The sequence below is a fragment of the Spodoptera frugiperda genome, chromosome 5, assembly GCF_023101765.2.
Source record: "Spodoptera frugiperda isolate SF20-4 chromosome 5, AGI-APGP_CSIRO_Sfru_2.0, whole genome shotgun sequence".
NCBI classification, from domain to species: Eukaryota; Metazoa; Arthropoda; class Insecta; order Lepidoptera; family Noctuidae; genus Spodoptera; species Spodoptera frugiperda.
This window is the reverse complement of record NC_064216.1, coordinates 12,099,776-12,331,213: the sequence shown is the minus strand read 5'-3', so window position 1 is coordinate 12,331,213 and position 231,438 is coordinate 12,099,776. Positions and strand designations below refer to the sequence as shown.

At 36.1% G+C, this 231,438-nt stretch overlaps 13 protein-coding genes across 24 annotated transcripts; 9 read left to right on the top strand and 4 right to left on the bottom strand.

Annotated features, from left to right (window-relative positions):
- The first annotated feature begins 12,166 nt into the window (after positions 1-12,166).
- Positions 12,167-23,671, top strand: LOC118272076 (serine protease inhibitor dipetalogastin-like). Its single transcript, XM_050693816.1, has 7 exons — positions 12,167-12,441; positions 13,767-14,305; positions 15,449-15,617; positions 17,451-17,838; positions 20,387-20,650; positions 22,827-23,024; positions 23,527-23,671. The coding sequence occupies exons 1-7, from the start codon at positions 12,426-12,428 to the stop codon at positions 23,645-23,647; spliced, it is 1,695 nt and encodes a 564-aa protein (XP_050549773.1). The 5' UTR covers positions 12,167-12,425; the 3' UTR covers positions 23,648-23,671.
- On the top strand, positions 14,405-15,689 carry LOC118272105 (serine protease inhibitor dipetalogastin-like). The gene is made up of 2 exons (XM_050693847.1): positions 14,405-14,874; positions 15,408-15,689. The coding sequence occupies exons 1-2, from the start codon at positions 14,850-14,852 to the stop codon at positions 15,659-15,661; spliced, it is 279 nt and encodes a 92-aa protein (XP_050549804.1). The 5' UTR covers positions 14,405-14,849; the 3' UTR covers positions 15,662-15,689.
- Positions 23,672-24,195: 524 nt separating the features above from the next.
- LOC118272093 (SWI/SNF-related matrix-associated actin-dependent regulator of chromatin subfamily A-like protein 1) lies at positions 24,196-32,608 on the bottom strand. The gene is made up of 14 exons (XM_050693830.1): positions 32,058-32,608; positions 31,681-31,796; positions 31,367-31,467; positions 30,840-30,974; positions 30,233-30,338; positions 29,904-29,987; positions 28,752-28,932; positions 28,366-28,516; positions 27,606-27,770; positions 26,856-27,009; positions 25,910-26,041; positions 25,114-25,239; positions 24,878-24,937; positions 24,196-24,455 (listed from the first exon to the last, which is right to left on the bottom strand). Exons 1-14 carry the CDS (start codon positions 32,416-32,418, stop codon positions 24,237-24,239), a joined length of 2,091 nt encoding a protein of 696 aa, XP_050549787.1. The 5' UTR covers positions 32,419-32,608; the 3' UTR covers positions 24,196-24,236.
- A 229-nt stretch (positions 32,609-32,837) lies between these two features.
- On the top strand, positions 32,838-34,202 carry LOC118271755 (congested-like trachea protein). Its single transcript, XM_035587943.2, has one exon. It carries the CDS (start codon positions 32,973-32,975, stop codon positions 33,867-33,869), a length of 897 nt encoding a protein of 298 aa, XP_035443836.1. The 5' UTR covers positions 32,838-32,972; the 3' UTR covers positions 33,870-34,202.
- Positions 34,203-34,497: 295 nt separating this feature from the next.
- On the bottom strand, positions 34,498-35,592 carry LOC118271754 (G patch domain and ankyrin repeat-containing protein 1 homolog). The gene has a single exon (XM_035587942.2). It carries the CDS (start codon positions 35,415-35,417, stop codon positions 34,500-34,502), a length of 918 nt encoding a protein of 305 aa, XP_035443835.2. The 5' UTR covers positions 35,418-35,592; the 3' UTR covers positions 34,498-34,499.
- A 1,703-nt stretch (positions 35,593-37,295) lies between these two features.
- Positions 37,296-44,256, top strand: LOC118271756 (sarcoplasmic calcium-binding protein, alpha chain). 2 transcript variants are annotated; one of them, XM_035587946.2, is made up of 4 exons: positions 37,296-37,532; positions 40,016-40,182; positions 40,982-41,215; positions 43,202-44,256. In XM_035587946.2, the coding sequence occupies exons 1-4, from the start codon at positions 37,481-37,483 to the stop codon at positions 43,322-43,324; spliced, it is 576 nt and encodes a 191-aa protein (XP_035443839.1). In that variant the 5' UTR covers positions 37,296-37,480; the 3' UTR covers positions 43,325-44,256. The 2 variants fall into 2 exon arrangements, with proteins under 2 accessions (XP_035443839.1, XP_035443838.1); XM_035587945.2 differs by having other exon boundaries at positions 37,303-37,532; positions 40,016-40,194.
- Positions 44,257-44,318: 62 nt separating this feature from the next.
- On the bottom strand, positions 44,319-93,372 carry LOC118272229 (NPC intracellular cholesterol transporter 1). Of its 8 annotated transcripts, none has more exons than XM_050693827.1 (25): positions 93,100-93,354; positions 81,970-82,089; positions 70,381-70,600; positions 69,949-70,028; positions 68,724-68,933; positions 67,696-67,888; positions 66,139-66,213; positions 64,143-64,340; positions 63,717-63,858; positions 63,312-63,448; positions 62,719-62,905; positions 62,262-62,433; positions 61,338-61,599; positions 60,835-61,036; positions 60,310-60,510; positions 59,741-59,912; positions 59,180-59,402; positions 58,786-58,917; positions 57,957-58,444; positions 57,648-57,743; positions 53,340-53,534; positions 52,903-52,990; positions 51,301-51,383; positions 48,673-48,720; positions 44,319-47,581 (listed from the first exon to the last, which is right to left on the bottom strand). In XM_050693827.1, the coding sequence occupies exons 1-24, from the start codon at positions 93,178-93,180 to the stop codon at positions 48,715-48,717; spliced, it is 3,963 nt and encodes a 1,320-aa protein (XP_050549784.1). In that variant the 5' UTR covers positions 93,181-93,354; the 3' UTR covers positions 44,319-47,581; positions 48,673-48,714. The 8 variants fall into 8 exon arrangements, with proteins under 8 accessions (XP_050549784.1, XP_050549783.1, XP_050549780.1 ...); XM_050693824.1 differs by lacking the exon at positions 48,673-48,720 and adding an exon at positions 48,358-48,384 and having other exon boundaries at positions 47,453-47,581; XM_050693826.1 differs by lacking the exon at positions 48,673-48,720.
- Positions 93,373-93,627: 255 nt separating this feature from the next.
- On the top strand, positions 93,628-95,192 carry LOC118271751 (myb/SANT-like DNA-binding domain-containing protein 3). The gene is made up of 2 exons (XM_035587932.2): positions 93,628-94,079; positions 94,203-95,192. Exons 1-2 carry the CDS (start codon positions 93,870-93,872, stop codon positions 94,689-94,691), a joined length of 699 nt encoding a protein of 232 aa, XP_035443825.2. The 5' UTR covers positions 93,628-93,869; the 3' UTR covers positions 94,692-95,192.
- Positions 95,193-95,638: 446 nt separating this feature from the next.
- On the top strand, positions 95,639-97,237 carry LOC118271846 (thioredoxin domain-containing protein 15). Its single transcript, XM_035588088.2, has 2 exons — positions 95,639-95,829; positions 96,342-97,237. Exons 1-2 carry the CDS (start codon positions 95,778-95,780, stop codon positions 97,178-97,180), a joined length of 891 nt encoding a protein of 296 aa, XP_035443981.2. The 5' UTR covers positions 95,639-95,777; the 3' UTR covers positions 97,181-97,237.
- Positions 97,238-97,694: 457 nt separating this feature from the next.
- LOC118271845 (glyoxylate reductase/hydroxypyruvate reductase) lies at positions 97,695-100,378 on the top strand. Its single transcript, XM_035588087.2, has 3 exons — positions 97,695-98,298; positions 98,778-99,039; positions 99,667-100,378. Exons 1-3 carry the CDS (start codon positions 98,156-98,158, stop codon positions 100,297-100,299), a joined length of 1,038 nt encoding a protein of 345 aa, XP_035443980.1. The 5' UTR covers positions 97,695-98,155; the 3' UTR covers positions 100,300-100,378.
- A 770-nt stretch (positions 100,379-101,148) lies between these two features.
- Positions 101,149-169,020, top strand: LOC118271856 (SH2 domain-containing protein 4A). 2 transcript variants are annotated; one of them, XM_050693836.1, is made up of 11 exons: positions 101,149-101,302; positions 138,502-138,548; positions 159,219-159,333; positions 163,316-163,432; positions 164,165-164,338; positions 164,613-164,834; positions 165,590-165,767; positions 165,887-165,994; positions 166,135-166,242; positions 166,438-166,632; positions 166,919-169,020. In XM_050693836.1, the coding sequence occupies exons 3-11, from the start codon at positions 159,229-159,231 to the stop codon at positions 167,032-167,034; spliced, it is 1,323 nt and encodes a 440-aa protein (XP_050549793.1). In that variant the 5' UTR covers positions 101,149-101,302; positions 138,502-138,548; positions 159,219-159,228; the 3' UTR covers positions 167,035-169,020. The 2 variants fall into 2 exon arrangements, with proteins under 2 accessions (XP_050549793.1, XP_035443993.1); XM_035588100.2 differs by lacking the exon at positions 101,149-101,302 and adding an exon at positions 124,969-125,159.
- A 511-nt stretch (positions 169,021-169,531) lies between these two features.
- On the bottom strand, positions 169,532-204,360 carry LOC118272234 (cyclin-dependent kinase-like 1). Of its 3 annotated transcripts, none has more exons than XM_050693832.1 (16): positions 204,179-204,360; positions 180,632-180,760; positions 179,339-179,479; positions 178,868-179,062; positions 178,257-178,426; positions 177,977-178,098; positions 177,453-177,645; positions 176,982-177,054; positions 176,435-176,509; positions 175,712-175,778; positions 175,358-175,446; positions 174,530-174,625; positions 173,845-173,894; positions 171,266-171,417; positions 170,624-170,709; positions 169,532-170,237 (listed from the first exon to the last, which is right to left on the bottom strand). In XM_050693832.1, exons 2-16 carry the CDS (start codon positions 180,716-180,718, stop codon positions 170,181-170,183), a joined length of 1,653 nt encoding a protein of 550 aa, XP_050549789.1. In that variant the 5' UTR covers positions 180,719-180,760; positions 204,179-204,360; the 3' UTR covers positions 169,532-170,180. The 3 variants fall into 3 exon arrangements, with proteins under 3 accessions (XP_050549789.1, XP_050549788.1, XP_050549790.1); XM_050693831.1 differs by lacking the exon at positions 173,845-173,894 and adding an exon at positions 171,679-171,728; XM_050693833.1 differs by lacking the exons at positions 173,845-173,894; positions 204,179-204,360 and adding exons at positions 171,679-171,728; positions 189,746-189,869.
- Positions 204,361-212,473: 8,113 nt separating this feature from the next.
- On the top strand, positions 212,474-228,145 carry LOC118271899 (zinc finger CCHC domain-containing protein 24). The gene is made up of 4 exons (XM_035588159.2): positions 212,474-212,769; positions 219,430-219,624; positions 223,189-223,353; positions 223,743-228,145. The coding sequence occupies exons 1-4, from the start codon at positions 212,659-212,661 to the stop codon at positions 223,854-223,856; spliced, it is 585 nt and encodes a 194-aa protein (XP_035444052.1). The 5' UTR covers positions 212,474-212,658; the 3' UTR covers positions 223,857-228,145.
- The last annotated feature ends 3,293 nt before the right edge of the window (positions 228,146-231,438 follow it).

Genomic DNA, 231,438 nt, shown 5'->3' with positions numbered 1-231,438 from the left:
CTTTGGAGTCGTAAATAATGTATACCTAGTACCCATTTACATTGAAACTTTGTAAGTAAATATTTGGAATGTTAGCCTGACAGGAACCATCATGCGTAGTCCAAATATTCCAAGTTTTCCTTAAAATTCAAACATTCTTATTTCTGACGTAACGTAGCTAATGCACCGGAGCGGTGTGATGCGGGCTCCTGATTATTTGGCATACCACTGGGTACTAGTACTACGCTCACCTAGCATTGCGACAGTACTATCATTCGTGACGTCTACCACAAGATGTCATATTTACGTATTTTGTTACGTTGCAAAATAATAATCTACTCTATTAGGCAAGTTCATTCCATGTACTTACGTCATACCATTTTCAGAATAGGTACCTACATGACTTTTGCTTACAAGTTACTTTTTAAATAACAGAATAGGAAGAAGAGGACGATCTTCCTATTGAGGACGAGCTAGTAGGCCCTTGAGAAATCCCACGCACATACTATTCTTGAAGAGGAGATTTTTCTTAATATTTGAAAAGCTGCTTAATTGTCATGATAGTAACCATTATTCAAAAGTCAAGTTCATAAATAAAATTGGCAATAGAATAAGTTTGAAGGTGGCCTTATTTTGAAGGAGGAAAAATCATCCTATGACTTCTCCCGCCTTGGGCGAGGCGAGGGGAGTGTCAGACTTTTACTGACTAAAAACCGCTGTGGTGATCTGGTGGTTCTAAACTAATATTTGAAGGAAACCTAAACTAATCTTTATACAACAGATCACGCCAGATTATATCGACATAAGAATGTAGGTAATAATGGACACTTCAGAATATAATGAACTTTGTGTAATCTAGGCTATTGATTTGCAGATATCGGTAATCTGCCAGTAACTGATTAATCAATAGGAGTACCTGCTGATCAATTTTTCATATTTATTATGACATTTTCTTTAATCTAAGGAGAACTAATAGAAGCAGGTCATACTTCTTCGTCTGCTAAATTGGAGTCTTCTTCTAATCATACTGTTTTTGTTTGTTACTCATACATTGAGAAGATTATAACGAAAAGTCAAATACATTATTTTAGTAATTAAGTATCAGTGAAGTTTTTCAGCGACCAGAACCAGACCTCTGCGCTTCAAAGAGCCATCAGACCACCACAGATGGGCCTCAGCAAAGCTGATGCCTGATCCGGAGCTGTGGACTACCTAGGGGGTTACCAGGGTTCCAACTCAAAAAGCAGGAGTAGGAATGAAAAAGCAGGGGTGTGGCTTTTAGTCAGAGTCTGACACTCCCTCTCGCCTCGCCGAAGAGAAAACATGGCATGATATCAGTGCAGTTTCTAATTTCAGGGACACTTTCTGACATGCGATGACAGATATACAATATCTACCTAATAATATGTTCGCCATCATGGTTACAAGTTTGGTATCACTCCCAATTTGTCCTGACAATGTTATAGTTATGACTGGCAATGTAATGGAACGATATCAAAATTGTAAAACAAGTCTTATGCTGATAATTTTGACATCATTATTTGTATGAAAAGAGACTCGTGGAACAGGTTACTGTAACCTGTATTAAAAAGGGCCATAACATGGCTCTTGACATCCTCCAAAGCAGGCAGGCAATGCAACTGAGGACATGTTAAATGATGGCCACGTCGCCCGAGTTTACCTGCAGTTGGAGGAGCACTAATTCTGTCCTAAGAGAATTTGCTAGTGTCAAACTATTAGGCATTTAATTTGTTTGCAGCTACAGTAATTGGATAAAGTGAATATTACGCTACAGTTTCAGAAAATCATCTCTGGATTCGTTCATACGTTCCCCCTATTATTTTTAGCTAGGATCTTACGATTAGGAAAGATTTTTACTGAAGAGTAAAAACATGTCCTTTAATTGTCCAAATGTTTGGATGTTTGTCCGACCATCACACTGAAACAATTAAACAAATTTTGATGAAATTCTGTATACAGATATGGTATGAGCTGACTTGAGTGATTAGGATACTTTTTATCCCACGGAAACGCGAGCGAAACTGCTGGCAGAAGCTAGTGCTTAATAAATGATAATAATATAAAAGCAACAGGAAAGTAAGGGGAATCTCCCTCCAATTTGGTGCGCTGATAACATATCCTGCAACGCTTTTATTAAAATTCAGATCACATAGTGCGACAAAAAGTACCTCGGGTACTTCACTACATCTATTTTTATCTTCCTGCAACCTCTGTAGTAGTGTAGTTGTAATTAATATCATTAACTTGTCATCTCCGAGCGCAATTCAATTAAGAATATCACACAAAGAAACAATATGGTTGTGATTTACTAAAGCGTAATTTAATGTAAGTTCCTCGTTGATTGTTGTTTTAACCTTTGGGAAAACCCTTTGTGTTACACAAAGAATCACCACGTCCAGGAATCGAACCTGCGATATATTGCGTAGGTACCTTTTCGTGCACCATGCATTGTATGCATGTACTTACCTCCCTAGATGAATTAGTTGAATAGTTTAATGTATATTGTTGTTTATTTACTTATACTACAGATATAATAAGGTACTAAGTAGTTAAACATCGACCACAGAACCTATCCAAACCCCAATAATTAACCCGTGCGTCGCGCGCCTCAAAGAGCCATCAGACTACTACAGATGGGGCCCAGTAGAGCTGATGCCTGATCCGAAGCTGCGTACTACTTACTTAGCGGGTTTACCAGGCCTCCGGCTCGAAAAGCAGGAGTAGGAGTGAGATGGTTTTTAGTCAGTAAAAGTCTGACACTCCCTCTCGCCTGGCCCAAGGCGGGAGAAATCATTGGATGATTATCCCCCTTACAAAAAAAAAACTCAATATTTTATTCTCGATTTAAAAATATGCTTACATCTTTACGCTATTGTAACGAATATAATGTAGTTACCCTGATACATAGTAATTAAATAATGTTGTTTATTATCTGCCATTCAATCGCTAACCCAGTCATTATAGAAGAGACGCGTAGATGGTAACATGATTAAAATAATTGTTCTGACATGGTACCCCATCACGAAGCAATATGAGATCATTCAAGTACAAGATCTGTTGATATGTATAAGTAGGTAGAAGGTACTTAGCATGCTTTTCCACTAGAGATGTGCTATGCTACGTTGCTGTGGATGCGTTTGGCTTCCACCAATCATATTCATTGGTACAAATAGCTTAGCACTGGTGGAAACGGACTCATCTAACCTATGTTTTTATATGAAAAAATGCGTGTTATGGGAGCGTACTATGGTGTCGTGCTATGGATAGTTTCACTACTTCTTTGTATACTGGAGCTGCGCATCTTCCCCGCACAACTACATAGCTTCGTAGATATCATTGGAAACGGTCACATAGTTTCACAGCTTAGCTATTACATCTTCGTAGCATAGCTACATAGCACAAATAAAGAAATCAGAAAAGTATTCAGGACATTCCATTTTAAAAATATGAACAACAGTAGACTTACAGGTAGGTACTAGCAAGGACACTACGTACAAACGTATTCGTCCCTAATCACCACAGAGGAATCTAAAAAAGTGGGTAACCTGGTCAGCCTTATGGCCTAGGGGAAACACAAACGTTCTCTGATGATGAAGAAATGACCAATGAGAAAATCCTATGACGTAGCTTCGTGAAGGTGAGGCCTATAATAAGTACAGGTAATCAATGGGAAGTATATAAAAGTGGTGCTGAGTTGGCGTAAGAACGATAAACAATTAATGACATCACTCCGCGTTCATGAATTACTGGGTCATGGAGCGTAAATAAAACAGTAATTGCACAAATAAATAAAATAGAGTAAACATTCAGTCGGTAGCGACAGCCAAGTTTGTTAAATAGTGACCGATATTTATATATATTTTTTTATTGAATTTGGAGTCTTATCGTTTTCGATCTTTACGACAGAAAAGGACATTAAGACAAGCAAGCAATGTGTAACGGGCATCGGGTTCGATTCCCCTACGAAGCAACTTTTTCTGTGATGCACAAATTGTTATTTCGGTTCTGTGTGTCATGTGAATGTAAACTTGTATGTTTGTATACGAACCCATGAGACGGGAGAATCATGCTAGTGTGGGGCAACGTTTTATTTAAATAAAAACCTTCAGAAAAGTAATGAGGAAAAAACCACGAGTTTGTCCTCCTTACAGGATAAACTTTGTGCAAAAATCTCAATTAGTATAATAAGGATATTTAGAATAAGGTTTTGGCAATATTAAGTCCCGGTGTCTTTGTTGGCCTAATTAGTGTCAAATATTTGCAATAGAAAAATAAATTTCAAGGATTATTGTTCAAAACTAATAAAATGATTATTGTATAGTACGCCAAGAAATTCATACCAATCACTTGATTTTGAGAAATGTTTGTGTTGGTGATTCGAATTAAAATTATATATGTAACAAACTTGGCTGTGTAACGCGTATGTTTTCACAGTATTGAACATAAAGCCTATAAGTAGTTCAGACCACACCGCAACACAAATAAACTTCTTGGAAGAATCGTACAAATAAATATTGCGGGATTTTCAATAAACATTAAGTTTGTACAAATATTTGTGGAAACATATCAACAGAACACTTGAGTTTGTAAACTTGTAGCAGGTTTCCATCTATAGGTACCTACTTACACAGAACGCACATAAGTATATATTGTGAGTAATTATTTACCTTATCAATGGACACAAAGTACTTACTTCACCGTATTATGCCTATCTTTTATATGAGTACTTCTGAAATGATGAAATTCACGTCTGCGTCAGTCTGGCATCGATTACACATATTATTATTAACTTGTAGTCTATTTATTTATCTAAAGTGGGAAAAACGGTTTGTATTAAAGAGACTGCTACCGGCCATGTTGGTCCAATGGTAGCAAGTGCGTCAGCTGAAGGTCAGGCGCAACTCCTGGGTCAGGCTGTGAGTGCTGTGACACACATTCATTTTGTCAAATTTTTTCGCTTAGTTTAATCAATGTTGTACTTATGTTGACCATTGTTATTATGAATAAAGATTTTACTAAATATTTATTTTTATTATATTTTTTTCATTCAAAATTACGTTATAAAAACTACTTACATTACTTAATATAGGATACAACCATGCAACAACCGAAAGACTGCACCTCGGTCTATTAAAAGCAACCGACATTATAATATTAAGTTTCGCTACCCATTTTATACTTGTATGTTAAGTACATATTAAGGTACAGTTTAAATACCTACATATTAAGGTACATAAGTATAACATATAACTGCCTATGGACTCTCGGGAAAACCCAAAATAAATATGCTGATGTTGTTAATGCTGTTACACCAGAGAGCTTGCATAACGTTTATTTGACCAGTAGCAGTCATGTCTTCAAGAAGTGCATCACACACAGTACGGCGTTGATATCAATGGAAACTTTCACGAAAATTGGTTTGAACGAGATATCATTATTAGTTTTTAAGAAATAAAAATAATACATTTTCAAAAACGGTAAATATAATTTTGTCGTTCATACAAACACTATGTAAAACCAAGTTATTTTATAACTTTAATATTATGTCATCTAGTTGCAACGGAACCCCTCATGAGTCCGACTCGCACTTGGCCGGTTTTTTTTTGATAGGACTAGCCTCCTCAACCTCTGTCTATTAAAAGCTGCGTGCGACCGACATTATATGAAGTCACTCTTCCCACTTATACTTATGTTAAGTACATATTAAGATACAGGTTTAACTAAATTAAGGTACATAAATAAATTACTAAATTTGGAAATCTCGGGATTCCCCAAAATAAATATGCTGAGTTGTTAATGCTGTTACACCAGAGAGCTTGCATAACATTTATTTGACCAGTAGCAGTCGTGTCTTCAAGAAGTGCATCACACACAGTACGGCGTTGGGAAAACCTGGCGACTTTCACACAATGATGTGAAGTCAATGTGTGAAAGTGGGTTTCCAAAGTATCATTATTGGGGATTTTCGATTTCGAAATTCACAGTCGCAATACCTCGAATCTGGAGTTGAGGATAAAAAGTCACTACCTAGTTCCTATTAGAATTTCAGTAGAAGTAGAAAGTGACACAAACTGATCCCTCTAGGTAAAACATAGGTAGCTAAAAATATCAAAAAGTTGACGATATGTGTGATATTTGAACTGATATAGCTTTTTTTGGAGGGCGTAAATCATCTTGACTTCACCCGCTTGGGCGAGCGAGAGGATTGTCAGACTCTTACTGTCTAAAAACCACCCCGTTTCTACTCCTGCTTTTCGAGCCGGAGTCCCGGTTTTTAACGACGTCGACGTATTCTTATCCATTTTACCATCGCTTGACGATCGATTGATTGGTGTGGCAACACCTTAATATAATATGTGTTCATTCTTGTGACTATTACAATAACGACCAACGCATTTTACCATCTGAGGTCAATAACCGATACAGCCTAACATTTTTGGTGTTTGATTTGTTAATTTTTTTATTACAAAACGCGTCATAAAGTAACAAATTTATTTGTTTAAAAAGTCTAATATTGACAGTGATGCCTGGTGTGACCCGGATTTCTGTACAGACAACGATTTAAAACTCTACAACTGAACAAATAAAGTTGAAAATGTATAAAAGAAAGATGGCCTAGACTAGAATGAGTTGTCGGTGTCTTTACATAAGGAAATGTAAGTTAATTCGTACTTATTTGCATATAATATAATGTCTAAATATCATAACGCCTGTAGGTAACGCTTTAAAAGAGTATGGAAGTGGTATTTTTTTTTAGTGCGGAAAACCATCCATTTAGATACTAATGAGTTCTTCCGACTTGGGCGAGGCGAGAGACAGTGTCAGACTCTAACTGACTAAAAACACCCCGTTCCTACTCATGCTTTTCGAGCCGGAGCCCCGGTAACACGCTAAGCAGTCTTCAGCACAAAAGTGGAACTTAACTTAAAATCTTAACTAAGCAGGAAAGAAAAATATCACTGCCTCGAGTGATCGCAATCGCATTCACTACTCTGATCAACTCGTGTGCCAATATCGGATTTAATTCCCTGGCTGATTAAACCAAGAGATCTTTAGGTATCATTACATTACATAAGAGCTATCTAATTATATAATTAATGTATGTTATCAGAACCACTATGTACGCATTCCATATCAACAGTTATTGATAACTCTGTCAGGGGTCACGATACGAAAGTGCCTATTTCTACATTATTTTATTATAGTGATAAATATTTCAGGACTTGTTTGTGTAAAAAGTAGGTATTTCATGTGAACAGCATATAACAGAAAGAAAATATTATAGTGAACATGTGAAATGAAATAAAACACCATTTTTGTGTGCTTAATTTACACCAAAATATACTTAAATAATGTTAGGTTAGGTTTGTGCGGTGAATCCGTGAGGGCAGCCCGGATCACGGCAACAGCCAGTGGAGGAAGGTGGTTTTAGCCGGTAAGAGTCCGGCACACCCCCCCGTCGTCCATGAGGATTTCCATCGCGATACAAAAAAAAAAAAAAAAAGGTTTCGGTTAGGTTTGGGTTAGGTTAGGTTAGGTTAGGTTAGGTTTGGGTTAGGTTAGGTTTGGGTTAGGTTAGGTTTGGGTTAGGTTAGGTTCAGGTTTAGGTTAGGTTAGGTTTAGGTTAGGTTTAGGTTAGGTTTGGGTTAGGTTTGGGTTAGGTTTGGGTTAGGTTTGTGTCAGGTCATCCTGGATAGCGGGTGGCGGGCCCGCACTTGGGTTCTGCTTAGGAGCTGTCCAAGCGCCTTTGGGTTGAGTTAGGTTTAGGTTAGGTTAGGTTAGGTTTAGATTGGGTTAGGTTAGGTTAATCTCAAGTTTAGGTTAGGTTAGGTTTATGTTAGGTTTCGGTTAGATTTGGGTTAACTAACCTAACCTAACCTAACCCAAACCTAACCCAAACCTAACCCAACCCAAACCTAACCCAAACCTAACCCAAACCTAAGCTAACCTAACCCAAACCTAACCCAAACCTAACCCAAACCTAACCCAAACCGTAACACCCGGCCTAACCCAAACCTAACCCAAACCTAACCCAAACCTAACCCAAACCTAACCCAAACCTAACCCAAACCTAACCCAAACCTAACCCAAACCTAACCCAAACCTAACCCAAACCTAACCCAAACCTAACCCAAACCTAACCCAAACCTAACCCAAACCTAACCCAAACCTAACCCAAACCTAACCCAAACCTAACCCAAACCTAACCCAAACCTAACCCAAACCTAACCCAAACCTAACCCAAACCTAACCCAAACCTAACCCAAACCTAACCCAAACCTAACCCAAACCTAACCCAAACCTAACCCAAACCTAACCCAAACCTAACCCAAACCTAACCCAAACCTAACCCAAACCTAACCCAAACCTAACCCAAACCTAACCCAAACCTAACCCAAACCTAACCCAAACCTAACCCAAACCTAACCCAAACCTAACCCAAACCTAACCCAAACCTAACCCAAACCTAACCCAAACCTAACCCAAACCTAACCCAAACCTAACCCAAACCTAACCCAAACCTAACCCAAACCTAACCCAAACCTAACCCAAACCTAACCCAAACCTAACCCAAACCTAACCCAAACCTAACCTAAACCTGTTTATACAATTATGCAAACGACAACCGCATTGAGCAAATGTGGTAATTAATTTAACTTTGGTCAGCAGTTGGCCCGCTACCTTTTCAGTCCAATTTCAGTTTGCTGTGCGACACGACATACTTCATATACTATACCTATGCATTTATCACAGATTACAGTCAACATAAAAGGTTTTCGTGAGGATGTTCGTTCCCTCACGCGCCCCGTCTCCTCCTTAGCTAGCATGACGGCTGCTCAGAAGGACACCATGGTCTGAACCAATGCCAGACGCGAGAGGTCGCCGTCGCCGACCACATCCCTGAGGACACGGCGGTGTTCAGTCCATGCAGCGCACACTCCCACTGTATGCTCCACCGTGTCCTCCGGACGGTGCTTAGGTAAGACTTAGATAAGTATGTCATTAGGTAATGACTTTTAGAGGCGGCAAACATTTTAAAACCATGCCTAAGCAGTTGCTAAGTTACGAATCAATCAATGAATTGTGAACAAAAAACACAAATGAAAAACAAGTTGCATTTTGCAACATTTGCTAATGATATTAGTGTTTTTAATACCTACCTATAATACTACCTACGCAAATAATATACAGAAACAGGATTTACCTACTGACATTTACATAGCAAGCATCATTATATTTGAATGGTGCATGTGCATAAGCAGGTACAATCGGCGTACATTTACCTACCTATAAGTAAATTAACATCACAACTTTTTAGGTATGCTGATGCATACCTCCATCCTTCGAGGATCATCATGATGTGATCATCAACAGCCTATAAATGACCACTGCTGATCAAAGGCCTCTGTTCACATGGTGAAGGTTTGAGCGGGTTTGGGTTGGCGACATCGACCGTTGTTTTCCTTCACCGTCTCTCAGTAGTCAGTAGTGTGATGGTGTCTAAATAATCTTAGAAAGTACATATAACTCGGAAATGCCGCATTGGTACCTGCCGTTGGTAGGTTTCGAACCCGCGCCCTCATGTTTTAGATGCGAGCGTCTTAACCGGGCTATCACGGCATTGCATAAATTGAAGGGATGTGTAACATAAATTAATTATGTACCTACTTTAGCTTCTAAGTATATTTTACTAGTTACTTCACGAAATTATTTATCCTTGCAGGAATATTTGTCGTACCTACCTACAACTCCTACAATTTCAGACTGCAAATTATAAATAAATAAAAAGGAACTAAAAAGCAATACCCCAGGAAACAGAAGCCCCGTGAACATTAAGGTCACTCGACAAATAAGCTACTTAACATATCAACACTTATACCAATTTTTGTAAAGGTAACTTACCTGTACCCGAGTGTACCCTTAGTATAAGTTTGCTTTACGTTGAATGAAAACGAAACAAGACCGCGTTCGGCACTCTGATTGGCCGGCGCGAATGGACCAACCAATCAGAACGCCGAACGCGCTCTCCTTTCGTTTTCGTTCAACGTAAAGCAAACTCATACTAAGGGTACTGTATAAAAGAAAGTAGTTCGATTGTACCTCTCAAAGGATAATGGCCGGGTTTCGTAACTCGGCTGTCATAAGCTGTGCTACGTGCCAAAAGATGCGATGATGTCAACTCACAACGACCAAATACAGAGGCCAGTTTATAAACCTGATTCTCTGTTCTTTTCTAGAGCAGTCCCAATAATGGATAAAACGTATTATGATGATGCTGAACTATGTTTTAGAAAGTAGACAAAACATATAATATAAGTACGTAGATAACACTACACTCCGGAGCTGCGGACTACCTAGCGGGTTTACCGGAGCTCCGGCTCAAAAAGCAGGAGTAGGAGCGGGATGGTTGGTTTTTAGTCAGTAAGAGTATGACACTCCCTCTCGCCTCGCCCAAGGTGGGAGAAGTTATTTAATGATTATCCCACCTCAAGACAAAAAAAATAAAATTATAGGTTTAGAATATCTTTATTTCTCAAAAGAATCACATACATAATTCGCTTACTGAGAAACAATGTTTTACATAAAAGCAATTTAGAGCGCACAGTAGTAGATATGGATGTAAATAACCAAAAGTGCAAATATAGGGTAAATACGATTATACAAATATTTTTACACAAAAATATATACATGCAAAAATGACGAAAGATAATAACAGATGGAAACATTTAAAGGCTCTTAGAGTCGTGTAAAAAGATAATAGTAAAGTGCGTACGCATGTTGGTACCTAAGTAAAAACCCATTACCCAATAAACCCTCGCTCGTTGACTCAGCTTCAATTTAAGACACAACGGAACCATTCAATTGTTGTATGACTAAAATATTTCCCATACAATTTGTCAATTATCTAATTATAATTTTGGTATTTTTGTGTAAGTATTTGCAAAAATATCACTGAAATAAATTTTACGTATGTTCATACTTTACTTAACTCAGTGATCATCATCAGCATACAAGAGGGCACTGAGTCTCCTAAATAGAAGATGATGCTCTGAAGGTGTGCATTATTAAGTGTGCCATGTTTCGGCACGAATGGGCCGGCTCGACCGGAGTGATACCACGGCCTCACAGAAAACCGACGTGAAACAACGCTTGCGTTGTGTTTCGTTGTGAGAGTGAGGTTACCTGAGGCCCAATTACCCCCATTCCCAATCTTTCTTATCCCCGATTCCCCAACAACCCTTAAATTCCTAACCCCCAAAAGGCTGGCACAGCACTTAGGTATTTCGGGCGCTCTTGGTGTTTCGGGCGTCAGGTGATTCGTCTCCTCGTTTACCGGCTTATACCTACCATAAAAAAATATTCCTACCTCTTTCTCAGCACTTTTCACTAGTTACCATATTCCATAATACCATGATAAATGGTAATGAGAAACACCTTGTTTATTATTGTGTAACTGAGAATTTCCTCATCGGAAAACCTTAGACATTTACTTGACCTAATCAATAAATTATTATCTACATTCATTGTTACTACTTCATAAGTAACATCTTGTGTAATTAAACTTCGTTTAATAAAACAGAATATAGAGACACAGGCACAAACGCCTGATCATCAATAAGTATAGAGGGCAGAGATAGATAAAATTGTTATGCAAAGGCAAAAAGACATAAAATTATTTGTATGTTTGTAAACAGTTTACCTCTACCACTAACGGCCAGTTTCAAATACCTAACTGTCTGTATTTGTAGACAGAATTCCGACACTTTTTATCACGATAATGTGTGTGAGACTAATAAAATATTGAACCAATGAGCTAATGCACAATTTGCAGAATTCAACTTCTTTGAGGAAAACTTAAATGCAAAAGTTGTTCAGCTTAAATTTAAATATAGGCACGGAACGTAAATAATCAACAACAATATACACTTATTCCGCGAAAATATCAATTTATTTGTAAGCATATGTTAAATAGGGAATTTTTGAACGCACCACAACAACGAATACTGAAAATAATTACAAAGCAAATAACTGTGAACTCAAATTAAACGTAAACGGCATTACGTCAAACTTATTTCCTAAAAATAGTTCGACAAATAGATTCGCTTCCTCAAAATGTTCGCACGCTGTGTTTCGTCCGCGCCGCGGCGTCTATGTCAACATAATTAGCATGAACTGTCTGTATCGCGCTCTGACGTACTTCGGCTCGGGGGATTTACAATATGGCAAGACGCTTGTTTCTTCGCGTCTCGGGAAATACTATATTCATATAAAAACGGTCGTGCCCACCACAGAGCATCATTACACTTCAAGCTTACTCCAAGCAACGTTATCCCCGAATATTTTCTTCAAGTGTCGGTAACACTCGCTTGAAATACTATTTACATTTTATATTGTGGAATATTCATAACAGTTTTTCAAGCAAAATGGATTACAAATTCGGTAAGCATTGTTTTCTTTTTATTTGCTTGATTTAATTTGACATTAATTTAAATTTGGAATATTGGCGCCAAAACTTTATGGCAAGCTTAGCAAATTATTTTTTTTAAATGTTCTAAAATGTATTAATGTTTTGTTATACAAAACTGTAAATTTTGTTATACATACATATCTAGTACGTTTGTAAAATGCTTTCTTTTTTGAATGAAGGCTTCCTTTTTTCTAAGGAACAATGAATTATCCGTGCTTACCGCACAAACCTACATAAGTAACCATACTGCGTTCCCATTCAAGTTCACTTTCCCTTCGGCAGCCGTCTGTTCTCGTATACAAAACATATTTATTATTGTACCACAATAATATTGATGCCGGCAACAGCTTTAGACTTATTTTATACAATTGACACGATTGTTAAGGGTTTAATACACCCTCCCAGTGCACTTTGAATGGTACGAGGGCGGTTAAGCGATTGATTAAATTTAAAAAAACACCAACGTTTTGTTTCTAGAAAAAAGTACCTTCTTAACAAAAAGTGACTGTACTAATAGGGACACTTTTGTCTATTTAGTGGTGGAATAAACCAGCCAATATGTAACATAATTTTACATAATGTAAATAAAGTGTTAACTTGTTATATTTCCCATGGACCTGCTAAAATTCACACTAGCGTTTACATATTTGGAACAAATACAATATCTATATATGTAATCACATAGCGTGACATTATTCGCAAACGTCGATGTTTGCAGTAGGATAATTTGTTAATGTCTAAAGCCTAGACTAGAGGTTTAAGGAAGGTCATTCCTAAATAGTTTTTTCTGAGAATCTAGTAATATTTCTAATATTTATATAGATATATTTTATTTGAATAATGATTTCTTAGGTGACATCAAATGTTAACTTTTCATTAAATTTTCTGATTCCGGTTTATAAGTCCCACTTAGATATGCATTAATAAGATTATTATAATTATATATTTACTTCACTATGGAACATAATAATATAATATTTGTTTTTGTTGTATTATTTAGTTATCACACGTTGAAAGGCCAAGGTGAAATATTTTAAGTTGTGTAACCATGTGTTTGATAACTCGTTTTATTATTTAACGATGTCAAAATCTGTTGTGTGAACTGTAAACAGATTTTATGAATTGTTGATTTATTGTAGCATTGTTGTTGCCAACCAAACTGGTGATAAACATTTGGAATGTATTTTGGCAGTTAACTGCAAAGCTAGTGCAGCCTAGATTAGCCCATCATTAGGTACCTATATTAAAATAAACATAGAGTAGTCAATTTAATTATCAAACTTTATCCTTGTTACAGGAGTAGCACTGTTCGTCAGCGCCATTATCTGCACAGCCCAGGCCCTGCCCCCCTGCACGTGCACGAGGAACTACCTCCCCATCTGCGGGTCCAACGGGGAGACCTACAGCAACCAGTGCCTGCTAGACTGCGCCAGGTACAACACCCACCAGGACATCACCGTCGTCAAGCAAGGACCCTGCGAGAGCGAGCAACAGACCGTCGTTGTCGGTGAATCATGCGTGTGCCCACTCCTCTACCTCCCAGTGTGCGGTTCTGACGGCTCCACTTACCCCAACGAGTGCAACCTTAACTGCAAGAAACAGGACTTCCCTGGCCTTGCCCTGCGCCACGCTGGTGCCTGTGTCGAGGCCAATGATGAGGCTCCCGTCTGTGTCTGCACCCGGGAGAAGAAGCCCGTCTGTGGCAGCAACGGCAACACCTACGCCAACACCTGCCTCCTGAACTGCGCCAGCGCCAAGGACGCCACCCTCCGCATGGCACACCCCGGCCCCTGCCAGGACAGAGTCAAGATCCAGGAGCCCGGCGTCCAACTCTACTAAGTTCTAAGTCATCCAAATGTTAGACGCTAAGTTTAGAAAAGTACTGCCATTAATATGATGGCAAGTACTATTCAATAATTTCACTTGCCATCATAAAAATACTTAAAATACGCTTTTAAATTATAAAAAAAACTCTAAAGATCTGATACTTTTTGATATCTCGTTTTAAAATTATTTTATTGTCATGTTTAATGAATGTGTTTGTTGCTATTTATTAAATCGACTTTTTACATATAAAGAAATATTTATTTTTTATTATGTAAGTGTACTCCCTAAACGATAAATTTATAATACAGTAGTAGTAAGGTTAATAAGTAGTCTGGGTTAGTCGAATATCGCATATATAAATGGGCTAACTGGTAACGAAGAATTAAACCAAGCCACTTGCAAACTGGAAACTAATACTTATTGAATATTTTAATTACATTATTAAAGTTACATTGAACGTACAGTCTTTGATAAAAGCATTTATAATTATTACAAGCCGATAAGCATTGACGGATAGATTTTAATATTTTACAGTTTTAGTGATCATGAGGCAATGGAAAAGATGAAGTGGACTTTTGGTACGTAGTATAATTAAATAAAACTAATTTATATTACAATTCTCAAGTTAATTGATTAGCACTTTCCCAGAAGAGTGAAGAGTAAGTGAACACTGACATGTGATTCATATTACAACGTGTGATGGGCCCAGTATAGAACCTTGAGGAACCCTTGATTCGATCTTGTAGATTATTTTAAAACATTGGAGACGTATTTTTATTTTCTCATGGAAACAAATACTTTCGATGAAGTGATTTGGAAGCACTTTCGAAGATATATCAATTTGAAACATTTTGTGCGTAGAACAGACGTATTTGCTTCCACTACTAAACTTTGATTAGTTTTATCTAAGTAGTGTTATCTTAAAAGACAAAATAAAAAAATACGTATCTAATATTTTTTCCTTACCTACCTAACTGACGAACAAAATAAGATTTTTAATTTTCATACCCCATCATCATCCCTATTTTAAAAGTATTTCACATTTTATTAAGTAAAATTTTCAAACTTAGTACTCTTAAGTTGAATAACACAAACCTACTTACTCAAACAGGAATACTATTACTGCTGGGTGTTCACATGTACTTCATAAAGGCGGACAATGCAGGGCTGTACCCACCAAGTGAAGAACTGAATGATGAACAAGGAGGGGGTGACGATGATGTCTGTGACTGTCCGAGAACTAAAAGGCTGGTGTGTGGCACTGACGGTGTGACGTACTTCAACCTTTGCAGTCTCATCTGTGCAAGCGATAAGGATCCTAGTATAGCGATGAAGTACCTTGGAAGGTGTTCCATAATGGGATAGGTTTCTGGACATCTTAGAAGTTATAATGAATGGTAGTCGATGACTGCGATGATATTTAAATTTATATTCTGAAAAATAAAACGTTGAAAACTCTGAGTTTGTTTATTCCATCTTTACTGAATTTGACAGTATTTTTTATTACAATTATTTCTTCTTGCTCAATTATTTTTACCCTGAACGATATCAAAATTAGTGAAAGAAATCTTACGTTGCGTCATTTGACGAACGCTTGAATTCTTCACAAACGATAGGTGGATTTAACGTTGTTGCCATGTGGACAGTATTCATAATTTTCATAGTTTCTGACTGTGGTTTGTCACTTGTAGCATTGGTCACTTGTAGTCCTATTGTTTGTGAAGGATGTATGCATTCGTCAATTGATGCAACGTGGACGTGGAAATATCACGTCCTACAGTCGTGTTTTTTTTAAGGTGGGAAAATCATGCTATCATTTGTCCCAACTCGGGTGAGGCGAGAGAGTGTATCGGACTCTCACTGACTAAAAACAACCTCACTCCTAATCCTGCTCTTTAAGCCTTCCGGAACTCAGCACCGAACATCAGCCATTTTCCTAATTAAATTGACATTTCCTTAGTGTTGTCACAAAGATTACAAATAATCGTTTGTTAATCCAAATTAATAATTAATTCATTCATATATTCCTTCCTTGGATTTGTTAAAACCAATAATTGTTGGCTAAAGATGGTTGTTTCTTCAATCAAAGATAAGTGTACAATGGGAATTTAATCTTATTAAGTTGTTTATACTTAATAGGATATTACGTTAATTTTACGCTGAGTTTTAACATATTTTTCGAGTAAATTTAACAGAAATATGACATTAGACAATATTTATTTGGAAACTTGGTAAAAAAAACCAAATTTAATGTTTAAGACTGTCGCCATTTTTCAATCAATCTTCTATAACTCGGCAACAATAGCACATCGATGTAATGAACCAAAATTAAGAAGTAAACCCTAAATGCATCCTGCATTACCTACTAAAATAGAGGAGTGCATATGTGTCACTCTTTCAAGCCATTACTACTGAAAATTTTATAAAATTCAGTAATAAATAATCAACATACTAACTTACCAACGAATATAAATTAATCGCTAAACGTGTAAGAATTAATTGCGTGAAAGTAACCATTTTAATTCTTATCGATATCGCACGGCATCGCAACGGTACTCACTTCGCGGCTTAAAACAGTTATGATCCTATAGAAAAATTACCTATAATGTATTTAACAGTGGGTGAGTAAATATTTTTCTAGATAGAGATACATTCATGAACCACATACACATGTATGCTGAACTGAGGATGTGATGTGAATGACTTCTCCCGCTTTGAGCGAGGTGAAAGGGAGTGTCAGATTATTATTGATTAAAAAAACCACCCCGTTCCTACTCCAGGCTTTCGAGCCGCCGCTTTGAGCGAGGCCAGAGGGTGTGTCAGAATCTTACTAATTAAAACCACCCCGTTCCTATTTCTGCTTTTCGAGCCCGGTTAACCCGCTAGGTAGTCTGCAGCTCCGGGTAGTCCGCAGCTCCGTGACTTTGCATTACCTACCTACATATCTACCTATTTAATTTGAACAGACTATAATGACTGCCTACAAAAATTAAAGACATTATTTTGGAAAATGTTAAACAATAGGATAGCTATAAAAGCTCCTAATACAGGCTTTTCAGGAGGCTCCAATCATAACATGTTTCTACGATGTATTTTTAAAACCAATTTTGTTTTTTCATTTTTCAAAAGTTTAAAACAACATTACTTGTCACAGGCATAATAATCACCGCATCAGTACTGCTGGCGGTACTACCAGGGATCAACTCAAGTACTTGCACAAGTTACGCAGCCCTATCAGAGCCCTGCGGCTGCACGATATCGAAAGACAACCTCGACCCGCTGTGCGGTTCCGACGGCGGAACCTACCTGAACGAATGCTTCTTAGAGTGCGAAAAGACGTTGAGTAATGTCGATATTAGAATTGACCATAAAGGTATGTGCCAGGGTGACGCTCGGTGCTCCTGCCACCCAAGATATGAGCCTGTGTGTGCTTCCAATGGAGTCACATACTCCAACGACTGTGTCTTGCAATGCAACATCCGAAAGGACCCTTCTATCCGTTTGAATCATAAAGGAGAATGCCAGAGTGATGCACCTTCACGGTATTTATAAAACTGCCTTCTATCAACACTAATAACATCATCTCATCTAACTATGTACTATGTGTATTGTAACTATGTCGTACACCAAGTAATATATTGGCACATTTACCTACGGTTTTCATAGTTTACCTGACTTGTTTAGTTTTTAGTTTACTGACCAATAAACCGTTGTTTTTACAATAATGTTATAATGACACTTACGACCTCTCTCAATGAATATGGAAATAAATAGATTAATATGCACTTTTAAACACGTAAACCATATCAAGTCAATTTCGCATTTTTTGCAGATGTGTGAGTATATTAGTAGGTGAGCGATGTGTTCTTTATCTCGATCGAACCTATTATCATCATCAAAGTATGTGCTAATGACTAGGTAACTTAGCTTCACTTTTGTTTGATATTAATTTAAGCATGTGGTGTTCACCTATAAGTGATTGTTACACTGTAATATTATCATTAAGCATGTGTTTTATAATTGAAATAAACAATTGTTGGTGAACCTATTATAATAAATAAAAAAATAAAAAAAAATAAAAATACAAGTTCAGGTACGTTTTAATAAATATTAGGGATGATGACGGGGTATGAAAATTAAAAATCTATTTAGTGCGTCAGTTAGATAATTAAAAAACATACACAAAAGTGACGTCACGTATCTAATGTTTCAAATCTACATATCGTCGAAAGTACTTGTTTCTATAAAAAAATAAAAATACGTATCCAACGTTCTAAAATGAACTACTAGACTGACATTAAAATTATAATTAGTAAATATACTAATAGCGACATATAGGAAACAATTTATTTTTCTGCCGCTGTCTACAAGCGTCTACGCTAGTGTAGTACAAGGTGCGTGAAGTCAATCAACTTTGGCAGGTAAGTATTTGGCCCTATAACATCTTTTCGCATCCCTAGCAACAATTAGAGAGACATCATTCTTTTTGCCACAAACATGCCTTTCTGACAGTTTTACCTACTTTGATATCGTAAGCAAATCATCTGTGCTCTGAATACGTTAAATGTTGGATTTAGACACACGGCAGTGTGTCCGCCAAGTTCGAGCAAATTAACCGACATCACCGGCCGTGGGTTATATGCACGTTTCGGGCCAGATCGACCCATTAAAAAACAAAATCTATTTTATCTACGCATATGAAATTTGAGTATCTATCGAGATCTACTTATTTATCTAAAATACAAAATTTCATTAATGTACCTATTGTAGATCTTGAGATATTGACGTCAGAAAATCGCTATTTTTACTATACACTCACTTGTTTGACTCACTCATCAAAAACCTAAAAACTATCCAATAGTCGTATTACTTGAAATTTGGCACTAGGTAGGTCTTTAGGTCAAGGTAAAGGACATCTGAAAATGGCCAATGTGAGTCGGTTTTAAAAATAATGAAGGTGTAAATTCATACCCCTAAGGACACTTAGGAAACAAAAAAATATCTTATCTTCCAATGCCGTACCGACCTAAAATTCGTTACGAAGGTTTGCTTTAGTCAAAGTAAAGTAAAATAAGAAAAAAAGAAAATGGCTTTAAAAAATAAATGAAATCCCATCAAAACATAAATTGAAAGACAAGTTCGTAATATTGGAATGCTTCGCCTATAAAAGAAGTGAGATCTAAATAAGTACCAAGTTCTACACAGACCTCAGTTAAAAATGATATACTTGCAAGTTTTAATAGAAAATTATATACTTGACTCATTGACGTTTATAGGTTTATAACAAAGTGTGTGAAAACTTGCCAACCAAATCATACCTTGGTCTGTGTAGGAACTTGGTACTTATTTAGATCTCACTTCTTTTAAGGCGAAGCATCCAATATTATGAACTTGGCAATTTCACATTATGTTTTGGGTGGGATTTATCACAGAATTACAAGCGTGCGCACGCGCACGAAACTGTTACACACATGATCCAACATAGTAGTGTCGTGTGTGACAAGTTTACGTGATCAGATCACAAATGTAAAAAAACAAACAGCTTGCGTTGTATCTCGTTGTGTGAGTGAGGTTACCGGAGGCCCAATTGCCCCCCGTCCCAATCCCCGATTCTCCATTCCTAACCCCTGAAAGGCCGACAACGCACTTGTAACGCCTCTGGTGTTTCAAGTGTCCATGGGCGATTGCTTACCATCAGGTGATCCGTCAGCTTGTTTACCGGCTTATACCTACCGTAAAAATTATGCCCCTCTCTTTCAGCACTTTTCACTAGTTACCATATTCTATAATACCATAGTAAATGGTAATGGGAAACACCTTGTTTATTATTGTGTAACTGAGAATTTCCTCATCGGAAAACCTTTAGATCTTCAATTAATCAATAAATTACTATCTTTTTATGGTAAATGTAAATGAGCAGACGCATCACCTGATAGTAAGCATGCCGCCGCCCATGGACACTTGGAAACACCAAAGGCTTGCGTGATCCGTATGCTAGTTTACCGGCTTATTCCATAAAAAAACCGAAGACGAACTGCTTGAAAGAGTTATATCAACAGACTTAATATGACCTAATTAAAACGTACACAGGACATTATCAAAACCAACATTAAAGACATGTACTTGCAACCCGGCGAGCGGTCCAATGTGCGCTACGAATGACGTCACTTATCCCAATTACTGCGTGATGAGCTGCTATTCTGATGCCCTGAACGACAGTTCCATAGATTTTGCGTACTGGGGAGTGTGCAACCCCGAAGATACCTTGAAGTTTAAGGAGTCAACGACCAAAAACTGCAAAGAAACGCCATCAAAACAATATGACAGCCCTGCTGGCAATGACTATTATCATGGGTAGTTTATCTTATAATTTGATGATCAATCGACTCCGTCAAATGCTACAAGCATTCGTTTATTGCAACTACAGACAGATACAAGTTATCTTTTTGTACACTAGTGCTCAACAAACTGGATAGATAAAGAAGTATTGGGAGTACAGTTCGGCGCTCTAATTGGCCGGTTCGAATAAACTAACCAACCAGAGCGCTCTCATTTCGATTACTATAACCGTAAAGCAAACTCATACTAAGGATACACAGTACCGAGAGCTTAGTAAGTACGTGTTTATTTCACGTTTAACGAGATCGAAATATTACCGCGTTAGGCGCTGTTATTGACCTGCTTCAATGTACCAACCAATCAGAGGTCTACGCGTCAGCATACTAGGCCCTTCCTACTTAAAGTGTGACTAACATAGCACCTAACCGTCATGGTATTAAAGCTTTGTATCATTCTATTTAGATATTCAGTAACTTAACTTTTATCTAACATGGGTAGTATGGGGACCCCGTATCCTACCTATTCTTTTGCATCAGCTACGTAATCATGTATGAAGAACTAAATATTAATAATCCATCATTATACTTTACTTCTAAATTCTGACCGACTCACTTTCACGACTACCCTTTGGTATATAGTCTGATTTCAACCCCGGAGATGGAGACCTATATGCCATCCTAGGACCTTTCTGTGCAGCGTAGTGCACGACGGCCCGTGATAACTGTGCCGCTGTCTTCCTTGAGATCATTGAGTGGGTGCCTAGATTCCCTTCTCTATGCGCCCATGACCCCAAAGGTTTACTTGCCAATATCGTAGACAAGGGATCGAGATGTTAGACACCGGTGATTACATCATTACACCATGTTAGACATGTGAGGCGGTTGCCGCCTGACGCCTTCTACGAGCGAAACTTGACCGAAGAGCGAAACTTCTTTTGGGACATTACAGTCTCACAATAGCAGGTCACATTTAGTACTGCCTCTGTCAGCATAGCTGTAACATGTTACTAACAAAGTATCTTCCCTTCTTTCCTTTGCTATATTTCCTCAAACAGGTTAATCAAAAACCTGGCTACTATTTCCTTACTATTAACCATTTACCTGCCAACTAAATCTGTGCAGGTTGACAAATCAACAAGATGAACAAAATTTACAAAGTTCACAAAAGAAAGTTTGCGATTGCCCTCTCAACTCGATATCCTATCACTTCCGATGCGAGAACACCAATCGGGACAGTTGTACGTGCGCGACACAAGAGCCCCCGTCACAGCAACTCAAGAACATTTGTAATGACAAGTACGTTGTGTATTTAACCTATACAGTGCCGGCGTAAGGACTTGAGAGAAGCAATATCAAGTTTTAGTTTTTTGCTGAAAAAATATGCATATGCACAGAGCGTAGAGCACAGTTCTGAGGGTTTGCACCAGGAGAGGCAAGAGACTCCAACTTCAGACCTTGGCGCCCCCCCCCCTAACGCCGACACTGTACCTATATTTCGAATATCATATAACACAATTTTATGTTCTTAACACATTAAACGCCGTGGTGGTCACCGGTGACCGACGTCTGCGGAGGATTTGCCTTCAACAGTTTTCTATTGGCAGTCAAAGACTTAAGCAATTAAGCTCAAGTTTATCAGAATATATGATTTACTTACTCGTAATTGACGGTACTTGACTAGTTTCAAGCTAAGAACGGCTCATAACTATGAGCAAATCTACGTGAGTGTGCCGACTGCCGTGTATTCTCGATAATTAAAGATACAAAAAGTAACTTGTTTCTGAGACTTCTGATGATGCATGATAGCGTTTGACCGAGTTGATTGATTAGTTTTGGATATAAGTTTAGTATTAAAAATACATTAAGTCACCTACCTATAAGTTTCGAATATATAATACTTACTCAATATACAATAGTCAGGATCAATAGATGTCCGATTCGGATTAAGAAAATAATAATAAGGAAAACAAAAATCGTCGAAAAGGCACTACCTACCTAAAAAAATCGAAGCGGTTCGTCGTACCGTTTGAACGGTTTCATAACTTGAAAACAGGCAGTTATACCAATTTCCGAGATAATTTTTATATCTTACAATTTCTTTTTTATAGCACAAGTCATGTTAACTTAGTGTAAACAAATATTCATCTGCACTGTGCCGCCTATATTACTACTTATACATTTTACACCCACAGGGACGATGGCGACGAAGCTTCAAAACTCAAAGAGCCACAGGGCACTAAGAGTCGTTGCACATGCGCGGCGGTGCACAAGCCAGTCTGTGCAAGCAACCAGAAGACATACCCCAACGTATGCGTGTTACATTGCTATGCCAAAAAGGACTCTAAGATCAAATTCTTAAAGATGGGCGATTGTTCCAGCGAGCCTGCTCGGTATGTTAACAATTTCAACTTTAATTAGTAGACGATAAAGTCCATTTGGTAACTAAACTAGTTAAGAGGCACATCTAGCTGAACCAAGAATTATCATGTAGGTACCTATTTAGTACTTACCCACATTAAGTTCTTTAATATCTAGCTTCGTCTTCTTACGGCCTAAATCAATACCCTTAGCACAGAATAATTGCCCTTAGTACGAGTTTGCTTTACGTTAAACGAAAACGAGCGCGTTCGGCGCGGCGGTCTGATTGGCCGGTGTGAATGAACCAACCAATCAGAGTGCCGAACGCGCTTTCGTTTCGATTTCGTTAAACGTAAAACAAACTTGTACTGCGGGTGTTACGGGTGCAGATCTCAATCGAAATCTGAACAAAAATTTACTTCAATCTAAAGATATTGGATACCTTTTGTCAAAAACTTAGATCAATCCAGAGATTTTGTTTTAACCAGTTATTAATAATTGTGTACATAAAACGTTTTTCTTTACTCTTTACAGATTGGTGTCAAGGTATTGGGGAGTTGATGATAAACCGTCACTCCGCGTGCATCGCTCCCGCAGGGCAGACCGTCGGAACAACAAGCAGAGGTGGCGGCGTCACGATAAATCCAACAATTAAGACAATAAATTACCTATATTGCCACTTGTGATTTATTTTTTCAATAAATAATTATAACTCCTATGTAATTCTATAAATTAAGTCATAATTATATTCATAACGCTGTTCTTTAGGTATAACGTTTCGTCTTTCTTCCATCACTTTTTTGCTTGTATTTCTGGAGTTGTTGCCCGCGACTTCGTCCGATTGAATAAAAGTATGTTAATAATTATATATCAGCTACCGGCCAATAAAAGTGCCGTTGAAATCGGTCCAGCCATTTCAGAGATTAGCCAGAACAAACAAACAGATAGATAGACAAAAATTATAAACAATATTATTTTGGTGTATGTATCGTATGTATATTCATACGCACGAAGTAAAAGGCGATTATCTAACAGACACTCCAATTTTATTTATTAGTGTGTAGGTATGTAGATAAAGAAGAGGCATCTAAAACAATAAATTGTGAATCAAAAACATTTTTCTCCACACAACATTTAGATAAATCTATCGAGAATCCGATCCCAAACACACTGTACATAGGTGATTAAATAAAACAAACTAAATATCACAAAAAATCTTTATAAACAAATAAATATGACTGTAGCTATAAATCTAGGTTGGCCAACAATTCGTCATCCTCATCATCATCCAGGAAGGATCTGTCTACATCATCATTGGATTGCTTCCCTGCATCCATCTGATCTGATGACGTATTTTCTTTTTCTTTCACTGAGTCCTTCCTTATATTTGTACCAGGAATATAGTCGTTTTTATTCTTCGTCACAGCAGGAGTGAGGTACCGTGAAATGTTGTTCTTTGATTCCTGGAAGAGATTTAAAGAAATCAAATTAAATATTGGTGATTAAAAATGATTTTGTAGTGACGACACTTGATAAGTGACAAAAGTCGCACATAGACTATCGATGAACAAACCAATGGATGACGTCGTAACTGCTACATCGTACATATGAACTTTACGTGCGAATAAACATGGATAGAATAACTCCACGGATAACAGTTTGGCAGAAAGCCCAAGGCAAGATCACATTGCCTAGTCGGAGGATCCTCCTTTTCTTAGGGAATTTTATCCAGATTTGAAACCATCAAATATCGAAATCGGTCAGATAACTGTTCGATTCCGATTATTGATTAAACTTTGATTTAACTTAACGTTTGTTGATTAATTATCGATTATTTTGGTTATGACAATTATTTTGGTTTACATTTATAAGTATAGGTACTTACTTGATGTTTTAGCGTACTATCTTCGAATGTATCTCTACTTAATCCTACGTTGTTGAGAACCTGTAAACAAATCAACTTTGTTAGGAAAATGAAATCTTATACTGATCACATCTTGTCACATCCAAACACCATTACTATTACTATTATTGATAACTAGCTACTTCCTCGCGGTCTGACCCGCTCTGCTTGGCTCCTATTGACCTATTAATAAAATATATAGCCTTCAGAATGCGTACGTTGAGTTTGTTCTGCAGCATGGGCCACATGTAGTCGTCGGCGGTGCGCGCGGCCAGCAAGTACCGCACGCGGACGGACCCCGACTGACCGATACGGTGCGCACGCGCCTCCGCTTGGGTTAGGATCTGGAACGGCCATTATTATATTCAAAAGGTTAAATACACTTTCTGCCGTACTCAGAGACATTAATGATTCCTTAAATTATTCTTTAGTAACGATTTTGTTCCGAAAACAATTGATAAGAACAGGGTTAAGTAACTATTAAATGAATCTGAGTACGGCGCTTAGAAAAGTGTTCATGTTGATAAAATGTGTAATATTATAGGGATACTCAAAATAGGTACATACACACAAATGTCACGCTTTTACAGAACATCCTAAAAACGTAACTTATTTTTAATCCCGACTAGATCAAGAGATTTAATGAGAAATTACATGACAGTATTTAGAATTTTAAGATAATTTTCATATAGATAGATAATTAACACCCTCGGAACTACTAAAAATAGTAATGTTTGGTTAATATTTTTCTAGGAGTCACGTTTTGTAATACCATAATATGATTGTACAACAAAAAGACTGCACGGTTGGTGCGGTGGCTGGCAACTGGCTGCCGCGCAACGGGTAGCGGGTTCAATTCCCGCACGGAGCAACTCTTTGTGTGATCCACAAATTGTTGTTTCGGGTCTGGGTGTCATGTGCATTTGAACTTGTATGTTTGTAAACGCACCCACGACACAGGACAAAATCCTAATGGGGGGCAACGTTTAAAAAAAAAAAACTAAGTAGTCATACCCCGGGGTTCCAGTGCAGCTCTGCGAAGAGTACGAGGCTGGCGGCAGTGAGCGTGATGCCGGAGTTGGCCGCCGTGGTGGACAGCACGGCGCAGCGACACGACCCGCTGTGCTGGAACTTGTCCACCAGCTCCTGGGGACACCACAATATACTATTTGTATTTTATCTTTGGAATTGTGATGGAGATGTAGACAGGTGCCAACATTTCTAGAACGATACAAATCTATGTGGATCACGAATAAACAATTTGAATCTAGTAACTGTTCACCAGCACCAAATTAAATATTAATATTGAATTGCCCCCTAATGATTTAATTTTCTACTTTTTTATTGAATCTTCTTCACACAAATACAAGTTAATGGTGCTCTTGATGCCTTTAGGCATTCTCTGACATAAACTATAGGGTAGTGTAGAAAAATGTACCTACTGGTTGGTGCGAAGCCATAACACAATCACAAAAGAATTTCAGAATTCATAAATGATATGAGTACTACATACATATATACCTGAATATATTAATACAACATTCGTCGTACTTTTGTCTTAACCCTAACCTAACCCCTGAGCTATTGGAGTGCAGACCTAAGCAATGTGTTTTCTATAGTATCTCATAAAGCAGCAACCGAGAACTTAAGGCGGTTGAGCCGAATGTAAAGGCAGTTTTGATGACAATATCAATAAGCTGCAATTTGGAGAGGTATATGTCTAGCGCTGAACGAACACGGACTGATGATGACGATGATTTGTTATTGGAACAACAGGCGGTAATACTCACGGCCCTTTTTTTTTTGAGGGGGAAAATCATCCAATGACTTCTCCCGCCCTGAGCGAGGCGAGAGGGAGTGTCAGACTCTTACTGACTAAAAACCACCCCGTTCCTTCTCCTGCTTTTCGAGCCGGAGCCCCGGTAAACCCGCTAGGTAGTCCGCAGCTCCGGATACTCACGGCCCTGGCGTTGGCGGGCGTGGCTCCAGTGATGCAGATGTAGGGCGCGGCGGCCTCGTCCAGGGTCTCGCAGACGGCGTCTATGACCGCGCGGTGGTGCGCGAACACTAGGAACTTGCCGGGCTCCGACGATACCAGCTCGCGGATGTATTTACTGTGGAGAATATATATAACATGTTTTTAAGATATCGCACACCTAGTAATATATGGGCACATTTACGGTTTTTATAGTTTTCCTGACTTGTTTAGTTTTTAGTTTACTGATCAATGAACCGTTGTTTTACGTGCGTGAGGGGAAAACTCCCCCACTCTCGATGAATATGGAAATAAATAGATTAAATGTGCACTTTTAAACACGTAAACCATATTATAAAGTTAATTTCATTTTTTGCAGATGTGCCAATATAGTACTAGGTGAGCGATATAATGGGCGTTATAGATACAATCCAATAACAACATATAAAGCCTAGCAATTTGCACCTTCGACGGGCGAACTCGGGAAAGAAAGTAACGATGTCTTTTCACTGTTTACACTGTATACCTAACAAGGTGCTGTCTTATGAATGAGTCTTTAAGTGAAAATGGACCATCGCACCGCAGTGCAATTAAACAGTACTCTACATAGTCGGATCTACGACGCCCATTACCGTATATTGTACGTTCTCTACGATTCTACGATCGCAAAATTTTAAAAAGGACGTCCATTTTAAAATAAATGTCAGTACAATAATTAAATGACTGTATACTCACCATACAGCGGGTATCTTGACCTTAGCGGACTCGCTGAAGTAAGTAATGAGTGCGGCGTGTTTGTCGGACGACCTGCTCGTCTTGTAGGCCTCTGCCACCTCTGATAACTCCTTCTCCGTCTCCTGGCTGTGATCCAGCAGTGATTGGTCCAGGAGAACTGTCTCTCTGTAAATGAGTACATGTTTTAATTAACTAAATATCATAACTAACTATTGCAGCTTACTGCAGACTGCAGTACAGTAGGCTGTGTGGGCGCCGCTACTGCGCAAGCTGCGTCTACACATGATGAAGAGTATCTCTGTAACTCGAAACTAGTATAGCTTTTCTCTTAACCGTGATTTTAAGTTAATTTAGTATGTCTCACTATAGGTAATTAAAAGTCAATAATTTCAATAAGAATAACATATGGATACAAGAGCAAGTGTTGAACTAAAGTTCTGGTTGCAATTTCAAATATCATCGCTCTCGAGCCTCTTATCTCCAGACACACGAAGCATACTAAAAGAGTTCCGTTTTTTGCCATTTGGCTACGGAACCCTATAAATATAAATAAAAATACTCCACTGCGACATGACAAGAATATAAACAAACATACTTTGGTACTTAGAATATGAATAAACATTCCAGAACTTATATTTAGAAGACTTATATTTAGCTATCTACGGGTGAGCTAACAAGATGTTCTTAAAATAAAAATCGCCATAATCAGGCTCACGCAATGCAAATTTAAATGAATATTTTATTTAAATCGCCAATGTACCTGGTCTTCCCTTCCAGTTTAGTTAGGACCTGTTCCTTAGTCCGTCTGATGAGGAACCGCTTCTGCAGTAAGATCTGCAGCTCCGTCAGGTTCGACTGGCCCGTCATGTCCCAGCCAAAGTTGGTCTGCTTACCGTCGCAGTATCTTTTACCTGTAAATAATCATTGTTTAATGCATAAATTACTTTGACAAATTAATAGAGTAACGAATGGAGTTTCTTGCTCGTTCTTCTACATACAAAGCTACACTTTGGAACGAGCGTCACTGATGGATAGACAGACAGACTATTCTTTATTTATTTATTTTATTTATTTATTTCTCCGTTTGAGAAGAGGCTTGCTTAGCAGTCTTCTTATAGGCTGTTGATGTACGTGTGTATACCTTACCATACTCAGTATAGGAGGTGAAGAACCCGGGCTCTATGAGCGCGAGCTGCGTGTATAGCTCGGCGGGGCGGCTGAGCGCGGGCGTGCCACTGAGTAGCACGGCGCGCGCGCACTGCCGCGTGATGCCGGCCAGCGCCATCGTGCACTGCGCCTTGTGAGACTTCAGGTAGTGAGATTCATCCTGTAATGTTATGAAGTCTCTTTAAATCCATACTTATATATTCTAAAGCTAAAGAATTGTGTTTGTTTGCGCTAAACTCCGAAACTACTGATCTGATTTGAATAAGTATTTCTGTGTTGGATAGTCCATTTATCGAGGAAGGCTATAGAGTATAAAACATCACGCTACAACAAACAGGAGCTGAGCAGAACCGGTTAAGCCGCACGCTTATAAGGTTACATACAAGGCTTAGATAAAACGGAGTTAAGTTTAGGAGTGGGAGGTCGTTACGTCACGGTACTCTATAAAATGTAGTAAATCGTGACGTCACACGATATTTCAAATCAATATATCGTCAAAAGAATTTTATTTTGTAACAAAAGAAATACGTGTTTAACGTTTTAAAACAATCTAGCAGACGGACATTTAAAAAAAATGATACTACGCTATATTACATGTTTACATGTAAACAAAAATGCCTGTCACAACATGTTCTAACAAGAATGCAATAAATAATAAAATGTCATGTAAGTAGTACTGATATGATAAAACAATCAAGTGCCCTCGATCAACACAGGCTTGCAGAAAGGATTTTCATATTCCAAGGCTGTCTCCTATCGTGTGAAATGCATTGATAATATTATCATACGATAATACATACTTATTAAACTTATAATAAAATTAAATGTTTCTACATACATATATTGTAATAGACGGATTAAAAAGTTTTCCTTAGTACATAAGCTACAGGTAGCTCTATAAAATTCCCGCCAAAATCGGTCCAGCCATTTCACAGATTAGCCAGAACGAACAGACAATCAGACATACAGACAAAAATTGAAAATAATGATATATTTGTGTAAGTATGTATGTCGTAAAAAGTGCAACGTCATCATGCCTTTTATCCCCGAAGGGATAGGCAGGTAGAAAAGTTACAAACATACACTCCAATTTTATCAATGGATTTATAGATATGTTTCAGTAATACTTACTATGATAACAATTCCGAACTTCTTGCTCTTCAGTAGATCTGTATACATGCTGGTGATCTTATAACTCACTATCACCACTTCTGTCTGAAAAAACATAATAATGGTGTCTGTTATAATGTTACTTATTGGCTTATATAAAACGTCAAATCAATATAATATAATTTATTAATGGAAAAAAACACTGTCTAGTTTTAATTGAATTGAGCTAATTAGTTTGTACACTTAAAAAAATTCGCTTTTAATAGCATCATTTAGTAACGTACATTTTTTTAAAAGATAGGTGACATAATTTATGTTACTTAAATGTCATGGTCTAGTAGTGCACTGACCTGTTTATCTGCAACTAGCTGGGTGTCCTTCCCGCTGGTGAGTGTGGCCACATTCATCATGGGAACCGACGGCAGCAACTCCTGGATCTTGGACTGCCATGTAAACCTGGAAATATGACAATTCAAGTACTATTTCTTATTTTACTAGTTTTTAAGATGAAGCCAACAATAGCAAAATAAAAAAAATCCTAAGGGGAACCATGCTTCGTCACGAATGGGCCGGCTCGACCGGAGTGATACCACGACCTCACAGAAAACCGATGTAAAACCACGCTTACATTGTGTTTCGTTGTATGTGTAGAGTTACTGAAGACCCAAATACCCCCCTTTCCAATCCCCGATTCCCCAACAACTCTTAAACTCATAACCCCAAAAGGCCACACGCACTTGTTGCGCCTCTGGTGTCCATGGGCAGCGGCGACTGCTTACTATCAAGTGATCCGTCTACTCGTTTAACGGCTTATACCACAAAAAAGACCCTACAAAAACAAGATACCTTGAGAGATACTGTTTATAGAATTTAAATTCAACATACTTCTGTTGGATAGCCCGCAACAGGTGCACATTGTGGATATCCACTTAATAGTGTCAGTTCTTAGAACCTTACCTCATGGAAGACGTGGTCACAATGAGAAGTGGCCAGTTGTGTCTGTAGTAGCTGGCGATGGCAAGTGCTTGAAAGGTTTTACCCAGCCCCATGTCATCAGCTATCATGCAGCGACCGCGACGGGATATACCAAACCTATCAGAAAAATTATCTGAATATAAATTAATTCACATTAAAAGTACTTCAGAACCCTTAAAGCTAGATATTCCAAAATATAGATTATATTCTTACCAAGATGAAAAGAACACAATACTTATTTGTTTGTTTGAACACACTCATCTCCAGAACTACTGGATTGTCCGTTTTAAATAATTCTTTTTGTTTAAATAGTGCATTTATAGAGGAAGGCTCATGCTACAATCAATAGGTGCTGAGCAGTGCCAGCTCCTATTGATTATAACTATTGTAAATTTGAATTTGAGGCCAGGTCTTCTTACAGCATAATAAAAAGGTTTTGACCGCATTTCAAAAGGAGCCGAGCAGATCGGGTGCAAGTAGCTAGTATCAAATATAGTTAAACAACTAACCTAACTCCTTCTTCCTGGAATGGCATGAGTTTGTGTCTTAGTGTGACCTCAATGGGGGTCAAATCCACACAACTGGGATCCATGGCTTCTTCTCTCAGCACCTGAGTGTTTATGAAATATAATTATTATTTTTATATTCAGTTAATAAAATACATAAAGATAAAAATTTTAAAGTAGGTCTTTAAGTGCAACAAAGAATATAATCTACAGATAATATTTTAGGAAATTGGTATTAAGACTTAAATTACTTTTATTATTTATTGAAAGTAACAACAGTCTTAGTAAAACTGAAGAATCAATATGAGTGTATTTACCCTCAGTACATATGGTGGGATTGGGCCCAACACTACATGAGGAGCCAGTGGGGCCACCTTTGACATCAGCTGTTGATAATCATTGATTGAAAAATTCCACAACTTTGATTTTGAATCTGAAATATTTAAAATTATTTAATATTTGATTAGACAAGACTGATGAATTTTATTCCAATAAGAATAAAGTGCAAGAAGAGGCCTTTGGTCAGCACTGGTCACTATAGGCTGTTGATGTAATGTGATGATGATGATGTGAAGAATAAATTGATGATCTTGTTTTTTTTTGTAATTTAAAACTTGATATAATTTTTTTAGCATTACCTTTGACTGAATTATTCATACTAGAATATTTTAACAGAATTATAAATAAAACTCACCATAACTTTTAGATGGTAAACTCTTGAATATATCAATGAGAGGTGCACAAAACTCTGACGGGTTCACTTCGAACCTGTCTTCTGAGATCAGGTACACAGTTCCACTGACCACTTTGCCCACAGGAACATTTTTCTCTTGAATACCACCAGAAACATTAGGCTTAGCGTAAGGATGATTTCTATTTGAATAACTAGTAAATGATTTATATCCACTATTTGAGGATGAGGGTAGCGGACTCCCGCCTTGAACACTTTGAGCAGGGTTTGTTTTTATAGGAGTATTTCGGTTAGCAAGCAAGTTTTGTCGTTTCTGAAGCGCAGCCAGGCGTTTTCTTTCGATTTCTTCCTTAGAACACGACATTTTTGAAGTTTTAATCAGTGTTTTAATTTAACATAACTTCGTATTTTATGAATGCTTAAAAAGTAAGGCAAATCTAGCCAACATGTCTAACCAATATTTCGTATTACTACCACACAACACAAAACAAAACTTTTCACTGTTGTGTTGATAAACTGAATGACAACTGCCATCAATGTCAAGATTTTAAATGTTGTCAAACTCAGACAGATATCAAATTACAACTTTTTATCCAACTCAGCTGTTGCCACGCTGTTTTACTAAACTTAAAAAATATACAACTGTAACCGTAATAATAAATAAAATGGTTGTAATTCATATATTATCTTGACTGCACTTTGGTTAAAAACTTAAAACAGAAAAAGCAATATTTCCAACTACCTCCATGTTTCAAAATCAGTGCTCATTGGGAGAGAGTGAACTGGAACGCAATTTTGGACTTTGACATGAGACAACACAGACAATTTGTTGATTAAAATTAATTTAGTGTTTCGACTAAGAACCAGTTTCCTAAGGCTATATATCCTTTCACCTCCGAACGAACAAACGAAACGAAAATGTCTGAAAATAGTAGCCCAATTAAATACTTTTTAAGTGGTGGATTTGGTGGTGTTTGCACCGTTTTAGCTGGCCATCCCATGGACACTGTGAAAGTGAGACTACAGACTATGCCATTGCCTCAATCTGGGGAGATTGCCATGTATTCTGGCACATATGACTGCTTTAAAAAGACCATACAAAAAGAAGGATTCCGAGGACTGTATAAGGGTATGTCAGCGCCTCTAACTGGGGTCGCCCCAATTTTTGCTATTAGTTTCTTTGGTTTCGGACTCGGTAAGAAACTAATAAAACAAGACGAAGACCAAGTTTTATCAAAACCGGAACTGTTTGCTGCTGGTGCTTTCTCTGGTATTTTCACTACTTCCATAATGGCACCAGGGGAGCGCATCAAGTGTCTACTTCAGATTCAACAAGGTGGCAATATGCCACAAAAATACACAGGCATGGTTGACTGTGCCAGGCAGCTTTACGCAGAGGGTGGTATGAGGAGCATATACAAGGGCAGTGTGGCCACTATACTGAGAGATGTGCCTGCCAGTGGTATGTACTTCATGACTTATGAATGGGTCAAAGAAGTTCTGGTCCCTCAGGATGCCAGTGCTAAACTAAAGATGATGGCAACAATAGTTGCTGGTGGTTGTGCTGGAATAGCTAACTGGCTGGTAGGCATGCCGGCCGATGTATTGAAGAGCAGATTGCAAACAGCTCCTGAAGGAACATATCCTAATGGCATGAGGGATGTATTCAAACAGCTGATGGAGAGGGAAGGTCCTACTGCCCTATACAAGGGAGTGACACCTGTCATGCTCAGAGCTTTCCCTGCCAATGCAGCATGTTTTGTAGGATTTGAACTTGCTGTGAACTTCCTCAACTGGGTGGCCCCTAACCTTTGATATCTATCAAATGTGTTTATAGAGCAAAATAATATTGTATCATAGTTAGTTATAAGTGAAAGTAGATGAAGTTTTAAGTCATAAACATGTACTATACAGAAAATAAAAACAGATATATTTTTATTATAATCACTGAAAAGTTCTAAAGCAAAAGAATTTAATTCATGACATATTTTTTATGATTTTGAAATACAGTTGCGCACAAAACCAATATGATGCTTCTTCTAGAAATGTATTATATTTTAAGTATTATCATTACTGGTTGTTAAATATCTTTGAAGATTATGTGCAATGCCTTTCAAAGCAAGTAATAAATATATTTTTTCAAGCAAACATGTTTTAAATTACTATCCTTTACTATTTAAGGTCAGGATGGTTTTTGTTGATAACTATTTCACTTTTTATCATTACAATGTGCTTAAGATATTGTAAAACTGGTAACTAACAGCATGAGATAAATAAATTACCCATGGTGACAATACATGTGAGATTATGAATTATCTTATCAATCTTTACAGTCTTAATATTTTAAATGTCAACCTCACAACTTATTTATTTGTACATACATATTTTGTAATAACACATATACTATTGTTATCATTACCATAAAAGAAAATAAAACAACATATTTCAGTAAAATTCCCGTCTAAACTTTATTTCGAATGATTTGTCACTCCGATGGTCTCTTGCCAACTTTATTCTATTTTTATGTTTAACATTGTCTTGTGGTTTGTCAACGGGTTTCTGTTTGGCATGCCCAAGGCCTTTCCTGTCCTTCTTTTGAACTGTTTTAATAGGATAACGTTTGCCAGATCCATCTTTGCCCAGACCGGACTGTTTATCCCAACCTCCTTTTAGCATCAACTGATATCCTCTGTTTGTCTCTGGTAATGCATAACAAGCTGGTATTTTCTTCCCTCTGCTAGCTGCTATATTGTGTACTGTTGATGACAAATGTTCCTCTCTATCAGGAAATGTTTTATTACAAGCCTCACAGAAGTATTCTTCTTTCAATTTGACTGTTACTGATGCTTGTTTTGATTTTGGTTTCTGTGGAGTTTCTTTCTGTATGTATCTTAATAGAATATCAGCTAAAATATAATTTTTGTTCTTAATAACTAGACTTCGGGCGGAATTACCAGCTTTGTCTCTCACAGACATGTCTATACCTCTTTTCAGTAATAGCTCTACAACATCAACGGAGTTTGCTTGGCACGCTATCATCAGTAAACTCCAGCCAAACTCATCAACAATATTTAACTTATCAGGGTATCTGTCTAGTTCACATTTAACTCTGTCTACATCATTATTTTGTACTGTAATAAATAAGTCTTTGTTTGATAGTGGTGTTTCTTCTTCTGTTATAACCTTTTTCTTTTTTTCTATTCCGTGTGTCTTGAGCCTTTTTGGTGTTTTTGCATGTTTAACCTCTTCAAGGTATAGTTTTCTCGCTTCTTCTCCACTTAGTATTGTAATATCCTGTTTAGTATTTACGTCTTGTTCAGGTGAACTTGCTTTCACGAAATTACTATAGATTTTGTCACCCATTCTTAATGTTTTAGTTATTTGTCCTTTGAAACGTAGTAAGTATGGTGAAAGCACAATCACTAGTTTACTGGTTACTCAGTCTTCGCTTTGAAATAGACGAAACTTTAAAAAATTACACAATTACAAGTTCTCTGTTGACGAAATCACATTGTTGACTAATTCATTGACAAATGACAATGACACTAATGACATTAACAAATGGTAATGACATTGACATTGTTATTAGCGATAAAGCAGGACAGCTCTATGAGTTTTCTGCATATATGAAAAAGATAGAGAACACACTGAAATGCTTAAGTTCATCATTTAATTACCTGTAACTTTACAAAGTGTTGCCAACGTGGATATATTTCTTCACTATTTATTATTTTTTATTTTATTAAAAAAAAATAAGACTGTTCTGGCGCAAAATCTTGGCGGTGTTCAATATTCATCCCATCGACGTCCTACGCAAACAGTATAATAAGTATAGGGGAGCGATGGCTCAGGCCCTACGTTGATGTTGTTTTGGCTGATAAAATTATTATAAAGGCAATCATCACATTTATTTATGAAAAAATAAAATAAAACAATATTAAGGATTTGATTGATTTTTGCTTGATATTACGATTTTTTCTGTGTCATGGGTACATTGCTACATTTACGGACAAGTTACAGATACAAATTCTACTTTGCACATCACACTTAGCATAACGGACAGCACAAAGAACGGTTTTCCGTACGGAGATCAAACCCGCACGTTGCGCAACGACCACTCGCGAAATTTGCAAAACGCACAAATGCACACTAAAGCAATATTTAGTGTAGATACATAACCTCACGCCTGTCTCCCGTGGGCAGTGCCGGCGTAGGGGCCACTGACACCCTGGGCGAAAATATTGTGGCGCCCACTTGAGGGAAGCAATATCAAGTGTTAGTAGTAGATTTTCATTTTATTGGCGCCCCCTAGACTTTGTCGCCCTGGGCCATCGGCCCATGTCGCCCCCTAACGCCGGCACTGCCCGTGGGGTAGACAGTGACAATGGAACGCCAATTGCTACGAATCTTGTGTAGATAGTTCTTTCGCTTCAACAGTTATAATATTCAATGCCTCAGGTGGTACCTAAAGAATAATTAAATAATATAAAAATCAATTGCTGTTCGTTAGTCTCGCTAAAACTCGAGAACCGCTGGACTGATTTGGCAAATTATGACCGTAAATTGTTTGTGGATGTCCAGGGCGGGTATAAAAGATGAGAAAAACAGGTTTGAGGCGGTACGAAGTTTGCCGGGTCAGCTAGTAATTAAATAATAATCGCAACAGAGGTCTTACAGACTAAAGCTGACTCTGAATACCTACAGTCACTACAGATGTAGATAACTAATATACCTAATAGCGATAAGATCACGCTGTTTTGGTACTTTTCGGAAAACTTGATTTTTCCAATCCCAGTAATATTTAGTAGGAGGCAATTTGAGATTTGCTAAGATATAGAATTCCTCAGTAGTACTGAGCATTATGAAATAACTGATAATATTTTGTTCTACTCAAGAATTCAACTCGAGACCGCTTGCTCGGCGGTCAAGCTTGTGACTTCTCAACCATATACTCGCCATGACATAGATAGCACAATATAATAGGCAGGTATTGTAATCAATTACAAAAGCTTTAAAATTCCAATGATGCTTTTAAATGAAGATATTCCTTTGAGAACGTGATACTCACGACTTCATTAGTCATTGGTGCAGTTATAATTACCCGTTGATCGGTAGTGGATATAAAAGTCAGTTTAAATTAGATGCGCTGTAATGCAACCCACGACCTTGCATGATGAGGCCACTGGGCCCGTGGTGTCCCTGCCAAGCGTATAGCGGGTTGTCCACGGCGTTGCGTAGATATTTAGGGTGTCGGTGGTGACGCGGTCGTCTTGTAATATTGTTTTATTTCGTTAGTTTATTCGGAGCGGAGAGGCGCGGGCGGCGGCCGTCAGTTGAGTCGCGACCGCCGCCGCGCCTATAACCCGGCTAATACAAACCCGGACAACGACACAACATCTAAACACATTAACAGTTCATCACTCAAAATGGCCTATTCGTGGGACAACAGAGTTGCTTTTGTTGTGCGATTCCTCTACGGTGAGTGTTTGTGGTGACTATCAGCGTGCGTTCCTTCTAGAATTTCCGAGCGTTAGGAAACTTTACATACCAAGGTACCTATTACAGACTTGTTAGGTATTCAGTACGAATACTGTGTTATAGAATCTGGGTGAAACTGTAAGCTTGTTACCGGCTTCAATTGAATTGAGTATCTACTGTGACATCGGCTATCTGTGAAGTGATAGTCGAAAATCAAGCAAGCGTAGGTAGATACCTAGATACCTACCTACTATCATCTAATTAAATTTAATTCTAATAAATCATTCCTGGATCTATTAAATCAATTATATTCGTAATTTTAGCGGTATTTGAGCGTCGAAAGCAATAAATCCATCACAGAAATATTATTTTACCAAAGTGAAAAACATCATAATCGCTCATAGATTTTATAGCGCTTTCAACGTGCGTCTACGTCTAGATACATAAACTTTGTTTGAAACAATACCTGTCGTTTGTTTTGTATCGTTGGACTTGACCCAGCTTTATGTCTTTATTTTTAAAAATCATTTATCTTCTTTCAGAACAATGATATTTTATGATAGGTACAAGTTTACACGAATGTGAATAACAGTTTTTGGACACTGATTCATTCATAACAGTGTACAATAAGACAGCAATTTGCAGATCCATTTATTCTTTTAATGATGCTTGCATTTCAGCATTCTGCTTGGTTGGGATAACCATTAAACATTGAATAAATGATGCTTCCGTAGCAACTTATTTTATGAATGCAAATAGTGTAATATCTTGTATGAATCCAGGTATAGATGTGTGAATCATTATTCCAATCAGCCCGTACTAGAGATGCCTATTTGTTTGTTCATCACAAGAGAATATTTTGGTTTAGTATATTCTGGAATAGTGACGTGAACCTTCATTATTTTAAAATTTATTGAATTATTTTACTAATACTGTTTTCCGTTTGTTTATTTTGTACTACTAACCGCTATCGCAGACTAGAAACTAATCACAACCGGACATCGAACATCTTCAGTAGGTAATACCTATGTTTGTATCTATACGTGTAGTTCAGTAGGTAACATAGCTATTCATGAAGTATGGACTGTATGTTATTAGTAATTAGCTGACGGAAATACAGAAATTGGGGGAATCTTTAATTAGTTAGGTATCTCTACTGCTACAAAATTGCAAACGGAGATACATTACCAAGCTATATAAATATGTAGAAAGGTACCTAACTTCTTTTTGTAATCTTCTTCCCACCATGTAGCTATGGTATATCTGTTGCTGCTGCTATATATTTCTTTGGTCTTCTACATTTAATTTTCAAATCGGTTAAATGAAATCGTTAAACACCCAAACATGACAGTGACCTGCATAGAATTCATGAAACCGAGTCGGTCATCAATCTTTTAACAACGAAATGTTTTCACGGCGACTCGTGTCAAGCCTGCCAAGATTTCTCAATTACTACTTTACTACTACACCCCAGAAAACTATAAACTAATCTCTCAGGACAGTTATAGTACTCAATGAGCAATCATTTGCGCCCACCTTTAAAATACCAATGGCCGATCAGTTAGCACTTGTTGAGAAATCTCTTTATAGGACAGAATCTGGTCTGGGGAGATCTTAATTAATTCTATGAACATATACTCAATTGGCTACTGTTACATCTATTGTTATTCGTTTCCAATTTTTGCTACCACATGATCCTTTAGGAAAAGTTACATTGCCAATGATCTGTCATGTCTTTTTATTTGGCCTTTGATAACCGGCGGTAGGGATTAATTTTCAATAGTAGATATTCCTATTTCAAATGTGAAGGTGATGGCCCTCAAGACTCGTGTTTACTATCAGTTACCAGACACTGTTTTGTCTGTAGCCCTTATTATTAATTTAGCAGCTGACTGAAACATCTTGTTTACCTACGTGATGCTACAGTACCCAGATGTCTTCATTAGCTATTTTAACAACAAGTCTATTCTTATGATTGGCTAAATCTGTTATTGTATTGATGTACCTACTTACATTACATTGTCCGTCAAACACCCGCGCACTCAATCTTCGAAATCAATTATAATACGATGGCTATTTGAAAAATCGCTAATGATTGCGAAATGAAGGATCCCTGGGTTTTGGCATGCGTAAAGCAATTAAATTAATAGTCGCCTATTGTTTACATGCAGGGGCGGCCAACTGGGCAGCCGCGGCTCGTTAGCTCACTAGTTGCGACACTTATTGGGGATCGACATCGTTTTGTTACAATGTTCATGAACCTCGCACTTGTCCTCATCACGGAGTCACGTTGAGACGACCGCTGAATAATTACTCAAGTGCATTAAACTACTTCTACTACACATACCTAAGTCATTCAAATCTTTCTGATGCCAATGTAAGTTAGGTCTTGCTTTTAAAAATCATTTGAGCAACAACACTGAAAACACAAATTGTAGATACATATCAATCAAAATAATTTAAAATTATTTATCTGTCTCCAGATATCGACAACAATGGTTACCTGGATGCGCACGACTTCCACTGCCTGGCGCTGCGCACCTGCGTGCTGGAGGGCAAGGGCGACTGCAGCGCCGCGCGCCTCCAGAAGTACCAGCACATCATGCTGAGCCTCTGGGAGGAGATCGCGCAGCTGGCAGACTTCGACAAGGTGCCAGACTATGTCGGTTATCAACACATTACACACTACGCGATGTCAGCAACGCTTCGTGAACGAATGCAATAACGCTGCACTCTTTGTAGACTTAAATTGTAGAACACTTCTGCATTCTATTAGTCTGCCTGTTTGTAGTTCTGTGGACGTCTGCTTGCAAGTAGTCGATTTAAAATAATCTAGTAGTCTTAGTATTGGTAACTTTTAGATTTGAAAAAGGACAGAGCAGGTCAAGTTATTGGATGTTATTTTAGTTTTTACGCTGTCCTCAGTTAACTATCTGAAGAAAAATATATTTTTAATTTCTGGTTCCGTGGAGTTCCAGTTGACATCGCCCAAACAACACTACATTAGTCACCACATAACACACTTCGGCCTACATTGTTCATAGTGTTTAGTTATGATTCAGTTGTGTTTGATATCCATTGTAGGTCTTACGACCTTTTGTACATCTCTTGGGTAAGTTGAGACCTAGGCTAATGGTTAATAGGCATACGACGTGGATGCACCTACCAATCTTCATTGGCAGGTGTATAAAGGTTCAAGTTCCCGTAGTAAATTGTAAAGTAGGGACTTACCAAATTATTATAGATTTAATCTTAATTCAAATAAAACAATTAAAACATTAATAATTTAACTGTATTTAGAACAAGTAGTAAATTAACACGAACAAATACTACTATCAATATTAATTCGATCTAATTTTCTATTTACACACACGCACAGCAAAGCACACGCTTCCCGCTTTTTTTAATTTGACAGCTACAAGCATGTTCTCAATTACAAGTTTTTACAGGACGGTATGATAACAGTGGATGAATTCAAACAGGCAGTAAAGAACAGCTGCGTGGGCCGTAGATATGAGGACTTTCCTCAGGCCATGAAAGCCTTTATAGAGACCAACTTCAAGATGATAGACATAAATATGGACGGAGTTATTGGTATAGAAGAGTACAGATACGACTGTGTACAACGGATGGTATTGGAGGACATCAAAGTGATAGACGACGCCTTCAATTCCCTACTCAATGTAAGTAAATAATTATAAGGATACGGTATATGAATTTAAGTGTTGTTGGGGAATCGGGCATTGGGATGGGGGTAATTGGGCCTCCGTTAACCTCACTCACACAATGCAAGTGTTGTTCCACGTCGGATTTCTGTGAGATCGTGGTATCACTCCGGTCGAGCCGGCCCATTCGTGCTGAAGTATGGCAGATGACTTTGTATCGATGCTGAAAGTTCTTATAGTTAGTTTACTAACAGATACAGAATCTAGAGTTAAGATCAAGGTGCAGGAAGTCTACGTTTAAGTACTTTTTTCTACTAAATTTAGTACATTTCGGAGTCTTCCCTTCTACATTCCGCAGTAATTCCCTCTTGCCAATATCTAAACAGAAATTGTAAATAATCCCTTGACGTTTACTAGTAACCTACGTACGTAAGACGTATGCCAATCACAGTCAGAATATACATTAGTATAGATAGGTACACGCAGTTCTAGAAATACTGATTACCAAGCCATGTGCCGCTGGCAACAGATTCTGGTGGAAATTGATGACATTGACACGCATGACATGAATTTTGTATTCACAGTATGAGCATAGAGGCAAGATGGTAAATAATTAGTTTTTAAGTGAGCACAAATCTTCATTATAAGCCTAATGCAGCTATCCATTACAGAGTTAGGCACGACGCCAATGGACGTGGAATGGATCTTAAGACTTCGGTGGATTTAGCAGATCGATTTACCTAAATGCCTAGATTTAGCTAAATTAATTTATCTGTGTACCCATCTATTCTCTATCCTGTCAATATTTGCAACGACGATTAAATACGTGTTTTGCCATATGTAACTATGCTATTTTGCCCGATTTTCTGCAGTCTTGCTGGTCAATTACGTCGTCGACGGGTTTATAAGAACCATTCAACTACATAAAATATTGGTTTCTATAAATATGATAGAAACTAAGTACTTGCTGCCTACTCAACTCTATATTTAACAGAATCCTTTGAAGTTCCCAAAGTTATAAATTGCGTGCTCTAACATTTAAAGTGTCCATTTTAATGGATCGGATCAAAAAAATGTTATGAATGAACCAATTCGTAAACGAGTGATACATAAAAGTTGTCAATACATTTATAATAAAAACAATATAATATGTGTCTCTTACTCCACGCGTCTACGACTGCACGATAAAAACATCGTAAATATATTTTTTTGCAAAACATAGAACTGGTGTATGATGTTGTATCTTTAGAAAATTAAATATAGCGGATAGGATACCGAAATAACAGCATAGGTAATATGCGATAACCAGAAATAAAATTATGCAACAAGACGTATAAAACAATAAAGAGAGCTTTCTTCTTGGCCGTGTGCCAACCATTGCGTACGGCAGTGATGTGTGGCTACATTGTGTGTCTTCTAGTTAACACTTCTTCCACGCTTCAAGACCAATTACTGCGGGGATCACAAGTAAATTGGCAGGCGGATGTCTGTTCATGCCGCCGCGCCTACAGGTGTCCAATGAAAGGAGATTTAGTGGCGTGTGACGTAACGCATCTAAGAAAATTGGAGAAAATTCTACGTTACGTGTCGGGTTGATGACTCGGTCGATTTCCCGCATTCCTACCCAGACGGGTTACGATTTAAACTGTGACACTCACGTCTAGAATAGTCTGTAGGTAGGCTTACATATAGTAAAATGTCAACATGTGTAGTTTTTTAGAAAAGCAAAATTTCCCTATACTTGTTTTACTCTTTGAAGTATCATAGTAAAATCGTCGTTGAATATTTTTTTGTATAGAATTACCCCGTTGGACTAATTTCGACGCCTAACTAAGACTTCCACTGCTGGACATAGGCCAGTTTTGGTATACGTACATAATATTTAACTGCGTGAAAATGGCCACACCGTCACAGTCCCAAGTTCCTTTAATGGTAGAAAGTAGATGTAAATAGACACCAGATGAATTTCATAACTTATCAATTAAGTACATGTTTACCTTACAGGATGACGACAGAAGAAAAGGCGGTCTCACACTATCAAGATACCAAGAACTCTTCGCTCAGTTCCTCGGTGATGATGGTGACGACTGCCAAGCGAAACACTTATTTGGACCTTTAGAACTATAATCAAGGCCTTACTTAGTATAGTTAGGCTCACAGTAATGACTGACATACCTATCAAGTAACAACTAAACGTTAGCGGAATTAATGAAATCATTTCACAAGAAAATAACAATATTATTAGACCAACTGTATGACGTAGATATTTACTTACGTATTGTATAAATTGTAATTTGCCTTTTGAAGTTATAGCTGTATTGCAGTCAAAATAACATATTATTTCATGTTTATGAATCGTGAACACATTACAGTCGAATACTTGTTTACGAAATTACATTTATATTTTCAACGCGCCAAAAATACACAAACACTGCGTCGATACAGATTATAAATAAACCATAATAATGCTAGTCTTTGAATCTGTGATGCGTTCTCAATTACGTAAAGATCACCAAATATTATTTTATTTGGGTGATCTTAGAAAGTTTATTAACTTCTGTTAATATGTATATTAATTTGTATTGTATTAGTATTTATTATGCTAGATACTTGTTTAAATATTTTTGTAATCCTGCCCTACTTATATTACACAACAAAATTTAAAATATTCTTATTAATTTGTTCTATAATTTTAATGTTGTTCTACTTCGTTATATGTTTATCTTTTTAAGGTGTTTATTGGGAGATAATGTAATATTTTTGGAATGTTAATTTCCCGTTTGTTGTTTTTTATCTTATATTTATTACGTATGGTATCATTATAATTATATTAAGTATATCGAACGAAGAAACCAGCGGGTTTCCATGCGAACTTAATTTGTTACTACTTATTAATAAGCTACGGCAGTTAGTTTAATGAATTATATGGAGAATGTGCGGGAAATGTTGTGCTCAAACATACAAAATGAATCTAGTCATCACGGTGTTGAAATGTAATCTTGTTGAATTGTAAATACTTACGTTTTGTTAATAATATATCATATTGTTACGTTCTACAAGTGTTTACTTATTTTTAACACCTCCAACAACCAGTAAAACATAATAAAATGAAAAACTGAAATTATTTGATTTTCTTATCTTTTATTATAAATTCTATTACACAGATTTTACATAAATCGCATGTCTCGTGAGGTAAAACATAGACTTTAGATAGGTACAAATTACACTAGTAAAAACTTTAAATAGACATCAAATATTGTAATTAACATTATATACAACACTTTTATACCTACACAAGTAAGTACAAATATACATTAAGTCAAAACCAAAATAAAATGAGAAAAACATATGAGAAGTCAAATTGAAAAATTGAGAAGTTTCAATTAAAAAAAATCTAGCAAGACTAGAAATGACTGTTTTTAGCATCATTTAGAAATTGGAATATGAAAATAAAACAGACTGAATATGAAGACTAAAAGAAAAAAGGTTTGTTGACAAAGATATTTACAAAAATGTTCAAAAAATAGATTCCACAGAGGTTTACATAGAACAACAGTACTTATTACTATGGATAGTAAGTTTTGTACACAAGTATAGAATCTAAACTATCGAGTTATGCTGTTACACCGTAAGCTAAAACAAGGAAGATTCATTCGAGTGATATACTTTGTATCTCTAGCTGATATCTTCGTGATAATATTTAAAGAGATAATTTTAAATTACACCTTCGATCCGACTTTATAACATCAATATCATACCCATAAAACATTTTTTATCTATGCCTGTCATTTAAGTGCACACGTCACTTCACTTTTGACATTTACTAATTTTCATATTTGGCAATACCATCGATCATGCCATGTTTTGAACGAGCAACGTTTACCTATAATATAAACAGTGTTTGTCTTATAAAATAGGACATTTGACTGTATATTATACATACAAACATCACGTCGGTATTGTCAAGTTCAATAGATAGCATGGCAGTTTCAATTTGCGTTACAAAAAGCATATTATTCAATTTAGTACAAAGATCAATTTTATTCTCAATGTTAGCCTATGCTTTAGCGTCAAATTGACTCTCAAAGGCACAGGCGAAAGAAAGCTTTGCTATACTTACACTAGCAGTCAAGATGAGATTACAAAACGTACAATATATCTTGACCTCCCATGTGTGTCTCTATCAGCCGTACTCAGAGTCATTTAATGGTTACTTAAACCCGTCCTTAGCAGTTGTTTTCGGAAAAAATCGTTACTAAGGAAGAGTTAGTTTTAAGTAATCATTACATGTCTCTGAGTGCGGTTGTATCCCTTTCAAACATCCTAGCTGGTGCTTGGTCCGTTATTCCGTCCTGCTCACACGAGTGCCTAGATATTTTGGACATTATGTACGCAAGATGATTACAAGATTGTTTTATATTACATTAACAAATTGACTTTCCCTTACACTTTAACATTACCATATTCCTTTATCAACCACCTCTCTATCTACATCTATGTTGACAAACAATTAAATTAACATTTCCTAAACATTGAAAGCTTAATATCATTTTTTATATAATTTTAACTAACCTTTGGATAGGTACTCGAGTTCTATAATCACTAAAGATATTTTGAAGTAATATTATACATTTTAACAATGATCTATTACACAGATAGAAGAATGGTAATAAAACCTTTTTTTAGTAAAAGCTACTAATTTACACAAAGTTATAGTGTAGTAACACTGACATTTTCAAAAATAGAATTTAACAAATACAATAAATAGTCTGTTAAAACGTGCAATATTACTCCAAAACGTCTATAACATTAAAGGATTACCTATATTTCCTATATGCTAAATCTTAAAACTAAATTAATTCTGAGTGTCACAAACTCTATCGACAGACCTACTGATGCTAAAAAAACACTAGTACAAACATTTTGGTTCATGTCTACAGCAAAAATCGAGCTCTAATTTGGTTCAACACTTTTATATTGTAGACATTTTGAGATATAGTATTAAAATTAATCTTTTAAGTCTTATTGCCGTACTTAGAGACATTTAATGATTACTTAAACCATTCTTTAGTAATGATTTTGTTCCGAAAATAATTGCTAAGGACTGGGTTAAGTAACCATTAAATGACTTTGAGTACGGCGCTTAATAGGCCTTTGATTTATCTAAAAAAATGTAAGACAAGTGCAACTAATTACATTATTTTAAAGTGTATCACTCAGAATAGTCCCTAGTAATAAAAATTCTATATCTTAACCTAATATGAGAAATAAAATAATATCAAAATGTCAACTTTGGGTTGTCATTTTACTCTATGTATAGGGTTTTGATCCTTATATACAGATATAAATATGTTAGCTAATACTTTAAACATCACTGCCCTATATTGGAACGTTTCATATAACAAACTTCTAATCAAATATTAAATAGTACTTCATTCCAGTAGGTCGATCCACTCTAATCTGTCAAATTCTGTCTTTAGTGGATTTTCAATTTTATTACCTTGTAAATTAAGTTGATAATCTACTGAAGTAAATTGGCAATTCGGAGGAGAGATGACCTGCTGGCGATTGGACCATTAAATATATTTTTGTAATTCGATTCGATGTTCCAGTTTTCAGGAATGAATAATGATATATGAATAAAATAAAAATATTATTTATTATTTTGCAACAATATTCAACATATTTTGTTTATGAAAAACTCATAATAGAAATATTAAATAAAATATTTTTGATATTTTATAGAGATTATATATTTTTTCATATTTTAAATTGTATTTTCTCTATTTCATATTGATATAGTGTGTAATATTTAGAATATAATTTATAAAAATTACAAAGCTCCCGAATTATTTCATAGATACCCTTATAATTTTATATAAACCACATATTTCGATAATATTAATATACTTATACCTAACGTACATATCACAAGCGAAGCTATCTTGCTGGGTACATAATCTTTCAAATCCGCAAGATTCATCCACAGTGTAACATTTCCAACCTTATGGTTAACAACATAAGATTGAAAATAATTACACGCGGTTTCCTTCAAAACACAGTCATATTTCATTCCTAACTAACACTACGAATTTCGCTACAAAGTTCACTGTTTGAGTCCATTTCCTTCACAGTACGCCAAGATGTACACAATAGGGCTTGGAGCCTCTACTATCTAGGTACGTAGGAATGAAGAGACAGTAGCTAAGTGGTGCAGGACTCACCGTACTGTGTACATGTGGGCGTGGGCTCACATCTCGTCGGTGAGGCCGTTGACGGTGCCACTGCTGGAGGCGCGCGGCTCACTCGGCGTCTCGTCTAGACTGCCGTAGGTGTGACTGCGCCGCGACTGCACTCGCCAACGTCCCCGACGCCGGGTTATGCCTGACGGAACACCAAACTTGTCATGACATCCAACCGGACCACACAGTCCCCTAACTACAGTACACATGCCAAACTTCTGTGAACATCTAGAAACATGTAACATTTGCCAATTTGTCATGCGGTACATTAAGTTTCATTAGACGTGGTAAACAAGCGTGGACGGATGGGTGAAGTGATCTTCGAGATTAGATATATTTATGTACAGTTGCGGAACGATGGCTATCGTGTATAATGTCACTAGTTATGTAGGCTTGCTTCACATAATTATAATACTTTAATAAATAGTAAGAATTACACTTTTCTCAGTTCGAATATGTAATGAGGTGATTTTTTTACATATGAATGCGACCAAAAGATAAAGAGTAATTTTGGTTGTTACTACGTCAATTGAAAATAATATATCCTTGTATATTTTAATCTGATCATTATATAAAGTTATAATAGAATCGCAATGATAAGGAAATAATAAACTCGATACTGTTGGCATTATGGCATATCAAGTATCTAAGAAGATAAGATTTATAAGAGTATTCTTATGTTTCACAATTAGTTTGTAACATACACGTGTGTTCCAAATACCGTGAACAATTTCATCAATTCACTGTGCACAATTGCCGTAATTTTAACTCTTAAAAAATATTCTATTTCTTTCAAAGTAATGTAAAATAGAACATTTTTAAGTCTACGTGGCCAACTATATAATTGTGCACTTCAGTCAGTTTCCGACTCGTACAAACTAAGTGATAGTGCTTGTTGTAATAAAAAGTAGTTCTTACATTGTTTGGGGTCGGGCTGAGAAGCTCCTTTGGCATAAGGAAAAAGTTTAACATTAAATTTAGTTGTACATTGGACCTTTATTTCCTAGTTCAACCTATATACTATGTACCTACGTATTGCTTCTATATGCGTCATGTGATGAACATAAGTTACTGATGATTCTACTTACGAGGCCATGCTGCAAGTGCAAGCACTAGTTACAGTGTAACAGCTATTTAGTACAAGTTGCTAAATGTTAACTTCTAACCAATCTGCACTTAAGATGAGCAATATATTCATGAATGATCGTTTACATGCATAAATTGAATGCATACCTGGCGACACTGAGCTGTGCACTCATACCATGCATAGGTGCTTTATAACTAAAAAATAAAACAAAAACAAAGAATTAAAAAAGCATAATTTATTTTATTATCACAAAATCTGCCTGACAATGTGGTGCTTTTCAATACAAAACTATTTCCCTCTATATTAAGTAAGTACTAACATTAAGTAGGAGATTCCCATAGTTTGTGATAATTTCTTTAACAATTTCATTCAGCATTTGGCATTCTCTAAGGAATATATTATAACATTTATCTTTAGTAGGAACTCAGAGGGGTTCTTAAAGTAATCGAAATCTCTCAAGGATCACAAATTAATAATACAGATTGTACATAACAACGTCATTCGACTAAAATATATAATTTGTTCTCAATTTCCGTGTCGTTTTACAGATGTACCTGTAAAGACAGACAGCTCCTTGCATTTAAAGCTATATATTACTGAAGGAGCAACTCGACCAACACCAAGCGTCAGCTTATACCATTAGTACTTCATCATTTCCCTTTGTTAGTCAGAATTTACGAGAAGGATATAAAATACAATACAATGTGTTTACAACAAGCCTACGTTGTAATGCGGAGAAATTGAACGTAATCATTAACGAAACCGATACATCATATTAATGATTAGTAGTTATATATAACCTCTTTCTATGAAAAAAGTTTTAAATATATTATCTATTCAATTTATAAAACAAAAAAATAAAAAATATCTTCAAAAAAGTTTTAGTAAAAACACTGGGTGTTATAATCCATACACATTAATACTGACGACTACACAATATAAGAGTACACTGATATCAAAATGCCAAAATTGTGTATGTGTTGGCAAGTCGTAATATAAAACTCTAGTCTATAAGTAAAATCACACTCTGTATCTCAATATCAGTGGTACTATGTGTATATATAAACATTGCACACAACATATACGCCCTCAGACTTTCACAGGGAACGTCAATTTCTCACACAAACAAACTAATCTAAGATACAGGCTGTCCCTAACTAAGTCTACGTTAAGCGTGCAAATAAATATCAATTAAATGGACTCTCACATTAATGGAATATACTTTGCGCCGATCTTGATTTAGCTGCGATTGGCGCTAGTTATAATATAATTATTTGATTCAGGCGTAACTAGGATGCGAGTTGATAATTTTACTAATTTTGATTGTCCTATTTTTGTATACAAAAATTGACACTAGGACCTAATGATTTCACAATATTCTAAATCTCTCTTGCCTTCTACGTTACGCCTGTATAACTAATTAAATAAATAAATATTATTTTCTATTTAGTCATTAGAGATTTGCTACAACACTGCCTTGTTGAATTAAGTACTGTTGAGTAAGTACTGGATGTATTGCATCTGTCGCGTTACACTTGCGACGATGGAATAACTAATCATATTTATCTATTTATTGATAAACTGTTATAACTTCGGTTCTATGTCGCCAACTAAAACGTATCTAGCTTGAAGCTCTTATTATAAGTACTCTAGCATGTGCAAAAAAACAAAGGCAGTGACAGAAAATCATAAATATACAAAAATAAATAAAAAAATGTTAAAAAATAATAATTTTAAATTCGAACTCAATAGGAATGATCGCTACCGTTACAAAATTAGGAATATAACGATCGATACATGCAAATTACAATAAAAAATATGATATTCGTGATATTTTAACATAAAAGGGTGTCCCATCAACCATTTTGGTTAGAAACCAACCCCTTGCCACGGTACGTGTGATTCCAACACTTGATTGCTAACTACTAGCGTCTAAGGTTAATCAATTTGGATTGTTTGTAACAGCCAATACAACATGTAAAACTAAATGTTACAAATCACAATTACCGCCGTATACAATAAATGCTTTCAACAATATTAATGGGAAGAGAACCATACTCCCGCGCCGACATTTGTGTGACTGTAGACAGACTAAAAAGGATCACTCTAACCAAAAACGTATGAAGTAAATCTTTGGCGAATAATAAAATTTAATTTTGGTACTTACCTTATATAATTTGATATCTAAACAAGTCGGTCTACGTCATAGAAATGTCAGGTAGTGGTGAGGGTATCAGCAACACTGTAATACTATAGGACCTGATCCTGTGCTACAATGCTCCATGAGTCTACCAGACGCATCCTGGTCGCACCACCTCCCACTTTACAATACACCGATGCGTTAGTACGGGAACTTGTAACGAGAATGAACTAAACAAATTGCAATATTTCACTTTTTATTTATCTATTATCTATGTGAACGCATGGCGAACGATGGTGGGGTAAGGGATCTATATGCATCTTGACTTATACTTGAAATACCCGGTTTTATAATATTGTCATTAATGGTTTATTATAAAATAAAATCGGGTGCTTCATAGTATGAGTCATTCAAACCTCTAATGTTGTGATTTCTATATTTCTATATAACTGGGGGTTACTAAAAACTATAATTAAATAATTAAACAATGGTCCACCGTGATCGCTATGGCTCTATATGAAAAAGTTTCGTCTGTTCGTTAGTACGTACGTGTTCATTCTCGCTATAGACAAGTTCACGCGGGAAGCGATTCAAAGTTATAGTGGGTGTATGGGTGTCCCCTCGCGTCTCTTACTCGAGTGAGCGACGTCTCCGCGACCGCGACGTCCTTGCTGCGCAGGAGTTGGTTGGCGAGCTTCTGTTTGTTGACGGGGGAACCTGTAACGAGGAGTCGAGTCACCTGCCTGACGGAATTTCTTATCATGCGTGTTATCACACTCTATGTATAATAACTATGTATGTACATGTATAGCGCTATATCAGTATATGTTAATGTGACATGATGTGAGGTTACGATGATTAAAGTCAATATACAATATTAAGCGTTTATGAATATTTATTTTGTTTATACGTATGTGCTGTTCGTTATATATCCGCGTCGTCCTGGATACAAAAGGACGACTACGAAGTATAAATGGTAGGATATCATACTATGATGAAAAGCGATGAGTAAATATGTCGAAATAAATAAATATCTCTGACCACGTGTTTTGCAAACAGGCGGGTTGCTTTTAAGCGTATTTTTTTGTTTTGCCTTTGGCTTTGTGTATTTCAGTTTTCATGCATTCATCATAAAGGAAACTGTCTTGTCTTTTGTCTTCATTTATAAAAACTATATTAAACTTAATTGTGGATTGTTTCTGATTTATTCACAATTTTAATCTACCACATTCCCATTTCTTATGCAATATTAAAATATGAGTGGAGGAACCATTATATCATCAATTTCAATATCCAATATCACAAAAACTTTAAACATTAATAGGGGGCTTAATAGGAGTGTAATAAGTGTTGTAAGGACAACATAACTGGTGAAAACAGATCTTTGCAAAACACGCGGTAAGTAAAGTCTACTCATCTCGACATTACACCCAAACGCTTACAACGCTACTCAACTTCAAGTCCCACATCAAACTAGACGAGAAACCTCTTCCTTTTTTTAAGTCGGTTAATAAATAACGAAGTATCGACTTGAAATTGATTAGCATATATGGTAAGACGGATACATCACCTGTAACCTGTACATCATATATTTGATCCAAGAACAATGCACACTGTCATAAAAGCTTAAGCACTACATATTTACCTTCATATGTCATTAGTAAGGCACTACCAACCGTCATGTGTTAGTATAGGCGAAAAAAAAACAACAAAAAAAAACATAATCACGTATTTTTTTTCCAACTAAAACATCTATCAAAAAGGTCCAATATACAAGCGAAGGTTCAAATAAAATGGTGCATAGACAATAATGTAATAATAAAATAAAAAACGAAAGACATTGCATGCAAGACCGTAACGTAAAACTTATAAATAATAAAAAATACAAATAAAATGTCAAATCGTGTGCGGGTGCGAGTAACATGGAGTTAACGAGGCCTGACACGTAAAATTAACTCTTGGGGAACAAGAAATAGGGTGCAGTTTTACCTGTGTTTTTTAACTAGAAACGTGAAAGTTTGGGTTGTAAGTAAAGATTTCGTGTTTAAGGACTTGATTGAAAGGATCACTGATAGATGAACTCAAAAAGACTTATAGTCCTTTAATTTTCTCTTTAGTTTTTCGTTCCATGCGAAAGGAATCTCATGCAAAATGCTACTTTCTTGGTTAAAATATGTCTTAAATAGAGTTGTATGGGTACGTGTAAGGCCTAGTTAGTGGAGGGAGTGTGACTTACCGATATAGCTGAGCATGACGGGCAGGAAGATGAGTCCGTGCGCCGCGCCCAGCAACACGATGCCCAGGTACATGCGGAAGTAGAACACCTGCAAATGTTGTGGTATTAGAATTTGTATTGTAATATAGAGTTGGGAAGTTACCCGACTAGTTTTAAGCTACGCCGGCGCCTAAAAAAAAGCGTCAAGTGAAAGTATGATATTTTTAGATTGAAATCTTCATTATTTTTTTTTTACCAGGGAGCAAGTTTAGTGTTATAACCAAGCTAAAATTTAGTGTGAGTAGAATTTAAAAACATTATTGTTTATAAATGGTAGCGGTGCATGATCGTTCATCATCAGATGATTTATTTGTTAGTTTACCTTTAATTCTATAAAAAAACCTTGAAATTTGAAAATAAGCAAATTAGTTATTTGTCTATATTGTCAAGTGGTATACCTGGAAGATCTGGCTCTTGGCGGTGCCGAGCACGATGATGCCGCCGAACTTGGTGAGCGTGATGCCGGAGAGCACGGAGGAGCCCATGCGGGTGAGCGCGGCCGCGGCGCGCGCCTGCCGCCCGCCGCCGCCCGCCACAGAGAACGCGTGCACCACGTGCGAACAGAACTCCACCGCGATGCCCACCGCCATCACCTGCGAGAGATACGGGTTATTATATATTCGGGTTAACTACAGGTCTTTGTTGACAAAAACTTGTCTTGTGGATATTAAAATTTAACGAGATCAGATTGAATATATCACCATTATAAGAACATGAAGCGACTCTATAGCCCGTAAAGATTGCTATCAAATTCTTAGTCAATCTCAAAAATGAACTACAAACGTTAAGGACGCGTTCTCAAATCTGACGTAAATAAGCTATTTTTCGGTGCATATTACGACCAAAAGAAACTTAACTGAACATAACTAACATTTACAATAGATAGATCACTTCTTTATCTCCAAAAATATAGATTTGTAATGTGAAAAAAGTTATATTTTATTATTGCAAACACGATTTTTCTTTACCTCTTCACACAAAATTGACAAAAAAGGGTTGAGTTTAGGGACATTTTACTGCTACTACACGCATAATTCTGAATCTCAAAAAATATCCCGGGGAAGCAGACATAATCAAAAATTATACTATTGGAAAAAATTACGAAAATATTACAAATTGTCTCGGAAATAAATAAAAGTTCCCGTTTAATTTTTTCTCCTATTTTGCTGTCAGACATCAACTTTAAAGCGTAGCAATAAGGGTTATTTTATTTGTTTACTATCTAGACACACGGCAGTGTGTCCGCCAAGTTCGAGCAAAAAACCGACACACCGGCCGTGGGTTATATTACACGAACCATTTCGGGCCAAGTTCGACCCACCTATAACTCAAAATCTATTTTATCTACGCAGATGAAATTTCTAGTATCTGTCGAGATCTACTTACTTATCTAAAATACAAAATTTCATTAATGTACCTATTGTAGGTCTTGAGATGTTGACGTCAGAAAATCGCTATTTTTACTATACACTCACTGACTGACTCACTCACTCACTCACTCACTCACTCATCAAAAACCTAGACCACTTCCAATGGTCGTATTGACTTGAAATTTGGCATGGAGGTAGGTCTTTAGGTCAAGGTAAAGGAAAAAATCTGAAAATGGCCCAGTGTGAGTCGGTTTTAAAAATATTGAAGGTGTAAATTCATACCCCTAAGGAACTAAAACAAAAAAATTATCTATATCTTCCAATGGTCGTACCGACCTAAAATTCGTTACGAAGGTTTGTATTTAGTCAAAGTAAAGTAAAATAAGAAAAAAAGAAAATAAACCTTACAAAAATAAATGAAATCCCACCCAAAACATAAATGTGAAAGGCTGCCAAGTTCGATAATATTGGAATGCTTCGCCTATAAAAGAAGTGAGATCTAAATAAGTACCAAGTTCCATACACAGACCTCAGTTAAAAATGATATAACTTGGCAAGTTTTAATAGAAAATTATATACTTGACTCATTGCGTTTAGTAGGTTTATAAAAAAGTGTGTGAAAACTTGCCAACTTGTTATATCATTTTTAACTGAGGTCTGTGTATGGAACTTGGTACTTATTTAGATCTCACTTCTTTTATAGGCGAAGCATTCCAATATTATCGAACTTGGCAGCCTTTCACATTTATGTTTTGGGTGGGATTTAGATTTATTGGATAGAAAATGTCAAATGAAATTTCAGTCTGCGCTCGAGCGCTGTCGTGAGTGGATGCTACGTCGCCTGTTACAAAAAATGGCCTTGAAAAAGATCGCTGTACGAGTACAAAATATTTGATATTTATACTTCACAAACCAATCTTGATATTTTAAACATTCTGTACGAGCTGTCTTACCTTGTCAAGTTACAAGGTAAGATATTTTTTATTTTACTGAATTATATATTCAGTTGTTTGTGTGATGTTTCGTTATATTATTTTGAACATGAGGTTAAATCAAAATCCAAGATGGCGCCCACAAGATTTGCCAACTTTCCGTCATGGGTGTCATTTTCATGGTTTTCGGGGTCGCTTATAGCGAATATGAAGTCAAAATTAAAATCCAAGATGGCGCCGACAAGATTTACCAACTTTCCATCATGGGTGTCATTTTCATGGTTTTCGGGGTCGCTTATAGCGAATATGAAGTCAAAATTAAAATCCAAGATGGCGCCGACATAAATATATTAATTTTTCGACATGAGTGTCATTGTTGTGATTTTTGAGGTCGCTAATATCGAATACGGAGTGAAAATTAAATTTCTAGATAGCGCCAAAAAAGTAAAATATTAATACTAACAATAATTTTAATATCCTTTCGACAGCATCCTTTCACGGTACGCAGTGAGGTTGGTTCCTCCCTCCGTAGCACCGTAGTACGCGCGCATGACGTTCTCATTTATTGTTTGAGACCATTTCATGCGCCGCGCACAACCACCGGTAGCGGGGACCCGTCCCGAGGTCTGTTGACCCCTGGCTCCCAAGCCCGTCGGTGGCCGGCCTCTCCTCGGCCGACGTGCAGATGGTGGCGACGTCGGTGGGGAGAAATATTCGTCGCTCGAGCTCGACGCAACTACTGTCACCGGAAGTTCTTCGTGGTTGGGTTCCGGTGACGGCGAGGCGGAGCTGAGCGACGAGTCCGGGGATGGTGGGTGTGCGTAACATCGTCTTGCTCGTGTCAACATTTTTCACTTTTCACTAGTATAATATAATATAATTATCAAAACGATTTTTGGCTTCTCCTGTCAGTGTCATGGTGTACATTTTTATTTCTTCTTAAATTTTAGATAATAGATTTTATTGTAGAAGGTTTCTTATTGTAAAAGATTTCTTGATGATTTTGTTGATGATTTAATGTGAATATTGCTGTACAAATCGGCTTTAATAAAATATTATAAAAACAGTGTAAAATTTGTATGTTGACGTTTTTTAGTGTTGCAAGGTTTTTAGAAGGCTGGGGTTGGGCGGATGGATCAAGGGCCTGATGCAGAAGGCAGTACTCCTCGAAACGGCACGTATTGTGAGGAGGTTTCTGTCTTTGGAGCCCTAACCACCGGTAGCTTGGACCATGCTCCCGCTACTGGTTGGCTCCTATTTTTATATTTTTAAATGTTATTTTGTTTTTTATTTTTATAAGTAATGTTTAAAAATATAATTTTAGAGTGTTTTAAATAAATATAAGGTAAATTTTAATATTAATACTAACAGTGGGCGGAAAATTTGGCGAAAAAGTGCTCATCACGCTGAATATCTTTTCTTAAGAAAGTATATTCATATCTCTTCAGGTTCGGCTGGGCTGTTAGGAGTCCATGTCAGGGATTCTACATCCTCGATTTTCGTATGTCGCCAACAAGTGCTCATCACGCTGAACATCTTTTCTTAAGAAAGTACCTATATTCAAATCTCTTTAGGTTTGGCTGGGCTGTTAGGAGTCCATGTCAGGGATTCTAGATTCTTGATTTTCGCATGTCGCTAAAAAGTGCTCATCATGCTGAACAACTTTTCTTAAGATAGTATATTCATATCTCTTCAGGTTCATCTGGGCTGTTAAGTGTCCACGTCAGGGATTCTAGATCCTCGATTAATTTCTACGAGGTATTAATTTGCCACCGGTCCTTGATAAGGCTACAAAGTTTGAACGAAATCGGTCCGTTTAAAATGGGTAAAAATCGAGTTGGAAGAGGTTGGTTACATAGAAACATACAAACAAACAAACACACATACATACATTCTTTACATATGAAACTAAATAAAAGCATGTAAAAAAATATTTTGCGTTGGCACCATTTGATTTTTGATTTCGAACGCTTACTTTCCGAAAACTATGAAAATGACACCAATCGAATAATCCGAGCCCAAATTCGGCACACTTGGCTCTTGTCGTCCGTAAGTTACATCCAGTAGAATTGAATTGAACATCAGATAACACAAAACATTTGAGTCTACGCACGCACTAAACAAAATAAAAATATTAAAAAAGAAAGTAAGAAAATATTCAAACTTTCAAAGTATCAAGTTCATTTTGTCATAATTTCCGCAGCTATCCGTGCGTATGTGTGTATTGTCGAGAGTCGTGTCAATGTAGTGATGCGATTTGATACCTATCAATTATGAGAACGCGTCCTTAAGGTAAAATAAGTTATAAACATGTCGTTACTATTTCTTCCTTACTTTCTCCTAAAAGTATTTTAAAGCTATTTAACACATCTTTTCATTTAGTAATATATAATCTAAGACTCACCAAGTTAACAAGTGAGACTGCATTCAAACTGATGCCCCACCAGTACATCAAACCTCCGAGATTCACCACGATCATTGTGATCGTTATTACTACCACCTGCAAACAAAAACAATAATTAATACCAACATAACACTAATATAAAAATGAATTGATGTTCGTTAGTCTTGCTGAAACACGAAAACAATAGGACTAGTTTGGTTCGTTTTGGTCTTAACTTATTTGATTTAGGAAAGGTTTAAAAGGTGAGAAAAAATATGTTGGAGGCGACAGGAAGTTTGCTGGGTCAACTAGTATTATAAAATAACTCACCAAAGCCGAGAACAGATCGAAGCCCATCAGCAAGAATGTTACAATGAAGATAGACAACACAGATATGCCCATAGACTTCAGTGTGTCGGGCCACATCGTCAGATACTGTTCATAGAACACATAGAACACGGAGTAGGGGAACACATTCACAGTTGTGTTCTTTCCTAGTTCTTTCAAATTCCTGTTCAAAGTCTCTGTAAGGTTGGCAGCGACGCCTCTAGCTCCTTTGAGCGCTGAGTAGTAATCGTGACTTGTTTTAAGCACTGTGTGGTAGCCCTGGTAATAAGTGGCGCCGACTTTAGCTTGGGACTTGTTCACCATGTGGTAGTTGACTGCCTGGCCGTATGCCGCATGACCTCCCTTTACGCAGCCGTCTGGGTCGGGAATGTCTTGCAAGAAGAATGGTACGTAATGGTTGAAGTCGGCCGCGTCGGGGCGTTGCTCGTTTCCTTGTAGTTGGATTTGACATTCCTTGCAGGGTGTTCCACCTGTGGATGGAATATTTTGTTTATAAATGTTACTTATTAATTTGTTAGTCTTACAATGCAGAATAATAGAGACTGGGAACTCATTACCGACTCGCCCAGAGAGTCCACGTAAATTTAATTCCAGAACCGTAGAGTCGCACCCTCTATGCAATTCTTTAGATTAGGGTATCTTTAGTCTTCAATATTATTTTAAGCAGAAAATACACCATGCATTTCGGAAAGAAAGAGCAAAAACATTAAACTCGCTGGGCGAGTCGACGGCACTGGAATAAAATTTACATGGACTCTCCGGGCGAGTCGGTGGCACTGAATGTGTTAAATGAATGTGTTTGAATACTCACGGCTGCTAGGACAGAAGCTCGAGTTGGTAGGGAAGTACTTGCAGCAACTCTTCAATGACGCCCAGTCGAAGAAGTCGTCCAGCCAGGAGTTCGGTGGCTGTGCTATGTAGGTTTCATTTGGAGTGCGATACGCTGTAACAATAAAACGTAAATTATAACATAGAGTAATGAGCTTTCAGTCAGTTTATTAATATGAATTAAAGTTAAGTTTTTGATCACGAAAATTGTACTTAGACGCAATCATCATATCAGTCATAGTATGTCTACTGCTGAACATAAGCCTGCCCCAATGATTTCCAAATAGATCGGTTGGAAGACGCAATGTCTTAGATAAATTAAATGCAATAGCTTTGAGACATTTTTGTATTTAAAAGTACATTTAAATGCGACTTACCAGAATACAGTTGCATAGAGACACTGTCTGGCCTGCAGAACCTAGTTCCGCACACCATATTCTGTGTCTCCAAGTCCGAGTAGTCCAGTCCTTCAGTGATCACGAAGTATACCGGCGGCCCAATGTTCAAGTAGCGGTTCAGGTATTGGAAGTATTTCAATTGGAAGCTGTCTTGAGGCATCGAGAGTTCTTGGTCTAAGCCGATTTCAATGTGAGGTGCCACCTGGAGAAAGCAATACACATCGTTTTAGTATGAAAACATTTGTTTTCTTAGAAGCTCATTCTTATTATTACTAGATTCATTTGTCATTAGAATAGAGAAAGAATACTTTTTTTCTTTTGGATTTTAACTGCGGAATTATTGTTGGTAATTAACTAAAAACATATAATATAGCTATTGGTAACTACCAATTAGATACTAAGAGCCATTTGTTATTTAAAGACACCTTACAGTCTGTAACTTGTAATATTAATGCAAAATTGTAACAACAACAATACAGATGAGTTCTCGATAGGTTTTTCGATATTTGTACATCAGTACAAGAGTTGTAGTATACTCACAGCGACGGAGGAGCAGAGCCAGGCGAAGAAGAGTATCATGACGGAGGCGCGCACCTCGCGGCGCATGAGGAAGGGCACGTAGAGCTGGCGGAACACGTTGTACAGCGCGCCCTCGCCCGCCTCGCCGCCGCCCTCCGCCTTCGTGCCCTGCACGCAGCATAGCACGTCGAACCTGCGCCACGTACACGGGTTAGATGAGGTTCATGTTATACGGATTAAAACTATTACTATATACAAAAAGGCATAATAAATAAAAGGAAATGTGCCCGGTATATGGCAATGGGACTTACAATATAAATTGTGGAATGTGGGTGTACATGGGCATTATGTACCATAATGTGCATTTACTGCTTGAAAAAGTTTTAGTTTTAATTTCATATCGAAATCTATTTATTTATCTTCATTTAATTCGTTCATTTTTGTTCAGAAAAGTTCGCAAGCAATCTGCGAAGTATTTTCGTTCGTTCGTTGAATTAAGTAGGCCCCCTGATTTTTAAAAAGGGGTCTTATCATATATCTAACACTAGATAGGTTAAAATATCTTGATATGGAATAACCACTTTAAATACCTGTTAGCATTCTGCCGATGTGTGTCAATAGCCAGTAGAGCCACGAAGCAAGTGACTTGTAGCAGGAAGTCGACCAGTAGCGCGGCGCCCGCGTACAGCGCGAAGGCTCGCACGGCCGGCATGTCGGACAGCGCGCCCAGGAAGAAACATACTGACTCCGACATCGACGTCAGGAACATCGAGGGACCTACTTGACCCAGCCTGGAAGTAATATGTTTATATTTTAGAATATACTCACCCTATACTACACAAAAACAACTAAAAATTAAAGGATGATTATCTAAAAATTAAAGGATGATTATCTAAGAATTATTTTATACAAAAGTATGTTGAAAGGAGCAATAATCTTGTATTATTTTACTTGCAATCCTAATAATGGCTTTTTACTATACATAATAATATATGGTCTAGTATAATTGTCAATTTGATTTTAGTACTGCAGACGCCAAAATCAACAATTAAAACCTCTATAAGGCTGTCCAATGGACACAAAAGTAAATAAGCGAACAATCATTAAACACTTACGTCCTTCCAATATGTTCAGCAACAGTTTCGTTGGGCCGCCTGCCCTCCCTCTGGTTGGTTTGTACCAGGATGAAGATATTGTCGACTCCCACCGCCAGTACCAGGAACGGAATGACTTCGATGATGATCAGCGTCGCCGGTACTCCGGCGAAACCGAACATACCCACTGAGCATACTACTGACGCTAGGACAATCGTCACACCTGTAAAAAAGATATTGGTACTTATTAAAAAGTTTTATATAGGTAAATAAATAGACATTAGGAAAAAATGGCAAAGTAAACAAATCGGTCATCGTAAATTATAAGTTTCTTTTTTAATCATTATAAAACACGTCTCCGTTTTTTTTTTGTTTTCTAACTGCAGACGGTCATACTAATTTGCATTACTTTTTTGCTACAAAGATCAAAACGACGATAACCAGCTTTGATACAAAAAAAAAGGATATATCAAAATAAGGGGAAAAAAGTTAAAAAATGTATTGAATATGAAGAGTTTACTAACCTCCAAGACCCAAGGTGACTTTGCTATCAATAAGGAGTCTTGAGAAGCCGGTGAACCTTCCGAGTGAGATCGCAATGTACGCGAACATAATGAAGTATGACACGAGGATAGTGGACACGTCTGATTGTGACTCTCTCTCCAATTCATCTTCAATGGAACGCTCCGAAGTGTACGCAATGTCCATGTACGCAGGCATTTGGTTCGCAGTGTAGTTCTTCATGAACGCAATGAATTCTTTCTCCCATTCCAACGCCGGTTTCAACTGGAAATTGAGATAAAATTATAACTTTGTTTTACTGTAGAAGTAGTGTTGAGATTCGTAAAAAAATATCTAAGTAAAACAATAGTATCTAATAAAAAAGAAGAAGAGAGAAGAAAATAATGCGAAACAAGGAAAGAGCTCAAACATTCCAGAAAAAATAATGTCCTATAACGATTTTTTCAGCATGTATCTCGATTCTATGATACTGTTAATAAGTTTAAATCGAGATATATGCCTGTAGAGTATTCGGTAAGGGTCGTGAGAGGGATACACCGTGTATTCGATACCGATCGATAAAATCGTTGACAATGAGCTCCTCCTGTAACAGTGTAAGTTGTTAGTTAGATAGATTTACTAATATAATAGGTATATAAGTACGTGTATCAAGTTAAAATGTAAGTAAGTATGAATATATGTTAGATACAAATTACATGTATGATACGGCTTACAAGAAATGTCAAGAATGTCTAATTTCGGGGCACTCGGGGCCCTTAATATGGTAATCACGTACGCAATAGGTTTATATTGTTAATTTTTATGGCGACTTTTAACATTTAAGTTCGCAGATATGATATAACATAAAAACCCAGCAGTTAAAGTATGTGTAGCATTTGTTATGTTATTAAAACTAATATTATACATATTAAGATTTGAGCGTGTACCTGTTCCTTATCGTGTTTGTTGTTGACGAGTAGCGTGATGATGAGTGCGGTGGCCTCGTGGAAGCGGCTCCTCTTGCTGAGCGCCTCGCCCGGCGCCAGGAACCCGCCCAGCGACACCGCGGGCAGCACCGGACCGCGGTACGAACCCAGGCACTCCGGCAGGAACGGATTGCTGGTGAAACATGCACCAAATTATTAATTCCAACATTCTCAAACAAATCTTAATAGATAAGTATTTTAAGCCACAAAATATGTATTAGCCAATCCATTAATGAAGTTAGCTACTCATTCTGAAGCATAGATTCGTCAGTACTCTTTAAATTAATGACATGTTGGTATGGTCTCTTTGCTTTACTGTACCTAGTATAAGTATAGTTTTGTTTACAGCTATTGCAGTTTTCTTTTAATTTAATGATGAAATATGACTAAATGGGATATCAACAATGGTAATCCTTACCTAGAGCACTTCAAAATAGTATTAAGATATTCTCCATCCTCTTCCTCGGCTTCAAAGTTGCTGATATCGTTCTGCCACCATCCCCACACGGACTGCACCACACAGTCGTACGGTTTGATGGGGCCACTGAACGATGACGTCAGCGGCGCGAAGCAAATGTCCTGGATACCTGTCTCGTTGCCCAGAGCTGGGAAACATACGAAAATTTATTATAATACATTATTATTAGCAAGAATAAGAATATGTTAAGAAGGGATGAAAATCAAGTGAGAGCTGAAATAACATGTGCGTAGTAAGGAAGAGAACGACGGAAGGAAAGATGGATTGAATGTGAGAAATTATATGTAAGACATTTTTATAATAACTATCGTGGGACGTACAAAACTGACCAACTATCTATTTTGACTCGAAAGTATTAATGCTCTTGTTCATTAACTTACGTGGATAAACTGAGTTTTAGTTGATATGTAAGATGCCTTTTAATAGGGGAAAAAGAAAAAGGAAACACAATACGACACTCTGTCTAAACCAAATAACGAGGACTAAAAAAATATATAAAAATGTAGAGTAACACAATGTTAAGCTTATCTTACCCATGATTTTGTTCTGTAACTCCAGCACGTCTTTCAGGAAGGTGGCGTTGAAGACAGGCCCGAAGCTGATGTCCCCGTTTGGTGTGTTGTGCTCGATCTTAGGCAGGCCTTTGGAGGTGATGATCAACATCTCGTTTCTGAGGAAGATACATTTCATTTAGCTTTTGATACTTTTCTATGTCAAACATAAAACGTCCACTACTGAATGTAAGTAGAAAGTTACCATGGCACACACATTTATTCATTTATTTGCACGCATAATTTTGAACAACAATAATAGACTATAGATTCGTCGACAATACATTAAATTTACATAAAGCAAAATAAAATCTTATACAATAAATAAAATATAACATACCATAGCAGTATGTATTTAATTCTGACAGTATTATAAATAAAGCTTACCTGTAGAACGGTTCAAAGTGTGAGTCGAAATATTCGCGCTCTATACGGGAACGCGAGTTGGGTGCTGCCCAGAGCTCCACCGGGTTGGTCGTCACACGCATGTAGCTGATGCCGTGCCCAAGACCCACCACTATACATAGACCTGAAGGACAAGACATGCGTTAAATGGAAGAAAAACTATTAATAAAGACCGACATTACTATGCGCTTAATGTTACATTTTGCAATTTGGCAGATGCTATTTTTGTTAAAAATATTCTTGTATGTAAAATAAATAAAATAAAAATAGATTTTAACTCATTTGTTATTTGATACTCTATAATTGTCTGTAAGTAGAGCGTTTTATAGATTTTCTGCTCTATTGTTACAGTTATAAACTAAAAATCCATGTAATCTTGTTACATTTCATACATCGAAGGGTACTCACCCACAAAGAGTACAAGCCAAGGTCGAGACGCCATGTGGTATCCCCACCACTGGAAGAAGTCCTCCATCTTAGTCTCAGTCTCCGCTCCAAGCTTCTCAAAGAACGACGCCTCTCCTTCCACACCATCAGGTTGGTCAGTAGACCAACCAAGAGTCCTAGGGTTCGTTGCCATCTCCTGATTGTTCTCTGAAGCCACACCTATTTTTACAAAAATAATCCATTAATAAGCATGTTCTTTAGCATAGCAATAAGATATAGCCCGTGACTAACGTCCGTTTAATCATTAATTGTATTTATAACATCATTATAGCAGCAATAAAGTAATCCATTTCGCTTTAAAACTTTATCGACCGCTAGTGAATAGGGCTTTATCTTAATGCAGTAAAACATTGAACAATAAAAAAAGTCCATGCATGAAAAACTGAAATTATCAAATAATTAAAATCTCATTTCTTTTCTGAATGGCAAAACGTCTTTTATTATACGGAAAAGTACACATTTTTTACATGGTGGCTTTCCACCATTTAGTATACGTTATAAAACCCATATAGTACAAAACAAAATAACAAGACAAAAATAATATTTTCAAATTATTGCTTTTAAGTAACCCCTGTTAGTAAAAACCCCATGCATAGACTTTTGTCAAACATTGAAACACTTCACAATCTATTGGAACAAACACACGGTTACCATAACCTACGAATACAAATGATTACAAAGACAAAACGAATCGTGTATAAAAAGGACATTACATAAATACAAATACATAGACGAATAACATAAAAATGTGTGTGTGTAATAAGAAACAAGAAACAAATACAGCATGCAGACTCCCTGATACTAATAAGAATAGGTATAAATATTAATAAAATCTTAAAGTAAAAAAAAGTTTATAAATGACCAGAAAGTAGCTTTGAAATAGTCCTAGTGAAATAAAGAATTTACAATTTTAGATTTCATCGTATCTTTCAGAGGAACAATTCAATTTTCACATAATATCTTTGGCAATAAAAATAGGAAAAAGTCAAAGATAGATTAGTTTACTCCCCTGTAAATATAGTGGAGGAAAAGCGACGCTACTAAGCAATGTATCGAATGTCTCAAGTACATGCAAATGAAATGAGTATCGTTTAATTTTCAACCAGTATGTGTTCGGCAGAACAATTACCGTGCAAGATGGACATTGAAGAAACATGCACAACTTGAGAACACCGATATACATTGTGATCACATTTTTTTTGCAGAGCTAAGTCAAAATAATTAAATTTGATTTGTAAATAGTTATAGCAGTGTAATACTTAAGTTACATGACATAAGGTCGAAAATATAATCAAGGAAAATCTTTAATGGTGAGGCTACATGTTACCAGTGCTATGAGCCAAATGCCATTAATCGCTTGTCTTCAAATAGAGCAGAAAACAAAATTATATGGGATTGGCGTGACTTACCTGTGTTATCCCCATACATTTAGTTTTCTACTCTTTAGATAGACAAGCGTTTAAGTGGCATTTAGCTGAAGATACAGGATAGATACAACTCTCATTACAAAGCATATGTGAGACATGCGTATACAAAGGGCTACTAAACTCCGAAGCGTGGTGCTGTGTACACTAATCCAAGGCTTAAACAATGAATACGCTACTGTGTGTAACAAAACTATATGACATTATTGAAGTATTTAAAACAAAACAATGACATAATAAAATCGTAATAGCATCAGTTATGTTACGTAGTCATTGTTTTTATACCATTCCTTGATGACAAACGATTCACGTAAACGTAATGTTTTATATCAAAGATTTTGTTAACAAATAAGAATATGCATGCGCAAACACTTGCGCAAAATGCGCAAACTTCAGGCAGCAAGCTCTTTATATTGCTTAGATATAACATGTGTTACAGTGCAAGCGTTTGTCATCAATGGTGCAAGCGAGTGCATAGAACAGGTATATGTGGATGTAGGTGTTTGGTGGTACGTGCTAGGTGCGGTACGTACTGGAGCGGTGCGAGTGCAGCGGACTGGTCTCGGGGCCGCCGCGTCGCCGCGCCTCGCCGCTGCGCGCCCACCCGTCTGTCCCAACACCACCCATCGTTACGTCACCACGACCCAACAGACCCGCGCTACCTTACTGACTAACTACTACCAGCACCCTACATATCCATTAAATGGAAACTTTCCTGATCCAGGGCTTATTTCATGTCGTAGGAAAACATTTGCAACTCATTTATTTATTCCTATATTTTGCGTGCACCTGATAAAAACGACCATTGCATTACACATCGATAAGGAAAACTAGGATTGTGTTGTAATTACAATTACATTGAATGCAAACAGCAATATACCTTCATTTATTTTTCTGCAAAATGTTATTTGTAAGAACCAGATAAGTTGGGTATCAATAAAATCAACAGTTTATAGTCGTATCGTCAGTAAGGTAGTCGAGGGCGGTAAATATTCTAGTTGTATCATTCAAAGGTACACAGTTTATACTATAAACGTTTCCACGACCAGTTTTTATTAGTCATGACATCATAAATTTAAGGTTATTGTGTCAAAATATTATTCTTGAAGCAGCCATGGTCAATGTCAGTTTGTTTTTATAAAATACAACGATTCTACGAAATTTTATCTGTGTCAGAGTAAATTGAAACAATAGGGATGTTGACAATTAGTAGAATAGAATACATACACCAATTGTCATTTGAAATTAGGCATTCTCCTATTAAGTTAGAAGATATGAAACATAAACTGATGATGTAAAATTTGTAAGTGTAATTGTATAACAGAACTGTTTTATTTACATTCAATTAGACTATTGAATAGAAGTGTTATTATAACATCACACTTCTTGAATGATATCGACCATGAATCTCTTGAATGATAATAAATTGCTCTAGTCTTAGATTAAAAGGTAAATCTATTTATGTTCATTTTTTACCCAGAACATTTTAACAGCTCACACACACATAAATTCTACGGACATGTCACGTTTTATAATAAGTAGGTTAATTAGTTTGGACTATTAGAAGTATTATTAGTACTACCACAAAGATATAGAACATTCCAGAATAATATCTACAGATAATCACTAAAATAGGTATGTAAGAGTGATATATAATAAAAGAATATACATAAATATATCATAAACAAATAAATAACAGTCGTAAGTATTTGTGAAGTAAAATATTATTGACAATAAATCTTATGTATTGAATGGAGAGGAGGTAAAAGTAGGTGAATACTTGTACTGTGTTGAAACAATGGAAAATTAAATGGTGTGTTTGTATATACCTAACCTACATCTCAATTATAATTAAAATAGTTTCATAAAGTCACTTTAGTACGACGCTAAAAAATACAGATGACATTTAAACGTTTGGAGTTTGAGGTTATACTTTAATTTTTATCTTTTTAAATTAACTTAGCAAAGTTTTTATACTTTTTATGTCATAAACCTTTTTAACTTGCTTTTTTTGCTCCAAACACTTTAAACATCAAAAAAGGTTCTAGAATCAATTTGGTTAGAAGTTAAAATTATTATGTTTTACTCACCGACAGCATTGTCTTGGGGAGTGCAGCAGAATACTCCTGAGAGGAAGAGGGTTGTGAAGATGATGAAGACGATCGCCATGATGACGGCATACCCGTCAGCTCCGAGGATGGTGAAGGGAACCATTGGAGGTGGCGGCGGCGGTGGTGCGGGACATGAGGCGCTGCAGTCCAGGCATGAACAGCCGGGTTGACCCTGTGTATAAATATGGTTATTTAGAGGTGTATAACAAATATGTAAGTGTTAAGTAAAGGCTTATTCTAAATGTAGCGCCAATTATTCATTAATTTAATTATTATGAGTATACAAACGGTTTTAATTAATGTTTGATTCTCATGTAATAAGCAAATCAGTTTCGATCCGAGTTTAATGTGTTTATTTATAATTTCTACACCTTGCTTTGAAGCTTATGCTAAAGTCTCGTGACTTACGAAATAAAATAAAACATTTTCTCACAAAACCTCAACTTCTCACCTACATTTTCCTCTTTTCATTCAAAAATACACAAATTTAATTCATAGATTTTGCCATTGATAAAAATTAGTCATTCACATGAAACGGTTTCGATATTATCAGTGTTTTTAAAGTTATGAATCGCGTTACTAAGCCGATAGGGGAATCAAAGGCCTGTATGCTTTATATCTCTCATCGCACGCGTCAGAAAGTAATCTTAGCTCTGTATAGATAAAGATTATTATTTATTAGTAATACAGTCGTATGAGGGAAAATTCTTACTATCTGCAAACAAACTGAATGATTGCGCAACTTGAATGTTTCATTCTCAGTATTTAGGTATCATTCAATGATTTGTAGGTCTTTTTCATCAATCAGATGATAGGGATTGTGAATGTACTTGAATTTGTGAATGAAAATCTACCTATTTTTTTGTTGAATGAAATCTACTACTGTAGATAGTATTTTGTTTTGCAAAAGAGTTCATTAACCTATCTTAATCAAACACATGCGGGAATAAAATTAACAATAATTTTCCATATTATTATTAAAATAACTAGTAAAACAAGCTACTTACGGGTGCTCCTTCATTACAGGGTCTTGTTACTGGATCGTAGGGCATCAGGCCATGTTCAGGCACTGGATCATTCACATAGTTGATTTGGAAGGGCGCGAAATTCGCCACATCTCCCATAAACTTGAACCACCGCTCCGGCGTACAGTATTCTGCACCGTATTCCCCGCACATAAGGTCCAAAGCCAGTTGGTTGGTTGACGGCGCTTGCACCTGTTTGTAAACACAGAGTTTATGAACAATTTAAGTCTGAAGAACAATAGTGAACTTATCAGATTGAGAAAATATTTACTGAAGTTTTAATAGTCACGTTTTTCTTTTAAATCGTATTTCGTGTTTTTAATGTATTTATGTAAAACAGAATTGGTATTGAGTTTAGATAAACAAACTGGAGTATAAAAAATACTACTTCACGGATCTCCTAATTTCCATGTATGTGGGATGTTGAAAATAGAATTACTCGCAATTTCCTTCGTAAAATACAGAAAGCTACAAACTAACTATTTATGTAATACATATATTGTACTTTAGAAATAGGTACTCTAATTGCCTTTTATAGCGATTCTATAACTGTTAACATAAAGCGAGATATACTTATTTAATACAATAAATACCTAACTTTAAAATGTGGATCACGATAAAAAAATGAATTTATTAATAGAATGGAAATCCCGCGGTTCTGACGAACAATCGACAGCATATCACATTCAATTATTTATAACGATAACATCATACATTTATGCAGAAAGGCGACACATTTCGACTGTTTGTGTCGCACGTGAGACGGTATTTCGTCATTCGTATGCAGGCTTGAGTCATATACACATACTATATGTATGTTATGAACTAACAATCATAAATCTAAATGTATGCAGGTGTCCACACGAAAACAACTGCCATCATCGTTACATGCTAAACTTGAAGATAACATACTTAAAAAATAGTGCCAACTTTTTAAATTAGTGAATTATATCAATCAATGAATCATATAATTATCATTTATTCACGAGTGAATGGTGTGTTCATTAATGTATCAATGATTATAAATGATATTGTAGAGCCTATGATTAAATTAACGTTAAATGATAAGGGATATAGTACCTAGAAACTATTTTCTTTTAGCTATAAATACTTGCATAAAATTGCAACATAATTATTAACAGGTTATGAAATGCTATTAAAAGTAGTAGGTAATAAAGTATTGATATCAAATTAAATGAAATTTTACCTGTAGGCAGGACTCAAACGTGGTGTTCATATATTTAGCACTAAGGTCGTAGGTAATTGTGGTGATCCTCTGGTGTGTTGCTGAAAACAAATATATTTACTCTTTAGTACCAAATCAATTAATTACATTTGTGTGTCTGATGCAAAGGGTAGAACAAGATAACTTTATGCCAACGGCCTTATAGAAAACCGAAAACAACGCTTTCCTTGTGTGATTGAGGTTACCGGAGACCCGATTACACCCTTCCCAATCCCCGATTCCCAATGACCCTTAAATTCCTAAACTCCAAAAGGATGGCAATGCACTTCCTCTGGTATTTCAAGTGTCCATGAGCGGTGGCGATTGCATCAGGTGATCCGTCTGTTCGTTTACCGGTCTATTCCATAAAAAGAGATATTTTGTGATATTTAGAAGACATTTTTATCGTCTTACCATTGAACGGAACAACTTCGGAGGGATACAAGAAGTCGCTCTGATTCGGTGAACAAGTCATCCCACAGATGTGTTGTACAAAGTTCTCGAAACAAGACGGACATCTTTGCAGGAGATTCTCAGCTGGCATGATCTTTGAGGCTAGGTTGTCCATCTGCTCGTCACTGCAGCAGGAGACACCGCCGGCTGCGATGGACGGGCAGTATTTCTGCATGATCGTCTGCAAGCAAAGAAAAAAATAACATAAGAATATTTTACTTATTACGGAAATGTTGCTTATTGGCTCGGGTTTATCCTAAACGATCTTACATAGAGAGGGGAAGTAACATCTTCTAATTACACGAATGCCCCAAAAAGAAGTATATTGTAAACTTGTATCTTAGTAACCTCAACTGCAGTCACTAAATCCACAGCCACACATGGGAGGACTTTGTTCAGCAGTGGACATCTTCCAGCTTACGTCGAAGATGATGATCACGTATTAGTATTTGATTGTAAGTATAGTATATCTACATAACTAATAAGCTAATAATTAAAGTATTTTTTTAGTATTTTGTTTCGATTATCCGCACACTACTCATTTACTATTACTACTATAAACAACTGTCAACAGAATAAAGGATAACATAGCAAAATATTCAGCTTAATCATGGTCAACCCTTTGACAGGAAATTCCGTTGGATAGAAGCAGTGCCCACTTGTGTTAGTGTACTGAATAACATGTAATTTTAGTAAAACGTAGAAAAATATTTGAAAATGTCAAGTAACATAAATAACACAGTACATTCGTGAGTGTTATCGTATCGCTCACAAAGGAAGGCGGGTGTCGAACTCTAAACCCGTGCCACTAACTGGTTGGGCGGAGTCTTTAAAGGTCACTCGACTCACCGACTCACCCCTAGGTCTCACTGTTTAACCAAAAAAATACACAATGAAAACTAGTGTAAAGTTTTCATTTCATTAAGAGTATTGTTAGGTAAGCTGACTTTAATCCTACATCGCATTAGGACGAACACATCAGGATAAACAGGGACCCTTTAAAATGTCCTCCACATTTCAACCCTGTATAATGTCACTGCAGTTCAGTGAGCCATTTGGAAGGTCAATGTGTTTTAAATCAAATATCCGGATTGACTCCATTTCGGATGAATGTTCTTCAATAATTCCATCGTCAAGGCATAATTGACAGGCACGTGCCACTCAGTTCCGACATACACCATTAATAATAGAATATGCTTGGGGAGGTAATGAACCAATGAGCATAAAACAAAAGGGACCCGCGTCATGCATACGTACGTTGAATCGATTCTCTGGCTGTTATCAACCCATACGTGATCAAAGAACATTCATTGTTTGCTGCTACTTCAATCTAAACATATAACTCCACTAATTAACCGTGACTTTAAGGTTATCGCAAGTCTGGTCTGGAAGCTTTCAACATCTCATGAATCATTTGATTGTCAAGAATAAAGTTTCAAAGAAATTCGCAGACTGAGCCATGATAACATGGCCTACATTTATTTTAATTACGGTAATCTAGATAGTTTTTATCGTGTGATATTAAATTGTGATTTGATTTTAATTACGTTTGAGTGTAAAACTTCTATCAATATTTTGTAGGAAAAGTTAAATTGACACACGACATGAATTCAGTTTAGTAGGCACGATCGATATTATTTCCGCTCGGACCTCAATTACCATTTAGAACGGTCTTTACCTCCGGCAGGTAATAGAAAAACAACAAACCTAGTGTGATCAACGTGAAAGACAAATATTACGTAACTGAAGTTGTGAGCATGCGCCACTTCCATTCAAACTGGTATGTTGTCGTATGACTATTGTTGACCAAAACAATTGTACATAGGATAGATAGCATTACATCGAACTTCTATTCCTAAAAGGATTTAGGTGAGGGGTGTACATTTCGATTAATGAAATTATCATTATAATGATCAGCGTAATTTTAAACTAGCTGGACCAAATGTGCACGGACTTCTGATGTAGTGGTTTCAACATTTGATTCGTGTGTAGTTGTGTACATTGCATAAAATACATAATATGCCACACCGTCACGAGGCAGCCGTGACGTAACTGTTTGGGACTATTCGCAAGCTAGCTCTGTTAATTAAAACTCGGTTTCCACGGCTTTATACTCGTTGCCAACAAGTAATCCCCTTCGTTTCATCCATATTTTCACTGCGATGTGAAATTCAATGCAAAAAGGATCCAATTTGTGATTTTGTGAAAAGAGCGAAATAACTCGTAACTATATTATTTTGTTGCGGTTTTAATTATGCACACGTTGTATGTCATCAGCTTTTAATAGCAGCTCAGTGGTAATTTGTATACAAATACTCTACAACATTGATTTTCCCTGTTTACATTTTTACCTAATAAAGGCAAGTTAACACAGATATTGAGTAATTACTACAATTTTGAAACCTTTCCTTTGTAATGATTTTTGGACAACGGGAATGAAAAAAAACTTAGAAAAAAGTATAAAAAGAGAAGAGATTCTTTCACACGTTTTAACTTGGCAAGATCAATATAATTTCCACTCGAGGTAACAAAGCCGTTCGTACAATTATTTCCAATTGACTGCAACTTTTTATTGTATTTTTATAGCGAAGAACTTTCTCATTGTTTTTACTGACAAAATATGGCTGAGGTCGTCGACCCGAATTTAATATGTTATGATCGGTACACATGCGTCCCAAATGGAACATACAAACGGAAAACATAATGTGATATTCGGTGGAACTTCGAAAAGCTTCTATTGTTCGCAGGACTCAATGACATTTTACCCCACGATAGTGTGGCCCTATCATTACTCTGATATTACTAAATAAGTAATAATATACGCTTCTACCGTACGTAATGTATTTTCGTCAGTAACGTTATTAGAACATTCTAGAGCTCTCTATTGATTTCTTTCAAATTATATAGACAAAGTCAGAGTCGAATATATTCAAGGAAATATTAATGAGCATTTGCTGATAAGTGCTTATCAAACGTTGATAGATTATAAATTAAGTAGACAGTCCCGACGATAGAGCATTATATTTAATTTTATGAACTTTATATGAACATGAATAACAAGGATTTCGTTTTAGTAATGATTTTATCAGAAGACTTTGAATGTGATCATGCACAGGTGTTTTCTTCGTCAGATTTGAATTTTACGAATCAAAAATGCATTATTATAATATAAAAATAATCAATATTTAGTCTGGTCGAAACGTACAAAGTCCCTAATAGTTTACGAATAATATTTACAGTAGTATCGAACGGCCAATAGCCTATAGGTCGACTACCCTCGCCCACAGCTACCACATTAACCTATTTTTCATATTTGGTGCTTCCAACTCTGTGTATCTTTTGTGTAATTATGTAAACGAAATTATACAATTTGCATCCTTATCAGGCATATTCTGCAAATGACAAAATTATTGATAAAAATGTAATTTATCGAATTAGTGACGCGAGCCTAAGTTGCTGCGGAAATTCGGAATTCGTTGATGAACTAAATATAACCTGCGTTAATTTAGTGTAATTAATTCAAACAACCTGTTTAGCCAATAGAATAAGCTAGAACAGTGTCATCAGTGTTTTAAAACATCATAATCTCATTAGCTCACTATGATTTGGAGCGGACTAGCGCGGTCATTGAGTAATCCGTGTCGGACGGACGCGAGGCGAACCACGCCTGATAACAAAATGTAAATAAAACTTCTACCTATCGTGTAGATACTTGGAGTTTTATTGTGGTATGTAAGTTATTTGGTCCCGATCAAATAAAACTGTTAAGCACGAGGTCTATCGATTTTTGAGTGAATAAAGAGTCAAGATTTGTCATCTACAGCCATGAGATGCATAGTGCAAATGACAAATTTTTCATACAAATGTCAAATTATGTTGGAACAATAACACGTTTAATTTTATTCCCACGACGAAGAACAAATACTTTTATAGATACATAGCTACTACTACTGTGGTAGATGAAGATCCAAGGACGTAAGGACGTAACTACCTATGATACAACCCGTTACGTAACGATGTAATCCGTCAGGGGTAACTAACTTGTTAGACATCCATTAAGCTGCTGAACCAACAACCCTTGGTCCAAGTCAATATTGCCACATCCCTCTCATTACAGCTCCTTACATAACTAAGCTGGTAATGTCAACATTTGACGACAGTTGGTTTCGTCACGACTACTCCGACTACGGCCCCTGGCTCGGGCTGAACAGCATACGTGATTATTATTATTTCGCGATCCACGTGTAACATTAATGTTAGTTAAAGCACAAGTAATTTGTTACAAACATAATATTTTTGTAATGTTTTTTACCTTAAGACCTAATTGCTAATAACAGGATATTTTCCTACTTGTTTTAATTAACTATGTGCCTACAGCCTAAGTTATACAACATCGCTTTAACAACCTCCTCATAAACAAAAAGATTCTAACATTCCAACCTTGTGGCATTCCTAATTGCTCGTATTTACATACAAATTCGTCTAACAAGTTTTTATTACGCGTGCTCTCGGCAAGTTTTCCGGAAAATACTTCGTTATAACTGATTTTCTTGGATTTAACTAGGAAAACGTTCATGAACTCATTGCAGAGCCTTGGTACAGTGGTACAGCCTTCACCTAGAAGTTTCTTGGTAAATCCTGTATTAAAAACATTTCCCATGATCTTGAGCTACATAACCACTTAAAATTCAAGTGTTTTCCCGATAAACGGAACAATAAATTAATAATATCACGCGGTGCCGCGTTCGTGTCCTTATCAAAACCGTTTATCGCGAAGGTTGCTGAATCAAAAGCTGGCCAGGGAAGTAACTTTTGATACTATCGAATATAATCTTTAGACGATAAGTAAATCATTAACGATTTCATGCACGTGTGTGACTTGTAAATAATTAGCTATCTAGCCCGCGAACAAAATATGGTGTGAATAGAAATTCTTGATAAACACCTGCGACAGTAATCTTATCGGCATTACAACAGCTGTGTTATGAATGGCTATAAAATAATGTTTATTATAATTATTTTAATGACATATTCGTGTTAAACTTTTCTTTATTACCTACGCGGCTAATACCTGTCTATAATATCGGATTACTGCATGATTCGTGTGAATCACACAAATATCAAATGCTTTATCAATATTAAATTACATTAAAAGGGGAAAAATAACGTAAAACTATATATTTTGTTGTTATGGTACAAATGCAACACGTAATCAGACGGGTTCGGGTCTGGCAAACAGTCAGATCTTGATAAAAAATCTAAAAATGCCAATTAAAAACACTGTGAGTAATAATAATAGTCGTATTATGTTCACAACATCCAAGATGGGTTTTAAAATAAAAATATATAAAAATAGACTCGCAAATATTACTGTCACAGTCTACGTTTGCAGCTATATACCCATTATAGATTGACTCTACAAGTTACTATCAAACAATATACATCACTATTCTCATCCACAAGTAGTGTTTTCTAACAAGCATTATTAGTCAGGCAATAGAAACGAAAGACGGGCGCCCTGTGGTTAGCTAACTTCATGCGGTATGCGCAGAATGCCAGCGCATGCGATTAGCCAATTATGTATTTAGCTTAAGGCTGACTATATTTTTAATAACAACAAATGTTACTCAGGATAAGGAATGGAGCATGCCATTTCAAAACATTTTGCTTTTCCTTCCTCTTTATATTAAAACATACTCTTGCTTATACTGTAGTTGTTAAGGTAATGTCTATTGTTTTGACAAATATACCACCACAAGTAATGCCCAAAGCCCTAATTAAGTTAACATAATTTGTGAAATTTTAAACATTTTAAACTTGTAACGAAGGTGAAAATACAAGGCCGTATCGACCAAGGCCCGGCGCTATTTCAACCTAACCTAGACATCACACGCAGTTCGTACCTACTTGTGGCTAGAAATACTAGTTTTCAGATTCAGTCTAGGTACGTAATAAGCAGTCGTAATGTAAATCATAATCCGTCTTAGTGTTATGAACGATAAGCAATCTATCTGGGAAGCTTAAAGACGTATCAGTCGTGTCCTGAATAGAAAATATATTATCAATATGTCTGTTAGTTACAGTTCCTTTGTTACCTTTTACATAATCAGGACAAGACCGGTAATGTGTCTACCCAGCGCCCGCCTACGCGTCACCTACCCCAGGATCTCGCTACAGAATATCGACCGGCTCCTATTTAGGCTGGTCTCTGAATTCATAGAATTTCTTTCTTCAATGACTAATATACTTTCTGAGATAGAAAAGGAAGCCATATTACCGTTATCACGTACAAGCATCGGGTAATTGTTTATTGTTGCTGGTTACGTCATGAATTGGTTATTCATTGCTCACTCAGTCCCTTAGGAGCTGCGTTCCTCGGTAGTGATTGCTGTATAGGCTCTCCATTACCGTTCATGCATAATAAATATTGTTTATTTCCATTTTGTTATATAGACTGTATTTATTTGCACAGTATTTCAAGTCGTCTACCTAATAAACTTTCACTGTCGTGTACAAAAGTGTCGCAAAGTGTCGCAGACGAGTTTACCTTTCTTGTTCCAAGCGAACGATACTCGGAGTCGCGTGTTATTCGCCAGCATGTATTAAAACATATCTAATCTATAGATGTCAAGTACACCGTTTCGAGTGTGCTTTAATTTTCTTTGTTTTTGGCTAAGGTAGATGACCCAGCAAGGTTAAAAAGCTGACGATTAAAATTTATAAAAATGCTAATTGGTATTAAACATTCATAACATTAATAAAATCAAAACAGAAATTTAATATATTTCCTGATGTTATTTCGTCATCTATTATTGGCAGTCATTAAATACACCTACTAAACAGATTTTTTGCTTGTTCCGGAATAGACATGATGATGATGTTGAAAAGGAAACGCCATTTATAAAACAATCAATTCAAAAACACAGATTTACTTATAATAATGTTTGTATAAACGGGAAATGACAGAAAATATTATTATGATGAAGATTATGTGGATATTGGACGCACACGCCATTAAACTTAATCACAAGTAATTTAACGATATCGCGTAACTGATCGCATAATGTACTAAAAAACCTTTGAGCTTGCTTTGTACTGTATCGAAATCCAAAACCATAAAACGTCATGTAGTAGCAATAAAGATACGTAACATATTATTATTATCGTTACGTGGGCAATGGTTGCATTATTGCTAACACTAAATAAAATACTATAAACACAATCTCTGACCACATTTTTAGCAAGACCTTTTGAAAAACTTGAAGTAGCAAGTAAAAAAAAATGAAACCATAAAAAAACCTGCAAAGAAGAATTCCTTGAGAACACAGGAAAAGCTATTCAACATGTTTCTAAACTGCCTTGCGGAATTAGCCGTCAACTATTTACGAACCGAGATGGAATGTGTTAAATACGGATGTAAAAGATAGACCAACCGACTGTAGGTAATGATAGACGCTACCTGATTGTTTCGATAAACAACTACAGCCAAAAACGCAACTTGGACATTCACCAGTAACATGTATAAGTAGAGCAATCCAACACAATCTGTGCGCAGACAAATCCAAAGATAATAAAAAAATGTACGCAACAAAACTAGGCTTCAAGGCACACTGATCCAGTTACTTTAGCCGTAAAACATTGCAACCCTCTGCGGAATACAAATTGTTGGTGAACGATCGATATTACCAAACGAGATAAGGTTGTCTGAAGGTCGAATATAAAGTTTCAGCTCCCTAAAAGATTTTATAGTGTATTCAGACTGTAAGCTGACAATAGAAAACAAAAATAAGATGAGAAGTCAGTGTGAAATTCTCCTTTAAAATATTGACAGTATTTCTATACCATATTGTGTGTGAACTATGAAATAGTGCGGTGCACACATTGGTTTAGCGTTTACAAACTTAGTTCACTAGGCAGCCGGCAACCCGTGTGATGTTTAGTACTGAAGCTAAATTCAACGCCACGGTTAGACCTTGTTCACAAATATTTGGTAAACTCTGTAAATAAACTCTAATTGCGTATTTATTATCGTTCTCTTTGACGATTCGTACAGCTTCTACGTAGTGGCAAGCGTTTCAATTATCTGTTTGATTCTCCAATCAAGTACGGCACTGATCATTTGCCGCCAATTGTTTCTCATTAGGGTCGTGTTACCAAGCGACTTGCATGAGAATTTCACATATTGCCGACCGAGATTAAAGTGCACCATGTTAATACCAGCGCAGTGATATTATGATATTTCGACTGCCGTGAAAGTGCTAAACTTTCTCTCAAGGTTAACTTTTATTTTTTTTACTACGCAAGTAGTAAAAGCAGTTCTTGATTACATCACCAAAACAGCAAAAAAATTTAACGTTAATATTTAAATTGCCCATGTTTGATAGTATAGGAAGTAAATTACGAATGCGGTTTAAACATATTTAGATATTCGGAAGTTCTTCGCGATTGTTGATACTTGAATTATGACCAACATTAAGAGGCTGACGTCATGTCGCACGAGTGAATGAAAAATATCATTATCACACCTCTGATAATATACTGCCATCATGGTTTTCTTGTTCATACAATCTTTTTTCTTTATAGTTTACGTCATTTCACTCGATTTCAGTAGTTTGGCAAGCAGCCCAGACTTCGGAGTACGAATTCAAAACAAAACTATACGTATAGCATCTGTCAATTTTCTTCCACATTCGTTTCTATTGAATTAGTGTGAGAGTGTGCCAATCATAACACAGCGTTTGTCTGTGTGACCGATAGACTATCTCTAACAAAAATACCAGTACGCTTGTACCTATGTTTTGATGCAACAGTGAAGTCAGTCGCCAAATTGGCATCATTTAGAAATTAACATATTCACACACAGCGATAGCTGGTTCCACAACAGGTTTTTGAGCGTTTTTGTTTCCACTTCCGTGTTTTTGACTCTTGTTATTTGATGTGGTTAAATTAAACATTATTTATTCATTTGTGTGTCATTTTAGGACAGATATTGTGTCGTTATATTTTTTAACTATATGCTCAGCGTATAGATATTTATCTAGAATATTCTATATATATCGTGGGTGTAAATAAAGCACTTACAGACAGATCGACCTCTGTAACCTGCAATGCGTAGGAAACGCTCTCCTATTTTTAACTCCACATAACTCATGAAAGATCTTCAAAGAGGCATTCATAACATTCGCTTCAACTAGTGTGAGCAGTGAGCGGTGAGCGCTTGTGACTATGACGTTTTCCACATTGATCAATCTCTGCATACAAGCGGTGTTGAACTGTCATAGTTTAACAACCTCTACCACGTCAACGCCAGAATGGCTTTGCAAAAATAATGTAGCCAATAAATCACATGTCCTCAAATGCGGCCTTCAATTAAAATTGCCACTTTACTTCATGTTAGCATACTATTACGAGAAATCTGTTTCCTGTGACCTGCCTCTTTATTAATTGCCATCCTATATTTGTGATTCGTATCTTCGTAAAATATTTGATAATTAAATCTAGAGGCATAATTAATGACAAGTTGCTTTGTTATGATAAATTCCCAAGATAAAAAATATCACGTTCATTATCTATGTAATATGTATTTTGGAAGTCGTTGTCCTTCAAGAAAGATACGCAACATGAGTCGGCACTGTTGACATCTTCTTTTTAAAGTACAAAGCATTCGATGTTCAGGGGGTGACGTCATTGGGCCATACTACCTGTACCTGCATTATTATGAGCTATATCGACATCCTAAAAGCATATAATATTATCTTATCACTAGAAAGGTTCACGTGGCTAAAGATTCTACTTATCATTAACAATTTCACGGAACTTGAGTTGCTATAAGGTATAGCTATGTGGTAGGACTGCATTCCAAGAACTTAAAGTTTTGTAGCCTTTTTAATGTCTGCCTGTCTAGACTTGGATGTCGATGGCAAAGCAATTTTCTTTGGCTAATTATTTTCGACCTTTTACAAAGAAAATGTAATACGAAATATATTGCAATGTTTCTTTTATTTACTAGGTATTTAAGTTTCTTGTTTCTGTGTTAAAAATGCACTAGCATAATTTAAATATCTTCACAAATATATGCCAAAAATAGATAATGATTATTGTTATTATGGAAATTGTATTTATGTAATATAGCATTACGTAACTTAAGCTCGATTGATACTTATTAACATACTGAATAGAACATTCTACATCATTTATATTTGATTTGTAAGCATTTAGTTAGAAAATCTTAGGTAAATGTTAGGGCAATGAAAACGCAATAATAACTTTCGTCAAAGAATGTCAACATACGCTAGAACCTTCAGCGTGAAAAGTGTTTACAGAACACATTATGTCTCGTAGACAAACAGACAACCTATAATGTTGGTATATAGGTTACACAAATATTTGTTCCAGAAGGAATCGCACAACCGTCGGCACGCAGTCTATATTATGTATAGTCTACTATGACATCGATTATTCTAACGTAATTCATAATCCCCTTGGGAAGAACTCCATCAAAGTGGCTCTAAAACCAATTTATTAGCCACTTAATTCTGGCTGGCCTTTCAATATAAAACAAAACAAAGGAAACATCGTAACTACGTCAGCACGGATCGCGGCTTGTCGCTCTGAAATTAATAGATTGCAACAAAGTAACGCCAATTGTTTCTATACGACAAGATAGATACACTAACCAATAACCAAGGTGAACTTTAACTTTGATAAATGTATAGCAACCAATGTTTAATATCTGGATTTAATAACAATTCCTACAACCCGACGCCATTAAAAAGACGTCAATATTTATACGTAAGTAGCTGTTCTCTGCTCACGCCATATTGTTCTGATTCACCCTGTTAGCTACATCTAATTGGTATTTACAAGTCGCAAGGATAACACTATCAAACAGAGGCAATGGTCACAGTCGATGAGTCAATGTAAACTCTTTATGTCACATTTTGTGTAATTATACATATTTAGTTTCATCCTTATTGTGACTGTTTGTGTAAACATGAGTATAATAAGGAGAGAAAGGAAATTATTACAGTACACTGATACACTTTAACCTACCAACTGCATTAAATTAAAACTGTCTTCCTATTAGAGGCAATCGATGCAGCTTTCATTTAACTGACCGCGTAGCTATTGTTGGACGCGGGTCAAGTTCCGCGTGAAAACTAGGACTTGTGTGACGTCATTATTGCATGCACCTGCTAAATATAGCACCGAGAGCACAAAGTAACTTCACCCGGTGACCCAGATAAGTGTCGCTCACAGTGCCCTTGGGGGGTTGTAACAGGTTTTTAATATAACCCGTAAATTGAACTGCAATATCCTCATCCTGTTATGTGCAAAATAGACAGCATTGGACCTAAAGCGTCTAGACGTGTAATTAATTTGGGTATTAATTAATTATGCCGATCAGGGCTTACGTAAATGTTACTGGAAGCAATGTTTTCCTTCCGTAACCGCAAACAACAAATCATCATCGCGAATTAATTGTTCTGCTGACAATGACGTGGGCAGTTTATCTGGTGATGCTACCAATTAAGTTATTATAGTACTTACCATTGCTGTACTGGGGATGGGTTTTGCTGTTCCATTGTAAGCGCAGTTTGTCGGTTTGTAGGGGTCACTTGAACAAACGCCATACCAAATACAGTGGGCTTCTGCAGAGGCTGTGGGTACCTGAAGCAAAAAACATTATCTACTCAGTACTGGCTAACAAAATCATAAATTACAACATTTTCGTGAAATTTTGAACGTTGCTATTTCGTTTATATCTTAAAAATTACGCAAGAACTTTTTATAAAACCGTACCGATTAACGTTTTATAGCCTTAATACGCACGGCTTATGACGTGACGTGATACAAACTTGTTGTTTTTAAACATGACACAAACATACAAATATGACGGAAACTTTGCATTTGCGGTCTGGATGCCATCAGAATTAGGTTTCAAGTTATCGTCTAGTATTTGCCTGAATCACTTATATTGAACTCAGGTGACACGCCAATGACGCACGTACCATGTCCCAGAAGAACGCGCTTGTAATAAGATTATAATAGAATTATGTACCAAACAAGTATTGGACGAAGTTTGGTATACACCTACAAATTGTTGAATAATATACCATTTCCAAAACAAGAAACAGGCCCAGGTTATGAATCATTGCGAAACAATGCTCTTATGATCCGACCGTGTGTGGATGTGTACACTATGTAGCGATAGTTTTACGCGTGCCAACAAAAATCGCGTGCTAAGCAAATTGAATGAACGGAAACGTATTGAACTAATCAATTATTTACTGCAAGGTTGGAAAACATGCTAACTTTGCCTAATACTCTCTTATTGGACACGTGGACTGTACAACAGCATTATTTTCTACTAGCTGTGCCCGCGACTTCGTCCGCGTGGAATAGTTATTTTAGGCATTATATTTATTTTTGCAAACAACTTTCTCAGCTTCATAAATTATAACTGTTACCCACGGTTAATTTGTGCATTGAAAATTCGTGATAGCACTGGACTATTATTATAAGGAATAATCCACACTCATTTCTATACTATATGTGTTTCCACTGTTTTCCGGAAACCTGCGCCTATAGGTTGGGTAACCGCCACCCCGGTTTGTGTTTCAGAAATAAAATTCCTAGGGTACTTTTTAGATGGGCTCGATACATACGCGTTATAGCAGTGGTAGAGGTGGCAGAGGCGTCACGGCGTCCTCACCTACCGCCTGACGCATGTATTTACCGGACACGGAAGTTTCGGTTGGTACCTGTTTCGAATTCGGCGGGAGGAAACGCCCGGGTGTCGGCATTGCGTGGACCACCCGGAGGACACGGTGGAGCATACAGTAGCGGTGTGCCCTGCATGGGCTGAGCACCGCCGTGTCCTTAGGGATGTGATCGGCGACTGTGACCTCTCGCGTCCGGCTCTAGTTCAGCCAAGGTGCGGAGCGAGGGGGAAAGGGACGCTGTCTCCCCCTTCTACGAAACAGTCATGCTAGCTAAGGATGAGGCGGAGCGCGTGAGGGAACGATCCTCATCACGCCCCAGTCGCCGCAGAAGACACTCCGGGCGTCGAGGATCGCTTGACGATCCCCGGCCACCGTAAGCGCGGGTCTGCGGACGGCGAGCAAGAGTAGCTCGTCGCCCGATTAAAACCAGACCCGTGCGTCGCGTTCTGTGCGTGCCTCAAAGAGCCAGGCCACTACAGCTGGGACCCAGTAGGGCTGATGCCCGATCCGGTGCTGCAGACAACGTAAAAGATTACCGGGGCCCCGGCTCAAATCAGAACGGGGTGATTTTTACAATCCTTCTCGCTTCACCCAAGGCTGGAGTAGCCAACGGATGATTTTCACCCCTCAAAAAAAAAAAAAAAGTATTTTCTAGAAAAAATGTTTTCTTTCATATATGGTGACGCAAGGTTATGAAATCCTTAAGGACCATATTTTTATACCCTATCATATTTTTATGACAATAAATTGAAGAATTGGATTTTTTTTGTTTGTCAAATGTTTCAGCCGATATTATTGCACTATACCAACTATACGTAGAATCTGGCTGTACTTTGTTAGACAGCCACAATAAAATGTGGGCGTGTGGTAAACCGCTTTTTTGCCATTCTACGCTGTAAACAAATGCTTTCGATGGTCAATGATCAAAAAATGTTTTCTAACTAACTTCGTTAGTAAGACTATAATTTTTTTGAGTAGGTATAGTTACACCAGGCTCCGCGTCGTTCGCAAACAATGCTCTCCTCCTGGCAGCGTCGTGTTTCGCACATCACGCGGCGCGGGTGAATTTTATATCGGAGTTATTTTAAAATTGTAATATCTTCTAAGATGTTTATTGAAGTTTAATGATGTCAAAGACAATTTTGTTCACAATTAAATACTCTTAATGAACAACACATTTATTTCGATAAAGATTAATATTTTTTCGTTAATACAACTCTTAACAAATAATGCATTAATTTCGACCCAGTTTGTTTACCATAAAAACGATTCTAGTAAGTTAATCCTAAAAGATAGACATATACTGTCGCGGACTTTTTTAGATCATTTTAAGAGGAATAATTCTTTCATACATATAATTTTCGTATCTTGAACCATTTTCGCAGCGCACGCAACGGAAGCCCTCAAGAATTAATAATTTCCCCCGTTTTGTCCACATTTTCCTTTATTTCTTCGCTCCTAATAGTTATAGCGTGATGTTTTATAGCCTATAGCCTTCCTCAATAAATGGACTATCCAACACAAAAAGAATTATTCAAATCGGACCAGTAGTTCCGGAGATTAGCGCGTTCAAACAAACAAACAAACAAACAAACAATCAAACAAACTCTTCAGCTTTATAATATTAGTATAGATTGTCTCTGCTTACTTCACACGTAGTGAATCATCCGATTCTTGTTACAATAATAATTTATTTGATATGTTATTTAATGTTATTAAGGGACAAAGTTCACTAACATTATAAATAAGAGATAAGCTTTTACTGATATAAAATGAATTACAATCATACAAAACATTGCATTCGTGGCATTAAGGTTCCACAATGTTTTTAGAATATAAGCTATGTAGATTCTAATAGAAGATTAGAGGTAAATTGCCTGTGGTTTACAATAATACAGCAAAACAAAATGTGTCTAAATAACTGCAACGTGACAAGCAAAAACAGGTGTTGTCGATTTACGTAGAATTGGCATTCAAGTCTAACGTGATAAAGCTATTCTGTGGTCAACACCGTATGGTACATGGTCATCAATGTCAGAAAATAAAATGAGGGGTTTTACGACCATTGGATGTGTTCATCACTTTTCTGTATAGAATAACAATTGAAATGGTCAACTAAAGGTAAGTTCGCCATAACATAGTAATGTTGCCAGCCTTCGCAAAGGAATTTAGCTTTGAAGCACTTCGCTATAAATAAACTTGTAAATAATCTTCTGGAACCGCGTCATGCATTCGCGATAAACTAACCAAAGTATTGTTTATGATCTAACACTCACTTTGAATTGAGAATCCTAGAGTTTATTATTCACTATCGCAAAAATGACTAACCTGGGAGTAATGGTTACACTTTGTCAGTTTTCTGATCAAAACCTTATTCGTAACAAATTGAGTTCATATAGCATCAACTGTATCATAAATGCTGTTGCAAATTGACTCGAGTTTGGTGAATCTAAATCGAAAAGTTTAATAAATCGATAATATGCGAACATGACGTCCATTCCTCGGACATGCAAACGTCGATATATTGAGCACCGATACATTTGTAATTCAATCGAATAGAACGGATGTCGGTGACGCTAGAATATCATTCAAAAGGATAGTCATGTGGGACACGGGAATAGTAAAGAGCTGGCCCGTTAGAAATTACAATGATATTGACAAAGTTACTAAGAAACAAGAATAGAAAACAAAACAAAATAATATGTTTGTTTGGTAATACCAAAACAGTTGATATAACTCTAAGTATGAGTCAGAAAAACCACGAATTTCTTTTTCAAATTATTATAGCTAAACTGGTTGCAGTTTGGGAAGAATACATAATGGCTGGTAGTAGAGATTAGGAAAACTTCTATACTTAACTATACTACGTAAGGTAGGTAAGCCGGATAGTATGAAGCATTTAAACAAAGTACTTAGTAAGTAAAGTGCAGACGCAGGTAAGCCAGCTTTCTTTTTTAATGCATTGACGTGATTAAAACGTCTTGTTTGTGTTTATTATTGAGCCAGAAAAAACATACAACCCGAAATAAAACCTCCTCCTTTTTAAAGTCGGTAAAAAATGGGAGTACCTTTAGGACAAACCCGACAAACAGTGGCGATAATTAAATCAATGACGTCAGTCTCTTACATCAATTTATGATTCAGATTGTATGAATTCAATAAATAAAACAGCCCGTCATTATTTAAACATACAGATTTAAGATTTTTAGGTCGCAACCATGCATATAACATTGACTTAGAATTCAAAATCCCGATATTAATATTAAACACATAGATGACTTTACAATTGAAAAACAAATTTTGACCTGATATCATGTTTTTTCCTCTACCAACTGAATATAACGGTATAATAAAAACATACTGAATTATTCACATGCGTTTTGACGTAGGATACGAAGTTTTCTCAATTCAACGACAACAATATATTAAATTCGACAACTTAAAAATATATATAAAATTACATAAGATCAGTAATGGCTTGCCATTTTCAGATCGTGTTCCTAATTCGACACGATCTAAATGTAAAACCGTTTGGCTTTTACAAAATAATTTTCACTAGAAATCTTCTTCGCTGCTAAAAGGAATTTGTTTATTCTGAAATTCGAAAAGTAAATAGACGCTCATTGAACGGCAGGGATCTTTCCTTTCAATTAGTCTTCAACAAAAGCAAGTAGGTAATCGGTTCTTTATTTAGATAAAAATTCAAAGAAATTGGTTCCTTGACCTTAGGTACTAAGTACCCCGAATACAGTGCGTTCCCAAATTCAGTTCTTTAACCTTCGAAATTATTGAAAGATTCATACTTTTTTACAGGGAAAGGTTCAAAGGCCTCAGCTCTATCATTTTAGTATAATGTAAACGCCCACACTCATAATGCTATGAATGTAAAATGTACTTAGACAATCACATTATGTTTACACAAAGGAGCTACAGAATAATGCCTCGCACTACTTAATCTTACATTGAAACGTCTTACTGCATACCATATTATGTATAATGAAATCACGCTATATTCAGTAACTACAATCCCCCAACAACTGCTATTGTTGTTACAATAACACCAAAACAATACATAGATATTAGGTATACGTAATGAACTTGCTATTTAGCAGTTCGCTGGATGCTAAACGATAAAACATTACGATTTTAATGTGGCTAATATGTGCGCTAAGAACATTCAAGGTGAAACAAGGAAACTGAGCAAAGATCAGTTTACACCGTACAGCAAAAACAAGTTGGCAAATTACAGGTCATTTTGTAGGACTGGTTCTGTTTGTTAGTTTTGAAAAAAAGTTGTTATCAGAATCAAACTGTTAACCAGTTTAAAATTGTTAACATTTTTACTTTACTACGGCCACACTCGAATCGATGTTAAGTATAGCTTTCCACCTGTAGCGAAGCCTGTACAGTGACAGGGCACATCTCTCAGAGGTTTATCGATCCTAAACCTCCGCCTCGCCTGTGGCTTGAGTCGTTGACTCATTAAAGTCTCGCGTTTATAATGGCTTCTGGGTTGTTCTGGACGATCGATATCTATTACTTAATTAACAGCATAATAGACGACATTGATTTTATAACTTCAGCACTCACAAATGTCGTTTTCTTACATTAAGGTTTAGGGTTCTTATATTGAAACAAGAATGCAATTAATGCAATGTTAATAGGTATAACTGATTCGTTCTACACTTGAGCTCAACAACCTTTGAACTGTCATTAAACGGGAACATCTCAATAAATAACTATGTAAATCAAAGTATGAAGTGATGTGATCGTGCGCTGATCCGAGTGTGAGTCAGCATCCGCGACAATCTGCAGGATTGTCTGACTCAGATACGAACGAACTATCGGCACGGTTTACTTCCTACCGATGCTGCCTGATATCTGCAGTAGCAAGTCTCATCTGTTCGTTAATATTTCGTATCGTATTTGTAATTTCGATATAGGAAAGTGATAATTATGTAACCTTGATCCTGCGGTGTATTTTCGGATTGGTCAGCATTTTACCGTCCCTAATCAATACAAGTGCGGGAACGATAGACAGAGCTATAATTATTTCTGTCCCCGCTTCGCTCGCCGGTGTATCAAGCCAAATGTAACTTAAAGTACACTTTTAAAAGGGCTGTTTTGACTGCATGCTTATGTGGTGTTTAGGATTGACTGGTAAACTTGAATCAGGACTTTCCTGTTTTGCAAATGAGTCATAATCGAATCGCGTGACGTGGTTAAAGCCTTAAAGGGATTGAACTGTGTATACATAATTTATATTGGTTTCGAAAAGATTTCCCCTTACAAAATACATACATATTTCCTCCTACGGTCATTTATTAATATTCAGTTTAGTAGACATAAGGAAGATTCGTAAGTCGAAGTATTCTTGGTTACCGGAAGGGTAACCAAGAATGCTGCTTATATTTTTAGGAAGATGGATGAACATTTTAGTTATAGTCCTTTTAGCAACTTATACAATTCTATGTGTACAATTTCAGGTAATAAACACAGAGATATAAATAACCAAACGTAAGTGACCAAAAAAAGTCAATGAAGTTTTTTTGCAGTGAGGCCATCGTCAGAGACCTTCAGCCAGATGACATCGATATTCAGATTTTAGGTTCCACTGTGCGTTATGACGGTCACAATAAATTCGCAATTTTAACATCTACACTACACACTGAATCTCATATCCATTAAGTTTCCTACCTACACGTTTGGGAATGGTATAACTTGAAGCGAAACAAGACAAAAAAAATTATTCGGTGTTGAGCTTGTCATCCACGGATTATCAGTTTGTTTTCCGTTGTCATCTTTTATTGTGTAAAATAGTGGCTATAAAAACACTGACTATAGTTTTTTTTCTTCACATAAACGGCAAGAAACTACGAGACGTGTAAAAAAACATCGATTTCACATTCGTTTTGACCTCCAAAACCCGTCAAGGTTTGTCCAGAGTGTATCCGAGTGTCCCGAATTATGCATGATTTATTCCGCCTGAATTAAAACAAACTTGGACATCCGTTGGCGTCAGAGTCAATGCACACAATTCAAGACGCGAAAACATTTGCTCCTTGGAGTTACGATCGTGACCTTCCTTGCAAAGGATGTTTATCTACCCAACCACCATGGGTACTAAATACACCATTGAATTAATTACGAGTGCGAAGTTGTAATGATACGCTAATCAATATCAGTTTTTATGTGAATGGAAAATTTCAATGAATACCACAAGGTGTTCTTTTCAGTTAGTTCATCTCATCACATTTGGTACAGCTATTAAACTTTCCCCAATTTTTTTATAAAAACTGCGTAAATATTCGTACCTAATACAATTTATTACATAGAATAAAACTAGGCAATTTGACTACGAAGTTTTAAGTAACTTTTAGGGTATTCAAGCCTTATAAAAGCGGTTTTCTTTCACCATATTTTTGTTTTTCTTACTTGAAAGGATTCAGCAATTAAGAGCATTATTTTCTCGCGGACACCGCCTTGAATAAGTGGTAATAAGGAAAACGTAACTAGTTATTATGTACCACACGCACGCGTGACGAAGTACGTCTATGAACCTTGGCGCGTTTGCAGTCGCAACCATATCCATTCCTGCAACAGGCATACATGGAAACAGCACCTCGTTTGTAGGGACACTTTCTAGAAGGGCGAACTTATTCATTAAATTCCAATTTAAATACTTTTCTGACCCGACCAGGCGATCTTTATCGTTTAGCAAAACCTTATTAGGTATTATTGTGAAATATATATCTGGTCCAATAACTTTAATAGGCTTGAATTATGACGTCATTAAAGATTCCATTGGCTCTTAATAGTTGTCTTTAAACCTTGTTAAAACTGGTTTTCATACGGTTTTATAAAATGTAGGGCTGCTAAATCATGATACTCTATGATGGATTGTGAAGTTCAATTGAATGTCGTCCATACCATATCTTTACAGCGTGAACATGGACGTGAATGCAGATGATAGCAATAGCCTCATAAACCTGTCAACATGTACTTTGACGTGTAGCTACGACTAGCCTCGGTGTAAAAATTACCATGTGCTTGTCCTTAACATTCATGGCAGGAGTTTTGAACGTAAATTGGATTTTGACAAGGATTATTTTAGTTCGTTGTCATATCGTGTCCGACGCCCTTCCGTACGTTTAGCTAAGGTCAAGGTTGAGCGTGTCATGTTATTCTAATCTGTTTGAAGTATTCCTTGTGGTCGTCAGACGTTGCCGGCGGACTGCAAAACAACCGGTACAAAGCGTGTAGACTGACAAAAACAAAGAATGTTGCTAGTGAATATAATTATAGACTCTCAAGTCTGTAGTGTGCACATGGATCTTAATCCTAACACATTTAATCTATTTTAAATGTCAGCTTTTGTATATTTTGTTTTCACTTAACATAAAAGTTAAATAGACTTGCGTATTGAAACACGTTCTATTAGTTTTGACAATTTGACTTCCGAGACTCGCAAGATTTAAAGTAGTAACTATATGGAAATTGCATCCGCGTCTATTAGATCATAGACTATCGAGATAAGTCGAATGGTCATACAATAAATTACTATTAACAGTACCTATTCACTAACACTTTGCTTCTATTAACTAGTAGAATGAAGACCGACAGATAGATGCGGGTCCGGAAATAGATTCTGAATAACACTTAAGTTGGCCTAATGAGAAATACCAAGTGATAACATTGATGAATAACGCCCCATTCAATATCAACAAAAATAGTGCGCTAGCTCAAACATACGCAGTTAATAGTTATCAACAGAGCAATGTTTATTATTTGATTAAATACCTATGTACATTATTACGTAGATAACACAATGTGATCTTGAATACGTGTAATGACCGCGCTTAGAAAAACTCGAAACTATGTTCTTTTAACTAACAAAATATCAAAATTTTATCATTAGTAGACAATAAAATTCTTCCGATATCTTTATTTAGAATGCAGACGCCTTTACTAAGCTTAATTCTGTATCAATTGAAGAGCACACGCAGTTATTGGTATAAATTAATCTTAATTGGACCATTTGAGTTCCTGATTGACATAATATCAGCCTGTGTCATGTCAATTTATGATCAACTCGACATGTTTGATGTCCCCTTTTCTATTCGTTCTGGAATGATTATCATCACGCTACAGTAATTATAAATTATAATCTCGACATTGCAGCATGGTACAGTACTTTAATAAGTTACAAGAACTAGAAAATTAATAAGTGCTATGAAGATGCGCCGCCGCAAAGTAGTTAGCTGTGTGAAGAAGAGGCCCAGGTCGAGTATGTGATGCACGCATCCATAGGATATATCTTTCCATATAAACACATAATTAGCCTAACTGAGTAAGTTTTTCACAAGTGTTAAGCTATGTGTACAAATTAATATGAATGGTGGAAGCCAAACACAACATAGCATAGAACATCTCTGGTGAAAAAGCATCCTTATAGATGGATGTTCTCAAGAGCACAAGATTACGAGCTTGTTAAAAACTTGCTGTTCGATAGTAATGTCAAAACATATCTCGGTAAAACCTATGAATGATGTTATTGACAACAGCCGAAAAGTTATGATAACAAACATTATCAGTGTTTCACATAAGTTAACACAAGTGGGGTTCCCCAATACCTTTTTACTCTAATCTTAACACGGCTGACAGATACATAACAAAAAACAATAATAAATATATTCATCAGCAAAACCTCTTTTAAATACATCTGCAGGTACAAACTACATGCTGTTTAATGTTATGTGACTATGTTTTAATGTATATATACGGGTATCAGAGATTGCAGTGAAAGAAAATTATAATAAAATTAAGGAATGTGTAATACTAAATAAATGATTACCCATTTCTAACTTAAATGGTTAAATCAAAGAGCTTTTGTATGGTTATGGATTTTATATACCTCATAACTTGTAGGTAAACCAGAGAGGCAATATAAGGCTTTATCTCACTAGTTCAAAATGTACATTTTCCTGTAATAGCAGCCATTATATGACTTCCCATTGGTTGATTATGATCACCTGATGCTCGACTAATGTTAAACAATAGGAAATACAAACTTATCAGCCAGCCATTTATGCAGTTTCTTATCGGAACCTGTTATCATACTTTTTTGTTTATTATGGATATTATTTATCAACCTCCATGCTAATGAGCTTGCTGGATACATTATTAAAGGTTTTATATTACTATAAATTTAAATTTTTAAAATGAATATTCTGTTGCCTTTGTTATTGTGGTTTCTTTTTCAAATTAAAGCACTTTAATGCATCCATAGTGTAGTGTGTCTATAATTTTAATACAATATTTCCCAAATATGGGCTTTTTTGGGCACCGCAAAAGTACTTAATGTACTTACATAATAATAGGTTGTTTTAAATAGTATTAAAAACATATAATTATTTAAATTTTCTAAAAATAACCAATTAGTTTTGAGCAATTCCTAAACATTTTGCAATAATTTTAATACCAATTTCATAAGTCTGATGTTTAGGATCATAACAACTTTTTTGTGGCACAAGGACAATCCTCAGTCATTAAAAAATATACAACTTAAATGAAGTTCAATTGGTATGTGAAATATTTGAATAGCAGTTTAGATAAATGGAGTGATCATGGTATCCTGATGAACAGTCAGGCTATATACTTAATTTATAGTTTGATAATGAGTATAATTTTCATTGAGTTGATGTAAGATTGTACTACAGAAGCATTAATCAAGAGAAAATTATTGTTCAGAGACCACACAATACAGTCAGCGGAGTGAAATTTTGCATACGTACGCTGCAATAAATATATAAATGTTCGTAGACTGCAATCTAACAGTGCGAACTCTCCTGAGAAGTAACATTGCAACGCCATACACAGAAAAACACTAGTATTACAATGCTTATTAGATTTATTAGCGCGGAACAATGAAAATGTAATATCTCTAGACACTTACGTATTGCGCTAGCTGTAATAGAAGCAGACAATCCAAGAAGACGAGTAGAAATCGACGTAAAATCCCTCCAGCGCCAGCCATTTTTGCCCACTTAATTTCACAATTTGATTTAGTAGACACAACTGTTCGTCATATCATAATTTTACAAACAAAAGATACGCCTAGGTATAATGATTTCACGAATTGTTTTACGGCGTAAATTACTACCGCGATACTCGGCGTTTATTTAATGAATGACTGACAGACCTCGTTCAATCGACAAAAAATATAAAACAAAATGGCCGATACCGATATCATGACGTTTAAAAATTGTTACCACACCTATTAAAATTTGTACCAAATTGGAAAAAAATACTTTCATTAGAGCATTGAAAATGGTTTTACATAAATCTGAATTTAATGACAACTAGTATTAGATAGTTAATAAATTAAATAGAAAATATTTTAAAGACACCGGTAAGATTCCAGTTTTATCGTTTCTAAACAAATAATGTCGAACTCAATAGGTCATCGTTGACATTGACACTGACAGAATTGACAGATGAAGACGGAATCTGTTTTATTTGCATTGTTTTGTGTACAATATTGATAATAATTATTATTGCAAATTAATTTTAATCAGCATCACTATACTGTACTACACTACAATCAGTTTATACACGTGCAATGACCGATCCTACTTTAATTGATACATCTTTCAAGTTTAATTAAACAAAATGGTTAAAGAATATACAACTACTCGTGCATGTAGATGAAAAGTATTTCAAATAATGGAAAGAAGTAAAAGACAAAGGGGAGTCTATGTAACTGCTAAACAGAAGAAGAAGCTAATAGAATTAATGACAAAACACCCTGAGTTGATATCTTGCAGAGTTACACAGGATTTCAACTACAGTGACTCCCAACAACTGTGGCATAGTATCGCTAATGAATGCAACTCCATACCCGGCGCAAGAAAGTCTTGGAGGCAGTGGAGAAAAGTATAGTTTCTTATATAACATATCTAGTTTAAAAGATTATTATATTGTAAAATAGATTCTACTTAAGTACTAAATATTAATTTGATTTTTAATGAATCATAATAAAACAAATTTACATTACAGACTTGGCAAGATTTACGATCAAAAACAAAGAAACGGCAAGCTGACACAAATGGTGAACTGCCAAACTCAGTAGTCATGCTAACACCAGCAGAGCAGGAAGTTTTGGGTCTAAAGAATGTATCTTCAACAACCAATCAGACTCCGGAATTCATACCTCTCGAGGAACACAACAACCAGGATAGCTTTGACAATGTCAATGAATCTACTGCTTCATACAGCGATGCAGACTCAGCACCTGAAGAAAAAGTATTCTCTGAACCTCCTGAAGTAAAAACGAAACATAAAAATAACACAAAACAAAATACTAAACACACAAACAACTGTGCTTTCAATTGTGATTTGTTAGCGGTACAGGAACAACGAAAGATACAGATTAAAGAGGACTATTTAAACTTTAAGAAGGACTATTTAAGACAGAAATTAGCTCTGATGAAAGAACAGACAGAGGCTTTGAAAAGTATTGCTAAAGAACTTTGTATGAATAAATGAATGAGCATGGGAAGGGTGGGAAGATAGATTATCTATGAACTAAACAGCTGGCAGTATGGAACACAGCTTTCCTATTGGAAGATTCTATTCTATTCTGCAATACCCACACAAAAATGAATAGAGTGATGAAAACATGGATCAGTAAATAAATGTGGAGAATAACTGGAGATAAATATAGGAATGTGATAAATTTTAATTTTATACTTTTAACTAGTCAAGCAATAATCATCATTTTTTTGTACATGAATCTCAAGTACAATATTTTTTTAAACTATAGGTACTTACTTTATTTTAAAATTGATTGATTTATTTTTATGGGAAATAATATTTTAATAATTTTAGATGACAATGCAGTTTGTAAATGAGATTTTTTTATACTCCTGCGATTGCTTGAGCAAAATAGGACAAGTAATAAAACATTATTGCTCAGTACTTTAATTTAGGCTGTATTTATATTGTCTTGCCATAACATGTATTAAACATTATCTATGAAATGATAAATAAGAGTTTATTTTTTAGTATATTCCTTTATTAAAGAAGCTTAAAGTAGTATCCCCTGACTTCAGAGCTTTTATATCTTCCCTATTGAGCCCACTCCGGTAAAAGGACAATGAGCTCATGTTGTATATTGAACTATTGCTATCTAAGCACTATTTTATCAAGTAGGTAGATTTATTTGAACGGAAGTAGTTTATATACTAAGAATTTAGTAGACACTGTTTTTTACTCATGCTGCTTACCTCGGAATAAGACCTAATAACATCAGATAAAAAATTGTAAAGATTTTTTTTTGCAGGCAACTGAAAACGTTTCCGCATTACAGATTACAAAATTGGTCCCAAATGGAATTATAAGCATTAAAATATACCTATCTCTTTTTATCTTGTGTACTTTTATATGTTGCTATTTCGCGCAACAGATTTAGATGACAGTTATTGGAACAAAAACGTCAAACCGATTGATTTATTTACAATGTCATGTCATGAAAGGAAACAAAAAATATTATAATTTTAAATCGTATTTAAATAAGTATTTCACTGATTTTCCGAATTATTCTATTAGTCATAGTGGTCAACTACATCCAACATGTATCTACGAATAAGCAGAAATTTTTATTTTGTGTTGTTCTTTGCGTTTGGTGAGTATTCTGAATTATTCTAATTGGAGTTCAAAAGATGTTTTTGCATTATCACAGGCTGAAATCATAATTCACATTAATATTTTGCTAGAAACCGCTTCATCATAAGCCCTCTCCTACCTTTCGTTGTATCGGAAAATGATGTAAATAAATTGAACTATTAGAACTTAGAGGTCTAGAAAAATCTGTAAAAAATAGATAGATATCGGTTTTCCCCAAGGTTTTGAATCCATTAATAAGTTCGTAAATATGTTATAATCGCTCAGTATATGGATTTGAAACTGAATACAGATTTCAGCCAGTTCTATGTCTGACAATAAATAATTATAATTAAGAGCTCAATGAACTTGAAAGTGTATAATCAATCAACTATTGTCTGCAAGCATCATATGTTTTTAATTAATTTATTAGTCTTTAAAATGTTAATTACATTATTTTTCTGTCAATATTTACATATTTTCAACAAAAACAGTTTTGATAATCTTATTTACCATCTTTAAATTTGTTTCCAGCGCTTGTAACAGTGACAACACAATTTGATATCCAGGAAGAAACAGAAACAGAGGTAAAAGATGATATTGATGTGAATGATGTTCCTAATGTCGATGACTCAGAGTCATTGCTCTCCAATGTCGTGTCAGATGTCAACAAAACACTCACTAATTTATACAACACTGTCACCCTGGCCAATGTTACTGCAGAAAGCACTAACAACACTGTTAACGAAACTCGGAAACTCATAAAGTGCAAGGAAATAGTCTATGACACCAGTGAGGAAGTGGAACCAACAGTGGAAATTGTCAATGCTTCACAATTAATTAAACTGTTACATGTGAATCCAGAAATAACAAGTCGGGACATGGAAGCTGATTGTCTGCTTGTCTTCTTCTATGCCAGAGCTTGCCCCTTCAGTGCTAAAGCAGCACCACACTTCAATGCACTTGCAAGAGCATTCCCTGATGTAAAAATGGTAGCACTAGATGCTTTGAAATATGGCGGCACAAATACTGTTTATGGAATAGTAGGGGTGCCTACACTTAAAGTGTTTCACAATGGCAGGCCCTATGGGAAATTCAATGGCACAGAATATAATATACAGTCTTTCAGTAAATTTCTTAATGCTGTCACAGGAAAGCATGCACAGAGTCTGGTAGTTATGTCTAAAGACTTTCAAGGTCCAGTATCCAGTGTGGTAGAAATCGAAACTGATTATTTTCTAGTCCTATCATGGTTGTTTATTATTGTTTGTTCTATTTATTACTTCATGCAGTCCAAGTGCTGGACTATGATTGTGGAAATGGTTCAAAATAACTGGAGAGAATCAGAGGCTCAACACGAACATAATGATTAATTTGTTATATTATTTAATTTATAGGTGAGAAATGATTAAATGCTGATGTTTATACAACTTATTGATTTTCATTGATTTATGAAGTCAGTGTTATCATCTAGTCCTTAGTATAAGACCATCTTTTAAAGTTGCATATTTTATTCACTTATCTTCATTCAAACTGACTACAAAGTGAGCGCGGATGCGTAACAAGCGGCATGTGATTCGATTTCCGGCTCGGACAAAAAATATTCGTGTTATTTAGTTAAAAAAAAAAAATTAGTTGCACAGTAGGGTTTTAGAAATCAATGAAAGTTTTATTTTATTGTTTTCACGCTATAAACTTTTAATTTCAGATAGTTGTATACTCTGTGGGCAATCACATTTCTAAACGGAATCTTCCTGTCAATTTTTGAATTTTAATAACACAAATACAAGAAGTATGAAAATGAATTAATAAGATAAGGTTTTCCTATATTTCTTCTTATATTGATGATAAAATACTTAAAAAGGTATATCTTTTTAATATGTAAACAGTTACTGATTACTGTATTGAGATTTGTCGACAATATTCATATTCAAATTCTAGTCTACAGACAGCACTTGATATGTCAATCAAACGTCATCACGTGTTCGTTCGTAAACTCAATGATAACCGATAATATTATCATTATTTAGAATTTACATTATTATGAAGACTCGTTTAGCTTTTACGTAATAACAGTATTAGTAAGTTAAAGTAGATAATATGAGCGTATCATCGTTTATAAGTTCAACTAGGGGCAAGGTCATATTAGCAACGGTGGCTGCTCTTCACATGACAATATACTTTGCCAAACCTTCGCTTTTCAAGGGCGAAAGCGTGACAAAAAGTGAAGCAGCTCCGCCTCGATACTTGCCAGAGAAGTGAATAAACGGCCTTGGATCGCTAGCGAGGCGCAAACACGAACAAGGAAGCCGGTAACAACTGGAAAATAACCTCCTAACAGAGTATTGATGATTTATAAAAGAGTAGTTTCGTCAGCACCGTCTTTAGTCCGCGGTGTCGTTGCTGCAAGGAAGATGAGCTCCGAAAGGTTCCAAGTGTTTGTGACGCGCAATGATATGCCCCAGGGCGGCATAGACCTGCTGAAGAAAGAGTAAGTAGATTCATTATTGTAATGTACATATTTATTTGTAACATACAGTTGTGTACAGTTACGTATGCTCATACATGTGTGAGACATATGGTTGTTCTAGAAATTGTGATTCTATACCAAAATATTTAATTCAGTTCTTATTGGGTCTGATTATGTATAATTTGTAATGTTTTCACTTGTCTATCTGGTTACTGTTGATCTTGATTTTTTTTATGATTAGTTATGTTGTATAACTAGTAGTTATTATAATTGTATATAGGTTCTTGTTATTCTAGAATCCTCTTTCAAATCTAGTTGATAACAAAAATAGGATTAAATAATTTAGAAAAAATTAGACTCTTAAAGGATCTTTGAATCAATATTAGTCTAGTAATTTGTAGGTCTCAAAATGTTATCAATAATACTGTTGGCATATCCTGTTTTGTATAATTACAATTTTAATTAATAAATAACTAATTTGTTCATATCTCAAATTACAGATGTGACGTAAAAATGTCAACGCACCCATCAACGATGCCAAGAGAAGAACTGCTAAAGGCCATTGCTGGTGTAAACGGTATCTTCTGTTCTCTAACTGATAGAATAGATAAAGAGGTGCTGGACGCAGCTGGGCCAGGTCTGAAGGTTATAGGAACAATCTCCGTGGGCCATGACCACATAGATTTGGCGGAGTGCAAGAAGAGAGGTGTCCAGATCGGATACACTCCGGATGTACTTACTGATGCTACTGCTGAATTGACTGTGAGTATTTAAAGATCATGCCTATTATATAATGGATTTAGGTAGAGGAGTGTATACTAGGGCATCCAGTTTTCATATATGTCATGGTACCTAACTAATCTAATTGCAACCATATTGTTGTCCAATAAGAAGTCTATCTATATGTCTGCATTTGATTCCCTCACAGCACAACTCTTTGTGTGGTCAACAAATTGTTGTTCCGGGTCTGGGTGTGATGTGTATGTGCACATGTATGTTTGTAAATGCACCTACAACAACAGGAGAAAGTCCAGTATTGTATTCATGAAGAATATGTATTGTAGAATATTGTATTCATTCAGCAATGTCATAACTATGTGGTTAGTGAGAGTGGCAGATAAAAGTTTAAGAGAAAATAGTAATACATCAAATAAAGACTGTGGTTTATACTACCTTATAAACACAAACCATAAGTAGTTACTTGTAGAAGTACAAAATTGTTATCTATAACTATGTTTACCTAAATAAATAAGTAATATTCATTGGTATTTGAAACTTTCAGTCTAATTGTTCCAATTATCTTCTGAATTAATCACATCCATTATCCACAAAGCTGCCATATCATCAGTAGCTATCTAGCTATTATAAATTGTCTCATATAATTTTCAGATGGCGCTCCTTCTATCGACATCACGTCGTCTCCCCGAGGCGCAGCATGAAGCGCGCACTGGTGGTTGGAAGTCGTGGGCTCCGACCTGGATGACCGGACCTGGACTAGCAGGCTCTACCGTCGGCATCGTGGGCTTCGGCCGCATCGGACAAGCGGTCGCACGACGTGTCAAAGCATTTAACACCAAGAAGATCCTCTATTTCAACCGCTCTGAACGCCCTGAAGCCCAAGAAACAGGCGCCATTAAAGTCACCTTTGATGAACTTCTAACCCAAAGCGACTTCATCATCTGCTGCGCTGCGCTAGTACCTGAAACTAAGGCAATGTTCAATAAAGCAGCTTTTGAGAAAATGAAGAACACTGCTATATTCATTAATACAAGTCGAGGTGGGACTGTTGATCAGGATGCCTTGATTGAAGCGCTGCAAAATAACACCATCAGAGCAGCCGGACTTGATGTCACTACTCCTGAACCATTGCCTTTAGATAATCCGCTTCTAAAGCTTCCTAACTGCGTCGTACTACCTCATATTGGCAGTGCAGCCATCGAGACTAGAAACACGATGAGTGAACTCACTGCCAACAATATTTTAGCTGCTCTCAAAGGTAAACCAATGCCTGCAGAGTTGTAAGGAAAATAGAAAATGTTTTTTAGATATTATGTATGTTTATAGAATATTAAGTATAAATAAATAATCTATTTTATTGTTATTTTGATGTGTTTAGATTTATAACTAAAAATATATAATTTAGATTTATAACATAGATGGCGCTGGAGTCAAACTTTACTTTTTCTTCAGAATTTTGAATTATTGGTAAATCTTTGAGTTTGAATTTGAAGCTATGATCAGTGGAGTATAGTACTATCTGTTGTCCATACCAAGAGAGTCAACCACATTTAAGCTTAGGGATCTGAAATCGAGACCTCTTTCAGACATCCATACGTTAGGTATCATTTATATTAGTTTCTTATACTTTCTTTTCTTGTCACGCCACAAACAAATATTTTCATATTTTTATATCTAGATTAGACTCAGTTTACTGCCTTGTTGGTCGAGTGGTCGCGAGTGCGACTGCCGAGCAAAGGGTCTCTGGTTCGATTCTCGGGTCGGGCAGAGAATTATTTGCCTTTTTCGATTTTTCGAAAATTTCTCAGTAGTAACAATGAGTCTGGACTTGTACCCAGTATATGGCAAAAGGCTCACCACTACTACGTGGGACTTATAGCACAAATGGTGAAAAGTGGTTGTACATTGTATAGCGGCATTAGGTACATAATTTATATTTGTTTCTTATACTTTTTTCACGCCCCAAACAAAATTTAGTGTATATCTAGAATAGACTCATTTTGCCAACACTTAACAAGTATTTAAAAACCTGCTAGTGGGGGATAGGACATGTAGATTGTAGTAGGAATTGCTCTCACACTGAAAACAAAACAGGGCGGGCGCAGTGAAATTTTGGTAGCAATATACAGTCTTTCTAAGTCAGTAGGCTTAGGTAAGCAGTCGGTGCGCCGCCGTGCCCGCGAGCGGTCGTAGGAGCCGAACGCGTGCTTTCGATTATTTTATTTATTTTATCGAAATATATCCGTATCAATACGTGTTGTGTATGCGTTTGGATGCAGTGGATACGGTGAGTTGCGGATGAAATTTTGTCTTATTTTTTCAGTTATACGGTTGATTTTTCTGTAATACTTTTTGGAGTAGGAGTTGAAGATTAAGTTTTTAATGCTGTTGCGATTACTAACGCAAGTTAGTAATTTGAAGATGCTGTTGACTCTTTATCAGTAGCTGTTTTTATTGCATCTAGAATTTTGTGTTTGATTGTGGTTTGGTTGATTATTTTGGTTGAAGGTTCTGCGTCAACAATTTGCAAATCCAATCAGATCTTGTAATATGTAAGTCTTAATTACTGGTAATAAGGTGTAAGGTCCTATCTTATTTTCTTTACTGTAACTTTTGGTAATTTGGGGTTCTTATACCTATGTTAAATAAATAGACTGCACGGTTGGCGCGGTGGCTGGGCAACCGGCTGCTGCCTAACGTGTAGCGGGTTCGATTCCTGCACGGAGCAACTCTTTGTGTGATCCACAAATTGTTGTTTCGGATCTGGGTGTCATGTGTATGTGAACTTGTATGTTTGTAAACGCACCCACGACACAGGAAAAAATCCTAGTGTGTCCCATTTAAAAAAAAGAATAATATAAATAAAAAAGTTACCAGCATGTCTACAAAGATAACTTACTTAACTAATCGGGTACAGGTTCTCTGGTTCTCCTGTGTCCGGGTGCTTATTTCCGACGGTCCCGGTGATTATGTAAAAATTCACAAACCTTGTCCTAATTAATGACAAACACGATAAAAATAGTTAAGTACTCAATTTGGTCGAGTAATTCGGGAGATTTATGCTTGCTTATAATTTTATCAAACGAAAATTTATTTTTTACTTATTTTTGTTTTGTATTAAGTATCAGTATCAGTACCAGTCCACTTGAGTATTTGTATTCGAGTTTTATGATATTTTGTTAACGTCTCCTTAACCTTATCCAAGTAGGTATTAGTATAGAAGGTCGGATCGGTCAAGGTTTCGGTTAATCCTAATAATCCATCATGTGATTTATCCACTTACACTAAATCATGCCCGGAGCTGCGGACTACCTAGCGGGTTTACCGGGGGTCCGGCTCGAAAAGCAGGAGTCGAAACGGGGAACGGGGTGGTTTTTAGTCAGTAAGAGTCTGACACTCCCTCTCGCCTCGCACAGGGCGGGAGAAGTCATTGGATGATTTTCCCCGCTTAAAAAAAAAACTAAATCATGCACATACATATATAACCTCACGCTTATCTCCCACGGGGGGAGATACATGTACATATTATGTATATACTATAATACTGTACATAGGAATACTGTACATAGGAATACTGTACACACGTACTTTCTTAATTAACCAAGAATATATCTACCTATCTACGTAGTTACTGCAACTAAATAGTTTACGTTGGTCTTGCGGCCACATGCAACTACTGAGCAAGGAGTTTCGGATTTGATTCCTGGGTCGGGTAAAATGACATTGGTGATTGGCAGTAGGAAGTAGGAGTCTGGAATTGTGTCTGATGTATGGCAATATTGGTAATGGCTGTAGACTCATCTCCTGCCAAGTTATTTAGGTACAACAGGGATTTATGACTTGCGTGAGTACCAAACTCAACATGTACCCTCGCGTAACTCTTCGGGAAATTACAATAAATTTTGAAGGTTAGTTGCACTTGTGGCATCTTGATCAATGATGCAGTCTATTGTCCAATACCAAGGCCACGTGTATTATTGCTATGATTTGGTGATAGCAAAAAAATCTTTGAATAGCTTCTTGCTTTCCCAATTTGTGATAAGGCAAAAATGTTATACAAATAATTGATGTGTAGACCATAAGACATATACTGTTTAGACCATTAGAAGCTATTTATTTTTGATACTTTTTTCATAAGTTATGATTTTAACAACGACACTAGTCGATGTTGTCTCTGAGAGACAAATTCCTTTAATAAATAAATAAAAAAAAACAAATCTGTCTATCACAAACAAAAACTTAACACAAAGATCATAACTCCGTTGAAACAAGCAAGACCCTAATTAGTGTAAATAGTATTTAACCACCTAATTATCGACTTTCGTGTGTTCTAAAACGTGATTCACTTTCCGAGACTGCAAGCAGTCGTCGCGGGAATGCAAACGGAATTCATTAAAAGTGTGATCAGACTTTCATCTTGTTAGAGAGGAATCTAAACGTAATAATAATAAAGTAAAGTAACGTACAAAAATCATACTGCGCTACAGCTCGGAAGCACTGAATAGTTTGATAAAAAAAGACTGCTGCGATGACTTTCTACGGAGCAATTAGAAGATTCGCACACGAAAGTGCAGTGGAAGTATTTAGCTACGACAGTATGCGCCGGCGTCGGGAAATGCACGATTTATGCCCGCGTCAACGCGTACTCTCTTAAATTTTTGATGTCTTGCCGTTAAAATTGTTTCTAAGATGTTGTGCAAGTTTTAATTAATCTGATGCTGTGATAATATGAATTATTCAAGAATATCTTTGTTATAGTTAGGTGTTAGGTATCTATATAGGTCATTAGGCATAGTCTGACCCAAGTCTGACCTAAATACAAAACAGGAACAGCTTAAAATAAAAAAATACATACAACCTCTTTTTAAACACACCACAACAAATACTGGTTGTCACTGTACAAAAAAATATGATGCCATAAAATTTACTTAAAAACAAATACGTGTTTTCTCTTTATTTAATTTTATGGCTTTAGCTGCAGTTTTTTTCATCGGAAATGGCCATTACCACATGTATTTTTTTTTTCAGTTGGTTCAATTTAATAAAATATCAAAAGCACCTAATTGTTTTGAAACTGTATATATTTATAAAAATATTAAGAAACATTTCCTTACGATTATTATTAAAAACTGGCTTATAGTAACCAAAAACAACAACGCCATAAAAACAAAAAGAAAAAAATGCTTATCTTTTTTATTTTATATGGTTTTCACTGCAGTTTTCCAATGTAAAACGGCCATTACGTTTAATAATAAAAAAGTTTCTATAACTAAGAAGGTTAAATCCCACAGATTTTATATGAAAATAATGGAATTGTTTGTGTCATGTAAAGATCGTGAGAATTATTTTCTATGAATGAAAATGGCAATATTATTAGTAACTTGTCCTCTTGTTATGGGTTCAAGCCAATGTTGTTTGATTGCAGATGGAAGTGGTATCAATATTGACGGATTGGCGTACAAACGTATTAGTAAACATTACCTACTAGGTAGTAAGTAGACTAACAATATATCAAATGATATTTTGTTAGTCTACTACTGATATTACCGATGTTTAAAAAAATAGGCTCACCTCCTATTACATGGGAATTATATCACAAAGGGTGTAGGTACATTGTACAGTGGCATTACGTGGCGTAATGTGATTCCTGTCTACCCCTTCGGGGACAAAAGGCGTGACGTTATTGTCTTTCAAAAATAATTCAGCCATTTGCCTTTGGTATAAAGTAATGCCTAGCTTGCATATGATAATTTCTACATTTGCATTTGCCCATTTGACTGAAATATCTGCTTATAAATTCTGATTTCACAGTCATTTATTAATTTTGATGCGTGGTTTGTTAATCATAATTTTATGCTTTGCTGTTTATTCATATTTTGATTCAATTGTTTGTGAAAAACCAATTATTTGGCTAGCTATTGTATCTAATCGTGGTTGTTTATTATCTTAAACTGAAAATTACGTGGACTACAGTCACAATCAATGCTTATTTGACTCATTTCTCAATACTATGGGAGTTAATATTAATCAAGTCTTATTTACTGGGCTATTCTAATTGTCAATAATTCGAAACATTAGAAGTGAGCTCGATGGCATTCTCGCTCATTATTGGTCGAGATTTTTTCATAACCAATTTTTATTAAAACTTGCCCCACACTAGTATTTTCACCTGTGTCATGGATGCGTTTACAAACATACATGTTCGTATACACATGACACCCAGACCCGAAACAACAATTTGTGGATTACATAAAGAGTTGTTCCGTGCGGGAATCGAATCCGCTACTACACCTTACGTGGCAGCCGGTTGCCCAGCCACCGCGCCAACCGTGCAGTCAACCAATGACATGCTCATTTCTAATGTTTCGAATTGACAATCACAGAATAAGCAAGCAGAATTAGCATTGAATCTATATTATTGTCGGTTGTCAGGATATTCGTAGGAGTGAGTGACATATCTAGGTAGGTACATAATATTTACATATAGTATGTATCTACATACTATTATATAGTCTATATAATATAATCATGCTGTTGACAATACAGTAACTATGGCTTATTTATCATATCACACGGTGAACGACGATGAATACATATTTAATTGAATTAATGAATTAATTATGTTCAATGTAGTCCATATTGTTTAATTATAATCTGTGGTTAAAATGAAGTTAGAGCGTTGTGAGATTTATGGTGCATGGTACATAGGAATATTTAAATAAAAAGACAGGATTTGAATGCCCCAGTAGGGATGATGACTAGGGTATGAAAATTAAAAATTCATTTAGTCCGTCAGTTAAATTGGAACTGAAAACATATTAGACAAGTATTTTTTCATATTTTCCAAGAAATAACAGTACTTAGATAAAACAAACGCAAAAACGTCAATTCTACGTATAAAACGTACCTAGAAATGACGTCATGCGATATTTCAAATCAATATATCCTCGAAAGTATTTGTTTCCGAAAGAAAGTAAAAAACACGTGTCTAATGTTTTAAAATAATCTACAAGACGGATATTAAAATAAAAATTAGTCATCTACCCTATTGAGGATTTGCTTATCACTTTAGGAAGCAAGTGAACCATTTTTAGGACGGACATTGGGCTTATCAGTACCTACCTATTCACACTCATTACTACACCTATGATGAGCCATGCCATAACCATAACGTAACTTCCTAATTACTTGCCTATACCTATTTATGGAGATGTGAGTCAGTTTTAGTTTCCTTAAAAATCGGTTTTTGACAAGGACATCTCTATATTATATAAAAATCAATTGCTGTTCGTTAGTCTCGCCAAAACTCGAGAACGGCTGAACCGAATTACTGCCGCACTCAGAGTCATTTAATGATTACTTAAAATATTCCTTAATAACGATTTTGTAATGAAAACAATTGCTAAGGGCTGGGTTAAGTAACCATTAAATGACTCTGAGTACGGCGGTTAGCAAATTTTGGTCTTGAATTATTTGTGAAAGTCTAGGGAAGGTTTAAAAGGTGAGAAAAAGATGTTTGAGGCGGTACGAAGTTTGCCGGGCCAGCTAGTCATTTAATATAAGTATTATAGACATCTAGGTACAATGTATACCTATAGAGCTGCTACGGCTGAGAAACACAAAGAATCTTGAGACCCTGTCAAACAGGTCCCGCGAATATGGGCGTGCCTTTTATATTGGCCTGCAAATCAACGTACACCAACACTTATATTCCTGTCATAGGATTTTAGACTCTATATCAAAAACAATGAAGTTGAAAGTCTAATGAATAATTTTGACAGAAAGGAGTAGGTTGATGTGCTGGTCACGGGAATAGTGACTTGGCGAAGTAGTCCATTGTGCAAGCTCTAGCTGCGAGAACAAGTTGACCGAACTCTTGTTTTCGTTTGAGAATTCAATTTGTGATTGAATTTATGAAGGTGGTGTTAGGTTTGTAGGGAAAAGGGAAGGATATTACCTATTTGTTGGACTATGTACTATGCTCTTTGCGTTGTCTCATTCAGGAGTTATGAGTCATCGACGAGTACCTAAAAATTACCTAAACGCAGCACAATAATTTTGTTTTTAGCAAACCTAGGTACAACTTACAGGAAAACCTTTGGTTCTCTATCATTAAATTATTATTTCGATACATGACAAAAATAACTCATTAATCATTTTAAAGACGATCACAAATTGGTTGCATTCAACATCTCCATTCTACAAAATGCACAATGAGCGGGAAAACACGGCTTGAAAAAAGAACGTTATTAAAATGTCATTGTAAGTTTTTTATTTGACATGTCTAGAGGAGACATCGTCGCTGTCAAAACATCGATATCTCGAGTCATCGATTGTAAACGATTCTCGAACCGATTTGCATACTCACTCGTTATGAATTTGAAACTAGTTTTACGTCAACTTCTAGATTCAACGAAAGTGGTCTTTATTTATGTAGATTACGTAATATGACGTGGAGTTAATTTTTTTATAATAAATTATAATTTTGAGTAGGCAATTATGTATGTGAAGTAATTGGATTATTTTTACTTACTTAGTATATATAAACTTGTTAATTATGTGTAGTGAATGGGATTATCTAGATTTTAGTTTTCTTTTTGCATTAATACCTACTTGTGTTAGTAGGATGGGTGTTGTAGATAATACATCTTCGTGTACTTGGACTGAGATAAGCCTTCGAGATTGTTGATAAAAAGAAAAGTGAGTACCTTTCCTCGTTAACGTTTACTTAGTATGCGCTGTAACAGTGTAGGTAACTATGTTGCATATGTATAGCAGCTGATGAAAGAAAATATGCCTTAAGATTCAGTATAATAGGGAGGGTCAATTATACGTAGGTACTTGAAATAGGACTATTGGGATTTGTAGTTGTACCTATTCTGTGTGTTATGTAACTTAGTCGATATTAATATTTCTATAGATAAGTACCACAAAAGTTTTGACAGAAAAGCAGTAAATATTTTGATGAAAAATCGAACTCCCCAAGAATCGTCCAATAATGAAACCAAAACCTACAAATATCGAAAAAAATAAACCCATTCTGTGTGTTATGTAACTTAGTCGATATTAATATTTCTATAGATAAGTACCACAAAAGTTTTGACAGAAAAGCAGTAAATATTTTGACGACAAACCGAACTCGCCAAACAAATGTCCAATCATGAGACCTAAACCTACAAATATCGAAAAGGGAAATTGGAAAATTGGTCACACAACGCATCGAGCACTGGGCATCACTTTCGAATAGTGATGTGGCGTAGTTCCCACGTACCGATTACCTGTTCCGTATGAGCGGCCGAGTGCGGGATAACGGTGCACACAACGGACTGCCTGCCAGTGCCAGCCTAGATGTACACGATGCGGAATTATTCGCAGCACTATTGTATCGGGATCACACCTGTTGCACTCTCACCATTGATAAACTACTTCTGTTTAAATTGACGGGGGCGTGTCAAGTTTAAACACCGAAATATTGTATTAAGTTGGAGTTTCTTGTTGGTTTAACTTTTTATCCTGGAAGTATCAATTTGTGCATTTTGTTCTTCAACATCTAAATGACCAGACACCAGGGTAGTCAGGATACAGACATATTTAAAAAATAACGTATTAGTGACTGCTATTTAGTAAAATAGCTGGTCTATCAATAAAAATAATTAATTGGTTTAATTAGATCAAAACAGTCACTAATAGGTTCGTAATTTTTTTAAATATGTCAGCATCCTGGCTATCCTTTATCACTGATCGAAATTGGCAATGATAATTTCGATTTAGAGACCTTAATGGTATCTAGCTTAAAATCATAACATCCAACCTACATTAGGTACCAACATATATCATATCATGTACGTATGTAACATTATATGTATTATGTTTGTGCACCAAATTGCCGGCGACCCATCGACCCGTAGTTCCACCTGCAGAAGGTTGCACCAAGGTCACCAAGTCACGGCGGTCGGATGAGCATTTTGCAAAACCTATTTTTGACAATTTCGATGTTGCAAACATAACTATTATAGATGTGTGTCGTATAATAGGCTACTTTCCTACTAGTCAAATTCAATACTTTTTTCGAAACGTCAAAAACGATACTACTTTGTATGAAATAGTGCGTTATGACGTCATAAGTTTTTGATGTCAAATAGCAGACTTATTTCTAGCTAGAAAAAATCGAAAATTAAATAGTTCATCAAATTTATGTATGAGAGTGTGATCCCCTTTTTATTTTATCTGAAATGTAAATTAGTCTTCTAAGGGATGCGTATTCAATTAATAGTGGAGTCCTTGAGGAACCACGTTGACGGAAAATTATTGATTGAACGTTTCAATCTTTTTACTACTTACGTCAAATTAAGGTTATGGTATGACTAATGTCTAAGGGCAATATAGGTACGTAGGTTAATTAAAAAATACCAATTCCACCGACATGACCACCAGACACCTACAAACTATCCTAAAATGTGAAATTGCAAAATGCACTTAGGATTACCTCGCTAATAAAGTAATATTGGTAATACAGATGTTGAAATTATTGTAGCTCGAACCTTGGCCGGCCTAATGTAGCCATTATTGCAATCATTGACTTTGTATATACTTATGCACTATTTCATTTCTTGCAATATGATTTAATTTTTGTAATTGTTTTATTGTCGATTTTCGTATAGCTTCTACATAACTTCTTCACACCTGTATCCCATCGGGGTAGGTAGAGACAATGGACCGCCAATTGCTACGACTCTTACATACCTCTTTCGCTTCATCAATAGTTATCAGTATTTTTCTGTAGCTTCTGATTAATAATTTACTGAGTTACATCACTTTGCCCTTTCTTAGAGGACGTATCAAAATGTTTGAGTCATGATGACCTGTCTCCTAGGTCATTGCCATGACTTTACAGTGAGAAGAGTTTCCACGTATTGATAAGAGAGTAGATAAGTTGATCCTTCATCTTTATAATCTCAAGATTGTCGCTCACTGAGAACTTTCTTTACAATAAGTATGTAGGTACTGATCAATTTTATAATCTTTGTTGTCGTTGATCAGTTGATCTTGTTTTGAGCATATCGCATATACCTAAGAACGTCTTTTAGGGCACAGAGAGTACCTAAACTTTCTTAAGAAAAGGGTGATCCTCCGGCCAGGCGAGGTGATCGTGTCTGGCGGGCTGTCTGGCCGACTATTGTTGTTATTCGTTGGGATTTTTCTATCCCTGTTTATTCGCTTGTAAACTTCACCTGTGTGATGTAGGATTATTCGTCGATGTTGATCTACTATGTGCAGCTTCTATCATGTAGTCATGTGTAGTCATAATACTTACGTATCTTATTGAATCTCCAAATGCCTTCCAGATCCGACCTGATATGTCCTCTTATCCATTGTATTCATAAACAAAACTTCGAGAAAGGTGTTGAAAGTTCACATTTTCTAATAACTTTATAACAAAGTTGTTTTGACGAGCGTTCAATTAACAATTCGACGCAACAATGTGCGCTGTTTACTTACCAACACGTGTTTGTTAAACTTTCTCATAGTTTGCTAGACATAATGTAGGTACACACCTTAGCACTTAAAATTACTTTTCCATTTGAGCTTTGGCAAATAAATATCGCTACGTTGACCATTTTTTGCATTTACACTGTTATAGGTATTTTGTTTGCTACTTTAACCTGTAGGGCTAGAGTTGCGGACAACGTAACAGGTCACCGGGGCTAGGGGCTCAAAGCAGAAGAAGGAACGGGGTGGTTTTAGACAGTAAGAGTCTGATACTCCCTCTCACCTTATCCAAGGCGGGAGATGACATTGGATGAATTTTCCCCCTCAAAAAAAAAACCTTATAAGCGGTTCTGTCCCTTGTCTTTTCCTGAATTGTATTATTATTTTTTCTTTCGACATCATTAAATATTTATTTCAAATCTATTTCCTTGATTATTAATAGTGCAAGATCATAAAATTCGTCGCCACCTGTGTAGTTACCTACTGATGGTGATCTCACACCGGTCCGAATGTCAGCTTTTTGACTAAGATAATGATGTAACTGGTTTAGTGGTCATTTGGTCAACTGCATGCCCTCTGTCTGGTAGGGTTACCTAAATTATTATAGATATAGGAAAACACATAAGATCGTCAAGCTTCGAGATGATTGTAGCCCGTAAAAAAACAAACATCTGAACAGAGTAACTTCTCCTTTTTGTTGAGAATTATCTAAAGTCTTCTGTCGCCATGGGCGAGGCGAGAGAAAGTGTCAGACTCTTACTGACTAACAACCACCCCGTTCCTACTCCTGCTTTTTGAGCCGGAGCCCCGGTAAACCCGCTAGGTAGTCCGCAGCTCTGGGTCTGCTCACTGCTAGGATCTTTATATGTAAGAAAAGATTTGCACTTATTAACCGATGAAAAGAAAAAAAGGAAGTTCTCTAGTCAACACACATATTATTTTAGGCATAACTTTTTACACAGTAGTCCGATTTAATTACACAAATGCATGTTATACAACCATTTACTTATCTGTATGAATCAATCTGTCAGCCCTACGATGCGCACACGCCGCCATGCACCCAGTAATTGGAGCGGCCATCTTTTATTAAATGTAAATCTAAATGTTTATTATTATATTTTATTGTGTACTTTTCCGATAGTAAATGACATTGTGTAATGCAATGTCTAGTTACCGGGTGGTGTAACATACCTAATATATTATATAGGTATGTATATTTATATAAACAAACTATTGTTTATGTTTATTTATATGAGTTGGTATTGTTATTCTACCACCTGGATGAGTGGAAGTGTACCATCTGTCAATATAGGTAGTAGTAATAATGATAACTGTTTGTATATTTTAGTAGTAATACCTATTATCTAGGTACCTATTTCAAGGATTCAATATAACATCTCACCTAGGTATCTACCTAGATACTACATAGTTTCATCATGCATTTAAGTCTGATTAGTGCTTTTTTGTGGGTGTAAAATCATCCAATGTGTCCTCGGTGTGGCGAAATATATGTATATAGCGAATATTTACATTAAGGAAGGTTAAGGGCACCCTATAATAGAAGGGGTATGGGTATCTTGAAACATTGGGTAAAATTGATCACACCAAGGCATTCTGGTTAAGTCCACTTGCTACACAACAATTTATTCAACAAGAGAACATCCACGTTTCAACAAAGTATGAAACAATTAATCAATCTCATATGAATTTTAAACACTAATTGGTATTCAGATGAGGACTTGTGGTCGTTGACGTTATATAACCGTTTTAATTTTAAATCTTTGTCAATATGGCGTCAAGAAGCATCTTATGGTGTCTGGTAGACGTCACGTGATGAGGCACAACAAATAATCAATTGTATGGTAATGCACGGTGCTTGTACGCATCTAACTCATAGGAAATTGTATGATTATAAATATCATTATGTTGAGGCTTCTTAAACCAGTTAAAATGCCAAAGAAGCAATTTAAATACAGTGGCTTTACATGATTGAAATAATGTAAATTTAAAGCTACTGAAGTGAATTTACATTTCTAAGATGGATTATTTTTGAACTCGGTACCTACAATTGTTATTGCTTTGTTGTTCATCGCAGTAATCAGACTAGACCATCACCAATGAGACCCATGTAGTGCTGATGTCCAACCCGGGGCCGCGGATACTTAACGGCTTATGCTCCACCCTGAAAAGCCTTGGAGATAGGACTATAGATGGTTTTTAGTCAGGACTGACACTGCCAGAGCCAGGGAGAAATTATTAGATGATTTTAATGGGTTATCGGAAGGAGACATTGGCTTTTTACAGAGCAGGAGTAGGGACAGGGTGGTTTTTAGTCAGTAAGAGTTTGACACTCCCTCTCAAGTAAGCCAGTGAGAAGTCATTAGATGATTCTTTCTTCCCTCTAATAACAATTTGGCGGAAGGAGAAACTCCCAGATGTCATTACACCCTCGCGCCGGACTTCAAAAAGGTCTAATCACTGTAGATCCCGGCTTAACAGGAGTGCAAACTTTGCGGGCTATCTACCAAAATAAGGTGGTGCTATATATAGTCCTTGAAAAATTGTTTGCCCAATTCTACCGATATAAGGCTGAAGTTACAACAGTATTGGTACCTGTGTACACAAGATAAGTATGCCACAGCTACCTTAACAGCACTTAATAGCATTATCGGATCAATCTCTCCATTGTTCCGAGCCACACAATCGGATTCCTTCTCCGAAAACAAATAAGTAATACGTCCATTGGATGTACCACACAACAATGTTCTACTGTTTGTATTTTCGTGGAGAACGGGAAAGGCATTGTGGAAAGAGTGAAATTTCCCTTGTGATAGGTTCTTTCTTTCTTCGGACATGTGGTCAGGAATGTTAATTACCGAAACTCTAGTGATTGATTGAAAATCAACTTTGGTAAGAAAAAATTTAGTCAAAAGATAGACATAGTAGAGATAGGTAGTCTTTCGTGTGCTGTGTATTGTGTTGTGCTGTCTTTGTACCTTAGTATTATAATTGTTGTTGTTATTTGTTATGATTGCATTGATGAAACTAAGAATACAATACCTAAGTATTTTTTTAGTAGACACGATTTTCTACTTGCTCCTAGATTTTCCCGTAAAATATTGACAACAATAAATGTTGAGATAAGACCCCGTTTTGTAGAGAAGAAAGAAAAAAATACGTGACGTTAAATAAATGAAAACAGAATATAACACATTTAGGTATCTACCTACATAGCTAATGCGGGTTCCAAGAATCTTTAAGAATTAAAGTTGATGAGCATTTTAATTCAAATATTAAACTCCTACATATTATCGTGTCGTCATCGTCTCCTAAACAATTAAATCTTTGTATGTCCAGAACAATAATTGCTATTAAACCGTGAATTGATAGAACCTCGTGACATTGGTCTATGTCCCGTTTCCCAGTAATGTCAATTGGACGGTCATATGACTCCGTTTGCATGAGAGGTCGGTTCAATATGTTTGTGGAATGACTTGATAGGCTCGGTTGCTAATGGATCTGTTTCTATCTAAAGAAGGTGTTTTCTTGGGCAACCTCAACATGTGCAATGTTGTTTGTCTTACAAGTTTTGCTGTATGTTTAAAAAAAAGAGGCTTAGATGACGATTATATGTCCTATATGTTATAATGTGGAGCTACGGACTGCTACAAAATTGGTTACTAAATTTTTTGGCTCCATGCCATCGAAAAGCAGGAGTAGATTACGGGGTGGTTTTTAGTCAGTAAAAGTCTGACACTCCCTCTCGCCTACACAAGAGATGTTTGCATTGGAGCGTGATTTTAAAAAAAGTATATAGTATAATATAACATATCAACATGAACCCTGAACCACATCATCAACAGACCGTGAAAGTCCACTACTAGACTGTGAACCCATGCGACGAATCTCCTCTTATCAAGATAGGTGATAGGTTCGTTAAAAAATCTTCACGCGATACTAAATATCTGAATCGTTTACAAAACTTTTCTTTGTCAACTTCACCAATATAAATTGCTTCGTTTTCTTTTTAAAACGGAACATTCCGTTTAATATCGAAGCTAGTTACAAAAACAGATAAAATAAACGCTTGCTACTGAAATCGGGTCTGCGTTTCGTTGGTGTAATTAAACAAATTCAATGGAGCATCAAACGAATCGCTTTGCGGTGGCGCGTGACACATCTCGAATTACATACCTGCTGCGATTGCTTCGAGTGTACCTACTTGTGATGCTTGAAGTATTTATTTAGAGCTTGATTTTTATATAAATGCTTAAATATTTTTATAATTACAATCGTGTGACATACTAAATTAACTAAAAACGCAGTAGGCTGCGTGACGTCGTCGCGTCTGCGCATGCTGCTCATGATGAAGAGTCCCTCTGTGACTCGAAACTAGTAGAGCGTTTCTCTATTAATGTACGTAAGTATCCGTGTTTTTTAGTTAACTTTTGAATTGGTAGTAAATGACTCCATATTGGACCGAAAACTAGATTATAGCAAAGACCCATGTAAAGTGGACCATACTCTAGTTTTGGACTATCACGGACTATTAAAGAGTTAATTTTATGTCGTACTAGCTTTTGCCCGCGACTTCGTTCGCGTGGAATAGTGACTTCCGGCAAATTTTTGGTTTTAACCACATAGTTCCCGATCTCGCGGGATCTCTTCAAAAATGAGATGTGGAAGATATTCCAGGGAACTCTTCAAAAATCAACATAATGAGCTCTGCGTTTGATTTTAATAGATGTATACTCACTTAGGGCATTGGAAAAATAGTTTAAAAACGGACTTTAACTAAAGAAATATTATAATCTTTCCGAACTTAAGATGAAAACTAACTTAAAACTAAAGAAAGCTACGAATTACGAATTTATAACAATTAAAAAAGAAATTATATTAGAACCTATCCTTTATGCTATAATAACCAAGCTTAAACTAAATAATTTAAAAGAAACGACTTAAATCTAATCTAATTAATTTATAAATTAGACTTACAATTTTATTAAAAAAACTAACTACAGTAACTACTAATAATCGATATCAAACTAAACCTACGTTAAAAAGTTTAACCAGAAAACCAGGAAAACCCAACAAATAAACTTATTAATTGACAAATACAACGAAACCAATTTAGAATATACGAAACAGCAGGACCACTACAGACAAATAATCATACGACTGATAATACACATTTTCTACAATAGTACCGAAGCGCTCGGCCGATACCCAACCAAATAATTGTAACAAAACCATAGCGCAATCTATTTCGATCCCAACGCCATCTATCGAGGATAAAGACAACTTGGATTATTTATTTATACTCCGTTCGGGCATTTTCTTTGTACTAAAAGTTTAATTATATTGATATAATTTTTTTCATACCTTTTTACTATTTGTTAACTTTTTTTCGATGAATTAAAACAATAACATGAACCGAAGTCGTGTAACGATCGACATAGAATTATCTATACTCCGTTAGAGCGTTTTCTTTGTACTAAAAGTTGTATTATGTTATATTTTTCATTGCTTTTTACTATTTTGTAAAAACAAATTTCCAATGAATTAAAACAATAACATGAACTGAACAATTGTAATTTTCATTGCGCGATCAACGCCATCTATCTACGGAGTATAGGAACAGCCCGACATTGTTCAATTCCGTACTATAAGTACGAAATTGAACAATAGATGGCGCTGTATGTCCGGAATAAATTTATTTTTTATATTATTTTATTTTTAAATTATTTTTTATTTTATTTTTATTTTATTTTATTTTATTTTTATTTTATTTTTATTTTATTTTTATTTTATTTTTATTTTATTTTTATTTTATTTTTATTTTATTTTTATTTTATTTTTATTTTATTTTTATTTTATTTTTATTTTATTTTTATTTTATTTTTATTTTATTTTTATTTTATTTTTATTTTATTTTTATTTTATTTTTTTTTATTTTATTTTTATTTTATTTTATTTTTATTTTATTTTTATTTTATTTTTATTTTATTTTTATTTTTTTTATTTTTATTTTATTTTTATTTTATTTTATTTTTATTTTATTTTTATTTTATTTTTATTTTATTTTTATTTTATTTTTATTTTATTTTTATTTTATTTTTATTTTATTTTTATTTTATTTTATTTTTATTTTATTTTATTTTTATTTTATGTTTATTTTATGTTTATTTTATTTTTATTTTATTTTTATTTTATTTTTATTTTATCTTTATTTTATTTTTATTTTATTTTACTTTTATTTTATTTTTATTTTTATTTTTATTTTATTTTTATTTTATTTTTTGATTTTTGAAATTAAAATATATCTATGTCCTTTCTAAGGTTCTAAACTATATCTGTACCAAATTTCAACCAAATCCGTCAAATAGTTGCGGAGATTAATGGTATAAGCATAGAATGTTCGACGTGATTCTTTAATTTGACATAACTTTTTTATTTATGAACCGATTGACATGAAACAAACACTAAATGTAAATTTAAGCATCCCACAATATATTCGTGAAAACCGCATCCAACTCGGATCAGCCGTTTCTGAGATTAGCGCGCACAGACGAACAGACAAACAGACAAACAGACAAACAGACAAACAGACAAACAGACAAAAAAAAAGTTAATTACATTTTTGGGTTCGACATCGACATAACAATAACCCCTGCTATTTTTTTTATTTTTATTTTCAATGTACAGACAGCACTTTTCTACGATTTTATTATATGTATAGATGTTACATTTCAAAAAGGCTGCAAGACCGCGGTCCGCGCGTTGATCGCACGCTTACAGCATTTTCGTATTGTTATCAAAGCAAAAAAATCCGTCCCGTATTCGTGCCATTTATGTATGCGATGACTCTTAGGTCTTATATTCCTTATTTATATTCTACGTCCCCCGAAGAGGGCCCTATGGAAATAAAAACTTGTTGCTAAAAAGCTTTTGTATGTTCGTGCACAAATCGAGGTTATTGTCGAAGGCTGTTCTTTCGAGAAGACAAGACAAGAATTAAGAATACTTATTCTTTAGTTTAAAAAAGACTTTATTGCTTTTTGCAAGTGGTAGGTAGAATAATAGACAATCAAGATGACACAATATCAAAAAGTTTACAGTCAAAGTCTTTATAAAACAAAGTAGGATAAAAAAAAAGAATAGATAATCAAAAAAAAAAACTTAATTACTCACAGAATTTGTGGCGATTTACAAAAAAAAAAATTCGCACATCACGTAACTGCAGTCTTTATTAATAAAGGCGTACCAGTAAAATGTTGTTAATGAATTGCAGTAATTAGTGTTGCCCCGCTTCAAATGTTTAATTATGTAATCGCTTTCGCTGCCTAACAATACACAAGCCTTCCTACGATTACGATGCAGTTTTTTGCTTTTATCTTGTATTTACTGCACACAGACAACAATTAAAACTTGTTGAAATTCAATCGATTCTATAGAATTAGGTTGAATGGAAAGCTTTCTTTGCCTGCTTGTTAATTTCCTGCGATCAGGAAAGGCGGGAAACAGTAATAAAATGGCGGAACGTCGGTCATGTATTGAATTAAATGTCAGTTTCCTCTGTTTCACTGAAACAGTTTTTACTATTTACGTAAAATATGTCAAACAATTGATTCATCTTCTTCATCATCATATCAGCTACAAAATGTCTACTGCTCAACTCAGTTGGGAGAGGTATGTACCTCCGCCAATGACTCACAGATAGTAAGTACGCTTCTCCATAATATGACAAAACTGCTTAAATACTTATTAGGTATTCGCTTCTGTTAGAGGCTTCGCCCGCGTTCCGCGAGATAAAAAGGCAATAAAGTAATAAACCAAAAATCCTCAAAATTCGTTCAGTAACTTTCAGCGTGATTGACGGACAAACATCTAAACAAATAAACTTTCACATTTATAATATTAGGTAGTGTGTTTAGGAAGAATAAAATGAAGTATTATTGCAAGTTCTAAGTTGTTAACTCCTTAAGTATGGAAGTTATAGGGGTAAATGACCTGCATGCGCTATGGTTACACCCTATTGATTACACGGTATGAGGGCCCCATATAACACTGGCGCCATTTATTTATTACCATTGCTCATGACAGGAACTTAAACATGGTTTTTATTAACAATCCGTATAATGTAATTATAATTTATTTGTTGAGTGTTTATTTATTTAGGAATGATTAACAATCATATGTTACATTAGTACAGTAAAAGTAATAAATAACACTTAACAAACATATGATCCAAATAATATAATATAAGTGTTACAAATAATGTGTACTACTGCTTAGTCCATTGGTGGCTAACCATTTGCATCTCGTACTCATACTGACTCCTATGCAGATTTATTGCATAACATATCACCACGCCTTTTAATCCCCGAAAGGGTAAGCAGAAGTGCATTTTTCATTGGGTTGTGTTATAAGTCACCCGAGAATCCCAAGTCCTTTGGACCATTAGTACTGAAATAGTCAGCTGTTTTATTTGCATTTAGGAGTATCACATCGTAAGTCTACACGTGCTCACTGCTGAAAAAGCCTCTTCTCACACGGAGATGGTTTCAGCATTAGTCACCATCAATGCGGGTTAGCAATTTCAAACTTATATTTAGAAATTATAAGTCCAGATACCCTCACGATGTTTTAGGAGCAAGGAACAGTAAAATAAATAGATTTGTTTAAACGAAACAGCCTGTAACGTTAGCCTACCAAATCTAGATGTTACGCAACGTGAATTTACTCGTTTATTTCAGTATTTTACAGTTTATAGCCTCTTACATAAAACTAGAGCTATAAAACAAAGAACGCAGTATTTTTTCAGCACTGCGTTTTTATATAATATTGTGTAAATTGTTTATTTGGTTTGGATTATATAAATTGCGTATTGTTATATATTTAGTAGATAACCCTGTTTATAAAACCTGTATTCTTGGATGGTTCATATTAGATGATGCACAGTATATGCAGATGATGGACTTATTAAATTAGTCTAATTTACTCCTTCGTACATCAGCTACCTGTCAATAAAAATCCCGTCAGAATTCGTATTTTCGCCAAATACTTAAGTACGTAAAATTCGTCCAGCCATTTCAGATTAGCCAGAACAAACAGAAAATTAATATGAAAATATATAAGTACATATCGTAAGTGACCCGGTTTGGTCACTTTAAGAATTTTGTCGACTTTGAGGCTTTCTTAACTTATAGTTTATGGTATCACGAACATATTTCTTGCAAAAAGTCATTTAACATGTATTAAACTTGCCTAAGAAAACCCCTTTTTTAAAAAACGTCCAATAAAATAACTGTATAAAAAAGAAAAAAAATAGGGAGTTTGTGCCATTTTTGGCCAGATTCGTGCCATTTCTGGCCACGGTCGTGTGCCAGTTCTGGCCATCAAAAAATACTATAAAAGTAATCAAAATTTATTAATTAAATTGGACATTTTACAAACAATGATTTTTATTTAGTTTGGAAAATATGAAATATTATTACTTCACTTTAATTTAACTTACAAATAAAGAGATCAACATTTATATGACGTTGGTAAAAGCTGCAAAGTAAACTGACCTTCCCTTTGTGTGAAGGCAATTTACTGCATCTCTGAAAATGAAAAATATGTATTTGTTGATATGTAAAGCTAAGGAAAAAAGCCACGATAAAATAAAGGGGAAGAAGTGGGGTGTCTATGTACTCCAGTTTTGGCCAGCCATGTGGCCAAAGATGGAGAAATTCATAATTTTGTTTCCATTAGTGGCCACCTTCTAAAATCCTCACTTCAGAAACATATGGCGACAAAATAACTTTAGTTTCACTTAGACAATATATTCTTCATGTAGTATTAACATAAACATCCAAACAATAAGCAAAGATTTAAAAAATAGAAACGAAATCCTCACCCACTCGCCTTAGCCTTTTTGTTAAGATCTTAACAATTTCACCCTCAACTAAAAAGAATGACTTGTTGCATCGAAGTGAAGTTTGACACATTAAAGCTGCCAACGGTATCAGTGTCTCTAATATTCAATATTTTAAATACTGTACATCACAGAGTAATTTATTTGTCCATGCCTTAGTTATAAATATTTGAAGGCCCAAATGGCCACAAAGGGGTCGATGGCCACAACCGGGTCACTTGCCCTACGATACATAGATATAACAAAATAAAATTTAGCATGTAGTAATGTGCGATATGTATACCTATGTACGATATGTATGTTAAAAAATCGCTTCAAAGTAGCAGTTACAATTTCGTACCGTGTTCCTTTTTTAAAACCTTATTTTGCCAGTACATATAGTTTATTCTGTGGTATAGTTGCCATTTTAATAAGAAGTAAAACAATCATCCTATTTTCTATTTGATTTTTAAGAATTATCAACCAGATAACACATAATTCCTTTAAAACTATACACTAAGGTCTATGATTAGGTGTTAACAAGGTTCTGACTCCAGCACCGACCTCCATCAATCAAGCGATGTTTACACTACGTACCGTGACGTGACGAACTCGAGGCAGTACGAGCTGTGCTGACCCACATATGCCGTGTCGACATGGTAATTGGTAATGGACTGTCAGCTGTAAGGTGACAACCATGATGGTTTGTCAACTCTGATAAAGGGCTATTCTCATATCACTACATAGTATAAAACAAAGTTGCTTTCTCTGTCCTATGTCCCCTTGTAAGCTTGAATCTTTAAAACTACGCAACGGATTTTGATTCGGTTTTTAGACGGTAGACAGATCACCTGATGAAATCATGGACGCCGCCCATGGACACTCGGAACAGTAGAGGCGTTATAAATGCGTTGTCGAGGAATTTAAGGGTTGTTGAAGTATCAGGGATTGGGAAGATGGAAAGGGGGGGGTAATTGGGCCTCTGGTTACCTTACTCACATAACCAAATACAACGCAAGTGTTGTTTTACGTCGGTTTTCTGTGAGACTGTGGCATAACTCCGGTCGAGTAGGCCCATTGGTGCCGAAGCATAGCTCACTCTCCCATACTTATTGTTTATAGAGAAAATGAAAATGTTTAAGTCCTACTTAATCTTATCCATAAGAAATCAAAATTCGTAATCATTACACAAACGTGAAAATCATGGTGAAATCTTCCAAAACATCAGCACAGTTTAAGACCAATTAGTCAGCTCGTTGACATAAATACTTTCAACGTTTTTTTAATACAAAGAGTAATGAACTTTGAATTTTCTTAGAAATCACTACACCATAACATCTACACCTACACTGTACTATGTACTACATACGCCCGTCAAGCTACACCAACCTTTCAATTACGTTTTTAACCTTATAATTTCCATAATAAGGTAGCTTATCTATTGAAGATTTTTTACAGAATGGTGTAGGTTGATGTGCTGGTTTCTAGGTATAATAAGTGACATGCATTTCCTCTCCTACACCGTACTATGTACAACATATATTGCTACATAGGTCCATCAAGCTACACCAACCTTTCAATTACGTTTTCAACTTTACCTTTACCGTAATAAGGTAGCTTATCTATTGAAGATTTTTCACAGAAAGGTGTAGCTTGATATGCTGGTTTCTAGGTATACTAAGTGACATGCATTTCCTCTCCTACACCGTAGTATGTACCACATATATTGCTACATAGGTCCATCAAGCTACACCAACCTTTCAATTACATCTTCAACTTTATCTTCTCTGTAATAAGGTAGCTTATCTATTGAACATTTTTCACAGAATGGTGTAGGTTGATGTGCTGGTTTCTAGGTATCTAAGTGACGTGCATTTCCTCTCATCCGTCCGCGTCACGAGGCACGACATTATTGTATTGACAGTGTATCGGGTATCGATGGTGAAAGTACTGAGTATTAGAAAGTTACGTAAGTTCCCCATTCATGATGTTTTGTGATCACATTAAGCGTATGGGTTTGTGGTAAAATGTACATTATATACGTGTGAACGACCTTTGTTTATGAATGATGGAATTTATAAATTAGATGTTAATGTAATGTACAATCTTTTGTTTTGTCTATGTCTAAGGATGTACCATTTGACGGTGTTGATGTCCCTTGTAATGGTGTTCACCAGTTTGTTTTTGTGATGTAAAAGCCCTATATTCCCTAGTTTGTCTCCTAACTAGGCGGCTTTCGAAGATTACTTCTGTCATAAAAAAAGTTTACGAAGTAGTTGTCTATTGTCCCAAAGAAATGTCAATAACATCTAGGCAGTAGGTACATTAAACGCCTTAACGTAAAGTAAATAATACACATTATTTCATCAGCAGAGTCCAGTTAAGACACGTATGCGTATAATACTCATAGAATCGGAAATTATGAAATGGAAGAGACGATTTTATCTTCGACCGTTCTATGGTCTACAAAATTGAGACTAAATCCAGATTTTCATCATCATCATCAGCCGAGAGACGTCCACTGCTGAACAAAGGCCTCCCCCTTAGTCCTCCCCCTAAATCCAGATCTTATGCCTAATTTAATAAACCCAACTCATAGAATTTAGTTCGTTTTCGTGTTACGAGAGCACAGGTTATTTCTCACGGGGGCTCGGCATCCGGGTCCAACGGCCTTAGACCTTTGAATACTAACTAATACGCCATGAAACAATCACGCCTAGATCACGACTGTTATCTGTCAAAAGTAATATAAACATGCTCTACCTAATCCTAAACTACATTTCAAATATTTTTCGTTAGTTATGCCAAATATTTCGTCACGATACTTCTCTAATATTTCATTGTTTTACGTCACATACAGTAAGGTTTTCGACGCACGCCATTTAATTCGAGTACAGTAACAAACCCAGTTATTACGCAGAAATATTTTTTTAGTATCGCAACACTGGTCAATTATTGGCACAATGGTGCATTATTCCGTACAAAGGGTCGCCTGATAGTCGTATATGTAGCTTGCGACATAGTTCGATTCGTGATAGGTCTGCGGAAGTGTAGTGCAACATTATGGTCGTATTCTGCAAATATTTGCATAATGTGATGCCTTTGTGGCGCCGGTTAGATTATATAGAGACAAAGAAAGGAGTTTGTCTTTTTGTCTGAAAGAATACTTTAGTGTTTTAATTGACGATGAGAATGATTTGAAGTTAAAAGTATTCTTATGGGATTGGATTCTAAATTGATTTATAGAATTTCATAGATGATTTAATTTCGACTTGGATTAGGTTCGATAAAAATTAATTGTCGTAAATATAAAGAAAAAGGGTAAAGCATTATGTTTATATAGAGAAGGAGAATTATAAAATAATATTTAGTAGGGGGCAGTGAGCACCGTTTTTCCTGCGAATCGCCAGACGTGGTGCCCGTTTTCACCGTGTCAAATCCAATAAGGAGAGACCTCCACAAAATGACAATATGCCTCAAAAAAATCTTTATGTTAGTTTATTTATTTATTACCTACGCTATTTACTCTCATATGTAAATGCTTTTCACTTTCAGAAAAGAACCACATCAATCTTACTCGTGTTATCACGCTGCGCCCGTCAACAACAAAAATATGATAACGAATCAGACTGATAGAGATAACCAACCGGGTTTGGGCTGAACGTGAAATTAGTCTGATATACATCTAAATACAGACCTTTTAGCTTAATACGAACAGATTAAAATTAGCATAATTGTATTTATCATAACAACATTTTTCCTTAATCATGAATCCGTGTGGTATCAAGATACGATTTGTTTTGCGTGTTTTAACATGTGACTACCTAAAAATATAGGCATTATGTGGCTAGAGATTAATTCAAGTAGGCAAGCACTTTTTTGAAAGGCTGAAAATGGCTGTTGTTTTTCGAAAAATCCACTTAAAAGACCTTTAAAAAAAGAAAAGCTGTATAAGTTTTTAAACTAACATAGTCGTAGTAATATCATTAGTACTTAAAACGGGATATTTACTATGTTTATTCGTTTTATATGAGTTTCCGATATCCCGTTTTAAGAGCTTTTGTTCCCATAAAAACTAACGACATTTAAAAGTTAATAAACCCATTTCGCTTCGCTATGGTTTGATTATGTGCAGAAATAAGAGTAACGTTTGACTTCATATGCGGACCGTACTCGCATGCGAGTTTTTACAATGCAGCCGCTTTCAAGCTGTATGTTAACTTGATTGAACGATTTATATCTTTACCGACATTTTAACGCTTATTTATTAGTTTAAGTTATCTAAGTGGTCATTCATTGAAAAGAAAATGATTTACTTACCCGCGATATTTTGCATTCGTTTTTATGTAAGTTTGTAATTAATCGGGTTTTTGTTTTTTTAAATGTGAAACTGAAACATTTTTATGATTTTCTTATGATGCTATGATAGAAAATGTGAACTCAAATCTTATTGTAGTGTGAATTTTACCATATTTTTGCTTTCAGCCGGAGCAATAAAATTAAACAACGCATTATTCAGCAGCTACAATCGCTGTATTGCGCCGCGCCATACATTCTCTCGTTTCCGAGCGGCGGCAGTCGGTCGAGAGCGCGCAGCCGAGGCGTGCGTTGCGCATCGGACGTTGTATTCTTTATTCAAAAACTGCGCCAATTTGAAAGTTTGACAAAAAAGTTTTTAATTTGTGTATAATCTGTTCTGTGACCACGTGACATTTTATAGGATTGAGAAAAGGAATTTTTACTAATATTTTGCAGTGTAAGTAAATATTTTGTATTTTTTGTTGCATACATTGTGCTTTGTTGTATTTTCTTTGTAAAATGCTACGAGATTAGTATTGGTCGCGTATAGTAATGCGGAAATTGTAAGCTAAATTAAATTATGGGCATAGAACATTATGATTTTCTGCTCTATTTTTTTTTTAGTTTATGTTTGTAAATCTGTGTGAGTAATGTTTTGTAATTTAGCATAATTGTTTCTTCGATTAAAAAGTTATACAAAGTTTAGATGTGATTGACACATTCAATAAAAAATTTAATAAAATTCACACGGTGACGAAGTTTTGACAATACTTAGCTTTTCTCCTTGACAAATACATTTTTATTGTTGGAACAAAACACGTTTCTAAATATCAAGAAACAAAGTTTTTACATAGCCAAGGTTTTGTTGGAACCTATGCTAAAAATATTTACGAAATAAAAGATGAAGAATTTTCTAATTGGACATGCAATGATTTCATTTACGTTATAATTGTTAGCCGTATGTTGAATACATTGCAAAACCATTGATACAGCATAGTTTTTTCTCATTCTAAGGAAATAGACAATAAGAATACCTGGATTTTTTTACTCACTTTACAATCGGAAACATATCGGATCTTTTTGTACAACCTCTATTCTAAAAGTCATCTTCGAGATTCAAATTATGGAATGATTATAAAAAGTGTGTAGTAAAATATGTATATCCGGCATTTCGTTCGAGTTACGTGTAAAAAATTGGCATTTTCTTTACATATCATAATTAATTTAAAATGCTTGCATAAATGCAGCTGCGGCAATTAATTTTAAACTTTAGCGGAACCAGCTGTAGTACAACATCTTACAGTTTTTGTTTGTGAACTGTTTTTATTGTTACTGAGAAATGGTTCTGTTTGACATACATACATACTTTATAGTTTAGTTTTTTTTATATAAAGACACATTGCCCCACACTAGGATTTTCTTCTCCGTCGTGGACAAACATACAATGTTCACATACTCTCTCAGACCCGAAACAACAATTTTGTGAGGGAGGAAATTCAACCAATGACTTCTCCCACCTTGGGTGAGGCGAGAGCAAAAACCACCCTGTTCCAACTCTTGCTTTTCGAGTCGTGGCCACGGTAAACCAGCTAGGTAGTCCGCAGCTAAGATGAGAATATTCACTATCCTATTGAATTATACATGAACTTTAGAAAAACTTGTTAAAAATGACGTACGAACCTTTAGCATATTTTTTTCAATTCATATCAGAGACTGTAAACATTTCGTCGCATGTTATGATTATGATTGAAACTAATAACGACTCATTGGTTTACTCGTTCTGAGTCATATTACTCATGTTAACGTTACCAAGGTCTGTAGTACGCAGTTGTATGTTGTATGTTATATGTTGTATGTTTATATACGGATGTACCAACACAGTGATGTGTCATTTGCCATATAGTAATGCAGTCGTTTGTTTTTATTGTATATGGTAGTGTATGTATAATGAGACATAAGACATAACAGAGTTTATATTAACTAAAAATAACGGTTTGTTTTAAGTAAATAAATACAAACTTCATAGCCTATTGTATAGCAAACTCCGTGCACGCTGCTTATGACCAACAGTCCACCTGTACCTCGAAACTAGTAGAGCTTTTCTCATATTATTTACGTGATTAAACCGCTATTAGTATGTCTCACGATAGTTAGTATAGAAGTTTATATTTTCGAAGTGGTGGTGAAAAGTGTATCTATAGTTGAGCTTATTCTTTTAATTCAAACTCTATGTGATGCTAATATTTCGTATTCTTTGGCTTTTTTGATTGAATTTTGATCATCAGAAAAGATCAAAACTCGTTTTATAATTTTAATTGCTTCATGACAATGTACTTTTTAAACTATTCTACTAATTATTTAAATCGATTACAAAACGTGTTCTTTATCAAACAATCTTATTAAAAAAACTAATAATAATATGTTCCACATTACCGAGTATTCGATAACACCATGTAAATAAGATGATGATGAGATGTCATGAAACGGGTTTTTTTATGTATTTACTGACTAAGGTGAGGCGCGGCTCTTTCCTGCCTGCGAAGATAACGAATAGAAAAAGTTGTTTAGAGTACACAGAGGGCATTATAGTGAAGAAAAATGTAAAAAAAAATTGTAGGTACTGGATAGTGTATATTATGTATTTCATGGAAAAAGGAATTTGTGATAAGAATCTCTTTTTGGCGATCGCAATGATACTGTACACACATTTATAAAAGTGTCTACTATTTGTAAAATTACCTACTTATTTAGATGTGTAGGTTTTCTCCGAGGCATTTTACTCTTTAGAAGCTTGTTGAAGCTAAATCCAAAGTATTTTTTTTATATAAGTATACATAGATTTTATAGTAGAAAAGAAAGGTGGCTAAAATCATAGAGACGAGAGATTTTCAACATTATGTCACAGATTAAATAAAACGTCCATTTGAAGAGAGCCGTTATATTTGAAATGTCATTTGACGACACACACTTGTTGCATCACTTTCTCTTATTTTATATATTTCTTTAAATATTCTGACATAACTTTATACAACTTTTGCAACAGGTTTTAAATGGCAAAGTGTTATTTTCTTCAGGTGCCATAACCTTCCTCAAGTTGTTTCCTATTACATTAAATGAAAGATGACGAATCAAAATTCCTCTAGATTTACTTTTTGATCTATTTTTTCAATAGTCAGCCAGAATATCTCCATTGCTTAAACAAAAGCTTCTCTCTTAAGACAGGGTTTATCGTTTGCTCATGTGCCTGGTATTCGCGAATTGGGAATCACGGTTGTGTTAGACAAAATTACGAGGTTCTGCTGCCCACCAAGTCCACCAATTGTGCTGGCTTGCTGGTTCCAGGCCACTCCTAGCCAACCTTTATCTTAGCATTAGGTATTCCAGTCAGGATTCAAATAAATCATGTTGTAGGTACTCGTACCATTTAATCCAATTAGATTTGGTGCTGGAATTTGAGCCTACTCCATTTATGTCCGTACGTCTAGATTGTGCCAATCTATTTCCCTTATAAGGTCTGCCAGTGCATAATTTGCTGAGGAATTCGGTGCATTACCTTTTATAAATTATCTGTTTGTAGATCTGTTTCAATGACTAAGCTCACTTTCTGAATATTTTCAGTGTAACGTTTACTATGTAATTGCATTTTATTCTAAAAATGGTACCAAACGTGGTTTATCACTGTCATGCCAATTTAGTTATTTAAAGTCAAATTGTTTATTCCAATTAAACCATATATAGCTATTTTTGAAATGTCAACAAATAATAGTAGTCTGTCAGTGAAGCTAGCTATACTTTACTTCTGGTATTACTTTGAACTTTAAAATAACCATTTATAATAATAATAAAAGGTATTAAAGTCTATTCAGCAACCGATTTTCGAATTTCAACGGATGTAAATTTTTATATATACAACCAAAGACCTTGCTTTTTAGGTATTTATGGTATATACTTAGTACCTATGTACCTATTATATATTTACCCTTTACATGTCCTAACCTAAATGCAGTTATCATGTTAGGTACATTATTTGTGGGCACGGCAACGGCATGATAAGTTAATGGTAAACGGATTGTCGGCTTTATCATGTGTAAACCACTTGTTATATGTTATCTGTGGCAATCAAATATGTATGTATGGCTAATTATGGCGTTGATGGTAATGATAAAATGCTGTTTTAAGTCTAATGACAAGACTATAATACAAGATTAAATATAATACAGTTTATTAAGTCTATATTACTATTTTTAGTTTTTGCAAAAAGTTCAAATGAACATGTCCTTTAACTATATTCTTATCCAAATACCACGAAATGAAGCGATTCAGAGCAATGCATATAATAATAATCCTGTTTAATTCGAGGAAAATGTGCGCAAAGAAGATGAAGTTTTTTAAAAATAACAATTAATCCGTGTAATTAAACAACAAACTAGATTAGATAAACCATTATATCTTTTAAAAGTTGAACGATTGATTAGATTAAGACGGATTTAGGTGCTGCGTCCATAGCAGGTTTCTGCAAGAAATAATTTATTATCTGTTTTCCTGTACGATTATACGTGTATGTAGTGTCGCATTTATACACTTACATAAACAATGATTCATTAATAAAATTGTACTACTTATCTGAATTTTACAATAATTTTAGATAATGAAAAGATAATTCTTATGAATTAATCGCATTGACTTTTCTTGTGGTACTTGGGTTTTTCTTTACTTTCGAAGTGAATCATAAGCGTATCTAGTATTTGTAGCTGCTTACATGATAAGGAACAACAATGCCAAATAGGGAAAATTCTTAATAAGGCAAGAAGAAATTCTGTGCGAAAGGAGGTTAAATTTCCAAAAGTAAACATGGCGGAAAACCGCCATTACTAATCACTTTCTTTTTTTTTAATTTAACAAGCAGTTTCCTCTGCTCTGATGCTTGTATCACGCGATATATGGAGTAACACATCATAAACGTGACCTTATGAACAATACCTGTCTTTATAAAAAAAAAGTATAATGAAACCATGCAATATTATACTCTATTCCATTGCTATAAGTGTTAATTTACGTTCATATACAGCTTAAGGTGAGGCAGCACCTTGTTGAATTCTTACTATACAGCGAAGGCAATTCCGCGATAGGAATGAGCGACCATTTGTATGTAAATCTAATAGAAATATTTCGGTATTTGTCGTCTGTTTGTTCAATCTCGAGGTTATCGGCAAGTTATGTTAATACCACGTTTTATTGGCAACAGTGTGTCTAAATATTTTCTTATACATATGTGATGAGAATGCTTGTATAAGTGGAAAGCCGTCGCCGTTCGATATAAGGTCGTAAAACCTTCTAAGAGCAGATGGTTTCCGCAATGTGACACTTGTGCTAACTTTATGTTGTGTATCTTTTGATCATATACTACTAATTGTAGAGATAATATGTATAGTCAGTACAGTTATTCACTATGCTGGTAAAAAATGCCTTAGTACAGAGATAGCAAGCCTCATCTTTTGTAGACATTGATGCGATCCGGTTTAGTAGCCAACCAATTGTCTCTTTGTTAATTTCTCTGGCGAATAACCGAAGTGACGGATCTAATTAATGTACCATTAATTACGAATGTAGCATTATTATTATATTAATTAGATACATCGTCCCAATGATTTAGAGAAGTAAAAACCTGTGAAAATATTACCGCATCCATTGTTCGGTTGCATAATAGAGATGTTAATAAATGTATGGTACACTTGCGTGACCTTGAATGGCTCTCGAATTTTTCTGGGAAAAAGTGAAATTGGTATTTGACATTGATGAATTTTGTAAAGCTGCATGCTTGCTTCTTACACGCAGCATGCGTGAAGACGAGAGCATTGATCTTTTGATGCAGGTAAATTAACGGTCGAAACGTATCTTCTCTGGTAAACCGTGCTTAGCTGTGGTCACTGGTAACCTTTACTCATGTTATCTTTGAAGCAATGAAGAAGAATTGATAAAATTATACAAATGAACGTTTGACTTTACTGTTTTCTGTTTTGTTACCGGCATTCGAAAAAAGCCACACTAGAGTTGTGTTGATTAAAACAATAAAAGCGGTTTTATAGGAAAACCAAGGTTGTAAAATTAACTTGATTGACTAAACAAGTAACAATATTAGGTAGTCGAATAGAAGCAAAAGGAATACTTGTCTAAATCAGAAGCCCTATTCTGATCAAATCAGCTAAACTAAGATAAACATAAAAAGTATTTTATTTGCCAAAATATGCATAGATTTGATGTTTATTATAGGTGTAAAGTAGTAGTTGGTATCAATATGGCCATATACGTATTAAAGAAACGAAGATAAAAAAACTAAATTAAACATACTCAATACAAATGAAAATGGGTCAAGCATAAGTTCCCACGATTGGTCCTACTTATTTAGGTTAATATTTAGTTTAATATCCATATGTTTATACATATATCATCAAGTGCCTGTATCTGTAGAACACAGATGCTCTATGTATGTGTTGTATGACTCATTAAAATATGTATGGTAAACCGTGGTCATTAGACCAATGTGACATTGATTGGTTTGTTTTATATGTTCAAATTGATTTCAATCGTAATAATAAAAAGTAGTTGTGAATGACTGCCTCGTATAGAATATAATGAATGTGACTCGAATGTACGCGATGTTTAGTGACTCTTGCTTATTGGGGGAAAATCATCCTATGGCTTCCCGCCTTGCGCGAGCCGAGAGGGAGTGTCAGACTCTTACTGGCTAAAAACCACCCGATCGACGTTTGGTGATAGGTACGCTTCTTGTAAACATAACAAAATTCAGTAAACATAAAAAGGTAATATGTCTTTCTTTTCAGTCAAAAATAATAGGAAAGTGATTAATTTTTACCTTACATTGATGGTTTAGTACTTTAAGATACCAAAGTACGGTAGCCAAGAAACCTTTGTATTCAAACTATGACACATTAAACAATCCTGCCACGTCCCTGCCGCCGGAAACACGTCCAAATTCTGGCAGGGTTCATGAATACTGTTCTCACCCAGTTCATGGACATTATACAAGGAATTTTTATTATTTGTTTCTGGTAGACATTTTATAAACCAAGCTTTTATGACTGTGTGTATTCAAATCATGCTTAAAGTGCCAGTAGCGCGACAATCGCCGCGTCATGTGTCGTGGAATGCTGCCCATGAATATGAGCCTCTAGCATGGCTTGAAACTAGTCGAGTTCCTCGTCAAACAGTTACATGAGTAAGTCGATAACATAATAATTAATTATTTATACTCAATTCTCTCGAGTTTCATGAAAGTTATAATAAAATTAAAGCTTAAAATCGTGGTAAACTTGGAAATATTCCCTTTGTATGGTATAAAAGAAAAGTTTATTTAAGACTATCACACTTAGTATCACATTATTCAAAGGCTAGACTCACGGATGTGTAACCTCTATGGAATCTGTAGTTAGCGCAGCCTTGAACCCAAAACCAGTGGAATGTTTACGAAAACGAAAGTCAAACGGAACGTGCTAAGTAGGCCCGCCGCGACCTCTATGGTTCACTGCGTCTCTATGGCTTTGTTTTATTTTTGACATTGCTGGCCGGAAAACACGGATAATTTTGTAATGGTGTAATGATTTGCCTATTTTTGGCAATGTTGCAACAATAAAAATCGAAGGGAAATTTTTGTTAGGTACACGCAGATTTTACTGATGACAACAAAATTTTTCAGTCAATTGGACACAGCTCACAGGTCATCACCATTCACTACTCATAAAATTGACGAACACAAATAAACGTTTTATTGTTCAATATTTGAGTATTCATGACGCGATTCAATTATTTACTACATACAATTATCCATTGTCAGTTCGGTTGGAATACTCAAATTTTATTTAGTCAATGGAACCGTTACGTGTCGATTTACTGCAGGCCACACAAAGAGAGTCATTGATGATTCTTGTCGTCAATTTTGAACCAATAACTGTACATTTTTGGTAAAATTACGGTAATAAGTGAGTAACAATATTATGGAGTTAAGTTTGTAAACTCAATTTATCAAGGTTATGATTAATGCACATTTCTTCTCGGTATGAGAAAAGGGTTTATTTGTTAACAGGAATGTTGAAATTTTTATAGGCTAATGACGCATTATTACATTTTGTACAAAATAACAAGAATCGAAAAATGTTGACAGTCGGGTAAAAATACGTACCTACGTCTGAAGCAGCAGATAATAAATAAGGATTAAAGTCTGAGGGATTTAATGTTATCATCCTGCCAATATTGCAAATCTATAATTGATGAGGAAAAACTACATTTTACATTATTATCTAGTGAGAACATGTACAACAGCAGGAAAGTGCACTAAGACTTGTGTTGTTGTCTTTGTTACGTCAGTATTTAGACACAAAGATATTCTGTATAATTACTCTTTATTTGTTATTCTTTTCACTTGTTTGTTGATGTATTTTTTTAAGGCAGAAAAATCATTCAATGTCTTCTGCTTCCTTGGTCGAGGCGAGAGAGAGTGTCAGACTTTTGCTGACTAAAAATCACCTCGTTCCTTCTCCTACTTTTCGAACCGGAGCCCCGGTAACCCGCTAGGCAGTACGCAGCTCCGGGTCATTTGTTGATGTATAGGATTGATATTCCTAATCACCCATTCGACTATTGTATATCCTTAGTTTGGATTGGTGAACATTTAAATAGCACTTTATCCTACTACCTCTGCGAGTAAAATGCATTTTATAAATATAAAATCATTTGAAAAATTCATACCTAAATATATTTAAATCTTATTTACCGCATATAACGGAAAATGCATTGTGATACTAATTTGCGTCACATTAAAACCACAATCCGGCAAATGCCCTTAGTTACAAAATACAATCCCTAACTCGATGATTCCTACCACGTATTTGTCAACAGCCCGCATTTTAACACCTAAACATATTATGTATAGCGTGTAACAAAATTCCCATATAAGTACATAAAGAAGCTATTTAAAAAAATTGATACCAAATACTTGGTGTCGCATAGTTCTTGATTTTAAATCATTTTACAAACGTATCACAGCACTACAGGGGTTACTCGCTAATTACGAAACATTTTTCTGTAAATCTGTATTTACCTAATTTTGATGATGATTTTTATGTATTGGAAAAATTCATAACTACGTTCCATGAAAACATGAGTTTAAAAACCCTTCCCGTATCGTTTGTTATGTTGTCTAGAAACCGTGCACTTGATATGTATACCCATACCCCCCTTTTGTTACACCGTGTATAAGTAAACTAGACACGTATTTCCGTATAAACAACAAATGCTAGTTATGAACTTATGGTAGTCGTAAAACTGACAAGTTTGCCACGCTTTCTCACTGTCTTGTCTTATGTAATGACTAGGTAGGTACGATTTCGGCTTCAGTTGTACAACGGGAAATGTGCACTATGCATACAGATTAGACGGACTGATTTTATTACGTCACTTTAACATGGTATCGACATGTTTTGTGTGGTAATGCCCCTTTAAGGTAAAAGAAAGGGTGACTGAATAAGGTGGATTTATAATTGAATGAAGTTCTATTGCTTTAAGGGTGATATCGTATCCGGAGCAGCGGACAACGTAACAGGTTACCGGGGCTCTGGCTCAAAGCAGGAGAAGGAACGGGGTGGTTTTTAGTCAGTAAGAGTTTGACACTCCCTCTAGTCTCACCGAAGGCGGGAGAAGACATTGGATGATTATCCCTCTTCAAAGAAGGGTGATAATTGTGAAATACACGTATAAAAAGTAATTCATGTTTTGTGGTTATACAATAATTTAAAAAACTAAAAAACCCGACTGCGTTTCTTCATAATATGAAAATAAAAAAACCCTAAAACAAGAAAGTCATCGTAAAATTGAAGCAGTCGGGACCCATTCTAGAAAACACTCACTGAGTCTTCATATTTAGAATGGGTCCCGACTGCTTCAATTTTACGATGACTTTCTTGTTTTAGGGTTTTTTTTTATTTTCATATTATGAAGAAACGCAGTCGGGTTTTTTAGTTTTTTAAATTACCTTATTTTATTTTATTTTCTTTTAGTTTTATTATTTTAATATTTTGGTTATTATAGGTATCTAGTGGCACTCTCACAGTAGAAATGAATCAAACGGAAGCTGAAATCCATCGAGTCGTTTAGGCTAGAGATTGAGCAATATTTGAATTTGGCGCCAAAATCCGCCATTTAATTTTTTTATTATTTTGATATATCCAGTGTAATCTCACAGTAAATACGAATCTAACGACACCTCTCAAGCTGAAATCCATCAAGTCGTTCAGGCTAGAGAGTGAGCAATATTCGAATTTGACGCCAAAAATCCGCCATTTTTTTTTTTTACTATTTTGATATATCCAGTGTCACTCTCACAGGAAAGACGAATCCAACGACACCTCTCAAGCCAAAATCCATCAAGCCGTTTAGGCTGTAGAGCGTGCCAAACAATTATACATACATACATACATACATACATACCTACATACATACATACATACTCTCGAAAAACATCCTCCCTCCTTCTGGCGCAGTCGGGTAAAAAAAAGTTTGAGGATGTAAGCAATTAACGGAAGACTTTTAAAAGCATTCAAAAAGCCGGTCAAACATTTCTCAGTGTTACCGTGTTACGAGAACAATGTAATAATTTGCGTTATAAAGACCGACATCTTTACGAAATTTGGGTTAATTTTTATTATTCTTTTATTCTAAGTTGTTATTGTTTTTTGAAAGACTAAGAACGGAACAATTATTATTGATAAACATCATTAGTTAAAAATAAATTTACCTATATCTTGAAACGATATTGTTTATGATCAAAATAATATAATCTATCGACCTCAATCATAATGAAGCGATAGCCAATGTGTAATAGGTATAATCGATTAGCTATTACATTTTTTATTGCGTGTTTGACTATTCTAACGAATAAAACGATAATTCTATTTTTGGTAAATGTTATTGTGTTACTCTACAAACATTATTTTAATAAACAAGTTTCACCAATCTGTTAAATATATTGTAATTCTATGTTAATAAAATAATGTAATATGTTATCTAATTTGCGCGGCAAACCAGTGTTGTCTAACGTCCTAGCGGCCATGTTTGAATTCAGAATAGATATCGAATTTATTTTAAACTTTAATGCGTAATCCACATTTCTATGCGGCCTGTTACTTCTTATGCGGTCGGAAGTAACTTGAGGTGTGAATAATCGATTTAATTCACCATAAGCAAAACTGATTACATTGCCTCTACGTGACATTTGTACAGAATTGATAAGAATTGGGTACAGACAAAGGTAAAGAAAATAAATAAGTCATTTCCTTATGCAAATCGTTAAAAATGCTATTTTGCTATGCTAATTTTATGCGAATTAAAACAGTCATCCGTATTTATTTTAAAACTAGGTAAATATTCAAATGAACGTAGATAAATATTCTTAAACGGTGATACAATAATGATACACGAAAGAAGTTCTTATTAGATAATAATGTACATACATATGTATTACCCAACGTTTTTTATTGGTGTCTTCACAAACACAACCGTTAAAATCCGTTGAATTCTTAAATGATTCATCGTTTTAAATCAGTGAAGCACCTACCAAAGTTTCTTTACTTACTTACACCTACATAGATACTTATTTGAATAAGTGAGTAGGTACAATGATTCCATTGCCATACCGAAATGAATTTATGGGCTTAATCGATTAAAAAGGTTACAACCCTAAAATGTTTGACAGATAGATGTCAAATGTGTCAAACCCATTTTCGCGGGAAATTGTGCGTACAGTTTCTAACTATAGAGTATGACTTATGCACAGAATAACATCACGCGTGTGTAATATATTCCAATAAAAGCAGAGATCATAAATCCCCGTAACTAATTGGAGAGACTGGGCAGATGATACCGGGAACTGGTCATAATTTAGTTCATTCAGTAGGTAGGACAATGTTCGCTCGTTGACGTTTAAATAAATGAATGATTCAGCTGGTATACTCATTGCTATTTAACTACTTTTAGTGTGCGAATGTGTCATGTAGAATTATTGGGACAATTTTTCAGTTAATTTCTATTTACGAGGTTTTATTTTTAGATACATGCTATGACAGTCTATGTAACATCACATTTTCCCGGAAAAAAATGTGATCAATATTACTGCGATGAAGTACTTGTAAATCGTCATTATTTATCCTCTTTACAACAGTTCCTTTTTTGGAATTCAGTTCTATTCCAGGTATCTTTCACATAATCTATCCTTCGCTATCGCTTTACTTTGTACAAGTAAAACGTCACTAAACTTCTGTTTGATGTAACGCAAGTAATATTTGTGGAGCTCTTGTTAGATAATATCTACCGTAGACTGTGAGATAATATATTGTAAAGGCACCCACAGACTGATACATGACGTCGCGTAAATATTTATCCACAAGAAGAACAACAACTACTATTTAAATTCTTCTGATATTTGGACTCATCTATAACTAATTGTTGAAAAACAGTAAGGTAAGGTGTAGACCTTACCACGTACCTTACTCTATATCTTATTAGTAGTACTACTAATGCAGTCGTAAATGAATATAATAAAGTACTAGAGAATTTATAAATGCCAGCTAAAGCTTTTCAAAGTTAGAATGCTGAGTCACGTGACATTTTCCAAGCAGTTGCTACGCTGCCGCTGTATGTCAAATATGTCAATGTCGCACTGTAGCGATGAATCGCGCGTCTATTCGCCTCCGTCTGCGAAGGCCTTAATTTCTCACACAATGCTGGTAAAATCCCTGACATTGTCATCGGCAAGTAAGTGAAATTTTACGCGGTAAGTGCCTTGTAAACAGTTATCGTGGATTAGATAGCGTTTACCGACTTTCGCTCAAAGTCTCTAGTCTGTTCTTTCTCTTAAATGACTTGAGTAAATCGTATGAGGATCTCAATAGGAAAATCGCTTTGGAAAGTCATATGTAAAAATTTGAATACATTTTGTTATTGAGTTGCGTAGGCGAGGATCTATGTATGTTTGAGTTTGTTAGTTGTGTTGTTGGAACTCAAGATTCTTGGATTTTAATTGCTATTTCCGATTTTTTCAATCTTTCGTCTGTGTTTCTTCTGCTTCTTGACACAAATCTGCAGATTCAAAATTATTTCACAGTAGTCGCCTGGAAATTATTTTGAATTGTGTACTATAATACTGGTTTAAATATTTATAAAAATAACAGCTATCTATCTATAATAATCAATTGATTTTTTTTCTATTCTTTTCAAAAATGTCTTGAAACAAAAGTATTGTGCAATATTTTCGCCGGTTGATACGTAAATCTGCGTTGATATGCAAATGTCAGTTTGAGAAGAATTTTAAATATGTTTTGAGATAAACGATGGATTGGAAATACCTGTGTGCAAACACAACAATATTTCAGATAGGTTTGTAAGAAAGAAAAGAAAGAATGAAAGACAGACATTCAAAGGCAAACTAAGAGATATGGTACAGAGTGGTGAGCCAAGTAGGTAATAGGATGAGTTCAGTGGGAGAATATATGATTGCGCGGTTGGCACGGTGGCTGAGCAACTGGCTACTGTGCAACATTTACCGAATTCAATTCCTGCACAGAACAATACTGTGTGATCCGCAATTTGTCGTTTCTGATCTGGGTGTCTTATATATAGGTGAAATTGTATGTTTGTTAACGCATCCGCGACTCAGGAGAACATCCCAGTGTTAGACAACATTATGAAATTAGAATATTTATAAGTTAACTTATGTAAATTTTTTGTTTCAGGTATTGATGTCTAACTACCTTTTGCTTTAGCTCCGTGGATATAAAAGGTAAGAATATAAAATCATTTGGTAAACAAATGATAACTATGTTTCGAATAACTAGCTGACCCGGCAAACTTCGTACCGCTTCAAACAATATTTTTCTTACATTCTAAACCATGAACCAAGAACAAAATTTGAGAAATCGTTTCAACCCATGCTCGAGTTTTAGCGACACTAACGAACAGCAATTGATTTATACAATGTGATAGGGTTGGGACTTCTAACCCGTTAAGGCTGAGTACTACATCTAATTTTATCGACAAAAAAAATAATATGGGGGGTTGAACCCCTAATTGAAAATATTGAAAAATAGTGAGTTTTTCGGTAAAAATAATTCACAAATGATTTTTTTCTCACCAAAACATTATCAAACATATGAAAAAAGTAATGAATTAGTTAGCCAAGGTTATTAGCTACCGTTTGTCGTTTTTTTTTTGTTTCTACGACGCATACAACCTTTGATATCAAAAAAAGTAAAAAAAATATTAAAATAGCCATAACTTTTAGGGGGAGGGGATTCGACCCCTTCGACCCCCGACTTTTATCGATAAAATTAGATGTAGAACTCAGCCTTAACGGGTTAGAAGTCTGACCCCTATCACATTGTATATATGTATGTGAAGACTACGAATAATTTTATCAGAATCCAGGAACTAATGTATCATTGTTTCTGTGGTACAAATAAACAACTTGACAAGTTATTTCTGCTGTCAATAGATATTTGTGATGCTAGGGCTATCTGTGGAGACGTCAGTGTCGCGTTATCAGAAAACCATAATTTCTATATGTCACATTTTGAGTCTCGTCAGATATTTATGGACAGAAGCAGATTGAGAATCTTCACAACTAGGTTTGTTAGGTTCATGTTAATTAGAGAATGGCAAGTTCACATCAAAACGGCTGAAGGGATCGAGATAAAATTTGGAACAGACGTAGATTATGGTTTGAAATAACACATAAACCACTTTTTATCGTGAACGCGTGCAAAACCGCTGGCAGAAGCTAGTGTAACAATAAACATATTACATAACACCACTTTTGTCCCCGAACTTAAACCATCTCTGCCTGACAAACATATTAAACAACCACTTCAAATCCAAAATAAGCAAATAATGTATCCACATTATTTGATAACATGGTATATTCCCTAAACTTCAGATAGCCTTTCGGGATTAGTGGCATCCCGGGATCCCGGGTTATCAAACAGGACACCTCTATCTAAGTTATAAAAAGTCCCGCGATTACTCATCCGGTAGATAAGCAGCTCCACTCTATTTCCCGTTGTGTGGGAATCCATAAATAGTAGTGTTTTGAGCGACACGATGCTTGTATCATTTATGCTCCAATTCCGAAACACAATGCTATCGCGCATGCGCGGCGGTGTCGTCAAAGGATGCGTACGCGCAGCCGCGCACCGATTATGGTTATTGAACTCTGCATTCATGTACATATTTATTTGCTCTCTCTATTTTTTTTAATGAGCGAAAAGTATAAACATTGATAGGTATTATTTATAGCATTAATTAGTCTACATTAGTATACAATTTTAATTGAGTTAGTAATTTCATTACCTCGTGAAACGTTTGTTTGACCTAACTATCATGAATTGTTGTATATTCTTCAGTAGACACTTGGTCAATGCCGTTCATTGTGCCTAGGACTTGTATTGATTATTTTATTATGTTCAATGCGTCGGTAATCCCGTTAAAGTGCATTTGCAAGGTTTTGCTGTAAGAACACCCTGTTTATGCGTTTTCTTTTGTAAGAACTTGGTAAACTGTGGCCGTTTAAACAATCTTTGAATATAAGGTGAATGTAATGACTTTTTTGAATAATTATGATAACTAAAACATATAGCCGTATTCAGAGTTATTACTTAACCTAGTTCTTAGCAATTGCTTTTCGAACAAAATCGTTACTAAGGAATAGTTTAAGTAATCATTAAATATAGGTAATACGGGAGTTAACCTACTCACAGTACAACATAACGAATACCTATAACAATGCAATAATTAGCTGTATACCGAAGACAACACTATTAAAATTAAAGAGCGCCATTCCATTTTCGTAAATTCGAAATAACTGACAGAACTGTTAAAAAAACATGGCCGCCGAACTTCAAACGACCGCTAACGTGTTGAGCAAATCATCAGTTAGTATGATAACAGTAATTGGTACTGTTTTTGGATCAGCTAATGGTGTTATGGTCTACTTAAATGTACTAATTAACAAGTGATGGGTTTAACAGAAGCAGGTAGGTACTAAAAATATCGGTTTCGAAACCAAGACGTTAAAAGATTTTGTAAAATTACGTGACTAATGATCTTGATGCATGAGCGACAAGTAAAAAAAAAATTAGATTTAATTCGGTTCGTAGATATAATCTGTTAGATCGAAAAAACTTCATCTAAATTAGTCCAGTCGTTTTTTGCTAGAGCGACTAACAAAAACACAAACAATGTACAATAATAAGAAATAACACAAATACAGCTCCTTGTTCATTAAAAATGTTTGCACGAAAAACCACGACAAGCACTGATTAGGTAACTTTAAGAAACTGTAATTGTAATTGTGATTGCTAAATACGATACAATATAATAATGCACAACCCTCCAAGTAATCTACAATTTTACCTGTGGGAGAGCGACATTTTACTTCGGCACGAATGAGCCGGCTCGACCGGAGTTATACCACGGCCACGTTGCGTGAGTGAGGTTACCAGAAGCCCAATTGCCTCCCTTCCCAATTTTCCCAATCCCCGATTCCCCAACAACCCTTAAATTCCTTACCCCCAAAACGTCGGCAACGCTCTTTGTAACGCCTCTGGTGTTTCAAGGGTCCATGGGCGGTGGCGATTGCTTACCATCAGGTGATCCGTTTGCTCATTTACCGGCTTATTCCATTAAAAAAATCACAAACTCTCAAATAAAAAATAAAAGTATTAAAAACAAATCAAAGGAAAGTGAATATAAGGAAACATTACATATAACTGTAGTAATTACATATATATGGTCGTGATCGTGACGTGTAATCCGCAGCTCATAATTAGTGCCAAATTATCATCGGTTATGATAGCCACAGTCTGCAGTGGGCGAATATTTTTAATTAGTAGAAAATGAAAGTGAGCGCCTACCGCGAGATGGTTTTAATTGTCAAGTTTACATACAGCTGTGTAATAAAGTGCGGGTTCAAAGACATTTCCATTTTAAATTATAATATGCGTCACTTGGGTAAGAGTGAGTGATGGTTTTGGAGTATTTTGATATTAAATGGGATAGTGGTACTGGTAATAAAATATTGTAGAAATTCTAGTCTCATTCGTGTTGATAACGGATAACTCTAATGCTAAAGGTTCAGGTTTGGTGAAGCTAATACGGTTAGAAACATGAAGTAAGTATAAAGAGGTGATGTCATAACTAGATTTCCCTTTAAATGCGTGACTCTTTACGGGGAACACGGGACGTTACAAACGACGCCCCTCTCTAGTTTCCAACATGCAGTTCCATACTACAAGCACGTTACCAATTGTGCACATTTTAATGTGCCACTTTTTAAGCGGTTATAACCTATCTACACCGTTTTATTTTGTCATTGCATAAACACATTATAGCATTGCTTCATGCAGGAGAAAACCCTATTAAGTATTTTTCTTGTTTAAGCATTTATTTATTTATCAAAGGTCAGTCAACGACTGTACACATTACATTTTATAAATCGGTCTACAATATACATTTGCCGGTATAACAATCAGTTAAAGGCTAACAAAAGTTAAAGTTACTATAATTGGTTGTCTACCGTTGTAACTGTTAAAATAAATAAATAAATAAATACACACAATATGTACAATAGAAAAGTTATTATGTCAAACTTGAGTTATTACATACAGCATTATAAGATAGACTATAGTTTAGTATTACTACACTCGCGAGCAACCAAATCGACTCAACCTACATGTGCGCATTCGTAGATGTTTTCTTTAAAAAATACTGAATTGTTTTTAAATACCGATATACCATTAGAAAGCTTACAACTTCAGCTTTAAATCGGTACCATTATTATAAAAATTGTATCAGCACTTTTTAAAATATTTAACTTAATTCAGCGGACAAGAGTATTTGCTCACTACGACACCAACAAGTTATAACACAAACTACCCCTATAAAAGCTCCACATTAAGGTTAACTTTATCTGTGGCTTATCGAAAGTTGATCATACACATATTTTATTTCCAAAAATTATGGATAGGAGACCAGAAGAAGCCGCTCAACTCATTGACTACTGGAACAGGGACTTAGTAAGCGAAAAGTTGCTGCTCCGCTGAGTTTGAGCCAATCTGCAGTATCAATAGTGTACAATATCAAGATACTCGTGTTTCAATCGAAGACCAAGAATAAGCCGCCACCGGTCCACCTCGGAGAGAGACGACCGTTTTATTATTTCAATCACTACGAAATCGTCAACTTGACCGGTGTTGTTCAACAGGAACTCAGTAGAGGTCGAAGAGTGGCTGTCAGCGAGTGTACAGTACGAGGACGGTTGAAGGAAGCCAACCTCACCCCTAAACGGCCTGCCACAAGCCCGAAATTGACGACCCGCCATAAGCGCGCCTAATTTGCCCGAGTACACCTCGATGTAACAATGAACTGGCCAGCGGAATACGAACAATGAACTGGCCAGCGCTTAGCCCGGACATGAATCCAATTGAACACTTGTGCCATGCAGACACATTCTGCATTCGTCAGTAAATAAGACTGGCCTCCATTGGTCCATGCTCCAATCGAGTTGTTCTCGGGCAAATTGAAGGCGCGCTTGCCGATGGCGGGTCGTCAATTTCGGGCCTGTGGCAGGCCGTTTAGGGGTGAGGTTGGCTTCCTTCAACCGTCCTCGTACTGTCCACTCGCTGACAGCCACTCCTCGAACTTTCTGAGTTCCTGTTGAACATCGACACCGGTCAAGTGACGATTTCGTAGTGAAGTTGAAATAATAAAACGGTCGTCTCTCTCCGAGGTGGACCGGTGGCGGCTTATTCTTGGTCTTCGATTGAAGGCACGAGTATCTTGATACCTTCTGTACACTATTGATACTGCAGATTGGCTCAAACTCAGCGGAGCAGCAACTTTTCGCTTACTAAGTCCCTGTTCCAGTAGAGCAATGAGTTGAGCGGCTTCTTCTGGTCTCCTATCCATAATTTTTGGAAATAAAATGAGGCGTTTTTACGGAGATGTGTATGATCAACTTTCGATAAGCCACAGATAAAGTTAACCTTAATGTGGAGCTTTTATAGGGGTAGTTTGTGTTATAACTTGTTGGTGTCGTAGTGAGCAAATACTCTTGTCCGCTGAATTAAGTTAAATATTTTAAAAAGTGCTGATACAATTTTTATAATAATGGTACCGATTTAAAGCTGAAGTTGTAAGCTTTCTAATGGTATATCGGTATTTAAAAACAATTCAGTATTTTTTAAAGAAAACATCTACGAATGCGCACATGTAGGTTGAGTCGATTTGGTTGCTCGCGAGTGTAGTAGCGTACATTTCGCTATTGCATTCTTTGGCGTTCGTGCCAAAACTTAATGCATTAGATAAGTATATTTCTAAACCTATAAACGCTTTAGTAACAGACAGATAGATACGAATGTCCATTACATATTACAATTGAAAATCTAAAAATAAAATTGACAACATAAAAAAGAAACGTTTCATAATTTTATACACGATGTCTGCACGTTTTTCAACAATACCACAAAAATTCTTCAATAAAAATGTAAATCAGATAACCTTATCATATTTCTTGATGTCCTCGGCCCTGACTGATACATATATGTATGATCATATGTAGATAAATATCATCATACAATTGCATAATATTGTGTTTCAATAGAACATTATGTGTAACATATTTTACATGCAATGCAGGTTTTATTAAAAATAGGTAATAGAGAAATGGTCAGTGATTTACTGGAAAATAGTATTTAAGTTGTAGTATAACAAAGTCGATAATTCTATAAAAGAAGGTCTAAAAAAAGTAGGTACGTCAATTTACCCCAATCACACAACGCGATTTTTGGGGCTCGTAAGTAACTTTCATATTGTATCGCTTAGCATTGATAAGTTTCCAAAATATCACGTAATTAAGTAAGAGAATTCGTATTCATTGAATTTATTTCTGAATCAAAATGCATCATAATTGATGTAGCCGTTTTAATAGCGATTGAATTTTATTCAGAAAACCAGCTTGCACTGACTCAATTTCAAAGTCAAAATAATTTATTTCAAATAGGCTAGGAAGGCACATTGAATGTCAACACAAACATAATATCGGGTGTCCCAAAATTAACGCAAGATTTGAATTTGCCGCCATTTGTGCAGTGAAGTGTTGGCAACCCTGAAAAAAAAGCAATTTGACAGCTAACAGTATAGGGTTATTAAAAATGGAGCGTTACACGATAGAACAACGTGTCTTCATTATTAAAGAATATTTCAAAGACATTTCCAGGTCGTGTACTCTCTCGTTTTGGTGATCAAAATTGGCCTCCTAGATCGTGTGATTTAACACCATTAGACTTCTTTTTATGGGGTTATTTGAAATCACAAGTCTATGTCAACAAGCCCACAACCACCCGTGCATTAAAAGAGGAGATTCAACGCTGCTTCAACGAAATTCAGCCACATTTATGCAGAATGGTCATGGAAAATTTCAACAAAAGAGTGCGTTGTCTCGCAAAGCCGTGGAGGCCATTTGTCCGATGTGTTATTCCACACATAACCCTATCCTATGTACTTTACGAATCAATAAAAATATAACTATCAAAAGACTAAAAACGGCGTTTTCTATTTAATTCAAATCTTGCGTTAATTTTGGGACACCCTATATAATATTAAAATGTTTGTTTGTCCATCAGTCCTCTAGTAAAGCTATTTGCTCGTTCCAAAATGTAGATTCCTATGGAGAAGACAGAGCAAGAAACTCCATACTGATTGTGGTTTCAAGCAGACTGTATGTCTGTCATCCTAAGTACATATATCTAACCACATAGCGGTTAACCGTATCACATTACGATTCTAAACATAATTAATAAAAGCGAACACATGAGGTATTTTTTATCGCGACTCATTTCAAAACCGCAACCAGCTACGAAATAGCACACGGTTTTAAAACGGTCCAGTAATTTATAGCATATGGTACAGCTTGTGGTTTTCTGGTCAACATTTACTATCGTAGACCACCATGAAGAGTGGTGTTCTCTTTATCTGATGAAGTTGAGGGTGGTCTTTAGCCATAGAGCGGTTTGTGGCATATTTAGTTGCTAAAATATGTCTTTTTCTTATACCTAATACTTTTGTCTGCAGTAAAAACCATACTGCAGTCTATGAGTCACAAGCCTCGAGGAAAATGCGGCACAAAGGCTGAAGAGTTAAAAGGGAAATTTCTTATGTACTGAGTAATATTGATTTTCTTTTGTTAACAAAACTTTCTCAGTTTTTCAGTGGAAAACACAAGCATATTATGTTTTGTGTTTAGTGTTCATGCTTATTGTAACTGTAATACATAGTTCCAATAACTATACGTGGGCATTATTCCTTATATGGTTTTCATATATTAATATTATAGTATCAATCCGTCGTGAAGAGAGAAAATGAAGTCGGTTAATGAAGCTCTTCCAAATCCACAGTAAAAACTACATTTAAAACGAACTAACACTATCTAAATCGTCACAATGTAACCGAATCGGTATTTTATCTTAATTGTACAAACATTCAGTGAGTTATCGCTGCAAGCGGGCAGTTAACCGATAATACATACAATACTAAGTCGTAACAAAAAAGGGGGCAGTGGAAAAATATTAACTTCCGTAAAACACTACTTACCTAAGTCACTTTCACTCGATTCTCAAGGACAAAAGAGTATTGTTTACAGTTGCGTTTAGTGTCGCCACAGTTAGGTTATAAGTGGTACAAGTGAGCTGTCAAAATAGAGTCATCATGCTATGAATGTACAGTGAGAAAGTGAGCTGTTGTAGGTAATTTGGTCTAATCAGTTTTGGTTGTGGAGATTGTACATGACATGTCGTTGTTTATACTTAGAAGAAGCAAAGTAATAAGCTGATATTAGTCTCTAATCTGTTTCAAATTGTGTACTAAAGCAGCATCTAGGTTATTGTTGGAAATCCTTAAGTATTAATAATACCTATGGTAAAACCACGAGAGCAAACACAAAACATTAAATATTTTTAGCTACTAAGGAAGTATTGTGAGAACTCCGCCATATTACCTCTTGAGACCGTGTCACCGTGTCACAAATGACAGTTGACACCGGCGACGTTTAGTTTACCCAACATTTCGCCGTTCATTGTTTTTAATCACGTACTGTCAGCTTCTTGGCCAACCAATTAGTTTAGCCATGAATCTGATTCCATTTTGTCACGCTGCTTAAAGTTCCGTCCTATATACTTTAATTGCGTATACTTGATGCAATTCTTTTTTAATGCATATTATGGTAACTAATGCCTGTTTTTACCAACCACTCCTAAGTTTTAAGGCACCTTTCAGCTATGATAGGTGTACTTTAGGTTTTTACCAACCATTAAGTGACTCTTAACAGTACAAGTAAGGGATTAGAGTAGGTGTTACCTTACGCTAAGTAACCTTTAGTTAAGAGATGATTGGTGAAAAGGGGCATTAGTCTTCTCGTGGGTTGAGTCTAGTTTGTTGACCCTGCGAAGTAATAGATTGTAAAGGAGGCAACTCGGTCGCATATGGTCACAGCCATTACGTGTAGATTGGCGCAAACGTTGGGACATTAACATTCTAGAGCAGGCGCCAATCTAGAAACTGAACATCGCTCCTAGGTTAGAAACTTTGCAGGTAAAGCTGCAAGTTGTATACGGCGATGATGATGACGCCCATATTTGCCGCCGTGTTACTGAAAAAACCGCGTCGCGCCGCGTCTGGTTCTTTCCTTCGATAGAAAAGTTAGTACCTAGTGTGGCAGTGGTATTACTAGAAGAAATTAAACTTAAATATGAAGAATTTGGTATACTTATTTTACACAATTCAAAGTGTAATAAATAACAAGAATTCATTGTAAAAACTGGTCAACGAACATTTAAAATTCTTCAATTATGATTAATAAAACTACCTTAATTATTTGGAAATAGGATTAGGAAATGCCTACTATTGATTTATTAAGTCACTAAACAAACATATATATAAAATATAAAAAAGAATAATTAGAGAGCAAATAACAACCAAACGTAAACCGTTCGCGCGTAAATGAAATACGGACTTAACAGCATTTTCACTCGTTGACCGATAGCGGCAACGATTTCGCTGTTTCTCGGGAACACATTTAGAAACTGTGGAACTTTATAAAGATGATCTAAATGGGAATGTGAGAAGTGTGAAAGTCTCCGTAAAAGGAGGAAATCGTAAACCAGCTGGTTGTCTGACTCGCGGCTGCTCGGCTGGCTTTTCTTTTTGTTTTTCTAAAACTGTAAGCTTTTTTCTCATTTACCGATGATAACTTACGGTACCTTACTCATTTGAAACTGTATTGAAATACCAGAATCAGACCATTATGACTATTTTCGTAGATTTTAAGTAATTCGAAGTTAGTGTGTGAGGTAATTCAAGCACTATTTCATTAAGTTACTTGAATCAGGTTATCTGAAATATCTTACTTGAAAGTGAATGTTTTTTACATTTAAATAACAAAACCTTATTTCTAAAATACTTATAAAATGTAAGATTGTTGCTACAGATGGCTATCTAAGACCTACTGACCTAGTGGGGAAAATTAACTGCAATTTTATAACTTTAGGAAACCGTAGTAAGAAATTGCAAAAAAACGTGTGCAAAACGGTCGACAGTATTTTTTATGGAAAAAGTATTGTAATTGAATCCTTAATATGAGTAATGTAATTTCTTTTATTCTTTGAAAGACAACTGAGAGGAAAGGCAAAATAATCCAAAAGTAACTATTTTTATAACTGAATGAGAAAGTATGGGAGCTCGTGAAAAATGTGTAATAGTGGTCCCTAACATAACACAAATTATAAAAGTGTTCCTTGAGCAAAAAAAAAAAGAATATTTATTTTGACAAGCCTTTTTATTTTACCAAGACTATTTTGACAAAGATCGCGCGTGTTCGTTAGTCTCGCTAAAACTTGATCGGCTGGACCGATTTGGGTAATTTTGGTCTTGAATTAGTTGTCGAATTCTAGAGAAGGTTTAAATGGTGGGAAAAAAAAATAAAAGGCGGTACAAAATTTTCCGGAGCAGCTAGTGTTGTGATAAATATTCTTTCACGAAGGTAGTACGAAGTCCAGGATAAGTTGTTTCATATTAGGTATAGAACATTTGACATTGTTAACAAATAATTGCATGTTAATATTCTGTCTTGAATCCCTTCTCCCGCAAAGTTAAAATTTTAGCACAACAGCACTGTGTCTACCTACGATGTAATGTTAAAGTTTTTATTTTCGCGCCAACTCGAAGGTTCGTCGACCTCGGTAGTTTTATTTTCAACACTTATTAACTGTAACTTACGTAACTGAAGCTTCGTTCTGTTGCAAAATTAACTGTCTACCATCTTATAGTAAGTGAGTAGTTTCATTAAATAGATTTTTATCGTATTTATTGCGACTCCGGTTTATTAAAAAACTAAATTGTTTTTGAGTAAATTAAGTAGTTTGATATTATTTATTGTTAAAGTATGATTATTATGAGGTTATTTACTTTTACAGTAAAAGCTTCTTGTTTTGAAAAATAGTTTTTTTTTTGTATACTGACGAATTTATAGGTTCACTGACTTATCGCCACACTCAGAGTCATTTAATGGTTACTTAACTCAGTCCTTAGCAAATGTTTTCGATACTAAATCGTTACTGAGGAATAGTTATCATTTCAATCATTCAACATCTCTGATACAAGCAAGCAAGTTAAGCTATTTGGGGTATAAATGTAGATGAAACTACGAAGCCAGATAAGTTTCTTAAAGTAATTTTTAAAATAAAATAAAAACGTGAGACAAAATAATGTAGAGCCATAAGTACCAATCAATTAAAATTAAAAGTCTATCGTATTTAGACGTTGATTCGCTCAGCGAAATAGCGAAGTAACAAGGACTTGTTAGGCACGATTAGTCCTACACATTCTAATTTATACCAAAGTAATAAACGTTGAAGACTTTAATTTGTTTCAATAAGGTTATGTTTGGAATTATCAGTTTGTTTTGATAAAGAAAATTACATCTGATAATCCCATTCGTGGGTGTATTACTTAGTTTAAATGTGCATGGACAGATTTGATTGAAATTGTTGACGTACGACATATCAAAATCGTACCTACAGTTACAGTCATAAATTAATTTTACTTTTTGATTTATGAAATTATGATTCCTCCATTCGAAGCTATACTTTGGAACGAACACCTAGCTTCACTGACAATCAGATTGACATAAGTTTTTAAACTGACATGGTCACTAAAACTACAGTATTAGAACTCGAAACGGGATAGACTCGACACTCATAGAAATAGAAAAACTTGATAAATATCCCGTTTCGAGTTCTAATACTAGAGTCAGATTGACAGACAATTCAATTTAACGTTTCAAAAGTGCCAAATTAAGGATGATCCAATTCATAATTTGAAAACTAACTTTGATTTTATATTTCCCCGTTAAACTAAGATTAGCAAACCAGAGCTTACCACAAGTTGATACGGTGGCTTACATATTTTACACGGTGGCTGAACATTAAGGCTTTATGTGTGTTGCGGCATTATTTCTCTGTAACAGTACTGTATAAATAACGTTGAACTCTCGTTGTAGGCTAGAAAAACCCGCTATTATTGCTCGACTGTTTTTGTTAAAAGTGCAAGTTTAATACAAAAAGTATACGTCGAGTTATATCGGTTTCGGAAGCCATATTCTTGAGAGCTTGCGGTTATTATTTTGTTTATTACTTAATAGCCAACGTAAGTAAATATTATTGAAATGATTCGAGGAAGTATAACTAATGCCCGAATACTCAAACGCTACTCAATTTTAAGACGCTCTCAAGTGTAGTTCTGTCACTATCAATTCTTTATAAAATGACAGAGATGGCACGATATTTAAGTACAACTTAAAATTGAGTAACATTTCAGTATTGGGGCGTAAAGCTTTAACTTCCCAGTCACATATTCGTCGTTTTATGAAGCTATAGTTGGCTGTCTCGCAAGGGACTAGGTTCATCGACTCGTGCCTACACAAAAACGGGCGAACACAAGCATGACATTATGGCGGCGGCCGCGCCTGTGTTTTTTGCGAACACGTGTTCACTTGTTCCGCCATGCCCAATTGCCCACGCAACGATAAGATTTCTGAGTTTCTTTTTACGGCAGCACATTTTGATGCTTAAATAAACATTTTACAAATTGAGGTTAGAATTTCTCAGAAATGTGTCGACAATTGTGAGGTCCATCTTTGTGTTAATAACTTTAGCTTCTGGTATTTAAAATCTTGTTTTTATCTTTTTAATTTGTCTACGTTTTGTCTTCTTTATTTATTTCCCCAAAACAGACACAAAAAAACCTAAACAACGTAAACGAGGCAGTGAAATTGGTTCACCAATGAAATTTTAATCGTAGTTAAAACTATTTCCTTAACAGTAATTGGCTATAAACAAGCACGAAAGTAAATTATTTGCTTGTTTGTCTAGAAAATACTGCTTTCGTGTGTGCACGCATTCTTATAGCAATACTTTTACATAATCATGGGGTATGGTTATGATGATTATATTGAAGTGGAGATACAAATCTCTAGCGAACTCCATGACACGGTAAGCTAACCTCTAATTTGTCGGTGCAACCCACTTTCGAGCCAGCTTTGTTTCCCGCGAAAAGTCATTTGACATACGTCATGTTGACAGCTTATTGTTTTAAAAAGAATAGCAGAAACCAGTGCTATTGACGATTTGAATTATGCCTACGTTTCTGTGCATTTCAACTTTTTACTGTTCCAGATTTTTTATGGGTTCTTTTTGTTTTTGTGTTTTAAAATATGGTCAAGGCATTCAAGATGCAAGGTTGTCTGTAATACGTTAATACATTCATTGACTGATATAAAACTCATTCTTTATTCTTCATAATAATTCATCTGTATTCTATGTTATTTTAAAGTTAATGGTTGTTTTGTTTTGGACTTAGATACAACATTTTCAGTCAGTTGTACATATCTGTATGTAGTTTAAAGTTGTGAAACCTGAATTGTTAGTAGTAGACAGTTTGCAATGCGGCTTGCGCAACGCATGCGCATAATCTTATTCGTATAAATCAATGTTGATAGTTATGACAGCGATATGATTGCTGTCATTATTTCAAGAACTGTATCTGTGATATACTGGAATAGAAGTAAGAATGCAACTTGTTAGCTTATGTTTTAAGAAACACTATAGGTACCAAGAAGCAAATACAAAGAGGAGATATCATAACTGGATTTCCCTTTAACATAATGCGTGACACTTTACACGCCCCTCTTTATTTTCCAACATGCAGTCCCATACTACAAACACGTTGCCAATTGTCCACATTTTAATGTGCCTTTTTGAGCGCTTATAACTTATCTACACCTTTTTACTTATAAAATTATTTGGCAGGGCCCATTTGTTTTGTCACAGTGCACAATCACATTATGGCCACTCCTCTTTGTACTTGAATATATCTTGATGATGATAATATGATGAATGAACAAATCGAAATTGTCACTTGAAACCTCGTTTTAGCTTGTTAAATAGTGAATGTTTTAAGTTCGTGTAAATTCATTATTTTAATAACTCTATGCTGTATTGCACGTGTTGTCACGTAAGGTGTTACTTGTCTATCCATTAAACGTTATAATTGAAAAGTGATAGACATTTTACTGTATACGTTTTTAAGTAAAAAATAGTATTCTACACTTCACAAAGACAAAGAAGTCAGCGGTTATTGTTTTTAATTGACATCAATTCAATTAAAGAAACGGGATAAAGTTAATTGTTCTAAAACTGGTGATGTGTTCACCGTGCGGTCATTGGCTGATACGTGGAGAAATAATACCTATATTGTTTTAGACGGGTTTTTAAAGTCCATCTGTACTTCAATTAAAAGTGGTAATAACTCATTCGTTTGTCTTTCGTTAGCATTAGGTATAAAGTATCGTCTCATCTCTTATCCCAGAAGGGGCAGGCAAAGGTGCACATTACGGCACGCAACGCCACTCTACAATGTACCTACACCCACTTTTCACCGTTTGTGTGATAAGTGCCGTGTAATAGTGGGTAAATAACGGTATTGTCATATGGGCACAATTACAAACTCTGTGCTGCTACTGAGAAATGTTCGAAAAATGGAAAAAAGCCCAGCAATACTCACCCCACTCGTGTAACTAATTTTTTTTTGAAAATTTCGACAACACGAGTGTTTGAAGAAACATATTTTTAAACAATGCTTACATCTTGTATTTGTTCTATCAAATCTTAGTGCTACAAACATAACATTAAAATACAAAGTTAGTATTACAACAAAAAGCTTGCAGGCAAACTTCGCGCTATCCTTGACCTCAAGCGGGGTCGCGCCCACTCGCTGCGCCGGCGCATACTTTCTTCTTCATTGAGCATATCGAGTGCTTGCTGCACTTACTGAAGGTTAACAACGTTGTCTGCATACATTTTTGAAAAAAAAAACTTGGTTTTTTTTTTATTAAGAATGAATTAATGGATATGTATGCGTGAAACTTATGTCATAATCATAAATTTATTTTAACGAGGTTGATTTTTCTGATTAATAATTCTAGATTATATAATTAGATATCTCAATATTAGCTTTTTTATTTTATAAGGAAAATCTTAGGTGTATTTTATAATAATATGTATTTTATATTAGCTTTAAGAGTGCTTTAGGAGTTTTTTGTACAAAAAATATAAAAGTTTAAATAGCATAATAAATAAAAAGTTCCCCCACACTAGTATTTTCTCCTGTGTCGTGGGTGCGTTTACAAAAATGCACGTTCACATACATATATAACACCCAGACCCAAAACAAAAGTGCAAGAATCAAACCCGCTACCCGTTGTGCGGCATTCAGTTACCCAGCCACCACACCAACCATGTAGTCTCAAGGTTTAACTTCAAAGGTTTAACTCTTAACTTGTAACAGTGTAACAATCACGATCAATAAAAGTGATTGTAAATTCGATCATTCGAGCTTCCGATTGATTGTATCTCACATCTCCCGCTCATAAGGACAGCTTAAGATCTTAACTCGAAGGAAGTGGCGTAACTTTGGCTGTATGGTACAAACAAGTTTAGTATCAATCTGTATCAGTTTCTCTGAAAAATGGAGGTAGAATGGCATTGGTTATGAGATTGGTTTGGTATTTTTGCAGTTTTCAACAATTTATAATTGTTTGTTAGTCACTTAGTTTGATCTCGTAGGTAACTATGAATGTATTTCTCAAATTGATCTGGGAATGGTTTCCAAAAAGATTTATAAACTATATTTTCCTTAACATATTGTGATATTAGCAATGTATGTTTCCTTTGCTTTTTCTTTACTAAAATGTAATTAGTCTGTAAGCTTTCCTAAAAAATAAATAAATCTTAGTTACAATAAAATTTGTATCTCTAACGACCAATAATAACTACCTATCGGTAGATTTGCTTAGAGATAGTATTTTGACATAAGCTCCATACTAAATGTGTCAAAATTCGACCTCTGGTAGGCAAATCTACCGATAGATAGGTTATTGGATTGGCCGTAAATGAACTCTTTGCTAAAAGCATTACTCTTCTGTTTACTTTTTCAAACCTAATGTTATCATTATAACCATAGCACTTTCCAATCACATGCCTACTTGTTACAAAACTAACCTGTATGTATGAATATTGACGCTCACGTCTTGCAGTCGTGGCCAGTAAACGCCAGGTGTCACACCGGCTCCCTGGTTAGCATTGAAGCCAGGTCTGCATTGACAGGTCACTGTTACAACGTTCTAATCACTGATTATTCCAACATGATAGTCATGCAGTGAGACGATTTGAATAAAGTGAATAGGACTCTATTCGGTTGTCCAGACTTTGCTTGCTGCGTTTGTTCAAAATCTGAAAGGTCTGTAAGTGATTATCGACTACTCCAAAGTATTTCAATTTTGGGTAATCCGCTTTTGGGTAGAAGGGTGCTTTTCTATCAGAGATGTGCTATGTAGCTATGCTACGAAGATGTAATAGCTAAGATGTGAAACTATGAGACCGTTTCTAAAGATACTAAACTATGTATGTAGATATGCGAGGAAGATGCGCAGCTCAAGTATAAAATGTATCGATAGTAGGGTAGCCACCCATAGCACGCATCTTTCCATATAAAGAATATAGCTAAGTCCGTTTCCACCAGGTATGTGTACCAATTAATATTATTGGTGGAAGTCAAACGCATTCACAGCAACGTAGCATAGCACATTCCTGGTGGAAAAGCACCCAGAGACAGACTACTTAAACTTAATTAGACATGTATAAACTCATAAAGTATGAAAATAGACAGGTAGAATATAGATATTTGCCAATCCGATTACAATAGCAAATCTAACAACTTCGATTCGCATATTAAACTTGAATAAAGCCTCAACAATACGTAGCAAGCAAAGCTCAAAGCTCTGGCATTTGAGTCACCTTCACTTTTGAACTATAGCGCATGCGCTCTACCAGTTGTTACTTGTATCCATCGCGAGTTGCGCAAGCGACGGTCACGAGCAGTCCTTTGTCAGTTACTGGCAGTGAGGTAATATGAAGGCGTTGTTATGGTTCTATGAATATTCATATCCTTTGAAAACTGCTCTCTTTTAAGGTTGGGTATTTTGAAGATGTTTCGTTTTAAAAGCTTTGAAGGCAATGGAAACGAAGAACGTTGTATAATTATTATGGAGTTTCTTGCTCGTTCTTCTCCATTCGAAGCTACACTTTGGAACGAGCTTCACTGACGGACAGACTGACGGTCAATTCAATTTGACGTTCCAAAAGTGCCTAATTAAGGATTAATTTAAATAAATGCTTTGACTTTGACTTTGTCGTATAAGTAAGTATTATGAGTTTCAGCCTCAAAATAACTTAAGGATAAAGCATTCTGTTTTCTTAGGATACCCATACAAAGTCTATAGGTATTTCTCAAACCAGTCTGACCATTTTTTACATGCTGATGTGTTTATCCGTTGCCAAGCAACCAGATAACTAACAATCGTATCGCCGACAACCGGTATCCTTTTGCAGAAAAGAATAGACCATATTTTGTTCTGAAAAAGGTTGCTAGTCGCATGAAATATCCAGAACATTGTAAAACTCATAGTAGGTTCGATAGTCACAATAAAAAATGCTGCAGAAATGTGAGTCTTAAGGTAAGCGTCCACAGACCCGCATCGTACGCATCGCACGCATTCCGTATGACGTCATCAGTACGCATCGCATGTACGCATTGCCGATGATGCGGTCCGTACGATGCGGATCAGTGGACGCAGTTGTATGAGTGTCTATACAAGACAAACTAAAATCCGTTGCGTGCGATGCGTACGATGCGGGCCTGTGGACGCTTACCTTTAATAGCGACGCGGTATTTGAAACGGATCATTACTTAATTAATAATATGTTGCAGTTGTGACACTAGTTTTGTTAGTAAGTTATGTAAGAGATATAGCGTACTACAGTTACTGTATATGGTGTACCATACGTGTGTACTTAAATTATAACTTAAAGAAAATTAACCCTGGATATAACGCTTAAGCCTCAATTGGCATTTTACTACAGACATGAAATATGTATCCAATGATTGATGAGGTGCAGTGAACCTTCTGTCAACCGCAAATAAGTGTACACCGGCGCAGGCGCATGCATAATGTATGTCGCGCATGGATCGCGATTGATATGCGGCGGCTGCGCGCCCGCACGACCGCCTTTGCAATATTCACTCTTTGTTCTCGATGCCGAGAGGCCTGCTAAAAGTAACGCTATCACGTTTTAGTATCGATTCTTCCATGAATTTTTAATTTTTTACATTGTTTTAGGTAGGTAGGTACTCTTTGTATAGTTAAATGTAGAACATGGTAAAATACTAGAATACATTACATTTGCTTACATGCCTTCAACAACATCTTTTGTTCAGAAGATGAAACCTACGTAGGTAAAAACCTAGATTTTCTTAAACAAAACTTTTTTTGCATCGTTAAGATCTACAATAAGATAAAAATACGGGCTCGTGACCGGCTATTGTAGGGAAAACCACAACAAACTCTTCAATCCACTACTTGACATTTATACTTAAATGCCGTGTGGTTAAAAACAGCTTACTGGCATTAAAAAAATAAGTAAACACTACGCTTTGGAATTTGGCGGGTAAATTCAGTAGCCTTAGTATGAGTTTTCTTTACGTTTGAAGTAATCGAAAGGAAAACGCGTATGGCGCTCTGATTAGCCGGCTCGAACAAACTAACCAATCAGAGCGCCAGACGCGATTTCATTTCGATCACTTTAAACGTAAAGCAAACTCGTACTAAGGATACAGTCTTCGGAAGATTTTAGTCTTTTAATTGGATCCAGAAAGAAGTTTGCATATCGTAATTAAGGCCTCTTTATCAATGAAATTGTAACTTTAAATACAAGTTGATACACACGTAAATGATCCTATGTTACACATAGATTAATCTATGCACACAGTACGCGATAAGGCGCCATATTTGTAATAGTTCTGTCTTGTTCAAACAAAGGGTTTGCAATAGGAATTAACTGTGGAATTTTCCTAATATTTTTACGTAGTTCTCGTTGTTTTCTAAATTAGGGCTATTGAGGTTTTATCTCGTGTTGTGTAAGGAGATTCTTTTCTTTAGTTTTTATGGAGGTTTTGCATTATCTACATCTTTGTTAACTTAGAGTTTTAATAGACCCGAGTTAATAGGTTGCTCATGGGCAGACGTGCTCCATCGTAGGCCGCATCATCGCTAACCACCAGGCGAGATAGCGGCCAAACTTCGACCCATCAAATATATGAGCGTTAACGTAAATATTTTGAGATAATAAAATGGAAAGATCGAAAATTGTTATTGGTACTTATATTGATACTTTGATATTTTCCCATATTTATAGATACTTAGGTATTTTCTCCAATAACCTGTAGCTACCAGCATGCTTATTACAATCACATTATCAACGCGATTAATTACTGAACCTATATCACTTAACAAAGTCTTTAAATCAGCAACTACGTACACATATATTTGCACCAGCTATGTCTAGCAAAAGGTCGACAGGTTCTATACCATTGACACGCGGAAACAGGCAGCCATTGATGTCATTGTATGGCATCAAGTTGTCTACTCGCTCGGGACTTGAAGGAAACTCAGTAATTAGTACTAATGTCGCTTTCACTGTCAGTTGTGACTGTGATTTTTAGATGTCTTTTCTGATCTTTGAATGTTTAGACTTTTCTCTGTTTCCTTTCATGTTTCGAGATCAAATGTAATGTGTTTTATTTTTGGATGTTTGGTAATAATAACAAGATGCAATTCTAATTTAAAAAATATATTTGAACACCGTCAAATGATGCGCCCACGTTCCCAAAAGTTCAAACGAAAACGCTCTACAATTTTCCTTCAATATAATGATGTTTGTAATCATTTAGATACGACTGACTTTGACTTTTATTTGTGATTATTTAAAGAACATCATTACAAAGTAAAGTAAGGCACAAAAGTATAAATATGATCATTATAACAAGGAGAAAGCTCTCATCATGTTATGGTAACAGTCATCGTCACACTGCACTTTCTTCCGTCGTGTCATCATTAATGACAGTTCATGGCATGGGTGTCATTGCCAAATGTGCCAGTCGTGAAATGTTGGCTATTGGCAGTTGCTCAATTGCATTAATGCCTAGCACACGCTCTGTGAATGGCAGTAATGATCGCCCTTGCAAATAATATACTTAATGTTCAATAAATTGTATGACAAATTGGTGGGATAATTATAAAATCATGTGGATAAAAATGTGATTGCCAGGCAAGAGGTGTCTCAATCTGTTTCGATTTTGGAATCGGTCTAAGTATTTGATATCATGAATTTGGATGTCTTGAACTATTTCTAGTATTAATAATTTTATGGCAAGGTTTGTAATACGGTACCTACGTTGAAATGATAATTCATCATCATTATCATCATCATATCAGCCATATAAGACGTCCACTGCTGAACATAGGCATTTCCCAATGACTTCCAGATATACCTGTTGGAAGCGATAATTAACTTTGTAAAAATTCGTTGTCTAATAAGTAAAACCTGTAAACTTCTTTAGAAAAGTAAATATTTGGTAATTGTCAGTTTTATAATGAGAACAAAATTAACCAAAAAGCTATGATGATCGCTTATTCTAACTCTATTTAACTGTAATCTGACATGTAGTGAGAGAAACAATATCTTCTGATTTATTTCGTTGCGGGATCCAATACAATCATTCATGACCCTGGGACGCGCCGGACTTCAATGTTCCGGTGTTTTTATGGTTGTATCTACTGTAGATCCTGCTTTACAGGAGTTGCAGCGGTAAGGGAGGCTGTGGCGGGCTTGTCCCATTAAAAAAATGTAGTGAGAGTCTCAGTATTTATACAGTGTGTCTGTATTGTCTCCAGGGCCGGCACGATGTTGCAGCAGATCCTGCGCGACATGTGGGTGGACCCCGAGATCCTGGCCGAGCTGGACGAGACGCAGAAGCAGACGCTCTTCTGCAAGATGAGGGAGGAACAGGTAATTACAGAGCGTAGAGCTCAAAATAAATATATTTACGGAGGCCCGGTTCTCCCCTTCCCAATCTTCCTAATTCCCGATTTACAACAATCCCCCAAAATACCGGCAACGCACTTGTAACGCCTCTGGTGTTTCAAGTGTCCATGGGCGGCGGCGATTGCTTACCATCAAGTGATACGTCTGCTCGTTTACCGGTGTCTAAACAAAAAAGAATTAAGTTTTTACAAACTTAGGACCTTTATGCAAAATATTAATTCAGCTACGCTTGCCATAATTATAAATAATTACTTATTTTCTAATTAATATTTAGAAAGCACTAAAGAACAATCAGAGAGTAATGAACTGTTACGTAACTAACACAAAAACAGACATTATGCAATATTTAACAACAAAAAACCTATACAAAGTCATCTATTGTCAGATTAATAACCAGTATTGGATATAAATAGGTACTGACTGTATCGGAACACTATTCCTAGAATGTATTAGATCGCAGCCTATAGTTGTAGCCTTATCTCTAATAATAAGCGTGCAGTCATTCGACATGCCTCCGCTTCTATTATTTTACGAGTTTTGGCGACGCCATGACACCAAGTTGCTGTGAATATGTACTTTACAACATTAAAACTTCTTCTAATTTAAAAAGTTACATAACATTTGCTTTTATTTCCCCGAAGATACAACTTTTTTGTGGGGTGAAAATCATCCAATGACTTCTCCCGCCTTGGGTGAGGCGAGAGGGAGTGTCAGACTCTTACTGACTATAAACCATCCCGTTCCTTTTCCTGCTTTGAGCCAGATAACCTGTTAAGTTGTCCGCAGTTCCAGATATTATAACTACAACTTAAGACTAACTTTTTGGTTAGCAAGCTTGCAGGGTTATTAACCAACGCACTATCAACGACGAGGCATAACTAAAATGAGTTAGGAATTAATTTTACCATTTGCCGAGCGCAGTAAAGTATTCCTTCCCCGTTCTTTGTTCCATAATAAATAACAGGAAACCACGCAGTGATTGGCATTCTAACCATGAAACAAGAAAGAACTGTGATTTGAAAGATATTCGCTTTATTTAGTAAAAATCTTAATTAACCCTTTCAAAACTATATCCTATTTATGAATAGAATTCCAAGGCCACATAATTTGATATGCTAGTGTTTGTACAATTGCCGCGAAGTTTGGGATATTGTGAACGCGCTTTGTCATGTCCTGACAGCTTCCGTGTTCCAAGAATGTCTTCATGTCTGCCGGTTGCAGTGTCTGGCGTAACAAACTTGTGTCTGGGATAAATAATTATTATTTTCGCCAATATGACTTATGGAAATATTGATGTAAAGTTATTGTAACATGTTTGTATTATAACTTTTGTGAGACATGCTAAATTCATTGTTATGTTTTTCGGCATACTCATGTAATTAGTTGAAGAGGAACACAACTAGTTTCAAGCCAAGCTAGAGGCTCAAATCTATGAGCAGCTCTGCTACTCGTTTATTGTAACATATTTATTGTAATTCATAGCCACTTGAGAGTTTCTACTGTAACTTTAGTAGAGTAAACTTTAATTTGCAAAAAATATTTGTAAAATACTGCCTGACTACTATACATTAAAATGTTCGGAGCTATTTTATAGTTAAAAAAACACAGGTAGCTACATAAATCAAATTATAAAACATTAGCGATCCATAAGTGAATAGATGTAATAGGTCAATTATATTCTTTTTTATTTAACTTAAGTTATAACCGCTTATTATGCTATTTGAATTTGATTGTATTACTACTATTGAAGGTTATTTATTTGTAGTTTTATTTATTACTATTGTATTTTGCTACTGGGAGTCTGGCTCGATCATGTGTCTAGCTTGGATTCTAGATGTGTTTGTTTTTTCAAATCAAATCACTTGATTTATTTAATCTTTAATCTACACAATACAATTACACAGTGGTACATAAGGCGAACTCAATGCCAACCTTAGGGTTTAAAGAGAAAGTCTGCAAAAGTAAAAAAAGTAAGTAAGTAAAGTAAGTACGGAGAATAAAAAACAACAGCAAAGAGAAAAATATATTCATTGTACAAAATAAATTTGGTGTACATATTAAATATTACCTAATAGCACATAATATATCGTACAGTGTGATCTACTATTTTAATACTATAGTAATATGTCCCAACTATGGACCCTTTTAGGCACCGTTACCTTTTGTTATCCTATCAGCATAACGTTTATATAATTTTAGACAGGTTTTTAGGACAAATAACCAAATATATAATAACTGACATCATCGTCTCAACCGTTAAAGGATATTATAGTGTCGTAAGCTCAGTCGTATTTAAAAGTTAATTTTGTCGTATTATATTGAAATCCTTAATTGGCATATAATATGGTATGGCTAATGAATGTGGCCTGGAGGTGACGGCAGAGGTCAACTCGGAGTGACCTTGGTGCATTCCAACAGCACGCCAGACCACGACAGGATTTGTGTTGCGGGCATTTACAAAACCTAGTTATAATGTTGTAACCTAGAGCTTCAACAAATACCTACCTTTATATACAATGTGATAGGAGCGAGACTTCTAACCCGTTAAGGCTGAGTACTACATCTAATTATATCGACAAAAAAAATAATATGGGAGGTTGAACCCCTAATTGAAAATATTGAAAAATAGTGATTTTTTCGGTAAAAATAATTCACAAATGATTTTTTTTCTCACCAAAACATTATCAAACACATGAAAAAAGTAATGAATTAGTTAGCCAAGGTTATTAGCTACCGTTTGTTGTTTTTTTTTTGTTTCTACGACGCATACAACCTTTGATATCAAAAAAAGTAAAAAAAAATATTAAAATAGCCATAACTTTTAGGGGGAGGGGATTCGACCACTTCGACCCCCGACTTTTGTCGATAAAATTAGGTGTAGAACTCAGCCTTAACGGGTTAGAAGTCTCGCCCCTATCACATTGTATAGGTAGATAGGTATTGCATTATGTGTAATTTAGACACAATGATTTAAACAAAATATAGGGAATAAGTTTAATTCTAGTTTATTTAGAAATCTTTTAATTTTTCATACAATCATGTCTATTATTTCAAAAGTTTGCCCAAATGTTAAACTAAATAAACTAAAAAACACGTAGATATCTGGAGAATAAGCTCTACTAGTTTCGAGTCACAGTGGGACTCTTCATCGTGAGTAGCGTGCGCAGACGCAGCTACGTCGCGTGTTGTTTTAGTTAATTTTGTATGTCTCACGATAGTTATTGTAAAAAAACATATTAATCTATTTCAAAAATTCACACGAATCTCCCTAATACCATGGATTTTTAACCCCTTTAATCTTAAGGAACCAATACTATCTTTTCCTCCATTACAAGTTGCTAATAGTTCTACATTAGCAAAAAAGTAATCTACATCCATTTATCCACGGCCATTTGTTTCCTATCTACAAGTAATAACAATCTATATCTCTAATGCAACAAAGATCAACTTGTTATAAGCTACTTTCAATTTAGCACAAGGTCGCTTTTTGTCCAGCTCCCTAATGGCGGGCAATTCGTGACGCCATAGATTGCATCTAACAACAAGTTAACTTTACCGGTTACAATGTGATTGTCGGGGTTAAACTAACCCATCCGGTTAGCTAAACATTTGTTCTGCAGATTGGTATCAAGGGAAATTGTTTTTGGTATTACATTGTGCAAACATACATTATAATGCCGTGTTAAAAACCTTTGGGATGAAAATTGACACCATTTTTTATGTAACACGCCGTAAACGAGCATACGTATGACCTGGTGGTAAGCAATCGCCACCACCCATGGATTGTGGTTAGGAATTTAAGGGTTATTGGGGAATCGGGGATTGCGAAGATTGGGAGGTTTGAATTGGGCATCGGCCCATTCGTGCCGTAGCATGGCTCTCCCACACTTAAATCAATCATCAAACAGGATATATTTTTTAATGAAACCTTGTTGTAAATTTCCAGGTCCGTCGCTGGCAGCTCTGGGACGAGAAGGTCGGCAAAGAGGATGAGAGGCCTAAGTTCCAGAAGAATGGCAAGAAGCAAGTGCAGTTCCTCACGGGAGAGGACGGAGAGCCATGGGTGAGGATACGATACACTTATTTTGTAAGAGAGAATGAGAGTAAAATAGTGAAGACTAAAGCTTTAACTACAGTGTTATGTGTAAACAGACTTACAATGTAGATGAAGCGTTGAATAAACCTGAAGAAGCAATTCTTTTTTTCTTTCTTATATTAATAGTAAGTAGTTTCAAAACACATTGTTTAAAAGATTTAATAGTAGTCGAGATATTGAAAATGTAGACTACATAACAAGAATACGAAGAAAGACTTGTTTTAGAAATACAGACCTACACAGAATACAATCATGGGTTCTACAGAATCAATATAGTTAATAGAAATATTATAAGTAATGAAGGCTAGAGTTATAAACTGAGATTGTGAATAACGATACAATAGCAATTGGATATATAATTGACATCCGGCTTAATCGACAGAATACAGTCAGCCTTCAAACGGATTTGACTTGAATATTATTTGAAGGCTTCATCCATTGTTTGGTGAAACATTTGGCCTTTACAAACAATACCCAAACTATGGCTGATGAGTAATCAGTCATCATTAACTTCGTTTTGTCAATTGATTTATTGACTGTAAAAACTTTACTTATGATAATTGTCTTGTCGCATACTTAATTATAATGATTCAGTATTAGGATTATTGATGAGTGAGGAATGCCTTTTAAAAGTTGGCGTATAGACAGATTTAGTGGCTGTAAGTAATGTTATCTGAACCATAAACTATGATGTTCCAGGTGTGGGTGATGGGCGAGCACCCTGACGACAAGTCGATAGAGACGATCCTGGCTGAGGAGGCTCGGGAGAAGGCGATCGCGCAGGCGCGGCAGGAGGTGCAGCAACTCAGGAAGTCCGTCGAGAAGGAACTCACGCAACTCATCGAATACAAGCCGCTCGATGATTTAGAACAGGTGAGACTACGAATCTGTGTATAGTGTAACAAATTGTAGTCATTTAATCACAAAGATTCTATTAATGATAGATATTGACTCAAACCATAAGATAAATATTGAAGAGGAACTCAACAGTTCATAAGATAAAATTATAAAAGTCAACAAAGAATCAGTTTCTTGTCAAACTATTTAAACTAGATACAGAAAAATAAATTTAGCAAAACATAAAGAAATTTATTTAAAGATATGGCATTGATGAACCTGCTATAACAATTATTTTAAAATATTTCAGAAATTCGATCTATCCCCGAAAACGATAGACCCGTTAGAAGACACGCTGGAGATATACTGCACAGTGGACGAGCTGCGGCAGAGGATCGAGGCACTGGAGCCTGATGTCAAGCTGGAGCAGGACGACCTGGACAAGCCAGACTTCAACGACGCCTTGAAACTCGACCTCAATAAGAACACGCTTCACTTTAACTTTATCGAGGGCAAGAGAGATGTACTGCAGGTCAGTTGAAGACCACAATCTTGTAGTGTGTAGTCCTTTCTCTCTTTGTTGACAATAGTTTGTGTAAATAAAAGTAGTGTTAGAATTCTCGCTTTTGCATGTCTCAAGTGTGTCTTGTCTTGTCGTATATAAGTGAAGAAGTTTGATAGTCTACATTTTGTATTTTTCAATCTCTTCTCAACTTTATCTTCTAGTTGCCACTTTGCCTAAATGTTTTATAAAGTAATTCTATTACAATCTTAGGTTAGGTTCGGACAAAAAGCTCTGTAAACATTCTCTTGTACTTAAATGTATATTTTAAGAATAAGCAAGTCTTGTATTTTATAGAAATTTTATTTTTAATTAAACTCGTATTTTTAAGTTTTGTCGTTTTAATGTTCACTGTCCTTAAATACAACTCATTATCAAATCATGAAATCAGTTCATTGATCATTTGGAACCACCCAGTAAATCGCAACGTGGATGATGCTTCATAAACATTAGAATTTGAACTGCCTCCCATTACTTACTTTCCATTGGGTTTGAAAATTGTAATAATATTTTGAAACGAAATACTCACCACTATTATAAGGGAAATACACTATCTGGCCAAAATAGAATGAGAAGCATGTATTTTGCTTTGTGTGTTTTGCTACTAGCTTAATTTACTTGATATTCTGATAGATTTTACCTTTCTAAACTTCTAGACAAATGCTCCATAGTTTAGCTCCGTGTGGTCTTTCCGAAAGTCTCCAAAGCCACCACTGTATGTCCAGGACATGGGTGTGGGCGCCGGTGGCGACGGGGTCAGTGTGCTGGTGGCGGCCTGGGAGCGACGTGTTGCGGCCGCCCGCGCCGGGGACATACTGCGGGGGATCCGCGCCAAGCGGGCCCGGGCCATGAGGCTGGCGCACCACGCCGCCCAGACACATGATGCAGCCTGGCGCGACCAGGGTACGTATAGCAAATTTCACAACAATTAGAGATGGGACAGTTGAACGTCCTTTTTTGAAAGTTATGAGACTACTTTAGAGGGGTTATCAGTGTTAAAAGACGGTTGAATTATGTTACAGAGCGTAAAGCCAAGGAAGCAGAAGCAAGCATGCGAGAGATAGCGCGCGCCGCGAGAGAGGCGCACCGGCGGAGTGCACACCTCGAAGCACCGCCAGACACAACACAAGGTACATTTTACTTTATTGCTTTATAATAAAGTCGAAAGCCTATTTGTAACGTTTGAAGGAGCTTGATAGATTGAGGACCTTAAGGAGATATCCCATTTTTCTTGCAAGAAAACAAATAATTGTTTGATATTCTCTTGCAGCGGGCAAACCACCCAACAGGGAAGCAGTACTGGAGTGGTTCCAGACACACGAATTGAAGAGAGGCGTTGGATTTGACGAGAACAATGAACCAGTTGATTGGTTCCACGGTAAGGACTTATTATTGAGTTTAAAATTGAAGCGGGTTGGGAAATATTTAGACAGGGCAAAATTTCGCGCATAGTGTGGCCTTGAGCAAGCGTTCTTGCGGTTTAAAAACATTGATGATGAAATCAGTGTTCATTGCTTCCGTCTGCGACATTTCAAAAGGGTTATTGATTGATTTTGTTTCATCATTGCTTCAGGTCTGATCAGCCGGTCGGAGGCAGAAGCAGCACTGTCAGGTTGTCCTGCGGGGAGCTTCCTCGTGCGTGTGTCGGAGCGGGTGTGGGGCTACGCGGTGACGTACCGCGACGCGGCGCGCTGCAAGCACTACCTCGTCGAGGCCGCGCGCGCATACAGGCTGCTGCCTACTGGACAAGTCGCGCATGACACGCTTGGTACGTTAAAAGAGCTGAGGGTACCAATATTTTGAAAAATGCTTCTTTTCATATTGTTTTTTTCTTAACCTTTTCTCACTAAGTATTTTGGTCCCCAAGCGTAACCAAGTATATTTGAAGTCTATATTTTTAGACGACTATTCTGAAGAAAAACTTGGCGAATTTTGGACGCCAGATTTCAATTTTCTCATAACTGATAACTTGTCTAACCAAAAAGATTGAATCGAACCCGTTTCACTTACTTTTTCATTTATTAAAGACTAACCCTTTCTCAATTTATTTCCAGCTGATCTCATAAACTACCACAAGACGGTCCCGATCACGGAGAGCGGCGGCGAGCTCCTGATCACCGCGTGTCCCCCGCCACAGAGGCCCGACATACTGACCGCGCCGCCATCTTGAACACGCGCGGCCATCTATGACGTCACGCCGTCTCGTACAGGCACAGCCAGACACCATACTGTCAAACCTCTATTACATTTTCGACCTTACCACAATAGTGATAAAGTTTGAAATGTATTGTTTGGTCCGGATCGGAGTTGGTTGATCTTCTGTACTCTTTAAGCTCATTAGCTTGAAACTATTTAATACTTGCACTGTTGTCTTGTAAAAGGGCATTATAAAATGCACGTGGTCTTTGCGTTTTGATGAAATTTACTATTAAAATGTAAGAAATTTCACGAACGAGTGCCTTGTGTTGAATAAAACAGTTGTTGAATGTAAATATTCTTTGTAAATATATTGAGACAACATGTAGCTGCACTTGTTATATACTTACTAAAGCAAGTAGTGCCTTTTGTGGCAACGGTGTCAAGTCTATCCATGAGTCGAATACCTATTATATTATACTTTAGATGCTGTAAGCAGTCAGTTATCATAATTATGTCCTATATTGTGAATACTAAGAGCGTGTCATCATCTACATTTGTAAATACCGTCGCACATACACAGTTATCACATAATGTGCTACATTCCAAGCAATCCAAGTATGAAATGACATTTCGATGCAAACCAAATTCTCAACGGATTCTAAAAATGGTTTTAAGTCACTATACCGTATGGACAAACCTCTTATGACTTAACTTAAACCACATATTTGTTATCATCTTGGCTGACGATATACGAAAAATGAGCGAAGTAGGCCTAGTAGTTAAGCCAAAAAGTGCATTATTCTCTTTGAGCTAATTTGAACACTATACAAATACGGCAATATAACAGCCGTGCCACATGTCCGTAACATTCATAGACAACCTAAGACATTACAGCTCTTCTGTGGTCAAGAAACATGAAACTGATCCTACAGAATTTAATACTTGATTAATTTCATTATTTATTTTGTTTAAAAATTTCGTTGAAATATTTTGTTGTATTATGCTTCTATGGACGAGTACTACTTGTAGTTTCATTTAAGTCATATGAGTGATCTCCATACTGTATATAGTGACACAACATTGGTGCTAATTCCACTCGTATTATAATTATATTAAGTTGATCTCGATAGTTGGAAAACTGTTATATTTAAAAGAGAAACATTGTGCATTTCGTTAGCAGTAACTAATTAATGAACAAAATTGTAAGTTAGTTGTTGTGTAGGCTAATGTGATATTTACCAGTCCTTCGAACATATAGCGCTTCAGTATTATACCTACTGCTTTGAAACGAAAATATATTGACGCTTATTACAACTTTCTTGAGGTAGAAACATACTTACGTGTCGTAGCGTGTTTAAGTATATCGGTTGACGCGTAAATATGTTTCCACCTTTAGAAAAAGACAGAAAGAACTATGTTCTATAGCACTATCTTATGTCGCATCAATATAAAATAATATAATAGCTTAAACCCACTCAATAATGCATCTATTCAGTCACACAGTTGCGGTAAAGCCTCGTGTTCATGGTAAACATTTATTGAGCAACATGGTGTTGCTGAATTGCTCTCAGCATATTGTTTAGCGGTGACTCCGCTGCGGAGTTGATCGCGCTATGTTGCAGAGTTGATGCTCGGCGAGCGAAAACAAAAGTGTATCAACAAATGTTGACGTATGTCGTGTTTGCAACTATTTATAAACACAATGACAGTATGGAGTGACAGGCAACCATGTTGCTCAACAAAATGTTTACCATGAATACGAGGTTAAAGTTGCAAGTTGCACATAAACCCAATCTTGTAACATAAGCTCAGTATATTTTCGTGTAATGCAAGTCCTGATTCTGATAAATTAAGCCAAAGTTACTTCAGTACAGAATCGGAGTCTTCATGATAAGCTGTTTATGTTTAGCAATTTTGTATGCCATTTGTATCGTTCATAGGTGACGTACGTCTATGATATTATTATACTATAGTCATTAACTGCCAACTAGAATAAATATTATAATATTGAAAAATACTTTTTTGGTGTTTCATTTCATTAACTACGGTAAAACGGGGTGAATAGAATTCAAAGGGTGAATAGATGTTAGAACATTTTCCCAACATTTATTCACTCAAGTTCTATTCACCCCGTTTTACCATACATCTGCTCACTTAAATGCACAGTTCACTTATATGCCAAACCAATGATTATTAATGAAGGTGTGAACATTTTTTTTTTTGGTAATATTTTTTTTTTTATAAAATAACAAATAGCAACCAAAAAACCACTAAGGTTTAGAACCGTGCTATGGAACATTAATTTTATTTAACATGTGTGTTTGAATATTTTAGGTATGTAAGAGAACATAAGGTTTTCGTAACCCAGGCACAGAATAATAAGACCCAGGTTTAAATACACACACACACACAATCAAACTACTTTCCTTTCCTCTTATCTGCCGATATATGAGACAATAGTATCTAGACATATTGTGTCTCACGTAGATCTACATCCCGGTATACCACGAGTAAATAAAAAACAAGTATTTTTAATAAAGTGTTTATTAATAATATTGCGTGTAATAAAATGTAACACTATACATATTTACAAACAACGCCCCGGCCGCCGCTCTCCGTGGCGGCTAAACTCGTCAAAATAACAAAATTCTATCCTCTAAAAATCCCTTTGGCATGTCTATTTGTGACATAATGATGTGATCACCCAACCAACTGTTTATAAAACAATTTATAAATTAACAGAAATAGTAATCTAATAACATATAGCCCCATTTTATAGCTAAACAATATTATAATTAATGAAATCGATTAGGAATGGAAGTTAATCGATTAATTACACTTTATTCAACTCATTAATTTTAGTAAAACGTAATTATATAATAATATTTATAAGAAAATTACTTTCCACATATTGATAATGATAAACTCACAATTGTATAATATAATTGTGAATGTATCAATACATGAAATTCAACTTGAAACTAGAAATCGATTACAAGAAATTCCTAATCGATGGACAATCGAGTAAATGAATTAGGAAATGAGATAAAACTTGGGTCAAACTATTCTAAATCCTGTACACAATAGATTTAATGTCGGTAACGTTATTTCGCACAGATATAGTAGCAGTCTTTGTGTTAGTTACCGGTGGCTCGGCCACCAGTAGCTGCGGTACAGTCACATGTAGGGCAGGTTTGTCGGTGACCTGGACGATGTCAGCTCCATACCGCTACGCTGTTTATTCAAACAAGTCATGTTAGCAAATAATTTAAAGGCTATAATAATGTACATATTCAGTTTTAGCTCAGTCAGATACTCGTTTAATTATAAGGGCTCCGATCGAGCTCGAAAATAGTTGAGCTTATTCGAAATACGCCGTGTACGGTATTTTATTTATATGTATAATTTAAAATGTTCCACGGAGATGAATATGGTGAAAGATAACTCCCCTTCCCCCTAAAGACAACTTGTAACTTGTCTGGTGCTTTGACGCTGATTGCTTACCATCAGGTGATCCGTCAGCTCGTTTGCCATCCTCAGTCCTATCCCATAAAAAACCTCGCAGAGTGAATAAATAAAAGTAGCACAAATAAACGACAATAATTAAAGTTTCAACTCACAATACCGTCCCAGTTGTCGTATGCTTTGGACATGGTCTGGTACGCCGGGAGCGGCTTCTTCGCTTTCTTCACTGGACTGTTCGATGCTGGAAAGTTTACAAAGACTTCTTAAGTGATTAATTAAAACCTTTCTTAACCGATCTGCAGTCAAAATCATTGGTTTGACAGTAGTTATATGGAGAGCCATGCTTAAGCACGAATGGGTCAGCTCCATGGGAGTGATGCCACGGTCTCACAAATCCGATATGAAACAACCCTTGCGTTGTATTTTGTTGTGTGATAAGGTTAACGGATACCCAATACCCCATTGAAATTCCTAAAGGTCGCCAACAACGCACTTGTAACGCCTCCGGTGTTTCGAGTGTCCAAATCGGCGGCTATTGCTTACCATAGGTGATCCGAAAGCTCGTAAATCGGCTTGTATTAAAACTTTGTTTCATTCACTAGAGTAACTTTGATCAAATTCTACTAGCCATTAGGAATCTAGAAGTAGTAAATCAATTTTTCATTCGTGTAAAAGTTTGGTTTTAAATTGCCCCCGAGGGTAATAAAATAATTCTTTTTTACCTATTATACCGGTAATTGATTATTAGGAAAGGTAATGCATAAGCAGTGACCAAGTGACCGAGTGTTCCAACGTACCTCTGTTCCCTGCGGCGCGGGCGACGTTGCAGTGTTGCTTGCCGCCCGGCATGTACGGCAGCGACAGCTCGGGCGCGGCCTTCTTGCTGCCCTTCTTGGCGGCCGCGCGACCGCGCAGCAACTCCTCGTCCATCACCAGCTTGTTGTTCACCCTGCAGGATTATGTCAACGTATTTTGTAAAGGATTCAAGTTTCTCGTAGAACAGCGTGCCTTAAAGTTTTGGGTTTGTTATTTGGATAACTATCAGGATTATTATATTTCTTTACATCTTCTGAATTTTTAGTTTGAATTTGACTTTGTCTTTTTTATGGAGAACAAGGAGAATAATGTCATCTAGCTCCTAACAGACTCCTTATACCTATAAGGAGTCTGTCAGAATATTATACGATTTGTAATCTGAAGTTCAACTTACTTCTTTATGTAAGGCGTTCTCGGGTACGTATTGACTGGCACAGGGAATGTCTGAAATATAGTTTTAAATTCCAATTACTATAATTTATCGTCGTATAAAGCACGTTGCCTGCATTCATTGAAACCGTATTACGGAAAGATTGATGGGGACTATCTTGTAAAGGCTCTACTTGTTATAACATCGGCAAAAGCTCTTCTTATACTATATTATAACACTAGCTGTTCCGCCCGCGGCTTCGGGCTACGTTAATTCAGTTATATATAGCGTTTTTTAATGATCTCGCCAGGGCATGTACGGCAGCTGACAGCTTGTTACAACTGGCCTTAAATATAGCCTGCCCTTACTCAGCGGCCGATGCGGCCGCTAATGGTGAACTCCTTGAAATCGATTCACTAGTTTCGGATGTTATTCATGTTATGCAGGTATTGTGCCATAATGTATTTATGTTAAAGAGACGACTGAAAGTTGTCATACAAAGTGGTGATGGGTGGCAGCGAAATGGCTAAGAGCTTTACATTGGGTTACGATACCTATTTTTTGATAATAGGACTATTAGGTACCTATATTTGTTAAATTTTCTGAATTTTTAGTTGGAAAGGACATGGCTAAACCGGAAAGTATGGATCGTCGTAACCCGTACAAATATAATATTGAATAAATATGGTACCTAGCAAATAAATAAAGCCGCTGTTTGCCCTATAATTAATGATTAAAGATATTTTGTAGTAAAAAGTGAAGGTCCAGAAACTTGGCATATCTGCGCAATCCTGAAAATAAATGTTGCAGCTCCTACTTGTCAAACAACGTTATCAAAAATTTTTTTCTTCAAACTGTATAACATTGCTCTGAACTTTTCCAAGGCGTTTTGAGGTACCTAAATTAGCCAGAAAGTTATTTATATATGAGGTAGATAGGTAGAATCAGTTAAGTGCTTGTATACTAGTATAATGAACACAAAGTAAAACCAAGGTACAGACACAAAATCTATAGTAAGATTGTGCAAAGGTCTTATACAAAATATATATTATTGTGTTTTTTCAAATATCTCATTTCTTATGAGTTTTTGGTATTTGGTATTCAATAAAAATATTGTCAGAATTAAAATTTTCTACAACTTTTGTCTAAATTTTTTTTGTTACGTTTGAACCGTATTTCGAGATTGATTTTCAGGGAGAACGCGCGGTAACTGCATCACATCAGATTTTTAGCTTGCAGCTAACTTACTATCCGTGATGGTTGGTTATGTCATACCACATTAAAAAAGACGTTATAGTTTCTAAAACTTATTTTTCGTCAAATTCAATTGTTTGAAAGATAGCCGCTTCTAAAGTTATAAGAATTGACCGTGCGTTCTCCGCCCTGTAACACAACAATAATTCATAAGTACGATATAAAAAATGAAATTACGGGTTAAAAGTTGTAGAAATTTTGTATTCTTGTTATTAATGCCTGGGTCAGTACATTTAGCCATCTCCTTTGAAATGACTTTCTTATGGAAAACAAGGAGAATAATCATGTTTGGGATCTTTGCCCTGAATTTTATAGAGTTGCTTACAGCCTACCATATATACCATGGTTTTGAGACAAGTTTTAGGGGGTCTTCATATACAAGTATATAACCGAACAGCTTACAGCCGGGTATCTCGCATTCCGATGATTCTTACCTAATTTAGCCATTCATTCGACTGGACGTAATTTGACGACTGCCCGGTTAACTTCGGACCGCTTGCCGTAACTGAGTTTGCACGAATGAATGAATTTGAAAACAGTTGTGGAGTCGACCGCTTCTCGATAAATATTCTACAAGATTGGTCTGAGGCCATTTATTTATAAAATGCTAAAAAAAAAGTTATAGACTGCTCCAGAGCAAATTTTACTAAAAAATCTCACTTTTTTACTTCCCTTCCCCGCCCCTTTAGCGGCAAACAGCGGCGTAAACATGCTAGGCAAAATAATTTTCAAAAGAACATCAACTTTATCGAGCAGTTTCCGAGTACACGCTACCCAACTGCTCGAGCAGTCAACAACCGATGGCGGCTCGAGCAGTCGACGCCGACCGCTCGAGCCATCCGTGTATGTCGCTCAGCCGCTAACTGCTCGAGCAGTCCGTGTACGGCCGTCCTAAGGGGTCTTTTAGAAAATATGATAATCTGAAGTTTAACTTACTTCTTTATGTAAGGCGTTCTCGGGTACGTGTTCACTGGCACAGGGAATGTCTGAAATATAGTTCCAAATTTCAATTACTAATAAAACACGTCGCATGCGTAATTGAAATATACCTACGGTTTATCGTCGGAAACAATTCGGGAAAGGCTTCACTTGTTTTACATTTACAAAAACAAAAATTATCATTAAATATTCATCAAATATATATTTTTTTGTCAACTATGGTCGTTCCACTGCAGGGCAAAGGCCTCCCTACCCTCCTTCCACTCATCTCTTTATACAGCTTTCTGCGGCCTATCCTTTTAATAGGATTAAAGGTAATAAGTGATTAGCTGATTTCATATGCATATAATAGTAATGAGTAATGGCTGTCTCGTTGGTCGAGAGGTCGCAAGTGCGACTGCCGTGCAAGGGGTCTCAGGTTCGATTCCCGGGTCGGGCAAAAGTATTACTGGGCTTTTTTCTGATTTTCGATAATTTCTCAGTAGTAGCACGGAGTCTGGAATTGTGTCCAGTATATGGCAATAGGCTCACTCCCTATTACATGGGACTTATAACACAAAATGGTGAAAAGTGGGTGAACATTGTATAGCGGCATTACCTGCCGTAATGTGCAGGTTCACCTCTGCCTGCCCCTTCGGGGCTAAAAGACGTGACGTTGTGTGCGTGTGTAGTAATGGCTGACCTGGAAGGTGTCGTTGATGGCCCGCGCCAGAGTCCGCGGCGGCGCGGGGCGGCCCGCGGGGGGCAGCGCCGTCACTGCCGGCTGCCCGCCGCCCGGCTGGGACCAAACACAGTCAAATCATTACCAGCTTCTTGGTAACATTACTTATTTCGAAAAGAATAAAAAGGGGAAAATATTTCAATTAAATGATACAGATCTCGCAAAGTTAAAATACCCGTGCATACGTGTGTAGATGTGTAATAAATACTTCGCTAATGGCTGTTAATTTATTTTTACAAGCCCGCCACGACCTTTCATACCGACGCTCCTGTAAGCAGGATCTACGTAGATGTGAAAACACCGGAACACTGAAGTCCGGCGCGTCCCAGGGAAATGAATGACTGTCTTGGATCCCGCAACGAAACAAATAGAAGATGTTATTAGAGGAGAAATAATGGCTGTTATACTTATACACGCTAGCTTCTGGCAGCGGCTTCACTCATGTTCCCGTGGGATAAAACGTATCCTATCACCCAAGTCAACTCATACCCTGTCTGTATACCAAATTTCATAGAAATTTTTTTCAGTACTTTCAGCGTGATTGATGGACAAACATGGACCACTAAATTCACATTTATAATAAGTATTAGTGTGATTCGTTTCAAATATCTAGCAGTACAATTCTGCACATTTTAGGCAATTGGCTCCTATCATAATAAATAAGCCGGTGGTTTCCCTTCACATTGTCAAACCACTTCAGGAAAAACATGGAGGTCACCCCTCTTGTACGTCCTCACGTATATCCTAATCAATTTCATGTTCGGATCAGTTGTATGTATTGGCGCCTACCTCAGAATGTGTGGTGTCATGCGCAGGTTCACAAATGCCGCGCAGGGGCTTCTTGTCCATCGCGCCTGTCTCCATTTGGACTTCAGTATCTGGAACGTAAAGACAGCACATTCAAATATACGTTCACATGGAAACACTTTGCTTTGTAAGAGTGCTAAAAAAACTTTGGATGTATACTGTACATAAACGTGAATACAATATTGTTTTTTTTTCTATCGGGTTTGACGATAGTTGGAGACGGAGGTAATTAGTCCTCAGCACCAACTACCTCAATCCCCGCAACCGTACAACATGGTTTAAGTTAAAGAGTTTAAAAGTAAATGTCGTAAATATGTGGTCAAAGAACACACGTACTGGGGGTGTAATGGTAGTCAATGAGCGACTCGCCTGCCGTGCTGTCCGTCCGCGACCTGCTCTGGTCCTGCAAGATTAAAAGTGAGTCTAATATCCGATATATTATCGACCTTCATTGAAATTAAATTTTAAACACAGATAACATAATATTATATTAGTATTCAACTAAAATGGTACCCGTTGTCTGTCGGAACACAGATCTACGCAAGACACAATGTGTTTTCTATTGTGTCTTATATACCGACAGACAAGAGATTAATCTTAAAGCAACAAAAAAAAATACAAACCAAATATTAACAAAGACTAAAATATTTTGAACTTAAAAATACCTTAAAAGATATAAAAACTAACATAACTTTAACAAAAATGGTTCGCCTGGTAAATTCTGGTCCACCCTAGATAATTATATTATAAAAAAATATATCATTTATCATCATTACTATTCTAAATAAGTATTTTTTAAATATCACCATTAAATTACATAAAAAAATTAACAGCAACGGTAAGTACATAGCCTATAGGATGTGCAAACGGTGGGTAATACTTTTCCTGGTATAAAGGTTGGGTTGCCAGGTTTATACAGGTAATTGATGGAAATATACTATACATCTACTTCTATGAGGGTAACTTCTATGTGACGCACTAGACGATGGTAATGGGGATACAGTAAATAATAATATATATGTAGTATGTATTGTAGGGAGGTATATACCGGATAGTTACCGGTATAATGTTGAGCGTCCACTGCTGTCGGGGTTTGCCTGCGATGCGCGCAGTGCTCTGTTGCGACGGTGGACCCTGGGTGAAGGGGGTTTCATTATAACCATACCAAATATTTTTAATTAAACGTTGCTCCATACTAGGATGTTCTCCTGTGTCGTGGGTGCATTTACAAATATACAATTTCGCATAACATGACCCTCAGACCTTGAACAATTATCTGCCGATCATACTTTTTTTAATCTAAATTTTTAATAGGGCTTTTTTCGTAATAGGAACATGACAGCCCTACTATATGATACAAAATATAGTACATAGAAAGCAGCTAAACCATGTTTAGCTTGCCCTTAAACTTAAAAAATAAATGGTCAAATGAAACAGAGATCTAGCCTCAAGCGGATCACACAAAGAGTTGTTCCGTGCGGGAATCGATCCCGCGACACGTTGCACGGCAACCAGTTACTCACCCAACGCACCAACTGTGTGCCACATTTAAGTATCAAAGGCTGTGATCAGGCGGTATAAGAATCCATTTATTAAATCAACTAACCTCAATTTCTTTTCCCAGTTTCTTCCTCAGTTCAGCGTTGAAATTTTCAACAAAATTTTCTGTAATGAAGTATCTGAAAAAAATAAGAAGAGTATAAATAGGTTAACCAAAATTCTAATTTTTTTGTATGATAGGCAACATAGAGGCTACTTTATGAGATTATAGAGGGATGTTCCTTATTGCTTGTTTGTTTGCGAATCTTATAGAGCCATGTGCAAAATTGTTTTGCTATTGGAATTTTTCTTTTCAGGTAACATAGGATCGTAGAACATAAGGGTCAGTAACAGAGCTTATTTTTTTAGGATTGGGACCTACTCGAATTTTAAATTCCACGTAGAAGCCATAGGCAAAAAGTATCAGCTTTCCGCTTTCAGCCACATTTCTCAACATTGTCTCATCTGTATATCATAATGTTGACATGTAAAAGTGCAGTTTTGTACCCTATTTACATAAAAATCCCAATATAATTACTTGTGGCGGAGCAGCGCCTGCGCGGCGGGTCTGGCGCGCGGCTCGGTGCGCAGGCAGGCGGCCAGCAGGTCGCGCGCCGCGCCCGCGCCCGGCAGCACGCCGCGCGCCCCGCCGCCCGCGCCGCCCGCACCGCACAGCGCCGCGCCGCCCGCCAGGCGCGACACTACTTGCTGGTGCCGGGGGGCTAGCTTGCCTATGGAAGGAAGGAAGGGAAATTGGACACTGATTTTTATAATAACTAAAAAAATCTAGATATAGATTTTTTTCATCGTAGGTGTGTTACAATTTTTTACGTAGTATGTACCAAGTTTCGAATTTAACTACATCACTTGCATGTTACATGCCATAAAAAACAAACTATGAAAAATTTATATATTAAATTAAAAATCAACATTATATTTTTCGCACATGAATTACAATAATACAACTGTTTGTTTTAGGTGAATAGTAGAGAAAAGAGTTTCAAAATGTTCCTATTTGATGGTCATTAATCGATCTACTTGATGTAATACATATAAACTCACCGACAGTTTTAATAATGAGCGCGAGCTGGTCGATGTCCGAGTCTCCAGGGAACAGTGGATCTCCAGTCAACATCTCCGCGAACAGGCAACCTATTGCCCAAATGTCTACCTCGGGACCATACCTAAAAACAACAACATTAGGATGAGCAGCAAATTTTGGAATACCAGACTTTTAATAATCTATTTTGCAAGGGTTATAGATTTGAAAGTATGATGAAGAATGTAAGGAAATCTAACGTTATTACCTATAAGAGAACAAAAAAGAACCACAGCTACTTACCTATGCTCTGCAACGAGTAGTTCAGGAGCGCGGTACCACCGTGTAGCGACGTACTCCGTGTAGGGCTCGCCGGGCGCAGCCAGGGCGCGCGCGAACCCAAGGTCGCACAGCTTCACTATACCTGCGTTCGATACCAGGACGTTCTCTGGTTTCACGTCGCGGTGGATTATCTGGAAATATGGTAAATGGTAACATTTTAGACATCATTAGAATAAATAAATATATGATCTCATGAGTACATAAATAATATATGATGTCATGAGGATGTGATACATCCAGATTTGGAAAAGGCTATATCAACCGTATAGTCTACAGAACCAATCGATGCAATGTCCACACACCAGAACAAAGATTATTTTCAAACCTTAAAAGTACGCGTCGACAGGCCCACATTGTACGCATCGCACGCAACGCATTTTAGTTTGTCTTGTATAGAAACTTATACAACTGCGTCCACTGATCCGCATTTTACGGACCGCATCATCCGCAATGCCTACATGCGATGCGTACTGATGACATCATATGAAATGCGTACGATGCGTGCGATACGTACGATGCGGGCTCGTGGACGCTTACCTTAACTGTACTGTACTGTAACATAAACCACTCACAGAATTCTGATGACAATAGTCAATGCCCTTCAGGAGTTGGTAGAGGTGTTTCTTGGCAGTGTCCTCGCCCAGTCCACCTGGCGCCGCCTCCAGCTCGTCCAGCAGCGTATGGTCGAGGTACTCGAACACCAGGTAGAAGCGTCTCTTGCGGCGGAACACTTCTATCATGTTCACTAGGTGGTCGTGACGGAGCTTCTGGAAATTGGTGAAATAATTTTCTCAGTAGAAGTAGATTCTCAACCAGTTAATTGTGTTATAAGAGAATCGATGGCGTTGTGGTGACTCATGACTAGAAGTGACCAATAAAGACCGCACATAAACGTAGTGCATAGTTAATCTATTAAATCGGAGATGAACATGGATAGAAAATCCCAACGAACAGTTGGGTAGAAATCCCGCCAGGCAAGAAACACCAAGTACACAGGCATGTTTCACGATACTTATTACACAAAAATGGATAGTGTTAATTACCTTGAGCATCCGTATCTCCCTGAGCGCCATCTTTCGGACGGCGGCATCCTCCTCAGTCTCCAAAAATTTCTTGATGGCGACGAGCTGGCCCGTGTCGCGGCGCCGGCATTTCAGCACCACGCCGTACGAGCCTTCGCCAACCTGACGAAGGTTTATTCTTAGGCTATTTCATAAGTCAAGGTCAACATATTCTAAATATTAATGTTCATCCAATTTCTATTTAACACAAGCGGTCTAAGGTTCCACGTAAGTAACTGGTAAAAACTGGTTGATATAGACTAAGCTAAGCTAGGCGATAAGGAAGAGGTTAGTTTAGGTTCTACGTCATGCGAAGTAACTTTAGGTTTAAGAGTGGTTAATGAAAACGGCCATTAGACTGTAGTATAAAACTCTTCCGTTACTGACAGACAGACAACGCACGTGCAAAAATGTGAATTTGGCGTGTATGTCTGTATGTCCCTTAGTGTAGGAGACCACTAAGAGAGTATTTCCCTTAATTCCCATGCGAACGGGGATTTCGAGAATCATCAATTTATGCGTAGAAAGTCGCTGGCCAAAGCTAGTCTAATTTTAAGTAAGGCAAATAGTCTAATTTTAGAAAACAAATTCACGCAACCGATGTTGTAACAAGACAAATGATAAGTTTCCTACAAAAATAACCAGCACCATTATTTTGATAAAACGTTTATATCGTTACAAAAATAGAAATGTCAGCGAAATTAATATGATTGCAAGTATTTCGGGCGATTACAGAACAGCGCAGCATTCTTATAAGTTGGGCCTGACACCGGCTGTCACTGACGTTACTGGGACTCACTGCCTCACCGAAATACATAGTTACTTCGTACTTAAATACTAAATTATAGACTTTGTTAGGTAAAGTAAATACAAATTGCAGCTTCTAATTTATACTTTCTGTGTTCATGGAATAAGTGAAACATTTATATAATCGTTAATTTTAACTTCAATTCGCATAGTCACGTCCTTTTGTTAAGGAGTAGTGGTGTTGGATAGCTTAATACATTAAACGCATTGGGGGGCAAAACTAACCGGCGCTAACGGAGGCCTTCAACAGATTTTTGTTGGCAGTCAAAGTCTTAATCTTATTATTCGCAAAGTGGTTTGCCGGGAATCGAATGTAAAGAGCTGAAGACAAAGTTTTGTAGCATATAGCATAGGGAGTCTTCCCCACAAATATTTTCTATAACAGCTTTAGATTAGAAGGAGTAAACCGTAATGGTGATAAAGCTATTGATGATGATGATATTGTAGGTGTATCAAATATGGACTGACCACTGCCAGCTGCTCGTACTTGTCCATGCCTCGGCTGCTAGGCGTGGACGGCGACAGCGCGGAGCAACGATCCATTCTGACCAACATATTCGTTGAGCGCAGACATGTTAACAATTACACACCGAATACCTGCAACAAAATGTTTTATGTTAGGTCTTTATTCAGGTTTTTTGAACCTGGGTCCAACCTACTTGCTGAGTGCTTAAAATTATTGAACAGGATCCATTTATCGTCACAATTAACAATGTCCTAGTGAACATATTGGCAAGCGTCAAAATTTTAAAGCCTATGTCAGTTTTTTTTTGAGGGGGATGTCATCAATTTACTTCTTCCGCCTTGGGTGAGGCGAAAGTGAGTATCAGACCCTTACTGACCAAAAACCACCCTGTTTCTACCCCTGCTCTTCGAGTCGGAGCGCCGTTAAACCCGCTAGGCAGTCCGCAGCTCCGGGTCTGCATCAGCCACACTGTGCCCATCTGTGATATGCCGACCACAAGGGCTCTTATCATAGTTTGCGGCACTAATTAAATATAGTTTTCAAAGCCATACTTATGGATTTGATTTTAATGCGGTACTAATTGGTAGTTTCAAAGAAAAATATTTTTACTTATCAATTATTTACAGTTCACTAGAACCAAACCAAAGGACAATTTCAAACAACATACTATTGCAAATTAATAATAATGTAAAAATAGAACATCAAACAAAACAAATCCCATGTATTCTTTGAAGCTAGAAAACAACTCCCCTAAAGAAACAAAGCCACAATTTGTAGGACAACGTGTTCAATAATTCATCGGTCTGCTTGAAAACTGTCTGTCCTACTGAAACTAATAACCGATAATTTCAGGTACCTATCTACATTGAAGACAGTTTTAGCTAATGACAGGGCTGTCGCATTCGATCGGAGCCTATCACTGTTAAGAAATTAATACTGAGTATGGTATAGAGGACAGGCGGTAGCGGGTTGTGAAAATGCTCGAGTAACTTATTATAATTAAAGTAGTAATACTTTTATTTCTTTTTTGTTTCACCGCCGCCGTATTCTGAGTCATAATGGTTACTTAATTTCCAGTCCTTGGTAATTTTTCTAGGAACTAAATCGTTACTAAGGAATAGTTTAAGTAGTCATTAAATGGCTCTGTGTACGGTAGCTAGACTTTGATCATTTTATTTCGGTACTCAAAAAAAAAAAAGAATGTAAGTAGAAGATTGTTCAGAGCCTTTATTTATATCAAAAAAATGTCTCATCCAGTCTTTCGGATAAAGAAACACAACTCTCCACTCCACATCGATAAATGGAATATGAACATCCAATCGCTTCTCACCTATGAGAAATCGCTGTAACCTTATGACTTAGATGATGGTGTACACTGGTGGAAAACATTCACACGGCCCAAGTACTGTAATCTGGAGTTTCCTATAATGTTATTTAATGGATGCATGTCTAATGAGTACGTGGTATTATTGTACGGCGCTACACATAAGTGGACCGACTTGTATTACGTGTTATTAAGGAATATATTATGATGACTTAATTTCCTCATTTGATAATCTTTCGAGACTATAGCTATAGTCGCGACTTCGTACGCGTTGTAACGTTTACCTGCGTAAACCTCGATCCTGCGGGAATTCTGTGATAAAAACCTATTTTTTGCTCCACAACTTCCTCCAATAAATGATGTCTTTGCTGAACAATGAAATAAATCAAAGCTAAATATATCCTTTTTTTGAGGAGGTAAATCATCCAATGACTTCTCTAACCTTGGGCGAAGCGATAGGGAGTGTCAGACTCTTAATGACTAAAACGCACCCCGTTCCTACTCCTGCTTTTCGAGCCGGAGCTCCGGTAACTCGCTAAGCAGTCCGCAGCTCCGGGGCTAAACATAATATCTAATGTGAAAATGCAGACATTAAAACATGAATCGTATAATCTGAAACACGCTGATTTTCTATCGTGATCGACATCGAACCCACAGACGAAGTACTGAAGTATGACTTCCGCAATATAGTTATTACCGTAGTCAACATAATTAAATTTCCACAATAAGGTATCGCAGTTATATGAAAACAAATAAAATTAAAAAACAACAATTATCCTTTACCACACGTCACATCAGATAATATCTAAAAGCTAAACGGTCGCGTGTCGCATTATCTTTAAATAAATACTACGTTTTAATTAGTTTAAATAAAATGATACCCCGACACGGCAGACAGGGTCAAGGGCTGAGCAATTACGGGAGTCACCGCCATACGTAATGGTGATAGATTTGTGACTCGAGTAAATTACTCCATGTCGAACAACATCGTAATTTTACGTAAACATTTCTAAGGTAAACTGTTAACAAACAATATGATGTTAAGGTCGTCCTGGACATATTTTTAGCTTATGATGAATGAGTCGGAGTTTAGGGGATGATGTTTATAATTATGATTGTAATGGTTTGTGACTCAGTTTGGATATCGATGACGTATTTTAGATACACCATTTTTTATTGTCTTAGTCATACTTCGCATTTGATATTCTGTCCTATACTTAGATAGACATTTTTTTCATTGTGTAAGTCATACTACGAATTTGATATTCTATCCTAAGTATACACTTGGTGTTGTAACATTTTTTTTTTTACTAGTCCTCATGAACAGTCAGAATTTGGATATAAACACTTACATGTTCTACGTGAGGAAGTAAGTACTAAGTGAGGAAATATCACTTTACATTATTATCTTTCCTTTCATAATTAACAGGCACTTCTGGTACCTAGTACCTATAGGAAAATGATATCAGCTTTCAGTAAAGCTAGAGTTTAACATATACCACGAAGCTATAGAATATACATATAGAAACCACCAGCGAATTAATGTGACATTGGGAGAGTCGGAATAGGCCTGTATGTCCAAGCTCATGTGTATGTTTCGTGCGCTTAATGGCAGAGCCTCAATGTCACCGGCGACCCTCATATATTGTGTATCGCGGCCCTGGTGACATGGCCGTCAATGGAGACAAATCAGCCTGCATTATTCAATTACTTTCACGAATCCTAATGATGGATGTCATGGACTTGAGGTCGGTGAAACCTTCGGTTGGATAAAGTATTGTTGCTTTAAGTATTGCGATTAGTGGAGCCTTTGTTTTATATTTTGGAGGCGGGAGTATTATCAAATTACTCCTCTCTCCATGAGTGAGGCGAGGAGTGTCAGATTCTTACTGGCTAAAAACGACCCCAATACAGGAGCCCGGTAACCCAGTCGGTTTATCGCAGCAGTCGAGCATCAACTCTAGGCATCCGTAGGGGTTTGATGCATAAAGATCCTGGAAAGCGGTCTGATAATGGCTCATATGTGGATAAAGGTTCGCCTGCTTGCAATTTGACAAATGACAACAGGAAAAGTATAATATCTTTTGGGATTGGGATCTCAAACGTTTTCGGAATAATTATAATAAATAGTTTTAATATTATGGACTTAAACCACTTCTATGTAAAAAGCGTTTGTAAAATCAATAAAGCATTTAATCAAAACTATGGATAATAATAATTTATTAATACTAATTCCTGTCATTATTGCATGTTTTGCAATGTAAATACAAAGTTTATGATTTTATTGTCAAGTCACGATATGAATTAGGTTCCCATTTACCATCACTATGGAACGTGGGTCAAAGTTTGCAAAAATATAATAAATTTCGTATTATTCTTTTTGTTACGCATAGATTTTTTCGTAATCATTTAGAGTTATGACGTTAACGCTTTGTTCACGTTTCAAAGCTTCTGTTTGCTGGATTCGACGTACGAACGATGTGAACGCGAATGAAGCCACAGGCAGAAGCTATAGCAATTCATATTATTAAGCCCAAAAATACAGAAGTAAGTAAGTAAGAAAATACATGTTTTATTAACTTGAAAATATGACGTAAACCTTACAAACACCTGACACTTGCTACAATTAAATATTAAAATTAATAAATGTCTCTAAAAATATACACGATAATAGTAGTTTTAGTTCTAAACACCGACAGGAGGCGGATTGAGGCATAATTATAGTAATTTCACGGCCACTATAGATAGGTAGATTAGTAGATAGATAATGGACATTATTGTGACATTGAAATATCTGTCAGTTTAGGTCATAATGTCATATTACGCCCACAATGCCATGGCCTACCCTAAGGACTATAGACATACCTACTATTTTATATAACATACTATTCAATCATTTATGTACGGAAAATTCAGGCAAAACTTTCAGACTCCGTGCTAGGTGCGAAGAATTTGAACCTAAAATCTCGTGACCGATGGTTGTAGTGTAATTCGACTAACAAGATAATAGTATAGATATTTGGCATAACTAAGATATCGGTGCTCCATGCACACTTACCTAAGTTTTATAGGGGGTAAAATCATCCAATGATTTCTCCCGCCTTGGGCGAGGCGAGAGGGAGTGTCAGACTCTTACTGACTAAAAACCACCTCGTTCCTACTCCTGCTTTTCGAGCCGGAACCTCGGTAAACCCGCTAGTTAGTCCGCAGCAGTCCGTATTTATCCGGCATAAATAATCATAAAGCTTGCCCTAACCTAATCTATTAAATATCCAATCAATAAACAAATCGTGACCCAAGAACAGCAAACTTTGCAAAACAAATTCATTTATTAATCACATATTGATTTGTAATTTGTTTGATAACAAACAAAATGCCCCTTGGTGGACGGTTGTTTTAAAGTTAGTAGCTAAATTGTTTGTTTGTAAAGTATCTAAACATTAATTTAAATGTTATGTCTACAATGACATTTGTAAACATAACTTATTTTATTCTTGGAAAAAGTTATATAAATGAAGGTGCACAATATTAAATGTTGACACATATGTGTTTTTTTTGAGATGGAAAAATCATCCAATGCTTTGGATAAGGCGAGAGGGAGTGTCAGACTCTTACTGACTAAAAACCACCCCGTTTCTTTTCCTGCTTTGAGCCGGAGCCCCGGTGACCTGTTACGTTGTCAGCAGCTCCGAATACACACAGTTATGTTATGAGTTCAATACTGTCGGGTTAGCTACGATAAATGTATAACAATTCTCAACTCTATTCTATACCTAACAAGAAATTTTAAAACTGAAACATTTTTTAAAATTCGTGCACATCTAGATAACTCTAAATCGTAGCGGTTCTTCATCAATCACCACTAAAAAACTTAACATTCAACGTAGGCTGCCTTAAACACAATCTACGTACACTTCTACAACAAACATGATATGACAGAGCGTAGTTCAAGTTGCATAGTTGCGACAAAACAAGCATGTTATTGATTAGTAACTCCTTACATCGGCCACGAATCGCGGGAGGCACGCGAGCCATATTTTTGTACGGGTCCCAACTTCGTGCCCTTTGCTCTAACCAAACTTTTTTCATTTAAACGAAGGTCGACAAATTGCACCCGGCTAGATCTTTGTCTAGATGACTATCGTTAGTAATTGATAAAGTTTTTGTTACTGGGGAAATTGAATCTTATTTGTGAATTTAGAATTTCTATGAATATGAGTTATTAAGGCCAGTTTTCGTATTGAGGTAATCTGAAATTGACCTACATATATTTCGTTTGGGTGTGCTATACCTATATATGTTTTTGCGACAATTACCTACAATACGCAATCTTAGTCATGCCGTATTTCCGTAGGCCGTTTCTATCATCATCAGCTGCTTTGAATATTGCTCAGATGTAACGCGACCACTACCTAATGTAATATTAAGTATGCAAGAATGTCACTGTAATGAGTCAGAATGAAATCTACTGTTGAAGAATCATAGCCACAGACAAAATATTCCGATTGAATACTTCAAATACCAACACAACCAGGTTTCTTTACATTTTCCACCCCAAAAGTCCTTTTCGACAAAAAATACAAATTCTCGAAGCGCCCCTCGGATCAGTTCGTTCAATAACTGTAATTACGTATCTCCCTGTCCATATTTCACGATCAAGGCACGCACTGTCATGGCGGCCTCATTTTTGCGTCTCCCCTTTTTTTTGTTTAACTAAATAGCTTAATAAGCTGTGTAATATTCGGTGAAGTTTAAGCTAATACCCGAGGCTGAGCTTGTCACGAATGTCACGTCTTTTTCCGGTTGTTTGTGGTCATGGAATAAATGGTCCAAGGAAGGTAAAGCTAAAACATATCTCGTTTGTCACATGGTTCAAAATCCTAACGTTCCATATGGGATTTAATTTCTTATTCTCAATTGTATGGTTTAATAGGTAGATTTAAAATAGCAGTTCTTTAAAATTGGTACCATTTGCGAGCAATGTATTTCAATCATTCATTCTACAGCGGTAAAGTTAATACGACATAATTACTATTATACGTATGTCACTTTAAGGTGACATTACTGACCAAGTAATTTTATAGAATTCATATAGGTATTATTAGTTAATATTGTACCTATTTTGTATTGCATTTAATATTATGTTGTATTTTTTTCTTAAGATTAACTTATCTACTCTTCTATTTCATTTATCTTTACTTATATTAGATATTATCAAGAGCATATATTATTGAAAGGCCAACAAAACGATTTAATAGATAAGCAACAAAGAACATTTCCACCATAATGGGCACACCACGTGAATAATTACATATTCCTTTTGATGTTTTTAAATAACTTTCTTAGAAGGTTTCCCTATAAATACACGAGTTCCTATCATAATGGACTAGACGCGATCAAGGCTGGTACCACAAAGTTAATGCTTTGTCACCTGGTGACCCTGAACGTGGCGTCTATGTGTTAACACGTGGAGAGAAAACTATGTATTATGTCTTGCTGGTGTGACATGCGATTGTCATGCTGTTGACTGGTCGTAAGAACGACTCCCGAGCAAGTGATTACGTTTTGATTCCCGGAAACTTAAAATTAATTAGATACGACTTTTTTACATTACGTTACGTTCTGCTCTCTGATTGGTTGGTTGATTGGAGCCGGCCAACCACAGCGTCGAAAGCGGTCTGGTTTTGATCTCGTTCAACGTAAAAGAAACTCATACTAAGGGTAGTGAAAACTTAGATGATATGGGTTATAGAGGCAACGTTTGTCTTATCAAACCTTATTATACCAAGCCATATTTCTAGAAAACAGTGTGAAGTTTGGCTTATTAAGTACTGATATATAATTCAAGCTGTGTACATAACTATTACTTGTTACCAACTGGTAAAAACAGCTTATGACACTGGCCTTGATAGAAACAAATATTTGGAGGCATGAGATTTAACTTTTTGATAACACTCGCTATGTCCTCGGTCGTCAAAATCGTCTGTAGTCGTGAACTTGACGATTATTTTCTAGGTAGACTGATATTTGATAACTATAAACTGATTGAAAAACAGAAACCATGGAGTTTCTTGCTCGTTCTCCACAGGAATAAGACTCTAAGACTTTGGATCGAGCATATAGCTTCGCTGGGAACCAGATCTACGGACACTTTTTGTCTTCAAATATTTTATTTGATTGTCTTGATTAAAAGCCTAACAAAAACATTTAAGGTTCAAAATTTCTCTGCATCACCCTGGGATTAGCTGGTAAAGAATTTCATACCAATGCATATACAAAAAGTGTTTCATTAAAAAGCGACTTATTCGTTTAATTGAAATATAAATAAATTGTTGAATAATTTCACATTGGCTTTAAAATAAATAAAACTCTTCAAATATATTCATCATGATACTACTTCCACCAATACTTTAAAACCTAGATTGGTATGACTTTTTATTACACCGACACTATCTAGTAAAAGCACAATTTCTTCAGCCATGTTTGAATAGTTAGATAACTTACGATACGTGACCTTTACAGCTATCAATATCACTAACTTACGACACAGGTGCACGATAAAAAACATATTGTTCCAGCTGAATGTCATGGAAAGACGAATTCTTCTGTAGGTAAATGGACTGTAATTTTTATCTAGGTATATGGACTAAAAATTTTGTGTGTCTTTGAAATTAGACGTAAGATAAATTGTCCATTGACACGTTTGTATACCAGTATCCTTTAGTTTATTCGAGAATGAAGCTTCTTAGCGTAGCGTTTCCAAATGCAATATACGACAACGAGTAGAAAACTCCATCTCCAAACTTAATCTACGCATTAAATTTAAACATGCAAATCATCCAGTTACTTCTCCCGCCTTGGGTGAGGCGAGAGGGAGTGTCAGACTCTTACTGATAAAAAACACCCAATTCCTACTACTGCTCTTTGAGCCGGAACCCCAGAAATTAACTAGGTAGTCCGCAGCTAGGAGGATTATCACCTACTTGGAACCAGTATTCTATCCCAGGGCTTCTAATATTGACAATCATTGGCTACCATTTAGAAGCATTTATTGCACATACCAAAATTTTTGTCCATGTCTCTCTTGGTATTCTATCATGAATGACTGATTTTAGAGATAAATAAGCCAGTGTTTGTAAAAAGTCATGTTTGTAATATTTGTAACGTCGAACTAGCACGTAGACATGTTGTTATAATTAAATTGATGTTTTTTGATGGAATACTTTTGAAGTAATAAAGGTAATCAATAAATTAGTGCCCAATAAGGAACCTCTTCATCAAATAAAAAGGTAATAAGAAAAGTATGAAGGCTTTTATGTTCAATTGGTTAAAGAATACTGGAGTTACTGAGCTAGTTCGATACAGTTGAAACTGTGTAATATTTCAAAATAATAAGATGTAGGTATGCTCATCTTAAGTCTTGTTTTACATAAACATAATTCTAAACAATATGTTGGTTATTTGACAACATTTGAAAAACTACATAATACTTATGTAAAAGAGCGAATCACCAATATATTATTGGTATAGAGTAAACGTGATTAAAATCGTTAGACCAAAAAGGAAAATACTTCCACAAATCTTAAGCTATAAAAATTAAAACACATTCCTCGATCCCGTGTCAACCAGACCTCGAAATATTCATGTTTACTCCCTTCAAAAACGCTAACAATAAAACGTCAACTTTACTCATTTGCAAATTACAAAAACCATAAAAATGACGACCCACAAACCAATGATTACAAAACATTAAAAAGAACAAACAAAACTGTTAAAATTGAATGAAACTTACTCCATTTTGTTGTACAAATGATCCATAACGTTAAAATCCATTTTAGAGAGCCATGATTTAAAATTTTAACTAAAAAAACAACAATTTAAATATGTTCACGTGTTTTCGTAGCGGTTACGGCGTAGCGGTGCTACGTGTTGCTACGGGCGCGCGTAGGGCTACACTGACGGATGGGGTCGCACCGCTACGGTACGGTGCGTCAAACCCCAATCGGAAACAAGTCCGTTGTCATATTTTCTTGAATTATAGAAGTTTTATGTGTTTTAGAGTTAGGGATACAGAGTTTAAGCTACGTTTTGCTCAAGGTTAGAATGACTCGACATTATTTTAGAAATATTATATTTTGGTTGCTATTTGAAAATGCATGTGCAATTATTATGCGTCCGCGATTATGTTAACCCATGTTTCTGTGCAAATCAGTAAATAAACGTTGTTTACTAATACATCTAGTAGCCAAAACACTACGAAAACCGGAATACAAACCCCTAATTAGCAATAAAATTGCGGGCAATATCATTACTGAGTCAATATCTAGTCAGGCAAGGCAAGACGCACACAGAGACGGGGTCCCATTGCCGGCGGTCGCGGGCTCGTAAATCACGGCGCGCACGACAACACGACAAACGCAATCTGCAACGAGCCGAGCGCTATACGGGAAGTGAGAGGGTGGGGTCCTAGTGTTCGCGATTAATGATATAAGTTTTAATAAAATGTTCTACAGATATTGTTTAAACTGTGTACGATGTTCTTACTACATACTATAAATATTGATGCTTGTTTTTTTAGTAATATGTACAAAATATTAATGTTTTTCAAATCAATATAATACTTTACATGAAGTTTTTCAATAAAGAGATTTGTGGATATAATATAAAGAGTCATTTGAGGAAATGAATACCACTATTACCCAAAATTAATATCATCGTATGACGACGCACTGCACAGGTAGTTTGATGTTAAATGACCCAAAGGTACGTCTCAACAGAACTCAACAGAAACAAAACACAACACAACCTCCACCGTCTACTCCACAACCATGCACAAAATCCGCTAACAAACGCACCACACCTCGCCTACAGTACAGAGGCATATCTTCATCAATAACACAATAAAGACAAAACATTCACAATGAGCTCGAACAACAACTATGACAGACCAAAGAATATACAACAAAGTGCTTCATTGGCAACCAAACTACTACTTACTACTACTTACTTGCAAAAAAATACACTAAAAAAGTTGTCGTGCAACAGCAATTTGTTGGAAATAAGTAATCATGGAGGTAGTCAGGCAAATAGGTCATTGGTCCCGTTAAAATGGCATGAGCAAACCAAGTTAGGTTTCTTTTGTAGGTTTTAAGATCGGTTTATGTGTTTTTAATATTTATTATTCGCGAATTTTTAGTACGGGTAGGTAAGTTACAGCCAAAAGATTTACATGTTTGAGAAATTTTATAGGAAGTTGTAATGTCGAGGTTCTACAGTACACGTCTGTATGATATTCGTTGAGTTAGCAGCTCGGATTTTATTTTAACGTTGAAAAGTCTGGATTTGGCCACCAACCCGTTTACTGCCTGGACGGCGAGGCGAAGATGTGGCCGAAGATGGAGCACACAGACTTAGTTTGATAACATGTAGGTTTAACCAATAATTTCGTATCATTGTAGGAATATAGAGGGCAGCTGATGACATTAGTTTCATATACAGAGAGATATCGACCCATAAAATATGACAAAAAAGATATTCAACAAAATAGTCGGTAGGTAATTCAATTTAAATTTTGCCATTATTACCACTTTCTATACTTTGACATAAGAAAAGTTCCTGTAGTATGATTTTTAGGGTTCCGTAGCCAAATGGCAAAAAACGGAACCCTTATAGATTCGTCATGTCTGTCTGTCTGTCCGTCCGTCCGTCCGTCCGTCCGTCCGTATGTCACAGCCGTTTATTTCTGAAACTGTTGGGCCTACATAGTTGAAACTTTGTAGGATGGTGTATTTTGATAACCGCTATTCGAATTTTGAATAAAAATGAATAAATTTAAAAATTAAAGGGGGCAGCGCTCCATACATGGAACTGTTTAAAAAAAATTTTTTTCAGCTAACATATCCGTGATGGGTGTCTGTAGAGAGATCTTTAAAAAAGACGTTAAGGTTCCTAAAACCATTTTTCGTCAAAATGAATCGTTTGAAAGTTAGACGCTTCCAAAGTGGAAAAATGAGTGTCCTTCCCCCTCTAACTTTTAAAATAAGAGAGTGGGAAAACTGAAAAAAATATATGCTGTAGATTTCAATAGAAACTAACAACGAAAATTGGTTTGAACGAGATATCATTATTGGGTTTTAAGAAATAAAACATTTTCAAAAACCGCAAACATAACTTTGTCGTTCATACAAACACTATGTAAAACCAAGTTATTTTACAACTTTTATATTATGTCATCTACTTGCTGCTACGGAACCCTTCATGGGCGAGTCCGACTCGCACTTGGCCGGTTTTTTTATACCACGACGGTGGCAAGAACGCTCACGGCCCACCTGATTGTAAGTATGTAGTGCAGCTCAGCCAAGTAAATCCTGTAGTATGCAGTCAGCTTTATCACAAGCGGCTGAAACTCGTGCCGAAAGGAACCCATCTTCGCCATCAAATTAGGAAAGTTCATCAACTGGCTCATGTACTGACTCTCATTAGACGTCCTTGGTTCATTTCCTAAAGCACTATTATAGAATTTTCCATTACGCAAGTGTTATTAAATCTATACGTGTTATGACAAAGCTTTTTTACCAAGTACCGCCTACTGAAGTAGGACATAAAGACATGAATAGTTAAAAGACACACGTTGTATCTCACGGGTGTGTGTGGCCTACATTTGTGTACTTTTTAATAATTACTGTCACTGCCTCGTTCAATATTCATCCTATTAATAAATAGGTTTGTGGCCAAAGTTTTTTCTTGATTATATTGTAGGCGTACATATTCATAATTATTGTACCATTGTTTCTTGTTGTTTTTTAATTAAACAGACTAGTGTTTTGCCTGGTCTTGTAGACAATGTATAGTGCCTGGTTTAGTGTAAAATAGAGTATAGTAATGAAGCCTAACTATAACTATGAAACTTATAGCTGCATTGACCAACCACCCCTAAAACCATCTCTTAACTAAAAGCTACTTAGCCTGACTAATCACCTAAACTAACTCTAACGTGTAGGTCTATTAGATGTCACTACTTACTTATAGGTTGGTGAACTAAATTGTCGCCAAATGTCACCTATCTTAGCTTAAGAGTTCTTTAAAAGTTAGGAGAGATTAGTGAAAACAGACATAAGGATCTTCGGCTTAATAATGCAACCGATACATGTTATGGTTACAGATATTTCTTGTTATATCAACAAAAATCGAAGGTGGAAAAAAGTATGAACTTTAACGACTGGACTGAACAATATTTTTACAGAACATTCACATGTAGGTACAAACTATTTCCTTCAAGAAAAACCGACTTCACTAAAAAAGTTAAAAATAACTTTAATTTCGGAAGTCGGTGTTTCTCGGTATTATTATTTGTTACACCGACTTCCGAAATTAAAGTTATTTTTAACTTTTTTAGTGAAGTCGGTTTATTTTTTGTAAAAATTATTTTATTTCACACTTTTTAGTTGCGATACCCTGTATCGTAACTAAAAAAAACGGTTAAAATTCTCTATCTCAATAACTACTTTATTTATTTGTATTGTCACAGTCACTTAATTAACTTTATTGTGATTTCTATGTGAGTATGAAGTTCCATTGGCCATTTCTGGTCTTCTTCATCAGTTCCACCTCTTCAAAGGTTACTTTTTGACTGTAAATGCTTCAATTCTAGATGAATATACCAAAATCACTATATAGTTCCCTATAATATTTGAGGAGTTCCCTCGATTTCTCTAAGATCCCATCATCAGATCCTAACTTGGTGACAATGGGACCACCTCAGAACTATCTACTTTCGAACAAAAAAAGAATTTTGAAAATCCGTCGACAATTGACGGAGTATAACTTTATTGTGATTTCTTGTGAGTATGAAGTTCCATTGGCCATTTCTGGTCTTCTTCATCAGTTCCACCTCTTCAAAGGTTACTTTTTGACTGTAAGTGCTTCAATTCTAGAAGAATATACCAAAATCACTATATAGGTGCTATAATATTTGAGGGGTTCCCTCGATTTCTCTAAGATTCCATCATCAGATCCTAACTTGGTGACAATGGGACCACCTCAGAACTATCTACTTTCGAACAAAAAAAGAATTTTGAAAATCCATCGACAATTGACGAAGTATTCGATGAACAAACATACAAAAAAAAAAAAAAAAAAAACATACAAACAGTCGAACATAGTACCTCCTCCTTTTTGTGAAGTCGGTAAAAACTGCATAACCCGGGCGCATTGCACTTTTTCTCGAAATGTCATGCAAGTGGCCTGTTATTGCTGAAGGCGTGCTACGCATAACTGGCAATTATGGAGCCTTGGTCAGACCATGTGGCCGGTCAATGAACTCTCGCGTGTCGCGGTCAAGGGGGTGGCCAGAAGTGGTAGACGTCTGGGAGTATGGCCCTGGAGTTATTTCAATGGTGAAACTATTTTATGGGGAATTTTCGGGAAGTGGGAAGTGTGGTTGAAAGAACATACGTGAGGCATGGTTTTTAATTAGCGACTTTTTAAGGTAAATATATTTAGGTTCTTATCAACATATTTTGTTTACATTTCATACATAAGAAATGCTAATCTTAAGTGTGTTTTGCTCTCCTATTTTAGGCACTTAGGTTTCCATAAATTAACGCTCTTTTAAAATCCACTTAAAATACTAATTTGGTGTGATACAAGTGGACGTCAACATATGTAACAAGCTTAATACGTCACACTTGTGTGAAAGAGAAATGTTTCAGTAACACACAAGATGTTTAAGTGTTGGTACTTCTGAATGCATTTTGAACATAATTGACGTTTTTACGGTCAAACTTGTGTTGAGAGCAAAATCGAAGAATTAGACAAAGATACCAGATTACATTACCAGTAAGTAATGATTTGACTCAAAAATAAAATTGTTGACAGTTGTTAATCGACTTCAAATTACAAGAACCTAATGCCCGTTTTCTCCAAAAAATCTTAAATTTCCTTGAACTTTGAGGAAGCTAAGATCGGTGACACAACAACATTTTAGTTTTCAGCAACCTATAAGTGACACCGAACAGTACAAGTAAGGAGCTAGTTTACATGTTACGTCACTCTAAGTATCTATTAGTCAAGAGATGGGTTAGGGATGGTCGGTAAAAACGGCCAAAAGACTTTTAAACGCGTGCAACGCCCTCTTCAATTGTGCACACACCCTTACATTATAGTTTTGATAAATTATTACGTAAACTCTGGAACTATGATTAAGTGGCTCGATAAGATCACACTCCGATTGAAGGTGCAACGGCCGCAGCACTCGATCGTACGCGGAAAAAATATAAATTACTCAGAACTACGGAAAGTATAATTACTTTTTGTAATAATTACATAGATGTAGTAGAACCTTGCAGTTACGTAGTTTAAAATTATCCATTACAACTGGCTAGTTAGGTACTGACTTTATACTAACTTGATACAAATATGAAAATCAATATTATACTCCTAAACTGCTATATCAATGTTAAGCAGCATTGACATATTTCTTCTAGAGCAATTCTTCTGCTTCTCACATGCAGAGAAATGACAAAAAATAATAATAAAAACGCCAAACTTAAAACTGAATTCGCTGAATTTCATATTATGTTTCACACAGACCAACTGCAACTTTATTTGATGTACCTTTATGCAAACAAATAACGACCTTGAACAACACAGAATCCTCATTATCCCAATAACGCAAAAAGATCGTGAGTAAAAGCTAATAATTACATAGAAAAACGAGTACCTACCTACGTTGTAAATTACAAGCCACTAGAGAAAAGCATTGGAAATAAGACCTTATTTCCTATGGCATAAGCATCTAGGTCTGAGCTAAAACTTCATCTAGAAAACACATCACGTAGTAGTTTTCTTCTTATTAATGGAATAGTGTTAGTATCCCTTGTTAGATGTCGCCGCTGTACCGTCTCAACGACTTCAAAGAACTGCTCGTGATTTCATTAGCTTGAGAGAGCGCATTGAATTAATAAAAGTGCTTAAATTAAGATAAGTATGTTAGTGTATACAGACTTGAAGATCCGGATATTTAGGGCGCTTTTCCAGCAGAGATGTGCTATGCTACGTGGCTGTAGATGTGTTTAGCTTCCACCAGTCATTTTAATTGGTACCCATAACATAGCACTGGTGGAAACGGACTCAGCTAAGCTATGTTTTTTATATGGAAAGATGCACGCTATGGATGGCGCCTTACTATCGATACATCGCATACTCGCACATCTTCTTTGCACAGCTACATAGCTTAGTATCTGCGGGAATAGTGACATAGTTTCACAGCTTAGCATCTTCGTAGCATGGCTACATAGCACATCTTTGCAATACGAATTTGGCATTTTCAAACTGACTTTTCCGAAAAGAAAAACTGAAACAAGTACAGAGGTCATCTCTTTTAAATCAATGCTTTTGGAGCTTAGAGTTTGAGTTTGACACCTCAAAGAATCGACAAGAAGTCGAATTTAGGACAACACCAACCATTATAAACCAAAATCTAAAAACTGACCAAAATATCCAGTGTTACATTTCCGACACATACATTAGCAGACATTACACAACAGACCAGAACCCACCTACCACGAGTCGTAAAGCGAGCATCAGAAAAGCGGAGTCCTAGATAAAAGCCCGGTGTATTTCCATAGCAAATGGCGAGGACGTAAAGCGGACAGGGAGACTCGTTACATTTACTTTATGTGGCCAGTCGGCCAACTAACAACTCATGCATTTGACTTGGAAATGGTTTTTAAAGATGGTACCGCTTTTCACCAGGTCGGAATGAATTGTATACTTTTGAGTAAAGGATTGAGATACTACCTACCGATATTACATACATACATATGAAATATTAAAAGTGCTGCAATTACATACACAATTGTCTATTGTGATACCGAATTTGATGTGGAGGCATCAAACACGTACATTTTCTTAAGGTTTTTACTCCGGACTGTCATTCATCATCTAATTTTAATGTTTTTTTCAGAGACAAACGGAAAATAAAGCCTTGAAGTTTATTACGCTATGAATTACGAAATTACTTGAAAAATAGGACACAATTGTGTATTTTTTCGGATTGCGATAACTTCTAACTTAGTACAAAAATACTTTACTTGATAGAGTACTATCAAAGATGTTCATCCATTCACTAATCGTACCTCCTGCATTCAGCTGAAAGAGACATTGCCGTATCAACTGCAAAACTGGAAGTTTTCAACAAAATTAGAATACAAAAAGTATTTGTATCACGAGATCGTAAATATTTGTCGTCGAGTGTACAGTCTGCACACCTATTTGGTATAGAGCTAAGAAAATAAAGACAGAGTTTACGGACGTTCATTTGCAGGTAAGAAAATACAGATAGGCTTTACACACGGCTACACATGAGCTACACAAAACCAGTTATAAATGATAAATGATAAATGATATTTATTTCTGTAAATAGGTCATAAAATAACACTTTTACACGTCAATATTTCAAATAGCTAGATGAGGCCGACATTTCCTATCCGACTACTCTGAGAAGAAAAGCCGAAACAAACTCAGAGGTCATAGTCTCTTTTAAAGTCCAGACAATGAAATAGAGGATAATGTGAGAGAACCGTGCAAGTTGATTCTGTAGTGGTCTTTAGAAGAAAGAATCACAACAGTATGAGGACCTGTTCAGATGGCAGTATGCATGTGTCAGTTTACAATCAGCTCAGCTAACGGCTGTTGCTGAATGATCCGACGAACAATATCAACCAAAAGAACATTTGGGTAGGTCTCACGCTGTCAGAATATAATTAACTAAAAGTGAAATGACTAGGCAAACTCTCGCACGGTCCTCAAACTAACAATTTTAAATTAATATGTTAAAAAAAATATCGAATGATATTAATGTATATCATGTCAAATTGTATAAAAATGTAACTTGTGTTACAAACATGTCAACATGACCTGTGTGGACATTATAACGGCTCACTCCCAAGCCTGACTATCATCTAAGTAGTCTTTAATTTTATAAAAAGCTTTACTATACAGTTTTTCTTTAATAACATTTTTAAATTTATTCAGGCTCAAACTTTGAATATCGCTGGGAATTTTATTGTAAAAGCGTATACATTGACATCTGAACGAACCACTTATTTTCTTAAGTCTAGTAGTGGGAACTATACAGGGTGTCCCTGAAATCGACGTCCAACGGGCACTAGATGATCAGCAAGGTTCCAACTGTTATCAGAAAAATATAAAAAATTCTAAGTCCTACAGTTTTTAAATTACAGCGACTTATGTGTTATCCACGAAAAAGTACACCCTGTGCCAGTCTTTTGACTCTTGTTGCTACAAATCTTTATTTTTTCGTCTGCAGTCTTCCTTACATTATCCTGAATAGTGCTCCAGTAATATGGAATCATAAATTCTTAGCCAACTGCTTTAGATTGGAAAACATTGTTAGTTTTAGAGGAACCAAATACTCTGAATCAAATTTTCACCTTACTTTAAGTGACTGTACTGAATAAATTATGTATGGCGCTAGTAGTGGCAAATTTCACCAAAGTTGGCGCATTTAATAAGGATTATAAAATGGTATAGCACTTTGCACATTATTTCTTAAATTCGACACAAAAAAAGATTTTTCAACGAAACTCCGTTTCGATGAATTTATTTGAACTTACTAAAAATTCTTCTAATGTACTCAAATCATACGTTATAACCTCGTATGCACTAGACAGCACTTTGCACGCGATTTGTTATCATCATGTTGAAAATCAGCGAGGATCTCTTGTCAAACAACATTGTCTGTCTACTCATGATTTCGCTTGCAGCTTTCGTCGGCAATATTACTAGACTTACTAGAGGAACTGATGTTGTGTATCATGTTTCACTAAATAATATTGAATGATTGCAATATGATGTTCAGAGTGCATCAAACACATTATCAAATGTGTAGTAAAATCAAAAGGAACGGACGCGGCAGATTCATGTACACAGCATATCGACGCGGTAGTGGTATGGTGTACATTACTCGTCATTTCCCCATAAAAAAAAAAAGAAAAGAATTGGGTGAATCCTCCGATTAAGTTACTTGTTCATGCCTTGTGATCAAATGCGGGATGAAGCATCAAATATTCTTTAGTTTGTCGAGAAAGAGTTATTTGCACCGTTACAAGGAATTGCAGGTAAAGCAAAAATAATTTAAAAAATAAATAATCAACACGGCCCCAAAAAGCCAGTGCTCAGCTAAAATGCCGAAGCCCGGGTACGATGGCTCGAGATGCACAACACCAGTTCGTCTAGCGATAATATTGCCGACGAATGCTGCAAGCGAAATCACGGGTAAACAGACAATGTTGTTTGACAAGAGATCCTCGCTGATTTGTAACATGATGATAACAAATAGTGTGCAAAGTGTTGTCTAGTGCATACGAGGTTATAACGTATGATTTGAGAACATTAGAAGAATTTTTAGTAAGTTCAAATAAATTCATCGAAACGGAATTTCGTTGAAAAATCTTTTTTAGTATCGAATTTAAGAAATAATGTGCAAAGTGCTATAGCATTTTATAATTCTTATTAAATGCGCCAACTTTGGTGAAATTTGCCACTACTAGCGCCATACAAAATTTATTCAGTACAGTCAAAGGTGAAAATTTTATTCAGAGTATTTGGTTCCTCTAAAACTAACAATGTTTTCCAATCTAAAGCAGTTGGCTAAGAATTTATGATTCCATATTACTGGAGCACTATTCAGGATAATGTAAGGAAGACTGCAGACGAAAAAATAAAGATTTGTAGCAACAAGAGTCAAAAGACTGGCACAGGGTGTACTTTTTCGTGGATAACACATAAGTTACTGTAATTTAAAAACTGTAGGACTTAGATTTTTTTTTATATTTTTCTGATAACATTTGGAACCCTGCCGATCATCTGGTGCCTGTTGGACGTCGACTTCAGGGACACCCTGTATATTTGTTTTTACTTCTAGTGTTTATGTTATGTATATCACAATACTTTTTGAATAGATTAATGTTTTTGTGAGCATACACTACATTTTCATAAATGTATTGAGAGGGGACAGTCAATATATTAATTTCTTTAAATAGTTTATCATGATCTCGCTTTTTATGACCTTTCCATAGAATCGACGGTCAGTTTATACTGGATTCGTAAAGTATGATATGTAACGCACCCGTGTGTACAAAGACAGTTGCTATTGTAACACAAAAGTTTATGATATTTAAATGAAGACATATCTTCTCCATTGAAAAACAACGTTGAGGTACTGACTCTGTACAGAATTAATCTAATTATTGTTTGTACCTGTATACCAAATAACTGCGCAGACTGTACATTGTACGGTTCAAGTAGTCAAGTACTGAGCGAGTACAATCGCCGACAGATGGCGTGACCGAGTCCGTTCATGAATCCGACGTTTGTTTTGGCGATATTTGTTTGAGGAAGAATTGTTTGAAATTTTGTTCAAAAGACACCATAATCGTATGTTTTAAATGACGGTTGTAGGAAGTCTAGTTGTGAAGCGCATTGACTTACTAAGAACAGTATCAAAAGTTTCTGCTATAAAAGAATTTATTGACTTTATTGAAATTGAGGCTTTCATAATTTATAATGTAAACAGTTTCAGTATAGTATTCTATGGACCATTAAATAAATTTTTTAGTTACAACTTTAATTCGACTGTACAGTTGGTGGCTGGGCAACCGGCTGTCGTGTAACATGTAGCGCGTTCGATTCCTGCACGGATCAACTTTCTGTGATCCACAAATTGCTATTTTGGATCTGAGTGTCATGTGTATGTGAACTTGGATGTTTGTAAACGCACCCACGACACAGGAGAAAATCCTAGAATGCGGCAACGACTAGTAATAAAAAGAAAAAATAGTTCGCAATTCTCTAGCTACTGTAATAATACTCGGTTTTAATTTCATTAGGTAACAGTGAACATTTAAAAACCGCCCATCTTTTTCAGTACACGCGACCTAACGAGCTGATTCTCATCACAGATTAGCACAACTTTCAACTACTTACATTTAGACCAAATTAATCTAGTTTTTTATGAAACTTCTGATCTTTATGAAACTCTAGAACTCAATTATGGCACTATGCCATAACAGTTAAATTGAAACCATGTTACTACCAAACTACCAATGCAGTCGAAAGATGATAAAAGTTTGAATTGACCACCTAGCTTCACTGACAGAATGCCTAACGGACAATTCAATTTGACGTTGAAATAAATGCTTTGGCTTTGACTTTGATAACTAAGGAGCTTTGCCTCTCCGGAAAATTGTGATATTTTCATTTTAAAGTAAATTGTTGTAATTATTTAACTTAATTCTACATTGAATTCTACAATGAAATCAAACGCAGAAGCATGCACTAAGTACCTATTTCTGTTCCCGACCACTAGATGAACGTAGTCATAACATAGGTACAAAATCCCTTACTAAGCATTACAATACCTAAGTAACCCGAGATGGTGCAGGGAGTGTAAACAGCGCTCTCTGAATTCACTGACACGGAACAATCTATCAATTCCCGGTAACGAAAATGAACTGTTTAGCCTGATATAAGTTCCTTGAATTTAGCTCTGAAATCTGCGTCATAAGCTGTTCTTTTATTGCTATTATTTTGTTTAATGTAATGAGTGGGTACATTATAGTTTGGACTTATTTTTTTGCATCTAAGCAATCGGCACCACCTAAAGACGCTCGAAACACTAGAGGCGTTACAAGTGCGTTGCCGTCCTATTGAAGAAATTAGGGAGGGAAGTAAATGGGCCTCAGATAACCTTACACACAAAACGAAACACTACGTAAGCGTTGTATCACGTTGCTTGTCATACAGCACAAACATTTTATAAAACAAATAAGTGTAAGTATAAGATTGGTTTAATTTATTTCAGTTGAACTTCTTCTAGTAAAACCTAACATACTGAAAACTAACAATAGCCAGTTTACTCCATAAACTTAAGTAAAAATTTTACGGTAAAGAGCAAACAAGTAACTCATTGCACAAACATCAGAAGCATTCTGAAAGTTCGCTACATTACGAGTAGTACGGAGAGGCCCTGTCACCGAAGCACGGCACGCTTCCAAACTGCCGGCAGTTCGTTCCCTGCACGTTCACCTACATCGGCACGACCGCAAACTGTTCCACCGTAATTTACTTCATTATTTTGATAATCCACGATAACATCGGGACTGTGGTTGACATGCTTTAGTGAATTTCCGAGACTAGTCCTTGTGAATTCTCTTAGAATAATGTATCGATTATAGTTATTCCTTGTATAGAATACATTTGTCATCACTCTTACTCTTTTTGTGGGTATCACAAGCGCCGACTAAGGTAAGTACTAGGCATTTGATTGAAATATTTAACTTTATCAAAATATATTTAGCAGAGTCCGAACACCAGTACTTTCTGACAAAAAACCTTTAGTAAATTGAAATTTCCTTCTCCTTATCGGCTGGCAAGCGTGAACATTATAGAAATGGTAACCTTATTAGGATGCTCACAGTCCAACCAGTAGACTAAAGATGGAGCGTCATGATACCCGATCTTCAGTAAATAATAATCCTGACCAAAATTAACCAACTACCGCAAACAATGGTCATCCTAACCCCAGCTCCTGTAGCCTAGATCTAGATTACACGCTATTCACACTTTTTCAGTTGCTTTTATTACGCGTCGTAACACATAAGCCTTTATTTAGTAACGAACTTTTAATTATATGCCTAGCTTACTCATATAAATCATAAATACGACACGATGGGTAAGCTTAGGTACTTATTTTGTGTTTTTCTTTTACGTAACATTATTTTTTTTTGTCTGAAGAGGTAGGTTGATTAATATGTAAAGGAATAGTGTGTGTCTCTTTTATGTTAAAGAGTGAACTTATTAATCTTCTGTTAATCAGAATAGGGATGATGACGGAGTATGAAATGAAAAATTTTTAGACACGTATTTTTTTGCCATGTACCTACATAAAACGGATCAAAGTTTAGGAGTGGGATTGTGGGACATTTCTACGACGATGTATCCCCGATTTTGTTTGTTTTCGTAAGAAAATAAAAAAATCGGACATTAAGATAAAAATTAATCATGCACTATATTCTATAATCGAAAAGTAAATACTAACTTTTACTCTATACAATCTTAGACAAAATACCAAAGAAAATAACAGTCCAGAAACATCAAATTAAACAAACATCTATGTAAGTAGTTTAGCAAGAAAATCAGCACAAAACGCTTTGCATAGCATAGGCATTACATTGACCGAGTTTGGCGTGACACGGCGTAACGCTTAGTAATCAAAATACGCAAAAACAACAATGTGCCATCAACCTGCTGACCCCACGTGGCCTACAACTGGACGGACATAAGACTATGACCCCACCCCACTTCGTCATGGGGTCACTTTACTTTCCAAACACCCTGTTTAATAATGATTTATGTTAATATGACGAATCATGAAGGGATTGAGGTGGATGACGCGAAAAAGGTTTTTTTAATGGTAAGTATAAGCCGGTAAACGAATAGACGGATCACCTGATGGTAAGCAATCGTTGCCGCCTATGGACAATTGAAACATCAGAGGCGTTACAAGTGCGTTGCCGGCCTTTTGAGGGTTAGGAATTTAAGGTCAGTAAGGGAATCTGGTTCCTCTCTCTCTGGTAACCTCACTCATACAACGAAACACAACGTAAGCTGTGTTTCACGTCGGTATTCTGTGAGGTCGTGGTATCACACATGTGCCATAACCGTGTCGTTCGTCTTTCCATTGTCTCTGTCTACCCTAGTGGGAGACTGTGACAATATATATGTCTTTCATCTAACTTTTTAACCATGTTAATAATGACTACTGTTTATAAATATTATTATTGTCTTTGCGCTATTTATTTATCTAATATAGATAAATATGTATTTTGTTTGGCTGAACTGCTGGCAAAGGTTAGCTCTTCATGGTCGAGCTCAAGGTTTCATATTTCATTCATCTACAATTTACAACACAATGGCTAATGACAGTGTAAATGTTTTCAAATCTTTACTACTAGCCAATCATCATCATCATCATCAGCCGAGAGACGAATGTTGGTCAATATGACTGTGCAATCTGCTACAGACTACAAAACCGAATGCTTGTCTTCGATGCGTTCTCTGTACCATCAACAAAACAATCTTCCACAGACTTTGATTTGCAGACCGTCATCCTTGTCAAAAGTCAAACGTAAAAAAAACTTACCTAAAAATTTGCTTGCAATTTAATGAAGTGATTTCGTTCTTCAACAATATAAATGTCCAGTAGCTAATATAAATAAATGCAATACTTTTTCACTTTATTTAAAATCTTGTAACAGAGAGACGGCGTGTCAAACAACTACTGTCAATTTTGGAACATTATTTTTTCGTTTGTCAAACTTTTTGTTTTTTTTTCTGTTGTGGCACGCGGCGCGCTGGCTGTGCTGCCGTAGTTTGTAAACGGCCAGTATTTTTTGATTTAGGAAAGTCTTTTTAAATGACTGCCTTTTTATTGAAACCTCATTATTAGTTGTATTAAATCTTGACATGGTGGTTATTTTACCATAAATACTCGTTGGCATAATCTAGCCACTTGCGTATTGAATAAAATACACACCATTTGAAAACATTTTTAAGTGAAAGGGTACACTGCAATAAAATACACGTCCATCATTGTCATTTTAGTAAAGGGTTGAGACATTAAACTCAGTAAATAGTACGGTTGGGCAATAGAAAAAAATACAATATAAATTATTTAGCTACAGGAAAAAAACAAAGCACAAGAAAGTATTACATCAAGCATTATAATAACGGCCAGGCCTCAGGGGACAGGACAGATGTTGCACAAAATCTAAAAAAAGAAAAAAAATACAATGGTCTTACCAAAAACAAATGAACAGTCACACGTGTTGCCCTCATCAAAGAAAGCTTTGTTTTATTTATAGTTGCAACATTTTTGAGACATTGAATACATCAATTTATGGTTGTAACATTTTTTGGTCATACTTACTAAATATTTATTATTGCCCTTAGTATGTAGTCGCAAATATGACGATCGCGTTTAGCGTTGAATTCTCGTGAGGAATAAGGTAAATGGAGTAGCCGTAAGCCGTAGCTCGAATGCCGAATGTGGGGTCGCGGATTCGGATAAAGTTAAAAACAGGTGCTACTACTACCTATAAAACGGGACTATAAGACAAACCAAAAGACGAAACATAACTAAATATAATGATACTAGCAAAGCGCTCCACCTTCGCATGGGTGCAATGGCGATGAAAATTAAAAAACCTTCATCTTGAATCACTATCTATTAAAAAAATCGAAGCAAAATCCGTTGCGTAGTTTTAAAGATTTAAGCATACAAAGGGACAGAGAAAGCGACTTTGTTTTATACTATGTAGTAGAAAAAAAGTGGTACCCAAGGAATGGAAAGAGAAAGAGAGGCAGACCACAAAAAAGGTGGGATGACGACATCAGACAGGTTGCGGGAGTAACTTGGGGTAGAGTGAACATAGAAAGGCCAGAATCGAGAAGATTTTCGACTTTGAGGCCTTTGCCAACTGGTATATGTTTATGCAGAAGTCAGGAAGATATTTCAATGTAGGTTAATCATTTAACATGTATGACCTGTCCTGAATATATAGGCTTAAAAAAAATAAAAGTAGAAAAAAGTAGACAAGAAGTAAAAAGGGGCAAATCAATAATAACGAAAACAAAAAGCACAAAATACTTAAACGAGGAGACCAACTCAACAAGCACTTTTATTAACAGTTCATACAACCGCTGGGTATCGTAATAAACTCAATTGAATTGCATGACGCTCCGTAATTGACTACAATGGGCCATCCAATAGGCTAGCTGACATTTACACACGTCATTCCAAACTGTCATGGCGGACAAACATTGGCATATGTATCACATACATTGCTGCGTCAGTATTGATCAGTTTTTGAACGTTGTTTGATGAACAAGCAATGGTTTTTGTTGTATGGCCAATGTTTGTAGCTAGGATGTGGTTGCGACGCTTCCATTTGATAGTAATGGTGTCCTGATATTGATAAGTAAAGTTGACCCGTTTGTGTGATTTTATTGCGAGCTACTGTGATACTCATACGAGTATAGATCTATTATAAATGTGTCGCAGTACGTACCTACGACAGTTAAGACTGAAGAAGTCCCTGGGTTCTATGTACATTAGTTTTGTAAAACCAACTGGCCAAAGATGGAGCTTCATTTCTTTTTAACTTTGAAAAATACTATTAGTGGCCACCTTCTAAAACCGCACTTCAGCCAAACGCGGGATAATCGCGCACAAACATACATACATACGCACAGGTCAAACTGAGAACCTCCTTATAATTATGATAGTGTAGACTACGGATGTAAAAAAATAGTGGTATGTCATATCATGTAGAGCTTACAATCTTTAATACCTACGCAGTGTACCTACCTCGTACCTAAGTACTTACCTATTACATTAACAAGAGCAACGATCGTTTTCAAGTAGGTAAATCATTTGTTTACTCAACTGAAAAGCTCACAAATTCTTACCAAATGCCAATGTTTTGAAACAACCCACTTCTTGCATGTAAACAGTAAACATGTAAGAGTAGTACCTATATACCTATGTAGAATATTTCCAATTGTACATGAATAACTTACATTTAAATACATATTTAATGCATAGATACAAAAAATAGGTAAAATTTAGGATGTTGCTCAACTTAGATACACGTCCCGTACTTAGCTAGAAACAATCTTACTCATATTATAAATGTGAAACTTTGTTTGTTTGGATGTTTGTCCGTCAATCACGCTGAAACTACAGAACGGATTTTGAAGAAATTTGGTATACAGACAAGGTATGACCTGACTTGGGTGATAGGATAGGACTTTTTATCTCACGGGAGCGCGGACGACGCTGCTGGCAGAAGCTATTACGTTGTAATATTCACGAACCTTACAAAGACCAGTTATGTTTATTTTATACATATGTGCTTACTTAGGAACGTTATCGTAAAAACAAAACAAATTCAAGAACACTTAAGGACAACTTAAAATGCTTAAGAAGTTTGACACATTCAAGTGTGAATCGTTAATAAGTTATATCAGAAACATGGCCAAAGTTTTTAACACCGTACGAGTACCTGTTGAACTGATAGTATCAAATATCGCGTAGGTCACAATTTTGAAGGACCCATACACACTTAAAATGTTACCTATAATACATATTTTTTATATTGTAACGGATATTGGTTAAAATACTTTTTTTTTTTTTTTACATTTAGGGTCGACGTTTGACCGCTATCTCACCTGATGGTAAGTGATGATGCGGCCTACGGTGGAGCACGTCTGCCCATAAGCAAATTCACTCGGGCCTTGAAGACATTTTATACCCATCAGGGAACACAGACTCCGGCATAGGAGTTCTATTCCCTAGCAGTTCGCACAAGTAAGCTTGAAGCGAAACGCTTCGTGCGAGTGGGTTATCTACCATGAAGCGGTGATTTCGCCGATATTCTTGTGGTTCGATGATGAAAAGGTAGGGGGAATCAAGTTGTTCAATTCCCCCGCACACTTTCCGAAATGTATCCGGTAAAAAACTGAAAGGCTTGCGTTGCGCCTGTAAAGGCTTTGAAGCCGGGCACCACAAGCGCATCATCGTTGAGAGCTTCTGGCACGCCTTTTTTGTTCGAGCGCATTAGCTGGCATTTAGCCGATGCCCAAAGGTGAGAACAGTACTCCATACATGACCGAACCTGGCTTGGTACAGGCTAGCAGTTGTTTCGGTGTGAAGTACCGTCTCACCTTCGAGAGGATGCCCACTCCTACCAGCCAGATGCTTCGACTCTATATAAGAGCCGAAGTTCGTTGGCATAGAGTACGTAGAAGCTCTAGATGATCCGTATTGGAACGGATACATGGAAAGTAGGAGCCAGCGGAAATTGACTCCGTTTGGCAGAGAATAGACACGCCTGTTTTGGTAGCAACCCAAGTTGGCTCACCCCATCGGAGACCGTAAGGACATAGTTCAATAGTTCGACCATGGATTCTCTTAGAGTACTGGAATGTTTCCGCTAGTCCGCGCATAAATACCTTTCAACAACTGTAATGTCATCTGCATACCCAAAGATACCGGGCTTAATTCAGGTCGTTGCAGCAAAAAGAGCTTGCTGAGGTACTGACCCCTGTACTCCGGCGTTGAAAAATTGGTCAGACGAGCAGCCATCGATTACTACTCGAATTGACCGATCCCTCAGGATGTCTGCAATCCATCTGTCAGATCAGCGGGAAGTCCATACAGGAAGCTTGCCGATAAGGCTGTCGTGCCAAACCCTGTCAAAGGCCTTCGATATATCGAGTGAGACCGTATGCCTCCCCGTGCTTCTCTATGGCCTCGCTCCAGTGGGTGGCATACGCAAGAAGGTCCCCAGTGGATCGGTTGTGGCGAAACCCATACTGCTGAAGCTGATTAGGTCGTTACCTTCAAGGTATCAGGAACCTGTTGTTAAGTACAGTTCCATACTTTACAGAGTATGGACGTATGAGATTACTTAGGTAATTTATCGTATACGACTACCTTTTTGGGCACAGGCTGCACGTTACCAGCTTCCATGCAACCGGCACTTTGACCAGTTCCAAGGTGAAGTCGTTAAAAGGCGTGTCAGGATTGGAGACAACTCAGGCGCAAAGGTTTTTAAAACCACGGCCGGGATTCCGTTGGCCTTGTTCACGTCGAGATTATCGCAACGTCTTATACACCTTTTCTGTCGGATGCGAATTTTCGAAATTTTCGTACGCATATTTTATTTAGAGAAGGAGGTATAGCGCCAAAAGTATCAAGGCGTGAAGATTCCGCAAATAGAGAAGCAAACAGTTGCCTTCTCTACCGCGGTGATGCCAGCGTTCCCCAGTGAGGTGGGAGTAAGTTGCGGCAGATCTTCGATTCAACCGCCTATGGCCAGGGACCAGAATGCTTACTACCCGCTGGGTAAGAAGCCAGTTTGTTTTTTATTCGGCCAATGTGGTTGAACCGGGCCATCCGTAATGCCTTTTTGATGACTTGGCAGCCCGGTTATAGGCTCTCTTCCTCTGCAGAGTGTCGTCAGCCCTACGACGCCTGGCAACCGCCCATAAGTATGCCGCATGCTATTTCAGCACGTCTGCAGTAGGCATCGAACCATGGACGATCCCACCGAAAGATGTCGCGTCCGAAATATAATGTAGTATTCATGCCCTGAAACACCCCTGTTATGGCATCGCACAAGCTAGGGTCTTCAGTAGAAAGCAGACAGGCCGCCAAGGATAGGATTTTTAAAAGATCGCATCCTATCCCAATCTGCTGACTCCCGCCACATCCGCCGAGATCTCTGGGACAAGGATAGGTGGGGAGTACGTGGATACGGATTTCACCAGACAGTGGTCAGAGCTACCCAAGGGTGAAGATTTGACACCGAGTAGCTTGGATCAGTTGTCAGCAGAAGGTCTAGGCACTTGGCAGTGTGCGAATCGACATTGGGCAGGCTTGTTCCTGGACCAGCTGGGTCAGGCCAAGCGTTAGCGCAAGCTTACGCATTTTTTTCCCAGCATGAAGTGCACTGGTATGGGAACAGCCATCCTGGTGATTTAAGTTAAAGTCCCCCAGTAACACCAACTGGGCCGAAGGGTACCTCTGCCGAGCCGCATCCGCCGTCTCTACAAGGTGCTGCGCTAATCTGGTCGTCTCCATATCTCCGTTGTGCGACCGAAGACAAAGTTATATTTGAGGTTTTTGAATGCCTGTGTCCACCAATCCACTAAGGTTGAAAAACTGGGGTCCTCAAAGTTTCGGAGTTTCCGGTAACAGACGCCGTCTTGGAGTATAGGCATACGCCTGCTTATTTTAACGAAATTGTTCCAGGGAAAAGCCTGGGTTTTCAGGTTGAACGTCCGACGGACATCTGATTGGGTCTCCGAAAAACAAGAGCGTCAAGGCTTAATCACGATTATGAATATTACCTATAAAAATCACGGCATCTAAGGGACATTTTTTGTGATGTGCTATGCTACGTTGCTGTGGCTGATCTTGGTTTCCAACTATCATATTCATTGGTACAATACTTACTTTAGCACTGGTGAAAACTGGCATAGCAAGCTATGTTTTTCACCTACAAAGTTTCAACTATGTTAGCCCAACAGTTTCGGAAATATAATGAAAATGGTTTGAAAAGTTGAAATTTTACCTGTACAAATGCGATGCGCACTGGTGAACGCAACCACTACCAGGTGCCAGATAGCCCGTATGATGTCTGGGAGACTGAGAGACATACTATATCTAAAAACTGGCCTTCTTGAAATGCTCTATCAAAAACGTTGCCAGCTCTTATACGATAACATGAATGACTTTAATAATAATCATTTTCCACCATACTCTCATCTTCCTGTAAGCAGTCGACCTATTTATGCAGATGAATGTATATCTATGTATATCGAGATTACAAGCCGGGAGGTCGAACTGCTGACTACAACTGTTTAACCGACATTCTCAATAAGTAGTATTAGTACTTACGCTGCCCACATGATTAAGGATTAAGTTTCCAACGGCTGTTACATTGTTTAAGTAGGATAAGTTAAATAGTGCTGAGGTAGAATTCTGTTGAATTAGAATAGGACAGGGATGGTGAACCATTGGTACGCAGCACAATATTTTGGACACGTCATTGATGACAAAATCTGTCCTATGCCTGTCGTTATTTTCAGATATGAATAACTTTAAAGATTCAGAGTTACACAAATGACTCCAGCTTCAGAATAATCTCGACCAATGACGAGAATGCGATCGAGCTCACAGGAATTGGCAATTACAGAATTGCCTCAAAAAACATTTCTTTAAAAAATTGGTACGTTTTCACGCAAAGGTTCGTCATCTCTGGAATAGGTGATAAAGCTTTGTTTTATTACTAGGTTCGTGGTCGAAGAAATATATGTATGTATAGTCAACTAAAAATACCATTTACGTTCCTAAACTTACCTAGGGTCTTGTGATAAACTTTTCAGTAGATTTTTATAAAGCTGAGATCATGTTCCTATCGCATTACTTTTTCTTACGTTCAAAAGTCACTCTTATATTCAAAAGCACTTTTCGAAATAGACAATAAAAAAGGTAGATCATGTAAAGATAGCCAATCACTGAACTATAACCCAACCACGTATCTTCATACAAAAAAATATGTGTTACTATTTGGACGAACAAAAAAAAATTCTAAACACGTGTTTGAAAGTTATGTCAACAGTCACTGCCAGTAGTAAGAGCTTGTTTACTTTTTATTATTAAACACAAAATCATGTCAATATTATTTCTGACACATTTTAATTTCTACCGTAGATCGTAACCAATCGCAGATTTAATATAAATCTCGGACTGACTAACGGGTTACCACGGCTCCAGCTCGAAAAGCAGGAGTAGGAACTAGGAACGGGGTCGTTTTTGGTCAGTAAGAGTTTGACATCCTTCTCGTCCACGGCGGGAGATGGATTGGATGATCTTCCCCCTTAAAAAAAGATTCAATACAAATAGGTATAAGACACTGCAATTTTGGTTCTCAACAATTTATAACGAACCTCAGAACAATTTATGTTTTTGTAAGTTTAAGATCTTAAAAATCTTTTTAAGACAGATTAGAACTACTTATAGTAGTAATTTTCATATAGGTACAATAAAGATTCGAAACTCTTTTAACTGAAAGTTTCAATACAAACAGTACCGCTACCACATAGCAGAATGAAGTGTCGATGTCGTCTCGAGTTGTGTAAAAAAAACGTAATAAACACCATCAACCTTTTAAGCATTTCCAACCTTATTACAGAGACAAAAAGTTCAAAGTCTTTTAAAAAAATTACATGTACTCTAATGTGAAACTTTCAGTACTTCAGTAGTACTGTATGACTGTTACTACGTAATGTAACGATGTACGATATCGTGAATAGTGTTGTGGTACGGAGTGAACCAAAATATTGCTCTCCCGACTGCCCCGGCGCGGACGGGTGCGCCCACATGCTCGCCGCTAGTGATGTGCAACGTTCCATATCGATAACTCTGTCGTAGGAATATCGAATATAAAGGACTTTGATCCTTTACGTTAACTTAAAATGTATCAATTTTATACATGTGTATTTCATTGGCTAGAAAAACGTTTTTAAATAATAAATATGTTTTCTAACAAATGCAATATTATTTAATGTTTTGTAAATTGAGATGAAATTATCATACGACATGCATTTACTCGTACAAGCGCTTATTAAAAATGTACTACTTTTCTCTTATTGTCGGTCCAAAGTTATAAAAGGAAGAAACGTAAACCACAGTTATCTAATCAAAGCAAAGCAAAACCCTATTTTTACTTTCATCACTCTTTCAATTCTCTTTGCCAGAAAATGTTAACTTTTAATAATATATTTCCAACATCTTAATCGATAACGAAACACTAATTTAACATCCAGACGTCCCTTAGCCACATCTCCCGTCTTAAGGAGCGGCGGCGACCGCTAGTCACATCGTAGCCGGCGCGGGCGCATCCCGTTGAACCGAACGCGTTCCAAAAATACCCGCCGACCGGGCCGCGACGCGATGGCCTGACGAACCAAACAAAGAATAACCAAAATTTCATACAAAACTTACATTTTGCTAGCTCCAGTGTTGTGACAGTGGTATGGTCTTCTGGTGCGATGTCGCCGACTGCGATTGGTGCGGACCTGCCCCAGTGGTGCGGCAAGACCGAGGGCTGCCCCCAAGCCCTCCTCGGCTGGCTCTACTTAACCCACGACCAGAATGATCAGGTACCAATATGTTTACCAGCTAATAATACGGATAGTTAATTCTGCAATACAAATTAAAGTCATGTGGCAAACCATCTGTATTCGTTCAAAAATAGAATCATTAATTACTATTTTTTCATTTCAAAATTCTGTTCTATTACTCCCTTCTTTGATGTTATCGAGTGCGAGTGTGGTTCTCGGAAGAGAGCGATATACAAACCGTAGTATAATAGATATGCAGTGAACAATCCAAAGTGATGAATTGGTAATTTCTCCCTGATCCATATTGCGTTGTGACGTCACAGAGAGTAGCAAAATAAATCTAACGGCTTCATAGTAGTATGAGTCAACGGTCGATTATTCCAATAGTTTCGTAATGTTTTACACCGGCATTAGCATCTAGTTAAAGCTTTTACGCCTTATACGGACCTAAGGACCATGTTGTTATTTTGGTCCTAATTCTGCAAACACGTAGGCGTAGGAGTAATAGTAATTTGTTCCATGAACAAATCCATTTGTTTTATTGATAAACATTCATTTATGTGTCTTATGTATTCAGTATAAATAAATACAGGCTTGAAATGACAAATCAAAGATTCAAACTACCATTTTTTATATGATCATCGTATAAGTGCATCTGTCCGCATTATGAAAGTCAAATAGAGTAGTGACCAGCATGGACGGAGGCGGGATCAAAATAGTTTCTATACGGTATAAACAGCTAAGAAATCGCGCCTAAATCCGGCAACGTGGGGTCATTGACATAAAAAATTAAATACGCCATATTTATGCATATTCCGCGCGGCTGTTGAGGCAATTAATGGTACTGTCAATTTACTGAATGTAAGCAAGTACTTGTACTCCGTCTCTCAGTGCTTCAATTAATACTTAGTTTTAATGTATTTCCTCAATATATTAACCGCTAATTACCAGTGATTAGATACATTAATGTATTTTATTGCGAAAACCACAATATACGTACATCTTATTTTAACATCTCTTCATTAGTTTCAGTTTAATATCGGAACTTTTAAATGTGATTATTTTGTAAAGAAGTATTTATCTAAATCACTTTTACCACGTCAGAAGAGACTTAACCTTGTTTTTATAAAGATTAAAGTTGTTTATCCATTAGTAATATAGGGCTTTCCCGGACAAATTATGATATCATCAAACATCTGGTGCACCTTCCATGTAACAACGTCATACATATATCCCTTGTAAGAGTGCGCTGTGTAAAATTAAACATTGAATGAAATGTGGACAATAGTCTAGAATGCCGTTTTCCCCTTTACCTCTTTTGATTGACTGTATAGTTTTTTTTTAAGGGGGGAAAATCATCCTTATCCAAAATGCCTTAGGCTCGCCTAAGGCATTTTCGATGGCGAGAGAAGTGAAGAGTGTCAGACTCTTACTGACTAATAACCATCCCGTTTCTACTCCAGCTTTTCAAGCCGGAGCCCCGGCTAACCCGCTAGGTAGTCCGGATCAGGGACTGTACGGTTGGCATAATGATTCTACATGGGAAAATTCTTTGAGTAAATATATTGTTATTGTTTCGGGTCTGAGTGTGATGTGCATGTGTAATTGTATTATGTGTGTAAACACATCCACGACACAAAACAAAATCCTAGTATAGGGAAATGTTTTTATTACATTGTAATATGTAATTTTTGTTCAAGAATTTTATATAATTCAAATTACAAACACATGCTTGTATCTTTCCCTCGCTCAAAGTATACAACGCTCGCGGGAAAATAAACAACTTCGCTCTCTGTTGTAGTTTATATCAATATTTTTATCATCCCGCCTTTGTTTCTCTATATCCAATGAAGATTTCTTAAAATATTCTGGAAAGCTTTTCATAAAATTCATTTGGCAATTTATTAAATTAAATTAACATTTTGAAAGAAATGAGTTGATAGTCTTTCTGAGCTTGTTTAGAAACCAATGACATACGGTGAAGGAAAACATCATTAGACACCTTTTTTTAAGGGGTGAAAATCATCCAATGACTTCTCCTGCCTTGGGCGAGGCGAGAGGGAGTCTCAGACTTTTACTGACTAAAAACCACCGGCCGCAGCGCCGGTAACCTGCTAGGTAGAGAGAACTGAGAACCTAAAAATCATTCATTTTGATACAAAAAAATCTCTCTGTACTCATATAATTAAAAAACTGAGCTAAGTGTACAGATGGATTCGTTCCTCTTCCTGCCACAGTAGGTGCTCACAATCAGATCACGGGATCATCTGCCAGCTGACCTTCCTTTTCCGGTCCTTGTTCTCAACTCGTGTACCTTCCTGCCCCACCTACAACTCCATTTACCAAGTTACATTAAAAATACACTATAAAATAAAATGTTCTACATCATGGTGATATTAATTGTTGCACATGTTTGACGTAGTACCGGTCTACTTTTACTACTTATTCCAAACTTTCGAAAATACTCTGTCAGATCCTGGAATCGAACCCGAGTCCCCTTGCGCGACAGCTAATGTCGCGCTTGCAGTCAATGATCGAACTGCTTATTCAAATTAAAACTAATCTAAATTTTGTTTGACAAAATTAATATAATTTACTAATTCGTAAAACTAAAATTAAATATCAGAGACAGCAGATGGCTGGTCAAGAGGTTTTGTTAGATTTTTTAAAACTCATCAGAATCTTACTGCCCTACTCAGAGACGCTTAATTATTACTTAACTATTCCTAATTAACGATTACACAATAACCATTATGACTTTGAATACGGCAGTTAAACATGAAAAACAAAAAAATAAGGATACCTATCGTATTATTGTTACTCAATGTGTCAGCTCTCCCACTCCGTTGTCATATATTCGGGTTTACTCGTTAGAACTGTCATAGATACTCGTATGACAACCGTGACCGACGTTAACGGGCGTCTCAGACACGAAATACCGTCTTACAGAATACAGTTTCTAAGTAAAATACATCTGACTATACCACAGTCAAATCTAATCTCTATTAAATCCACTTTAAATTATAATGGGCGCGATAATTGAGAAAAAACATTCAGAGAAAACTATGATATTTTTTTATATTTGAAATCGAATAACCGAAATTAGTTGGGATACTCAAAAATATTACGTCATTTCGCTATAGTTTATACGTCGCATAACTATATGGATTGCTGTAGGTACAAAAGCCTACGATGACAGCAGTAACTCTTCATTAACCGAAAAAGTGAGATTTTTGAAACGAATTAATTTTACCTTTCTACAATTTTGTTATAACTTTCGTGAGACATAATAAATTAATTAACTGTTTGACGAGAAACAGCGTGAATATGAGCCTCTAGCATGGCTTGAAACTAGTCGAGTTCCTCGTCAAACAGTTACGTGAGTAAGTCGATAACATAATAATTAACGTCAGTAATTCGTCCTCATTAAACGAAGACAAAAATGGTCCCACCGATGTCTCTGTGAACGGGAAATTGTGCGTCCAGAAGTGTGCTGACACACGCGTGATGGAAACCAGACAGGTAGCAGCCGTCAGCGGTCTAATTATAGAGTTATGGTTAGCTCGACACCATGCACCCTGCGTTAATTGTGTACGGGAATGTGAGTAACTGAAACTGGTCCTAGGAAGCGATCTATTTACATATACAAGGACCAAATAGGTTCCTTTTTCCTGGTCCAGCTAGGTTATTCTGTAATTGTCAAGTCAACGAAATATTTGAAGTGAGTTCGACCACGGTCAGCCATGTCATTGGTTGTGAAAATAATCTCGACCAATGGCGTTTGCCTTTTTTCTGGTCCTGTTGTCCGAAAATCGTGTTTAAGAAAGTTAAATTGATTTCTCTGTAAACAAAGTTTAAAGTACATTTTTATATTTTTTCACTCTTTTATTTCTAGTTAAAGGACTGTATCGTGATCATTTAAATAATAAGTAAATAATTAACTTTAGAGAAAAGAAATTAAAAATTAATGGTTGTAGTTAACCGATTACAATAAAACATATTTTCAAAATCGATTCCAAACACTAATCTCACTTCGCCACACTTAACTAGTGTTTACAATCAAGCGTGCAGTAGGTGTCGAGGTGATCAAAGCGGTGCTCCACAGGATGTCCCATCGTAAGCAATAAGACACCTCACTCTGTATATCTCAGCTCCACCTCAGTTTTATGGTGTAATTCAAAACAATGGGGTTATGGAGTGGGTTTCACATGATGCCGCCTATGTTATGTTTCTAGAAACTATTTATATTGGAGAAAATCTAAACAGAACCTTAAAAATATAAGTTTATAATTTCTGGAACTTTTGACATTGAGCTAGAAAATTAGTACTGATGTAGTGGTTGGATGCGTAGAGCTGAACATCGAGGGCAGTGGCGTGCTATTCAAGAGGGGCCGATGATATTATTGTTGATCCTGATATTAAATAAATATAAAAAAATAAGTGTAAATCAGATCTTAAATAAAAAATCGCTTCAGTAATAAATGAAAACAATAAACATACTAAATGAGCATATGTTTTTATATTAAAAGATGCGAAAGATGGCGTGAAGCCACTATCGATATATCGCATACTCGAACTGAGCATCTTCATCTCAAAGCTACATTACGGCGACGCACAGTTTAGTATCAATGGAAACAGTCACATAATTTCACAGCTTACCTACCACATCTTCATAGCATAACTACATAGCACATCTCTATTGGAAAAACTCCCTAATGCACTGAAAAATGTAGTTACAGTACAGACGCCGAGAATGTCTCCACCCACCGGTCCCGGCCCCGGTATTTATAGCTGGCCATAATAAACAAACGTGCGATATTATATCCGTCTTCATACACACCGCTTTATAATTCTGATACTAAGTGAAATGGCTGCTTTGAACATCGTTTCGGTTGCAATTTGTGGCCGTCATATCGTTTTGGAAAACAATTTTATTATCTGTAGGAATGTTTTATTGCATTGCATTTAGATTAAGAGGACTAACGCCTTTATTCAGCAGTGGACGTCTCTCGGCTGATGATTATGATTGCATTTAGAATTGGGTATAAAATTACGCTGCTCAATTTTTGGCACTTATACTTGATACTGATTATTTTTCACTCGCTCTATGAATGTAAAATTACACCAATAATACGCAATAATCACATCATACTAATATTATAAATATGAAAATTTATTTGTTTGAGTGTTTGGATATTTTTCCGCCAATTACGATAAAACTTCTGAACGGATTTTGATGAAATTTGGTATACAGACAGGGTATGAGCTGACTTAGGTGAGAGGATACTTTTTATTCCCCGGGAACGTGAAGCAGCTGGCAGAAGTTGTAAAAATTATATCAGTTAACTTTCAAGTTACATGTAGTGTGTTATGAGTCAAATGGTGTTAATTAAAGTAGAACCAGGTACAACACGTATTTTTCTTGAGAAAAGCATCAAATTATTATGTTTTATCATTAAATTTATCAACTAACAATACAAATAGCAAGATCTTCAAATAACACGAAGGACATTTTGTTAAAACAGATTAATCTTAATTTTTCTTAACTTGACGATTGCAAACACGTTTCTTCCCAATGTTTGCTCTGTTTAACTGCTTATGTACTTGTTATTAAGTCAATTGTCTGGCGGGAGTTCCACAATTATCACAATTACAACAAGTTAAGATGGTGACGAGCAGAATTTAATTTATCTAATAATCATAACCTTAATTTAAGTACCTTAAGGTTGATATTTTATTGTATCGAGATTGATTGCCGATCAATGAACACGAAATGAGAGTGAAACCTTCCACTGGATTGTAAGTTTGTTCCTTAGCATTTGAAGATGAATCCATTCTGCTTCTGCATAATTAATTAGACCCAAATCAACTACCATTGTTTTAAGTTACGTTAGAATTTAATAAAGATAGATAAATAAATGATTAAAACGTTCCATAAATAAACACAAAATAGACAGACGACGTTTAGCTCCGAAGAAGCAGATCGTATAAAAATGTCCCCCATCTTACAACTGCCTAACAAATCAGTAATGATCGTTGAAAAAACACGCATTAGCATTTAGCCCATTTGTGTCCGCGCGTGATTCAGAGCGTCAACGCACGTTCGAAATTGGAACGGGTGCGCGGGCTCAATAATTCGTTGAACAGATGCGCGAGCGCGGCTCCATCGACCAATCGCCGCGCGTGGGCCATTATTTACTGCAATTTCATTTGTCTAATCGCCGCCGCATATTGGTCGTGATTAAAGACGTCTAGGAATGTCCTGGTCACTCAATGGCGTACTGGAATCATTCTTTGGTTTGTTCCAATTTTCATTAATGGTATTGCATGATCATAATTCTAAAAGTAGTTTTTAAATTAGGTTGATTGATTGGTGTTTTTGGGTCCTTTTTTCGACTATTATTTGTGATATTGGTCTTTAGAAGCATCTGAAAGTCAGATGAAATATTTTACTCAGTACTTTAATGTAAACGTCTGGAGGATTACGATTTATTTACATTTATATTACGCAAGTATTGCGCACTATAAACGTGAAACTAAAAGTTATAATTTACTAGGTAAATAAGAACTAAATCTGTTTCAATTTTAGAATAGAAGTTTTTTCTAAAGTTGTCTTGCAGTTCAGCCTATATTTACAAATAAAAAAGTATTTATAAGAGTATTTTACTATATTAACTTGATTGTAATACTATTTTCCAGTGGGTGCCCGGTTCAGTATGGGGCCCTCTACCAACGGCAGCGTCAGGGCCTGCAGCCCCACCAGCTGATGACACCAGTTCTCTAGCAGAACAGTTGGCAGCCCTATCATTGAGGAGACCACCTCGACCGCCACCTCCGGCGTACATGTGCCATCTATGTTTCAAGAAAGGACATTACATTGGAGATTGCCCTCAGGTAAGGCTGGTTGAAATTTTCTATCAGATACAACCCTGTCATTCTAACTGGACATCACATTAAAAGCCTTTACATCTATCTTCGAAGGGGTTGCTGCACAACTGTAGTACCCTTAGTATGAGTTAACTTTACGTTTAAAGTAATCGAACGAGAGCGTTCAGCGCTCTGATTGGTCAGCTCGCATAAACCAACCAATCAGAGCACCGTACGCGCTCTCGTTTTTCAGGTTACTGTAATTTTAACGTAACACACGGTAAGTGTGTGCGTATAATATTTGCCGGACACCAGACATTTTTCCCGACAGGCTTTACTGCTGTAATCGTTGTATTTACTTATCTGAGTTCGTAATATCACGTAGCTTGCGCCCGAATCGCAGTGACTGGGATTAATCAATCTTAGAATTAGCCCATCATTTGCTGCAAGACAGAGTTAAGTGAGACAGACATAATGTATTTTCAACTGCGTCTCACAAAGCGGCAGTTAAGAAGTTAACATGTGAGATAGGTTCATGGATGTTGACTATTCTAAGCTCCATAATATATGTAGACACCAGTGCAACGTGCTCTTAGAGACATCTGCTATATACGTACGTGACTATGAGGGGACATAAAACTCCTCTAATTAGTTAGTAGACAAAATAACAGCTTAGCTTTTGCCCAGTGTAGTCTGAAACACAAACAATATTCTAAAGGTTAATCTTTCTTAGCCCATGTTTTTGGGGACTACCTAGTGGGTTTACCGGGGATTCGGCTCGAAGGGCAGAAGTAGGAACGGGGTGGTTTTTGTCAGTAAGTCTGACACTCCTTTCGCCTCGCCCAAAGTGGGAGAAGCAATTGGATTATTTATTTATTTACAAATTTACATATGCAACATTACAGCTTACGCCAATACGTTATACAGCCCAAAGAAGAAATTAAAAAGTAATACAATTGGATGATTTTCCCCCTTTAAAAAAGCCAATGTTTTTCGAAAACGAAGCATGTTACGCCTACCTAAATACACGATTGTATTTAATTGTATCGACAGACATTGAGTTTTCATTGCATTTGTTAACGACACCAGACGGGTAGCGGATACCGTTCCTGTTTCAGTAAACAAATAAATTAACGACGTTAGTAATGATCCTAAAACGAAAAACATTGACGAATCTTTTTTTAAATCGATTAATTTCTCTCGTAAACGCTGTTTTGGGATACAAACTGTCTGATCGCCTGAAGTCGGATGTCTGATGGTGATCCGTCGGGCGTACTGCCAAATTAGTCACATGATATTTTTAATTTTTACTTTTATCGTACATGCGATATCTTTTCTTAAACTATCCCTTCCGTGTTGAGAATTGATACATTTTTAATAAAAACACACTTAATTTTCCACTTTCTCAATCCTTTTAATTAATCCTTAAAAACAAATTATGATATCTCGTTCAAACTAATTTTCATTGAAAGTTACCATTAAAATCTACAGCATATATTTTTTTTAGTTTTCTTATTCACTTATTTTAAAAGTTAGAGGGCAGGACACATTCTATAGACCTCATTTTTCCACTTTGGAAGCGTCTATCTTTCAAACGATTGATTTTGACGAAAAATGGTTTTAGGAACCATGACGTATTTTTTTATGTCCTATCCATAGACAACCATCACGGATAGGTGAGACGAAAAAAAAATTTTTTGAAGAGATGCAGTGACCGCGCGCTCTCCGCCCTCTATCTCGAAAACGGTTCACCGTATAAAAAAAAAGTTTATACAAAAGTTGTAGAGAATTTTGTATGCTACAATATTGCTATTGAATACAATTACCAAAAACCCATAGGAAATGAGTTATTTAAAAAAACCGCAAAAATACGATTTTTGGGCCCTTTGACCCTGAATTTTAAGGGTTGCTTACACCCTACCATATGTAGGTTTTGAGACAAGTTTAAGGGGGTCAATATACAAGTATTTTAGTTATAAGACTATTCGATGGCTATCTTATAAATACTATGATTCGGCGCTCATTTCCAAACTGTTTAAAATTTTGACATACCAATAAATGCACATCATAATCACCATCGCTTGAACAATCAAATCAATGAACCAAAGCAATCAATGGAAGCATTAATACAGCAATTAATTATTATCAATCAATTTTCAATACACTCAGTGACTTTATCACTCTGAACTCGATCCCAGAAATCAGTATGTACATTGTACAAATGTATTAAAACAATGATGGTATTCATTGGTTCGGCCCGCGTGGACTCTAATTCTAGGAACGTTGAGTTCGGCTGTAACTCACGCGCCGTCGTGATCATGTTCAAAACAAGAGTGTTGTGCTCTCTATCGGGTGTGTTACAAAGCTGGCTCTGTGCAGTTTTGACCTGAACCAAGCGATAAACTGTTTATACTCGGTTTGATTTAGATCTAGTTTTTGGAAGTTATGTTATGCCTACTGTTCTTTGTTTTGACTGTTTTCGTTTTTTCGTTTGGGATGGTGTTTGTGGATTAGATTTCTGATACCTACGTATTACTGGATTTTTTTATTTACTATGAAAATTGAGATGATTTTTATTTATAGAAGTGGAATGTCTTATGTCTTTATAGGCATAAGGCTTCGTAACTGTGACTCTATTTTTTAAAATAGACCTTATGTTAAAAATTGGAGTAACTTTATTTATCATGGCTGATTACACGATACTTTTGATGATGACTTAAACCTTCATAATAGTCATCGATATAATGTATCATATTAAGTATTTTTTTTTATAATAGGAATCTCACTTAAGAGGAGTATCTTTCTGGGTATAATATACGTAAGGACATAAACATATTTCAACAACACTATACTAAACCATAATAATATCAAAAACAAAGGAGAGTGCTAAATCAGGAAGCAAACGAGATGTATCAGTTCTGAGAAATTGATAAACTACATTAACGTAAGAGGTCTTTGTAGTACATTGTAATTGTTGTAATCTACTGGAACTCTTGCGACCTGTGACACTGTGTGTTTAGTGTTTATATGGGCCTCTTTGAATCTGACCTTGAAATATAGTAGATGTAATTTATGGATGGTTGAATTCATGAAAGAAGTGAGGACTCATGATTGAATCGGCTTTTACTACAGTACCAAAATTTCTTCGTAGCTTATTTTGAGCTTCAGGTTATGCTGTCTAATGATGGCCATGCTTATATTGACGTTTAGGACATAAATAAAGAGGTGTAGAACGCAAAAAATCTGGGGCTATTGTTGGTAACCTAGAAGGAGAGGTCGTAGATGTTTTATATCCAAAGATGTTAGCAAAACTTTTTTCGGTGTTTCAAAAATTTCTCAGTAGTAGCACGGAGTCTGGAATTGTGCCCAGTATATGGCAATAGGCTCACCCCCATTAAATATAACTTATAACACAAATGGCGAAAAGTGAATGTACATTGTACAGCGGCATTAATTGTCGTAATATGCACCTCTGCCTACCCCTTCAGGGTTAACAGGCGTAACGTTGCTGCTGGCCAAAAATATTTACTTCAACCTAACTCGCAAACATTTTGGTACGAAATATTCAAGACACATTATATTCTCTTCCAGGCTCGTCCAAAAGGTGAAGGTCTAACTCCATACCAGGGCAAGAAGAGGTGCTTCGGCGAATACAAATGCCCCAAGTGTAAGCGCAAGTGGATGAGCGGCAACTCCTGGGCCAACAACGGGCAGGAATGCATCAAGTGCCGCATCAATGTCTTCCCGCACAAACAAGTAAGCAGCACAGATCTTACTCTCTTTTCTCTCTTCCAAAATTAAGAATTCAGAAGCTACAATTAGGCAAAAACTAACCGGAGTCCCAGTTACCTCCCTTCCCAATCTTCCCAACCTCCGATTCCTGAACAACCCTTAAATTCCTAACCCCCAAAAAGCTAGCAACGCCCTTCTAACGCTCCTGGTGTTTCGGTTGTCCATGAGCGGCGGCGATTGCGTGCTGGTGACCCGTCTCGTTTACCGGCTTATATCTCCAAATATATGATAATATTCCTTACGAGGTAAATTGTCGCGATGAGATGACGATATTGTCAGATACTCGACACAATCCCGGCTTCTAGATGGTGCAGGTACACGGAATTAGACTTATAACCATAATTAAATTTCAGAGGCCGCTGGAGAAACCAGACGGACTGGATGTGAGTGACCAGTCCAAGATCCACCCTCAGCATCTGTGCCAGAAATGCCGCTCTCTTGGATACTATTGCCGCAGGGAGTACTAAATACTTAACCCATAAATTAAACAGTACAAGGACATAGAAATAGAGAGATACGAGTTGAAAATCTAATTTTGTCTTTGTTAGTTCCTGACACGATTCATAGATGGCGCTGTTTATCAAATGTCATCAATCACTCTCATAGATTTTTTTTAAAGATGCGGTAACTTAAATGTTCGTTATTTTCTAGTTTATATATTTACTTATATTTTTAAATTTAAGTTTACTTTTAAAGTTTTAAGATAATGAAATGTATATTTCGAAGGTTTTATCCAAAAAGATTTTTATATGACGAGTTATGAAATACTTACATTTTAAGTATGTTGAGTGCACTAATTTACTGTTGTAACATTTTATCTTAAATATCTTTTCATCATAATTTTGATAATAATGAAATTTGTGTCACGCTGAAGCTATATCGTATTTAATTTTGCTTCAGATTTGTGTGTCAGTATCTTTAGTACGAATTTGCTTTACGCTTAAAGTAATCGAAACGAGTACGCGTTTGGCGCTCTGTGGGCTTAGTACGAGTTTAAAAGCAAACTCTTACTAAAAAAAGTACATGTTTTTGAAGGCCCAACCTAACCTCAAAGAGCCAGCAATCTCTCTTGCAATTTCCCTAGCTTGACTTAGGTATCATCATCATTAAATAAGAAGTCAAGAATAATATGAAAAAAAAGTATTTTCATAATACTAAATTCCTTCAATAAAATTGACACTATGGTCTCAATTAGTGCACTCTATTTTAATGCGTAGCTTACTTTAGTTTAAGTACTATAACTCCAAATGGCATTACAGTTACTTACAGATTTTTATATGTATATTTAGACATTATAAGTGGCTTGTTATAGATATATTATCTATAATATGACATTATGAGATTATTTATGCCATGTTTTATAAAAATGTTATTTGTGTTTGTCGTGTTAACATATTTTTTTCAATGTATATTATGGTCTAAGGTGATTTTATTAACCCTTGATGTTATTCAGTACATATTCAGTTACATATGTGTAGGTAAAATCGTGTTTCGTATGCCATACATTCATATTATTAATTTGTAATTCATTAGTGTACCCAAAGATATGTTTCAATAGGAATGAAGTTCGTTCTATAATCATTTTAAAAGAACATTTAAAAATTACATATTTCCATTGTACAAAAGTTACCTTTTCACCCGCCAATGGAATGGCAAGATGATGCCATAATTAATTATTTTTTAAAAATGTTACATTAATTAAGTACCTACTTATTAAGATATTTTACTAAAACGTAATCCCAAAGAACATGTGAATTCTAAACGTGCCAAAAATGTTAGTTTTTAAGTGGTTTATCCCTATTGTATTGTGCCATTGTTGACAAAATATATTAGATCTAATAAGAGAGATATTATGAAAAGTATATATTGAACATGTTAGCTGCGTTTCGTTGCTATACTCTGAAACAAAATCTATACATATAATAAAATCGTAGAAAAGTGCTGTCTGTACATTGAAAATAAAAATAAAAAAAATAGCAGGGGTTATTGTTATGTCGATGTCGAACCCAAAAATGTAATTAACTTTTTTTTTGTCTGTTTGTCTGTTTGTCTGTTTGTCTGTTTGTCTGTTTGTCTGTTTGTCTGTTTGTCTGTTTGTCTGTTCGTCTGTGCGCGCTAATCTCAGAAACGGCTGATCCGAGTTGGATGCGGTTTTCACGAATATATTGTGGGATGCTTAAATTTACATTTAGTGTTTGTTTCATGTCAATCGGTTCATAAATAAAAAAGTTATGTCAAATTAAAGAATCACGTCGAACATTCTATGCTTATACCATTAATCTCCGCAACTATTTGACGGATTTGGTTGAAATTTGGTACAGATATAGTTTAGAACCTTAGAAAGGACATAGATATATTTTTATTTCAAAAATCAAAAAATAAAAATAAGAAATAAATTATTTATAAATAATTCTATGTCGATCGTTACACGACTTCGGTTCATGTTATTGTTTTAATTCATCGAAAAAAAGTAAATAAATAGTAAAAAGGTATGAAAAAAATAATATCAATATAATTAAACTTTTAGTACAAAGAAAATGCCCGAACGGAGTATAAATAAATAATCCAAGTTGTCTTTATCCTCGATAGATGGCGTTGGGATCGAAATAGATCGCGCTATGGTTTCGTTACATTCATTTGGTTGGGTATCGGCCGAGCGCTTCGGTACTATCGTAGAAAAGTGTATTATCAGTCGTATGATTATTTGTCTGTAGTGGTCCTGCTGTTTCGTATATTCTAAATTGGTTTCGTTGTATTTGTCAATTAATAAGTTTATTTGTTGGGTTTTCCTGGTTTTTTGGTTAAACTATTTAACGTAGGTTTAGTTTGATATCGATTATTAGTAGTTACTGTAGTTAGTTTTTTTAATAAAATTGTAAGTCTAATTTATAAATTAATTAGATTAGATTTAAGTCGTTTCTTTTAAATTATTTAGTTTAAGCTTGGTTATTATAGCATAGAGGATAGGTTGTAATATAGTTTCTTTTTTAATTGTTATAAATTCGTAATTCGTAGCTTTCTTTAGTTTTAAGTTAGTTTAAGTCCGTTTTTAAACTATTTTTTCAATGCCCTAAGTGAGTATACATCTATTAAATTCAAACGCAGAGCTCATTATGTTGATTTTTGAAGAGTTCCCTGGAATATCTTCCACATCTCATTTTTTAAGAGATCCCGCGAGATCGGGAACTATGTGGTTAAAACCAAAAATTTGCCGGAAGTCACTATTCCACGCGAACGAAGTCGCGGGCAAAAGCTAGTGATAAATATTTTGATTAAAATATGTCATGGGAACATGGTAATGGTAATGTTCTCTGCACCACCCAAGGGTCTGATAGGCAGAAAATGCCAACGGCATTATGTCTACCGATGTATTTGTGCATAAAACTTTTAAAATAAATAAATAATGCCCCTGCCAATACGAATTAAACTGAGCTCTAGAAGTCTAGAGCACTACTTATCTTCTCCTCAAATGTTTTTTATTAATTTCTGAATGTTTTCAACAAATCCAAACCAACTATTTTTCTATCAGAATATCTCACTTATAGCGACGAAAACGCAGCTATATGTTAGTGATAGTTGCCAAAACCCTTGCATTATAATTAGGTCTTGTTTCTGAATTAAGTAAATGACATTGAATTCTAAAGGATTTATTATAGTGCTTCTAAATTAACTGTGGATAATCTTATTAAACCAAATGTAGATAAATGTATAATGCTACTTTAGTAACGTTTTCGAAAAAGAAGCTAAAAACACACTCGTTTTTTTTTCAAAAACGAGCAACACACTACTAGCTTTGGTAACTCTTCTGGTGTGGTTATACTTGTGTGAGACAAGAGAGTGTCAGACTCTTACTGACTAAAAATCACGCCGTTTCTGCTCTTGCATCGAGCCGGAGCATCGGTATCTAATCAGAGATCTCGAGATCTCTCTCATATTCGTAAATGCTAATAATCACCTGATCCATCTGCCCGTTTGACCCTATCCCGATATTTTTTAAATGACCTTACTGAGCTCACGGTTAATTTACTAGCACTATAATATTTAATATTTGTATAATCTGTGACGTGCACTGACATTCCTTTTCATGTCATTTACACATCCAATAAAAAAATGTCGTCAAATATTTTACTAACCAAATAAATGATAAGTCGGTGTCGCTGAATCAAAGGTGCTTATAAATAAGAGAATCATTATTATCCCTGTGTGTTTAATTATTATGTCCATCTTATGTTTAAAATCATTAAATTCATAATGTAATTTTCACTCTTCCATTTGTTTCAAAAATCATTTAGAGGTTATGTTTTAAATTTGAATTCTTTAAAAACTTCAAACAGTGTTGCTAATTCACAAATTTCAGATTTTTTTTATTTGTCACGTTACAGTTTTTTTTTAATTAAATTATCTTTATTCTTTATTGCCAAAAAAGTAAATAAGTAAATATCTCTGTGAAGGTTTAATTTTAAGGATTTCCTTATATTATTTTTGATTGTGAAAATTATAATTTTGTAACTATAAGTTGTACTTTCACTCAAGTTTCGTTAATATAGAAGTATTATTATTAAATGTATTACTTAATCATTATTGATGAACATATTATTGTAATCTGTTACTTAAATAGATTTATTGTATGCCGCCATTTTTTATTTTTAATAAAATTTTATAAAAATATTAATTTCTTTCACTTTTTGTATCGCTCACCTTTTCACTGCTCTGAATTTAGGTATAGACTTACTTAGGTACTCACTTACATAATGATCCCACAAAAACATTTCATGTTAAATGTTGCCAAGACGAGACCATATAGCTCGCACTGTCAAAAAGTAATCAGATCCCGTGTAGAGCCAAGTTTCTAAATCTAACCCTACATGCCCAGACCTAAATCGAAAAGCCTAATTTCACACTCAAGTTACGGGGAAATTCTACAGCCATAGCTCGTACTGCGTAGTTCGTAGCGCGTAGCAGAGTTTTTACGCTATAATCTCGTAGGCGTGCAAACCTTGGACGTAACTGGCGAGTTGGCCGCACGGAAAGAGTTTAGAAGATTGAATAGATTTTTAAGCTCAAGCCCATATGACGAATAGCAAAAAGTCCGTGCGGAATAGCAAAAACTCTGCTACGCGCTACGAACTACGCAGTACGAGCTATGGCTGTAGAATTTCCCCGTAACTTGAGTGTGAAATTAGGCTTTTCGATTTAGGTCTGGGCATGTAGGGTTAGAAACTTGGCTCTACACGGGATCTGATTACTTTTTGACAGTGCGAGCTATATGGTCTCGTCTTGGCAACATTTAACATGAAATGTTTTTGTGGGATTTCATTTCTTTTTGTAGGTTGTTAAATATAAGGCAAATGGTTTTTTTCTCCGCGATAGCAAACTTTTAAATCACCGAAATATTCCGAAAATTTTTCATTCAACGAGACAACCGTCAACGACGTCTGCCCTCGCGCGTCTGCCCGCGTTCGGGTGCCGCACTCGCTGACGGGCCGATTATTTTTAGCTACTGCGCGGGGACGAGGGGGCAGGCGGCGGGCGTTGGCGCATACTATACTTACGATGCTTATGTTCAAAAGTATAGGTTGATTAATAAACACTTACCGAAGTGAAGTGTAGTAATATTATTCATATCTAAGTACTTATGGGTAGGATAATGTTTTGATTTGATGAAAAGTTTGTGTTCTATGTACTTGTGTATAATTTTCAGATCTTAAGCAGGAAATAGGGAATTAAGTTTCCCTATTTCAGATTTTTACCCCTCCGCGGCCGCATTCAGACCTCTAATTCAAAAGTTGCGGAAGTCTCGAACAAACTTTCACCCCCTAGTTTAAGGGGTTGGGGGGTAAAAGTTCCAAGTTTTAGGATTTTTTTGTTGTTTGGGTACTAATACTAGCTTACATACCAAATTTCAGTTTTCTAAGACTTCAGGAAGTACCTTAAGAATTTTGTTGATCATCAGTGAGTGAGTGACGAAATCGGGGTATTTTAGATATCAATAAAATCTAAAGTATAAGAGCTATGCAATTGAAACTTTAGAGGTTTATTAAGTCTACCACTGACATTATTCCTGAAAATTTTGTTTATCTGGTATAAAAACTCAAGTTATGAAGGTTCAAAAATACGACGAAGCGCTTAGAAAAGGTAGGTAGTGCCCTTGCGCTTGCGCTTCGCTTGGCACTCGTTTTCACTACCGTGCCCCCAGAAAAAGAAAATACATTGTTCGACTATAAACAAGCTTTTTAATTACACTAAAAGACACTTAAAATTAATCACTTTAACATGTATTCATTGCACAAATCCTTTGGGTCGAAAGACGGTAAATCAATGTAGAAATCCTGGCAGCACACGGATTCTGTGAGGCCTGTCATAGTTGCTGTATTCTGGACGCTCATCATCATAACCCTGGTAATCGTAAGCGTCTCTCTTCACAAAATGACGTTGGTGATGACTCTTGGGCCCCTGGTGACCCAGGTTTCCCTTGGACACTCTGTCATTTTCCTTACTTTTCTTCGCCTCAATAAGGCACAGGCAACACACGATTAGAGCCACAACTGTCAATCTTCCAAACACCGCCATCTTGTTCTTTAACGTTCGAAATTCAATTCAAATATGACAGTTAACGTTTTAGCAACGGTTTTTATATAGGTGGTGTGTTTTTTAAATATATTATTGTATGTGTGTTAATAGATATAATTTGATTGTAAAGATACTACTTACATATAAGTTATTTCTTCGTGCGTTTTTCAAAGATTTTTAAGTACACAATTAGTTAGCGTTACGGTCCTAAGTGTTTAAATCTTTTGTTGCCATTGATTTTTTAAGGTTCATTGAAATAAACTGGTTTTATTTCAATGGAGTAAATAAGTAACACAATGTAAAGCAATTATTAACATTAGACTTTTTATACATTTTTATTTAATTTTAGTTACATAATCATCACTACATAGTATAAAACAAAGTCGCTTTCTATGTCCCTATGTCCCTTTGTATGCTTAAATCTTTAAAAATACGCAACGGATTTTGATGCATTTTTTTTAATAGATAGTGTGATAGGACGGTTGATAATTTGATATGTATAATACATGCATAATATATCACCATTACACCCATGCGAAGCTGGGGCAGGTCGCTAGTTAACATATATAACTAAATAAATTAAAACATAATTAAACAAAATGATAAGCTAGTCTGTATGGAAATACAATCGCCAATACCTTACCTTGATATATTTAAAAGATTTACAACTTTATGGTGAACTAATAAGGATGAAAATCAATAAATGGACTGACTGGGGTAGCTGGATATGTTTTTCCGTATTTACGTATTGATAAGGTGTACATTGCTATCAAATTAGCGCATAATAAGCTCCGGAGCAGTGCTAACGATATCCTTAATAACAAAATACGCACTAACCATTATTTACTCTACCAGCTTACTGAGTGGTTGAACGTCAGTACAAAACAAATATAAGTTTAAACAAATACAATATTCAATAAAAATACACGATCCAAGCAGCAAATATTACCATGAAATTCAGTGAGTATTTACTTTATACCATATCCTCTGTGCAAACATAATCTGGTAGGTATTACTTACCTACTATACCTAAATAGAACTTGTATGGTCGATTTTAAGATTAGTCCTTATTTAAATTTGGTTATACAATAACGTAATAATGCAATATGAGATCCATTCTCGTTTTGTTTCCTAAAGTGTCTTCAAAAGAAATATTTTTTTATTATATTGGTCATGATTTGTATTTTTTACCGTCGTCAAAAAACAGGAGATTCTCATGTGTAGGCTATATGTATGTGTGTTTGTACGCGATTATCTTTTGGCGGAACCGATATTGATGCGGTATTCAGCATAGTATTTTTAGGAAATGGACTTCTTCTATTTCATAGAGCGTATTTAATGCAGAACAATTTCCAAATCTTCAAAATTATAAACCTTTAACATATTGTTCACAGTACTTCTCCTGCTGTTAATCTCGATGGCATCTGCTCTGCCGTACCAGGGGCTGTCAGCAGCAGACCTGGTCACCTGCCCCATGTG

What these genes read in the sequence shown, in the direction of transcription:
- LOC118272076 (XM_050693816.1), top strand. An exon ending in TGCAAGCGATAAGGATCCTA is followed by an intron (nt 15,618 to 17,450) that starts GTATAGCGATGA and finishes TACTTGTCACAG; the next exon opens with GCATAATAATCACCGCATCA. An exon ending in CAGAGTGATGCACCTTCACG is followed by an intron (nt 17,839 to 20,386) that starts GTATTTATAAAA and finishes AAACGTACACAG; the next exon opens with GACATTATCAAAACCAACAT.
- LOC118272234 (XM_050693832.1), bottom strand. Translation starts at nt 180,718, where the DNA reads ATGTTGGTCAGAATGGATCGTTGCTCCGCGCTGTCGCCGTCCACGCCT. An exon ending in CAGGCGCTGCTCCGCCACAA is followed by an intron (nt 177,055 to 177,452) that starts GTAATTATATTG and finishes TATTTTTTTCAG; the next exon opens with ATACTTCATTACAGAAAATT. An exon ending in CCGCGCCGCAGGGAACAGAG is followed by an intron (nt 170,710 to 171,265) that starts GTACGTTGGAAC and finishes TAAACTTTCCAG; the next exon opens with CATCGAACAGTCCAGTGAAG.
- LOC118271756 (XM_035587945.2), top strand. Translation starts at nt 37,481, where the DNA reads ATGGCCTATTCGTGGGACAACAGAGTTGCTTTTGTTGTGCGATTCCTC. An exon ending in TCGACAAGGTGCCAGACTAT is followed by an intron (nt 40,195 to 40,981) that starts GTCGGTTATCAA and finishes AAGTTTTTACAG; the next exon opens with GACGGTATGATAACAGTGGA. An exon ending in CCTTCAATTCCCTACTCAAT is followed by an intron (nt 41,216 to 43,201) that starts GTAAGTAAATAA and finishes TTTACCTTACAG; the next exon opens with GATGACGACAGAAGAAAAGG.
- LOC118272229 (XM_050693822.1), bottom strand. Translation starts at nt 93,180, where the DNA reads ATGGCTGGCGCTGGAGGGATTTTACGTCGATTTCTACTCGTCTTCTTG. An exon ending in CCTGTAATGAAGGAGCACCC is followed by an intron (nt 67,889 to 68,723) that starts GTAAGTAGCTTG and finishes ATTTATACACAG; the next exon opens with GGTCAACCCGGCTGTTCATG. An exon ending in GAGCTTCTGTCCTAGCAGCC is followed by an intron (nt 58,445 to 58,785) that starts GTGAGTATTCAA and finishes TTCCATCCACAG; the next exon opens with GTGGAACACCCTGCAAGGAA.
- LOC118271856 (XM_050693836.1), top strand. Translation starts at nt 159,229, where the DNA reads ATGTTGCAGCAGATCCTGCGCGACATGTGGGTGGACCCCGAGATCCTG. An exon ending in GCAAGAGAGATGTACTGCAG is followed by an intron (nt 164,835 to 165,589) that starts GTCAGTTGAAGA and finishes CTGTATGTCCAG; the next exon opens with GACATGGGTGTGGGCGCCGG. An exon ending in AGTCGCGCATGACACGCTTG is followed by an intron (nt 166,633 to 166,918) that starts GTACGTTAAAAG and finishes ATTTATTTCCAG; the next exon opens with CTGATCTCATAAACTACCAC.
- LOC118272105 (XM_050693847.1), top strand. Translation starts at nt 14,850, where the DNA reads ATGGAAAAGATGAAGTGGACTTTTG. An exon ending in AAAGATGAAGTGGACTTTTG is followed by an intron (nt 14,875 to 15,407) that starts GTACGTAGTATA and finishes TTACTCAAACAG; the next exon opens with GAATACTATTACTGCTGGGT.
- LOC118271751 (XM_035587932.2), top strand. Translation starts at nt 93,870, where the DNA reads ATGGAAAGAAGTAAAAGACAAAGGGGAGTCTATGTAACTGCTAAACAG. An exon ending in CTTGGAGGCAGTGGAGAAAA is followed by an intron (nt 94,080 to 94,202) that starts GTATAGTTTCTT and finishes TTTACATTACAG; the next exon opens with ACTTGGCAAGATTTACGATC.
- LOC118271755 (XM_035587943.2), top strand. Translation starts at nt 32,973, where the DNA reads ATGTCTGAAAATAGTAGCCCAATTAAATACTTTTTAAGTGGTGGATTT.
- LOC118271899 (XM_035588159.2), top strand. Translation starts at nt 212,659, where the DNA reads ATGTCGCCGACTGCGATTGGTGCGGACCTGCCCCAGTGGTGCGGCAAG. An exon ending in ACATTGGAGATTGCCCTCAG is followed by an intron (nt 219,625 to 223,188) that starts GTAAGGCTGGTT and finishes ATTCTCTTCCAG; the next exon opens with GCTCGTCCAAAAGGTGAAGG. An exon ending in ATGTCTTCCCGCACAAACAA is followed by an intron (nt 223,354 to 223,742) that starts GTAAGCAGCACA and finishes ATTAAATTTCAG; the next exon opens with AGGCCGCTGGAGAAACCAGA.
- LOC118271754 (XM_035587942.2), bottom strand. Translation starts at nt 35,417, where the DNA reads ATGGGTGACAAAATCTATAGTAATTTCGTGAAAGCAAGTTCACCTGAA.
- LOC118271846 (XM_035588088.2), top strand. Translation starts at nt 95,778, where the DNA reads ATGTATCTACGAATAAGCAGAAATTTTTATTTTGTGTTGTTCTTTGCG. An exon ending in TGTGTTGTTCTTTGCGTTTG is followed by an intron (nt 95,830 to 96,341) that starts GTGAGTATTCTG and finishes ATTTGTTTCCAG; the next exon opens with CGCTTGTAACAGTGACAACA.
- LOC118271845 (XM_035588087.2), top strand. Translation starts at nt 98,156, where the DNA reads ATGATTTATAAAAGAGTAGTTTCGTCAGCACCGTCTTTAGTCCGCGGT. An exon ending in ATAGACCTGCTGAAGAAAGA is followed by an intron (nt 98,299 to 98,777) that starts GTAAGTAGATTC and finishes CTCAAATTACAG; the next exon opens with ATGTGACGTAAAAATGTCAA. An exon ending in ATGCTACTGCTGAATTGACT is followed by an intron (nt 99,040 to 99,666) that starts GTGAGTATTTAA and finishes TATAATTTTCAG; the next exon opens with ATGGCGCTCCTTCTATCGAC.
- LOC118272093 (XM_050693830.1), bottom strand. Translation starts at nt 32,418, where the DNA reads ATGTCGTGTTCTAAGGAAGAAATCGAAAGAAAACGCCTGGCTGCGCTT. An exon ending in CACCTCCTATACTGAGTATG is followed by an intron (nt 28,517 to 28,751) that starts GTAAGGTATACA and finishes GATTATTTACAG; the next exon opens with GTAAAAGATACTGCGACGGT. An exon ending in TGCTGCAGAACAAACTCAAC is followed by an intron (nt 24,938 to 25,113) that starts GTACGCATTCTG and finishes ATTTGTTTACAG; the next exon opens with GTTCTCAACAACGTAGGATT.